Genomic DNA, 270,781 nt, shown 5'->3' with positions numbered 1-270,781 from the left:
GCCGAGGGGATCGTTACTAACATGGCGATGATGCTCAGAGGTAATAATAATAATACTGATAATAATACTACTACTAATAATGATGATGATAATAATAATACTAATAATGATAAGTAATAATACTAATAAAGATAATGATGATAGTAATAATACTAATAATGATAATAATAATAATAATATAGGTAAAATAAAGTTTTCTAACCAGTCATAAAGCTGCAGGGCTAGAATTTAAGGCATCATATACTATAACTATCAAATGATGGAAGAAATTAAAACAAATGCATTTCTAGGAAGAAAATCAGAGATTATTGTTGTTTTCTGATTCACAAATTGTTATCCTTGATTGATGGGCATGGTTTACTATTACTGTGCAGGATATCATCACAAGTAATGTACTTAATGTCCACCAGGGTTACAGCCACAGCTTTCAGCAGCAGCACAAGGGTCCCTGATTCAAAACCCATCAGGGACCTTTCTGTGTGGCGTTTGCATGTTCTCCCCATGCTGGCGTAGGTTTTCTCCAGGTACTCTGGTTTCCTCCCACAGTCCAAAAACATGTATGTCAGGTTGATTGGTGACTCTAAATTGCCCACAGGAGTGAGTGTGAGAGTGTGTGGTTGTGTGTGATGGACTAGTGACCTGTCCAGGGTATACCCCTATGCCTATGCTTACACAGAAAACCCAACAACCAAGGAGGAAGGCAGTATGCCCACATTTTTCATGTGTAGTGTTCCACTGACAAAGTGTCAACTCTGTGGTTTTTCTGAGACATTCCAGTGTTCAACTTCACTGTCAAACCTGATCATATCAGATTAAAGGGAAATAAATGCAGAGAGAACAGACTTTTTTTTTTTTTTTTTTTTTAAATCTCACCCAGTTTTCACTATTATCTTGCATAATCCCAGACACAATGCCTGTGATCCTCATGGGTAAGTAATGGATGTTTGGATACATTAAAACCAGTTATAAAAATCCAAGAACTACAATACAAATACAAATACAAACTGAATTGCACATTAGTCAGACTTGACTTTTATATATAGAGGTTAATATCATCTGTCAAAGGTAAGTGGAAACAAAATGTGAGATGACATTGCTGTTCAAAAACTCCCAGAGGGATGATCTCAAGGAAACTACAACACAGTGCAACAGTCTGTACTGAAGTTACTTCCAGGTAAAAGATGCTGCACAGCTTCTTATCTCAAGGGCTACAGCACACAATAACAGCTACACTGGTGTAACTGGAGAGATTTGATAACTGATCACCAAAATGACTTACTCTGTCTTACTGAAACCTGTCTGCAGGATGAATATGTCAGTCTGAATGAATCAACCCCTCTCAGTCATAAAAATTGTCATGTTCCTCGAAGCACAGGTCGAGGTGGAGGAGTAGCTACAATCTTCCACTCAAACTTATTATTAAACTTTCATCCTCAGAACAATTATAACTCATTTGAGAGCCTCACTCTTAGTCTCTCACATCCAAACTGGAAAACACAAAAACCAGTTCTGCTTGTCACTGTGTACTGTCCACCTGTCCCTTACTCAGAGTTTTTAACTGAATTTCCAGACTTCCTGTCTGATTTAGTGCTTAGTTCAGATAAAGTCATTATAGTGGGAGATTTTAACATTCATGTAGATGTTGAAAATAACAGTCTCAGCACTGTATTTAATTCAATATTAGATTCAATTGGTTTCACTCAAAATGTTAATAAACCCACTCACTGTTTCAGTCACACCCTTGATCTTGTTCTGACCTATGGCATCAAAATTGAACATTTAATAGTTTTTCCCCAAAATCCTATTTTGTCAGATCATTCTTTAATAACTTTTGAATTTAAGATAATGGATCATGCAGCATTTGGAAGAAAATTCCACTAGAGTAGATGTTTATCTGACAACGCTGTTAATAAATTTAAGAAACTGATTCCATCTTTATTTACATCTATGCCATGTGCCAACACAGTGGAGGGCAGCTGCCTCAATCCTACTCACCAAATTGATCATATTGTTGACAGTGCTGTGGCCTCACTGTGTGGAATGCTTGATACTGTGGCCCCTCTGAAAAAGAAGCCATGAGTAATAGCTTAAGGCTTAAAGACATGGCTGGAACTGGCAAACATCTCTGTTCATGAGTCTCACATACATATGTGTCTTTGAACAGGCAGGGTGTCAATAGCAGAACACCATGGAGGAAGCTTCTGGGAAAATGTTTTGTGGGTTGATGATTCAACAACATTTGAATTGTTTGGGAAGAATATTGAACACTATGTATTGAGCAAAGAGGGCACAGCTTATCAACATCAACACAACATCCTAAAGGTGAAGTATAGTGGAGGGGGCATCATTTTGCTTCTAAACCTTAACTGAAGAGAAAATTAAACCAGGCTAAGGAGGACTACAAAAAACCAATAGAAAAAAAATCTATAGCACAACATCAGAGAAGTGGAGGGGAATTAACAACTTCACTGGCTTAAAAAAAAGAACCAGGCACCAGTGGGTGATGTGGACACTACTCAACAACTTGTTCAACACTGCCGCATGTGCCCCAGTCTGTCCAGCCATACCTCCTAATTTTTCCTCAATGTCTCCTTCTTTGTCCTCTACCTGTGTACATCTCAACCACTGCAGCTATGCCCCATCCTTCACCTGGGCACTCTCCACCACCTGTCACAGTAACAGGGGTGAGGCTGCAGTTATAAAGACTGTCCCGTAGGAAGGCAGCTGGCTGAGATGGTGTATGTCCAAGGCTGCTTAACGACTGTGCTGTCCAATTATACAGAGGATCTTTAACCTGAGTCTATAGTTGGGGAGGGTCCTGGCTCTGTGGAAAACATCTTGTATCGTTCCAGGATGTAAAATAAAGTGTTGAGCTGAACTAAATGACTACAGGCCGTTCGCTCTCACATCCCATCCTACTAAGACTCGAGATTGAACACACAAGTTTGCAGTTTGCTTTCCACATTGGTGTGGATGATGCTGTCCTTTCCTTCTACATGCTTCACTGTATATTTATGCTGCAGTCTGCTGTGAGAGGCAGTATAAAGCAGAAGAATGCAAGGCAGCCTGGACCCACTGGTGAAAAAAGCTTGCTCAGTAACGGGAATGAGGCTGGAATCACTGGAGGCTGTGGTGTAAAGATGCAGACAGAAAAATGTAGAGGCCATCCTGGAATACACTGATCATCCCCTTCACAACATCCTGATACTCTAGAGAAGCAGCTGCAGTGGACGACTCACCTCACTGCACTGCAGGACTGAACGAGACATGAGATGCTACATCCCCACTGCCATCAGGCTCTACAACACCTTAGCCAATGGCAGATGACGACTGACTACTGACTACTCTGACTACTGACTTACTAATTAACTACAAGACTACCTGAATTTCCCATTTGGGGATGAATAAAGTTTATCTTATTTTATTTTATCTTGTTTTGTCTTGTCTTGTCTTAAAGAAATAAAATTGAGTTGAACTGAATTAATATCACCTATGCTCTGCTAGTCATACTTGTTAACATGCATCACACTTGGATCGGTTTTTGTGTCAAAATACAGCTGTAGCTCTACAAAAATGAGGCCAGAGGGCACATCAGGTCTGCTCACATGTTCACACACAGTGGTGTTTGACTGGTAGAATGTTTTAAAGGGAGATGTTTAAGTTTTTGTTTAAGAAAAACTCTTAAAAGCTTATCAAAAACTGAGTCATGTGAAAATGATATCATTTCAAGACTGAGGATTAAGAGCGAGTCCATATAACCTTTTCTGAATAGCAGCCTCAGAGGCCACATGAGGACATGACAATGGAAAATGATAAAATGCTGTGTGACATAATCACAAGCAGGCATCAAAAAGCCAAAAACACAAGCTACTGGTCATTCCAGACCAAGTAAGGCTCTAAAACCGAAATGTGTACAGACTCCAGTCATAAGTGGGTTTTTTTTATATATATATATATAGTCTTTTTTTTTTACTGTAAAACCTTAATATGTTAAGAACACTGGTATTTATTGATAGTCTAAACTGATGATCTGAGCATACTGCCAGGGGATTTTTTTTCTTCCCTGTTTTCCCCATGGCAGACTAAAAGGACAGCTTGTAACTGGGACCATCCATCCATGTATCCATAATTTCATAAATTTACAGTTTATATTCAAGGTCACCAGAGGATGATCCCTATTAGTGTTGTTCCAACCATAGCCACCGACAGACAAAACTTTCACTTGGATACATGACAAGCTATTTTGAAACAATAGCTAATTGTTGAATTTCTACATAAAAGGTTTTGATGTTCAAGGTCCTCAGTGAACTTGACTATGGTGCCACCATCCATTATCCGGAGCTTATTTCTACCTATCCATGGTCACAGGGTGATGGGGTGGAGACAAATACTCCCACTCACATTCACACCTACTGGCAATTTAGAGTCATATTATTAAGATAACTGAATTGAGAGAACATGAAGCTCTGTGTTTTAGTTGAACACTGGAAGGATGATGTGGAGCAAAAAAGGTACATACTGGAACTGAAAATGTCTTGCTGCCTATCAGCAGTTTTAACAATGTAGAAAATGTTATGAAAACCATGCTTCACCTCTGTGAGAAAATAAAGCACCAGAAAAGGTTTGCTCTTACAATACTGACAATACTTAATTGTCAGTTTATTAGGTACACCTGGCTAAAACTGTATCTGAGTCTAATACAATAGTCCTGCAAAAAATCCTCCTTTATGGAGGTGATTATATTTAGTTTGTGTTTAAACTGTTTTCAGGGAGGTGAATTCAACTGTATGATCAGCAGGATGTAATATGTGCTGATGTTGCATTGTATTGCATAATAAGGACAGGCATTCACAGGAATTTGGCTCACCCCTTTTATAGGCTAATTACCAAACATACATCTGCTTTTAAAAAATAATCTGTTGTTTTTATATTTAATATCTACCCCAGAAAATGAAGCTGTAACTGTAACTGAAATGCAACCAGTTTGACCTTTTGCTTTCGATGTGGTAACAATACCGCAGTGGATTTATCACTAACACCGAACATTAGCCACAGGATTATTCAACATTCAAGATTTGTTTCATTGTACATCATTGAGCATGAAATGGGCAGGAGAATGATTATAATTAGGATGTCTTTTTCATCTTTCAGCAATCATAATAAATATCAAGAAATTCAAACAAAATAAAACCAAGTTGTAGGGTGTAAAGTTGACCACTTTGGTATTTTAATTTGTTTGACGTAAATGAAACACACCAATGGCCACGTCTTGCAAAACTTCCTCATGCATCAGTTACACAAGTACAAGCTGAAATAACTGTTTCACTCCCTATCTTTCACAATGTAACTTTGGTTAAAAGTAGACTACTTTCAGTCTTCTATTATTTACCGCATAGTGTGTTCCAGTGTATCACAATAGTCAGAAGGTGTCAATGTTAGGAAAAGTGCAGAGCAGCTCAGAAACCTACTGTACTACTTATTGTAAATGACAAGACACCAGAGAATGTCAAGTGTGCAAAAAATAAGGAAGCAACATTCACAGTCAGGCTCCTTTTCAGTGTTCATGAGCTCCAGGAAATCTATGTGGGGTTTGATCAATATCAACCTTTTCATTTATTCTACGTAATATACAGAAAGATACCATTATACAACAGAAAAAATGAATTTGTTTCCTAATGGTAGTGTTTGTATTATTAAACCTACAACCAGCGGCACCAGTTGTGCTCTGTTTGTAGCTGAGATTCAACAATAACTAGGGAAATATTAGGGCCTAAAGAAAGGAATATTTTCTCAGTTGTACATGGAGCAGACTGCATTTCTTTAGCTTCAGAGCAACACTGAATTGACTCTGCTGTGCTATACATTTACCATTACTTGAAACAAATGAGAAAATACAAATGAGTACACCAAATTCATTGTTGGTTTTAGCCTCTGTATGGTAGTGTGTGAAAACAATAAAAACAGAAATCATCTTTTCTTTTATGAATAAAAATTCAACTAGTGCAAGTTGGGGAGTAAACAACCCTGTGTTTTGAACTTTGTTGTTGAGTTTGTGTGTTTAAATGATTTTTTAAAAAAGTGTTTGCTTAGTTATTACAGAAGTTATGTATGCTGACAATAACTTAAGTGTTCTTAGTTTCGGCTGTACTGGTTTACACAACTATCCCATGTTTTTGTGTTGCATGTTTGTCCCATTACTTTTCCTTAGCAAGAACACAGACTTTTACAGCTTAGACGTACCTTGTTTTAGTCTTTAAAGGTCAGATCTCTGTTTCAACCCTGTGTTGGTAATAGAGGTGTGCTGCCTTTCTGTTATGAGAAGTGTGTCTGTATCAACACTCCAATGAGCGTGTGTGTGTCTGCTACCTCTGAGCTGAGGACAGACAGCAGCAGCTGTAACTCACAGAACAAATTGGGTCAAGGGATACCAAAAGTGTACTGACTGGAAAGCCAGGTCGGAGGTCACGCAGTCAACGAATACATCCAGCAACTCAACACTGTCACTCACCATAATGTCTATTTCTGAACAGGCTGAGCACAGACAATGATTAAAACTGACAACCAAGTAAAACAATGTGCAAATATTCAGTTGGCACACTAAAGTGAAAATGTGGAAGTCATCTGTCCAGGTGTGTTAACAGCAAAGAAGATGCTGTTACTTAAAAGCCACTGGGTGAATGTTTTTACTGTATTTTATTAAATGTCTCAAAGCTTTAAATGAAAAATCCACCCTCAAATCACCTTTCATGTTATGCATATGTTCAGTCTGTGAAAAGTATTCTAGGACTATTTTGTGATTTACTTTCTCATGTACCTAATAATCCTCAGCTTTTCTTAACTACTACTTGATTTTGTGATTTTTTTTTTTTTTTTTTTTTTTTTTACAATGTCATGATTCATTGGCTGCATAGTTCAGGTTTATATTCTGTAGGCTGAAAGAACAAGCGGGGCAGTGTAGGTACCAACTGTTATAAACGTAGTGGAAAAAATTCAGAGTTTAGGCCAACCAGCTATTATGTATGTGAAGAACATACAGGTGTTTTCTGACCACTCTCAAAATTGTTTTCTAATCTGATTGGTTTGGATTACGAAATTGCAATCATGACCATCACTGTCAAGGTTAAAATAACTCCTTGGTTAATGTTAGGACATGATCCTGGCAGTGGTTAAAGGAAACTAATGTTGAGTGTTGGTAGGAAACAGTAACAGTCTCCCATGTTAAAGTCTTTTTTGCTGACTCATTCTTCCACACAGACCTCCTCCTCCCTTTGCAGAATTTATGGCTCTATAAAAACCCTACATTACTTCCTCCATTGCTTCCAACAACAAGTCTGCACCAACACTCCACTGATGGACGCTAAAGGCCTTTGTCATTTGATCGTCAACAGATGTCACTTTTCGTAGTCATATTTGCTGAAACTGATTCAGCTGATGTGGTTTGGGGAAGACGGTCTCAAAACTCTATTAAAATATGGAAATTTTCACAGGGTAACCTCTGGTATGGTCAAAGTCTACAAAGCAACCAATGAGAATACAACATCCAGTAGTAGTGCCAAATACACTGGCAGATGGAATTTTGTCAGCGTCACTTCTTAAACAAAGCTGAAAAGTTGTAACAACAAAAACAGTGTTCATGCTATGAACACAGCAATTGTTTTTTGGTTTGCTGCATTTCAAAAAGCAGCAATTTGACAAACTGTTGCCGATTACAACACTATATCACATTACATATTTACGCTGTAGCATTAAGAAGTCTTCAGGCATTCATGGCAGAGTCTGGTGGCCCAAAATTGATTCTGTACAGTCTAACTGCGTTAACTGATTATATGTCATCTCATAAAGCCATTGAACTCATAGGAACTCAACTTAACTGCCAGTGTGTCGTGGCTGGTACTAAAAATGCTTGTGGTTGCATTGCATTCTGGTCTATGCTGGAATGCAATGGTCGATACTTATGCTTGTAGCATTAGAGAAAGGGTTTCTATCTATGCTGCAAAGCACCCCCTTGCTTACTGATGGTGATAGTGGTCACTTGAGATGTAAGTGAAAAAAAACTCTACCCTTCACCTCCACAGCAGATGCTGCAAATGTCAATTCCTTTGTCAGAAACATTAACAATACACCACCAAACAATATATTAGATCCAAAAAAGCAAACTACCACAGCACTACCAGTAAAACCTTTTCTCTAAGATGTGCATCATATGATAGATTCAAATTCAAATACTGTTTACTGTTTAAATCCCTCACCATTTAACAAATCACTAGTAACCATTGCAAATGAGGAATGTCTAGTAAAATAAAAAGCAAAAAAAAATGACCAAGCCCCACGTAAAAAAAAAAAAAAATATTATGGTTAATAAAATTGCCATAAAAACCCTAATGTTAAAAACGTGTTGTGATTAACTTTTGTTCTGTTAAGTCATACAGCAAAAGGGTCTTGAGTACAAGCCCCTGAATGGACAGTCATAATCATAAACATGAAGCAAAAGTACTTTAGTGCTTATAAATCCCCTAAACCCAGACCTACAGCAGGTACAGAGTACCAGTGTGCAAAAGTGGAGGTGCATGGAGCTGACACAGGGTCACTGTCTTCATGAAGTCAGAGTCTGATTCGGAACATGCCCTGGCTCAGCTGAAGGCGGAACAGTCGGCAGTTGGCGATGCGCAGGGCAGCGCAGGCTGTTTTGGACAGGTCAGTGGGTAACATAGGCTTAGTGCGATGCCATGTCCCAGTGCTGCGGCGAAACTCCCGGATGTAGTCAAAGCTTGTACCTGTATGCACAGAAAACACCAACTTTACACAGTAAAACAGTGAATTTCTTGTAGCCCTATCAGAACTTGTTTTGTTTAGAATGATTTTCTTTTACTGGCCTGTGTCCAGGTCTCCCACTACATAGATGCTGGCTCCGATGGGTACAGCACCATAGACGAAGGATGAGCTGGTCTGTATACATAGGTTCTGGTCATCCAGGCACATCCACCTGCACATATTGTACCACAGACACAATATCAAAAACTATTACAAAAAACAAACAAACAAACAAACAAACAAACAAAAAAAAAAAAAAAAATCAATCAACACTCATGTTGATTATAAGATTTTCAAATAAAATATGTAGGACAGATATGGACAGGAGCATTTTGCCACCATTCTGACAACAATGTACACATTCTCTATACAAACACTTCAGTCCTCTTTATTTGCATGTGCTTGTGTATGAACCAAATGAAATTTTGAATATAAATACTTGTCACTGTAGTTTTAGCCATTTTATCTGAAAAGCAATTTTCTGTCCATGGAGGAATGACTCATCATCTGCTAGTGAAAATGACAAAATATGGTCACAGCTACTAAATTGACTTTGTGGTGAGACTGTTTTGTCAACTGTTATCTCGAAGGTCAAGAATAAGGTCTGTGGCTCAATGTTAAAAGTAATGACAGCAACAGTAATAACAAAAGAAATTCCAGTTATTCCATACTGACCTCCTCATCTCATCATGGTAGAACTCAGACTTGCAGGTCATCATGTGTCTTTGCTCAGGGTTCTCATTCTCTTGGCTTCTAACTCCACCGAACACATAAAGCTCCTGGCCAACCCCACACGCCACAGAGCCAAACCTAATCAGGAAAATAACAGGGAATTTAAAAGCACTATGGGATCAAATCTTCTCTTCTGACATGTTATTGCCACATTAACAGGTAACAGGATAAAACAAACTTAAGTATAAGAATAAAAATATCTGTGCAATATCTAGAATGGTGTGGTAAATTTTCCAGAAAATCAGTTGATAAAATAACATAAAATAAAAATAACTGCTCTTAGCTAACCCAGCAAACCTAGTTCCTGATGAATCAAAATAATCCTTTTGCAACATTACCCACAATAACCTATAAATCTCTGACTTTAAGACAATATGTCACATTGGGTCTGTGACAGGCTACTAACCATGACGAGAGACCAAGCAGTGACATGATATAGTAAAATAGCTAATTGAAAAAAACAAGTCAATATGACAGAGCCAACCAGATAAAAGCTCCATTAATAATTTCCAAACCAAGAACAATTATTAACAAACAGAGGTAAAACTCTGCTGTATATTTCATGGTGAATTCCCTAGAAGTGACAAAGTTTTGGGGGGTTGAAAGTGGAGCCAACAAAAAAAAGGTATAAAAATCACACATCTCCTTGACATTAGCTTGATTTCAACCACTTTTCCTTGTGTCTCTAGGATCCCTATTCCATAGTGTAAATGGTACTACCCATTAAGAGATGTAGAAACTGAAAGACTGAATATTTCTCCACATTTTATGTGCAACAAATATGCATGCTGTGACTCAGTGGCCTCAGTTATAGCTACTTCATCATCCTGAGCAACATTGTGATGGAACAGCATGAATGTGGTGATACTGATGAGAAAAGTCAAACTGAAGGTGAAATAGAGAGCGCAACTATAACCGTGATGCCGTGTTTTATTTCCTGTGTTAGTCAAACAAGTTGCAGAATTCACCATCACTGGCTGAAGTTAAATGTTTGCATTATATAGTAAAGGTGTCAAAATATCTTCAATGCACAGGAAAAGGAAGCAAGAAGATAACACCATGAGAAAAAACAAAACTAAGCAAAAAACAAAAGAGTGACTTTTATCTGCTTGTATTGTAGCTGATCAAATCAAAGATCCTCTTTCTTTTGTTTTGCCCAGACCAGCTAACACAATCAGAGGCTGTTTACCTTCTCTCTTTCAGAGGACATAGGCCAGTCCACTGCTGGGTTTTGGGATCAAAGCATTCAACGGAGTCAAACAGCTTCCCATAGGAGCCCCCACCCATGGCATAGATTTTCTTATTCATGACAGCATAGCAGCCAATCTAGTGTAGAAGATAGACACATTTGTACAAGTCACAGCAGGGGTTAAGATTAGACAGGAAAGCGTTCACTGAGGGAAAATCAATCAGTTGGTCTAGGTTTTGTCTACATGCTGTGACGTCCCCAGGCCGTTCTGCGTGGTCATTTCAGTTAGGGCTAGGGTTACACTATCCTGTTTTTCAAGATTTTCAGCTGTTTTTCTGGTCCTGTAGGTACCTTTCCATTATGGTTGAAAGAAGTGGTTTTGTTTTGCAATGTTACTCATCAACAAAAAGGTTTCACCCTGTTTTTTTCTTTACTTTCCTTGGCACAGAAAATGAGAGAAGAGAGACGAAGAGGATGAATGACACGCAACAATAATCCAAAGATGACCTACAGCTGGATCAACTAGTTGCCGTTATACGATGAACTGTTTTAAATCCTAAACAGCCACAACCCCTGAACCATGAATAGTTTGACTATTGTGTGGATTTGCCATCTTTTGTGTCATTTTGAATTCACTGTATTTGAGTTTTGTACTGTTGGTTAATGAAAACAAGTCATTTGAATACTATTTTACTGAACATTACTCAGTTAATTATAAACCTGATTAAATATTAAAAACCATGACAAAAAAAAAAAAAAACTGAACTTAAAGTGTGCCTAATGTAGACCTGTCAGGATATCTACTTTTAATTGAAAATATATTGGCCCAAAAGTAACTGTGATAGAGAATATTATTGACATTTTAAGGCTATTTTATGCCAATGATATAATGATAATATAATAGCATCATAACACAAGTATACCCTTTCAAAGAACACTAAACTTTTAAATTGGTAAACAGTCCGATATTGGAATTTCATAAAATTAAACATCCAAAATGAAGATAGTTGGTGTGGGTGAGGAGGATACAGAGGATAGGGTTGAATGGAGGCGGATGATTTGCTATGGCGACCCCTGAAGGGAGCAGCCCAAAGGAAAAGAAGAAGAAACATCCAAAATGAATAAAACAAATACAATAGGATCAGACAATGGCTGCATCTCTTTGGTGATATAGCGATATATACTATTTGTGAACATCCACCTCTCATGCTGTCATGTTTATATCAGCACCTGTAACTATCAACCGTTGGGAATGTCCAGCTGTGGTTTTTGATCCCAGCTCAGGAAACAGGATGGTTGGTTTTGTTTTAGATTAACTGTTTGGTTATTTGTATTGCCACTTTTTGAGTTGACTTACTGGCTTAGTCACATCAATGGGCTCTCCTCTCTCAGCCTCTCAAAGGCAAAATGTTACTACAATGGAGCAGTGGAATCCAGCTTATAAACAATGTCCATTTGTATTTATTGTTTCTAATTCTCTAGCTGAATTTCTGCAGTTGCTGTGAAAAGTCGCCTTTTAAAACATGTATTAGCCAACTATTAATTGTTGGTATCTTGCAAAGGTACACATTTACACAATATGATAAGTTGATAATGTAATTATTGTGACAGGACTAACCCAATGCAAAGAGTTCAACCTCTGGAGAACTTGAGCATTATGGAGCCCAACATAGTGACAGTTAAACTCTGCACTGAAAATAACACTTCAGTCGAAACTGAAAAATAAAACATTGGCACTGAAGCATTTCTACTGGGAGGAAAAAAAAACAAAAAACTTTGGCATTTAAAAAAGTATTCATCCTGGAAAAAAGTACAATAGACCTCCAGTAAATGGCTTCCATGAGCTCAGGTGGAGCTTCCAAACCACAAGTCTGTCTGTCCCCAGTTTCTTTTTTTTTTTTTTGGACCCAGAACTGAGCTGATCTGAAATTAGCTTTTAGTTAACTAATCTAGCTCAATAAGGTTAACGCTGAAGTTAGCATTTGTCTTAACACTAGGTTATAGGTAGGTGGCTAAATGTGCTAACACAAAATATGTGGCAGCCTCAACACCAGAGTTAATGCTCAGGGTTTGTACTCATCAGTCCTGCTGCTCATGTGGCTGCTGCTGTGGACTTGCTCCAGCAGACTGCTGCCAAATCCAATAACATTAACATAAAGCTGGTAAAAAGCTCACATTAACTTCATATCAGCCCAATTCTGTGTGGAGGGAAAAATGAGATAGAGACATACTTGCTGTTTGGGAGCTCCAGATGAATTCATGCTACTGTCATGTAAGGTAGTGAGAGTCGTCTATGGCAAACAGTTTTATCATGTAAAGGAACTGCTACTACACTACTTTATATAATTACATTTTAGATATACATAATGGCAATTATACAAGTCAGTTTTATATTTTGTCAAATGGTAATTAAAAGATATCCATGATAACATTCTTACTAGTAGAAACTGTATTTGGCAATGTTTTCAGCACAGTTAGAGTGGACAGCAAGGCTGTGCTGTTTGTTCCTTAATATGCATATTTTATGCAGAAAATATAGTTACCATAATAATAATAATAATACATTTTATTTGTAGGACATTTTACATTTAAAAAATCTTAAAGTGCTATACATCATGAATGAGAACCAGAAACTGCAGTAAAATTTAAATTAGAGATACTACTAGACCTAAAAACATCATTATATCCCTTAGCTCCCTCCATCAGAGCCCTCCAGTGTTATTGGGATTGTTATTTTCATTGACAAAGTTTATCTGGCACGACAGAATATGTCTGTTAAATTACATTGTGTACAGGGACTCAGCATGTACAGGCTAAAATAAAATCACACATATCATCTGATCATAGGGTAGACATACCCCGTGTGCACTATGTTTATAGTCGATGTGGCAATCTGGGACAACCTGAATACACAAGGATGTAAATGTGTAAGAGTATAGTATAATACCATCTACAGTAACTACAGTGGCTTTATGGCAAATACCAGTTATTACATATCTGTTAGTAGTTTTGACTTCAATACAAAACAGGAGCTTATGTATAGATTAGCACTGGGAAGTGGATCACGACAAAGTCTTTTTCAGACATGCGACAACAGATAACACTGCACCACTGATGGACTTAAAAACATACTTTGCGATTACTTATGTTAGAAGGTAGAACAAGATGTAATCCTTCTCTATGCATAGTCTACATTGTGATTCAACATTCAACTGGAGGGTTTGGAAAATGTGACTAAGCTGGTACACAAAAAGATGTTATATCAGTTATATGGAAACACTTCGTCTTCAGTCATCACAAAATGATATAGGACAAGACAAAGCTACTGCAAGTATAAATACTCACTACCAAGAATAAATAAAATTAATTTACATCATTAAATTCAACAAAATATTAGGGAAAAAGTTTTCTACAGTACTGTGAAGGGCTGGGTATCGTTACCGACTTCATGAATTGAAATGATGTCTGTTCAAATGGTTTTGGAGATTTGTGGTATTACCACAATATTTTATCTCAAGGGGGGCACAGCTTTGTCCAGCTCTTCTTTGTCATCTTTTTCTTTGAATTCAAAATGCTGCCACACATCTGCCTTCAGAGCTGATGATGCTCCCACTGTTGTAGCTACTGTTATGTTGTGGTTTTCCCTCGCACGCAAACTAATCTCATCGTCCGGTCTCGTGAGCGTTGCACGGTTTCCCGAGTGTTACGTGATTAGACAGCGGAAATCGCATATATTTAAAAATTGATCCATGGATTTTATGAATCAATACTGGATCTTTCAAACGAAGATTTTCTGTGACATTGTGACATCACATCCAATCATCCACTGTGTTACATATTCTACTTTCCTGTGAATATGACAGGCATGTGTGCAGTTACCTTGCGGACCATGGTCATACTAGTCTGCATTTTCCAGGTACTGAAGTGAGGGTCAAACACTTCAACAGAGGTCAGCTCCATTACTCCATTCTCTCCTCCAAGAACATAGATCAGACCGTCCAGCTCCACCACACCAAAGTTCTGACGAGCCTACGCACATCAGTGATATGAGAAACAAACCAAAGCAATCTGAGTTTTTATTTCTCCTTCTATTACAGGGTTTCTAAGTTGCATTTTAGATAATTGATTTTACGTTATATCATTCTGATATGCTTAGCAATCAAAACAGTGAAACTTTACATTATATGGACAGAACAGTAGTGCAGTGGTAAGAAACGTAGCCTCATAGCATGAAGGAGTGCTAAGGCATTTCTGTGCTGTATCATGTTTGCCCTGAGCTCATGTATGTTTCGCCCAGGTGCTTCAGTTTCCTCCCACAGTCCAAAGACTTAAGACTTAGCTCAACTGGTGACTAAAGATATGAATGTGAATTGTGACTGTTTGTCTGTTTCTATGCGGCAGAATTCTCTACAAGAACAAGCAGATATACAGTGGGTACGGAAAGTATTCAGACCCCTTTAAATTTTTCACTCTTTGTGTCATTGCAGCCATTTGCCAAAATCAAAAAAGTTCATTTTATTTCTCATTAATGTACACTCAGCACCCCATCTTGACAGAAAAAAACAGAAATGTAGAAATTTTTGCAAATTTATTAAAAAAGAAAAACTGAAATATCACATGGTCATAAGTATTCAGACCCTGTGCTCAGTATTGACTAGAAGCACCCTTTTGAGCTAGTACAGCCATGAGTCGTCTTGGGAATGATGCAACAAGCTTTTCACACCTGGATTTGGGGATCCTCTGCCATTCTTCCTTGCAGATCCTCTCCAGTTCTGTCAGGTTGGATGGTGAACGTTGGTGGACAGCCATTTTCAGGTCTCTCCAGAGATGCTCAATTGGGTTTAGGTCAGGGCTCTGGCTGGGCCAGTCGAGAACGGTCACAGAGTTGTTCCGAAGCCACTCCTTTGTTGTTTTAGCTGTGTGCTTAGGGTCATTGTCCTGTTGAAAGGTGAACCTTCGGCCCAGTCTGAGGTCCTGAGCACTCTGGAAGAGGTTTTCTTCTAGGATATTTCTGGACTTGGCCGCATTCATCTTTCCTTCAATTGCAACCAGTCGTCCTGTCCCTGCAGCTGAAAAACACGCCCACAACATGATGCTCCCACCACCATGTTTCACTGTAGGGATTGTATTGGGCAGGTGATGAGCAGTGCCTGGTTTTCTCCACACATACCGCTTAGAATTAACGCCAAAAAGTTCAATCTTGGTCTCATCAGACCAGAGAATCTTATTTCTCATAGTATGGGAGTCCTTCATGTGTTTTTTGGCAAACTCTATGCGGGCTTTCATGTGTCTTGCACTGAGGAGAGGCTTCCGTCGGGCCACTCTGCCATAAAGCCCCGACTGGTGGAGGGCTGCAGTGATAGTTGACTTTGTGGAACTTTCTCCCATCTCCCTACTGCATCTCTGGAGCTCAGCCACAGTGATCTTTGGGTTCTTCTTTACCTCTCTCACCAAGGCTCTTCTCCCACAATTGCTCAGTTTGGCTGGACGGCCAGGTCTAGGAAGAGTTCTGGTCATCCCAAACTTTTTCCATTTGAGGATTATGGAGGCCACTGTGCTCTTAGGAACCTTGAGTGCTGCAGAAATTATTTTGTAACCTTGGCCAGATCTGTGCCTTGCCACAATTCTGTCTCTGAGCTCCTTGGGCAGTTCCTTCGACCTCATGATTCTCATTTGCTCTGACATGCATTGTGAGCTGTAAGGTCTTATATAGACAGGTGTGTGCCTTTCCTAATCAAGTCCAATCAGTTTAATTAAACACAGCTGGACTCCAATGAAGGAGCAGAACCATCTCAAGGAGGATCAGAAGAAATGGACAGCATGTGAGTTAAATATGAGTGTCACTGCAAAGGGTCTGAATACTTATGACCATGTGATATTTCAGTTTTTCTTTTTTAATAAATTTGCAAAAATTTCTACATTTCTGTTTTTTTCTGTCAAGATGGGGTGCTGAGTGTACATTAATGAGAAATAAAATGAACTTCTTTGATTTTGGCAAATGGCTGCAATGACACAAAGAGTGAAAAATTTAAAGGGGTCTGAATACTTTCCGTACCCACTGTAGCTGACAGATGGATGATGATTATACTCATGTCTGCTTATATGTATTAATTATGAAGAGCAATTAATATCCAGTCAAGATATGTGAATTTGATCACTTTTCTCTTAATGTCTCTTTTAATCTCCTAAAAATATGAGCAGGTGACAAGCAGGAAGTTTGTGTCAAATTTGCTTGGGCTCCTTAACAAGTGATATGTATTGTAGCACTGCTGACACCTAATGGTCAGCAGTGCTACAATAAAATAAAGAAAACAGTCCAAGAGCAGAGCTGCAGAAACACCTGTTTCACCTACTTAAAAAATGTTTTCAAACCTTCACAATGCCTATTTGACTGAAAGACCTGACCTTGGGAATTAATGGTGCAATTAGAAATTAACAATGCAGCAAAACAGCATCAGAAATTAGAGAGAAATATGCAATGCAAAGACTACTATACATTACCAGCAGTAAACAGCAGAAAAAATCTTGTTGTTGAAGCGTCCATTAAGGTGCAGTTACAGAAAAAGGTCAGTATACCTGCAACATCGCAGGTATGGGGCTCCAAGCGTTGGAGTCCGGGTCATATTTCTCTCCACTGTCCAGGACTGTGTTGTGTTCATCTGTTCCTCCCAGCACAAAAAGAAAGCCCTCTAACAAACAGGAAACACAATGTTATTACTGACTTTCATGTGTGCTGTACTGTTTTATTAAAAAGGAAATTTCTTAAGTGTCACCTGATGGGATAAAATTCTTTAAGTAATTTGTGACATGAGCTACAAGAATTTCCTGGCCTATGCTCAACACTGACCAGCAGCAACCACCCCGTGGCTGAGGCGTGCGATGCTCATTGGCTGTAGCTCAATCCAAGCCCGTCTGTTATTGTCGTAGAGTGGACACATGCAGCGCGTCACCGCAGTTGGCTTCCTGTTTCTGCAAAGGTAGAAACCCCCCCAGACCAGACAGGAAGCAAGAAGATTGTAATTTAACTGCATCTTCCTGTTTGGCCACGTTTCACTAGAAATTATCCTTGTTCTTAACCTTGTGATGTCTTAGACAATTGAACATGACATGAAATGACATGACATAATACAAGTAAGGTAAGTTCTGATAACGCTGTACCAAAACTGAAAAACATAAACTTGATGTCTTCAATTTCTGTATTTTCATGTCAAAAACATCTGCAAACACAAACTAATGGCTGTTTTCTTTTTCAGTGATCATCATCAGAGCTCATGAATTACTTTTTCACAGCACCATATACTTCAACAGTCTTGCTACACTTATTCATGATCTTGTACACAATTTTGACAAAATTGTGGGTACTCTTCCATTAAAGAAAGAAAAACCCACAATAGTCATCGAAATAACTTGAAACTGACTAAAGTAATACATAAAATTTTACTAAAATTTAACTAATGAAAATCAGACATTGCTTTTGAATTGTAGTTCAACAAAATCATTAAAAAATAATCAAATGAAAGTGGCCTGGACAAAAATGAAGATACCCCTAGAAAAGATTGAAAATAATTTGACCACAGGGTTATGTAAAACTAAAGTGTGTTCTGTAAGTAGTATCACAGGTGAATTCAAACTTGTAATCAGTCAATCTGCCTATTTAATGGGTGAAAAGTAGCCACTGTGCTGCTTGGTATCATGGTATATACCACACTGAACATGGACCACAGAAAACTAAGGAGAGACTTGTCTCAGAAAATTAGAAACAACATTATAGACAAACACGTTAAAGGTAAAGACTATAAGACCATTTCCGAGCAGCTTGATGCTCTGGAAAGCTTGGTCTCAGTCACAGGTCATAGGTCCTCGAACTGGTTAATGGTCCAAAACACAGAGCTAAAACCACTGGACTATTCTGAAGAGGCCTTCTATGAGCCCTGATTTAATTCCTATTGAACATCTGTGGAAGAGCTGAAACATACAGTCTGGAGAAGGCACCCTTCAAACCTGAGACAGCTGGAGCAGTTTGCTTAGGAGGAGTGGGTCAAAGTACTTGTCAACAGGTGCAGAAGTCTCACTGACAGTTACAGAAATCTCTTGATTGCAGTGATTACCTCAAAAGGTTGTGCAACAAAATGTTAAGTTACCATCATTTTTGTCCATGCCAGTTTCATTAGTTTGTTTTTAATGCTTTTATTGAATCACAATTTAAAAGCAATGTCTGATTTTAATAAGTCCATTTTCAGAAAATTTTAATTTATTATTTTTGTCAGTTTCAAGTTATTTCAGTGACCATTTTGAGTTTTTCTTTCTGTAATGGAAGGGTACCAACAATTTTGTCTATGTGTGTAAGTGTTCACATGGTTGATGATATGAATGTTGATTTATTAAATAAATGTTCATGGTTTGCAAAACATATGAGATAAGACAAGATTAGATAAGATAAGATAACATACGATAAGACAAACTTTATTCATCCCCAAAAGGGAATTCAAGTAGTCTTGTAGTTAATTAGTAAGTCAGTCATGAAATAGTTAGTTGTCATCTGCCATTGGCTAAGGTGTTGTAGAGCCTGATGACAGTGGGGATGTAGCATCTCATGTCTCGTTCAGTCCTGCAGTGCAGTGAGGTGAGTCGTCCACTGCAGCTGCTTCTCTAGAGTATCAGGATGTTGTGAAGGGGATGATCAGTGTATTCCAGGATGGCATCTACATTTTTCTGTCTGCATCTCTCCACCACAGCCTCCAATGAGTCCAGCCTCATTCCCGTTACTGAACAAGCTTTTTGCACGCTTGTCCAACCGCCTTGAATCCTTCTGCTTTATGCTGCCTACCCAGCAGACTGCAGCATAAAAAAATGAACACTTGCTACCAGTTTGGTAAAACATGTGTTGCATCTTTCTGTAGATGTCTAAACACCTAAGCCACCTTAGGAGGAAATGTCGTCTCCGCCCTTTTATATAGACCATTTGTATTCAGTGACCGGTCTAACATATTATCGAGGTGCACACCTAGATATCTTAGTAGACAGAGAATCATCCTCTGCAGGACCTTCATAATATGGGATGTGAGACCCACCGGCCTGTAGTCATTTAGTTCAGCTCAACACTTTATTTTAGATCCTGGAACGATACAAGATGTTTTCCACAGAGCCAGGACCCTCCCCAACTATAGATTCAGGTTAAAGATCCTCTGTATAATTGGACAGCACAGTCGTTAAGCAGCCTTGGACATACACCATCTCAGCCAGCTGCCTTCCTACGGGACAGTCTTTGTAACTGCAGCCTCACCCCTGTTACTGTGACAGGTGGTGAAGAGTGCCCAGGTGAAGGATGGGGCATAGCTGCAGTGGTTGAGATGTACACAGGTAGAGGACAAAGAAGGAGACATTGAGGAAAAATTAGGAGGTATGGCTGGACAGGCTGGGGCATTTGCAGCAGTGTCAAACCTGTTCTTTTTTGGAGCTAGTGTTAATTCCCCTCCACACCCATTTGATGTTATTGTGCTGTAGATTGTTCTCCATTTTGTTTTTGTAGTCCTCCTCAGCCTGCTTTCATCTCCTCTTCAGCTAATGTTGGACATGTTTGAGCCTTTCTTTGTCTCCATCTTTAAATGCCTCCTTTTTCTGGTTAAGGATTGCCTTGATGTCACTACTGATCCAGGGTTTGTTATTAGGGAAACAGCACACAGACTTTGTAGGTATAATAGTGTCTCTACAGAAGTTAACGTAATCTGTGAAACAGTCAACCTGTCTGTCAATGCCCATGCTGTTCTCTTTTTCTCCCAGCAATACCTTCCAGTCTGTGCATTCAAAGCAGTATGCCACAGTAATATGTGATATGCTAATAAGTAATACGCTACAGTTCTATGAAAATAAAAATCCTATATTATATAATCAACTCTAACCTGTAAACAGCATGTAATATGACTTGATCACTGTAACAGTACTGCTGATGCTCACGCTATTTTACAGTCAATGTATATTTTGTATGAGACACCCGCATCTGATCATATACAATTTGTTATGATTCTTCATGTTAAAAGTCTTCCAGAAAATATTTTTATGGCAATAGTGTTGGTAAGGCTAAACTGGAGTGAGCTAAGTTTAGAAACTAAGGAGATATAGAAGACTCAGGTACAGCTATAGAGGGCTCAAGTATAAATATTGTTATGTATATAAAAATGAACAAGTCATGAGAGTGGATTCTATAGCTGAAAAGCTTTTCAGTAAAGACATAATGGGCTTTTATAGAATCGAGAGTTTTGCAAAGAAGGAATCAACACTTTCAGGCCGTTTTGAGAAACTTCACATACAAATGAATTTGTCGATTGAGTTACTGTTGTGCAGGTGACAAATATAACTTTTAATATTGTAAGACAACAGTGACCTATGTGCAGAAACTGGTATAACTGTCTTCTAAAGTGAGGGTAAAGTTGTTGTTTTGGGTGATTTTATTGTGTGTGCTGTATGCGTCTTTCTTTTGTTTTTAAATTACGCTTGCGTCTTTAAATAAAAGTTGATGATGATGATTACCATAGCAATAATAATTTATATGAGCAAATAGAATAAATGATAAAAACAAAGATGGCAGACTCACTTGCGATCCTCTCCACCAGCGATAACAATACACTCAGAGTAACCTCTGGGTTTGAAGGCGGCGAGGAGAGCCTCACCCTGTAGCTGACCATCCCCCAGCACCGGTTGGCAGTACTCTCTAATCACCTCCCTCATCAGTGGCTCCCCCATGGCCTAATGGGACACCGTGTAACACATACCAAGCTTAGCTGCTAAGTTAGCTGAAAGCCTCTAAAACAGCACACAGAGTGTGAACCTTTGATTAAAACCGTGACTGAACATTTACAATATCACAGCTGCTCTGATAAAAATATAAAATAACCAGTTAAATATGGAAAGCACTTTACGGGTTCTCTACCTGCTCCCTCAGGTAGCTTTGTTCCAGTCCCTGCAGCCATACCACAGACATCACTTCCTTCATGTGTACCTGTAAATGCAAGTAAAACAATAAGGCTCATAACAAACACGACCTTGTTTGACCACTCAGACACATAGGCATAGGACTATAAAATTATTTTTATAAACACATCCGGCAGACACATGTAATGCTCCATTTAGTGAATGCAAATCAAATAGTCATTCTTTTGAGCTCCATTTTATAGTCTCCACCAACTACCTTCCTTTACAGCTGCAACAGTGCTCCATCACATCTTCCAGCTAGGTGCTAACATTGTCTATCAGATGAATTTTGTGGGTCAGGTAGTGTAGATTGGGCTTTTCAGAGTGTTTTATTTGAAAATACCTGTCTGCTGCTGCTGGAAACTCTCAGTTAAATTACAATATTAAAGTTTCACAAAATAAAACTATTTACAATTAGTTAAAAAATGTGGTGCAGAGCTGAAGGGAATTGGTGATAACTTTCTGTGGGTTCAGCACTGGAAGCATTATAAAAATATGAATTAGAATAGTTTTAACACTATGAGTGAAACAATTATAATTCATTAATTTCTGTTTTTGCAATAACACAAACCAAGGAGTGCTGTTTTCTAAATGTTAAAATTTCCACTTAGGCTAAAAAGTTTCCATGTGCCTTGACAGTTTTCACGTGAAAATGAATTCACGTGAAAATGATTTTCCAGCTATCCCTGCGCTTCCAGCTTCTAATTGGTTCAATACACCTTTTATGGTATTATAGGAAGACATGTAGAGATTCCTCCTAAAATTTAGTGTTTAGTAAGGTCAAAGTACATTTCTGACTTACACTGCAATGTCACAGTCATTTACCAAGAATTAACATACTGTATATTTTAGTTTCCTCAACAGAAAAAGACCAGAAAACCAACAAATCAAATAAATCCACAAAACCCTAGTTGACTAGGCTAACACACTTAAACCTGCCATACTCAGTCACACTGATACAGTTCTAATCAACTGTAATGAGGAATTAGCTCAGATGAAAGTTGCCTGTCTACATTTTTTATAACCTCCACTGAAGCTGAAGTGAATGTCACCTACCCTGCGAATCTCTGGGTCATGTGAAAACCATCGTACCACAGCCTCCAGAATGTGCTTTTCATTGCCCACATTCAGCTTCTCCATGGCTAGCACCTCACAGAGCCGGTCTGGGGGCAACTCTCTGAACTCCTCTGTGAGCGCTACATCGCGAAAATGTGTCTGCAGGAACTCGGTGGCTGCATAGTGGACATGGTAAAGGCAGTAGTGGAGCGAGAAGAGACGGATGCCTATGCAGTTCTCTGCTGTGATGCATCTCTCTAAGAACTGGCAGCAAAGGGACTTGAGGTCCGTCATGAGAAGCAGGTCAGACGCCTGCACCATGTCCTGGATGGTGTCTTCACTCAAAGTGATCTGCGTGTGAAGGGTACACACATACACATGTAAGCAGTGAGGCAATAACATGTTAGGATGAACAGTATACAAATGACTGTGCTTGCTACACCTAAAACCTGAGAATGTGGTGTTGCTGTTAAAGCCTCCACACTCACTTCACCACTGAAGACGTAGTCCAGGATCTGTTTCATGATAGCCATGGACACTCCCTGCAGTTCAATTCTGTATGTAGATCCATCTTCCTTTGGAGGATTGTAGTTCAACTTGGTCCTAAAGGAAAAGTAATACACACACCACTCAGGTTGCTTAACATTTTAAACACCGGCCAAAGATAACAAATGTATGATCACATCTGAGCTGACAGACCAGGACAAAAGGCTGCTGCCAACCTTCCTGACCTGATGTAAGGGCTAGATGCAGCCAGGATGTTTTTCTGGACAGGGAGCTCCTCTCCATCAACCACGAGCAACGCATCGTGGAAACTGTGTTCTTGCCAGAAGGTGCGAAGGACCCTGAGGAGTTTCTGTGAATGTTGCGGATCTGAAACCTTCGAACCAGTTTCACTCGATCCCGGGTCAGGCATGTCTCAGCTTGTGACAACCCCAATTATGTACTGTGCACTTCTCTTTTTAAAACTACAGTTCACTATTTGGGATCAAAATAAAACACGTGTTATGAATTTAAACAGATGAAAAGACACAATTATTCCATTCTACATGCACAAATACAACACGTAGCGTTAAGTTACTAGCTACTTCACAAAAACTGGCTTTAACAAACGGTTCTTATGCTAACGTTAGTCACCTAGCTAGCTAGCCCTCTACCTCCAGGGCAGGAATGGGCAGTATGGGATCCCTGGATTCGGGAGTAACGTTAGACAGATAACGTTAAGCTTGGTTACGGTCAGCATGTGGTAAATTAATTAAACACCATAAGACACGACTTGTTTGTGTGGAAGATGAGGTGAAGCTCAGAAAGCTTGGGATCTAACGCCACCCACATTACTCCTCAGGTTCAGTCTGTGCTTATAAAATGTAACTGCAACCCTATAGAGCTTACTGAATGCCGAATATTGTGGAGAAACCTGAAGAGTCATATGTCAAACCATCCGCTAGGCAACCAGCAACTTATATAACTGCACTGAACCACAACTTCTTAAATTGACAGATTTGTGACATTAGGTTTGGAGACGCTGCTGCTAACTTTGGTGCGTAAACGCTAATGTAACGTTAGCAGCAGAAAAGCCGAGATGTCGACAAACGACACTTATGACAAAGACGAGATGATGTCTCTAGCAAAGTTACTGGCAATTCAGCAGAAAGAAATAGCTAACGCTAACCTTAGTGTAATTTCACTGGTCAAGACACTGACAAATACAGACACCTACCAGCACATAGGCGTGAACCCTGTCTTGTATCATTACAATGGTTCAAAGTTATGTCGTGTTTCTGTCGCGTTTTTTTCTTTTAAATGTCTTACCTTAATACTAGGAAATGCGCTTTTCATGTGCACAGTGTCTATATAGTTGGCGTCATGTTAGACCACACGAATCATCCTCAGGCTAGAATCTCAACGTGAATATGTTGCATTCATGACCAAAGGAAACGCAGTTTAGACGACTTCCCTTACTAACACACATATGTGCTACCTGTCTAAATATAGACAAATAGATATATTTAAATAAGTAGCATGATCTCATATTAACTAACACAACGGATCATTAAACCAGCTGCTTTGAAACGCGCTTATTATTATCATCACAGAATTAACAGAATTTAACTGGTACCTGAACACAGCATCGGCTAGGCGGAAAGGGTCTATAAACAATGCTCCAATACTCTTGGGGGAAACTGTATAGCAAGAGAACTGTGCACACATTATTTAAGTAGCAGATCTTAGTTGGGGTGTGTTAATGATTTGTGTCAATCCCCCTTGATACAAGCAAAATCGATTCAGGTTGTCATTCTCCAAATGTCTAAATAAATGTGCGAAGTGAACATTCAAAAGAAACGGGACGAGGCTATACACGCAACCTGAGTATTTCCGGTGTAAATAAAACCATTCTAACCAAATAGTATGGTGTTGCTATATTTTTTTTAGTTTAACGAATTAGCTCAATAAAATGACTATGCGATGGTTAATTAGTAAATATATATAATGGGCGTACTCGTCTGAGCAGGAGTACCAGACATTTGTGCTTTTAATTTGAAGGAGGAACCGTCTTCATAGTTATTTGAAATAACGCTAACTGTCGCCGCCATAACTTTGGAGAAACGATAAGTTAAATATTATTGTGCTTTCACTAGAATTACGCAAAGGTAATTGCGCAGCCCACGTGTGTAGACAATATTATAATCATTATACGTTACTACAATAGATAAGATGGACAAGTTGTAAGCTTGTCATATTACGTTCGTAGTTACTGTGCCAGGTCTACCAAAGCTTTTAGCGCTTAAGTGATTACTTTTTCCAGTTTAACCAGAATGCGTAATGTTTAACCATCAAATTGATATTTTTTAAAGACTTATAGATTAGCTATGTCTTTTATTTTTAGGTGATCGAGGAACCACTGAGCACGTAAATGTTTGCCTGACGGCACATAAATGAAGACGCACAGTTCGAAACTGTAACCATGCCTCGACTTCGAAGCAAACCGAGTCCATGGATAGAGAACCTGATCCTGAGCTATGACAGTCAGGAGATGAACTGCAGCAGGGGTCAGCTGAAGGCTCATGTCATCGGGGTGAGTCAGATGTCACTTTCCCAGGCTCAGGGCTCTGAGGGCCCCACGGGGCTCCTCTTCCTGTCCGACGGGGTGCTGCAAATCCCCGCCGTTCTCACCGCATCGGCCTGGGAACATCTTCAGGAGCAGGAGGACCGTGAATGTTTCACCAGCCTGTTAAACACAACGGTGTGCATCCAGGACTACAGGCTGCAGTTTCACATGGCTCTCGAACAGAATAAGTGCAGATTCTTTCTAACAATTGGTGAGCTGGCTTCGACCTCAGCCGGTCCAGTTAAAGACAGCACCCCTTGTTGCACGACACTGTCCTCTGTCAGGTTGAAGATCTGTAAGACATGGAAGGCTCTGCAAGGCCAGGAGGAGATGGACTCTCAGAGGAGCCAGTGTGGGTTTGATCTGTCTGAGCTGCTTGGAGAGTGGCAGCATGATTGTCTGCAGGCTGTTCTGGACGATGTTCGCAAGAGGCTGATGGTAGTAAACAGCTGCCCCGTGGGCCTGCACACCTCAGGTGCATTCAGTGCTACAAGCTGGGATGTGGACAGGGTCAGATATAAAGGAATGAAACATTTTAGTGTCCCTATTAAATGCCTTCTCATCCCAGAGGGAGATGCTCAACAGCAGAAAACACCACCTAATGCTGGAAGCAGAACACCAAGTAGGCTTCCTGCTGCCTCTGAGGACAGAAGAAGAGATTTAGCACCAGTCTGCAAACCTTCAGAGATCACACAGGCTTCTGTTGATGCTGCAGAGTGGGAAATAGCCACCCCAGTAGTTGCAGAGAGAAACTGTGGCCACAAAGAGCACTCCCCCCCTCCTGTAGAGGACTTCATGCTACACGAGGACATGATTGCAGAAATGATTGACACTGACATCAGGCCTATGTCAAACCCTTGGGACATTTTTCCTCCACCATGCGATGCCTCCTCATCCTCTGATGCATCCCCAGATGCAACACCAATCCACCCCCTGCACAAGTCCACCACTGCTGAATCCAGGCCTGATCATGCTACGATCATAACCAGCACGCAAATTCCTTTACACAGCTCGAAGGAATCCCAGCCGAAGTCAGACCCCAGCAGTGGACAGCTCAGCTACTTCCCGCCATACCAGAAACCGCCACACATGAACAGCCTGCTGGCCACTGCTGATCCATCAACTTCAACTTTTACAAGTCCACTAGGACTTTTTCCCAAACCATCAAACCTGCCGCTTGTCACAGATGAGCACTACACACACACACCACAACAACGTTTTCCAGGTTTGGAGCAAGAAGGCCATGATTTGGACAAGGATCTGGGGGAGGCTGTTGAGAAAAAAGACAGAAAGGTAAAGAGAAAGAGAAGTGAGTCTACACCAATAACACCTACTGCTTTAGGGGAGGAAGAAGAAGAATCTCGGATCAGTAGAAGCCCTCCATCTTGGCTCTTTGACTCTCAGTTAGGCTCAGGGGCCAAAGAGCAACATAGTCACAAACAAGGCCAAACTGCAGGGAGTGTCTCAAGGAAGACCCCCACGGTTCACAGTGATGGCATGCCGTTCTCTTACACTTACCACTTGACTGGACAGAATCTGCTGGATTTCAGTCGATTCAAAATTGATGAATCCTTGCTTCAGTGGGCATTGAAGTATCTTCTTGTTCCACAGTGCACAGATACTACACAGAAGATAAACACTGTGGCAAACCTAAGTGACCTATGTTGAAAGAGTTAAGCAAATCCCTTGTGGGCGTTGTCCTTATGTTGTTGGATATGTCTGACTCCTGTGCCAAGTGTTGACTCATGTTAATGGTTCAGAGAAGCACTGTATGGTTGAGTCTAGTTGAAATGCATCTTTTGTAAATAAATATTGTTTTGGGAGGAAAAAAAATACTTGTCCACTATAAATAAAAACTTGAATAAATGTCTGAAGGTCTAATTACCAACTTTTCCCAGAACTTACACCTAAATCCTGTGGTGTTTTTCTGTCGAACATGTTATGGGCTTATGTAACACATGACAAAGCAGCAGCCTGTTAACAACTCAAGCACACCATACTGAGAAAAATATCTGGCTCTTTGGCTTCTGAATGTACCACTGGAGCTAGGTCTCTACCATCTAGGTGTTAAATTTGTCTGCTGCAGTTTGTATGCAGCTTTTTTGTCTGACAATTGCTAGTGAACATTTAAACTGACTTTGAAACTTAGTTTTAAAATCTGTGGCAGAACGATTAGTGCATTTAGCAATAGGTAAAGTGACCTCAAAAACAGTGAACTGCAAGACACTACAATAGCCCATAGAAATGAAGGGAACTACAGTCTGGTATTACTTCTCAGTGGGTCTGCTACACTTTAATACATTCACCTGATCCACTGATAAGTGAAAACTAAGGTTAAATATTTAAAGGTCAGAGGACTGAAGAGGATTATCATGCTAACAGTGTTTTCATTACTGCCAGGGGAAACAACTGTGTTTCACTTATGGATGTATTAGATTTTAACTCAATTGCGATGCATGAATGCATGCTGGGAAATATGTGTTGATACCGTTGATACCTTGAAATGTAATTTGTTATATTTAATGAACACTCAACTGGACATTTATCCAACTTATTATTTCAAGCTGCATGTCTTTTAAAGATCTTGTAACTCGGAAATAAAAAGTAGGGGTTTATAGTTGTGAAATGGCTCCAAATGGCAGAATTTATAGAAAAACCTTTGTCCAAATCATTTATATCAATGAGACTAGGCTGAAAAATACACATTTGTACACATTTGCACAAGGCTGGACTGGGACAAAAAATTGGCCCTGGCATTTCTGTGCCAAGATGGTCCACTACAATCGATCAGATACCACCCAAGCTGAATAATAGATGCTGTGGACAATTGTGCCAGTAGAAGTGGATCAGTGTACTCACTTACTCTTGATAGACTCCCAGTATAATGAACGAATTAATGGGCTGTTGTTGTTGCTTTATGGGCCAGTTTTTGGCCAGAAAATTCAGTTCAATTCAAAAGTGTGTTGATCTATAAAGTAACTGTCTGATATGCCAGATTATCAGCCACTGCCATTGTATAATGCATTACAATTCAACAACAGCAGAAACATCCTCCAATATTATCACAGTTAAATCAACAGCTCTCTAAAAGAATTTAAACAAAAAACGGATAATTATCACCTTCATGAGGGAGTATTTACTGGAGGACTGAGTGTATACTGTGCAGAAGTTACATAACATTGCAGTGTGACTTGTGAGAGTCACATACTTCTCTGTTTTTCCAGAAGGTGTCACCAAATACCATGTATATTCAAATTTGGCTTAGAGATGGGTTCAGTGCACAGTAAAGTGGTGAATTTGAAACAAAATGGACACCAGGTTCCTTTAGAGTTATTGAGCCTTTAGCTCCTTCTCTTACACAAAGACATTTTTTAAAATAGTTGCAACAGTGAATTAAGTTGGCATAATTTTGCCCATCATTTCCTATAATTCAAGTTGCCTGTTGTGAACCATCAGAAAATATGTGTGGATGGAGTTCTCATTAGGGGGCAGCACAGTGGATGAGTGGTTACACTGTCGCCTCACAGCAAGAAGGCCCTGGGTTCGCAACCCGTCAGGGACCTTTCTGTGTGGAGTTTGCATGTTCTCCCTGTGCTTGCGTGGGTTTAGTCCGGGTACTCCGGTTTCCTCCCACAGTCCAAAAACATGCACTTTAAGTTAATTGATGACTCTAAAATTGCTCATAGGAGTGAGTGTGAGTGTGTGAGAGTTGTTTGTGTGGCCCCGTGATGGACTGGTCTCCAGGGTGTGCCCCTGCCTTTCACCCAGAGAGAGCTGGGATAGGCTCCAGCAGATCCCTGTGACCCTGGTTAAGGAATAAAATAGATATCTAGGAATAGATAACAGATGGATGGAGTTCTCATTAACTTAGTGGGTAAATGGTTACACTGCACAAAACTGTGTGTGTGTGTGTGTACATTTGCTAGGCCAAGAGAGGGGCTATGAATGCATATTAACAATTTTAGAGAGCTGCTCAGCAACCTATCAGGTAGTTGACCTTAAAATATTGAGTTTTAAAAATCTCAAGACTGCACACTGAAGTTTGGAACCCTGTGTGAACACATGTACCCAGTAATAGAGTCCCAGTTTATTTGAAACGTTACTTGAGTTCCCTCTAAACTGAACATTGTGTGAATAATGTGAAATGATTTCTCACACTGTAAAATATTTATGTACGCGAGTGCACCTGTTAGTTATATGGTGTCTAATGATGTCAGATACAGAGATGTTCATAAATGTTGGGCACAACTGCAATTTTGTAACCTCACCCATGAATTCATGGTTGCAAAGGCTACAGCACAAATAGCCTCTTGCTGCTCACATCATATATACACAGGATGTACTGTGCACTATGGCTGTAGGGTTCTTGCATTAATATAAATTCTAAAATGTGTCTTCTGCAGTATGGATTTTTCTAGAAGGATTTTCTAGCAGACACCCTTTAAAAAGTTACATTTTGCTTGCTGTGGCCTGTCCACGTCTCATACTTGCATGTTAGTTTAGTTTAATTTGCTAATGAATCACCGTCTGCTGAGAAACAGAGAAAAGACCAACCTCTAAGTTTATCCACTCAAAGTTCCAAACTCCTAATGTAAGCAGGAGCCAGCTGTGCACACTTGTAAAGTTGTTATAATCCTTCTTTGACCTATAAACAGGAAAATACATAATATAAAGCATCATGATCACATTTACAAATAATTCACTGTCTGTGTTGTCCTTGTAAGGCAATACAGTCCTGAGCGCCTGTCTGCACCTTTTCAAAGGACAATTAAAACACATTTGATTTTGTTCTGATAGAAACAGAGCCAATATCACGGACATGGAAAGATATCCAATGAGCAAAGTAACCACCAGTCCTAGCTCTTTTTACAGATTTGGGCACAAATTTAGTATGTTATGCATTGTGTAACTGCATTTATATTATTGTAATGTTGAGCTAAATCAAGCAAGTATTTAATTGTTATCCATGTCCTAAAATACAAATTAGGAACTAAAATAAAAATAAGCTATCAAGTAAAAATGTATAAATTCTTAGATTTGAGAAGCAGGGACTGGCATTTTGCTTAGAGCAGCTCTATCTGTTCAGTGACTGAATCCAGACTACAGTGTCTCTGCATAAACAAAACCTTTATGAAGCTGTTGTTCACTTTCTGTGGTGTAGATGTGAGTTGAAATCTGATCAGTCTAGTAGAGACTGATCACAAAGGAAAAAATTCTTTCCATCTTTTTTAAAGATAAGAAAATAAAGTTTAGCCAGAATTTATACTGAAGTGCGACAGAAACAAAATAGAGTACAAAAACATAAAAAAAGTAGTATACATAAGTCTTATAATGATAACTGGATGGTTTATACTTATACTTATTATTTTTTTTATTATTGCTATTATTATTATTATTATTATCATTATTACTGTTGTTATTATTATTATTATTATTACTGTTATTATTATTATTATTATTTTTTTTTTATGCAGGAGAGGGAGCAGGATCCCAGGTGCTGAGGAAAACAAAAGACTGGGAGACAACCTGAATGAGTTTTATTGTATGTATGAGAAGCAGCATTTGCCTACTGGGCAAACAGGTCAGTGGAGGATTCAGTCAACATGGCACTGTTTTACATCCTGCAACATCTCAACTCCCAAGGGATCTATGCCCGGTCCTGTTAGCATTCAGCAACATTGTCCCATTCATTCTTCAGATCAAAGTGGCCCAGCTCACTGTACCAGCTGCTACCGGACAGTGGATAACCAGCTTTCAGACAGACAGGAGGCAGCAGCAAAGCCCTAGCGAAAACTACATCCAGCAGCCAGTCAGTCAACACAGGAGGCCCCAGACATGTGTGCTTTCCCCCTGCTCTTCTCCCTCTATAACAACTGCACCTCAGGAGACCCCTCTGTTAAACTCCTGAAGTTCACAGCCAACAACACAACGGCCATCAGCCTTATCCGAGATGGTGACAAGTATGCGTACAGACAGGAGGTTGAAAAGCTGGCCCTGTGGTGCAACAACCTGGAGCTGAACATGCTCAAAACAGTGGAGATGACAGTGGACTTCAGGAGGCCTTCTACCCTACCCCCTCTCACCATACCCAGCAACAGGTTTCACATATATGGGATCCACAATCTCCCAGGACCTGAAGTGGATATCCAACATCAGCACCACCATCAGGAAGGCACAGCAGGGGATGTTCTTCATGTGTTAGCTCAGGAAGTACAACCTGCCTCAGGAGCTGCTGGTACAGTTCTACAGTGGAATCATCAAGTCTGTTCTCTGCTCCTCAATCACTGTGTGGTTTGGGTCAGCAGCCAAACATGACCGGACCACAATTCAACAGACAGACAGGTGCCAACCTGCCCTCTGCTTTACTCTTGACCTATTTCCATTTTTTAAATTTCTTTCTACTTGTATTGAACTTAATTTTCAGTTTGTTTGTTTTTAAACTTATGTGACCTTGTTGTGCACTGAGAGGCCCTGTATGGGCGTAAAATTCCTCATGTGTCCAACAAACTTGGCAATAAATCTAATTTTGGTAACAACAACAACAACAACAACAATAATAATAATAATAAGAAGAATGATACATTTTTGTTAGACTGGCGGAAAGAAAAGGACCTGACATGAGTTAAAAGAAACTGTTGAAGTTATTTCCCTTTTATAGGCTGCACTTTATTTTCATTTGAGCGGGCCCACAGCGACTCCCAGAAAGGACTCAGCAATGTTTGCTTGTTCTCCCTGTGTGAGCAACTCTCAGCGTCAGGGGTGGACGTGATATTTCAAACAGCACATCAGTGCGTTTATGTATTGGGTGCCCGGAAATTTTTCCAAATAAACACAGCTTGATTCAACCTGGGTGGGCAGACTTATCAAGCGACTAATTCTATAAACAGATGAGGGAATAACCCGGCTCCTCATTGGTTGTTAGACAGGAGGGGGGCCATAAGGAAGTCTGAGCGCAATGAAATTTTAATTAATGTGGGTGGGCTGAGAACACCACCGAGTGTTTATGATGGACAATTTATTTCTCAGCGCAAAGTCAACATAACACAGCAAACGTACAACAATTATTAACATTTTTCTGGGGCCCTCATGAGGCTAGAGAGTCAGTCAGTGGAGGGAAGAAGCTCTAGGTGCAGTCTCAGCTTTCCCCGGCGACATGACTCTTTACCACGGCCGCCTGCCTTCGTTCGGGGTGCCATCCTCTGCTCTGAGCCTCTCCGCCCCTCCGCTGATCTACTTGTACGGTGGGGACAGCGGAGGGGTCGTGCCCGCCGCCTTAAGCTTCATGCCGGCCCGCCAGGAGCCACTGCAGAAACCACCTTACAGCTACATCGCGCTCATCGCTATGGCCATCAAGAGCGCACCCGGGCAGCGCGCAACACTCAGTGGCATTTACCAGTTCATCATGGACCGGTTCCCCTTTTATCATGACAACAAGCAGGGCTGGCAGAACTCCATCCGCCACAACCTCTCGCTGAATGACTGCTTCATCAAAGTACCTAGAGAGAAGGGCCGGCCTGGCAAAGGCAGCTACTGGACGCTGGACACCAAGTGTCTGGATATGTTTGAGAACGGCAACTATCGTCGTAGGAAGCGGAAAACGAAGAATCAACAGGAGACTCTAGATTCCAAGGCCACCGCACACAAGCGCACCAAAGGTCTGGGTCATTTTAGGGAGGCACAGACTCCTCTGAAAATTGTGACAGGGTCGGAGATAACAGGGGTACCAGCGAGGCGGCACGTGGAGGAGATGGAAACACAACCAGACACGAAACCTGTTCTTGTCGAATTGAACCATGCCGGGCAGCCACAGAATCCCACCACACAGAGACTTAAAGTGCCCCCCACGCAAGACCCTCTTGCATCCACGGGAAGGAGGCTTGACGCTCCACAGCCTGAGCCGTGTCCGGCTCAGAGACACGGACCGCTGTGGATGGAAGATGCGCATCTCCAAGGCGCATCTCTGCGTCAGGCACCGGAGGAAAGAAGGTCGGCGTTCAGTGGAAGGGAAAGAGCTCGGGGTCCGCTTTCCACCGTCAGCTGCACAGGAAACACAAACTTTGCTGCACTTGCTCAGGACAGGCCGAAAGGAAATGTTCCGACCAGGGATAAGTCGAAAGGCTTTAGCATCGAAAGCATCTTATCGAAAAGTGAAGATGAAATGCGCGACAACATTCTTGGTTTGTCAGCGGAAACATGCGCAGAGCTCCAAGGTCCAGCTGTAAGTTCATCTGTGATCATCGGTGCTCGGTCGCACCAGTTGTACCAGATGGGATTCCCCCTCTGCTCTTACCTGTCACTCACGTACCCTGACAAAGTGATGCATTTTAAATGAATTCAGACTATGCGATTTACATAAGGGTGCATAAAAGTGAAAAGGCTGTAATTACATGGTGAGCTATACTGAGGGAGCTCACTGTTGAGCTTTTTGCAGGATCTCAGCCATCTTCATCATTCACAGCAATGTCCAGACAGCGACAAAGAGCAACAGGAAGGCCTAAAACATGTGTAATTGCTAGGAATGTGCTCATTTTCATAGACTTTTTTTTTTTTCAAAACTGTTAAGCATTGAGGTCTATGGCTGACATTTAAGCGCTTTATATAACAAAAAAATTAAAAAATATATATGTCTTTGTCATGTGAATATTTAGGGAAAGCTCATATATACAGCATTCTCTCTTCATTCATAATGTTGAAAACCTCCAGACTAAAAATGTTTGTATAATTCAAGGAAGAACCTTGCTTGTAATGGCTGGGCCCATGTAGTCTATGGAGATATTGCACAATATAAGAGTGAAGTTTAGTACTCAATAATGTAACCGAAAGACATTTACATTCCACTCTGCTCTGATCTTTATGTTCAAAATAAAGTTTAGTTTGGTAATAAAATAATAGCATCATTTATTTGGGAGTGTGAGTCAAAACCGACAACCAGGTTGATATTAGAATAAAATGTCACCTAAATGATAACAATATATTGTTTGCCAGCTCACTGACTAAAGAGTTATTCCATGTGTTGATTTGTGTTGATTTATAAGACAGAACAGAAAAACATTTTTTTCTATTTGAGCAGTGTTCAGTGGCTTGGCTTCTGTGCGTTTCTGACTTAATGACAAATTACAAATGAGCCACTATTAATGGCTCTTCACTATTTCATCTTTTAAAATCTTAATTACTCACATGATTTAATCTGAAGCAGAAACAAAAAACATTCCTAAGTGGAGCAGTTGACTCATTTTCATTGTTGTCCCTCTGCTATGTTAGGACACTTCTCAGGAAAAAGCTGAGCAAGAGTGAACTTTTACACTTAGTAAGGGTTGAAGATGCTCTAGATCTCTGTTTTTCTGAGTAAATGCTCGAGGGTCATAAAATACACAGGTTAAATGACAAGTGAGGGAGTTACTATTAATGACTTTTCAACCGTCTAATCTTTTTAAACCCTAGTTTACACATCCAGATGGTATTGAACCTCCTAAATGAGCCTTTCCTGCCATAGAATGACACTTGCATGAAATCAGAGAGTCCTGCTGACTGCATCGCTGCAAACAGAGAGCAGCCATGTCTAAATATAGGCCTTCAGCTAAGACACATGCTTGTCTGAAAAAGCTGGAGTGTGTGAGGCCAACAGTGTGCAAATCAGGAATGTTTGTTGAAATAAATAAACTTCTTCAATCACAAGCATTTCCTGTGGATAGGATTCTTTTGGTTAACTGTAAATAAAACATGATGAAAACCACAGAAAGTAAAAAATGGGGCAGGGGGCAGAAGAAGAGTGGAGAGAAAAGATTTGAGGAGTATCCATTTAATTCAACACTTGCCAGTTGGGTGCAATTGAACCACATAACCCATTGGCTCTGCTGGCCCTTTATCGGCGTGTGAGCTCCAAAGCTCTCTACGAGTCAAGGGAACTAATAAATGTTGATTATCTGATGGTCTACTGGAATCTTTGAACAGTAAAAGATCCTCATGTGAAAACAGCTCAGACGAAAAGGAAATCCTGTTAGATTTATTTGATATTTGAAAAAACAAACTGTGCTGATGGGCTGTGGTCAGAGACCTTCAACACGCATTGACCACTAGCAACATTCTGAGGTCTGTAAGAGGGGACACACCCTGGGCTGACAGTGTGCAGCTGGATAAGGTGGGACAACTCTTTGGCCATTATTATGGCATCTTCTAACATCACAACTTCTGATGCGTTCACTGAACTCTTCAGCTTTCTGGTTCTTTTCATTCAGCTTCCTTTCCTGTCACATACCTACTTCACAGAAGGCGTGGCTTGCAAAGAAAATTAGTAATTGCAGACAGTGAATGTAAAATTCAAATGACACACAATATTTTCAGTCTTGTCCCCCATGAAAAATCTCCATGAAAACATGCAAAGGTACAAACCGTTCTCTGCTATAATTAACACATGCAGGTTGGTCACCTGGTGTTGGCTCAAAGAACAGGAAAAGCAGCTGTTTACATGCAGACTCGGGGCGTGTGAATTTAAGTTTCAGCAGTTTCAGACTATAAAAAATATAATGAATGATGGCTAAAGTCAGGAAGAATATCACAGTAAATTATATGGATTAAAAGTCTGGATGTAAATGGAACAATAAACAGACAAATTGTCTCATCATGTGTCCAGCAATGCTCAAACAATCTGCACCCTTTCAGGGAGCGGGGAGATGAAACAGTGTCTCCTTCTCATCTTTCAGGTTGTCTCAACGCTTTGAAACCTTGTTTCAGCCGCATACTTTATTACCTGCAGTTTAAAGTCTGCAGGATAGCTCTTTCTTTTCATTTTCACTTAAGTTATACTTGGAGTTATACTGGGAGAAACATCCAGGCAAAACTGGTGCAGAACAAAACATTTTATTACACAATTAAATCATAATTTCTGTGTTAAATTTCAGGGCAACACATATAAAAGAAGTGAGGAGTCTCCGTTTAACATATGAGAAGTCCTAAAAGTTAACAGAACCATCTCCATGATAACTGAGCCAACACCAGTTGCTGATGAAAACTATGTTCCTGTTCATAGCACTGGAAAAAGCTTGTAAGTGGACCTTTTTTATTTCTCTCGCTTCCCCTGATAATGTTATGTGCATTTTTTTCCCCACCCTCTGTGCTCTTTATCAATCTGAACTAAAATAACCATGAGACCCATGAGTTGTTCAGTGACAACAGCTTTAATTTTTCTCTGAACACCACCATGCATTCATAACGGTATACTCCATTACAGACAGATGTAGTAGTTGTTTTTACAGTTCTGTAAATGTGGCTACAGACTGGACAAAATGATGTTAGTGATTGTGAAAATTTCATTTAGACTGGAGCAAACAAACCAAAACAAAGAAGCCTATACTCAGTTTCATTTTGATCAGTCTGATTTTTCTTTTAATGGCATCATCAGATTAAGGTTTGTAGTTTTGAGTGAAATTACCACAAGCAGCCGTGCAGAGAAGAGGTTAGAACAACTAATGCAACCTAAATACAGACGGTAAGGAGACAGATGAGAGCAAATGATTTCTACTGAAATGATTATGATTATGGCTTGAAGACAGACAGGCAACTGGAAACCCGTCACAACTATAGCAAAACAGTCCACTGCATGCAGAACCAGACTGATACTGTGTTCTGACAAAGCATGTCAGAGCCTCGGCTGACGGGTGAATGAATACAGGTGATGTGTAAGGGAAGGTAAGGTGATTGGGTATGGAGAGATAGCAGGCAAAAATGGTTCAGGAAATTCTAATATGCAGTACATGCAGGTGCATGAGGAGGAGAGAACATGGCTGATGGGGTCAGAGAGGTAAACTGGACAACATTTCTGTGACAGAAATGTCTCAACAGCTATTGAACAGATTGCTGTGACATTTGGTCTACACATTGATGTTTCCCTAAGAATGAATTATAGCTAGCTTTGGTGGTCCCCTTACCTTTTATCTAGCTCCTTCAAAATTGTCCAGTCACTGTGAGCATTTTAGCTTGCTGTCATTCTTGTTAGTATTTAGTTTAAAGCACCAACCTCCATTAGTGCCCTCTAAGATGCCCCCACAGTAGCGCACCAGCAGCGCAAATGTGATAAAGTGTCCTCTATTGCCCTATTGTTGCTGTAGTTGGTGTAGCACTACTCACTGGTGTGCTCAGCCACAACCCCTTTAATAATTTTATTTAATAATAATATATTAATAATTTGGATTGTTCTGTTATCTTTGGATCAGTAGAGTTGAAGTTGCAACACTGTGAGGTAGCAAAGTTTGATTCCCATTCACCTCTTGGGCCTTTCTGCGTATACTTCATATGTTCTCCCAGTGTCTGTGTGGGTTCTCTCTGGGTACTCCGGCTTCCTCCCACTAAATTGGCTGTGAGTGTGTGAGTTTGATTATGAACGTTCGTCTGTGATAGACCTGCCTCTCACCCTGTGCCAGCTGGGATTGACTACAGCCCCCCTCCAACCCTGCAGTATAGATGATGGATGAATAGATGTTCTCTGCTGATGGGGGTTCAATAAATATATCAGATGCCCTTCATATTTGGAGATGCCCATTTATGATATTTTGGAGCAGGGAAAGATTGTAGTTAACTACTTAGTGGTTTAAATTGTTACAACGTTTCTATCACTTTTCAACGGTTTCAGGATGCAGGACAGTGTATTGGAGCTCCTGTAAGACCATCGTCAGCTGACTTTGAATATCTTCGCCATGATTCATTTATTGACAAATAAATAGCAGGCCTCTATTGTCAGACAGAGAGAGAGAGAGAGAGAGAGAGAGGTAATTTTAACTGTGGAAAGTGTCATCACCTCCAGTTTATGTGCAATCAAATCCCAGCTCAGTGCAAAATCAGATGGTTGAAAGCTAGCTGGTTCAAAAGGGTTCCTAATCCAAGTGTTTATTATATTTTTTCACTCTCCACATAAACTGGCTACACTTGTCCAAATACACATTCAGCACTGGGGGGAGGGTTGGGCAGTGATGAAGATTGATGGGCTTCGATTAGATACCACATTAGCTGCTAATCAAGTTAGGTTTCCTGGCACAGAGCTCTGTATATCTTTATGTGCTTTAAATGGCCCCCAGACCAGGTCTGATGCAGTTTACAACTTGGACCCAAACACCTACATACAGAGAGAGACTTCATGTGCACCACCATGAGCACCAGTCAGATCTCATGAAATTAACTACAACATGCCTGCAACTATGTAATGTTCAGTTTGTGTTAAATGAGTGAATACGACCCAGGAAAAGTAGAGTTAAACATACATGAAAAAGTAAAGGGTAACAGATGATGAACAAATGAATTGATTGCAGTTCATTAAATGATTGATCTGTGTTTATTGAACATGAGTCAAACAAATTCTGATGAACAAAATGAATGTGTTGGAGATATTTCAAAACAGAGATTCAGACGTAGTTAGCTGGTGCACATGCTCCATCCTCCTCAGTATAGAAAGACCCAGCAGGAAGTTACCAAGAGCAGGAGCAGGATATTTAAAAGGATGCCAGCATGAGGTACATACAAATGAATATTTTCAGCTAATTATATTCCATATTATGTTTTGACTATAAATCAAGGTTTAGTAATTTTAAACATATATTTACACAAATGTATTGAGTTAAGAAAGAGTAATAAAAATCTGGTATTGGATCCGTTTTAACTTTGTGATTAGTTTTTCTTTGCGAGGGGCAGATGAAGCTTTATGAAGCTTCAGGGGTTTCTTTCTATTTGTGCTGAAAATCAATTCAAAGTTGCAGGAGTTTAAACACAGAAAGCACTGTGACATTACAGCAAGACTGGGGCTGAAGCACTACAAGAATGTAATATTGTTTTTTTTTTTAAATACTGGAGAGCTTGTCCTCCTCAAGGTTGCATAAAATACACAAATGAAAAAGAGGAAAAAATTCAGTCTTCACAATCACAGCATTTTGATAAAGGGTCACAAGCTAAAAAGGTTCAGAGCCAGAGAGTTAGTATCTGTTCCCTATACACATGGATTTATGTTTTTTTTTTTGTTTAACATAAGATAAATCCTGGATGACTGCAATGACACATGACCTATTATGATGATCCATTAACCATTGCACTTATCAAATCCCTTCTAAACAAACCAAGTCATTTCAGTCCACATATCACAAACTGTTGCTCAAGATACAACATATTTCAGTCTATTTTCAGTCTCCTTCTTTCCTATAAAATGTTGATACATTTGCATATTTCATGAGATCCCTAAATAAAATTGTATTCTTACACTTATAATGACCTTCCATGATCATGAACGAATAGATTAAATAATTAATGACTGGCATCACTGGCAGCTATTTATTTCTAATTATTTACAGTATATTCACTTGTCTTTGCCAACCATGGCTGGTTGGTTTACTTGCACTCTGTAACACGTGGTTCTTTTCTCCGCCTGCTGGATGTTCAAACCAAGCAAAGAGATTATTTCAGTATTTTTAATACTCAAACAAATAGTATTAATGTACCACACAGAAACAAATATTTATTTTATGTTTAACAGACAAAGCAGTGTCCCCTAAAAACTACAATGCAAAGACTCTGCAGATGATGATTCTCTGCTTTGCTAAAGAGCTGGCTGACCATTATAGTACTGCTCTCTCTGAAACCTTTCAACATCTCTGCAGCTCTGCTTTCACAAACTGTAAATAAATATACACAGTCTCATGAGGCTTTTGTGTATATGCATGTGTGTCTGTGTATGTGTGTGTATTCATATGAACACTGGCAGGGGGACTTATACACAGAAGCAGGATTACCACCCCCAGACTGGGACCACCCTGACTTTAACACTTAATCCAGGAGGAAGTGGAGCTACATCACAGACTCACTTAGGGCCACCACCCCTCCCCGTCTGTACGCACGCACGCACGAACACGCACACACGTCTATGTAAGATGGGAATTGTGTTGCAATGGAGTATGAAGTTTGTGTCCGCACATGTATGCAAACAAAAACTCACTAAATTTGAGCACTTAAGTTAAAACAAACCAGCCAAGATTTACACTGCACAGCTGGATGGCTTTTGCAAATCCAACACTCTTGCTCAATGTACTGTATTGTCAGAGTGTAGGTATGTACAGAGTGTCAGTGTGTCTACTGTAAAATACATAAACGTTAATGAATCACATGCAGAATCACAAATATCTCTGACCATGTGTATCATGGGTGTGTGTGTGTGTGCCAGCACAAATGTCCCTTTTCATGACCAAGAAGGAGCTGAGAGAAGTTTTCTGATGTTAGACCACTTAGGCCCAAGCTTGGGAGTGATATTAAATAGTATAGTTTTTCATGATGTTTGAAGTAGAGACAATGTATACAAGAATGAACTAACACTGATAAGCTCACAGGTACAGAAAAAGGTAACTAGCATGTTGCATGATTGTGTGTTGGAGCCTGGTATTAATTAGATGGAGGGGGTGTCACAGTGCTGACTGGCCTTTCACAGCTCATTGCATGGTGTCCAGTCAGAGTGCAGCAAGTGTGACTGCTGTTTATTTATACAAAGTTGAAAGCGGCAGTGTGCAAGTGGCTAGGACCAAATGTCAAACACTAAAACACTCCAGTACATTGTACTGCTGCAGAGGGTCCCAATCAACACTGCTCTTATTGACACGGACATATACAAACTTTCACATGCCGTACACACACACACACACACACACTCAGAAAAATGCATGGGTGTGTTAGGAGGTATGCTTTTTTTCCATCTGAACTGATATTGCTTTAACCGCTTTAACAATATTTCCCAAAGGTCAGTAATGTTTCACATATTTATCATTTTTATTATTGTAAAATGGGAATATTGCTTTTTTACTTTTTGGTTTCTTGGTGTTTAAGAGGATTATCCATCAAAGCAGAAATATTATCCTAGGGTCGAAAAAAATATGGGTCAAATGAAACATCTGTTAGCAGCATGTCAAAAAAAAAAAAAAAAAAAAAAACCTAAAGAGAGCCCAAAAAGATGACATCAAAAAATAAATTTATTACAGTATCAGCAAATTGATTCAACAACACAACATGTTCATGCAAATGTAAGCACAACATAGTAAAACTAACATCTCTTTGAAATGCTCAGAGGACACACCATAGCCACCACACACAAGCCATAATCTTTTCTCAAGGTTTTATCAGCTACAATGTACATATTGATTATAACCTTGTGTTCCCAGTAGATATTAGGCTCCATGGTAACATCATAGCATACAGGCTAAACTTTATTTTAGCAAATGATTTTCAAATGAATCATTTGTCAGTTAGCCAGGCAACATTAAGTGGTGTTGCCATCTCACTCTGAAAATGTTTGGAAATTACAACAGCAACATAGAGTTACACCAGCTAAACCATGCCTAACCACAGGGCAAAGAAAGTGAACACACAGTGTTTGCAGTTATAGCAGTTCAGTTTTGAGATGAAGCACATTTATATAAAGGTCAGTATTTAATTACAGCCATGAAGGCAGTTGTCTTACAATGGTAGGATGGTAAGCTAACATGCAGCATATTACTGTTTTATATATATATATATATATATATATATATATATATAGTAAGCATTAAGGGCCCACTGTAGTAGTAACATCACCAGCACTATTTCATTGGTGAGAAAATCAACACTGACTGCCAATAAAGATAAATGATAACATTCACTTTTGTAAAGGATGTTTGTAAATTTTGCATGAACTTTATCTCGTTTTCTATTTTTACAGAAAAAGTGACAATGGTAAAAAAAAAATTGAGTCAGTGTTGTAACAATAATCTATAATGAATATAGGCATCATAGGCACCTGAGATAACTCAATGAAAAAGGCTACAACTACAGTGGTCTCTTATTGCTGTTTTGAAGCAAATGCACTTATTATTCATCTACTGTAACAACATGTTATAAGTAAGTTTTTATTTTTATTGCACTGCTCTAAATAACAGGAGATTTGCTGCTATCACTCTATGCACTGTATGATTATATGTTTGGATGAATCCCCAAACTAACACCCAACTGGGGACACATGGACCATATTCACATAATTACATTAGTTCATCAACAGAGCAATTCCACAAAAACTTAACATATCCATGTAATGGTTAAATTCACTTGGTTGATACTTTACACATTAATATGGTTAAAGTGGTCTTTTCAACAAGGTAAGAGAGAAAGTGTGCACTGAACATGCAGAACAAATAGGCATTAATGTTATATTTTTCAGAGGATGTTGACAGTGTAGAAATGCTAAGATCAAATGTAGTGCAAATGGCTCATGCTGAGCTAACAAAAACAATACTTCAGTGTTACAATAGGTCAAAGATCACCTCAGAAAACACACAGAGCTCGGGAATCAAGGGTGTTTATCCATTCTGAACACAGTCAAAGATGTTTCAGTGGTTTGGAAATGAACTTAGAGCACATGGAAAAGAATACGTTAATGAAACAGAAGGTTGCAAGGCTTTTCATATGATTTGAATGACTACACTATATGTGGCTTCAGCATTTACACAAGATTATTGCACATCACTATTTGCACACACTCTGGATGAGCACAACATACCAATGTATGAGCGAACTTCAGGGTCATAACTACAATTAGACATTTATGCTCCTTGTGATACAGTGGATATGCCACTGCATCTATTGTTGTAAATTAATTCATTAATGAAATTAATTCACTTGTAATTAAACTGTAATTAAAGACCCACAACTGACAAACAGCAGCACATGATCCTTCTTGTAACATTCAGAGAAATATATACAGTATTTACAAAATGGCTTCAACAGCACTACAGATTAAAACAGATTATCAATCTAAATTTGCATTAGAAAATACTTAAAACATTGAAATTGAATTTTTAGATTTGTTAATCTCTAATTGAAAGAGGAAAAGAAGCGTTGAATGAAGATACAATGCTACCCCACAGTGGTAGGATAAAGTAATACAATTACTGAATGTCATCACACAGTCCACTTCCTTATTTTCCATTTGCTTGGTGTTGTTTCCACATGCTAGATATTTATATTCAGATAGACACACATGCAGCAGAATAGTGAGGAATGTGTATTATGGGCCATAGAAAAGTGGGCCAGATCCAGGTGACATGCAGCTGTCCTCTGGACATGACAACAAACTACAGATAGCGATAAAAATGAACTTGATTTGTGCACATCACTTCTTTACCTAACAGGGAAACGTGATCTTGGCAGGCTTTGCGTTAGTGTTTAGTTGGCAATTAAGAGTGGCATCAAGGAATAACGACAAGAATATTAACTTTCATGGAAGGTGGCTTGGTAGGCTACAGCATCTCTAATCTTCTCAAGAGTATAATAAAATTTCTAATTAAAACATAAAACTAATACCATTAAATTCTAAATGTGCGCTCGAGTGAAATGGGGAGAAAATGGGACAGAGATAGGCAGCATCATTTGTCTTAGCATCTATACAGAAGAAAGGCTTTATTACCCAGAAGATGGACACACTGTCTGTTTAATATGAAGCTATAGACGGAAGCTTAGTTTACCATAAAGACCAGGAGCATTTAAAAGCAGTTAGCCTGTCCAGTGTCTGCCTACCACCTCCAAAAACAGAAAATTGAAGTGTAAAATAACTTTAACATGCAACCAACCCATCACTATACCACAGCCGCTCATTTTTTCACTTTGCATTTTGGATGGATTAAACAAATATTTATTACTTAGCTTTATAGGTGCTGATACACAGATTTTATTACCACTGGAGTATCAGGCAAGGAGTTTTCCTTTTAGTTTTATGCTAAGCTAACTGTCTCCTACAGACATAAGAGTGGTGTACATTTTCTTAACTAACTGTTGGAGAAGAAAACAAATAATAAATCATTTCCAAAGACTTAAGACTTAAACTTCTTTAAGAAATTGCATGGAGGGATACAGTATTAGACTTTTTTTAAATTACAGCAATGAAATTATATATCATGACAAATCTATTTTTCAATTATGTTTTCAAATAAAATACACTGTAACACTGTAGTATTTTAACTTTAGTGACTTTCTGATTGAGAACTGACCCGATGCCACCTGAATAGTGGAATCAAGCATAAATTATATGAGCCATGTACTACTATCCCCAAGTCTGGTTTGAACTTCCATGGTTTGAAATGTATATAGATTTTTGTAAAATGTAACAATACTTGGTACAGTGTCTGAACAGATACTGTTAGATGTGTCAAACATAAGACAATATGGATACCAAGGAAAAATAATAAAACAGCACATAACATGTATAATCTACACATCATAATCTACACATGATGTGTTATTGCTGATAGAGGACAGGGTTCAGAGGAGTACTACTTAGTTGTATCAACATGTTTTGCAACAACTATGGCACAGATCAGTACAGTAGGTTATGCTGTATTTCAGCAGTATACAACAACAGTTAAGCAGAGACTTAGTACGATATGATGTCTGTGTGCTGTCAGTCTGTCATGTTGAAATGCAACCTGTCATCTTCAAACTCACTCTGCAGCCATTTTCTCGATGTGGTCACTAAGCAACTTGTACTGTTCTGTAAAGTAAGTTAGTAGGTGAAGGTTTATTTACATATAGGGTTTTCCAAAACAAATCTTACAAAGTACTTCATAACCAGTGGTCATTAAAACAACACAAAGCAGCAGACAGATTGTAGATTCATCACTATAGGCAGCCCTTTCACAGTGCATTCTCACTGTTTGACACATTGGGATAAAAATGTTGATCATAGCTGCTTTAAGAACGTGTACAATGTACAAATATAACTAATAGTACATGTAGCTTTAAAAATGTCCTGCTGCACATTTCAAGGACATTATTACCTACAGATGACAAAGGTACTATTTTCTTGTAGGAGGTGGCACTTACCTGTTTACATATCTGCAGGTCTAAACAACTGAATTTATAATTTCTTATTTACAGTATACAAATACTATAGAGTGGCATGAGTGCTTTGAAAATCTGTGAGCAGCTCTACCTTCTGGAGAACCTGCACCCTGCTAAACTTCAGTGATGGATTTTAATAAGTGTTTTACATCTAAAAATACCACTGGGCTCAGAACAAGAACAGTTAAGTGCTTTAGGGTGAACTATGGCTGTAGTGCTTACCTTCATTGAGGTTCCCAATGACTGCCTGCTTCTTCAGGAAATCATTGCACAGCTTCTTACTGAGCCCAAATGCCAGCATGTTATGAGTGAATGTCCTGAAAATACACATTATACCAAACTCATTTTAGTCCAAATGAAAATTATTGCAAACATTCAATACCAATATATTAGATAATGCTACTTATACTGTATACACTTCTAAGTCGTACAACAGCTGATGTTATCTGCAGTCCTTCACACACACCTAATGTCAAATTTTGTAATTGTAAATGGAAGTGTTAAGATGTTTGGACTGAGGTCCTGAGGTGTTTCCTGATTTTCTTAGATATGTAGAGGGTACATTCAGTACATTTACATCAGCTATGTAAGAACAATGGCTCTGCCACTGTGACAGAATCAGCCCACCTAACACCTAATGTCTATACTGGATGTTCCTTATGCTATTGTATTAGTGCTTGGGAACACCATGGTGACTTCCTCACCCCAGTTGGCCAAAGGCAATGTTCTCATCGATTTTGGAGCTGTCGTCCTTCTCTTCCTGGGTCATATGACACCACTTTTCCCTGTAGCACAGAGACAGTCAGCACAAAGTTTTAATTCTGAAGTTTCTACTTGATCTTCAGCTTCTCTGCACAAACAGGCCAGGGGTGGGTGTCAGAAATATCACCTGCTAATGTCATGCTGACCTTCTGCAACAACACCACAGATAGCACTGGTTTCATATACAGCTTCAAAATGTGGGCTCTTTAACTGTTCAGTAGCTTGTGAGGGTTTTTGGGTTAAGAAAAAAAGCTCTGTAATCTGTCTAAAAACAATACATGACAGCCATCCCTGTAGATGTTGAAATGGGATGCAAAAAGTGAGAACACATTACAGATAGAACAGCGTGAAAGAGCAAAAACACATAATCCAGCCATCAGCAAAATCATAAAACAACATTACTGTTAACAAGCAGATGAAAAGCATAGACTCGTACTATAAAACAATCTGGAACCCACAACTACTGAAGTCGCAAATGTCAAAATACATAAAACATTAAACATACTCAGAGGCTTCTTTCTATCTAAAGCTGCACTAATCAATGTTAATTGATTATTGTCAATTATTCTGTAGCTCATTGCTGCTCTTTCATCATCTCATTCCCTGTACCCACCACTGTACACCACCTGCCCAGGACCAAATGGTAGACAGTCAAAGGAACAACTAGCTGGTGAAAACATGGAATAAAGAGCCAGGTATTTCCCCCCGGAGTTGATGAAGACCAAAAACAGAGCTACAAACAAAGAATATTACAATACTGGACCAACAGTCATTGATTGAGCACAAATAAGACTCTGAATGCTAATGTTCCCCTGAGTTTTCTGGATGTGTAAATAGACAACTGTTTGCCAAAACATTCACCAGAGAAAATTTTGAATGTGGTAATTTGTGTGTTGAATTTGAATGAAAAAATGCAAAATAATGCAGCTTTCAAATGTAACACTAAGTAATGGGTTAGGAATAGAGCTACTTTTGATAATTTAGTTAAGAAACTCTTTAAAAAAAAAAATCAACAATATGGCTGAAAATGTACTCTTCAGTGGATCATCTGAATATCTCAACATCACATGACATTACATAATAACAGTGTATTTAGTAAGGCACCGATAGAAACAATAAAGACGTCCTCTCTAAACATGACTAGAAATTCAATGTAACACACCAGAAATAGGTATGTTCAATTGTTCTATTTATATCTCTGCAATTATTAATCTGCAATGGAAACAGGCATGCATGGATGGGAAAAAAGAGACATCAAAGAGAATATGCAGATGGAGGGAGAGAAATGATCACATGCAACAGGATTAATGGTGTGACCATGCAGTGAGCTGTAAAGTGACAGAACACCCTCAGACTGCAGTGCATCTGTTGCCTCTCTCTCCTGCTTTAGACAAAAATACCATCCCAGACATCATACAAGGTCTCTGTGCACACTCAGGATATTAATTGTGGGTGTGCTTCTACTCATCACAGTTAGGTTTCAATAGCAGCATGACAGAATACCTAGCTGGATCACATTACCCTGTTAGGCAATGACTACAACATGCAAACAGAAGCTAAATGAAGAAAGAGATTACAAACCACAGAAAGATCATAAAAGAAAAAATAAATCATAAAAAGTGAAGCAATTAAATAGGGTACATTCAAAAAACATCACACAATCACAATATTCCAATTCGAATTACAAGTAAAATCCACTGTATAATTCTAGTGAAGTGGACATTACTGCCTAGCTGTGGCTAGTAGATTGTTGCTTTTAATTTATACACAGCACAGTCTCAGACTACACTTATCCAGGCTAGGGATTTACTATTAGACTATCCTCTCTCTGTTCACTAGAGCACATCTGACAAGCTACATATTACACTCAGGGTGACTCCCAGACCTTGAGCCTCATCCCTTAAAGCAGGGCTAAACACCAAACTGCTCTTATGTTACACTCCCATAGTCCATGAACTTCTGTCTCCCTATCACATCTGTCAATATCTCCTGAGCTGAGAACCTACGAAAGAGAATGTGTCTTACAGGCCTACTGAAGATTGCCATATTGGCAAATATGGAGTCTGGAGTTAGTTATCAGGCCTCAGTGAGAATTATAAGTTTTGGCTAGGTGTGTAAATTACAAATGTGTGACATTAAAAATATAGTTTGTCAGAAAATATTTAAAACCATACAGTACCACACAGTACCACACAACTAGTCACACAAACTGCAGCCTCTGCCCTTTTACTCCTCCCCCTTTTATCTACTTTGACTGATCTTTGCCTCTTCTCTTATTTTCATTTTTTCTTTTAGGGCAGTGGACAAATAGAAGGACAGACCTCTGGTCTTTCTCTTCATCTTGCATCCCCCTGCCCGGCAGCAAGGCACAAGGAGAAAAAAGGTTAAAGTCTACATGCAGAATGAGGGAGAACAACAGCTTAAAGAAGAGAAGAGAAGAGGAGAGAACAGAAGAGAAGAGAAGATGTTGGACATCAAGAGACTGTGTGCAGTAGTGTTTTAGGCTGAAGTTGCAGCCTTCATGGGTCCACTTGATGCAATACTCTCCAGTCCCCAATGGACTCTAAATGCACCTATACATAAACTGTATTTGATACATTTTGAGGTGAGGAAAATGAGAACTATGAGAATCACAGCTTACTGGAACCTTGTTCTGATGAAGGAACGCAATGATTTTAGGACAATCAGTAACATTAGATTCACAAATATTAAAAAGATTGAAAGATTGTGTTTTGTTTATTATTTATTACCCAGTAGTTAACTCAGAATGTTTTATTGTTTGCATTATTTCCATTAGCCATTATTTACAATGAATGAAGCATATAAATGAATTACTTTAGTTTCTATGAGTCTACATTAGTTCTTCTAATGTAACAACGTTTCATTGTGTGTTCACTTGCCATTTGAACTGGATGGAATTACCCTCGGGAGCATTTGTGCCAGGCTTGGGTGTGCTCAGTTCCCTCCAAGAATTGGGTCTCTTTTTTGAACATGAATGTATGCATGGGTTTGGGTAGGTTTTCTAACTTTTCAAATGGAAGAGATCTAGTCTGAAGCTTAATGAACAGCACTGTGATGTTTGATGAAGCCAGCAATACATCTCTAGAAAAATCTCCAATCTTTATATTGCATCGTACAGATTTACTGACACAAGAATGCACACAGAACAGCCCACTTATGTCTTATGAAGGGTGTTTTTTAAAAAGATTTTTTTTACAGTCTATACAATTTTGAAACATATACGGTGTAAACAAAAAGTTATTTATTGGTTCAATTATCTGCCTAGACTCCCATCCAAACTCACCTTGTGGTTGGTGACCTTTTCTTCCTCTCACAATGAACAGCATCAAAAAATGCTGCGTTCCAAAATCTTAGTGTATGCCTGACAGGTAAAAAAGATGAAGATAAATAGGTTATAGATTTCCTGCATGGCCTACTTCCCTAACTCACTTGTAATGATGCTGCAAATGACATGCTGCATTTGGATGACCGTCAGCAATGGCATAGAATGAAACCCTATTACAGTACCTCTGCAACCTCTTTGCTATAAATCTGCATGCTACATGTCTTCTAACAATCTTCACTTTGCCAGTTAATCACTATATAGACTACTTCGTATTCTGGTGCTATGAGGAGGTAGTAGTTTACTATTGAGTATTGTTTGGGAATGGGGTGGGGGGTTATCGTGTTGTGAAAATCTTGTGTTTTTGTATCTATCTATCTATCTATCTATCTATCTATCTATCTATCTATCAGCTGAGTATAATCATTGTTTTATTATTTCAGCATTGAAAAGGGAGGTTTGAAGTGATAAAGCGACAGCAAATTATCAATTGAATATCTCTGCATTCCCTGCAGTTTTTAAACTTTTTTCTTTTCCTAGTTTAGTATTTGCTTAGTTTTATTCACATGGATCTCATGGCACACTGCTTCCTGCAACAGGAAGTTGCTTTCAAAATAAAATCTCTACAAGGCCACTGTGTGCTACCTGTCCAGGTGCAAACTACAGAGTTACAGTAGCAGCTTGCTAGTGTATGAAGATTTCACTATTTTCTAACAACAAAAGCAGACAACTGTTTTCAGCAAAAAAATCTCTGAAGTGACTATGATGCCCTGTTGCCCTAAATGAAGATTGATTCATGAAGAGCAACCCATTTTAATGGCTTTTATGAAAATGAGATTATTCTTTGGATTCTGCAGTCTGAATAAACTGTAAAAATGTGAGATATTTGAACCACACTGTCATCAACATACCAGATAGGTTGCTGTTTTAGGTGGGTGTACAGGTACACTTTTTCTCCTTTCTTTTCCTCAGGAGCCTGAGACACTGTAATGAAAGAGACTGGCACACCTAAATTCATGTCTAAATTAATAGCTAACCATGCAGTGCAGGAGGAGAAAGATATTTTTCTAGTTTCTATTGCACTATAGTAACACAGATCTATTAGTTTTGTGCATTTTACCTGGTGATTTGGGCTTTGTCTCAGCTGGATTTTCCCCATCTCTAAAAGTAAGAAAGCATTAGATAAAAAGATGAAGACTGAGGAGTTGACACTATATATGACCATCTTAATGAAAAAAAAAATCAAAGGAGTAAATGCATTGGCTCACTCTGTCTTGGGAGTCACTGAGCTCCTCAGTTTGCTCTCTAGGCCTCCAAAGAAGCCTTTAACGTCAGTTTTAGACGTGTTTTTAAGGAGGCGCTCAGCGGCATCCTTCTTCCCTGACAGCCAGGAGTTGGCTTTGTTGAGATAAGAGTCCAGACCAACTGGAGGACCACCACGATCCAGCAGCTCTAAGGGAGAGGGCTGGGACTTCCCTAAATAACAAGACAGCATAGTGCTCAAAATGGTGATTTCTATCTGTGAATGGCATCAATAAAATATAGTTTTATATGTATAAAAATCTCTATAAAGCAGAGTTGTTGAATTGTAGTCTGTTTTCCTAACTTGGTGTCTCTGTGGTAGTCTTTGTCTCATAAAGCTGATACAGTGTATAGAGTAGAAACTGTAGGGTTGATGGGCTACCTGCTGTTAAGCTTCTGAGACCAGATTAATCTCACAGGTGACATTACAAACATTACAAACACCAGGCAACATTTAGAATAAAAGGCCCTGTCTGAAATTTGATGGACCAATTCACCTCAGCCTGATGCAACTCAATTAGCTGGGAATGAAAACAATAATTAGACCATCTGCTTCAGCTGTGCATAGATTTCTAGCCTGCTGAGACAAAGAACTGTAACCATGCACAGTTACTCTTCCTTTGGCTCTGTTATGTTTATTTGTTGACAAAGCTGACTGCACTGCAGTTTTAATTATATGAAAAAATTACAGCAAACATGACTGCAGACAAACGTTGATGCAATGTACTGTGCCACACTGGTACACACAATGCATCCTGCTTTCACAAGCACAAAACCTACCTTCCTGCAACTCTACAAAGTCATTGTATAGGTGTTTGTCATTGTTGCTGCAAGAGAAACCACAGGGCCAGCCTTACATGCTAACACTTTGAATCAGCACTAATGAGTGCAGCGGTTTTTCTTTTGCAAGTAAGACCTGACTAGTCTTTAAAATGTACAAAACGGTATCCACACCAAGCTATGTTTGCAGAAAATGAGCAATTCTGATATTTGAAAAGTTAGTCAAAGGGAACATACATGACAGAAGCATGTAAAATTGTTTAGTGAAATTGACTTACCAATGTAGTAGTATGTGAAACACATAGTCATCAGGTTTTTGGCTGGGCTGTAGTCATCCATTTGGTAACATCTGTAAACACAGTTTCTTTAGTGACGATCCTGTCAGGACCTCAACGCATCAATTGATGGAATTTAGTTTTTTTGACTTAAAGGATAAGTAGTTGACAGTATTTTTTCTTATTGTCCACAAATCCAATGACAAAACTTAACGCACAATGAGCGTATACAGCAAGTACAGTCTATCTATTCAGAGCCCAATATATCTTCCTCCTCTCTGCCACAGAGCTCCATTATTGTTCAAAACTATTAAAGCACATCAGTGAGTCACACTGTTGCACTGGGTGACATGTTTGTTCCATAACACAAGCCCATGCACACAATAGTTCATTTTAATTCATTCCCACATACTGAAAATATTTAGTATAGTGGTAAATGTGTAATAATCTGCTCCTGAAAACAGTCCTCAAAAAATGCTCTTTCTTGTGTTAAAATTACTAAAACTGACAGACTGTTTTCTTTTTATTATAAGTCTCAGTGCAAAGTGTGAATTTGTAACCTGTTTCTAAAGACTTATGTTTTCCATGGGCGTTAATGGGCTTGGAGCACTGTGCCACAGGCAGGGTAGAGAAGTCAAAAACCAATCTTATCCTTTACAGTCAAATAGGGTTATTATGCCTCCAAGATACAAACTCACTCAAATAGTACAACTGCAAAAGACTGCACCAGTCTGTAGAAGGTGGCTTCACTCACACATTTAGAGTGGCAGCGCTGTGAACAGTATGACAGAAATAGTTAAAGCTTATTCACTTAAGCTCAGTATGAAGACGATCACAACAGCAGTCAACTGTGCTACATATTAATAAAAAAAAAGCATATATAAAGATTTCATGTTTCACTGCTTACTTTTTGAGATATTTGATGTACTTGGTGCTGTTATTTTCTGTGTTCATATAAATGTTTTTGGCACTAAACTGAGTGACTTACTTTATGTAATTTTTCATCATAAAAGGATCTACCCATCATGAATAAAATCTTAACTTCAAAAACTGTAAAATGAGTTGTTTACAATTTGACACTTGTGAATATAGAAATATATTCAAAACACCTAGGATAGTTTTGGATTCAGCTTCCATGCACTAATATTGTGTTTTTTTTAAATTGTGTTTTTGTTCCCTTTCAAGTTACATTACAGTATTCATTTACAGACTTCCATTTCTCCTTATTTACCTGTGCGCTGACATATTTGGCAAACCACTCCCTGCCTTTGCCATTCTCTCCACTGCACAGCTCTCCAAAACGAGCCTTCTCTTCCTGGTCAAAGTCCTCCCTGTGAAAACATGGTGCAAAAACTCATTACAGCACTAATTTACAGACCTTATAAACAGGTCTCCCCAGGGTTCTCTTGAACTAATAATTCATCAGAAAAACACAAACGCACATCAGCATCATGTATCAGCAACCAAAGCACACCAAAACTACACCAAAACTAAGGCACCTGTAGACAAACAGGGAAAAACAGCATTCTGATAATCTTTTACCTTAAATTAAAATGTACGAGGCAACCTAAGAGACCCCAGCAGCAGTGAGAGATAAACAAGACCAAAGAGCCTACAGCCCACCTTAGTTCAGTGTGTTAATATGCTGTCATTACACCGAAACTAAGATTAATGATAATGACTTTAGAAAGTCGTCAGGAAATCTATAAGCTATAAGCCACACATTGGTGAAGAGCAGATTTAGGTTTGTATGGTTTAGTCCAAAGAAGGCATGAAGATGATTAGAAATACTGTACAACTGAACTGTCCTAAGGAAAGCAAAGAGGACGTATATTGCTATAAGGAAACAGCAGATATAAGAGTTCTCTTGGAAAAGAAATCTTTCATTTAGAAAAGATGGATTATGACATTCTGTGATGGACTGCTGACCTGTCCAGGGTGTACACCTGCCTTTCACCCAAAGAGAGCTGGGATAGGCTCCAGCAGATCCCTGTGACCCTAAATAGAAACAATGGATGGGTACAGATAACGGATGGATGGATTATGACGTTTCCAAGGGCATCACTGAGTGTATTTCCTATCTGTTGGCCACTGAAAAAAGAGCTTACTGGCCAACAGATAGCCATAATAACAATAATAATAATATTAATAGTAAAACTAGGTCTGCAGCAAAAATGATAGTTACATGTTTCTAACCTTAATTAATTAAATTAAATTATGAATTAATTAAAATTAATTCAAAGGCATTCTGATATTTAGATGCACCCTTTTAACATTTCACTTTGCTCACATTGGATTTCTTATCAAATCTCAATGTGTTGTCATACTGCTAGCTTCATGGGCCAGTGTTTTTGACTCATGGGAATCAATGACTGGGTGAATTTTTTTAGGCAATCCTAAGCACTCTCTTAGATGAGCTGATTCAACTAAGGAACACCTTCAGCTCTTCCCCTACACCCATAATATTAATATTGTGGCTGCCATCCAACCAAACAAAACTGAATACCCTAGCATCACTTGATGCAGATATGAAAGTACAGTGCTCTCTATGGGCTCTTTAGATATAATTTTAGGTTATAAAAGGAGCTATCAAATTATTCTAATAAAATATTTTATAGTTTGGAGAATCCAGATAAAAATTGATGCAGTCTTGTCTTTTTTTCAAATTACTATTTCTAGGAGTTACCAAAGTCAAAATTCCCTGACTGGGGCCAAGCCAAACCCCACAGAACATCTGTGGAGAGCCCCAAACATGGCAGTTCACAAACACTTCCCGTCCAACCTGACAGTATGAGAGGAACTACCAGAAAGAATGGGATAAACTGCTCAAATCCAGGTTTGTAAAGACCCTCTTAAGATTGGAAGTTGTAAGTGCTGCCAAAGGTTCTTCTATAAAGTACTGAATTAAGAGTCAAAATATTTCTGGAAATGAAAGACTATTTTTTCATTGCCACAAAGATATTTTCCATTTTAAGTGTAGACTGGTGGGCAAAATGGTGATTTATCTCTCTATAATACAATAAATGTTCAAAAAGTGAAGAGATTTTTCTGAGGTACCTTTACCTAACTATAAAAATTAAGTGATATGGCACTGAACAAGTCACTGCATATTCTATTAACCTTCCCAGGAAAAATAAAGGGTAATAAAACATAAACTGCTAGAAAATAAAAATAATGATCTTCATTGAAACAAACAGCAACCCTTTGCTTTGACAAAAGGTTTTCTAAGGAAATTCACATCTCTCAAATAGGCTCAAAACAAACTGTGCATATAAAAATAATTAAACAAAAATCAGTTTTCCATTAATTCTTACTTTCCATGAAACACCTTCTCCACATAAGCCTTCATGAACTGCCTCCTCTCTGCTGTCTCAGCATCAACATCCTCCCCACTGTGAGCAGATGATGATGATGACCTCCTCATCTCCCATATATGTGAGGTTGGGTCCATGTCATTCTCACTGTCTGCAGACTCTGTAGCATCACTGTCATTTCCTCCTTCCTCGTTGTGGTGGTGATAAGAGCTGGTCTTGGTTGGTACCATGGGCTCTGGAAGTAAGGGCTGCTGGTGGACTCCCATAGAAGACGCTGGCTCTGGGGAGAAAATGTCTGTATGGCCTTGGTGTTGGCCTGCATTTACACTAAGAGTAGTAGCCTCTGAGGTCAGGTCAAAGTCTATTAGGTTGTCCACTGCTACATCCTCCATGTTGAAAATAAAATTCCTTCCTTTTACAGTACCTTCACACCACTGCTTTTAGAATACGCTATTTAGTGCTTTGTAGGAACATGAGGCTGCTCACATTTAACGTTTCGACTGAGGCCACTGTCGTTACTGGGTTTGTGCTGAGAGTTTGATTTTGCAGAACCTCCCAGATGATTGCGGTGACATCAGGTGAACTCACAAGGCATCTGTGGACAAAGAAGGAAAAACAGCATTCTTTTACCTTGAATTAAAATATACGAGGCAACCTAACAGACTCCAACAGCAGTGTGAGATAAACAAGACCAAGAGCCTACAGTCCACCTTAGTTCAATGTGTTAATATGCTGTCATTACACCAAAACTAAGGCCGATGATAATGACTTTATTTTTGCAGGTATTTAATCATAGAATAATGTATAAGACACATTTTCTAAACATCACTATAAATTTTAATCTTAGCAGGTTAGAATCTTTCAAAACTAGATATGGTACACCACTCAGCCTTATTGCAGTTTTTTTCCCTGTGGCCACTCACTGTATTGCAATGTATTGCATCTTTATATCTATACATTGTTCCTCTAACTTTTATTCATGCAATCTTAAATAAATACTGAAGCTAAGTACAGGAATTCAAAGTAGTTATTTTTAATTCATGTCAGCCTTGATATCATGCAAAAAAAAAAAAAAACAGGAAGCTGAAATTAAAAAAAATGCAAAGACAGGAAACTAAAATCTTAAACTTTATATCTGATCTTTTCAATTTCCCACAGTCAAAGACTGTCGGCTTCTGTACATCTATTGTGTAACTCAAACAGCAAGAACCCTGCTTTGATTTGAAATTAATGACTTATAATAACTATTAATGACAAGTCATGTCACAGTCCATGCTGGGCTTCCCAGTTGCCTTCATACACACATCCTACACTCAGACCTTGAGCTTATCTGCTCTGACAGATGTCTGTGAAGATTCTCAGTCATCCAGGTGAAGTTATCTAGAAGCTGAGTCATGGCAACTGTCTTCCGTCTACTGACAAAACACACAGAGCTCTAACACTGTTAGTCTAAAGACACATTGTAGTTGTAACCCTAAGGTAAACCTGATCCTAACCTGAGGCATAAAATCAAACAACCCTCTGAACTCAACCTGAACTCACAGACAAGGCTAAAAGCTTGGGCTGCAGCCCATATTACAAATATCATGACTGTCTTATTCAGGATCAATGTAATGTCTTTCAGCCTCAGGAGTCAAGTTTTAGATGTACACACAGCCCATCTCCTTGGGTGAAAGGCAGGGAAACACCCTGGACAGGTCACGAGTCCATTGCAACAAAAAAATCTGTCCAAATACTTTAATTCGTTCCTGTGTCTTAGGGTTTGTGCAGTATGGTTTGTGCTGTCAAGACTTTCCTTGTAGCAAACATCCACAGACTCAGCTGTTTCTGTCAGAGGACATGTTAATAATGAGACTTAAAAGATAAAGCTAGGTGGTAGCTAGGCTATAAGAAGCTTGTTAGCCAGATGTTTAAGCTTGACGTTTAGCTGGAAAGATGTCTTAATTTGCTCTTGATTAATACTGATTTAGGGTTGTTTAGCCCCTTAAATTGCCCCATGCAACTCTGCTGTCATTTGGCAACTGGCAATTTTTAGAGTTTACTGGATACAAAAAGGTGCAGGCTAGATGTTAACTTAGTACGCTGCTATATAGAGAGTTTTCATTAACTACAGCAGAAGATTATTAAAAGGTTACTGGGCACTTTTGGGTCCTCCCTTGACCCAGGGCCTGGGACAACTGACCAGGTGCTCCACCAGTGTCACCAGCCCTGCCTTCAGGACATATTGGTGTATATGTTTAAAATTGTGAGTTGTGAGTATATGGCCCAGACTTAAAACAGTTTTACTGGAGATACTGGAAGTGTGAAAAATCGCCTGTCAAGTTTATTCCCTGTTAGCGTTTGAGCTGAGTTGAGCAAGCACCAGACTCCCTAAGTCAGCCATGATTCCCTGCTAGGGATTAATGACAGTGGTGCAATCAACCTGATGGCTAGAGACGCCATTTGGCCTAATGTCATGTCCTCCTGCCACAGTCACAACAAATGTACACATGCATGCCCAGACAAACACTGGGGAAGTCAGGAAATTAGCATTTCTTCACTCAGAAAAAAAAGCTGCAGTATTTCTGCTTCCAAGTGCAGAAAGGGGAGCCCTGAGTTAACACCACCTCAACATAGACACAGTGACAACTGCCCTCTCCTACACACTATCTGCGAAGGTCATGTCAAGAGGGAGGGGCTTCTAGGGATTATAGTGAAACATGAAAAGCTTGAGTATACTGGTGGAGAGGGTCTCAGCTAGTTGCGATCAGCTGCACAGCACCGCAGAAACACATGATTCACACATTTTTGCAATGTGTGCACTGCTGCAATGCACCTCTGAGCCTCTCCCACTCCCAGGAAACGTTTTTCACCACACTTGTTCACAAAAGCCTCAGTTGAGCAACATATGAGCAAGGTGCTTTTATGCTCACATCAAAAACGGCATTATAAAATATCAGTTCAGTGTGTAGGCAAGGTGCTTTCAAAGTCCCCTTCTCAGGCTACCAATCTATTACCCAAAGTGCTCTTCCACACATTCCTGAACAAAGCACAGTCTGATAATAGTAGGAACCAATACCCAACATGGGACTTACCTGACCTACAATCCTTTGGCTTCTTGTGTAATTTGATACTTCATTTAATTTGTTGAGAGAAACAAGACTCTTGGCTCCTTTACTTTTAACATGTAATTTACACTTTCACTTCTTCGTGAGTGGGTTTTAAGGTTGGTATATTTCCATACTGTCTAACAGTATTATATTATAAATGTAGAATTGAGCCGCCGATTGCAACTGATCATTGTCATGCCATTTTATACAACTTTCCCACAAATTCAATCTGACCTATTTGGTATCTTTGGAAATTTTCACATCTCCAGTTGATTTCAAAATAAAGTGGTTAGTAATACACAGGCTAACATCTTGCTTTTGTGACACACTATACAACCAGATTCTGTACAGTAGCTAACAGAGGTGGAGGAGGGGTATCAGGCCACCAATTAACCACCCTTTTCAGATCATCAAATACCTTATCAGAAAAATGATCACTTATGCTCAAATTAATATGATAATTTCTATCTTGAGTGACAGAAATCATCCATCCATCCATCCATCCATCCATCCATCATCTATACCCGCTTTTTCCTTAACCAGGGTCACAGGGATCTGCTGGAGCCTATCCCAGCTCTCTTTGGGTGAAAGGCAGGGGTACACCCCAGGTTGACAGAAATCACCTTTTGAAAAATGCTTTTGAGTTGTTCTTTAAACTTTTACCTTGGCAGCCTATACTGCAACCAACCACCATGGTGTGATCAGTGGCTTCATTTCTGGCAAGCTGTCACATCATCTTAATATACAGTCTATAGGTCAGTGTTTTCTACAATGCATCATATTGAAGATCATTCTGATTTGTTACAACCTAAGTCTTATTGTTTCTGTTGCCCATGATATCATTGTACCCACCAAAGTAAGAAGCATTTTCACAGAAGATATTATGAATTTCTGCTTTAAGGACACTGGTAAATAATAAAATGAATGACAGCAAAATTCAGTTCAGCTGCTTGAGTTCAGTGTCCTGGTTTGACACCCAACAGAAAAGAGCAGTTGTCAGTGTTATTTGCAGCAGTTGTAGGCCTGTGCAGCATGGTGGATTAGTGGTTAGCACTGTTGCCTCACAGCAAGAATGTCCTGGGTTTGTAATCCGGCAAGTTTCCTCCTATAAATATATGTATGTCAGGTTGACTCTAAATTGCCCATAGGAGTAAGTTTAAGTGTGTGAGGTTTGTTTCTATGTGGCCCTGTGATGGACTGGTGACCTGTCCAGGGTGTACCCCTGCTGGGATAGGCTCCAGCAGACCCTGTGACCCTGGTTAGGAATAAGCGGGTATAGATAATGGATGGATGGATGTAGGCCTATGCTTGTCCTACAATGAGAGTCAAAAGACCTGCTGTGAATAAGCCTACTGTTGAAATTGGAGAATAACACATCACTACAACAAAGCTTAATGCAACAAACACAACCACTTAAGCATTTGGAGGCAAAACTGAAACTAAGCACACCTGAAATATTGTTACAAAATATCATAAGGAAAACTAGAATCCAGAATCAAAGGGGATCAGCCCACACAGTGTCATGCTGTTATGTGCGTACATTTGTTGTCTAAACAGAACAGAAACCACACACATGCACAGTTGAATTTCTTAATTTAGAACCTAAAACATGACTGCCATTTTAAACCTTTTGAAATATTTTTTGAAAAAGGACAAGCCTTATATTTTTGGTAAGGAAGAAACATCTCACGCATTGATGTGGCTCACTGATGTGTTTTAATCATTTTTAGGCAACAATGCCTACTGCAGAGACCACACAATGCCAAAGAGGGATACTGTAGCTGAACTGTGCAACCTCACATCACATGCTGTAAGAGCTGTGTGACAAGCAGAAGTGGCTAATGGCAGATAAGTCAGGTGTAGAATCTTAGATGAGGCAGGCTACAGTAACAGCTGAGGGGACTGCACTTACAGTACAGATATAACCTACTCACTGCAGGCAGCATTCCCAAGAGATCAACATAATATCTTGCTTTCAAAGGACATGCTGGATTTCTGGACACATCATCATGTCAGTAACTATAAAGGAAATGTGCTGCACCTTATCCACTACATCTACCATTGAAGTGTTTTAGTGCACTTTCCACTGAAGCAACTACACAGAAAGGTCACACAGAGGTCAAAGAGGGCACCTGAGCAGTCTGCTTGACATCAATACCATTACCTCTAAATGCACCATGTAAACTCAATTCATTGTTTCCTGATATTCCTCTGTTGTTGCTTTGCAATCACAGCCGTACATCTAACACAGCATGAGTATAGATGAAAGCCTGCCTGTGCGATTCATGTTCATATAGAAGCTAAGAAATATTTAAAGCCTTTATTCCATCCAGAAAGAAGATACAACAAAAGATCAGCTCATTGGCACAAACATGTACAACAAAGTAACTCAACTGACAGCATCAAAATGAAATGAGCAATGGATGCTATAAAACCTGGGGGGAAGTTGTCCTCTATGTGAACTTCAAGATAACAACTAACACACTCTCTATCAACCCAAGCTGGAGCACTAATAATATTTTGTTTGGCTGACCTTTCCTTAACTAGCAAATGGCTCTAAAAGATCCTAGATTAATGTAATGGAACAAGATGGGTAACACAAAGCAGATTCAAAAGTGTAGTATGGGTGTCATTTATGTGTAATAACTCTATAATTTATTACTTTGAAAAATGTCTTTACCATAGACGATTTGACTATTTAATACAGCCCCGTATCAAATCATCTTCGTGTGGTGCTATATCAAAGGCTATGTATTATTAACTACCTCATTATGTATCTGCTATTCTATCACGTGTGGGCAGAACTTAATAACAAACTTCATTAAAATATCTGGCAGTTGTATAACGCACTGCCTGCAATGTAACTATGCACGATTAGCACGATGTGTCAGCCGCAGCAAACCAAGAGAAATGCGACCCACGTGGCAGCACTTCAAGGCAGAACTTCAGTTTGATAATATTCTTCTTCTTCATCACTTAGCGCGGCGTTGGGCTAATGATGTCAGTTCAAACAGCTGCCCCACAGCAGCTCTATGAGTGCAGCACAGTGCCTCCATAAAATGAGCAAACGGTTTAGTGCCACATTTTACTTAATGCCAGTATTTTTGTCAATAAGAAGTATTTAAATTACAACCTTACTTATTAATGAGTTTTAGTTTTACGTTGTAAAGAACTACTACAACCTGACACTGTTCAGAAGCTTTAAAATGTACAGACTGCCATGGGGGGGGGACCACAGATTATTATTTAACAAAAACTCTAACCAATTAGTTCATGTAGCCGGACTGGGTGCACTTGACAGCTAAGATAAGAAACCTGAGGAAGCAGCACTAAATAAACACAGCAAAAGCCTGACGTTTCCTGTAACGCTAAGCACTGGCATGGGTACGATTGGGACGTGACTATGGAGCCATTTACAAGAAAACAAGGAAGGATACCCCATGTAAATCATACAGCTTTACCTGCAAATATTGCAAAATACACACCAAAACAACTCGAAATAAACGACTAAGGTTTTCAAATGCCACAGTATTACGAGAATTACCCGCCAGCTACCCCCAGATCATTCAAACAAACTGAAATGCTCTGTAAAAAGGCATTTAGAAGTCATTGAGTAACAGATATTTTATGAGAAGACACCATTATTAAGGCTGTACATACATGACAGGAGAAGGGGGCTGCTCCTTACCACTGCGTCGTAGGTTTTGCTCGACTGTGGGCTAAATGCAGAAGTGCGCAAGCGCAGACAGACGTGACCACTACGAGGGGTACCCCAATGACGTTGACAAGCAACGCAGCCAATGAGCGCGAGCAAGCGGCCTCGCGCTGCGTCACGTCAACATGAATATTAATGAGAGTTCCTTCAAGATAAAAGTAGAGCGAATACCTCCAGACCTCCAGTGACAATGTCAGAAAAATGTGTTTTGATGAAAGACTGAATCAACCCGACTCGAACAACTCTGTGGATTCTTTCAATATCTGAATATTGTTTTAAAAAGCAAGGATAATCCATAGTCAGTAAAGACACTGAAGCTGTTAATATTCTCCTTAAATATTTTAAAAGATTTTTATTAATCTTCTAATCAAACACTATAGTCACGGCGTTCCTTAAACAGCACAGCTCTGTTTTAGAATAAATGTTTTGTTTTTAAAGTGTTTTGTCAAGGGTTTAACCATAACCCTTACCAAAACACAGAATCTACTCCTGAGTATTGGGATCTAATGATAACATTAAACTTCAGGGTAGGGCAATCTAGATGTACACGATATTCAGTATAATGGTTTTCCTAATTGTGTATTATTTCTACATGATGAATTTTAAGAAGCTTTTGAATAGTTTACATGGTGCTTCAGTTTACTCCAGTTAAATGTCTTACATGATTTATATCTGTACTTAAAATCATTTCAGTTTCCACCAACAAACCATGCCATCAGGGTTTTTTTCTTTGCAAAAAGGAGAGAATTTTTAATTGCTGATGTTACAAACTACATGTCTAAAGGACACTATATGAAATTAAAAGATGTCCCAGTGAGTTAGTTATAGTGAGAAGCCATACAAAAAAAATTCTAACTTGGCTCGAAAACAAAAAATATGTCAGCTTGTAGAGGTCAGTTTCCAGCTTCGGCAGAGGCTGCTGCTGCTAGCTGTTGCAGCTTTTGAGGAAGGGTGACAGTAGCAAAATGGATCCTATCCTTCTTCAGTTCCTGTTTCACGGTTGGTGCCACACCCAACTCCATGTACTCCTGCTTCTCTCTGTCATACTGAGGCCAACTGACAAGACCAGGACCACTGGGAGAGCTTAAGACATATTCAGACATACCAGTTACAGACATAAAGGTGTCCTATGAAACAACGGAAATCATGCTATTGTTTTCATATGCTCAGTCTATCAAACAATTATCTTTAACTTATTCTGTTTGGCTCCTTTCTCTGTATCACAGTATAATATGTTTAAATAATACTGATATGTCACTCTGTAAAGCTGTTTAGTTTAAGATTAGAACATTAGAATTAGCTATTTGGAGAGGTGTTTGTCTATTTCACAAACTCAGTATTGCTTCTCCTAGCTCTGTTTGTGTTGTTCTAAGAAAAAAAAATTGTCTCTTCAACTGCTAAATGCAACACTAGCTACTCTGGTGTTTGGTGGTGGGCACGTAGCACAGTGAGTTTATTAATTTTTGTTTGGTATAGACTAGGTTGATGAGAACTGTGAGAGTGAACAATGCCAGTGCTGCAGAGTCCAGTGATAATTCTCTGTGGGATTATCCTTGTAAGCAGCCCCTTTCATATCCATTCAGTCTTTTTTCCTGCTGCTAATATAAAAATATTGACTAGTGCAGCTGTAATCATCTTGTTTTTCTCATTGCTCACTCACCCAGTACGGGCAAAATTGGCCCAGTATGCCATCATGGTCCTACAAAAGCTTTCATCATCTTCAGTAATGTTGCCTGAATAAAGAACAAGAGGCATTTAATCACAAACTCAAACAGTAGTATCTATTAACCTGATGAATAGATATTTACAACATATAGGAACATACATATACATACCTATTACTTTTATATGGCCATTCCAGAAACAGCTGCCAAACATGAATCCAACATCATCGGCATGATCTGCCTTAACAAAACTGGGCCTGGTGCGTTTGTGCATCTCAGCACGGTATACAAACTCATATACGTAAACTGGAACACCTGCATCTAAATACAGCGAGGAGAGACAAGACAAGAGGTGTATACCAAGCTTGAAGATCAAAGATTATTATCCTTGTAGGTAATGATCACTGTTCACTACAGGGTGATACGTGAAGGTGCCAATTCACCTATGAGATTAAAGCAGCATCAAGTAATCTATAACATGTAGCAGAAAACCAAAAAAGGCCTTGGATGAATCAGTCCTCTGTACACAACCAAATTACATTTTTAATTGAAATGGATTATGTTAACATAATTAAAAAAAATTCATTTCTGTATTTAAGAATTCTTAAAAATGTTGATACTGAACATCACAGTAAAATGTTCACTATGTTATTTTCTGCCAAAATAATGTGATCTTGCAGTAGAGCACCCAGTTGCGGCGATGATGGCACTATTCATATTTTATGGTTAAGTTGGTTACGCAGCTTGGTTGGAGATGCTCTCAGTGCCTTGGCCATACTTACCTGAGTGTTGTCTGGCCACCTTGATGACAGGCAGTGTCATCAGCAGGTCTCCAATGATTTCAGTGAATGCATCTCTGATGTCCTCTGGTGTTTTAGCATCTTTCAAGTATTCATCAGCAATGAGGCTGTTGGCAGAGTTCAACGACTAGAGAAGGGAGGATGTTACACAGTCATATTTCCATCCAAGGCTTTTTTTTTAGCAATCTCATCACCAATAAGAATGATTTCAAGAGTTCTTAACAGATGCCCATGTACAGTGGCTTCAGAAAATTGCAGACCCCCTGACTTACACTTACAAAACATAAATAAATAAAATAAAAAATTCTCAAAGTATTCAGACCTTTATTTGTAGACTAATCTTCATATGTTGTATGGGGATTTTTCTTCATATGCTCAGAATCCTTTGTATGCTGTCTGACAAACTCTAAAGTTGTCATTTGTCTTTTACTCAAAGTGGCTTTTGTCTCTAAAGTCCTGACTGATAGTGAGCAGCTGAAATGCTTATCCTTCCAGCACGTTCTCCACTACTGCAGAGGACTTCTGAAGCTCTGTTAAAGTCACTATTCTTGGCTCTTGGTCTCCTTCCTGACTGACTTCCTCCTCTAGTTACTCAATTTGGCCAGAGGATCAACTCCAGGAAGAGTCCTGGTGGTTTCTATCTCCTTCCATTTCAGTTACTGAGGTCACTGTAGTGCCAATCAATCAATCAATCAATCACTCAGTCTATCAAGCAATCATTATTATCAAAAGCTATCATAGAGCTCACCCCTGTAGGATTGAACATATTCACTACTGGCAGCACAGACTCTCTGTTCATACCCTTCTCCCAGCCAGGCGGGGCAAAACTCTGCAAACAGCATGGGACAGTTCACAATTACTTCAAAATGAAATAGAAAGATAAAGAACACCACCTCATTTAAAAAAAAGAATAAAATGAAGCATGAAGTCATCACAGCAGGTTTATCTGATAGTTTGTTCTAAAACCACTAAGATGAGTGTGACCTGAGGTAGAATCCATCCAAACTCATGGTTGGTTACTCCCATTAGCACTGGAACCTTCAGCACTTCTTTCTTTTTAAGAAGCTCCTCTGCTGTGTCAGTCAGAAACACTCCATCCACTGCAGCTGCCAGGTAAATGTTCATCTAAACACAAGACAGAATGTCAATACAACTTTGGTTGGCTCATGAAAGGAGACTAAACATTCAGTGGGCATTTCCCTCTCAAAGGTGCTCACATGCTGCCATCTTGTGGCTAAAGACTTGACATTTCAAATTCTGATATGGAATTTTTCATCAAGTCTGACAAAAACTAAAACTCTTAGATGAGGTTTCTGTTAACGCTATAATATGTAAGAATGAACAATATTATATGTAAGTATTCAGATCAGGTTTCTTTGTGTAATCATGCCAAATAACTTGAGATTTGTTTTTGTTTCTTGATCACAGCAACCCACAAATGCACAACGAAACTTTGTATCATTAGTTTTTGGCTTCCTAATTTAACTTGAACTACACTGTAGAAACAAAGGCTTCATGAAATACAAGATAAAATAAAACACAATCAACAAAATCAATTAAATTTAAATGCATCTATAGCAAGAACATGTATAACTTCATAAGACCATTAACCTTTTTGGTTGCCTCCACTATGTCATCTTCACTCTTTTCTCTCATACACTGGACCAGTTCCTCTGTGGTGTTGTGGTCACATCCAGTAAGACTGGCAATGATCTATGTGTAAGGAAAAGATTAATGAACATTACAAATGCATAACTAAATGTACCTTGATGAAATAGAACTGGAAATTCTTGCTAACTTTACATTGGTGAATGCTGCTTTTAACATGTACAAATGTTTGTCCATGGCACAAAAGAACCACAACATCCAGTAAGGCTTTACACTATTGATCAAGGGCTGAAATTTTCTCTACTCCAAAATTCTCATTCTGTTCTGATATGAATAGTTCTACAAGCACCCAAGTCTAAAACTAAATGTAGTTTTTTAATATCTTTCCACTAGCATTACTCGGCACTAATCGACTCGGTTTTCTGGGTTTTCCATTAAGGTTAGTAGCTACCTGGTAGCAGGTAATTTTTTTGTACCTCCCAAGGGCCACTGATTGGCCAGGAATGTAAGTCACTAGACTATTTAATAGCGCAACGTCTGATCGCGTCCAACACAAGAATCAAACCCGCCATTTTTAAAAACCGGTAAACAGCATCAGGGCATGAGGCCAGTTTCATGCTGCCGTGCCATGACAGCCCTGCCCACAATTATAATGGAAAATAACCTAAATCGACTCGAGTCGAACCGAGCCGAGCCGAGCCGAGCCGAGTCGAGTCGAGTCGAGTCGAGTCGAGCTGTGTAGTGCTAAATGTGGAATGAAAAAGGGCCATTAGTTATGTTAGCTAGGTGGTTATCTGCAAACATCACATGAAAACCTGCAGCCAGGTTCTGTTCTGTAAATTAACAGCACTGCTAACGTTATTGTACATAACTTTATATCTGAAAGTCAGCAAACTGTTGCTGTGTGTGCACTATCCTGCCGACAGCACTGCTATATCTGAAACATTACACATCGCAATTATTTAACCAACCAGCAGTCTAACTCACTTCATGAGCCGGTGTACACAGTCCTGTGTGTCTGGAGATGGAGGGGTAATGTTACTGCTTCTCTTCTGTTTGTATAGAACTTCTGCAGCCGAGCTGCGGCCACCAAATTAGCCATACTATTAACTTGAGGTTATGGCTATAACCCCGGTTCTCTGATTAGCATGAGTGAGTGTCTCACAATGGGAACGCCTCCAGTGCGACCTCATCAGAAGCTTCAATAACACTATGCCAGCCCCAGTGACAACTATGTCAGGAGGGGCAGGGACCCTCCCCTATATAATAGGCTGACACAGCGTCAGTTGTCATTCAAACAAGCTCACCTCTTCCTTGTTTCCATCGCAAGAAGGGTGGTCTGGAGAGACACTCACTCATGCTAATTAGAGAACTGGGGTTATAGCCATAACCTCAAGTTCTCTTTCATAGCATTTGTGTCTCACTATGGGAGATATATTAACTCCCGGATTGCCAGACATGCCTGTAAGAAAGACAACCCTCCCTAGTGGCGCATCACATGGCACGGGCTGTACTCTGTGAAGTCGCCACACCAAGGGCAGAATGTGCTAGGGTTGGAGCTGTAACATCCAATTTGTAAAACCGCGCAAAAGTATTGGACAAAGCCCAACATTCAGCAGCACATAGTTCCTGAATAGAGACCCCTTAAAAAAAAGCCCAGGAGGTCACCAGACCCCTCTTGGAGTGAGCCCGTAGACCAGGGGGTGGCTGAGGACCTTTACTAGCGTAAGAGGATAGCGATAGGGAAAGGGGCAGGTCATAGCAGATGCAGGCAGGGACTCTCCTTGATGAGCAAGTGACAGTTTGAATTGCACATTGAATTTTGACACCAAAAGAGCATGTTGACAATAAAATGAAAATGAAAATGCAGTCCACCCGGGACGTCACTGTATAGATTAGATTAGATTAGATTAGATTCAACTTTATTGTCATTACACATGTACAAGCACAAGGCACAAAATGCATTTAGCATCTAGCCAGAAGTGCAATTAGCAGCAAGTGCAGTATCTACAGTATGTACAGTAAGGTAGTACTATGAACATAATATAAGATGGACGTACTATGAACATAATATAAAGATGGATGTGCTATGAACATATATACAGAGATGTGAGCACTATAAATATAATGTACAGAGGAATATGTGCTATTAATGTGTATACAGTCTCAGCGGAAACTATGAACGCTATTTACAAATGGATATGTACAAATGATACAGCTGTGTAAAAAGCTGTTCCTCAGTCTACTGGTCTTTGTGCTGAGGCTGCCTCCCAGGGGGCGGGAGGTCAAACAGTCTATGGGCAGGGTGAGAGGAGTCCTTGAGAGTACTGCAAGTTCGACATAGACAGCGTTTCCTCTGGACGTCCTCAATGGCTGGAAGTGAAGTCCCTGTGATGTACTGGGCAGTTTTCATCCCATGTTGCAGTGCCTTAACATTTGGCAATAAAGCAGTTCCCGTACCAGACTGTGATACAGCTGGTAAGGATGCTCTCGATTGCACAGGGGTAGAAGCTCACCAGGATGGCTGAAGACAGGTGGTTCTTCTTCAGTGTCCTCAAGAAGCAAAGGTGCTGGTGAGCCTTTTTGAACAGGCTCGAGGTGTTGGTGTTCCAGGACAGGTCCTCCAACAAAGGGGATCCCCAGGAACGTGAAGCTAGAGATCCGTTCAACAGCCATCCTATTGATGTGGATGGGGTCATGTGTGCCTCCTTTCTCCCTCTTGAAGTCCACAATGAGCTCTTTGGTCTTGCTTGTGTTGAGGTGCAGGTTATTGTCAGCACACCATGTCACCAGTTACTGTACCTCTTCCCTGTAGGCTGTCTCATCAATGTTGCTAATGAGCCTGATCACCATAGTGTCGTCTGCAGACTTCATGATGGAGTTGGAGCCATGCACAGGCCTGTACTTGTAGGTGAACAGGGAGTAGAGGAGCACACAGCCCTGTGGTATGCCAGTGTTGAGGGTGATGGTGGTGGAGCAGTTGTGGCCTGACCTAACATGCTGAGGTTTGCTGTTCAGAAAGTCCACTATCCATTTACAGAGGAAGTTGATGATGCCCTGGTCTCCAAGTTTAGTGGTTCACTTGGAGGGTATAACAATGCTGAATACTGAGCTGAAATCTACAAACAGCATTCTAGCATATGTGTTGTTATTGTTCAGAAGTGTGAGCACAGAGTGCAGTGCTGTAAGAGATGACATCAAGCTGAAGAAGGAATCCTACTGAGCCTGGTTTGGCTTGTGGGACTCCTGAGGCAGCTGACAGGTACCGCCGGGCCAAGCGTGCTGCAGCCTAGGTGCTCGATTATGGGATGAGTTCGGTGAGGCCATGGAGAAGGATTACCGGTTGGCCCCGAAGAGATTCTGGCAAACCATCCGGTGCCTCAGGAGGGGGATGCAGTGCTCTGCCAACACTGTTTACAGTGGAGGTGGGGAGCTGCTGTCCTCGACTGGGGATATTGTCGGACGGTAGAAGTAATACTTCGAGGATCTCCTTAACCCCGCCGACAAGTCTTTCATAAAGGAAAGATTCGGAGGCTGATCCATCCATCATCTAAGCCCAGGACACTGAGGTAGTTTGGCAGCTCCTCGGTGGCAAAGCACCGGGGGTGGATGAGATCCATTCCGAGTACCTCAAGTCTCTGGTTGTTGTTGGGCTGTCATGGCTAACACGCCTGTGCAACATCACGTGGCAATCGGGGACAGTACCCCTGGAAGACAGGGGTGGTGGTCCCTCTTTGTAAGAAGGGAGATCAGAGGGTGTGTTCCAATTACAGAGGGATCACACTCCTCAGCCTCCCTGGGAAGGTCTATGCCAGGGTGCTGGAGAGGAGGAGCCGGCCAGTGGTCGAACCTCGGATCCAGGAGGAACAATGCGGTTTTCGTCCTGGGCGTGGAACACTGGATCAGCTCTATACCCTCTCGAGGGTGCTCGAGGGTTCATGGGAGTTTGCCCAACCAGTTCACATGTGCTTTGTCGACTTGGAGAAGGCATTCGACCTGGTCCCTCGCGACATCCTGTGGGATGTGCTCCAGGAGTATGTGGTCTGGGGCGCTTTGCTGAGGGCTATCCGGTCTCTGTACAAATGGAGCAGGAGCTTCGTTCGCATTGCCGGCAATAAGTCAAGCCTGTTCCCAGTACATGTTGGACTCCAGCAGGGCTGCCCTTTGTCACCGGTTCTGTTCATTATTTTTATGGACAGAATTTCTAGGCACAGCCTAGAGTGAGGGAAGGACAGAACGCAAGATTGACAGACGGATCGGGGCATCGGCAGCAGTAATGTGATCGGTGTACTGGTCCGTCGTGGTGAAGAAGGAGCTGAGCCGAAAGGCAAAGCTCTCGATTTACTGGTCAATCTACGTTCCTACTCTCACCTATGGCCATGAGCTTTGGGTCATGACCGAAAGGACAAGGTCTCGGATACAAGTAGCTAAATGAGCTTCCGTCACAGGGTGGCCGGGCACTCCCTTAGAGATAGGGTGAGGAGCTCGGTCACCCGGGAGGATCTCGGAGTAGAGCCACTGCTCCTCCACATTGAGAGGACCCAGCTGAGGTGACTCGGGCATCTGTTCCGGATGCCTCCTGGACGCCTCCCTGGGGAGGTGTTCTGGGCATGTCCCACCAGGAAGAGGCCCCTGGGAAGACCCAGGACACGCTGGAGGGACTATGTCTCTCGGTTGGCCTGGGAGCGCCTCAGTGTCCACCCGGAAGGGCTGGAGGAAGTGGAAAAGGAAGTCTGGGTATCCCTGCTTATGTTACTGCCCCCGTGACCCGGCACCGGATAAGTGGAAGAAGATGGATGGATGAATAGGCTGCATTGCCAGGGAGTAAGCACACTTTAGGGGTGCTAGTTTAGAACTGAACAGTTCAGATACACAGTTGCAGATCAAATATATAACTTTACCTATTGCATACACTACCAGTCAAAAGTTTGGACTTGACTGGTAGTGTATGTGGCTTTAGCTCATCTCTCTGTCAGTATTTCACAACCTTATGAGATACACAGATTATATTAGGGCTGCTCAATAATGGAAAAAGTCATAATCACGATTATTTTGGTCATTATTTAAATCACGATTATTTTACACAATTACTCACTGACTCTGGAAATATGTTGCATTTATTGAACAAAATGAATTCTCCTTAAAACAAATAATATAAAATATTAGAAACTGCAGAAACCACAAATATCCTCCACATTTTTTTATTTACTTTTGGCAATATATAATTTTTCATGCGTTTTTGTTATGAGATGTGGGGTTGAAGAAGAGTACATGTTACTGTACCTTAGCATGATGCAAGTGAATGCTTGTAGTGTGGGTGCCAAGCGTTGCTACTCCACTTTGAAAAATGACTCCATGAAACAATCCTTTGGCTTGTGGAGACAGAGTCTGTTCATGTGGAAAGATACACACATAATCATGAAATGGGAATGCTAAATGATTAAGTACATCATTAGCTAAAAGTTAAAAGTGTATAGGTTGGTATAATGATTAGATTTTGTTACCAGAATGGAGGCACTGACGCCTCCTGCAGATTCTCCAGCAACTGTGACAGATTGTGGATCGCCTCCAAAGGCTTCAATATTTTCCTTTACCCATCTCAAAGTCGCCAGCTGATCCAAGAAGCCCCAGTTGCCCCAAGCATGTTCATCCCCAGTACTTTGAAACAGGAAAAGTCATTTTTAGATTTTTGGAAAACCACTTATTCCTGTGATGCTGTGAATGTGAAACCTGTCACAGAAATGTGATCAGCACAACGATTTCTTACCTCAGAAATCCCAGAATGCCAAGGCGATACTGAATAATAACCATTATTATGTTTTCATAAGCAGCTAATGGAGCACCATCATATTGAGAAGCTGCACCTAAGACCAGACCACCTCCATGGATCCACAACATCACCTGACAGACAACACAGGACCTTACTGTTCACAGCTGACCTCTCCACCCAGAAGCTTACAGCCGACTATACTGCATTAACTACAGTGTGAGGCATTTATATCAGCTCATACAGACCTGTTATAAACTAAGATGATTATTTGTTTATAAAAACTGTACAGTGAAAAGTCAACAAAACTGAGTACACTCATCTCATTAAAATCTTAAATGATAATCCAAATAATATCACAGTTATTGCATTATTTTTAAGTGAAGTGTGGGACATATTTAAAATGGGCAAAACACAACCTCGATGCAACAACAGTTTACATGTGACTGCTTCAGCAGATGTCTGTGCACCTGGCAAATGCCTGTAAACACCACAGCTTTTACAGTTTTGGTCTGGGTTGTGTCTAATGCAATATGACTACATGGTTAGGATCAACCTGAATGTGAGCTTTCATAAAGATGGGAGAGGGTACAAAAGCATTAGTAGCTACTGAACATAAACTCAAGCACAGTTTCAGAAGTGTTTAGGATGTATAGGAAGAACCATAATACCAATAACAGAATGTACACTAGCCAGAAAATGCTGCTACACACATACACGCTATGTACTATTTCAAAAACATAAAAGAATATGGTGTAGAGGGGAGGACAGTTGCAGATGGCTTATGAATGCAGTTTGTATACGCAGTCTATCACAGGACTGGTACATAGAGACCACTGCAAACATCGCACAACAAATTGCAAAGAAGTGAAAACAATGACCTGGCCAAGTAGGTACCCTGATGTGAATGCAAGAGAAGAGGTTTGAGGTATTTTAAAGTTGAACATCAGCAACAAAACCCCTGCGGTAAAGAACAGCTGAAAAGAATCATGAAGAGGTGCAGACCATCTTTCCACTGACTTGTACACACTGATATCATTCATGCCCTGGAAGCTCAAATCTGTGATCAAAAATAAGGTCTGAGATTAAAAATTTATATATAACAATAAATAAAAGAATGGACTGCTACTTACATGAATTTCTGTCTGGGGATTAAGTTTTTCTAGTTAATCAGGATTTCCAATTGCGTAACATTTCAGTTATATTGAACATGGGTGTACTCAGTTCTGTTGTACTATATACTGTACATATTTTATTCACTTCTGACCCACCGGCAGTTTGCCTCCTTTTGTTGCTTCAGCTGGAGTGTAAACATTTAGGTACAGACAGTCTTCTGAAAGCTCTGGTGGGGTGAGTTCAATTGACATGGCCCTACAAACATTCACAAATAATTCTGGATTCTGGATACACCTTAGAGAAATACAGACAGAAGAACAAGAAATGTGTGTCATCGAGGGTAAAAAGGGTGTTCATGAAACTTCATGGATTCCAGTATTTCAGCATTCATCCAGCTTTACATGGGGGGCTGTTGTGTGGCGTTTCTCTCCCCCTCCCAGGGCTCTGCATCCTGGGGAGCAGCCAGGCGGAGGGCCCCCACAGGGGGCTTGGCAAAAGGGATTCCCAGGTACTGCTTCACCCTCCTCTCTGTGCCTTTCACCGTAGCATATTCCCCTCTGATCAGGCCATTTTTCAGAGAGACCACAAGGTCAGTGCTCCCTGATGAAGATACAATGTGTGTTTTGTATGTTAAAGAACCATAGCAGTGTCTTTTCAAAGTTTCTGTTAATTGCTTTCTGCCATTTTCTGAAGCAGCCTTTAACTTATTTTAATTTTTGAATGTGTTAAACATCAGGTACCCTGCAGAGATTTGATTGAATTGTATAATCCATCACAATGGAGAATCAGGTCTGTTGGGATTATTAGAATACTTTTGTATAATATTGTGGGTACATGTTCAGAATGATTTGAAAACTCTGCACTGTATTAACATTCAACAGTAACACTGTGAGTCTTGGCAATGGTTGCAAATTTTTTGTCAGCAGCAAGGTCCCTCAATGTATTTGGACCTTGGACTAAAGGAAAAATGTATGCATGTGACACTGTATACGATTATTATCTAGCATAGTTGGGGTATACTGTAGCTATGGGATTCCTAATGTCAAATAATTACTCTGATGAAGTAACAAAACTATCATCCTGATTAAATACATGCCTATAACCTAATAGTACAGCCTTCGTGTCACAGCATTTGTTTTTGATTCTTTTGTGCACCTTAGTGTTATGTAAGTGCAATCATCTCCCAAAAGCTGTGGAAAACACTTCAGCAGGCTGTAAAGCATGTTCAGCAGTCATCTAAAACAGGCTAGAATATGTAGTAAGGATATATATATTTTTTCTTTTTACAAATGGTTAAACTTAACTTGGTTAAACACTGAACCTATTTTTCTTTTCTTATTTATTTGGCAGAAGTCAAAGTCACTTTTCATAGAAAAATAAGAATTTTCCATTGGGGAAAGGTGCAAAAACAAAGAAAGAGTGCCAAAGTATTTTTGTTTGTCATAGTCCAGGTAGCATGAGATGAAGTGGAGACATTTCATGGTTGATTAGAACAGTGCAAAGAATGGCCTTTAAAAAAAAAAAAAAAAGTACATAGAACACATTTAAACACATTATAAAATATATGTGTTGCAAAGTATATAACTAGGTCCAGCTGAGCACACTACAGTACTAAGTTTACTACAGTAAAATGCCACTTACACAAGAAAGCATGAGCAATACTCATCTGATTTATCAAAGTAAAATCTTTTTTAAGTCAAATGTAATGTCAGACTTTTATTCCAGTGCATTGACAAGAATGTCACAACAATGCTTCATCCTATATCAATGATTTAATGATTTTTAACATTCCTTGGCCTGTAAAAGTATTACAGAAAGAAATTCATATGATCATTAGACAATGTATGCATCTGTCATCGCTGGCTGGTGTATCTAATGTGCTCTGATATGAGGTAAAATGAAATGTTTTCTTACCTGGTGCTGCCTGTGCTATAGCTGTCAGCACAGCAAGCAGATAAACAATGAACAGCGCTGTTTTCATCCTAAATGGGGCAGAAGAAAAGATTAAACAGAATTTTGAGCGTAGTCTCAGAGAAATAGCCCTTTGCCACTGTCCAAAACCCTCTAGTACCTCCCCTCCAACACACACGTGCATGTTTGTGAAACCTAATTCTAGCACTGACTTTAAAACGAAGTCTTAACCTTTGAAAGTATTTTGGTAGGTGTGTATTGTCGAAAGTGACGTTACTCCTAAGGTTTAAAGCCAAAAATGCGTCCTTTCAAAGATAACAATTACACATAAATGTTAATTTTTATTCCCCCTGTGGATTTCATATTGACTTGTATTAATTTCCACTTTCCCTAACCTTAGCCATAGGCACTGCACGCACACACACACACACACACACACACACACAGAGCATAAAATTGTAATATATAAAAGCATAGAGTGAGTACATGGACTTCCAGCCAGAAATCTTCCACACAAACACAAACAAGCATGTTATGTCACAACCACAGCTCAGTCTAAATAGCAGTCTCCATTGATTTAACCTCCAATGCATGACAGAGCTCTGAGTGACTAAATCCTGCTCTTTGACCACTAAAGCTCAATGTTGCAAGCAACTGTTTTTGTCATACTTTGTATTCTTTCTATAATATACTAAACATACATTGTTATCTTACTTCTAGGAAACAGTGGTGATGTTGAGATGTCCTGATAAGATTAGTCTTTTGTCAGTTATGTACACAAAGATTGTTGCAATTAAATATTTGTGAACAGGAATGAGTTTTCAGCAGTTTGTTGTGATTAGAAATGTGAACCTCTTACATGCTGTGCTATATGATTCTAGATAGAGGTTGAGGTACTATGTCAGCTGGATGACACTACTAACATTTCATCCTTCACTGGGAAAAGAAGATTTAGTAGTGTTGGAATAAGTGGGCGCATTCGTTTATTGATTATCTATACTGCTTATCCGATCAAGGGTTTGGGCAGGAGCTGGAACCAATCCCAGCTGATATTGGGTGAAAATTGTCTCCTTTGGGTTCCACTTCCTCAATGCTGAGACTGTTGATACTGTGCTCCTCACTGCTACATCTCTAGACTCTGACAATGTCATTTCCAGCCTAACCTTAGAATCTTTAAACTCCTTTGTTAAACTTGTTGTTGGAAGCTACAAAATCCCTTTACAATACTGGCATACACTGTTTATGTCAGGTGTGGGAGGAGAAAAACACTGGAGACCCAAGAGCAGGTACCGCTCGATAAACTTTTATTCAGTTCTTAATGATTTGAGCTCCGGAGGGAGGGGGATCCTGGAGGCCGGTTCCGGCGTTGGGGAGTCTTGGCGATGGGAGCGGCTCCCGGGCCGGGGAGTGGGCCCGACGAGCCGGCAGGAGCGAAGAGGTGGTCAGGCTGGTGAAGGAGAACTGGAAGCCTGGGAACAAAGAGAAGAGGTAATTTAGCTTGAATTGTCTTAATCGTGCGAAGCCGGACTGTACGTAACTACCAGGGTAAGTAGACGGACGAACTGGCGATGAGACTGAAGAAGATCCGGGCTTTTATGGGCTGAGTGTGTTGATTGAGAGTTGCGCTAATCAGCCTCCCGCAGCTGGTACCCATTACCTGAGAGCAGAGGGAAAGCGGTAGCAGAGAGAGAGAGGGAAAAGAGGGAGGGACAAGGGAGGAGACGGCAGGGTCCCTGCTGTCTCATGACAGTTTAGGCAGGGTTGAGCTCCCAGCAACTTTCTAAATGTTCTCTCTAGCTTCTCTTCCTTCAAGATGGGTACATCATATACTGTTAGGGTCATAACAACTGTGGGAAAACACTGAACTGGTGACACCAGAGCTTGCCTACTGCCTTATCCAATAGTTTTTTTGTACACGGTACAGTGGTAGGGATGGTCGTTATGTCATCCATGTATGTGTCATTTTTGAAATGGAATTTAGGACTGGACCCAAGTTTGCAACCAAAGACTATTAAATAACTCACCTCAGGTATTTTCATGGTGGGGCAATCCAGGACCATGGAAGCGGGACTAAGGAACCACAAGAAGACTTTGCCAAAACAATGTTGGACTCATTTTCTCTGGGCCCCTCTCCAATCTGACCAGCGATGACATGTTTAGTTGCCCATTGTTCCGTCGCTGGCTGTCTAGGTGGTGTACAGCAAATGATGTGGGCTTCATAGGCCACTTTCTGGGGAGAACCCAGTCTGGTAGCAAGGGACGGCATCCATCCAAAGTGGGATAGTGATAGTGATCTTCAGGTTCCACTCCTTTTTGCTATGTGGATGCAATTATATAGCATAAAACAACCTTATATCAATATTAACAAATATCACCTTTGTCACCTTCCTATATTCACCTTTCTTGATGTTTATTGGAGCTCAAAGTGCAGGCCTTGCCCAATCAGCACTTCTTCCCCTTCACTGAGATGAACAATTCAGGTGACGAATTTGACTCCCTGTGCCTTGTTGATCGTCTTCCACGGCAGCTGTTTCCTCATCCAATCAGGGAACGTGTGGGTGGGGGTTGCTGTCCAGTGTTGGAATCCCCTTACAGTGACTGGCATGGACCCACAAAGCAGGTCCCCCCATTTTTACTTCCGTATTCGTAGTCAGCAGCACCATGAATCGTCTCTGCTTCTAGTGTTTCTTCCGGTGGTCCTTCATGAGCACGTAGTCACCTGGTTCAAGATCATGCAGTGTGGTTTCTGCAGGGCTAGTCAGAGCTGCTTTCACCTGTGGATGAAGGGTTGAGAGCTCTTTCTCCTGTGCTTCTAGCTGAAGCAATACGAAATACAAATCTTAAGCCTGGCTTAGAGCATGCCCTCAAAATGTGGCAAGGTTGCTGAAGGGGCCTCACCCCTGGTGCTTTGACCTGGCAGTGTAGCCTGGGGGGTCTCTTCCATCTTGCTGTCAGGAAGAGAAGCACTTGGGCCAAAAGCGAAAGCCATATCATCTCCTACTACATCCTCAACAGGGACCACAAGGACTTTCAGCTCAACTAGTTTTTCTATCACCTTGTCATTAATTTCCTTTTTAAGGCTATGCTTTGCAGCAGTTATATCACAATGTGCTGCAATACAGAGCAAATCATCCCTACAACATGCATTAACCTTATCAAGACTAGGTTTATCAATAAAGTCCTGCAGGTCAAAACTCATGTTTCTTTACACTAGGGATACGGAAAGCAATGAAATGAATGAAAACATAAAGCTACCAGGGACTAAAACACAGAAACACAGGAAATAACCAAAAATTAAGACTCCCAAACAGGAAGCCAGGACATGGATCCTGACAATATGCATGTATTGAAAGTAGCCACTGTCCTGACTTAAGCCTTTCTCCTCCTACAACCCACCTTTATGCCGTAAGAATACCCTCTGTTGGGTACAAACTAATAGAGAGATTGTCCTAATGCCTATCTCTAATTGTTGCCTCTCTGTAGTGAATGCCTTCATTGTAAAATATAACTGGATGTCACAAGTACTCTGTCGCAAGCCTTTTTTCTACCTCTGGTAGCTTAAAGTAATCCAATCCATTCCCACATTAAGCTATGAGGTACAGAGCCAAACCGGGTCACAGCATTGTGTTCAGGAGCTGAAACTGACCTTACTTTCCCTCTTTTAATATCTACTGTTAGATTAGAATTTCCTGACTTATCTGGATGCATTTTTCTCAATGAGCCTTTAGTTTTCTTCAATTTTAATTTAGTTTTCTTTATTGAAAAGAGTCTCAGTAAACTTGTATGGATCCTTATAAAAGCATGTTCCTATTTTCATTTAGCCTTCCTAAGACTTTCTGCTCTCCTGAAACTTGCCAATCTGTATTTCAGCTCATTTTAAGGCACCGATTATGCCATTTTTCTCGTTATCTGCTATTGCTTTCTAAACTGTATTGGTTCTTAAACAATCCTATCGATTTCCTGTTACAGCTTTGACTTTAGTATATCACCAGTATTCCTACTCTAAAAAACCTTAAACTTTCAAACACCATATTCATAAATAATGTTCCCCATCTTCTCAAGCTATTTCTGGACTGTTCTTTTTGATCCTTCTAGAGCACTTACTAAATCTGAGTTAACAGTGGTCTTGTCACTTGGTTAACTTGCTTTGGGTTTCTGCCCCATGTCATTCTTTCTTTTCTTTTTTTTTTTTTTTTAAAGGCAGTTTTAGCCATTATTTCTTATAGAGATTCTACAGTACAGAGAGATGGGAAATGTGGGAAGGAGAGCAAGGGAAGACATGCGGTACAGGAGTTGAACCCGCATCAGCATGTTCATTAACGGGTGCGCTAACCACTACACCATGCACAGCCCCCAATACTGTTCTTTCTTTGGCTGCCTACACAGCACTCTCTTGCTGTTTGGTGCTACCTTCTCTGTCCTCCTCACTTGTAGGGATCAGGGCTGACAAAATGTGGGGGAATATATTGGGTTAGTTGTCCCAAGCACTTCCTGACTCTCGGGGTATGGTCTTTTGTTTCCTTGTGCTTTAACATGTGCATACTATGGCATCTGGGTTGCTCCTGTCATAAGCAGATGTCTTTCCAGGCTTTCACTTGGTCTTTGACCAAGTTGTCAGCTCATGTTAATAGCAGTCACTAGCTGGTTTGATTTTTGGTAGAATTACAAAATACTCTCACCTATGGCCATGAGCTTTGGGTCATGACCGAAAGGACAAGGTCTCGGATTCAAGCGGCTGAAATGATCTTCCTTTGCAGGGTGGCCGGGCGCTCCCTTACAGATAGGAGTATCACCCGGGAGGAGTTCGGAGTAGAGCCGCTGCTCCTCCACATCAAGAGGATGTGAGCTGAGGTGGCTCGGGCATCCGATCCGGATGCCTCCTGGACGCCTCCCTGGGGAGGTGTTCTGGGCATGTCCCACCGGGAAGAGGCCCCTGGGAAGACCCAGGACACACTGGAGGGCCTATGTCTCTCGGCTGGCCTGGGAACGCCTCAGTGTCTGCCCGGAAGGGCTGAAGGAAGTGTCCAGGGAAAAGGAAGTCTGGGTATCCCTGCTTAGGCTACTGCCCCTGCGACCCGGCCCCAGATAAGCGGAAGAAGACGGATGGACGGACAAAATATGAGATTTTGTGCTTTGTCTGTCAGGTCTATGTCAGATGTTAGAAATCCAAATTAAATCACTTTTACTACACAGTGTAAACAGTAGATAGTGTGATTTCCATTTAGACATGGGGAGAACATGCAAACTCCACACCGAAAGGGAGGTTCAAACATGGAACATTCTTCCTGTAGGATGACCGTGCTAACCACTGCTCCACTGTTCCTCCCTAACCTGACTAGCTAACTTTTCAAAGTTGGAGATAATGTCATTACAACAGTATGACTGTTCGATAGCTGCTTAAGCTGTATGGCTGAGTTCCTGAAATATTATTCTCTACAAAGTATCAAATAAAGGATACGGGAAGGATAAGGATATGGGAAACAGGATGAGGTCATTGTTGGTCATATGGTTGCAGCACAGTATGGCAGAACACTTTCACAGATTAAACAGTACGTAGATCCTAGCCTAGTTTACCCCAGAGGTTTGACAGCACTGTTTAACATGTTTCATCAGACTGGACAAATATAGTGAGCTCCATGAGGTGGGAGCAGCAAGGTCATGTTGTTACACTAAACCTCACTGCAAGCTTGGCTTCCCACCATAGGCATACAACTTACCAGGAAGCTTATTTGTGTTATGTGGCAGAACAGACTGATAAAGGAACACCTATAATTATCGTAGCATAATACAGCCAAGAGAGAGGAAGTGATGCTGTTTGGTTGCACTGAGTGGTTAAGGGCAGTAAAATTTCAAGTCAAGTCATGGAAGAAACCTAAGAATAGGCCCAGGGAGCCCACTAACTGGACAGAGTAGATGTATAATACATATTATATTATTTTCTGAATAGCAAAATTATATATTGAAAACATGAGGCAGCATGGTGACTTGGTGGTTAACACTATTGCCTAACAGCATGAAGGTTCTTGGTTAACCCAGCAGGGGCCTTTATGTGTGGAGTTTGCATGTTCTTCCCATGCTTGCATGGGTTCTCTTCAGGTACTTTCTCCCACATTCCATAAACATGTATGTCAGGTTGATTAGTGCCTCTAAATTGCCCATAGGAGAGAGTGTGAGCATTTGTGGTTGTTCATCTATATACGGCCCTGCAATGGACTGGGGACCTGTCCAGTGTATAACCCTATCTTTCACCTGAAGAGCTGAGATAGGCTCCCACCACTGGTGCAGCCCAGAGAATCTGTGCGCAGAGAAGCTAAAATTGATGTTATAAATTTACTGAATTTAATTAAGATTCTAGCTGGGGGATTCTGAGCCACCTTTCAGTTTGCCACCACAAGTGTGTCAGTCTGCGGTCAGAGTGAAGAACCTCTTCTACTTTCCATAAATTTCTTCCTGATGGGGAATAGTATTCTAGATCTATTCCAGGATCTCCTTAGGGAACTGGTCCTCCTCTGCCTGCTCTGGGATGCAGGATATGACCAGAGTATCCCTCAAACCTTGGGCCTGGAGCTCAATGATTGATTCTTTAATCTTTTTATTTTATTCTGAGATCCTCGTCATGCCTTCGGTCAGAGATTGCACCAAGATTCGGAGCTGCTCGTTCTCAGCTTTCAGGTCAACTGCCTGTTTCTGGCTGAACTCCAGAGACTTTTGCAAGGCCTGAAATTCCTTGTGGAGTGTTTCCACTAAGGATAATCTGGCGTCTAGACTGGATAAAGTTTTATCAATGGACTCTAATATGTCATTCATATCCCCACATGGTGATGAAACAGTTCTCATTGAATCTTGGGGCTGGCTTCTTTTTGAAGAGGGGGCCAAAGTTTTACTTGCTTTGTTCATTACTACTTGTTGAAAGCAGTCCTCATTGTAGTCTCCAAGATTATCCAGAGTGGTTCATGTTGGTGATATAATAAGGTATATAATAAGCGTATATATCTAATGTTGTTTTTTGTTTTCTTTATATTTCTTTGGCGAAATATATCTGACTTGTATGGAGTATTTGTTTAGCTACACACCACCACGTTGGATTCTGTGCAGTCCCAGAACACTACAGACACTACAACACCATCGCAACCTGTGTATAGAGTTGGAAGGATCAGTATGGCATTACATCAGCGTCGAAACTAGGGGCACATAAAAGCACAGGGTGAAACTCAGCATGGAGTCGAGAGCACTCAGCGGCAACCGGTGTTCCAAACAAAAGGTAAGCAGAGCCATTTTAACCCTTGGACTAAGGATTAATCTGCATGTTGCTGAAGAGTGGAGAGTTTCTTGGCCAGGTGAAAGGTATCCTATAAAACTATCCTATAAAAGAACCTAAATTATTAAAATCAAAGTCTCAGGCCACTATAATACTATAATAAAAACTATAATCACCATAATAAAAAAAGGAAACACCATGGTGTGAGAACGATAGATGAGAATATGAATGAAAAGTCTTTGACAGTGTTGATAATCATTTGGCTTTTGGTTTGCCAAGAATAATTAATAATGAGGATGGAATAATTTGGATAGTAATCATAAGTAGAGAGCAAAGTATGTTAGTTGAAAGAAATAGAGTAAGTTCATTAAATTATGAATTAAGGGTAAAAAAATTGGAGAAGTTGTTAAATGTTAAATGTTGTGTTGTAAATTGTGCATATGAGTGAATGAGCCACTTGTGGTTCCTTGGAAAGACTGGGAAAAAGAGGCCCAGTTGGGATGGTGACACCTGCAGGAAAGTGCTGTTAAGGATGACAGAACTGTGTATGCATTGTGTGAAAAAGCTGATCAGATTCAGTGTAGTGTTTGTGACAGCAGGGTCAGCCCCAAGAGATTTAATCATAAAGCAACATCTTGAGCACAAAAGCCAAATTGTAAAGTGCATGCACAAATGGCATACCCAAACCAAAGGAGGCTGTCAGTGGCTCCTGCTGGGCACCTTTGATAATGCATGTTGTGAGGAGGTGGGAGCCAGCATACGTCATCACATAGCCAAAGACACCAGTGATAAGAGAAAAGGACAAAGAGCAAAGGAGAGGAAGGTACTGAGCTGGTTCCAGCAGGAGGGTGCACAATACTGACAGACTATGAAAACCATCTGAGAAGCTGGGAAGAAAAAAAATAAGAAAACAGAGAAAATCATACAATCAGATAAGAAGAAATGGGAGGAGCCTCCGCCATACTCAGGCAACAGAAATCCCTTCAGGACCTGACTGTATCCAGTACTCCATATCCAAAATGAAGATGGGATTGGCAGCTGCATTTGCTTATCAAAAGGCCTCCACATTAACAATGGGATGCATGCACTTCTCACAAATCCGCATTTTGTCTTAACATAAGCACACAGGCTATGAGGTGATTTTATCAGCACCAGAATTAAAAATTCAATGTTGTAATTCTTTAAATCCAGCAACAAAAATGGTTGTACCAACTGATGGAACGCCTCATGACTGTATTCAGCACACTGAAGCACTTATGAAAGCAAGAGAAGATTTGCAAAACCAGTCTATCATGACATAACTCACCCTATTTGTTGATGGCTCTTGCTACAGGGGTGAAAAAGGTAATCATACTGGATATGCTGTTGTACAGCTCAATGATGATGGTGCTACATTTATTGAAATTGAGTTAAAATCTCTTGACCAGCTCTACTCTGCACAGCTTGCTGAAATAAAAGTATTGACTGCAGCATGTGAAATGACAGCAGGTAAGAGTCTCAATGTCTACACTGACTATGCTCATGGGTTGTGTCGTGTATGGTAACATATGGAAACAAAGGAGATTTCGAAGGGCAGATGGCACACTTGTTACATATGGGGGAGATGCCACTCGCCTCAGTCCGAGCTCCACTCCTACACCGGATCGAGACGCCATCCGCCTCAGTCCGAGCTCCACTCCTTTAGTGGACCAAGGTGCCACTCATCTTGTCCGACCTTAATTCTATTAATAAAATTATTCCTTACAACTGTATATGCGTGTGGGTCCTCCCTCAAACACACACAACAGCCACCACATAACAATTTTCTGGCTGAGATAATGAAAATTACTACCAGAATGTTAGGGATAAAACAGAGGTTTGGATGTGTAGACTACCCACAAGGGCGTGGTATGGTTGAAAGAGTGAATGGAAGACTGAAAGCCAAATTAACTAAGATTTGTGCAAATGGAAAACTTACCTGGGTTGATGCTTTGCCTGTGGCACTAATGCACATGTGCATACAAACTAACAGAACCACACATCTAACACTGCATGAAATGATCACAGGTCAAACCCTGCCTGTTCATACCTTAGGGGCCCTTACAACGGACCTGCACTTTAGCAGTTGGAGAGAGAGTTGTCTAGCTATGTGCAACATCTAACTCAAATCCACAAGGTAATATTTCAACAGGTTAAAAGTGCTGTCGAGAAAGGACAGAAGGAGATCCCAGAAAAGCTTAAAGAGATCAAACCAGGAGACTGGGTGTACGTAAAAAGTGTTCAAAAGACGGTGGAACAAACCCAGAAGAGAAGGTCCATTTATGGTGCTTTTGGAACAGCTCTAAAAGTTGAAGGTGAGACTGTTTGATTTCACCTCAATCACTGTTGTTAAAAACAGAAGACCCAGGCAAGTCTCTCTCTGAGACACAAGAGGAGTTAGGTTCCAGACAGGAGTTAAATGATTCAGACAGTAAGGCAGAGGGAGATAGTGGACAAGTAGATAGCCTAACAGTGTAGATGTCACTACACAGGCAATGAAGAGGAACATAGGCATCCTAGTAGCCATAAGCTACATAAGTTAAGACTGAATAACACCTTGCAGCCCTAAAAATGACATAAGGCTGCACGATAGGTATAGATGCCACTTAATGAAACTGTAATGCTAGCTTACGCACAAACAAAATGTTACCACAAGATAACTGCCAAGGTACCACATGACTCATCATATAAGGGTTTTCAGTGCACAAAAACTGTATTAGGCTAGGGTCAGTGAAGGTATGTTAGAACACTATCCAGAATGCCAAGAGGTAGCAATATCTGTTGAGAGAGAAGATGTGGTGACACCACTTGTAGTCAACGTACCAATCAACCAATCAAATCAGAGTTTCCGCTTTTCACGTTGGGAGGTAGGGTTCCAAAGGCTATGAAAGTGGTTTGCACTGTTGCCTCACAGCGAGAAGGTTCCGGGTTTACAACCTGGCAAGGACCTTTCTGTGTGGAGTTTGCATGTTCTCTCTGTGCTTCCATGGGTTTATTCTGGGTACTCTGGTTTCCTCCCGCAGTCCAAAAACATGTATGTCAGGTTGACTGGTGACTCTAAATTGCCCATAGGAGTGAGTGTGACTGTGTGAGGGTGTTTGTCTCTATGTGTCCCTGTGATGGACTGGTGACCTGTCCAGGGTGTACCCGTGCCTTTCACCCAAAGAAAGCTGGGATAGGCTCCAGCAGATCCCCGTGACCCTAGCAGAAGTGAGTATAGATAATGGATGGATGGGCCAGAGAAAGGAACTGAAACCAGGAATGCAGGTTATTTGTCGTAGGAAAGGTGAATATAACACAGTATGGACAACCACACTCTCCTGACATAAAGTGTAAAGAAGTACCATAGAGTGGTGGAATATTAGAGCAGACAGTGGCACCATGATACAAGGGCCATTCACCATACCTGATTTGAATAGCAAATGTTTTTTGGTATTGCGGTAGAAAGTCAGAGTTTAAGATAACATTAGATCCGGACTGGTCAGGGATATGTGCACCAGTAGTGCTTACAGGGCATCTGACAGTTATACAGTTTCCAGGAATGCATGATAGGCACAAGAGAGAGGAGCCATGGTCAGAACAGGGACTCAATTGGGAAAAAGACAAAAATCTGTGTATAGATTGGATAGGGACACCTATGGGAACTCCATAACAACACCGGTCTATAGGAGAAGATGCTATGGATGAAATAACTGGTTGGCTACCATGGGATCAGATTCAAAGGTGTTAGGATTCTGGTTTCCGAGACTTCCTGTCTGAGAGTTTTACTTTGTAATCTACTTCCTGTGCCATCCCAGTCAGCCTTAACTTGTTTTCATTAACCCGATTACTTCCATCAGTTTCTTCCACTATATAGGCAGATCACAGTTGGCCCATTGCCAGATTGTGGTTTGCTTCTTAGTGATCACTATCCAGCCATTCTGCACGATTACTGCCTGATACCTATGACCTGAACTGGACTGCTCTTGACTCCTGATTCTGCTTAACAAATTATATTCTGTCTGATTTGACCTGTGTACCTGTGATTCTCCTGATCTTGACCCCCTCACTGGATATAAACCCTGCCTGATGCCCCTGACCCTGCCAGTTTATCAGGATCCCGTCAGACCTGGATCAACAACAGACTCCGCTCAAGCTAGGAGTGCTAAGATAAGTCATTTCACCCAAAATCTGAAAAGGGGATACAAAGTCTACGGCATTATACTTACCTGCTGCTCACTCCGCCTCCCTGAATTATCTACAGTAAAACCCATCATAGCCAATCCACCCGATTCCTCCACCAGTTTCCGGTGCCTGCAGAAATCCTTCCCCCCCGTAACCCTGCTTTCGAAGGATCGTTCCTCACTCTTGGGCTTCCCACAGCTGAAATATCAAGAAATAGCGAGGGCAGAATACACACCATTGCACTTGTGAGATTTAACTTGCCCTAATATTCTTTGGCTTCCTTTTTTGTATACTCCACCACTACAGTAGTTCTCCGCCAGACTGAAACCCTTGAGCACAACCTGATCCCGAAATCTGTTGAAAAATAAAATTTTCAATCCTAGACGTCAGTCTCTTACTTGGCTCATTCAAAAAGTCTCAAAACCTTACAAAAGGAATGGGAAGTGGATCAATTATTTGTGATATAACCAGCAGAGGTTTATGAACTTTACTCTGCAGGCATAAGATGGAGCCAGTGTCAAATGCAGCACTAAGGTCTAACAGGGCAAGTATAATGGGGCAACAAGTATAGAAACAAGTCCATTATCTGAGGCTAAGAGAAGATCGTTGGTGACTTTTAAAAGTGCTGTTTCTGTACTATGATGTGCTCCAAATCCTGATTGAAAATCTTTAAATAGTTAATTTCTGTGTAAGTGGTCACATAGCTGCTTAGCAACGGCTTTTTCAAGGATTTTAGAAATAACTACAATTAGCCAAGACTCCTGGATCAAGACTAGGCTTTTTGAGTAATGGTTTGAATACTGCAGTCTTAAAAGCCTGTGGTACGTAGCCTGATGCTAGAGATAAATTTACTGAGTCTAATAAAGATGAGTTAATTAATGGCAGGGTGTCTTTAAGCAGTCTAGTCGGGATGAGGTCTAAGAGACACGCTGATGATTTGGATGAAGCAACTGCTGACATGAATTCAGAGAGATCTATAGGAGAGAAGCAGTCTAAACAGTCTAAACATAACTCAGGTCTTACAGATGATTCAAGAGCTACTGTAGTAGAAGATTCCTTTATGGCAGCTATAGGAAGCATCTCATGAATTTTATCTCTAATACTTATGATTTAATTTGTAAATAAACTCAAAGTCATCACTGCTGAGAGCTCACTGTTAACAAGATAATTTAATCAACATAATAAAAACTTCAAGTTGATAGGGAACAGGATTGAGGCAGCTGCCCTCCACTGTGTTGGCACATGGCACAGAAGGAAATAAAGATGGAATCATTTTCTTAACAGCGTTGTCAGATAAACATCTACTCTAGTGGAATTTTCTTCCAAATGCTGCATGATCCATTATCTTAAATTCAGAAGTTATTAAAGAATGATCTGACAAAATAGGATTTTGGAGAAAAATTATTAAATGATAAATGTCGATGCCATAGGTCAGAACAAGATCACGGGTGTTATTGAAACAGTGAGTGGGTTTATTAACATTTCGCGTTAATCACATTCATGGACTGTGATTAATCGCAAATTTACAACACTAGGATTTACCTGTAAATGTGTTGAAATAAAAAAAAGCATGACAAACTAGTTTAAGGAAAGAGATCCAAACTTCCATCTTGAAGCTTTTTATAATGAAACTTGCCGTTCAGCAGACCAGGCGTCGTGTCTCCGACCATCATATTTAGTAGTGTAGAGTCCGCTGTAACTTAGCCCTATCACACAATCATAGATATCCATCCGGCGGTGCGATGACGGCAAGTAGTTTGGGTCAAACCTTATCAAATGATTAATTTGCGTTAAAATATTATTAACGCGTTAAAATGTTTAGATTGATCGCATTCGTTAACGCGCTAACGTTGACAGCCCTATAATAGTTTAATTATATTTTTTATTGTAAACACCTTCTTGGTACCTCTTTCATTTTATTGTTGCCCTATTTATCTTGTGCTGTAGCAGTTGCTGCTGTAACAGAATTTCGCCGTTGTGGGACAAATAAAAGTTCATCTTATTTTATTTTATCTTGTCGCACAAAATGGTCTCTGGTTTAAGTATAAATATTAATTTTCTTAAACAGATGAAAAGCCAGTCTTTGAAATGTCTGATTAAATGCGCTGATTAAAGTAGAATGTAGGATCACACCAGTACCCTTGACTTCAGACTTTTGCAAATCACACAGTTGTTGACAGTTACTATTGGATTAGTGATCGACATCTCAACTTTTTCTGAATTAAGGAGTGCAACATTAATAATTTCAGAAGAATCGTCTTTGCAGGCGCATGCAGTTGGCCATCAACAGTGTAGCAGTGGAAAATAACTAAATGACAGATTAGATAGATAGATAGGCAACTATTGCCCAATAGCCTGCCTTTGCAAAATGTGGAAACTCCTGTCAGGCAGCATAGTGGATAAATAGGCATATGGATCAATACATGAGTGGTAGCAGCAACATTAAAGCGTTTTTTGTTATTATTAGAGTCTGTCTTTCTCCAGAGTACCTTTGGCAATTTAAATATATGTTTGCTAATACTATTTTTAAACTCTCTTAAGGTAGGACTTTTACTTGGAACAGAATGTTTATACACTATTACTGCTACATTTACTTAACTGTGTGAGGGACACTTGATATGAAAGAAAGCCACTAGATGGCACCAATGATTTTGGGTGGTCAGTTGCCAACTCCTCTCCGTGCATTTCCTCACACTTTATTAGGAACACAATACTAACACTTGGTCGGACCTCCCTCTACTCCAAAAAAAGCTACAGTTTTTGTGGCATTGAATTCTACAAGATCTTGGAAACATATCTTTGAAATTGTGGTCCATACTGACATGACTGTAGCACATCATTCCTGTAAAAGTACCATTTGCACATTCATACTGCAAATTTACAGTTCTACCATATCCAACAGGAGTTATATTAGATTCAAATCTGGTGACTGGGGAATTCATTTAAACACATTTAACTGATGAGAGGAGACAAAGTTTTGGCAAATTGGCAACTCAAACCAACCAGTATATATCTATAATCTAGATATAGATATATGTATAATCTACACTATCCATAATGATACCACAGTCAAAACAAATGAGATCACATTGTTACTTCTTCTGTTACTTGTGAACACTAAATGAAGCTCCCTCTGTTTTTCACTGTGCAACATGATTGACGATAATGGCATAAATAAGCAGGTATACAGTTGTTCTTAAGAAAGTGTTTGGTAAGTGCAGCTTATAGTCTAATACTGGAGTTTTACTTTGTGGTGCAAAAACTTCAGTCATGCAGTTATCCATGCAGGAAACCAAAGGAGCCCGTTGTTAGCTCTAAAGAAAATCCTGGCTAATCTCATCTCTGTATCACATTTAATACGAAACACTACAATGAAAGTACCCAACAATGCAACATATTACCCACTTAAGAAAATTTTTGAATAATATACAATAATTAATTTTAGACTATTTTAATTGGGCTGACAAAATGCACAGGTGAACTAAAAGAAAATTGTTGCTTGAACAAAGTTCCAATATTATGTGCATTTCATGAGTGCCAAGGATTTACTTAATCTTCAATTTGCAGACTGTGCTATAATTTTTATTTCAGTTAGAATATGCAAACATTTATGTCAATATATAAACAATGATAATACACTAATAGAGAAGGCAGCAAAATCTTTTAGCCGACAATTTTATTAGAATCAGAATGAGAATCATCTTTATTGGCCAAGTTTGTGCAAACAAACAAGGAATTTGACTCTGGTTCACTATGCTCTCTCTATGTATAAGAATTAAAATGAAGTTAAACTTAAAAAAAAGGAAGTTAGGAGGTTAAAAAGAAGGAAAGCAAAAAAATAAAAAAAATAAAATAAAATCAGGTAGAACATTTATTTTTAGATACAATATATGCAATCTGTGAACTAGTGCAATAGCAGGGCAAGGATTTAACGATAACTGAAGTATTGCTTTGACAGTGTGACACTTTATATGAGGTAGGAACAGATGTGCAAATATGTATTATATATGTATTAATACAGTATTATTGCACAGTGGTTATTCCAATAATCTGTTATTAGCTATCTGCCAAATAAAACCCTCTTGTTGAATGATTTTTCACATAGGTTGTATCATTAAAGGATTCAACAAAAAATGTCCATGAATATTTAATTTAACAATGATAGTGTCTATTAAGTGCAGTTGCCCACATAGAATTTACATCCCAGAGAATATGTATTTTAGTGATTAGTCATTCATCTGAAACATGAGTATAATAAGCATTTTCTTGTAATATTCTAACAGATGGGAAACGCTTTCCCAACGTGGGACCCATGTAAACCAATGGGAGATTAGTGCGGTGCCATACGTCAGACGTAAGAGGCGTTCCAGCAGCGCGCCTGCTCCTCAGTAGTAAGCGGGTAGACTGTAACGCTTGAGCTCCATTGAAAGTGGCTGCGCGTATCGGAGAGAGAGTGCAGGCGGACAAGGGGGCGGACCAGCGAGACGAAACTTAACAGAAAACAATTGTAGTCACTCCGTTGACTTTAATCTAACTGTTAAATTCATTTGTCAGCGTTATTAGCTCCGAAGGACAGGCATCTGTGCTCGCTGACAGACTCGCTATCGGTTGCGGCGGAGGCGCGCCCGCTGAAGGAATAACGCTAGCAGGAAAACGGAGAGAAAGGTGAGGTGGAAGGCACGGTTGGGAATAAGAGAAGGGGCAGTGACAAGTAAGTGGCCGCTGTCACAGGTAGGACTTAGCCACAGGTAGCCCCGCGTTTGCCCTCGTGGCAGAAGATATCAAAGTGCAACCGGGTCATGCGGATTTCTCCGGTCGCTGATCGGACCGCCGCGTCGCAGCAGTAGACGGTGGGGGAAAGACAGAAGAGGCAGAAAACAGAAGTAACGTTACACCACCACTCTCTGCCGCTCCGTCAGTCCGTCCAAGCGGGCTCCAGGTCAGAGGGAAGAGCCACCATGTCCCGGAGAAAGCAGAGCAAACCCCGGCAGATAAAGCGTAAGAATGAAACAAGCTCCTTACTTTGTCTTGTTTTGTTTGTGGAGTGTTTTGTTGTCGCGCGTGCTCTGCTACCACGCGCGCTGAGGCAGCCGCCTGCTTTATGTGGCACTTCTGTTGAACTGTTCACTGCAAAGTTAATAAGTAGTATGAAAACTAACTGTGCCGTCTGACTGTCTCCACACAGTGTTTATGACACTGTTTTTACATGTACATGCCGCCTAAAACACAGCCTAGCATCACACTGAAGACTGTTGCGCATTTGATAATGCTCGGCAAATGTAACCTTAAATAGCTACAAGTTAAATGGAGTTCAAATCCAATATTTTCTCAGAATAACCGAGCATTAGAAGCCTCGCATTTTAACCTCCACTATTTTTTTTCCTTTTCTATTCTTTTCGTTTTTAAGGCACCACTTCTACAGTTTCGCTATTTAGACTGCGCACAAATAGAACTTTTCATTTGTTACTCTGCAAACTATGTTTTGTCCAATAACAGCTAAAACTGTAGCCGTGGCTTCCTGTTTAATTCTGTTGTGGAAACGTCAGTGTTCTCTGAAAAAGCAGATGTGAACAGAGATAAAGCAGCGATCCGATGTAAGCCCAGATAAAGATTAAAATTGGATCTTTTTTATTTGTTTTCAGTCTGAGGCAGCGCCGAGGCCGCCGTTGCATTTTCCCCCTGGCTTTTCACTTCTCTTTTCCAGAGATGGGGCGTGAGATAGGTCGCCTGCCTGATCTCTTCTTCTGATAACTGCTTACAATTGGATCTTTTTTCATCTATCTTTTTAACTCAATAATGCATCTTAGAGCCCCTTGAAAGGCCCTTTCCTTGGTCTGGCGCTTGTCTGGTCTCCGTGCTTGACGAGTTCTTCCTGTTTATAAAACGTGCTAAGGTTTATGCTGGTGACTGATGTTCAAAGTTGATATAAAAGCGTATTAATGATGTAGTGATTATCCCCTCCTTGTGCTTATGAGACCAAGTTGAAGGCCTGTTGTAAACTGAGCTGATGAAGAGTGCCAGTCTAAATTTAATGTACTTATCCCGGAGGTCAGAGATTAAAAAAGTGTACATGTATGTTATCTATTTGGAAGCTACAGCTTGAATGGAAACCATGACATCAGCAGGACATTTTGTTTGGTAAGTTATCACACTGAGCAAATAATAATATCTTGTCATCAGTGGTTGTGTCGCTGTGTTCCCAGCAAACCCCAGTGTCTAAAAGCAACATTTTGAAGTTTAGACTGTGTGGTATCACATTAGGCTACAAAAAAAAAAACAGTTTCAGTCCATATAATAAGTACTGAGTATGAGTAGGCGTTTCTCAGTGGGATTTAGTAGCCCAGTGACATGTGCATTTTCTTATTGTCTTTTAAAACTAGATATATTTTAAAATTTTAAGAAGTAGCTACTTCAGAAATTATTTGCCATGACATGTAATTTTTATCAACTTTTTTTTTTTTTTTTCCCTCATGGTCTAATGCAAGCCTTACTTGTGGGTGTTGATTGTGTTAAGAGCAAAAGGTCAGAGGGAGCCAGGAACATTACATCATGCTGTGCTACCTGAAACCTAAAGAAAAGCTGTTCATTTTTGTAATTTTAAAATGATAATAAGATATAAAGAGTGAAACATTTTAGTCAGTAACCTCTGATTTTCCAGCTATAATTGCTGTCCTCAGCTGTAAGTGAATTAATGGTAATTTAGTGAGTTGGTCAAGCTACAAAGTAAAACGTTTAGTTTGTTGTCTTGTTGAAACAGCTTCTGTATGCAAGTAACTATTCTGTTACTGCCTGGCCAAAGATGGCGGCATCCTTCTGCTGTTCCAAATCTCCAACAGAGTGACGTGTGTCGGTCTAAATAAATGATCAAGATAATTGCCTCACTTCAGTATCAAGCGCTTTGCCAGCATTTGAATGTAATTGACAAGTAGCTTTCATGTACATTGTATAGCTGTTTAAATTTACCACCCTAAACATTATAAATCCACACCTTCAAGATTCAAAGCTGTGAAGCGGCCCTGTCCTGTCAGTCTGTGAAGCTAACATTAACAGTGCAAATCTGTTAACAGTATCGTTAGGTGTTGTCAGACTGGTATCAAACATTTTTAAATGTGACTTAGTTTAGTTTATATATTCTCTTGTATACTTAAGGGTGTAAAGATTAACTGAGATATATTGAAATATTACAACTGCATTGGTTCAAAACCACAAATTGGGACCAAGTTCTGTGAAAAAAAAAAAAAGTCTAAAGTCTAAATTTTACACCGATCAGCCATAACATTATGACCACCACTGTACACAAGAGTCAATGCAGGCAGTAGGTTGGCACATGTGCCACTTTGCAGCTCACTGCACATCTGTGAATCTGTTTGCTTTCATGGTTCTATTGTCAGGAAGAGAACACATTTGTCCACCATGCAGTGAAAAACATATCAAAAGGAGTGAAAACTGTTATCATGAGGACAAGATAATTTTTTTTTAAAAACAAATTCGACATTCTCCCCACTCTAGTTGGGATATCACCACTACAGCCACTGAATGTTTCTCTTCATAGAGACCAATGTAAATTATTTCAAACATTGCAACCAAGATTCAAACAAAATGGGATTTTTTTGAAAAATATAAATGAAATTTGAAAGTTTAATCCACAGTCATTAACCTCATTATCAGTGAGCCTTGGACACCCATGAGTGTTGTCTGTTTGTCTATCCTAAGACAGCTTCTGGTCGGTCCTAACCACTGCAGACTGGGAACACCCAACAAGATCTGTAGTTTGGGAAATGGCTGACCCAGTCATCTAGCACCACACTTTGGCCCCTGTCAGACCCACTCAGATCATGACATTTGCCTGTTTTTCCTGCTTCCAACACATTAACTTTGAGGACTTAATGTTCACCTGCTGCTGAATATACCCAACATGCTGGCAGGTGTCACAGTACCAAGACAGATAAAGTTAATAACACTGATTGTCAGTGGTCATAATGTTATGGCTGATTGGTATATATGCATATCAAAAACTGTTTTTCTTTGTGCCCTGGCCTCTTGTGTGTCCGTGCGTATGATGAACTATGTTCTGCCATTGTCTATTTCTACCCAGGTCCTGGGGAAAAAAAATGACTCAAGGTAGAAACATGTCAAAGGCCATCATATTAAACACACCAGCTAGCCTAAGGCCAATGTCTGGAAGTATTTTGGTTTCTGCACAAACTAGGGCTGGGTATTGTTAAGGACGTCACAATACGATACATACCTTGATACACACGCAACAATAGCAAAAACCTGATTGCTTTTAAATAGTTCTTTACCTTAGAAATCATTAGTTTTCGCTTTAGCCGTGTACGCTCCTGCGTGGTGCATAACAAGCCTGGGTTTTCAACAACACTATAAAGGTGCAGATCTTGGGAGATAAAAAAAATACACCACAGAATCTGGAATCTTTTGTGCAGTGGTAGATGTAGGTGGCATTGCCTCGGCTCCACAGGTTGTGTGGCGACTATTAACTTTTCAGTGTAGTGTCTTGTAGATGAATCTGCAAGTTGATCGTGGTGCCTGAATGCTATATTGGAACTTGGGAATGCCTGCAAACAACTTTTGTTTCGTCCCATCTTTAACTTTAAGGCCAAAATACAGCCAAAGATCTGCTTTTAAAGAGGAAAGTGCCGCTAAAATCTTCAACGTTTCACTCATTCACTCACTTTGCTTCGGGTCTGAAAAGACAGATGCGCGTTGTACACGTAGGAGTGGCCCCATCTACTGAAGGCCGGGAAAGCTACAGTAGCTCCTTATGGCTCAAGGGATTATCAGTATTAGGGGCTGGAATATTGATATTGTATTGTTATTGATAGTTAGTATCGATTGATATATAATATATTTTATGTATATGTATGTGTGTATATATATATATATATATATATATATATATATATCTCAGTGTGTCCCATACATAAGCTCTTCCTGGGTGGCCCGCCCAAGTAAACTGCGACCCACCCATGAAGATAAACTTGAATTCCACTTTACGAATTTCTGTATTTTTTGACTTCGTATATTCTGACCTGTGTAAGTTGTGTAAATCCGTTTTTTTTTTTTTTTGAGTGGGGTGGGGGGTGGGGGATGGGGCGGTAAGCGTGAAAGTGACGCGTGCGTAGTTGACTCGTCATTCAAGGTGGCAAACTGGATCAACTGAACGGGTTTTTTCATTGGGGACCTAATTCTGATAAGTCATCTTGTTTATTCGTAATCCACTCATCAAGTCACACAACCCCACTCTGCGCTGCGCCGTGCCACTCTGTCTTGCCCACCACCACAAGTAAATTCTCAGCCTTTGGGAAACACTGTATATCTACATATTGCCCAAGCACAAACGGTGAAATAATTCGGGATATAATTAATAAGTTTCAATAAGTTTGCAAAATATGCTTGTGTCCAGTATACAGGGAGTACAGTAAACCTTGCTACTCATCTATTAGGGCGACACACTGTTAAATCAATGCAAATGCATCTCAGCACTATATTATAATGAAGCCTGAAGCAGCAGGCACCGTTCAAAGGTTTACTCACCAGTGCCCATTGTTTACTATTGCTGAAAAGTGGAGACATCACGTTTTATGCGTCTTGGTTTTTGCTGCAAGTAATACAAATTGTTTTTAATTTCTAGCCAGAACACATACACTTTATGTATAGTCAAATAGAAGCTAAATTAAAATTGACTATTAACTGGATCAAATTAAAATTAGTCTGTATTGCACTGTATCTTATCTTTAGAAATATAGCTATATTGAACTTGGGACCATGTGTTGAGATACAGGTGACGGACTAATACAAAACCTTAGATATAAAACAATATTCAAGCAACACACTTCATTATTACTATAACTGGCTAAACAAATAGTTACTAATAGATAAAGATAATCATATAATTATAGGGTTATAATGTAATAATAATAAATACACAATACCAACATGAATATTCAACATTATACACTTATACACTAGTCATCAGTAGAGGTCGACTGATATGGGTTTTCTCTGGCCGATGCCAATATTTAGAAATCAAGGCGGCCGATATATGATTCCGATTCTTTTGGCCGATTTGTTTGGCTGATTTAAATCTTCCCCCTTCATCTCTTTCCTGTGTGTGTCGGACGCACCGACACATTTATTGAGGAAAGTTGTCCTGGATGTTTTAGCGAGAATATTTGTTTGAATTTCACGCGTTTCTACTTTCAAATTTGTTGCACACATGACGGTCAACGTCAATTCTAATACGCTACAATGTAATTACGCATTTGAAACGAATGGTTTTCCTTTGCTATCATTAGCTGAAGCTGTGTGTGTAAAATGGGAAGAGGGAGAGAAACTCTTCGGTACAGAAACAGAATGACATATAACATATGAGTTTATCCATACAACGCATGCTACTATAACAATTTAGCCGCTGGGCTTGTTAGCATGTTTTGGTGCCTACAGCCTAAACTACAGCTCGCTAACAATACAGACCCAAAAAGTTACTTGCAATCGCTCTCCAAAAGTAGCTTCATATTTAACCAATGAAATGTATAAGGCTAAATTAAAAACGAAAGATAACTACTTTCTTACCGTTTTTGGACGCTTTTCAGCAGACGGGAACATCAGCTTAGCTCGTCACAGATGTGCCTGCCTATAAATCGGCCTAATGTGCAGCGAAATGGGCTGATGCCGATTAATTAAATTGTTTAAAAAAACGGCCGATTCAGCTCGGCCGATCGATTGGTTGACCTCTAGTCATCAGACTGATGAAGCCACTTGGATGGATGGTGAAACGTTTTGACCTAAAAACTGAAAGACCAGTTGCCATGACTCAACCTCTAGATAGTGGATATACAGAAGTTTCTGTTAGCTGCTTACTTTCTTCAATATGTTGCACTCGGTGATGACAGCTGTCTTAATCAAGCATGTTTGCTGGGTTGACATTAAGAATTTTTCATGAGATTCTCCAGTGTCTCAAGTAGTCTCTATGATTTTTCACTTCCTTTTTTTCCCCCCTCAAGTCGGTTTCCATAGTGAAATCTATCAGCTGTGAGCTCCCAGCAGGTAACTACTGGAAAGCCTGCAGTGAGGCCTGGAGATGAATTCCAGACCCTGAGGCTGATAAACCCAGGCTAGACTGGTAGTCTGGTAGACTGGCTGGTGTGTAGTAGAGAGAGTGTGTGTGCATATGTGCATCTCAGGGGTGTCATGGCCGCCTTTATCAGTGCTTCTGGTCCACCATGCTTCCCTGTGCACCAGGCAGCAGCTGCAGTCGAGGCCAGCCAGGCTCTCAGCCCCATGACTCTCTTGTGATTTGACAGACATTTTGATAGGAAAGTGAGAAGGACAAGGGCTTTGTTTGGCTGGTGGTTCAGCAGAGGCAGGGGCTTCTGGTGCTACCACTAGCATTACTACTATTTGCTTTCAGTGTGTCCACCATTTTTTTTTTAGCAATCTGCTCACTAATACTGATGACAAATTCTTGGGATGGGGTTTATTGTGACACCTCTGACTTCCATTTTGAAAACGATTCATACGATACTCTTCTTTGCTGTGTGTTTAGAGTTTAAAAAAAGGATTTGGTGTTAACCTACTGTTAATGGAAAGTCAGTTCTTCCTGGAGCTCCTTCAGAGTAAAAGCCTCTCACTGGAAAACTCCTTAAAGACATTTACTGTGAAGAAGTTATGAAGTTTTGAATGATGTGATGAGAATGTGAATGCTTTAAGCTGCATGTTGTTGCATTTGAATATATGCCACATAAAACAGATTAAAATGTAGGCTGTATTTGCAATTGTTCGTTGTTATTAGCATACTTGCCGTGGGCATGCTATTGTGGATGTGAGTCCAAAGTTTCAAAAGAGAATTTGAAGAACAGAGGTACACAAATAAGCTATGGGAGGACTTTATGATTAGGCTGTGGATGTGGGTTTTAATTAATTGGAACTAATTACACGTTAATTTTCAGTCATTTGAATTTGGTGAATGTTGTGAGTTTCATCTCTGTGATAAAGAGGAAGCTACAGGTACTTCCTTCAGTTTGTGTGAGTAGTAGGGGTCTGCATCACCAATTATCAGTCAAGTACTGAGTGCTAGCTTTATTTTTGAATTCCTGATTTCAATAATATTTTTGCCAATTTTATACTGTTCAGGCAATGTTATTGTACAGTAGTATCATTTTGATGTTGGCACTTTTATCAAAAATATTTACATTGCACTCTACCCTGCAATTGATGCAGTTTGGTAGTTGTAGTTGTAGAGGAGTGAAACATTTCCTCTTGATTTTCTGACCTGAAATAACTTTTGTAACAACCACCAGAAAAGCAACAATTGACAACAACAAGTCTTTCTGGAGGCCCATAGTAGAATAGGAGAAGGGGTGTGTAGCAGATAGATATTTGTCTGTGTCTCTTTGTGCGTCATCCTCCCAACGGTTGGTGATCTTTCAGTTTGATAAGGCTTCTCTCCTTGATGGGGAGATAGGAGGGAGGCAGACAGGCAGCCCATTGAGGCTGGATCCCTAGGCTTATATTTTGGCAGTTAAGATGGGAGACGCGATAAAACTTGGCAGCGATTGCTGCTGCTGATATCACAGAAAGCAAAGAGAGAGAGATGGGAGACTGGGCAGATGGAAGGAGAGATAGAGGATGGAGGGAACATTGTAATTACATTTGGTTGTTGCATGCCATTTTCTTAGTGTTTGTTGTTTGTATTTGTTGGTTTTGTATGTGATTGTCTGTAGGTGGATGTGTAGATAATTTAAAAAAAAGAGAAAAACAGAGGGAGAGCAGGGGAAAAGTGCAGTGATAAGAAGGAAGAAAAGAGGAGGAGTGAAAGTAGATAGTGGGGAAAAAAGACAGGAGTGAGAAAGTGTGTTCAACACTAAGCTGGTAGATGAATGTGTTGTGGTGTGTTTTTAATGGCAGACCAGCCAGCTCTGCTGCTCTACCACCCTTCTGAGAAAGATGTTTGGGGCTGATAAGTAGGCCTGCTGATGCTAAATAGATAACACCCTGCAGATTCACACTGCTGATTGTGTGTGTGTGTGTGTGGTATGTGTGTGGTATGTATGTGTGTGTGTGTGTGAGTGTGAGAGAGAGAGAGAGAGAGCTTGGTTCTTATGACATCAGTGCTAGAGCTCAGAGGTCAGCGTGAATAATAAGCTGCCTCCCTGCTGCTTAAAGCAAACCACGACGCCTGCAGAGGCCAGACAAGGAAATCAACATGCTGACCTCCTCCTCCCTTTCTCTTTTTTTCTTTGAGAACACAATATTTCCAGCATCTTTAAAGCACATAGGTGTTTTTAGTTTTTAAAACTAAGATGGATTCCCGTGGAGTGTGTTGCCATTGAGTGAAAGGAATGTGTTACTGTTTATCAGTTGTCTGACAAGGCTTGGGTCACGTGAATTTTATATGGCCGCACATTTGAGAAATTAATTCATTCTTTGTGAGCCAAAGTGAAATAAAACACACAAGCATGTCTAAATTCCAAGCACACACACCCAGAGGACTCACACAGCGCCTTGGTGGCTTTCCCTTGTGTTTTTTTTAACTCCCTTCTTTGTTCTGCTTTTAGCTTGATGTGAACTTTTGATAAGCCGCAGGGCCTGATCTCCGGTGCAGATAGAGATCGCCAAGTGTGATTAGAGTTGTTATCAGGCTGGAACAGGCAGGAGCTGAGGCTCCACTGCAATAACAACAGGCCTAGACAGGAGCCTGGGTCTGGACCTTAGCAATCAGTTCCAGCTCTAATGGGATTAATGTTGTTGTATAATTAGATGATAGGTGTGAATGCGTTTCTTTTCTCCCTCAATCTTTTCTCAATCATTCAGACACCCACTCCATCGTTCCTTCCCCCGTCTCTCCTCTCTCCTCCCTAACAAGCATTGTCATTGATTAATTAAATTAAAATTAATAACATGTATTACTCACTCTAGATTCTGTGGGAGATAATGCAGACATGTTGGGAAATTTTGGTGTTCGTTGATGATTATCTCCAGGGTGATTCTTCTTTCTTTTTTTTCTCTGCTAAAGATGTGAAACTTGAGTGTACAGCAAGAAAGAGAAAAGTAGCAGCATCAGCAGGATGACTTGCACTGGGTTGATTTTACTGATAGATGTTAAACTAGCAAGAATGTGACAGATCAGACACCAATGATTCGTATAGTCATGATCTGATAGCTTGGTGTGAGAGCTGCATGTGGCTGCAGTCAGTCATACTCACATATGTGTGCACATACAGTATATAAAGGTGGACAAAATAAATTAAGCACATTAAAAACTTAGCAATAATCAAGTCTTTAGTAGGGATCCCTGGGAGAAAGGCTAAGAAGTTCTTTGAAGTTGGACAAAGCTTAAAATTTACTTTCTATAAAGGTTGCATAATGTCATGTGACCTACAAGTTATTGAAAAGCAGTACTCTTCAGTGTTTTCACTTGTCTGTTTTCTTTCTGCTATTGCTACAAGTGTCAGCTTCTTTTCATTAATGTTTGCAATGTGGCTATCCACGCAGGATTCATGGAGAATGTACATGTCCACGGTGAGATACACTAAAGGGGGAAGTTGGCAGGGTTACAAAGGAAACACTTTTTGTGTTCAGTGTGTGGATGAGTTATTACCCTTTCCTTCTATTTACCCATAGGACAGCATCATGGTGAATTATGGTTCCACAACTCAGCGCTGTTGTAAACGGTTTCACCCTTGACCTCAGTGCTGATGACTCTGTATATGAGGGAGGAGAAAAAAACATTAGTCTGACCAACAGTAGCATAATCCATACTGTTTGCTCTAGCAGTAATTGCCACTCTGCCACTCTTCCCATGAAACTTTGGGAGGGCTTAACTCATGTTTAACATGCACTGTATTAGAAAAGATGGCTGTTTAATCAAAGAATCTAGGCCTTCTTCTTTAGCTGCTCCCCAGTTGATGCATGACAACACAAATCTGAGGATACACAATTGCACCGTTATGATCATCATACAAGCTTCTCAGTAACATTTGTCAGTGATGTTTATATGGTTTCAGAAATACATCAGAAATTCAAGAGTGAAGGAATAGACTACTATTCATAGACTATGAACTTATGAAAGTAGACCAAATGGAGGTCAGTTACTTGGAATGCATAGGTTAGGCAGCTCTGCATATTGTAGAAATTGTATTGGTGTGGGATAACTTTGGCTCATGCGGCTCTGATCTCTGGTCAGAATGACTCTTGAAACCCGAACGACAGTATGTACATGTGGCTATATAGGAAGGTGTGTGTGTGCGCGCACTTATGTGCGCTCAGTAGAGATACAGCCAGTGTTATGACAAGGCCACCTCAGTGGCAATGATAAGACAGGCCATTTGCTCCTACTGTGTTGAGCGCTCTATTCCGGGGTGTTAAAGCAACCTAGGCAAACACCACCTGACCTGTTTTTACAGCCATACACATATACTCACACTATGTAACTGCACTTGTCCTGGCCAGTAGACCATAAATGCAACCGTAGCGTGAAGCTGCCAAGCTGGAATTCTCAGGTTACTGATATTAAACTGAACAGTTAAGAGGTCAGAGGTCAAACGTCATAGCACATGGACAAGATGAAGAAAGACTCCATTTTCCCTAGATATCTCATGTGTTGCCGAATGCAGACACATTTAATCACACTGACCTTTGAACCTTTGTGCACCTGGTCCTGTGCGGTCGGCCTTCAAGTGGGATAAAAAGCCTCATTGTGCCATACTGTCATGTACATGGGTGTACAAATCCTTAATAAAAAATATTGATTTTTCCAATTAACCATGTGAATGGCTCATTATTGATTATTCCAGAGATCGATCCTTGCATTTATAGCTTTTTACAGCAAACATGTACATCTGCTATTTGAGTTCAATTCTTCAGGGTGTGTAAAATGTCTACTCTGTGAAAAGCAAACATTAAAATGTGCGCTAAAGTGTTATTTTAAGTTAACTGACCATGGTGAGTGACAACAATCATTTAACCTGTAATGAATAGTTGCAGTCTGTGTAGACTTGCCTCACTTTCCAAGACTGTTGTGACATAGGACGTGACCGGCTGTATCTCGTGGATATTGAGATCGCATCTAGGAGAGAGATAGGCTGAACATGGACTCTACACACGAGTCTGAACTCTCGGTTTGCTGTGTTGAAGAGATATTATCTGACTACAAGATGTGACGTTGTGTAAGTTGACTGAACATTATGTGAATTCTGCTGTACTCACTGTGTCCCTACCAGGAAGCTAACACTAGCTTGCAGCTGTCTGCAGAAATCAAGCTGATGCCTTGTAATCACAAACAGTCCAGATAACCTACCTGTTTATGATCAAACTGATCATTAAAGTGTGCACTGAAGCATTTGCTGCTAACTTTTCATATGTAGCTGTATGGGAATGCATTTATTTTTTTACAATATGCATAATAATGATGCACTTGTTAGTGGTGCAGGGTTTTTACTAGGGCTGCAACAAATAACTATTTTAATAAACAGTTAATCTGCCAGTTATGTTTTCGATTAATCAATTAATCATTTGTCTGTTTTTAATTCTTATTGTCAAAATATGAACCTTAATGAGTTTGCAATAAATACAAAAGTCTATTTCTATGACATTTAAATAGATCTTAAATTGTATGAAATTAAAAAAAGGCACTTGTTTACTAGAGTTTCACACTTAAGCAAATGTAAATGAAGAATTAAACCTAATGAAGGGACATGCTTTCCGCTTAAACATTGTTAGGCATTATTCTAATTAGCTACACTTAAAAACGCAGTTGTTCGAGGAATACAGTCTGGATATTAACTGGACTTTGTTCCTAAGAGCTCCCCTGTAAAAAGTTTGGGTAGTCTGCCATGGCATGAGCCAGACCGCCAGGAGGTCTTTTTACAGACCGTCAGGAGCACTGGGACATTTTGACACCTGTACATTTCCTACAAATTAAAATTTGTGATATACAGAGTTATGTTATTTTTGAAACCAAATGTAAACGGAATAAAGATGCTTTTACATGGAGCAACAGGTAGATGTTCTTTCTTGACAACTGATGTTAATTAAAGCTATACAATTTCTAGAAATCAAGCTGCCAGTGGCATGAGACTCAAAAGCTAACCACTCTGCTCCTCCCACACCTCCCTCTCCATGCTCTGTTGTGTGCCACCCAATTCTTCATCTACATCCTTGTTCGCAATATCTCAGATAGTGGCCTTCACTGATTAGTTATAAGGATGAAGCACACTCAGACACTTCAGAAGGGCATATCTGTGCATTTCTGCCAGGGTGTTCACTAAGTCTGGGTCACAGAAGTGTGTCACACCACCTCTTCGCATTATGATGTTTTGCAATATATTCCTATGAAAACATATTAGAAAAAATTAGACCCTTCACTTGAACAGAGAAGTGAAGTGTTTTGGGAAGAAGAAGGAAGAATGGAGAAGCAGAGGGGGTTATGAAGAAATGTGATTGATAGGAGATGTGGAGGTGATAAAGGTAACATGGCATCTGAGACAATGAGAATAGAAAGAGTAGATGCTAAAGGAACCTCTTGGGAGCCACCTTAACAGAGGAGGCTAGACCAGCGGCTCCTCTTGTGTGTCTGCATGCACTCACACACAGACACACATATTTGCTTTTATAAACACAACGCCTTCACAGATCAGAAACCTCAATGAGCTGTTTTGTGTCAGAGCACTGCATAAAATAATGTCCTCAGATGATCATGGGCAGGTGCAACATTGTAGTGTTGTAAATGATCATGCAACTGTTTTTCAGCTGTTACAGACCGCCTGAACCAGTTGTTGCAGTTCTTGTGTCTGCCAACAGAGGATGATAAAACTCATAAAAACTTATTTTCCTTGTTGAATACAGTTTATGTATTTCATTATATTTAGGAATGTAAAGCAGACCATTGCTGGTGAGCAATGAGACTCATACTCCCACCCCCCACCCTCCAAGCCTCCACACCCCCCACATGTATAATAGTATCTGTCTCTGTTGTTTCAGTGTGTACACTATGAGTCATGTGAGCCAGTACTGCTGCAGTGATCCGGGCCTTTGGATTGCTTTGTGCTTGTGTAAACCATGGTGCTCTCCTTCCCTGGCTGATAAGTAAACTGTCAGTCAAACGGCTGTGTGTGTGTGTGTCCAGCCAGTCTGTGCCACAGGTGACGCTAAATCACATTTGGAGCAATTAAAATAAATCAGTTATTTAAAAGCTGAATTACCCTGTCTACTAGAAGTTACTGCAAATATACATACATGTTTTACTGGAGTGATTATTGGCGAGCTCTGAGGGCTAAAGATTATCATGTGCTAACTTAATTATACCTCACAGTGTTTCAACACTGTGTTGATGTAGACTATGTTGTCTTTATTTTGAGTGTGAATAGTCACTAAGAGCCATTTGAAGCGATGACGGCCTGTGCTTGTTAGACACGCATTGGGCAACATGTAGCTGAGTGGTTCCCAGCTTGCAGGTTGAGGTCCACCAAAGATCACAGGAAATACTCCTCTAGTTTTGTCCTTTTTTTTTTAGTCCTAGTTATGTAGTTTTCTCCTAAATTATTTGCCATTACAGTTTGACTCATAAATGTCTGTTTCAGTTGTGTTTCATTAATTGTTAGCTTTATAAAATGTAATGTAATTGTGAAAAATGCATATAAAATGATCCTAGGTGGCATTATTAAATGTCTTGTTTTCAGATCAAGAGTCTGATAGTCACCTGTAGACAGGCAAGCTGTGATATTTAAGACCTTGTGGGCTTTTGGGCAAAATGACATGCCTGACCTAACAAATCAAGTTGGTTGCATTATGGAAAATGTAGGGTCTAGAGCTTTGGCCCATAATTGGATATAAAAATCTCTTTTGCTTAAAATGTGAATGTTCTCTTGAGTCCCACAGCTTTATAGTAATACCATAATAAATGACTGGAGTACCCTTTTAATATGTTTATAACATTTCATTTCAGCAGCTTGTCCAACCTCACGAGAATTAAATCTTGCTGGAAACAGATTCATATAAGGGCTAAACATGACCAAATTTTAAAATACTGTACTGTATTGCTGTATTACAGCAGCTATTGTTGGCATCAGAAAATGAAACGTCAATATCATACACAGAATAATTCAACACACTGCTATATTTTCAATCTGTCTTTATATATTTTTTAAGACTGTTGGAGAAAACACAACAGTGTGAGAAGTGTGGAATATCTTGACACAGTTTCATCTTTTCTCTTGATCGAGATAGTGATAAAGTTTGAGTGATCTATATAACTAACTTTTTGTTATCTTTGAGATTAATAAAGCCCTGTTGTAATATCATTTATTATGGGTGTGTTGAACTAATATAACTTAACAGCCCACAGATGCGGGAAGTCAGCTCGTAAACACCAATTTCTAGACGCAACAATAGAGCACAACACAATGTCACTGTGATTTGAAATAACAAAGCTGTAGTGTTTACTATGAATTAAGTCCTTACCGTTGTGCTTTCAAATAATCTCTTCCTTTCCTTGACCCTGCACATTTTTTTTAGTCCTCTATCTCTGCCCTTCCACCTCCACTTCTCTATCACCTTCTTTCATTCTATCTATCTACCTTCCTGCCCCCTCTCTCTCCACCTCCTCTCTCTCTCTGTCTCCAGCCAGACCCCTAGTCTTGGCGAACCAGGTCTTGGCGGTATGATAATGTGGAAAGTTGAACTGGCCCCATTACAGCGAGGCTGATGGTAGGACCGATAAGGCAGTTGATAATGGGTGCAGATAGCGCTGACACAGCGGTCCAATAGCCTAGCCCTGCCCCCCTCCCTCCCTCAACCTCAACCCCCCCCCCCCCCCCCCCCCATTATCATTCCTGCCCACCGATGGGCTCCCAGAACGCTATCTCCTCTCCATTTCCACTCCTGCGACAGATAAGAATGGAAATACTGACTTCATAGCTGACTGATTAAAGTGTCTGCCTTTCTTGATAATACACAGATAAATTATGTTTTTTCTTCCTCTTCTTTTTTTCTCCCTCTCTCTCTATCTAGAAAAGGGTGTGGTGCAGCAGAAAGAAGAAAAACCCTCTCCTTATTTCATTTTTCTTTTGTGGAGTTTTTTTTTTTTTTGGAAGGGGAAGGAGATGAAGCGCAGCGATGGCGGGGTGGGGGATTGAGAGATTCTGTAGTGGTCATATAGTTGGTAGAGGAGTATCGAGATGTGGATGTATATTATATTTGTAGATCCTCCGGGCAGTATAGATGTGTGAAAACAGCACAGGCTTGAATATAATTGAAGAAATTACAACAGTACCTGCCTGAGTATAACAAAAAACATACGGACTTTTGAGTCATTATAAAGGCAACGAGTCGCTGGGGGTGGAGGTGGTGGTAGCGTACATGGAGATGGAGAGATAAATAGAGAAAGAGGGAGAGAGAGAGAGAGAGAAGGGGCAGACAGACCTATTTGCAGCTCAGTGAACTTCCACTGCAGTTACAGGCCTTTTCCAGGTTGACTTTTTATCACTGATTGCTACAGTTTGATACCAGGAAAGATCCCTGATGGATATGCTCTTTGCATCCAAATCCTCTAACCCATTTGCTTTTTATCCCCCTTGACTCCCCCCCACACAACCACCAACAACCTCTATCTCCCTGCCCTCTCTTATCTTGAGCTCCCCAGCTCTCTGTCTGTCCAACTGAACTTCTGTCCCCTTCCCTCCTGCTGCTTTCACCTCTTCCTTACACCTTTCCATGAGGACAAATTACCCATTTGCATCATCACGCCTCATCATTGGTTAGAATGGTGATGTATGTTGTCTGTCAGTAGCTGGATTTCCACTCAGGATGTGAGTTATAACCTATTGAATGAAATAAAGAAAGACATTTGGTTTACTACGATGGGGGCAAAATTACCATATTTTCTAGACTAAGGCGCACAGGACTACAAGGCGCTTTGATGTACTAATTATAGTCCAAATTAGCCTATAAAGAATGTAGCCTTGGCATAAAAACAAGCAGAAGTGCATTACAAAATTCATTCATTCAAAAAAGTAACATTAAAAAACTCTGCCAACTTCAGAGTTGTTTGAGCAGCGTACTTTACCTATACTTTGAATTCTGCAGTATAGCTCTTTCTTTTGGGTGGGATTTACACTTGTGTTACACTAGGAGTTATAGATTAGAGTGAACATGAACAAGTGCTTTTAATTTTTTGGCGGTACAATATTATCTTTGAGTCAAGAGTGCCAAGAGCGCAGTCTAATGCTATAGACTACTGAACAAAGTGACTATAAATATATACATTTAAGTCACTTCACTATATAAGTCACACTACAAGCCGGAGGAGTAAAATGGCTTGTAGTGGAATAAAAGGGAAAATATGGTACTATGATGGGAGTCATTTTGTTTTGTTCTGTTCACATTTTACACCTGCATTATATAAATAGAACTTTGACCACCACTGATTCATGTATGGCACCAATATGCAGGAGGTAGACATTATTTCCTACCTGCTGTAATGACGTTTTTTTTTCTTTTTTCTTTGGCCCCATGTGTACTTCCTGGCTGAAAGGATTTATTTACCTTTAGACCACACAGCAATCCATGGTGGGGCTTAAACTTGGCTTAATAAACACAGTTCACTCTACCTTGTTGTCAAGTGACATCTGTAACAATTGTAAAAATTTAATATTATAAACATTTTTTTTGGCCCTGAAACAGTTGAACAGTTTTCAGTCAAGGTTGTGAGAAACATGGGGAGACAGGATTAGACATGCAAATGCAATGCCTGGGCTCTCTCTTCAATAAAGTTGTCAGGTTCATTTATATTTGTGATGGACTGGTGACCTGTCCAGGGTGTACCCCTGCCTTTCACCCAAAAAGAGAGCTGGGATAGGCTCCAGCAGATCCCTGTGACCCTGGTTAAGGAATAAGCGGGTATAGATAATGGATGGATGGAGGTTCATTTATATGTAACATATTTTATACTCCAATAGATACAGCAGACTAGCTACTAGGACATGGCAAAAAATAAACTCTGAAAGATGGCATTTATTGCACACATGGTATTAAACCGTTATACTGAGATACACCATTTATTGTAATATTTTGTCTCTTTATTTAAATATATGGGATGGACAAAAACTGAATATTATCACCTTCATTAACATAATTTTTTATGTGGGGGGATTAACTAATAATTTGAGTAAATTGATTTTGGAAATAGACTTATTTAAACACAATTGTCTACTGGCATCTGGTACAAGCAGTACAGTACAAAATTATCACCATGTCAGTCAGTAATAGGACAGAAGGATGCAATTTTTTAAAATTAAACTTTATTAATGTACAGTGAGGTTAGGGACCTCTTATGTAGGCACAGCAACACAATCCAGAAACCTTCGTGCAAATGTTTAATGAATCATACACCTGAAGCTACCAAAAGCACAAGAGCAAATATTAATTAGGGGTAATTAAACAAAATAAATCTACATCCCTTTTAATAAAACACAGACTAAAACATTATTCAGTAAAAAAATCAGCTCTGTGTGGTGCTGGTATATAAAGGATTTAATAGAAGACTATTGGAATTTCAGTTAAAAGAAAAGTCTAAATGATATCAGTTCATCATGATAGAGCAGTGTTTTTGGACTTTTATTTGTAGTACACTGTATGGCTATCCATGTCCTATAGTCATCTAGTAGCTGGGTCAGGCAGCCATCCCTTCTGTGAGCCAGTCAGATGTTGTTTTCTCCAGTGGGGAGCAGCGGGATGGAACAACATGCTGTTTGTCCAGACCACACTAGCTGACCTTGATAGATTAGACCCATAGAGGCTTTTCTATCTGACACAGAGCAATGATAAGTTTGTGTGTAAAATAGTTTTCCCTCCTTTTCAGAAATATGGCTGCAGCATGGGTCAGGATAGGAGTGTATGTCTATGTGTTTCAGTTAGACTCTACCAATCAATCTTCCTTCCTTTGTCTACTAATAAGCAAGTCCCTTTGCCCTAAAGTTCACTTACCTAAATCATTTTTTTTCCTAGCCTGCAATATGCTTTTCTTGACCAATTCTTTGTACATGTTTTGCTGTTGCATTTATATATTAACTAGAATCAACATGCATAAAGGTTAATTTGATACCAAGACCTGGCTTTACTTTTTAAGGGCAATGCTCCTTTTTTGTCTTGTGACTCCACAAAGAACGAGGAGTGGAAGGCTGAGAAAGAAAGAAAAAATAGAAGGAAAAAAACGAAACTGTGATAAAAAGCCTCGATAAGAGAATGCCTGTGTTGTGTAGGAGTTGATATCAATGTTATCTATCTGTCTTTTTTTCACTCTGCGAGCCCTTCTGTTGTTTTTTAGCCCTTATCTTGCTGGACCAAAATGCCAGGAACAAAAAGGGGAGAAAGAAAGAAATTACCGTGTGGATTATTCATGGGGGTTGGCTGATAAAATGTTGATGCCAAAATTAAGACCAATACATGGAGGCACTTTTTTTGCTCTGCAAGTGTTTTTCATAATGATATTTGATGTTTTCTTATGTGTATGTGAAGGTTTTTGCATTGTGTGAAAGCTTTGTGTGGATAATTTGCTTGCCAGTATTTGCTATTAACAGATTGGACCACATTTAACTCTTTATGCCCTCCCTGACACCAATTCTTTACATGTTCACCCTCTGTCCCAACAAACAAACACACATTCTGGTGGGCCCAGATAAGCTGGCTTCTCAATCTGTCGCTAATAGAGAGGCACAAACCAGCAGGGGACAGGTTTGAGTTTCTACAATGACAGGCCAAAACGTCAGTGGCAGGAATGATGGCTGCTTTGTGGCATGGAGCTGTCTGGTGGTGTCCCAACAGAAGACATGAAGACAGGCAGGTCAGCAGCTTGACCCCACTTTACATTTGAATCCCTAATTGTGCCTGTGCTCAGTACAATAGCTCTCAATTCCCAGCTGATTGACACTGGGATGTGTGTACTGGGGTTGCAACAATACAGTTAGCTCTTGCGTACCTTGTTTTTTGGTCTTGCTTTTTGGTTAGGTTCTGATGACCTAGACTGTCAGAAAGTTTTTTTTATTTGTTTGATTACCTTGGTGCAGAAAAATGTGGGAGGGGGTTCATTGCAACGCAGACCAAGAATTTTCCTAAGGTAATGAAAGAGCTCACATCTTCAATCACCAAAAACAGCTGCAAATCCCTGGCAATGAATATCCCAACTGACTACCCTTATCACGTTTTTGTCTCTCTATGAACCAGTGGAGTATGATAAGACATCAGTAAGTGATTGTTGCTTTTTGTACTGTGTTATCTGTAGAGGTCAATCACTATGGCCGATGACGATTTTTCGAAATCAGGGCAGCTGATGGCTGACTTATGACGCCGATTATTTTTTGCCAATGTGTTGATTTTCTTTTACTGGGTATTCACATGTTCTGTCTAAATCTCACGGTTGATTCTAGGATCAGACTTTTAAGGGTGCTCAGCCCCTAAGCAGAATGTGACATTTATACAGAGCCTTAGACCCAGTGCTCTTTCTGCTGACCCTACACTCTCCTCGTCTCTCCCTCTCTCCCTCTTTGTCCATCCATCTATCAATTATCTTTACCTTTTAGGGTCACAGGGATCTACTGGAGCCTATCCCAGCCCTCTTTGGGTGATAGGCAGAGAAACACCCTGGACCAGGTCACCAGTCCATCGCAGGGCCACATATAGATGATCAACTATGCACACCCTCACCCTCATTCCTATGGGCAATTTATAATCACCAATCAATGACACATGTTTTTGGACTGTGGGAGGAAACTGGAATACTGGGAGAAAACCCATGCAAGCACTGGGAGAACATGCAAACTCTGCACAGAAAGTACCCTTCTGGGTTTCAAACCAGGGGCCTTCTAGGTGTGAGGCAACAATGCTAACCACATCATGCTTCCCCTCCCTCTTTGTGTTGTCAACTAAATAGCAAACTCAACATCCAATCACAGAATCTATAATCTAATCAGAGGTATAAATTGATCCATATTGACCCCTTATATTAAGATTATTCTAATTAAATATTGCGTTGCTATGGGCAATGTGAACTATGGGCAATGCAGTCACTTTCTCACCTGATCCTGGTTGTTCTCTTTCTCTATGGGAGAACAGATTTGTAGTTAGTGAGAGTTTGCCCAATGCTTCAATTCACTGTCTATAAAGTTGCTGTAATATATTTTCTTGTGTCTTATATTTGTTATGTTTGCTAAATAGCCATGTGCTCATGTTGACATATGCAAATCATCCTTGTAAAGTGTAATGTAAACATAAAATTGAGTTTTCTTTCAATATTCAATCATCAATACACCAGCCAGGCCAATGTGGCATGTGTTGCTTTGGGTGCAGGATGTGTGTGGGGGGCTTTAGTAATGAAATACGACTGGTCATACCCAGCCAAGGGGCCTGGGTAGAAAGGCAGGAACGCATTGCCTCCCTCAACAACAAATTAATAAAACAAAATCTTAAATCTTAATTCTTAATTCTTAATTCTTAAATCTAAACTTGTTGCTATTAATCTTCAGAAATCATGGAAGCTGATGGCCGAAGCCCGATCCGATTTTTAAATTTTTTTTTTGGCTGATATATTGTGCCAATTTTCTTTTACCAGGTTTCAGTACCCACCCTTACCTTGTAAGTTACAGCTCTCAGTGATGTTGCAGTTCCAAAGAAGCCTGATGTAATTCACATTTTCTAACAGCAATATTTTATATATAAGCAATTAATTATGTAGGGCTTTGAAAAATAAGATTTTCAGCCTTACTGTCCTCTCCCACAAAGCTTGCAACTGGCAAAAGTTACTTATCTTTCACTTGCCATTATATTTAACACCAAACCGAAATGCTCACATTGCTAGCTCTCTTCACTGTTAGTGTGAAATCTGATACAAGTGTTGTCAGCTTCTTCCAGCTTCAGCACATAGTGATTGGACATTTACTCGTGGGGAGGCGCTTCCTTATCCCTGTGTGTGGACTCAAAGGAAGACGCAAACAGAGTCAATTCTGAGAGAAATATAAGGCATGGAAAGAATCTAGTTATGTGTAACACTGAACCACACTCTACCTTGTATGGTGGACGCAATGGCTCAATAATATATTGAGAATTGTTGCTCCCTAGTGTGTACTCATCTGGCCAGCGGTACATTGGCATTTGCTACAAACACATTCTCTCATGAGTGTAGTTTTTAGTGTTTAACATTTAGAATCCCATGGCTTCAAGAATTTTTAAATCATGTGACTTCTTTGTTTAATGTTGTCCTACATTTTAATTTTAATTTTAAAAATCTACCTGACTTAATCAGAGTAAATCACAAAATGTGACTGCACTTCGCGTTCATACCAACTGATGTGCAGAGGCGTTACAGGAAGACCACTTTGTGTTTGAAACTATGATAAAACAGTCATTGATTACTGTAATTAACTTAGAATAAAGACTGGAATCATGGGGAAATAGCTAGCCTGCCTCTGTCCAATGTTTAAATTGCCTTGTAATACCTTTAAGCCTCGCTAATTAACGTGTGTGTGTGTGTGTGTGTGTGTGTTTAAAAAAAAAAAAAATCCTTACAGGAATAGAAATGTGAAAATGACAAGTTGTGGTTTTAGGGTGAGTTGTGTGCTAAAACTGTTTCTTAGTAATAAGCATGTTCCATTATCATTTATCCAAATTAAATTCTAGTTCTGGCTTTGTATTGGGGCTGCAACCAAAGATTATTTTCATTATCAATTGATCCATTTTTTTGTTTGTCTTTACCTGAATAGTCCAACCAGTAAAACCATCACAAATGTTTGATCAGTCCTTTCTTTGTTTTTTTTCTATCAAATCAAATTACCTTTCTCTCCAGAACTAATAGCTCATCAGTTTTGGACTGAGCCCTCAGTAATGTGTGATCAGTGATCAACAGCAAATAAATCACATCAAGGAAAGAGTGATAGAATTTCAACCTTAAAGTATCTACCCTCCTTATTGTACTAGTGCTTACTTTTCTAGTTAATTTTAAAATCCAACAAGGGAGTAGGGGATAAATATTTGTGTGAGTCGCAGCCTTGTGGTTACGTGGTGTGTTGTTACCTGGGCATTTGGAAACAGACGAACACTGACCATATCTTCGCAGTGCAGGCATGAGCTAGACCTCTGCATTTCTCTGCCTGAAGAAATTCAGACCCTTACAGTAAGTGTCTGTGAGGGTACCTGTTTTGTAGCTGGGCTAGTGGAGGAAGTGTGCCACTACATGATTGTAGGCCTATTGTTATATTTTATATAAGAGAGAGTGAAGCTACTGTTTTCAGGTGTGACTCTTTGCTTTTGCTGTTAATCTGTTAATAGATTAATGGTGACCTTTATCAATTTCTTCATTTGACTCTGGGTAAGAGGGAAAGAATGCATATACTGGGCTGTTCAGATTAGAACTTAGTGCTTTTATGTGGACCTACCAGATGAGGCTTTAACTCCAAACAGCATTGCACATATGCATAACCAGTGCTTGATATGTTATACTAATAATTTTATACAATAATGTCCTAACCATGAGATCTGTAACTGAAATGAGATGATACTATAAGAAGATTAATGAAATAATATAAAGAATGATAAGCTTTGGAAAGATATTTTATTATGTTATATATCTTATTGTTTTAGGGTTAGATTTGTATTCCAACTGAGATTAGGATCTTTTATAGAAGCAGGATTTTATTAGGTGGTAAACCATCTATCTGGGGAGATAGACAGAGACAGACAGACAGACAGACAGACAGACAGACAGTGAGAGACAAAGTGGGCCTTGTGGTCACACTTTACTATAGGTCACCTGGCTCGCTACTCTGTGCTCCACCAAACCCCCTGATTACCCCTCTAACTGTGTCTGTCTCTGTGTCTCTGTGTGTCTCTGTCTGTCTCTGTGTGTCTCTGTGTGTCTCTGTCTGTCTCTGTGTGTCTCTGTCTGTCTCTGTGTCTGTGTCTGTGTCTGTGTCTGTCTATACCTGAATGGAACACAACCACTTGTTCAAGCTTAAACTGACAGTTTGGCAAAAGTTTCAGAAAGCAGCCTTGTTTAAACACGCTACAACCTCATGTAACATTTTCCTTACCCTGAAGCAGGATAACCATATATTGGCCATTGGCTTTAATGTTCTCCAGCTCATCGCTCTTTTCTTGCCCTCACCTTTTGGTGCCGCCATTCCCCCTTCCCTCCACTTCTATCACAAGTGAGTCTTCTTGTCTGTGTATTAGTATTAGCAGCAGTGTCCCCTGAAGTAAAACAATCTGTTGTAATCTATCAACGTGTTATCGGCCCTATCTGAGTGCTGAGAAAGCCAGGGCTGGGGCTGTGGCGCCGCTCTTCTAAGCTGATAAAGTTTCAGAGTTCAGTGATGATGAATGTTAAGAAACTACACCCTCGTTACCGATGATGTGGACTTGGCAAAGCAGAGTGATATGGAGGGGTATGAGAAGGAAGAGGAGGGTGGCAGGGGGATGAGGAGAGGAGTCAGAGAGGTAAAAGAGGTCTTTCTGGCATCATTCATTGCTTGGGGGTCAAGCCCTGGTGACTGTTTCCTTTCTCTTTGTCAGACACACACCAAGTCTGTTGTTTTCTTGGATTTCAATGCCTGCGGAAGAGGACTCACCTTTCCCCAGCTTTAATTGTCTGCTTTCTATGTCAGTTACAATGTTTCAACTATTTTAGCACTACCTTTAAATTTTTCCTTCATGTACCTTAATTTCATACGTTACACTCATTTTTGTTTACAATATGTGGGAGCTTTTAATTTAGACATGTTTATCAGAACACGGGTGCAAAAAAGGGCGAGAAGAATCATTGCCCCTGTCATCTTTTGAGGAACATTTGAGCTGGATACTGCTAGGAAAGCAAATCTCCTGCTGCACTAGAGCTGCTCAGTGACCAGCAATCTCTACCATGTGATATTGTATCTTGAGGCTGTTCATACTGAGTGATCAAGATGCCTCTGTAAGGCAGTACATCAAAAGCAAGAGCTTTCACAGAAAACAAAAATACTGTCAGTATCATAGTCATTTAAAAAACTGGGGTTCATTCAGATTGTTTTCCTTGAGATGTTCTCTTCCTGTAAGTAATTTTAGTAATGAAATAAGACTGGTCTTACAAGTCAGACCTTTAGCTAGTGCAAGTACACTGGCAGAATTTTCAGGGCATTATGTCAAAAACATTTGGTCCACCTGGTTTGATCGTGCCTACTTAAAGGGGAAGCCATGGCACCCAGTAGGGATGAGTACCGAGACCCGGTATTAAATGAGCCCCAGGGCAAAATTTTGGATGATCACAATATTGATAAGCTCCAGCCTTAATGACGCTGTTATTGGTATTGAAGTAGTGAATATTAAATAGTAATATTAAATGTGCACGTTTAGCCCACATGGTCAATTATCTGTCTTTGTGTAATATATTCTCGCTATTTGAACAAAAAATGAGACACCTCTCTCTGCACTTCACTCTTTCTACCTGCCTGCTGTTTCTGTAAGCGAAGGGCAGAGATGCGGGGCTGTTGTTCACACACATGTGCCGTAGCCAACACTCATGGCAGCAGCAGACACATCAACTCAAGCTCAAGGATGGCGGAGAGAGCTAAGTGTTCCCAAGTGTGGCTCTACTTCTCAAAAGTTGATGCCGACACTGCATGCTGTCACAAGTGTAACAAATGCAATTCATGTTCTAAATTTCTTTCTTCCTCTAAAAGTATCGATAAGAGCACCGTTAAAATACCAGATCGATAAGCAGTACCAGTAAGAGCAGTAGTATCGTTAAAACCTTAATGATACCCATCTCTAATACCCAGTGTGAATGAATGTGAAGCAGAGTGCTATTAGAAAAAACACACATGGAACTTTATTACCCTCCTCTTAAAACTCCCCTTAAAAATGTTTTTCTGACAGCTTTCTTTTTTTTTTTCTTTTTTTTTTTTTTGGGTATAAACATCACCATCTCCTATATCCAGTCTTTGACTTGCATACACAGAGACACAAAGAGATGTGGTTCTTAGCTCTTAAGTGCACAAAAGAAGACTAAAAATGTGCAAATGAGAGAATGGGGGGAGCCATTGTGATTGTGACAAAGTTCATGAGCGTATAATAGCAGTTAATGCGTGGCGGGGCGCAGGCAGCTTTGTTCGCCAAAGTACCAAGCTCTTAATAGAATCTGATAGATAGATGCCTGTCTCCTCAGGCCTGTTAGAGGGGTGTTGGGGTGGGTTTTACTTGACAAGCCAATAGTCTCTCTCTCTCTCTCTCTCTCTCTCCCTCTCCCTCTCTCTCTCCCTCTTCTCTTTCACTTCTCTCCTTGTCTTACTGTCATTCTATGAAGGAATAATTTGTCAATAATTGGCCGTGTCATTCTTGTCAAGACGGTTTGATAAAGCAGTGGCTTTCCGGGGCCCGTGGAGAAGAATATCTCAAAAAATAGGGGAATTGGGGAAAAGGCAGCATGTGGCAGCAGATCTGAGGCAGCGATAGGGCCATTAAGCGCTTTAGAAGTATTTTAGCTGAACTTACACAAAGCAAAAATAGATAAATAAATAATAAAAGAGGAAAAAGTGGAACATCAACTGTCAGGGAAGTGATACCGACTTTAAGAAATCATTTGGGAGGGTGAAAGATAAAAGATTATCCCTCTTTTCTGCCAACTTATTGCCTCCTCAGCCATCGCTGAGGCTAATTTGCTTACTCAAGCAATCATGCGGACTTTGTGTGTGTGTGTGTGTCTGTGTGTGTACACACCACAACCACATTGCCTTCTAAGTGCTGCTGGGAAGTGCTTATACCAGTAGCAATATCTATAAACTTATGTGTGCGGTGCATGTTGCTTATGTGAATCTGATCTTGCCTCCATCCACATCACTCAGCAGTGTATGGCATCTGTTATCTGCTCCACTGTAAGGGGTCGGAATTTTCTGGATATCCCAGAATGCTTATTATCTCAAAAATATCTCTGAATGTCTGACACTCATCTGATTGACTAAATCTGCCTTGGTAGGCACATTCCTCTGAAACCCCTCCCAATACCAGTGACTGCAATGTCAGGAGACCATTTCCTATTCTGGAGCTTAAGCCCATGTGGGAAATAATATCATAATAGTAACCCATACCAGTGAGCCATACCCAGAGAAGCAGCATTTTCAGAGATAAAGTGCTTAACAAATTTATTATACCACCAGTCATAAAAAAGAGAAAACACAATGTTTTAGGATTTATTATTTGTTTGAAACTAAAAATATTGTAAATTATTAGCTTCACCATTGTGAACAGAAATGAGGAAATTCAAATTAAAATTCACATTTTTTTAAAAACCAAAATTTAGACTGGCACATTGGACTTTTCTCAAAAGTAAAAAGTGAATCATGCACAACACTAACCCATTAAAACTTTTTATTTTCATTAAGGAATGAAAGTATATAACTAGCTAGGCATCTGAATAAAAAACAATAATGTGCTTTACATTTTTTCTGCCTTTCTTGTAAAACTTGAAATTCTAAAATTCATGGATAACAATAATTATATATTAATATTAGAAATATTACTTTGACTAAAGAGCTTGCTTGACTGGGTGTCACTACCAATTTCATGAATTGATTCAATTCTGATTCACAAGGTCTCAATTCAGAATTAACTTATTTAATGATATGTTCATTTCGAAACCAATTCTGCTTGGTTATGAAAGAGATGAGTGTTGAGAGATGTCTGTTCAAATGTTTTCAGAGATTTTTGGTATTTCCACAAAATTTTACCTTGAGGTGGCAGAGCTTGCATATGGCCTTGCTGTTGTCTAGCTCTTCTTTGTCGTCATACTTTTCGAATCCAAAATGCTGCCACACATCTGCCTTCAGGCCTGGTGGTGCTCTCACTGTTATGTTTTGGTACTTGTGATGTCATTAGTCTGCAGAGCATGCCGGAGTAGTATTAGTAAACACCTACATATTTCTAATTTCCCACTCCTTGTTTGCCATGCAGACTTTCTGATGTAAATAGTCTTTCAGCCCATGCTAAGATAACCCTGATGATGTCATCATGGTTAATTTCTAAGAAGATCATTTCTCATAAAAAATAAACATTATTATCAAATGGTGAGTGAAATTAACCATGAGTCTTTTTCAATCTGACCCTAGTTCAGATCCCCATGATGGTCTGTCTCTTAAATCGAGGTTTTGGTTAGGTTTGAACAAAGTTCAGTGTTATGAAAACTATTAGGGTTGAACAAAATTGCCAGCTGCATTTACTGTAAGAATATTGTATACAGTCCTTAAATATGTTCAAAACAACATAGATTTGATGTTTTTAATTGCTGGCATAGAGATGTGTATACTCTACCATTATTTATGTAGTGTAAAAACATATTGCATGCTTCTATATGTAGACCTAGCATTTGTAATGTCTATAATGTGTTTTGGTGCACACCTAAAAAAGGATGTACTGTAGCACTGTAATCCACCAGTGTAAAAGGTAGGTAGGTAAAAGAAATTTCCCTTATAATATACGGGGTCTCCCCTCCCTTTTCTATCAGTTGAAGGATCTGAATGATAACACATGGCCGGGTTCTGCTTAACTTCATAGGCTGTTCAGCCTCAGCAAACGCACATTGACCTTTCAGTCAACTGGTCCTGCTTTGCATACCTACTCGCCATTTCCCTGGCATGGAAATGGAGGGAGATACAGAGCAGCCTTCCTAGGAGTGGGGAAGGCCTCACTCTGAACCAGTCTGGATAATGGTAAAGAGGGCTATTGAGGACTTTAGTAGAGAGCATGGTTGAAAGAGGTAATAACTAAACATTAAAGTTTGACAGATATAGGGTTTTGGAGTCTGGTACTGTCATTGCACAAGAAATGCTTAAGTATATTCAGATCTCACTGGTAATATTGTAAAAAAGATCACAGATAAAGCCTGTATTGATTTTAACTTTTAAACTCTAAATGTGTATCTTTAGCCTTGTGATGGACTGGTGACCTGTCCAGGGTGTACTCCTGCCTTTCACCCAAAGAGAGCTGGGATAGGCTCCAGCAGATCCTCATGACGCTAAATAGGAATAAGCGGGTATAGATAATAGATGGATGGATGTGTATCTTTACTAAACATATATGTCATGTTGAACCGATTTTCTCATGATACTTACAATATTGATATTTGTATTGTTTTTATCCATGTTCAGTGTTTCCCCTAAAATGATAGAGGTTTTGTGTGCATTTGCAAAAAATTGTGGTTATTTTTGTGTGCAAAACAAAACATGGTTGGTCAGTTCCACGTAAAGGTGAAGTAACACAAGGAGAGCATTAATAAGATGTATTGATTGTATATAAATTAATAAAAATATATAAAAGATAAAACCTACATAAAATCAGGTCAGATTAGTTATGTGTTTATGTACCTGTGTGTGTGTGTGTGTGTGGAGGTTATACAATTCCAATAGAAATTCTATATTTCAATCATACCCTAAAAATTCCAATGTTTATCACAAAAATAATGATTCTTTTTGTTAGCTTTTTATTAACTTTCAAGGAAAATAGAAACAAAAACAGCACTGCTCATACATTATGTTGATGCCTGATGAATCTAATGCCTGCTTTCTGCAGCACAGTACTTTTAGTCTTGGCTACTCTAGAATGTTAACACACGTTAACTGTGATTAGTGAGTGAGCCCAGTTCTGAAACACTAACTCCCAGGCACTCATGCATACCCTGAATGGCAGCCTTGTGCAGTGCGGCTGGTAGAGAGACAGATCAAGATGGTAAAACTTTATGGATTTCTTATTGATTTATACATTTTTGGCTAATGTCACTTTTTAGTTTTGTTAGTTTCCTTACCAGAGTTGTTAAGATTGTCGTGGCAAAAAGTAACTAGGAGGCAAATCTCAGGTTATAGGATGGCAAGTATAATAGGCAAAAGCCGCAGAGTCACAAGCAGAGTATTCATTCTGCAGAACAGGACAAAACTGATTGACCCCAAACACAGAAAATGATCAACTTTTATATTTGTTAAGCAGCATTAATTTACGCATCAGAGTCACTCACATGTAAATCATGCCGGTAGGGTGGCATACGTAATATAATTAGTGTGTCTATGACTTTTCGTCTCCTTCCTAATGAATACAAAGCCATGTCAAAAGCCTTTGTTGAATTCACACAGGTCACACAGGGAAGTAGCAGACATACTGTGTTACATTCACGCTGGGAGTTGACAGACATGATGTCTGTCAAAGTGTAAATTTCCCTTACAAAGATTAAATCAGGGAGGAGACACGGAGAGAGACACCTCACAGAGATTCCCAAACGAACTGGGCTCAGTTTGAGCGGCCATCTGCCTTGACTGGTTGGGTGACTGGATAGAGAAGAGGGAAAAGAACAACAACAATAAACAACAAATAAACACTGTAAAGGTCGGTGCGGCCAGTAACTGCACATCAGCAATATACAGCTCCAGGACCAGGGACAACTGCGGGAGGGAGGGAGGGAGAGAGAGAGGGAGAGAGAGAGAGAGAGAGAGAGAGAGAGAGAGAGAGAGAGAGAGAGAGAGAGAGAGAGAGAGAGAGAGAGAACAAAGTATTGGAGAAAGAAGGTACAACATTAGTGACATTAAATGGTGGCATGTACAGAGCGCGAGGGGGTGGAGGAGAGAAGTGAAGAAACAAGTGTGTGTGTGCATGAAATAATTCATATTCATATATGAATATATCACACACTGTCTGCACTATGATGATGATTTTTTTCCCCCGTCTTTGTCATGAAGACGAACTCAGTTTCTCATTTCAACGTTCTCTGTCCAAGAGGTTAGTCCTCATGCCCGCCACTCTAAAACCACAGTGTTGCTTTTAAAGTGCAGAGGCTGTAACCCTGGAATCCAGCATTCATTATTCATCAACAGATAGCACTTCCACAGCATGAAGGTAAGGGCCATGGTGAACAAAAGCTGAGTGGGTGTGGGAGAGGGTAGTTTTAATATTCTCTCTTCTCAGAGTGGCTCTCAGAAAAGGGAGACATCTATCGCTGTCATCCTGGTGCTTTTATTTCACTTTCAGCTCATCTTAAATTTCCATTATTCACCACAAAAAGCCAAGCCAAGCCTTTTCACAATGACTGTTTGACACAGTCGAGTCTCTCCCTCTTAGCTCACACATACACACACCTCAGAGGACCATGTGGAGGACTATTATTAATCATGCTCCTATCAGCTTCCCACATCTTCAGCACTGTTTGCTGTTTAATCACTAAAATAATATGAAGGGGGTAGTGGTGGTGTGGGGAGAGGGGGGGTAGGGGGGGGTCATGTTGCTATGGTGACCAAATGGAAAAGGTCAGGCATAGTTTATCTTATCAGTGATAGGGAATGGTTACTAATTACAGATAGGTACTACCAGTGCTCGGTCCATCGGGCCCTGCCTTAAAATGCTATCAGCAATCCACACTGGCCTGATATTAAAATTATCTCTTAAGTCATCCACACACATGCACACACACTGTGGTTAGGCCAGGATACATGACTCTAAAGCACTAGATGACACCAGACCAGACAGGGGTAAGGCCTGGCCAGGCTAAGAAAGTCAAGACATAGTGACAATGGGTCTAATGACCACACAGAGTCCACCATGAGTTAATGAAGTTGACCCACTCCTTAACTGGCAGAAGTGCCTTTAAGCAAGACACTGAACTCTGACCAGATGTTGTAGAGGAAATGTCCCTGCTTTAACTCATGGTGCATTCATGGCTGCTTTGACTTTGAGGTTTCAAAGTCAGTGACTTAAAAGTCACATTTTGCAGAAATGTTTGAATTTGAAGACATTACCCTGAGCTCTGGGAAATTGTAAGGGCTTTCTATCTACTGTTTGGGACATTCCAAGTTTTTAATGAAAAAAAAAGAGTAAATTAATAGCAAATTAAATAATTATATGTAGCACCCCTAGTGATTATCAAATTTCAGTTCATTACAAGCTGACTTTTAAAGCATAATGAACAAAGCAAACCAATCTATCTGTAAGGTTAGGTGTTAGATTTGTATTTAATTTAAAAAAAAAGTATAAATTGTTTGTATAAATTTGAGCATACTAGCCCCAAATTGAATGCTCTCAAAAGTTCCAAATCACTTGCTCTAATAGTAACCGCAGCTTTTTAAAAGTTGCTAATTATCATTGTAGAAACTAAAACTGTTCCATGGCTAATTTATTTGGTCCACAAATTATTTACATGGCACGTGCTAATGGTGCCCAGAAGCAGTGAAGCATGCTGCAACTGTTTCAAATGTGACTTTTTTAGAAATGTAGAAATGTTTGGTTTAAAAAGCAGACTACATGAATTATGCTGTATGTCTTTAATAGTAAACAGAAGGTATTCTGCGTGATACTGCTGGCTTCTTGTGGAATGGAATATTTCCTTACTGTAATGTATTTCATTATTGCTATTCAAAATTAATGACAATACCTTTGTTTAAATCTTTTTTGAGCCAGTGTTTCACATCTTCTATTTTGTAAATCTTCTGAAATGTAAATTGTAATTATAAACTGTAAATTTATTTTAACTCTTGATGGAAATATGACTTCTTGATTTATTTATTACAACAGATAGGCAGATTATTGAGACAAATTGTTAGTTGTTTACCAAGGTACAGTAAAAATACAATTCATTTAAACCCTGAATTCCGCTTGTGTACACTGGTCACAATGTTAAAGTCCAGTTAGATGAGAAATATGTGTAACAAATTGTGCCTCTTGATTACAAATGATTTGATAACTAGATGTCAGCTTTGATAGATTATTCAAACACACAAGAACATACAGCAAGTGACAATTGCAGGTCTGCTGTGTGTGTGCACATATTTGAATGTGTACTTTTGTTGTTAATACAAGTGAGGTGGAGAGTATTCTAAGCCTGTGTGTGTGTGTGTGTGTGTGTGTGTGTGTGTGTGTGTGTGTGTGTGTGTGTGTGTGTGTGTGATCTTGTCTCTGCACCCTTCCATTTATCATCTTTGACATTTGGCTGTTCTCCGCCTCTATCTGACCATCATCTGAGGAAAGCACATTTTTCCCATCAGAAATCCCGTTGTGACTTTTTGCGTTACAGGGTGGGCACGAGTGGGGCGCTGATACTTCCTTTGGTGAGGCAGAGAGATACAGTATATAGATGTGAGTGAGTGCATCTTTTCTTGGCTCAGCTCCTTCCACCTGTGTGTGTATTTGTGTTTTCTCCTCATGTGTATAAAAGTAACTGTCTATGTCTGGGGTTACATACTTGTGCGTTTGTGTGTTCAATCAGTAGAGTAATTATGGATATGTCTTTTGCATGCGTACACACACTCTCTTACATGGATGTTATCTGGCCAGTGAGGGCTCCAGTGATGCCCTGCCTCTTGAAAATACCCTCTTTCTTTGCTGCTGCCAGCCATACAGTGGGTTATATTTAACCAGCTATCTCCTTTACATCCTCTCTCTATGCTCCACAGGGCTATCACACCAACATTGCTGCCACCATCTCACTTTATTTTTATTTTTATTTTAAGCCTTATGACAGGAGGCAGAGATAACAGATTCAAAACCAAGTTGTGAGTGGCGTAACCCCCTCTTCTCTATTTCTGCTCTCTCTCCAACAAAAAGACTCTACTCCACCCACCTCCCATCACTGCATCTCTCTTTTCCTTGTTTTTTCTTTTGCTTTGCTTGTCTGTCTCTTTATCTTTATCACTTCTCTGCCCTTTTATCTCCCTCCCACCCCTCCCCTCTCTCTCTCAGTATATCTCTTTGCTTTTCAGAGAGGGTTTCCTGGTAAAACCTTGCACTTCTTGGCAGTGTGAGAGGCAGTTGTGCAGTAGGCAGCAGGTGATCTCACAATACTACAATTCTAGGATTTTGTCATGTGGAACGATGGCCTATTGAATTTTATGTGGTTTGGTGGGTGCTGTTTCACACATTCAGCGCATATGACTCTTAACTTCAAGTGTAATATCTGCATTTGGACCAGTTTTAAACCAATTAAATAGTAGATGAACCATCCTAGTAACATAATACTATAAGTTGAAAATACAATTGCTGGTAAGATAAACTGGTCAATATTAGCTTCTCGCAGATTGATTCCGTTTATATGCTGGGAAGTAGATTTTTTTTTTTTTTTTTTTGCTGTAAAATGCCTTGCTCATTAATGTGACTTTGTTAGAGTACAAAAAACAAATACAAGACTATCTTATGTTTATGAAAAATGATCAGCTGATGTAAAGTTATATGATTTACTTATTTATATGTTTATTTATTTTAAGCAATGGGAGATTAGAACACTCCTTGCGTTAAATACTTATGGACTGGATACTTTGGAGCATGTCTGTGGCTTCTATTGGTCACAGAGTGCGGTAAGTGATTGCAGGGCTGGAGAAATCCCATGTTCAGAGTCATGTTGATTTCTCATCAACTTTCTGGGAATAATATTCTGGACTTATTTGAAGTGATGCTGGTATCCAGTGTGTCAACACAATGCAGCCTTCACATCAAATTAAAACAACCATGCATAGACCTACTCTATAAGCTTGTTCTGTCAGCATATATTAATTATTAAAAAATAAATAAATAAATGAGTACTTAATGTTATTAAATGTCTTAGTATGATTAAAAATGCAAATGACAGGTAATAATTATGACAGAATTTTTACAACCTAGCTAAAATGTGAAAATGATGGACAAGAATAGTGTAATGCAATCTCTTCTCAGGGATGTCTTTAGACCCACAGTTATGCCAGTTATTTATGATTTTCAGTCAGACTGCTGCTGAGTCCAGTTTTTATTGCAAGATCCCGCATTAACCAATCCAGTGCTTGCAAGCGCAAGGGAATTTCAGTTTGAACACCGGCACATTCAACAAAAATAGTTTAAATGATCTTACACTTAAGCTGTATGATGATACAGTTACAGTCTACAGTACTATAGTGTTATGGATACCTCTAAGCAGGTGCAGCTTGACAAACAGTATTGAGATTGTTCATCCATCAACCTAACCTGCATGTATTCGGACTGTAGGAGGAAGCCAGAGTACCTTTAGAAAACCCACCCACAGAGGGAGAACATGCAAACTCCACACAAAATAACAGATCAAATGGCATCATAATGCAGATGAATGATAGTGACTAAGGCAGATGCCCTTAGTCTAGTCCCTTCTGTGCATGGTACACACATACACATAAACCATCCCCAGGGCAGTTCCTATTGCATTCTCTGTCATGTTTTTGTCTCTGTTTGCTGTGGCTCTTTTCTCTCCCTCCGTCAGTGTGTTTAGTCTCTGGGACAAGCAGAAATGTGGTTGTGTGTGTGTGTCTTCTCCCTGTGTAGGTGTACAATTAACATGAGGTTTCCAAGTTGGCGTGTTTAGATAAAAAAACAAAAAAAAACAAATGCGAAGGCCACGGTATTCGAGAGGGTGATCAATATGAGAAATATCTCAACAAAGCAGGAGGAAGATGCGTAGGTGAAACTGGACAGGACAGGAAGAGAAGGAGTAGTCCATAAAAGTGAAAGGGAGGTACATGCCAGGCACATGGGAGAGCAGCAAAAGCTGAATGGAAATGTGAAAATAGGAAAAGAGCAAGCCAGTTTGAAAGATTATTATTATGTTAAGAGAAAATGATTATTTTTAATAAGTTAATGTAGGCATTTTAATAGATTGTAAACTCATCAGATAGCCATTTGGGATGCTCTTGAGCATAATATCTTGAGAATCTAACAGCTTATCAGGTGAAGTTTGCCTTTTTCTCTTAACATTTTCTCATTAATGCTTGTACCATTGGAGTGACACAAACATGTCAAAGATGTGGTGATTGGGGGAGGACCACAGAGTCTCTCTCCTCTCGCATACCATAATAATTGCTCATCTGCCACGTATTTTTTTTAGTAGAAGTTGCAATCAAGCTTCATATCTTGCACACGTACATTTACAGTTCAGTCAGAGACTAATTACACTGTAAGTCAAATACATGATAAATTCTGCCACATGCTGTACACATCTTTGTTGCTGATTGGGCTGTACCTTCTCTGATCTACACACATGGACAAAATTGTTGGTACCCTTCCATTAAAGAAAGAAACACCCACAATGGTCACTGAAATAACTTGAAACTGACAAAAGTAATAATAAATAAAAAATTACTGAAAATTAATTAATGAAAATCAGACATTGCTTTTGAATTGTGGCTGAACAGAACCATTTAAAAAAACCAAACTAATAAAACTGGCTTGGACAAAAATGATGGTACCCCTGAAAAGACTGAAAATATTTTCACCATATGAACATTTAAACTAAAATGTGTCCTATAATTAGCATCACAGGTGTCTTCAAAATTGTAATCAGTCAATCTGCCTTTTTAAAGGGCTGGGTTGTTTGATATCATGGTGTGTACCACACTGAACGTGGACCACAGAAAGCTAAGGAGAGACTTGTCTCAGGAGATAAGAAAGAAAATTATAGACAAGCATGTTAAAGGTAAAGGTTATAAGACCTCGATGTTCCTGTGACTACAGTTGCACATGTTATTCAGAAGTTTATGGGACTGTAGACAACCTCCCTGGACGTGGCTGCAAGAGGAAAAATGATGACAAATTGAACAGACAGATAATACGAATGGTAACCAAAGAGCCCAGAACAACTTCCAAAGAGATGAGAGGTGAACTCCAAGGTCAAGGTACGTCAGTGTCAGATTGCACAATCTGTCGCTGTTTGAGCCAAAGTGGGCTTAATGGAAGATGACCAGGGAAGATTCCACTGCTGAAAGCAAATCATGGAAAAGCGAGACTGGAATTTGCAAAAATGCATATTCAAGGCATTCTGGAGTGAAATGTGCTAGAAGTGAGCATTTGTGAGCAGCAGTATGGTTTCATGCCAAGAAAGAGAACCACAGATGCAATATTTGCTTTGAGAATGCTGATGGAGAAGTACAGAGAAGGCCAGAAGGAGCTGCATTGTGTCTTTGTAGATTTGGAAAAAGCGTATGACAGGGTGCTGAGAGAGGAGCTGTGGTTTTGTATGAGGAAGTCTGGAATGGCAGAAAAGGATGTTCGAGTGGTGCAGGACATGTATGAGAGCTGTAAGACAGTGGTGAGGTGTGCTGTAGGTGTTACAGAGGAGTTCAAGGTGGAGGTGGGACTGCACCAAGGATCGGCTTTGAGCTCCTTCTTGTTTGCTGTGGTGATGGACAGGCTGACAGATGAGGTTAGACGGGAATCTCGTGGACCATGATGTTTGCAGATGACATTGTCATCAGTAGTCAGAGCAGGGAGCAGGTGGAGGAAAATCTAGAGAGGTGGAGGTTTGCTCTGGAAAGGAGAGGAATGAAGGTTAGCCTCAGTAAAACAGCGTACATGTGTGTAAATGAGAGGGACTCAAGTAGAATGGTGAGGTTACAGGGAGTAGAGGTGAAGAAGGTGGAGGATTTTAAGTACCTAGGGTCAACAGTCCAGAGCAACGGAGAGTGTGGAAAAGAAGTGAAGAGACGTGTGCAAGCAGGTTGGAACGGGTGGAGGAAAGTGTCAGGTGTGATGTGTGACAAAAGAGTGTCAACAAGAATGAAAGGAAAGGTGGACAAGACAGTGGTGCGACCAGCAATGTTGTCTGGTTTAGAGACAGTGGCACTGAGAAAAAGACAGGAGGCAGAGCTGGAGGTAGCAGAGCTGAAGATGTTGAGGTTCTCTCTGGGAGTGACGAGGATGGATAGGATCAGGAATGAGTACATCAGAGGGACAGCTCATGTTAAATGTTTTGGAGAAAAAGCCAGAGAAGCCAGATTGAGGTGGTTTGGACATGTTCAGAGGAGGGACAGTGAATACATTGGTAAAAGGATGCTGAGGTTAGAGCTGCCAGGAAGGAGGCCTAGAGGAAGATCAAAGAGTAGGTTCTTGGATGTAGTGAAGGAGGACATGAGGATAGTTGGTGTGGGTGTGGAGGATACAGAGGATAGGGTTAAATGGAGGCAGATGATTCGCTGTGGCAACCCCTGAAGGGAGCAGCTGAAAGGAAAAGAAGAAGTGTCATAAAGCTTGGTCAAAGTCACCGGTCATGAATACTTCAACAGGATAATGACCCAAAACACACACAGACTGAACTATGTACATGTTTTTGGACTGTGGAAGGAAGCCGAATTAACTTGAGAAAACCCATGCAAGCTCCAGGAGAACATGCTAACTTCACACAGAAGTGCCCCTGCTGGGTTTCACAGGAATCTTCTTACTGTGAGGCAACAGTGCTAACCTACTCAACAACCATTACTCAAAATTTTAAAATAGTGCTGGAAATACAACTTGCCGTGTACAGTGTAGGGTTATGACATTATGTTTGTAATTGAGTTGACAAACATTTGATGATCCAGTTTATTGAAGATTCAGTGCATAATTCTCATACCCTATAAAATAAAGTAACATGAAAAAAGTAGCCTAAGCCTCAGCTCATGCACAGAAGATTAGACAGTTGTCTTTAAGTCTTTTGTTACTGAACTCAAATGTAGAATTTTGTCCAGAAAACAACAAAAGGGTGCCCAGTTTCCCTTACTGGACTCACCCACTCGCAGCTTACAATTGGGCAATTGCAGTAAATTAAAAAATAGCAGCTCAGCTCAGAAGAAAAAAAAAATTGGGTGTGAAAAAAAATTCTGTGCTTGCCACAGAATTGACATGTTCATGTTCATGTAATTAAAGTTCTCATACTTTTTGCAAATTTTTTTTAAAAAATGGTGTCGGGTAGCTACGATTCGGTACGTGGACCTAGCTGATATGGTGGATGCCAATTTTGCTATTTGGCTTGGTGGCTGTGGAGCGTAGCTAACGCTGTTACCTTGGGTAATTAAGTACTTGCTACTTGTCTCCCTCAGGGGAGAAAGAAGCTTTCTGAGTAAAGCTAGAAGGGGACTGTAACAAATGTTTTGGAAGAGAACTCGGTTTCATTCACCATTAGCCTGAATCCTGCGTTTTCAACAACACCATAAGGGTGCAGATGTAATCTCGTAGGTGGCATTTGGCTCGGCTTCACAGGTTCTGTGGAAGCAGCACTACAAACTTTTCAGCGTGGTGTCTTGTAGGTAAATGCACAAGTTGGTGATACTGCCTAAATGTCGTATGGCAATGCTTCCAAATTTGTGTTGTCCATATCATTACTTCCTTATTTAACGTGAAAGCCAAAATACAGCCAAAGATATGCATTTAACGATAAAAATGCTGCTTAAATCTTCAACATTTGCGTTTGCGCTTTGCTTCTGGTGTGAAAAAACGAAGACACGCATTGCACAAGAAGGACTGGCCCTATATAACGCAGGCCGGGGAAGCTATAGCAAGTCCTTATGGCCAGAGGGAGTATCGATATTAGGGGCTAGAATAGTCATATTGTATTGTTTTAAAAAAATATTGATATATATGTAAATATCGATTGTTATTGTTTTTTTCTGTTTTTTTTTTTTTTTTGCACAGCCCTGGTAAAATATGAATGGTTTAACAGCCACTAATGGTGTGATTGCAGTATGTAAACTTCTGAGCACAGCTCACAAAGCATGAGTCCCTGTCTAGAGCCAGTGATGGGTTTGTCCTTTCTGGGCTACTGTAGAAACATGGACTGTGAATCTGATTATTACACATTGCACCTTTCATGGAAAATTCTATATCATTCCCCGCCAAAATATATAAGCTAATATATAAGCTTTCTTGTCAAAAAAACATTTTTATTTCCAGAGACCTTAAGAATTTTTTCAAATTTTTCGTGGTTCCAAATCCACAAGACACAAAGCAGCAATAGAATTTATTGTATTTGGGGTTGCATATTTGATATGCACGTGTCCTAATCAGTTTCTAAAGTTAATGTTTTCACCCTGGTTCAGTTTCTTTACAAAAGGAAAAAAAAAAATCCAAGTGAACCAAAATGCATCACTGTAAGTCATGTGGAAATGTTTCCTCTGCTTAGTGGTTAAATGAGTCTGGGGCAGGAATGAGAATGTAAATACAGGAAAATATTTGTGTAATTATTTGGGCAATAACCGAACAAAACTGTGACAAAAATGTGCAATAATTCTTCAGCCTTTGCAGACAACATGCACATTGATGGTAGAAGTCATAAGAAACGCTTATGCCATTAACAGTTTATTTAATCTCTGTTAATTGCATTGCTAAAAATAGCTGAAGTATACCAGGGTTATTGACATAATTTGAGACAATAGTACTTTATCTGTTTAGTTATAGGGAGCTTCTGTAAACCTTAACACTGTAGATCTGTTTTTTTCACAACCCACTGAGAAGCATAAAACCCTTTTGTTTAACTGAATCCTGAATATATGCAAATAAATCTATGTAAATGTCATCGCTGGTGGGTTTTGTGTTGTGTATGGGTAAATCACACCTGCACTGTTGTGTAAGAAACCAAGAATGAGTTGTACCAAAGAGTATCTGCACTATAGACCTTGTAAATGAATCCCATCAATACATTCACAGTCAAAACCATGTTAGATATGGGAATGACCTTATTTCACCAAACAGTGTGTGTGTATTTGTCAGTATGTAAATATGTGTGAAAATTCTCACCATTTTACTCAAGGCCAAGCCTCTTATATCAACGGAGAGGAGCAGAGATATTCAAAGAAACATTGTCTCTGATATGATTTGAGGATGAAGTGATGATGGGTGGACTTCACGTACTTAATGACCTTGTGTGCATGCGTGCATGTGTGCGTGCGCATCCATGTGCATGTGCAGTTCTACAGAAACTTAGGAGGTACAGTTTGCTCTTGGTGATCTAGTTTTTAAAAAAGTGTAGAATTGTTTGGCAGTGGTAACCCTCCTGTGTGTGACTGCATGTGCATACTTGTATGTATCGACCTTGTATCCCAATACCACTCATGGCCTTGCCTGGCTGTTGATTTTTGGGGGGAGGTGGGGAGTGGAGGGTGACTGTAGATAGGAAGGGATTCAATAAGTAGTTGAATCAACCCCTCCTCTCCCTTTGGCTCTTAGGACGGTGGGAAAGTTCAAATCTGCTGCTATTTTCTATCTTTTATCAGCTCGGCTTATCAGCTGGCTTTCTTGTCTGCATGCCTGGCTTCAATAGTCCAGGGTCTCAGCTTGACTGCATGGTAACTGCTCTCTATTTCCCTTGCTCCAAAACTCCTCCCCTCTTTTTCTCTTTCTTCTTCTTCTTTTTTTCCTGAAAAACCCACCTGTTCTTAACTTTTTCCACTCTACATTTCACCATTCCAGGATATTTAGTATGAGGGAAACATATTGCATCTTAAAAAAGAGACAGTTTTTCCTCAGCTCCTAGGACTAGCATGGACAACTAACAACTGGCAGGTGCTGAAGCTTCCCGTAATTGGTTCACAGGACATATAGAAAAATGCATATTGAATTATATACCCTCCTTCACTGCCTGGTTCCTGTGTGAACTATGCATTTTTGGGTAAACAGCAAAACCTGATGGTGTCTTGGTGCTAATAATATGAGAAAAATAAGTGAAGAGTTTGACTGGATTGAATTTGCCTCTGTAAGATCAAAGGTTCTAGTTTTACTTTTAAGAAAAATGTATCTGGAACATACTCACTCTGTCACTCCCTGTCTTTCTTATCATAATGTACACATGTTCACTTTTCTTTAGATCTGAGGATCACACCATTTGCTCTATTTAAACTGTTGACTGGTGTTCCACTGATGTATGTGGGAGTGAAAGACTGTCAGGCTGAGTGTGTCTGAAGGGTTGCTGGAGAGAAACAGTTGTGAAAGAGAATATTTGAACAACACATCCCATGGTGTCACCCTACTACGGGTTATGCAGGAGGTGTATGAGGTACTTCAGTGATATAGAAGCAAATAAGACAGTGGATACTTCATTAAAATTGACAAACACCATCCTCAGTTATATCTTACATAACTAACACCAAATGTATCTTATTTAGTCATTTTCACTTTCTCCAGTGATTGGGTTGGAGAAAGTGTGGCTTGAGTGTAGAACACTGATCTATTTCACAGAAGCCTTGTACAAAATCTGTGGATGTGTGCTTCTAAAATCTCAGTGAGCTGTATAGAAACAAAGATGGGAGGCAAAACAGATGAGCGGCTCAGAAATAGAGAAGTGACTTTGTATTAGTTGAACCTGCCTGATAGAATCTCTCTGTCAGAGGTGATGAAATCTGCTGATTATTCCAAAATGTTATCACACTGCCTTATTCATGTGGTTCAGTTTTGACACACTTTAACCACTCTATGTTCCATTCTTCAATGATACCACGTTTATTTCTTATTCATTAAAACAGTTTTTTGTGTGTGCACACACATCTCCTTGAAGAAATCCAAGAAATATTTTAATTAGACCCATAGTAAATCCTTTATAGTGCTAAGTTTGGCTCCAAATACTTATCCCGACTAAAAGTGATACCCCCAATTACAATATTTTGTGTTAGGTTTCAGTTGAAGAGATCAATACAGGGCCCAAGTGCAGACAACCAAACTTTATTGTGAATGTAAGATGAGCAGAAAACACCACTCAGGCAGGCAGAGATGCGAACTATCACAGAAACGTGGTACACACCAAGCCAACACAGCACATATGACAAGAAAACTAAACTCAAGTCGTCCAGCAGAGAACAAAGGGAAACCAACAGGTGTATGGAACTTAAGACTAATGGAACACAGGTGTAACTTGTTATAGTAACATAAAGCTACCTGGACCCAGACGGGGCAGGAAAACAGAAACCAAAATAAAAGTCCCACAAAGGAAACAGAAAACACCAGACCATGACAATTTTTTACTGTTGATCCTTTTCATCCTATTAGTTCTGAGTCTTTTAAGGAAAATAAACCTTCAATAAAAGTGCTTCACAGCAAGAAGGTCCCAACTTTAAAGCCTGCTCAACCTGGGACCTTTCTGTCTGTCGTTTGCATGTTCTCCCCATGTCTATGTGGGTTTTCTCCAGGTACTCCAGCTTCCTCCCACAGTCTACAGATGAGCAGTTTGGGGTTAGGCTAATTGGTGACTGTAAATTGGCTGCAGGTGTGAGTGTGAGTGTCTGTTTCTGTGTCAGCCTTGTGATAGACTGGTGATCTGTGCAGAATGTACCACGCCTCTTGCTCAGTTGGGAGTTGGGATTGGCTCCACCTAGCCCATGACCCTTTATAGTATAAGTGGTGTAGTTGATGGATGCATAATGAATGTATAGATCAACACCAGCCTTATCTGCCAAATAAATAATTGATTATGTTAACATTTCAGCATTGATTTCAAGAAAACAGAGAGTTCCTAGTGGCTCTTTAAAGGAACCTCTTTCTGCAAAACCCTCTGACAAAGGTGTGTGTATCTACAGTAGTTTTCTGTATGTGTGAGTGTGCTTGCTGGGCTGTAGCTATAACACGGCAGGACCGCTATCAGGTCTGTAGCAACATGGTGTTCCAACATGGAAAGCAGCAGTAGGGAGATTTATTTCAGTGGGATCAGGCCAGTGAATAGTCCTCCTGAGAGGTACTGGAGGATCAGATAGGCCTGCTGTGAAGAGGCTGCTGATCCTTTCCACCAGGGCTGGTTTTTCTCTCTGGGGGGCATGAAGGATACCCTGATACTGGGCCATCCATCATGGCCAGTGCTGAAGCAAGGCACTGTGGGTATCCATGGTGCTATAGGAGTAATATCACTGCTATCTCTTGACCAGCCCTTCTTATGCTCAAGAAGTAAATATCTCCTCCTCAGACAAGAGGAAAAACTAATTGTTACCCTCACATGATGTCAGGTCTCTCTCTTTCTGCTTTGACTATACTTTGTCCTTCTATCTGCTGGCAGTCTCTGTCTCTCTCCCCAGGTTCAGCCAGTGTCCCACCATGCCGTCTCCCATGGACCTTTATCAGGGAGATGGCTCTGCTCATTAAGGAGTTAATTTTCTCACTCCTATCTCTGATTAGTATAGTCAACCTAAAGCACTGTGAATTCTTTAAATTTTCTTCCTTGTTATCAAAAGAGAGAGGGAGAGAGAAGAAAGATGGAATAGGGGGGATATTTAATCATTTAAGCAGTCTTGCTTGGGAGCTAGATTTCTTTCTCTCCCTGTCTTTTTTCCTCTTCCCAGCAATGTAAAGAAATCTAGCTGAAAGCTGGCCCAGCTCAGTAATTCAGTTTTTAAAGGAGGATTGAGGGAAGGAGAAGGAGGGAGGTGGAGGAGGGTTGGGAGGGCAGCAGCGGTGGTGGTGGTGGTGGCAGGATAAGGAGGGAAGAGAGAAGGAAAGAAAAAAAAAAAACGACTTGATGAAATTCCACTATCAGCTCCGAACCAATATGCAAAATATCTCGCTGGAAATCAAATAGCTATTATGTTTTCATTTCCACGTCGGCGTATTTGCTTAATGAAGAGGAGACAGATCAGACCGGCAGAGAGAGTCTGCAGGAGCCGATAACCGCCAACGGCTCCCAGCTATCCGCACAGAGTGACGCTCCTAGTCACTATGCTTTTTCATGGAAAAAAAAGGGAAAAGGGGATGGAGGGGAGGGAGAGCGAGAAAGAGGGAGGGAAGGTGATGCAGTGTAAGGGATGGAGAGAGAGTTTGAGTGATATTGAAAGAGGACAGAGAAGAAGAAAAATGTAGTGGTGGTGGGGGATAAGGGTATGAAGAGTGGAGAAATAATGACGGAAAGAGAGGAGGAAGTGATAATATAAAAGAGAGCAGGTTGGAATAGAGAACTGCACAAGAGAACAGAGAGAATTCTTTTAGTTGAAGGGCATAAACATGCTGTTAAACATCTGAAAATGCCTTGTATTCTTTTAGAGTCAAGGCCTTTTAAAGGTCTTTAAAACAACCACTTTAGGAGTTTAATGTTGGAAATGTATGTTGCACTGTATGTAATATGCCAAATGTCTGAAATGTTCAGCTGTCTCATATACACTATGCTCACTGTCTTGCATTTTCAGGCCTTTGATGTGTTTTGCCGTATTTAAGTGCATCAACACACTCCTTTATCACCTCATTGTAATCAGCCATTATTTTGCTAATGTGATGAACATTTTCAACCTTTTTCGGGTTTTTTCTGCAAGCACTCCCACAACCTGCTGTAGTGTGGAATTAACATGTTTGTGAGGCAAAGAATTATATGGTCACTCTTTTTGTGCTGTCATCACGTAAAAACACAAAATTAACAGGATGTGTTATGTTTCATTTGATCTGGGAAAGTGAATGCTAGTTGCATCTAAAATGAGGCAAAATTCTTATTGTTTTGTTACAAAAACATATAATGCTTTTCACATATTTATTTGACATATTTACAGCACCAGTCTTCCACACCTAATGTGCATCACGGTGTATGATAATATAAGTCATTTTATATTATTTGAGAGTATTTTATACTTTGAGAGTATTTTATACTTTCAAAATTGCAGAAATAAATGTCGCATTTTCGAGCAATGAGTATGGATTTTGTCTTACCTGTTTTCTGATCATAAGTTGTTTTTATATAAACAAAGCTTAAAAAAATGGCTCAGGGTTTAATGGGTTAAGTCAGTAGTTTTCTGACAGTTCGTGTACACACAGTTCCTGTGTAGGAAAAACAACCAACAACCATGGCTGCTCTGTGGGTAGACCAAACCAAGCCAAACCTTTTCTTGTGTTAGCATTTTAAACATAAGAAGCTGCTGCTTATCTTTGAGATTTCAGGTTATGGCTGGACAAAACCATGGTAGGTTAGTGGTTAGCCCTGTTGCCTCACAGCAAGAAGGACCTGGGCTTGCAACACTTCAGGGACCTTTCTGTGTGGAGTCTGCATGTTCTCCCGGAGCTTGCATGGGTTTTCTCTGGGTACTCTGGTTTCCTCCCACAGTCCAAAAACATGTATGTCAGGTTGATTGGTGACTCTAAATTGCCCATAGGAGTGAGTGTGAGTGTTTGAGGTTGTTTGTCTCTATGTGGCCCTGTGATAGACTGGTGACCTGTCCAGGGTGTACCCCTGCCTTTCACCTGAAAGAGAGCTGGGATAGGCTCCAGCAGCTCGTCATGACCCTCAGTAGGAATAAGGAGGTATAAATAATGGATGGATGGATGGGCTGGACAAAGCTTTTTCTTTTTTTACGTTTGCAACAGTGACACTGAGAAATGGCACCATAAATAGATCCATGTAAGATCTGGTCAATCTAGGCTGAATGATACTGAAAAAACTGTTAATCCCAGATACCTAGTAAATCTTGACAATTACTCTTCAGTGTGCTTACTGGAGATTTTTTTTCATCAATTATATATCATGTACGTTTAAAACATATTACTATACATATATATATATATATATATATATATATATATATATGTGTGTGTGTGTGTGTGTGTGTTGATTAGACATTTGGTTTGGTAAAAAAAATTTGTATGACTCAAATCTTTATTTTGACGCAAATATAATAAACCCTGCAGGGTTCAGCAAAACAGATACATCACAGTAGAATCAGAATCAGATTTAGTGCCAAGTATGTTGTGGACACACAAGGAATTTGACTTCGGTACAGCATTTAAGAGACATTGCACAGTATTGATAGCAGTTGATAAGACTGCAAGCCTTAACAGTTGGGCTTTACCTTCTGTAACAACAATTATACCATTATACCACCACAGTTTGGGTCAATCAGCTTTTTATCATCTCAAACAAACAGCAAGGCTAAGGGTCTCATCTCTAAAAAAAATTTGTAAAGTTCATTCATGCCTTCCTCTCCAGCAGGATGGACTTTTAACAAAAACATTTTTTTTCCAGTTCATTCAGAATGCTGCTGCTGGAGTTTTAACAAGAAGTAGGAGAACTGAGCACATCACTGTTGCACCTGTTACCTAAAGAAAAATGCTGCATCTGGTGTGTAACTGATTCTGATATAGAGCCAAAAAACATCTCAGACCTCCTAGCACGGCTCTTAGAGCTTCAGAAAGACCCCGGGTCAGAACTAAACAGGGTGAAGTTGCTTTTAGATAGCCTACTGTTCTGCAGCTTCCTTTAAATCCATACAAAATCTGTTGCTATTTTCCTCTGCTTTCCTATGCATTTCATTGATCAATTTCTCTGGTGCACATCTATTTCCTCTGCTGTATTTGGGACAACCTACATCTTATTACTGGACTGCAACTGCACTGGAATTGTGTTTATGAGCTACTATTATTTTTGAATTTGATATTTATTTTATGACTTTGATTTCATTAAAAATTGTTTAGTCTTGTTTGTCGTTTTATTTTTTTACTATTTATTGTCTATTTACAATTCTAATGCTTTGCCAATTTGAAATGTACTGTATATATATATATAAAATTACCTTGCCTTTTTCATTACCACATTAGGTATGGAAATGTGTGGGATAGTCAACAATGCCATGGGATTTCAGATCTGTTGAAAAAGTCCATTGCTTTGCTTTAGTTTGTCATCCCTAGAGTAATCAATGTGTCGTTAGCAGCCCAGATCCTAAAGGCTGAGGAGAAGAAGCAGATTTTTATTGAAGCTGAACATAATGGATCAATATCATGGTCTATGTGGATGGCACCTTCTTTGTCAGGGTTGATGGTAGGGAATGGTGACGATGGAGCTGTGATAAGAGCACATGCGGTGTCGAGAGAGATGTTATTTAAAGTTGATTAAAAGTATTTCCACAGTGGTTGGTAATTCTCTTCACTCTGATCAATAAGTGGCTCCTCTCCAGTGTGTGACTCTGTGTCAGGTACCTTAGTTTCTCTCTCTTGAGTAAGAGAGCTCCCACATTATCCACACTCTCCCATTCTTTCCTCCTTTCTTTCTCTAAATATCCTCTTTTAATGTTTCTCTTTACAAGTCTGAGATTTTCCGATACAAGTATGCCTCCCGCCCTCCCTAGCTCCTCTTCTCTTGCTTTCAGGTCTAATGTATTTTTTGTGAGGCGGGTTATTAGCGTGAGAGCAGCGAGGCCTGCGTCTGTTTAATCAGGCTTGTTGAGCATGCAGGTTTGATGTGTGTTGTCTCTGTGTTTAATCAGCGAGCTGCTCGCTGCAGGTTTGATGTGGACGGAGAGTTAATAAAGCAGTATCTTTGGTGCCTTCATCAGCTGCAGCACTTTGTTCTGCCTCTCTTCACGCCTCCAAGACAGACATCTGCTGTCTCTGCGCTGGAGCTCCACTGCTGCCCTGCTACCACATCTGTCTTAGTCTCATCTTGGTGGTGGACTGAATTTATTTGTGAGTCAAAATGGACTTGAAAATTTCTTTCAAGGCCAGACTTCCATGATTTTGTTCCTAAATGTAAAATCATCTTTGCCTTAAATTTTGTATCTTTGTAAAATTAGCAGAGGAATTTTATGAAGTTGTGTATACACAGTAGGGTGGGTGAATTAGCAAACTCAAATTTTGGAATTCAGATAATAATTTTGTTTAAAAGCTAATTAGTTTCCATTGCCACAAGTAAACACTGACATATTGGTAGGTTTGTTATAATTCAGGAATTAAGATTAGGATTATCATTTAAAAAAAAAAAATTCCTTAGTGTTTATCGGTATATTTATACATTTCAAATGACACCAAGTCCTTGATTCATTCATAAATTTATAATTATAATTTATAAGCTTATATCAGACAAGAATCATCAAAATGAAGATGCCACCATGGTCTTTAGAAAACAGATTTATCATCAATGATCACATTTACTACAGAATACTATGTAATTAATAAAGAGTTTATTGAGCAATCAATGATGAAAATAGGTGTTCATTGCAGCTTCAGTCTGGAGTCTTACCTGTTTAGCATTTTTTGATTTTAAAGCCTCCTCAGGCTTGATTAGGTATGTTTTTAGGTTTAAATCAGTTCTAGTCCAACCCGTCTTGAGCACTGTTCTGCATTTTACTCCAGTACAGCATCTTTACTTGGAGTTGGATGTCCTCTTTAACTATATAGAATTGTTTTTGCCAGCTGGATGTCAAAACTGCACCTCATGTAGTGTAGCAATTTGTTCTGAAAAACATTTCAAAAGCAAACAGAAACATCCACTCTGTTTTCACACTGTACAGAAAATTGACCAAAAACACAAGTCCTCCTTCGTCCAGGAACTGCTGTATTTCCTGTATTTCCTTTCCTCTGTGTCAGTATTACAGTACAAGTTTTATTTGTCCAAGAACCTTTTTGGGAAACTGAATAAATGTATGCTTTAGGCTTTTTTCATGAACAGATTCTTCTTCTTCAGTTCACAACCAAGAAAGTTCAGTGGTTCTGTTGGATGTCTCAACTTAATTTACATCCCTTCTACAGAGATACACATGTGGGCTATGTCCTTTTTTATTTCTCCATCTCTTGACTAAATTCAGTCCAATTTTCCTGTGAATATCACACTGTAACAATTAATAAGGGTTTAACTTTTAAACTGGCAAATGAAGTAGAATGTGCTACACTTATCACACAGGCCCAGCTATCCTTTCTGTCAACTATCCGAGACGGGACGAGAAGGGGAAGGAAAGAATATTTCTACTTGGATAAAAGAGCAGAGAATGTGGAGCTGAAACTTTTTCCGCACCATTTGATGTCTGAAAGCAGTGATGCAGCGATTGATTCATTAAACCAGAGCAATAATGAGGAAAGAAATCATAATTCAAACTCACATTTTAAACAGGAATTATAATTGGAATTTTATACAGAGAAGTCCCTTTGTACAAGTATGATTAAAGGAAAATTAATTGTATGAAAATGAAATGTCCTTATAGATACTGAAAATTAGATCTAGCTCAGGCAACATAGACCCAATTCTAAAAATATTGTGTACAGAATCGATCTCTCTCCCCCCCCCCCCCCCCCCCCCCCCCCTTTTTTTTTTTTTTTTTTTTTTTTTTTTTTTTAGTGAAGGTCCAAATCTAGCTGTGTTAATTTTATCTGAAATTAGAGTGAACCATGCAGGCGTGGATGTTGAAATTAGCCTAAAGATGTTTCATTTACAAAGACAGAAACACTTTGTCAGCCTGCGATTGTTTCCCAGCATTATCTCTGCCTGCTTTTAATTGCTTTGGAAGTGAAATTAACAGAATTAGAAAAATTGCCTCTTCCTTTTTCTACAAGCTTCTTTATTCACGGGCATTGTTGTGTGCTTTGTATAGATTATAGACTCCTTTTGTTCCAGTATTGTAAATATATACGCCCCCCAGTCACGGCTTTAATTCTGAACTGGTCCCCCCAATTCGTTCGTCACAACCTGATGAAAATTAATTTACAACTTGTCCAAGATGAGAGAAAGGCAGGAAATGAAAAATAAAATCTCTGTATTAATTTCACTTTGATTTAGTTATTCAAAAACAATATGCCCACCCTGCTTGACTTTCCAGTACATCATCAAGCATGTGAGTTGTTTTCTCCCTTGGCACGCTGTACCCTGTTAACCATTTCTGTTTCATTCTAGTACTTTCTAATCCTCTTAAAAGAAATGGTTACCATGAATTAATAATTCTATCATGGTATTCTCTCAAGATCTGAGAATTAAGCATTTCATCCTATACAAATGAACAAACTGCCTTGTATAATCAGCAAGCTTTGAAACACTAAGAACTACAATGCAGACTTTAGAGTCACCAAAACAGCCGGTAAATATGAAAGTATATTTAGGTTTAGACATCTTAATGTACGCTTAAAGCAGCCTGATGTATTTATCTTATACTGTAGAAGGACCATTATTAATGAAGTAATTTTTTTAAAAAGTCACATTAAATCCATATTAACTGACTCCATTATTTGGATGTAATCTTCACACAGGCTAAAATAGATCAAAAGTATGTATAATTACTATGGTCAGCAGGGATTATGAAACTGTAATTGATACAGATCAGCCCTGCACTAATCACTCTTTTTAGCTACAATTTTAGGTATATAGTAATTTGGCTCTAAGGTCCCCCTGGCTCCTTGGTATTAATCTTCTGGATTAGATTGTTCAGCGTATCCAATTCCTGAAACCGTTTTTTGAGTTCAGTTTAAAAAATGGATCAGTGTGTTTAGGGTATTTTTCCTCCCTTACAGTACATGCCAAGCATACTGTACATAGTCATAAGTAGCTTGTTTAACAATCTAAATTCCTTTTATTTTTACTTTTATCCTGCACCAGTCTTTTAGACTCGAGGTCCTCTGCAGATCTGAAGTGTAATATTGTGAGGTTAAGTCGTCATGCAGGGAGTGCACGAGTTATGTACCTTATCAAACTTGTTTTAGGTGAACAGTCCTATTATTTATGGCCATTTTGTGTTAAGACCACTGCATTTAAACAAAAATGTGATATTTGGCTCTGATCTGCCATTCTTTACTTAAATGTAGTGATCTGATATACGGTAATATCATTTCTAGGTTCTCAGATGTTATAGGAAGCTCTAAAAACTAAACACAGGCAGCAGAATAAAGTGGATTTGACCTTATAAATACAGGTGCTAATTTTCCCTTGCTTCTTGCAGGTTCTCCTGGGGATCTCGATGGCATCGAGGAAAATACACCAGACAACCTCAGCCTTTCAGGAGAGGAGGGTGGAGTCTCAGACCCCGATGATTCAGCTGAGGGTGACAACACAAGCCCACTGCCATACACACCACTGTACAATGAAGGTGAGAAGAGGAGCAAAGCCAGATCAAAGGATAAAAAAAATCTGATATTAGCACAGGAAGCAATTAAAAAAGAAAAAAGCAACACAAGTTGTAGCCCTCAAACTCTGAATGTCAAGATTCTGTCGTAGGACGCCTCATAAAGACTTAGAAGTAAATACATTTCTCTGCATGTGCCCTTGAAACAAGCTAAGTGCCAATTATAATCAGTATACCTGATCCAGGTAATCGGCAGACAGCTGGAAAAGAAGCAGGGCAGTGGCCCTCGAGGACCAGGTTTGGACACCTCTGCTATAACCCTATATTGTGAATAGGTTTTGGCGAAACCACTTCATTCCAAGTAACAATTTGTTACTTGTTATGTGTGGGTGAACTGACTGAAATAAATAATTGGCAGACATGTACGCAAACGCTTTTCTTTTACAATTTAATCAATATATAATATAATCACCATTAATAATAGCCACAAACTGAGAACATGCAGGAACTTGCTTATTGCACCTCTTCAAATATAATAATTCAGATGTCTAGTTTACTGGCAGTTATTAGTGGTTACTCCCAGATTTATCTCCTCAAAAAGCTGATGTCTACCTGTTATCTGTTAGGAGACGGTTAATGTCACCCAGAAAAAAACAAAAACAGACTGTTGAGGCAATATGCAGTTGCAGCTTTCCATATGTATCTGTCTTTTATCTCTACTGTGTCTAAACAAATAAAAAAACAGAATTCACAAGGTTCAATCTTGGCCACAGTGAATCTGCCCCCTTATGCACCTCTTATCCCAAGCTTACCCCTTGTACCATGTGATAGCAGTCATAGAGTTTTCAGTCATATTCTTTTGACTTATTCAAGATTTCACTGGCGGTGTGTTTTTTTTTTTTTTTTTTTTATCTCAAAAATTCTGGCTCTTGTGAAATTTTGGGGCTGGAAGTGATAAGCGTCTGTTGGTTGGCTTGGTTTGATAAATCCATGGAAATTCTGTCAGGTGCTAATCGAGAAGAGATTCAAGATTAGCTGGAGGTGTGTGTTTGAGGTGAGGGGTGGGTTATGTGTGTGTTAGATTGTATAAGGAGAAGAAGATGAGAGAACTGAGGCAGACTATACATGAGCAAGTTTGTCTGTTGATAGCAAACTAAGTTGGCATCTTTGTTTCTTGTTTAACCCCCACCCACACCCCCCAACACACCCCTCCACATTATACTGTTGATTTACTTCTCTCTGTTCTGCAGGGTTCCTCAGTTGCTCAGCGCTGCCATTATCAGTTCTCTGTAAATCACCCATGTTTGACGAACCTGCTCTTTCAACCTGGGATCAATACCAGGTCTTTATCTGGCCAGCACTGGCTAATAAAGGCAAGGCCTCTTATCCACCATCTGGAAGAGAGAGAGAGAGAGGCACACACACACACACACACACACACACACACACAGACCCCCCCCCCCCCCCACACACACACACACAGGCGATAACCAGCCTGATAACTTTAGCAAGAAAAACACATTCTACCAGTAACAGGATGAAGCACTGTTCTTTCCATAACAGCTCCTCCTCAGCTTGACAGAAAGCCAGAATATTGATGCTGATACAATGGATCGACACACACATGCACATACACACAACTTTATTGAGGAAGACTTAAAGCATCTGTTCAGTTCATTTCTCTGTTGTGGTGATTTTTTTTTTTTTTTTTTTTTAAAGAAACCTCTCACTTCTCAGAATTGCTCTACAGTTGCTGCGTCCCGCCTAAACGAGTGAAGTTCCTTTTTTCATAACAATCATACTTAAACATCACAGGAAACCTGATAAAATCCACTTCTGGCTGATTAGTCAGTATGTTACCTCCTTGTGACCTCTAATTGTCATGCCATTGTTTGGGGCCAATCAGAATGATTTTATAAAACCACTAATTTTTTCATTTGAATCTGCGTAGTGGTGATCGGGAGAGTGTGTGTGTGTGTGCAAAAACAAACAAATGAAAGAGGGTGTAATCTCTTTGGGTTTTATCAAGGACAGTTATGCACTATATGTATGCAGTATTGCTGAAATTATACAGTTGCATAATTAATAGAAGAAATATTTTAATAATTATTTGCTTATTTCAGCTCAGGATTTGCTGCTTTTCTTGTTTGTATGTAATTGAAAATTAAATATATGCATAGGTTGTTGGCTGGACATAATATTTGTGGGATGTTTTTGTTCATACATGTTGCTTATTTTTGCAGTTGAAGAGTGAGGGGTACTTACTGTTGCTTCTCTGACTCCAGTGATGCACCTTTGCATTCAACACTAATTTAACTTAATTTAACTTACTTCAGTCTAACAAAACTAAGGGTTTTCTAAGTACAGAATGCTGCTAATTGCACTGAACATATATTTGCACACATTTGTCAAGATCTATCAGTAATAGAAAAATAACTGTCATTATACGAGAAAACATACAATAAAATTGTGAGCCTCTCTTTATGTTGTGCATAAAGAGTTTAGTAAAACTTAAAATAATACAAATTCTTCTTTATATTGTGTTTTTCTCCCTTTGCACTTGACCGTAGTCAAGCCTGATCTTGTCCGCCCATGGGGGAAAATTGGAACACCAGGTTCTGCAAGCAAGGTTAGCTACAGGCTAACAACCCTTTTCTGTAAAAACCTAATTTCTACAGAAACGATGAGCATCTCTTCTAGTGAGAAGTCACCTGGTGCACTTACCAGCAAAGGAGGAACTGGAAAAAGTCAGACATTGAGATATTCATTCCAGTCATATTGGACTAATTCAGCTCCATTCGCAGCAATGGTAATTGATTTAATAATTTCTTGTATACATTTGTTTAGGTCATGTTTGTCAGTTGTCTCATATGAATAACTCATGTTTTACTTGCTTTACGTTTGAATCAGCGTATCTATTTCCCTTCTGACTGACGCATCTCTATGTTGATTGTATGTAGTTTGTTAGCGTGTAGCAGCAGTGTGGCTGAATGGATCCAGACAGCTGAGAGACAACTGGACCAGCTTGGTCCTTTCTCTGCACAGCTAGTGTAATTGAACTGAACGACTTGAGGCTGTGTACCTTGGTTTGGCCCAAATCTCTTGCCACTTGAGTTGTGCCACCAGACTGACTAAGGTCGAGACTGTATGGGCACTTTCCAGTATGTTGAACATCAAATGTGAGGGAACAGATATCTATAAAACGGATGCAAAAGACAAAAGGCAGCATTAAAATCAGGCAGAAGAGAGACAGAAATGTTAGGAGGTGCGGTTGTTGGGTGACTTTGCCCTGCAGGTGTGACAGGGGAAGTTCATCTTATCAGATTGATGGAGACTGTCTTGCTATTGGGGGGAGGGAGGCTTGGAATAGAGAGAGCGAGAGCAGGGGGTTTGGCAGAAAAGTGTCTGTCGACTCCTCCTGATACCTGCCTCCCTGTCTGAGATGATATGGGAGATAATATTGATAATATTAAACGCAATAACTGTGTCTCCAGTTCCCCTCCCTCGCTTCAGCCCCTGCAGGATAAAATCAATGTGCCATTCAATGTGATTTATAGCTGAAAATAATGGCACTGTTTAGGCAGGGGGGAAGTGTGTGTGTGTGGTTTGTGTGGTGGGGGTGTCTGCTTGCATTAGAGTGTGTACAGTATGTTGCCATGTGTGAGTGTTTGCGTGTAGATGAGGTTGAAAGGTGGACGTGACGTGAAGATGGAAGGTGTGTGTATGTGTGCAGCTGCTTTTGTGTGTGTGTGTGTGTGTGTGTGCGCATGTGTGTTGATTTATTTGACAATGCAGATTCAATCTCAACGGTTACATTAATAACAGCGGAGTGTGAGGGCGTCACGTGGTCATGGGGCGTTCATGGCTGTTATCGATCAAGCACTATCGTTGTTTATCAGAGTGGGAATGCAAGGGTAAACACGGTCTTTGTGCAGACAGCTGAGGTGTTATCGGGGTAGAGGCTGAAGACGGTCTGGGATTTGGGGAGGGGAGAGAGAAGGTATAAAACAAGATGAAAAAGGACAGAGAAGAGCAGGAGGAAGTGACAGGAATGGCAAAAGTTAGAAGGAAGAGAACTAGAAGATAAAGGGCATAAATTAAGGCTTAAATTGTGTCTTTTTAACAAAACTCAGAATTCTCTTTAGTCCATTTGCCGAAGTCCGTCTTGACTGAAATGTGCCTGAACCTAGCTAAATTCTTCATTTTAATCATATCGTATGTAGTAAACTGTCCAATCAGAAACTGCATGTGTCAAACCTCTTGCCATATGTGCAAAAAAATTGTTAATGCACTGAAATATTAAAGCATATGGAAATGATGTATAGATCTCTTCATATTATTCCTTTGTCATCACATATTTGGAAACACACAAATTGGCTCCTCCCAGAATTCCTACAGATATAATGTGGTATTACTTACAGAAAACTCTATATCAAAACATTTTGTATAATTTGATCAAATGCATTTAATACATTATTTTTGCTACAATACAGTTTGTATTAACATGCCAAGAATACAATTGACCTAAAATATATAATAAAAAATGAATCTGGCTTTATGACATATACAGATAAACCATGAGGGGGAAAAAAGCAACTCAACTTGAAAAGTCATTATATATTGTGTGGTCATTGCAACTAAAGAATCTGTTGAAGAAAACACTGACGAACACATCGTGCATCACATTGTGGCGCTGCCACATCAGGTGTTAAAATTTTTACCTGCCACTTTTCTGATGTGAATGCAGCGTAGAACTTTCATAGGCTGCTACAACTCCAAAAAGGTGCATAAAGAATATTTTTTCAGTAGATTAGACATTGGTCAACTATACATATCTGCTGTATATCCTCAATGGCCGAACTAATATCAGTCATGCTCCAGTCAAACACCAGTGCAACGATCTACTGATGAAAACTCAATCATCAACCTGTAAGATAATCTAGCTAAGTTTAAGTTGACCTACATTAAAGTTCATAGTTAAACCACTTTTACCTGAATTTAACTTATGTAAAACCAACAGTGCTAACAAAAATGTATGAGAAATGGAACAAACTGCAAGATTGCAGTTGTTACAAGTAATACAGTATCTAAGTTTTTGAAAATAGTTGCCTTATCTATCACTGAAATTACCATTTTAAAGGTCTGGATCATTTTATTTAATATATAAATACAATGAAAATGATTGAGATTCGTAGTGTGACAATTGTGATCTGGTTCCATGCAGTCAGCCTCTGAGTCACCTTAACCATTGACCTATCGATGGTGCAAGACCAGAGAAAGAGAGATCTTCAGCTCAGATAGCCTAAGGTGTTGTAATGTAACTACTAATCTAATCTGACTAATCAAGAGCCCTTCTAATACTGTGATGAACGGCCTGATACCAGCTGCAAAGCAAAGTTCAGGGTTCATATAAGTGTGCTGGACGTAGACACATTTCATACATTCAGATTCAAACACACACACACACACATACACATACACACAGGTCCAGCCACGTGCAGAACCACACACAGATCTCTTTGATCATCAAGCTAGGCTGTGCAATCAGCTTGATCAATGCCAGGGATATCAATGCTGATTAGAGGAACACAGGCAACCTCAGTCTGCTGAAGGTGATAGACTGAGGGGAGTAAGGGGGAGAAGATGGAAAGATAGAAGAGAGAGAGACGGATGAAACAACAAGCACAATGAGACTCTGACTGAAAAGAATGAGATGGAAGTACAATGGTCACAGAGGAAGACAATGAAAAACTGGTGGAAGACAAAGTGCCAAAAGAGAGGTGTAGACGGTGTAGAGAATGATTCTCCAGAGTTGCAGTGAGAAATTAAGGGGTCAATCTCAGTGTGGTGAGGTGGCATGTTGCACAACTCAGGGAATTATTTCACCACTGCCTTTGATCAACAAACAGAAACAGCCACTATCCAGATGCATGCACACATGCGCATACAAACCCACATAGACACACATTCAGGGGCACACAAGTTTTAGGTCTGGGAATTCTGAAGCTGATACTGAAGTTTCAGATTGAAGCTGCATGAGTCAAAAGCATGTTTGAATACATATAAATGTGTCCATCTGTGTTTTTTCCAGAGCCTAAGACTCAGGACTCCCTAGGGGGCCCAAGTAATGAAGACGAGGACAGAGATGAGCAAGGTCCAATAGACAGTGGCGGGGAGGATGAAGAAGAAGGAGAGGAAGAGGAGGAGACATTACACTGGAGAGGTCCAGGTCAGTACACTCACAGGATTTCTAGTAAAGATGATTAATTTTATAGTAGCAAATGCAATAAAACTTAAGAAGGGAAAACCAACTATAATTATTGGTGAGGTTCAGTCTTTATACATCATTTACCAAGAGACTGGCTTTTTCTCTTTTATCATGTGGCATCTGAACTCTTTCTGACTTTACAGGAAGCACTCATGAAATGATGCAAGAGACTGTCACGTTTAGTGTCAATCAAATGAAAACAAAACTTTCACAACATATAAGACCACGGTGAACATTAGAAATTTATGACAAAAGCAAGTTAAAAAAATTGGTATGCATTCACTGTACACAAATTGGACTCAAAAGTACTCAAAAATGTACCTTTTGAATTCACCTAAAAAATTAACTACTGTATTTTCCGGACTATAAGTCATACTTTTTTTTTTTTTTAACTCCTTTGGCTTGTCCTGCGACTTACACAGTGAAGCGACTTATATGTGTATATTTCCAGTCATTTTGTCGAGCAGTCACTAGTGTGAGATGGCACTCTTGACTCAAATGAAGAGAATATTAAAACACCTAAGAAGTAACAGTTGTGTTCAACTCTTAGTGTAACACAAGTAAAAATGCTGCCCACACACACACACAAAAGAAGGAGCTACAGTGCAGACTTCACAGTGCAGGTAATAAAGTATGCAGCTAAAATAAAATTTGGAATGAGTGTGACTGAGAGATGAGGAGGAGATGCTGTTTCATTTCCCCCCACCCTGACGTTGGTGCAGTTTTTTAATGTTACTTGACACAGATGAATGAATTTCTGATGCACTTCTGCTTGTTGTTATGCCTAGCCCATGTTCTTTATAGGCTAATTTAGACTATAATTAGAAATGCGACTTATACACAGGTTTTCTTTTTATGTTCACCAAGGCTGTTTTTGCTAAAAGCGATTCAAATGCCGGTGCGATTTATAGCCTGAAAAATACTGTAATACAATTAAGCACAAGACATTTGTCTTTTTCATGAAAGATATTTTCATACTTAGTTTTGCTCGATCAGGTTTAGGCTCTATAGATTTTGAAAAAAACTGATTACAAAATGTTTCACACTGGAAACATTTCTCTATCCTGTGGGAAAGTTGTTTTGTTTTGGTTTTTTTTCTTACCCAACCATTCACCCAGCCTTCTCCTTTCATATAATACCTAACTGTCAGTACATGCCCAGAGCTGTTGCTCATATCAACGGAAGATACAAGTGGGTGGACTACAACACAGTGGACTGTATTGAAACTCTTTTGGCATCTGTATTCAGTGGCCATAGAATGAGAATGGAACCTGGAAACCTCCACTCTTACTTTTCACATTCCTAATTAAAACAGTAAGACTGCTGGCTATAATTCCTAGGAATTCTGGAATTCCAGCAAACATCCTTTCAGCTTTATAATATGCTCTCAAGTGGATGGAGCCAGCTCTGTATGTGTGTTCAGGTCTGTGTCTTAAAGAAGTTCCAATGTGTTGCCTTTCACAAGTCCATTGTGTTGTTCTACCATTCCCCTGTAGGAGATGTGAACATGACAGACCAGGGAAAATTTATTCAAGTTGTAACAAACACACGGCTAAGAGGAGATAACAAGTAAATCACCATAATTTTATTATTTATTTTCCCTCTTATCGAGGTTTGTTTGGTTATTTATTTTTCTCTGTCTGTTGTCTTCAATGAGTTAAACAATGCAAGAAGATTACCTCCCTATCTGGCATTATTTCCTTTTCAAGCTGTGCACGTTTTATGTATGTCTGGGCATGTGTGTCTACAGTGTTGAGTGTATGTATTTTGATGAGTGTGTGTGTGTGGGTGTGTGTGTGTGTATGTGTGTGTGTGTGCACGTGTATTTTAATTCCTCTGGTAGGGAAGAGAGGATGTGTTCATTATCGTCCTATCCCAGCCTTGTCCCTTTAACAGTAATTGGAGCGATATTAATTGCTGCGCGGTGGCTGGTTGATGGTAGCATCATGATGCTGCACTGATAGGGCCCTTCATTTTTTTCCTTTCCTCTGCTCCTCACAAACTAACTGCTGGCTGAGTGAGGCAGAGCTTGTGTGTGTGTTGGGGGGGGGTGTAAGGGAGAGAGATAGCCCCTCTATCAGCTCCGGAGCAGGCGCTGTCTTTATCAGGAGCACGATTGGCAAAAAGGAAACTTTGACCGGTCTGAATTTTTCTCTTATCGTCAAGCCTCCCCTTCCTCCCTCCCTCCATCCACCTTCTCCTCTGGTCTCTCCATCACCACTAACAACTCCACTGACAGTCTTCTTCCCCTTCCTTCTTTCCATCCTCCACCCCCTAACAGCATACATCTCTCTCTCTTTTCCTCCATCTTTTCATTGTTTTCTCTTTTCTTATTCTTCTTGTCCTGCATGTCATGTGGGACTGGAATCACTGGCTAATGTGCTCTTGTACATACAGAATGTTCACTATGTATCAGACAATTCCCATAAACAGATGACAGGAAAAGTGTGTATTGTCTGGTATGGAAATAAACAGGCTTTTATCTCTTCTGGAACTGTTGGCATTCCACTCGTTTCTCAGTGTTGTTGCCTTTTAGACACTTGTGCTCCTGGGACCAGAAGTTTCTAGCTTTTAATCTTATGGGGGTTTCAGTTTGGTTGCCGGGAGGCCAGTCATCCAGCAGTGTCACTGCAGCCTTTATGCAAAACGCACTGTGTATTTTGCAAACATTTAAAAGTTTCTTGTATTTTAGTTAGGTATATTTTTCATTCTTGCATGCTCCGGTTCTATGTTGGACTGAATCTATGATTTTTCTTAGTTTCATTTTAATATTTAACATTGTAAGTGTGTGTTTTTTTTTTTATTTATAACAATCAAATAAAACTTTGTCTTTAAGAGCAAATACTATCCAAAATTTAAAAGCAAGACTTTCTCACACCCATGATCAGCATCACTCATAAGTTTATTTGTTAGTTTGAAAATATTTTAATATTACAAATTAGGGCAGCAAAAGCTTGTTTAGCCAACAAAGAAGCCAAAGCCAAAAATAATCAGTTTATAAAACTATATCAAATCCTCACATTTCAAGACCAGACACATTGTCACTTTTGCTTGAAAAATGACATAGTATATGAATAATCCAAATATTAGCCCATTGGGTACTCTTGAATGACTAATCAATGAGTCAAGTTCTAAGACAATCCTATAGAGTTCAATGAGAATAGAGATATTAAAATGATTATGTAATAAATAAAGAGCCAGATGACTGAATCTTCTTTTTGCTGTGTCATTAAGAACACCAAAATGTTCTGAAACGTTCTAGAAACTATTGATTGACCTTTGGTTTCCTATACTTTAGAGGTATACAATAAAATGGATAGTTTTGCTGTAGCTTTTGGTTTATGTGGTTGTTTTAGTTTAGGTTAAGAGTGCTAGTCACACTTTTCAAATTTCTTACCTTTCACCTTGTTGACATGTTTCTCTTACCTTGTAGTTAGGGCTGGTCGATAAATCGATTTTATCGATTACCTCGAATGTGTAGCTTAAATCCACTTGCTTGAATGAAAATTTTCTCTTTAACATCCGCCCTGCTGCCCTCTGGGCTCCCATAGTTCCGAATGGGCTTAGCTGCGCGTTTGCCATACTAGAGATACACAAACGACATGGCAGCAATGTAGTCGCAATGTATATTGCAAAAGCTATGATGCCCACATTCACAGGCTGAAAGTTTTGGACCCCAGGTATGTGCAGCCATTTTCACTGTTGTCAATGGCAGGGTCTGCCATCTTGTCTTTTGGGCTTGTTGTTTCTGATTGCACTTTAACCCCAAGGGGGTTCAATCAATCAAAAATTGATTTAAATCATAAATCAGATTTTTTGTCTTAGGCCATATCGCCCAGCTCTACTTGTAATTTATATATTTTTTTCAGTATGCTTTATTAGCTCACACAGTACCCTTTTCAAGTCTTTATTCCATCTCTTTACTTCTATCAATCAAGCTATCTACATTTTTTCTGTGCTCTTTGTTAATGTTTTTAGCTGTTTTGTGCTAAAGGAAATATATCATATCTTTGTAGGCTTAATGGGTAAACCATATTACAAATATATTACTAATTTTAGGCAGTATTCTTCATTTAGGAAGTCTAAATTCATTAAATATTCATCTACTAATTGTGTTTCAGAAGTTAAAATATGGCTCTGGTCTGAAATGCAACAATTTTTAGATATGAATTTTTTAATTTCCTTTTAGTTTGTGTCCCCACCTTATGATAATAATTTAATTATTTTATTCAAATAACTTAATAGGCAATTCTTTGTTACATTACTATTGTTCAGACAGAATGATATTAACATAAAACAGAGAAAACAAAAAACAGAAAATTTAAATTTATACTCTTCCCGTTTGAAGATAATACAGTTCATTACTGAACTCAACATTTGACACCGCCTCTGCAGTATGTAATGAGTTGTTTATATGTTGGTCTGAATAAATTCCTTACTCATAGATGATAGTTCTCCTCTCTCTCCCCCTCCCTCCTTCCATCTCTGTCTGTCTCTCTGTCTCTCTCTCTCTCTCTCGCTCTCTCTCTTTTTCTGCCAACAGAAGAAAACATAGGCCTTGTGTTTTCCATTGATATTGAAAAAACATTAGAATCAAAGTGACGATAAACTTGAAATGGATTAGAGGCTTCAGCAATTTTCTTTTCTTCAATGTGTAGTTCATCTTAGAACAATCAAGATGATGATGATGATGATGTGTGTGCGTGTGTCTTCCTCAGTTAGTTTGATGAGGGTGTGGTGGTGTTGAGAAAGTCTAGGTGTGAGCTGGTCCCTATCAGGAAAAGCTAAAGCTACCTTTTTAATCTACAGTGTGTCCATACTGCACGATATGCAAAATAAATTATGAAGAGAAGGAAAAAAACTATCTTTTGAATGACCTTGCAGGCTAGAGGGTTTGATATTTTCTCTCTCACTGCTTAAAATTCTTGATATGCAAATGGTTGTCACAGTAATCCCTTGTCATTCTCTAGCTGGCTGGCGGTGCCCACACATTCTCTCCTTCCAGTACTGTGTATAAATCCATTGTAAGTGGCCAAAGGCATTATATAGGCAAGGCATTAGAGAAAGTAATCAAAACGTCCACCAACCCATTCATTTGAATAAACACGAAAACTAGGACTTTGAAAAAAAGTTCAGTCGCGTTTAGATCTGCTGGGTGGGATGATAGAGGAGATATGTGATGGCTTTATAATTTTGAAACACCATGACAAGAAGGTACATGAATCCTGAGGTGCTTATGGCTCTGTATAAAAGAGTTACATTCAATAGGCTTGTTTTGGACCCTATTAGGCACCCTGTGACAAATCTGCCATCTTGCAGAATTGTAAGTGTAGAGTTCATGTGCGCTTGTTTTTCTTCCTGATATTATTTCTTTCCCTCATTTCATCTTTTCGCTGGCTTCTTTTTCTTTATCTTTTCAGTATCTTTTCTCAGGCATTTTAGATTTCAGTGTTGGTTGGAAAAAATAAGTTATTCAAAGGCTTGTTTTACTTAAACTTGGTAAATGGTAACTGGTATTTTTGTGTTTTTGTTTTTTTTTCTTTCTTTTCTTTAACTTATATAGCCCTTTTGTATGCTGTTTAAGCAGCAACTATTAACTATTTTCCCATTGTAGTTGCAGTAGCCAAAAACTGTTGCAAAAACCCAGCCCTACTCATAGCTTCAGATTATGAATCTTTGCACACTTGCTGTTAAATGTTAAAACTTATTTCCATATTCATAAGATTTATGAAGCTGCAAGTGTAATAATAAAGTTTTCCTTTGTCTTAAATGTTATATTCCTGTGGTAAAGCTGAGTTTATTATCAAGATTTTATATAGTATTCTACAGCAAATATTTATTTATTTTTTTTAATTTGCTTTCCATTTATTAATCTTTTGGTGTATAGAAGGTCAAAAATTGTGGAAAGCTATCATAGTTTTTTAAATAACCAGCTGCCATATTCAAATTGCATGTTCTTTCCTGCTTGCTCAGCACACCTCACTCCTTATTCTCCCCAGCAAAATCATTTAAATTACCTCCACTGAAGCATTATAATGGCATGCATAATAATAAGAAGAATAAGAAATGTTATGAACGAGTCAGTCTATATGTGCAAGGCTTGTTTAAAACTGATGACTGATCTGATGACTAGAGCATAAGGCCCGCCCAATTGCAGATAAATTGTGATTGGCCCGCCTTTTTTGAGGCCGGTGAAAAAGCTTCTCTATAGGCAGAGGTTCACCAATCTGTGAAAAATTGCCTCTACAAATTGTTTCTACAAATTTACAAATTTCGTTTGTATGATGGCACACTACGTGGGTGAAGAAATGCTTCGTATGGTTCCAGATAGCGATGAAGAGTTAATTTTGTCCTCAGAGGAAAAACGCGACTCAGATGACAAATGTTTGCATCTGCATTACGTTGAATTGCGTTGCACTAATTCCCTCTCAGCCACATTCCTGACTGAAAGGCTCATTATGCAGCTCATCATGCGGGTCTTTGTCTTCTGAGATAAATCACATGATTATTCATGATCAGGCACACCTTCCTGCTTATTTTCAACTCAAAAAATTATTTGAAGCAAACACTCTAGGCTCCAAGATCCAGTTCTCAAAAGTCTTATGAACCTATGTTCTGTATGTGTTTTATGGCCTTATTTCTCCTTTATTGCTTTACACTAATCATGCGTAAACATGCTGCTCACATATTATTGTAGCCCATTTTGTGCTGATTACAGTGTTATCAGACTTTAGCCATTAATATGTTTAAAAGTAATGTAAATGAGAGTTTTCCGATTCTGTGATGAGTTTACTGTGTGACAACAGAAATGATACCAGTCACACATGCCTTTTAAAGATTTATGCAACTATTTACATGGTAGGGGAAACAGCAGGAACAATGAACTAGACAAACTAGATTAATCATTGAATTAAAACATCTTGAAATGATGCATGAACAGTAGGTGATTTGCAGTGGTGGAAAGAGGAATTTTGAGATTAATCTATATTTGGGTATTGAGTCTGAGAGGTAAACAGCAGTTTAGGAGGAGGGTAAGCTATGGAAGACTACTGAGGTAGGTTGAGAACAGCATGGCCACGGACTACTTATCTGACTGCTGGGATCAGGTTTGCTGGGGTTCGGCCATTCCACTGTGGGCTGGTCTGACTGCGTCAGCCAGGCAGGTTCCAGGAGAGACATAGGCATTCCCCGGAGTCTTCGGCTGCAGGCCTGGAGTCTGTCTACTTCATTGTTCTCCTGCTCCCTTTCTGAGAGTCTCTGTTGTCATATGTGTATGTTGAGCTGCTCTCTTCTGAGCTTTGTTGAGCTTGAGCCCCCTTTCCTGTGGCCCCCGCTCCTGTCATGGGGCTAGCTTTTGATTTCTGCCACGCTGGGTGGGGAATTCACCTGGTTGGTCGTTCATCATAGTTGGCACAATTTGGTTGGTCTCAGAAGGCATTCAAGGAAACCAGAAATAGTTTATAGGTATTTATGGCTAGGGGTGAACAGCAAGGAGTCTGTTCATTACAAAGGGCTCTCCTAGTTAGAGCAGATTTGTGACTTCTGTAGCCTGCTCACGAGCAAAGGTAGTCTTGACAAGTATTTGTTTGAGATGACTGTGCCGCCTCCTGCTGATTCCTTCACAGGTCACTCTGCCCCTGGATTATCAATTTCAGAGCAGTAAATTCTTATGGGCAAAAATTCCTTCATCAGTCTTGCAATGTGAAAATATACAATAATTTTACATTAATTCTGTTTTCGGTGCACTATAGTGTCATCTTCATAGCATTGGTAGTTAAGACAGTGCTTACTAATAACATTGCCTAAGGGGAGCGTGTATAAAGTGAAGAGAATCGATCCTAGCACAGAACATTGTGGAACTCCATAACGAACTTTTGTGTGCATGGAAGGCTCATTATGAACAAGAACAAATTGGAATCTGTGTGATACATAAGATTGGAACCACTTTAACACTGTTCCTTTTATCCCAATCACATGTTCCATTCTCCTGTAATAAGATGCTGTGGTTGATAGTGTCAAATGCAGCACTAAGATCTAAGAGGACAAGTACAGAGACAAGTCCATTGTCTGAGACTATGAGAAGATTGTTGGTGATTATTAATGATGTTTCTTAGTGCTGTTTTTTTATTATAATGTGACATAAATCCTGATTGAAAATCTAAAAGGTAGTTTTGCTATTCGTCTATAATTACCCAGGACTCCTGGATCAAGACTAGGCTTTTTGAGTAATGGTTTGATTACTGCAATCTTAAACGCCTGAGGCACATAGCCTGTTACCAGAGATAAATTGACCAGGTATAATAAAGATGATTAGCGGCAGGACGTCTTTGAGCAGTCTAGTCAGGATTCTGTGGTGGACATCACTGCATGGGCTCGAGTACTTCACAGACAGTGATTTTGGGAAGTACTCCTGAGCCCATACAGTGATGTCCACCACGGAATCCTGACTAGACTGCTCAAAGACGTCCTGCCACTAATCATCAAAAAATGCTAATGTTAATACTCAAAAGCAAAGAAGCTATATATGAACATGATCCATAAATCCTGCCATGTTCTTTGGGCCAAAGCTCATGTAAAATGGTCTGTGGCAAAGTGGAGAACTGTTCTGTGGTCAGATGAATCAAAACTTAACTTTTTTTTTTTTGGCAACCAGGGGCGCTCCATCCTCTGGACTGAACAGGAAAGGGACCCTCTAGCTTGTTATCAGTGCTCAATTCAAAAGCCTGCATCTCTGATGGTATGGGGATGCATTAGTGCCTATGGAACGGGCAGCTTACACATCTGGAAAGGCACCATTAAACAATATCAATCTAAGTAGCTAGGCATGGTTTGCATTTGAATGCAGTCTTAAATAAAAGAATCCAGTCAAGTTTCCCTGATGCATGAGCAGTGTAATAACTGAAATATCTGTGTGCTGTGTTTCTGTTTGTTATCTGGTAAAACAGGAGCACAAACAGTTAACTCGTAGTGCTGAAACGAGCTGTCATCTCCAGACTGGCCAAGGTTAAAGGAGGTGAACTTGGGATAGCAAGATGAAGGGTTAAAGAGTGCTCAGAGAGGAGAGAAAGACATCTCTGTGTTTGGGGGAGGAGAAATAGTACAGAAACAGGTCAATACAATACAAATGGTTTGGAATAAATGGCAATGGCAATTTTATTTATATAGCACTATTCACTACAACCAACTTTGACCAATGTACTTTCCAATAGAATAAATAAAACAGCAGTAATAGAGTAAAATAACAACAATAAAACCAAAAACAGATACAAAAATAAAATAAGAATAAGTGCTTCAAATAGAGTTAAAAGCCTTTTGAAACAGGTAGGTTTTTAATTTAGCTTTCAAAATAGCCACCAAATCATTCCAAAGTCTTGGCGCAATTGTAGCAAAGGCATGGTCACCTGTGCACTTCCGCCTTGTCCTAGGGATAACCAGAAATCTCTGGTTGGAAGACTGGAGGGATCTGGTTGAATTGTACTCAATCAATAAGTCAGAAATATATTATTGAGCCAAACCATTTAATGTCTTAAAAAGTAAAATCTTAAAATCCACTCTGTAATGCACAGTGAGAGTTGCAGTAGTCTAATCTAGAAGTAATAAAAGCATGAATCACTTTCTCAAAATTTTTAAAGGAAAGAAAAGTTTTAGCTTTATAGCCGCAACTTAAAAAAGGATGATTTAACCACAGACCATCTGTCTATTCAATTTCAGATGATCATCAAATATCACACCCAAATTTTTCACATATTGCCTAACACATGGGGATAGCCCACTAAGGTTTGGGTTTGAAGCAGTCAATGAGTCTGAGGGTTTGAAAACAATAAAACAATAATTGCAGTTTTTTGTTCATTGAAGTTTAAAATGTTTAGGGACAGCCATGCCTTTACATCTGACAAACAGGCCACAAGAGCATCTAGTGCATCCGAATTCTGTTGTACAGACAGAGAGACTTGTGTATCATCAGCATAACAGTGGAATGACAGCCCATATTTCCTAAAGATAGAACCAAGTGGGAGCATATAGAAAGAAAAAACGATGGGGACCAAGATGGATCCTTGGGGAACCCCACAAGTTAACACCGCTTTATTAGAGTTCAGATCACCTATCTTAACTGAAAAAGTTATGTTGGTAAGATAAAATTTATATATTAATAATATATCATTAGAAACCTTGAACAAAGTGGTCTCAGTAGAGTGGTGTTTCCTGAAAACAGACTGAAAAACCTCAAAGATCTGATTGTCGGCTAAGATAGTTTGCAGTCAATCAAGAAATGTTTTCTCCGATGTTTCCTCTCTTTTGAATTGAACGACAAATTCGAGATGGGCCTATACTTTGCTAAAACAGAGGAATCCATGCCCTTTTTAAGCAGAGGATGAACAGTAGCATGTTTTAGCAGATCAGGAATAGTGCCAGTTTCTAAGCGGTGATTTATCAAAGTCAAGATATATGGACCCACTACATCCAGAACTTGTTTAAGAAAAAGAGGAGGAAGCATATCAGTTATGGAACCAGATGGTTTAAGGTGGTCCACTAGTTCTATAAAATGGTCTTCAGTAATAGGAGAGAAGTGACTTAAACAACATTGCAACTAGGGGGACCAAAATGGTCAGATAAAACTGGCTTTATCCCTATTCTCAAATCGTGTATGCTATTAACAAGAAATTTGAGAAGGTCATCACATGATAGTGACACCTCAGAAGCAGAGCAAGTAGAAGGATTGATAGTGGCACTGATAATGTTGAAGGGAGTTTTTGCCTTGTGACAGTGCATATTTATAATTTCAGTAAAATACATTGATTTTTGCTGTTTTTACAGCTTTCTGATATTGAGATAAGGAATCTCTTAGCATTTTCAGCAAGACCTGAAGCCTGTCCTTTTTCCATTTTCGCTCATATCTTCTACAGAGTTGCCTAAGAGAGCGGGTAGTAGCATCTAACCATGGCTTAAATCTAGGTTTATGATTTTAGAGGTTTTAGAGGAGCCACTAGGTCTAAAACATGTGCACAGGTGGAATTAAACCTTTGGCACTTAAATCACAGCTAGGATCATCCATTTGTAGAGACACTTCACTAAACAGTCAGGATAAGGCTTCTCTGGTTGTTGGAGTAATGAGCTGAGCCTGGCGAGAGGAGGAAATCAGCTTAGATGCATTAAACAAAGAAGAAAATGTAAACACCACAGACTTATGATCAGAGAAACCATTTTCGCACACCTCTAGGTCACACAAGGAGAAACCATGTGTTAATACTAGATCAAGAGTATGACCATACTCTTATTAAATATAATATTCAAAATGGCATACACCAAACTTAACGCTGTGAGGCTTTGAGTTCCTTAACCCTCAGGGGTCGACAAAAGTGCCAGCGCGTTTTGTGGCATCTTCTCCTGCCGAAATGAAGTTGAATTACATCAGTTTTGATCGTACAGATAAGAGCAATATATTATTCGAATCTGTAAAGGGTCTAGTTTTATTTGAAAACACTGATAATAACAACACACTAACAGTAACAACACTGTGCTTTTGTAAAATAAAGGTGCACTCTGTCTTCTGTCTCTGCCATTTCTCTTCACAGACACGTAAATAAAACAACCAGAATCTCAGAACAGAACAGTACAGAACTACCTGGCTCACCTCGGATTATTTCCATATGAACAGTGCGCTCAGGGCGAGGCGGGATCACATTAGCTATAATGACTTGAGACAGGAATAAATGTAAAGCCATACTTTCATATGGATTACATAAAAAGAGATTATTTGTTTTTGACTTGAATTGTTTCATTTAAAAGAAGATATTTCAAGCTTTTTATACATATATTTCTAATTTTTATGAGGCAAGTATTTGCTGAGATTCAAGTTGTTTTATTTACGTGTCTGTGAAGAGAGGTGACAGACAGAGAAGACAAAGAGCGCACGCTGTCTGCTTTTCTTTACAAAAGCCCAGCGTTTTGTTGTTGGGTGTATACAAATAAAACCAGACCCTGTACACATTCAAATGATATATTACTCTTATCTGTATGATCAAAACTGATGGAGTAATTTAAGTTTGTTTTGGCATTATCAGGAGAAGATGCCACAAAACACGTCAACGCACTCGTCGACCCCTGAAGGTTAAAGTTTGGTGTATGCCATTTTTAATATGTCAACGGTCCCCACAAAGGATCATTTTGGTAAATTACTAGTAGTTTGGGTTTATTTTTGGGAAGAATAAATTTGAGGGAGAAATGCAATGCTGCTTGAATTGAGGTTAGCAGCATAGCAGAAGTAATGGCAATGTTGGTCTGCTGGCCAGTCTTTCAGTCTGACAGTGTCTGTTTATGGCTTAGGTCCAGATGCAAATAACGCTCACTATTAGACAGCTTGTCATTAAATTCTGTACAAACATTGATGATCCCTGGAAGATAACAAAGATTTTGTTGGATGCTGGATGAATTGTAGAGACATTGATTGTGTCGAGATTCTGAATCCCTTTGAGCACTTGACTTTTTCTATCAACAGTTATTGGATGGGTTGTTGAGATTGTTGGCATTATTTCAGCCGTACTTTGTTTAGTGGTAACCAGCATGGTATAATGCTAACACATTAAACAGTAAACATGATAGGTGTTATACCTGCTAAACATTGGTATGTTAACATTATTGTGAGCATGTTAAGCTGAGGTGAGCATTTAGCATGGCCTTACTGAGATAACAGTATAAATATACTATTTTTTTGTCTCGCTTCTCCACGTTTGTCATAATTACAATACAAAAGCACAATTTACTGTGCAGATTTCCTTCCTTGTATTATTTTTGGTGACACATCCATATTACAGCAATAAATCACATAGACAAAAATAAAAAGGTAAGTTAAAGCCTGGTAAAGTTAATTTATCCTTTAATAACAATAAGTGATACAGGCCTAATCTGGTTAGACAGTGGAGGAGGAGATGAAGGACTAAGGAGTGGATAGGGTTTGATATGGTGACACGTGAGGTTAGGATGTGGGAGAGGAAGGTTAATGACAAGAGTTGTGTGCAGAAATTACATTTGAAAATGAAATGGGATGACAGTGACTGTCCAGTGGCTAATAAAAAATGCTTAATATTAGCAACATTCAACTCCTCATTTTCAGCAGTACAATTACAGTATATATCAACTGTGAGATCCTTTAGAGAGGGACTGACCCACATCCATCTTTCTCTAACACACACCTAGACATACTGTGCTCTCAGACTCTGTCTTCTCTGTATCCTTCCTCCATATCTCCAGCCAGCAGACTCCCATGCCTCAGAAGGAGGGTGCCCCTGCAAGCACCCTGTCAATTCCACCTGTCAGTCAAAATGCTTTGGGATGATGAGTGGTTGTCATGTGTCCGGAGGGCTTGTCTTGTCAGTGAGGCTGAGATACCTTGGTGTAGGTTCTGCAGTTTGAAATGAACTCAATGGAAGTTTGCTTTTGTCCCATGAGCACACAGTACAGGAAAAGTTTTGTATGTGGGTCAGCCTAAATCTATATTAGATGTTTTGCAAGTTTGCCCAGCTAAAGTTGCCTCTCTCCCTACACAGTTAATATACAATTAAAACTGTGGTAGCTTAGGTAGCTAGTTATGCAGAGGTATAAAATAGCAAGATAACTGATTTCACACATTAGGGGTGCAACTAATGATTGTTTTGTTATTGAATTTAACTGTCTATTCATTTCACCTAAAAGTATCAGTGAACAGTAAAGAAGGCTGACGGAATATTCCAACCAAAGTGTTCATGCTCCGAAGACATTCAATATAAAACTATGAAAAAAGCAGCACATCCTCACATTTTAGATTCTGCAACAAGAGAACCTTAAAAACCAAGCCATGAGGAAAAGCTCAACAGGACTACTCAAAGGAGGAATCATGCTCTGCCTCCATCACACACAATTCATCTATGTGTACACATCACATTTTCTGACTGACTCTTTTTTCTGACTACTCTCCTCTCCCTGACTCCTCTCCTCTCCCATCTCCTCTCTCCAGCATGTTTGTGAAGTGTCACAAACATGGTGACAGGACATTGGCGTCAGATCCCCACTGTCTACTGCATCACATTCTGCATACCTCCCTTTCACACATAAATACACTACTGCACATGATTTATTAAATTCATTCCTAAATCCTTTACAATAATAAAAAAAGCATTTAGTGCTAAAGTAACTTCTGTTGTTGAGTCTGGATACATTTGGAACTTTTAAACTCATTTAAAATACGAAGCCTGTGAGATATGTTCTAGGTTCCTGTAGTAATCCATCCATCCATCCATCCACCTTCTATACCCGCTTTTCCTGGTTCAGGGTCACGGGGATCTGCTGGAGCCTATCCCAGCTCTCTCTCGGGTGGAAGGCAGGGGTACACCCTGGACAGGTCACCAGTCTGTCGCAGGGCCACATAGAGACACACAAAGACAGACAACCTCACACACTCACACTCACTCCTACGGGCAATTTTTAGAGTCACCAATCAACCTAACATGCATGTTTTTTGGACTGTGGGAGGAAACCGGAGTACCCGGAGTAAACCCACGCAAGCACAGGGAGAACATGCAAACTCCACACAGAAAGGCCGGGATGCGAACCCACGACCTTCTTGCTGTGAGGCTCCTGTAGTAATATATAGAAAAAAATAATATAAAGCCTGGCATATTAAAGTAAGTGAGCTCAGTAACAAAAGTTAGGCTAGTTAATTTTATCTTTTATAATGATGATAATTTGATTAGTAACCATAAATTCAAGCCCTTATCTTACACTTTTTTAGCAGTTAAAGAAAATCTCACTTCACCGTCCTTGTCAGGATGCTAACACCATGTAAGAATACAATTATAGAGGAAGAAGCACACGTCTGCTCATTTTCCCCCATCTGTGTAATCTTTTTCTTATCATGTTCAGTTGCTTTCTTGCTATGTCCTCTACAGTATCTCTCACTCACCAGTTTCCTTCCTTTATTAGACAACAATCACATGCTTTCCCAAGTTTTAAGGATGTTTGTGTGTCTATTGTATCAGTGGAAAATATCAAAACAGCCAAACATACTCACATAATTTTGGGTATAAAATCAGCTGCATCTTTACCACATGGATTTTTTTCCAGTTTGCCTTATAGTAATTGAATTTTATTGTGAATTGATTTTAAATCATCCTTTCGACTTGATAACAGAACTATAAGTACTTTTAAGTAGACCTATCACTGTACACTGTACATCATAAAATCCTCTTGCTTTCAACACCAAAAGCATCTTTCTCCTTTCAGTTGTTACCGTTAAACAGATGTATTAAAGAAAAATGCTTGAGTGAACAGTATTTGTGTCTTTCTAGATATGGACACCGACTACAGCACTAGAAAAAAGGATCATTGTTGTACAGACCTCCTCATGTTCCTTGTTCACTTTGCTCATTGCTCTCTTCTTGCTCTTGTCTGTTTAATTGGTGAACCTCTAAATGACCCTGAGCGTGGCAAGCAAGTCTATCAATCTTCAATTTTTCCACGTTTCCTTCCCCAGCCCATGCTGCCGATACCAACCTGATTGAAATGTCCTTTTTCGTGGGAGCCAGAAGGAATTGTTAAAGCAGACATGAATTAATGATTGAATTAATTATCAGAGTCACATACTGTACAATTAATTTTGTGGCTTTGCCTCAGTCTTTTTTCCTCGCCCCATCTGTGCGTAGAGAATGTCAAGAAACATTTTCTAATTAATTTATGTGTGATTATCAGGGATAGTTTCTGGAAGGTCTCCACTTTCAATTTGTGACAGGCTACAGTAGCGGAGAGGGAGAAGGCTGGGAGAGATGGAGGTGGGAGTGTGAATAAGTGAGCTGATGTGTTTATGAGGTGCATGCCCTCTCACACACACATACACTCATTAAGGTGTACGCTTATCTCTGATCTGCAGTTTCATAATACTAAGCATGTCAGCATTGATTTGCTTTAAGTTTTTGGACTGTTGTCCTTTTCATTTAATAGAGAAAACAGACTTTAATTTCTATAGCTGTGTTAGTCTTGGTTGTAAAATTTGTAGCAAATTTGTTCTGTAGGTGACAATTCACAATGTACAGCAATATGTACAACTTTAGCCTAAGGTATAGGTTTGCAAGGCTTCATAACGTATACATATACAATATGCTGCATGTTATATATGTGACATTTTCTTAATGGCAGTTTAAAAAATGTTGCATTAGTTTAAGATCAGGGCTTGAATTTATGGATTGTCTATTTTTGTATTTTTATTTTTAAAGGTCAGGGGCTCCTAACAGGATTATAACCTGAAACCATAAAATACATGAATAAACACATATATTACTAACATGAAACTGGTTTACATCATTTTAAATACCGTGTTGCATGCACACTGTTTCCCACCATCTATCTTGTGACTGGTTGGATAATCACTCTCTGTCTCACACACATGCATGCAGAGACATTTTTTTTTTTAATCAGCAATGAATACAACTCCCACCAGCAGTCAGATGATTGAACTCCAAAATGAAGTTTCTGCATGTGAATGTCAGTATTCTTTGCATTTGTTTGTCTTCTGTGAAGAGGAGGAGAGGGAGGAGGTCTCATCTCATCAACAGTAGCCCTGTCACTTGTACTGTTTTCACCCCTTTCGTCCTCTGAACAGAAAAAAAATGCTTTTGGTTATTCCCTCCCACCTCATTTTATCTTTCTTCACATATTTTTGAATTTGCATGTTTGCTTCTTGCTCTTTTCTGGTGGTGTATGTATTTTGTAGATAAAAGTTCAGCAGTGCAGTTAAGAGAAATTAGTTGGGTAAACAGTGGTAAATGTCAATGATAAAGTTCTGTTGAAGCTCATCTGATTAGCGGGGCTACGCAGGTGTCTTATCTTGCCTGTGCAACAGAGGGTAAAATGGAAATGATTGCGTGGTCCTGAGCAGTAGATGTGTATCCCAGAAATGTCTATCTGCTGCTGAGCCAAGCCTGCTGGACTCCAGGGAGCCATGGGTGCTGCACAGAAGACAGTGAAGCAAGAGATGGGAAAGAGAAAAGGAGACACCATCGTGTTTTGCTAGTTTTTAGATTGAGACCTTTTATTCGACAAAAAATGATGTGAGTGGTCATTTATGTGAAAAGGTGTAGACTTCATAAATGCAAATACTAGACTTTTCAAGACATCATAAAATAATACAACAGAAGAAAATAAATAAATATAATATATCAATATGATGATATTTATAAATATAATTAGGACAAATAGTAAGTAATTTAAATTATCCATCCATCCATTATCTATACCCGCTTATTCCCTAACCAGGGTCAGAGAGATCTGCTGGAGCCTATCCCAGCTCTCTTTGGGTGAAAGGCAGGGGTACACCCTGGACAGGTCACCAGTCCATCACAGGGCCACATAGAGACAAACAACCTCACACACTCACACTCACTCCTGTGGGCAATTTAGAGTCACATACATGACATACATGTTTTTGGACTGTGGGAGGAAACCAGAGTAGCTGGAGTAAACCCACACAAGCACAGGGAGAACATGCAAACTCCACACAGAAAGGCTGGGTTTAATTTAAATTATTTGAATATGAAGTGAAGTGCTTTTATCGTAGTCATGTATGAATATAATAAATATAACTATTTAGAATGAATGCTGAAACCTGCTATTGCTTATAAAAGAAAAACTATAACTCAGAGAACATTTTAGCACTTTAGTACAGCGAAAAATAAAGCGAAACAACTCCACTTAAAACTTGGACAATCAGTATTGTTTTATATTGACACCGAGTCAAAAATATATGTAATCTGATTATTAATTGTTCCCTGTGTCTGATGCTCTGTGGAGCTTTTAATTATCTTTTAGGTCATTGTTTTGGTTTTATGGCCTCATAGTTACAGCAGCAAGAAAAAGTATGCTCATAAAAATTGACCTGATTTTCATCAAAGACACATGCACAGATAAACACAATCTACTTAAGCTGATAACACACTATTATAATTTTTCATGTGCTCATTGAACACACTCATCAAACAGTATCAGTGCTTTTGGAAGAAGTAAGTGAAGCCTTAGATTTAATAACTGGTTTAATATCAAATATTTTCACATATCCTTTTTAGTTTTTGGGTTAGGCCTGGACTTTTTCTTCTCATTTCACTGTTGAAACTTTCAGTATACTGTTTCCAGTATATCTCACTTCTACAAATGACTAACATTCTGAAACAAGAAAACCTTTGCAGATAGATTTGGACGTAACATCATATGTAAACACAGATTCCTGTGCTGTCTAACATAAAGAGAGGGTATTATACAGTATTTGTCCTATGTTTCCCATGAGGACTAGAGAGAGAATGGAAGTGAGATGTTGGTATTTGTCATTCAGCAGAGGTTAAACCCCACCTATTAGCATGGGGTCGGAGTAGCACACAGATAAAGATTTCCTGTTGTGTGGTGTCAAAAAATCAATAGCTCCGCTGCGATGTGCTCATTTGATATCAACAATAGTCTTTTTAAAAATCAATTAGGCCGAATAGAGAACATCAGGGTTGGATTACACCTTTCTTTTCTTCCCCCTTATTTCACATTGATACCCAATCAGGCAGATTATTTATTGAGGATGCTCATTCTTACTGAATGACCAAGTATAATGTCCTTATGCATGTTTTTTGCAAATGTGATTGTATCCCAAGCTTGGCTAGACCTACACATTTAACATTTAAACCATAACAATATTTAGAGACTGACATCAGAAACGTAAAGGTGATTAAGAATGTACCTCAAAAGCAGATACCCTTGTGGTCTCATGTTGATTTGGTGCAACTCAGTGTGCATCTGTAACTTCCAAACTGACATGGTCTTTATTATGTTTTTGTGAATAGTTCAGAACTAAAATACATCCAGAAGTACAAATCAGTGAAAAGCAGGAAACCCCCACAATTAATCGGCTTAATATTTTTTCTTATTAAATAATAAATCATTGGAATTATTAGCCATTTTATTTATTTTTGTCAATTAATGGATTACTGCAGAGAAAATCAGAGGCTTATAAGAAATGATTTTTACTACTAAAAACCTCATGTATTTATTGCTATATTCAAGTTTTATTTCTTCTCATTCCTCTAACAAGACCTATTATCCTTCATCGCTGTTCTATAATGTGCAGCACAGTTACTTCCATGTGGACCTCCAAATATTGTCACAGTTTCACTCCTTGTGACAAGTGGCAACTGGATCCTTCTAAAAAGTTGAGCCTTTTCATAGACAATAGCTGAACTGGAATAGAAACAAACTTATGAAGAGTGTTAATAAACTCTGGCAGCTTCCTAACCGACCTACTGTTGGATAAAGATAAAAAAGCCTTTCCTTTGAGTAAGGTTACAGTTGTGTATTCCCAAAGTTGTGGACAGTTTGTACTATGCATCATCTATTAATAGTATAGCATATCAGTAAAGATACCAGCCCATCTGCCAGTTTAATACATTTTTCTTCCAAGTTGGCTTCACCTGGCAATGCAACGATTTATCTAATTAAGTAGAGAATGTACCATGTTAGTTGCATTTATTATTTCCAATAAAGCTGCATGTTAGGTCGAAATCTTAAATCGTTTATTTAATTTATTTATTCTGTGTAGGCTATCTATGGTCATATTTATGAAATCCTTAGCAATGTTGATGATGGCTTAAAATTTGTGTCACTACCATTAAAATCTTTATTATATTCTTGAAATCTTCAGTTTTTTAAATACAGTATTTTCTGGACTGTAAGTCACACCAGAGTATAAGTTGCTTTTACCAATCCCCACAATTAATCGGGGATTAGTTGGTTCGGTGTGTAAATTGCATTTCTAATTATACAAGTTGTAGTCTAGGGCTGCGACAATAGAATGACGTCATTTTGTCGTTTGTTCTCAACAGAGGAGTGAAAAAAGTGCAGCATATAGCAGGGCTGCCAACTTTTGAAAAAACCATGGAGTAAGATTTGATGGGGCCAACCAAAAGTTTACCACATACATTTTTTTTGTTTTGCCGATTCACCATCATACCATATAGCAAAAACATTTTTATTCCTTTACTGTACATCACAGTTTTTCAATGTAGGGTCCTTGAGTTACTACAGGTTTGTAACACTGAGTGTGCACAAACTTAACCAAAGAACTGGTAAGGGTCAAATTAGCCAACTGGTAAGGGTCGAGGCAGCCATCTGCCTCGACCGGTTGGGATGAGTGGATAGAGGAGAGAGAAAAGAACAGCAACAATAAACAACAAATAGACACTGCAGGTTGGTGGGGTCAGTAACTGCACATCAGCAATATGCTGTTGCTGTCCAGGACCAGGGACACCTTCAGTGGTGGAATATACATGTGAGGGGGGAGGAGAGGAGGAGAGGAGGGTGGGGAAGGGAGGGGAGGGTTAGGGTAGGGTAGCTCTGTCCACCGATGGTACTCGGGCAGTCTAGACCTATAGCAGCATAACTAAGGGTTGGTTCAGGGTTACCTGAAGCCAGCCCTAACTACATGCTTTGTCAAAAAGGAAGGTTTTAAGTCTAGCCTTAAAAGTACAGAGAGTGTCTGCCTCCTGAACCCAGACTGGAAGCCCCCCCACTAGTACCAGTAACAATATGCTACACCATTCTCATTTGTGTTCTCAGTTATTGCCAATTGCAAAACAGGCTTGATTCACACACGCTGCTTTTCTTCTGTCTCCTCTAACAATTAGTATCAAAACTAAGTATGTTTAAATTCCTTAGGTTGGGTCGGGTCAGGTCGGGCTCGAATTTTTAAAAAATATATTTTTGGGGATTAAGAGCTATCTTGTGTTAAAATAATATTTTCTGTCTAACTTTGTTCCACAGTAGTAAAAAAAGAAAATAATTAAATTTCCTGTTTATTATCTTTGTTGTGTTCTGTGTCTCAGCTAATGTAAGGCTTAGGAGTTCACTAGCCTGTAGATCAGCCAAAGTGAAGAAACTAATGCTAGCTCAAAATCTCAAGAAGTGCATTTGTATATTAATTGACAGTTGTGAGCTCTCACCCCGGACTTTGGCCTTCTCCGATCAGTGAGAGGCAGCACGGTGACGGAGTGGTTAGCACTTCACAACAAGAAGGGCCCGGGTTTGCAAACCATCAGGGACCTTTCTTGGTGGAGTTTGCATGTTCTCCCCGTGCTTGTGTGGGTTTACTCCGGGTATTCCAGTTTCCTCCCACAGTCCAAAAACATGTATGTCAGGTTGATTGGTGACTCCTATTCACCATCGGAGTGAGTGTGAAGTGTGTGTGGTTGTTTGTCTCTATGTGGCCCTGTGATGGACTGGTGACCTGGGTGTACCCCTGCCTTTCACCCAAAGAGAGCTGGGATAGGCTCCAGCAGATCCCGTGACCCTGGTTAGGAATAAGCAGGTATAGATGATGGATGGATGGATGGATGGATGGATGGATGATTGGTGAGAAGGACAAAGCTTGCTCACACACTTCAGAAGGGAATATCTGTACATTGCTGGCAAGATGTTCAATGACTCTCGGTCATGGGAGCCTTTGACATTACCGCTTCATTATGATATATTTTTGAGCATATTTGTATTAGACATAAATATTAGTTCAACTCAGCAAATTCACCAACGACACAAACAAGAAATGTAGTTATCTAAAAATTCTGTAAAATCATCAGTATTATCCTGTTCTCTTCTAACAGCAGTCTGCCACCTTCAGCTCTGTACTCCCCCTCTGTTATCCTCTCTGTCAACCCCTCACACCCTCCCGCAGCCCACATACACACTCAACAGTTAATTGCGTTAGTCATTTCATTAATGACAGACTGATTGCCTTATTGTGTTGGCTTGTCGAAGAGGTCTGGACGCCCCAGTGGCTGCTGAAGCGTCCGTATTGATAAGCTTTTGTGTGTGCATATGAATGTGTGTAGGTGGTGACAGGGAGTGTATAGATGCAGTGTGTTAACGTGTCATCTTGTTGACCTGTGAGTGTGTGTGTGTGTGTGTGTGTGTGTGTGTGTAAGAGAGAGAGAGAAAGCTTGTAAGCTAGTGTGTGTCAGAGCTAAATGAATGAGGCAGTGTGGATACTGTGGAGCTGGTTGATATTGATAACAGGTCCATCCAGCCTTGTGTTATTGGGAATGGGACAGAAAGGCTGACAGAAGGAATGGTGTGCGTGTGTGTGTGCATGCTATATATATAGAAATATATATATATATATATATATATATATATTTCTATATATATAGCATGCACACACACACGCACACCATTCCTTATATATATATATATATATATATATATATATATATATATATATATATATATAGGGAATTTATATATATATATATATATAAATAAAAATTCCCTTCTCACTCCTACCGGTGGTGTGTGTCTTCCCCTAATCTCGGGTCCTGGAGTGTTGAAGCCACTCTCCTAGTTTGGTCTGTGTTTACAGCCCTGAGGGTGGACTACTGTTGCCTTCACCTTCCACATCCTTTCTAGCTCTTCATTCAGCCCTTGGTATTTCTCAAGCTTCTCATGTTCTTTCTTTCTAATGTTGCTATCACTTAGGACATCTACCACTACGGCTTTCTTCTGCTGTTTGTCCACCACCACTAGTGTGGTCAGGTGATACATATAGGAACTCTTACCGCTTAGCCAATGCAGGGATATTAATAAGGAGCACCAGGTTATTATTCAGGTTATTATTCAGGTCTGTGTTGGGCAGGAGGGATAATTAACACGGATTAGGATTGTTGGAGGCCTCATGCTACCTCAGTGAGCACAGCTAACCTGCTGGGATTAGCAAGTAGAAATAATTAGCAGAGGTGCAGTGATAGCGCTTTCTCTCTACCCATATGAAAAGGCACTACTTAATTTACATAATGTACAGTTTTAGCTGTGTTAATTTAGTGATTAATAATAATAATATTCAATAATAATATATGAAAATCTACTGTTTACTATATAGTTTGGATGTCACTTAAAAAAACAAGGCTGATGCAAGTTGCTAATTATCAATAAATAAATAGTAGTAAAAGTTACTAAATTCACCACAAAAAAATATATAAAGTAAAAATCGTAAACGTGAAATTAAAAATATTACATTATTATTACATTAAGCCACATCTACCTCAGCTGTGCTATTCAAGCAAATTCCATGATGTATCATTTACTTGTGTTCAGTTAATTATGTGATGCCCTGTCCTCTGAAGGTTTTTCACAGGAGGTTGATACACTGATTCACACTGTATTTTGCCAAAATTGCATAAATAATTTACATCCCATAGCCTGTAATCAAGAGGTTAGTTTCTTTTGCAACTTCAATTTTATATTTCAGCTTTTATATATCTCATGCACACCTCAGAATACTCTAAGAAAATATTTTGATATTTAGGTTAGTGTTAGTCACAAAAACCCAATTAATTTACCTACTTGCATGAAACATGTTGTGAAAGGTTTAGAATAACTAGTGGTCAGCCATAATACCTGACAAATGAAATGCATGTGTCAGACTTGTTTATAAGTTAATATCTGTGTAGGCTCTCTATGGTCAAATCCTTAAACTGTTTCACAATGAGGGTCAATGGAACTGGTCAGGCTGATAAGAGTCCCATGTGGTGAGGATTGGCCAATGGCACAGAGGCAGACTGGACATTGATGGAGTGCTAAGATAAGAAGGGTCAGCATGGCCAAACTGAGGTCCCATAGGATGATAAGAAATTTGCAGGACAGACTGAACTTCAGACTTCTAGCCAGCAGGTTAGGCTGTCTGAGGAATTGGGTCGGTGCTTAACCATTGACTGATATCGAATGCTGACCCTACTGAAACCTGGAACACTCCTGTGCAGTCCTGAACAGAATCTAACAGCTATCGTGGCAGGAGGCCAGATCCCAACAACCCAGATGAATCTTAAATTATTTCATTAATTCTGCCAAAAAACTGTGGCTAGGTTTTCATCAAACTCAAGCTTCATCCAAAATTTGAGTCATTCAATAAAAAATTCAGCCCAACATGACCCAGCAGCTCCTGTTGCATCTATGATCTGTGTCATGCTGTCATGTGTACCAAGAGAATGAAGTACAGCTGATTACACTGTGACATAAGCAAGATGTACAGCAAGCTGTATTTTTCTGAGTTATCCCAATACAACAGATATATTCAGTCAACAGGTTCCATACACCATGGTCATTGTGTTTTTCATTATACTGTTCTGATTGTCATTGCAAAAGGCATACTACTTCCTGTGCAACTATGCCACAAGTCTTTCAGACAAAAAAAAAACAAGCTGCTTTTAGCTTCTAGGCACTTGTTTTCATTAAGTTAATGTCTACTTTTCATTTCCCTGCATCCTTCCTAATTTCTTCCATCAAACCACGCTTCTTCCTGCTCCCCTTTCCCCTCTTCTTCCCCCCATAACCCCAGCCCCACCACCACTATCACCACCTCCTCCATCCCCCTACCGGCTGTGGGAAAGCCATTTTATCAGCGTCTGTCCGTTGTTCTCTGGTGGGGATAGATACAGAGAAGATAGATGAGTGTTTTGACATGGAGAGTGTTAGACAAACACTCTTATCGGGCCCGCCACTTTAGACCGACCCCCGAAACAGTCGCCTGAACCATGGACGAGATGGGGAGGGGAGGGTGGTGGTAGGGGAGGATGGAAGGTTCTGTATGTGTTTTGATCAGTGAGAGAGGTCCTGTAGAAGAAGAAGACCCCGAGGTATGCTCACGTTATTGAAGCAGTTGGCATTAATCCCATCCAATCAGTTGCTGGAGTTCTCACTGCAACTCTCTCTTGTGTTGTTGAAACTTGTTCATATATCCTGAGATGTGCAGACTTCTCTAAACTACAGACCGCTGCTCCTCCTACACTCAGAGCTGTCTTAAGTTTTTAAATAGATGGATCAGTCCTCCATCCTTCCTGGCTATCTGGCTCTATCTGGGCTGCACCAGGCTCAGACCACAGCTGTCATTGCCATCCTTCTACAGTTATCACTTTGAGAAAGTACACAAGAAGTTTCCCTTGTTGTTAAGCAGCCAGGACAGAAAGTGCTCAGCTTGAATTAAACTCCCTCTGCTGTTGACCTTTTGGCAGTTCTTGCTGTGTGGTTGGAGCAGCTGCAAGGGTTCACATGAAGTTCAAGCCACATGCTGCTTTTGCTAATTGTCTTTTTTATTATATATATTTTTTATCCTGTCTTGTGATCTTCAGTATGCACTGCATCATGTGTCAACCACTAGTGATTTTTTTTTTTCTGAAGCTGATATTTTGTTTCATATTTCTACCTATTCTCAGAATAACACAGAAAGTTGTCATAAAGGTTTTTCTAGAAAAAAATTATTCATTTATATCATATTTACCACTAATGAGACTCCCTGGATGTGACCAGGTGTTTAATTATAAGGTCAATAATCCCGCCATCCCCTCATCCCCCACTCCCCAAATCTCCACTACCCCCAGATGACCTGGAGTTAAGGGACGAAGGTGGAGACAGCAGAGTTGTAGCTGCCAGGGAACTCCAGCCCGGCACAACATGGGGCCCCTACCCAGGAGTCCTCCAATCAGAGGGAAGCACAGATGATCGGGAGACAGAGGTAAGAGTTCCTTTGCAATTACTGCTATTGTGGATTCATTTTCATGGAGGAGGTCTAAAATTGAAATTATGTGCAGCAATCTAAAATAACATCAGTGAATCATAAGTGTGATAAATCCCTATTTGTGTGCCTGAATTTGAGATGTTTGTCTATGTTCCTGCCTTCTCTTACATTGCAGTTCACCTGCAGTGAGCCTAGAAGAAAACTGCAAAGATCTTGTCCTTTTAAAATTTAGTATGTATTTAGTGAGGGTGAAGAGACAATGATCTTGAAGTTCATTCTGGAATTCAGTTTAACAATAGTTAACAACACTGTACAGTAGCTGCAAAAAATACATTAATCCAAACAGTGACTAGCTTTTACTGCTGTCACTTATTTTTTAAAAAAAAACAACTTTACAAATCCATTAATATGGTAACTAGCTTGCTTTGAAGTAGTACTCAGTAAGTCAAGAAAAGAAAAGTATCCAATATTCTCTGCTTACAGCCTTTGAGATGCATTACTGCTGTCACTGTAATTCAATATCTCTGTGTTTTCATCATCGTGGGCATAGTTATAAAAACCTGGTAATGAAAATAGTTCCCATTTTTAGCCCCCCTTCTTTTCACTGTTCCATGTTACTATTGACAGGTTAAGAATCACAGAGATTGAATGCAAGTTCACCCAATGACATGTTTTATCACACATGGGGTCAGACTTGCTTATCTAATACAGATCTAATACAGTATACTCCATATCAAACTGTAACCAGTAAAAATAAAACGTTGTTTTGCCTTTTCTGTAAATATCTAAGTTACAATTGTATGCTATGTGACAGTACAGAGACCTATAGCTATATAGATCCAGAACAGTGACAGTTAAACCTTGGCACTGAAAAATAAACTTTGGCACTGAAAACAAAATGGGGACTGAAAAATAAAACATTGGCACTGAAGCATCTTTACTGAAAAAAAATCTTTTTTTTTTTTTTTTTTTTTCAAGGGATGTTTTCTTTTTCAGTTTCAGATTTCTGTCAGTTTTTGTGGGGAGGTGAATGCTCTGAGGGGTGGGGTCCTACATATCCTGCATGTAATTTGCATATTAAGGAACAAATGGCATCGCTCATGCCTCACTGTCCACTTCATTTTGTAGCTTGGGTCATAGTGAGAATAACTATGCAGCCCTAATGGAAGACATACATGTGAACTCTTGAGCCATATCCTGCAGTACACCTCTTGTATATTAACACTGAGGTGAGAGTACTGTAAGCCATGTATAACTGCTGCATGATCAAAAGTCAGAGGTCGGATGGTTGGATAAGAGAGACAATGCATAAACACCTTATCACATATGTGTTGTGAAGCGAAAACAGCTGCGTGTATCTTGATGTGTGTGTGAGTGTGTGTTCCTTGGGAACTGTGTGTGGGACCGGATGGAGTCCTATCAGAGGATGGGTTTGTGCATCATGTGCAAGTCCATCTAATCATATGATACTGATGCTGGGAGAGGCTTCCTGGCATGAAGCACAAACTCGGACAAGCACACATGCAGGGTCATTCACACACATGGTCATGCTTACTTAAATGCTGCAGTTGATCTTTCTTGCTGTATTTGGTTAGCTCGTTTTAATAAAGTTTTTGACTTTTTTTTTTGGCTTGACCTGCCAAATTTTAGTCAAGGTCAGTTTAACCAGTCCCCAACTGAGTCTAAACCAGTTCATAGCTAGTTCACAAAAAGTCCACCCAGTTGAAATAAGGCCAGATGGCATTCATAACACACAACAGGACCCATCAATACTCTCTCCTCTTCTCTTTTGTCCCATCCGCTCCCCTCTTCTTCAAGCACTCTCCACACTCTTGCTCCAACTTCATTCCTCTCCTCTCCTCTCCTCTCCTCTCCTATCCTGTTCTATCCTGTTCTATCCTCTCCACCCTTGTTCCTCTTCTCCCAGCCCTCCCCAGACGTCCGCCTGTCTTTTATCTTCACATGGCGCCATCCTCCTGGACAACAAGCCCCAGTGATTGATTCCTGCTTGATAGGCTCTCATTTCTAAGATTTCGTTTATTATCAGTGAGGTTCTGAGTGTACAGATAGATGTCTGTGTGTGTGTGTGTGTGTGTGTGTGTGTGTGTGCGCGCGCGCGCGTGTGTGTGTGTGCACGTGCGTGTGCGTGCGTGCGTGCAGGCACAAGCACTCAGTCACACACACACACACTAATTCACCCATCACCTTTCGTTCTTCCGCTCCCTTTCACTGGCTGTACTATCTTATTCCTTCTTTGAACTATCTGTTTCTCTTTATTTTAGCGTATTGCATTTATATAGAAAGCATCTCATTCTTACTCTAAATACCTGTTTTCTCATTTTATTTTCTGGCCCCCTCTTCTCCTCCTATCAACAATGAAGGAGTGAGGAGATGGAACTTTAGTATCTGCTGTAGATATTGACCATAATCTCACATTCCTCCTGTGTTTCTCCCCTGTCACTCCACATCCTCCCTTACTTTATCCATCCTTCCATGACTCCCTCTCTTGTGGGTCAGCAGGGGTCAGGGCTATCCTTAGTGTGCTGGAAAGCTGAATTCTGTTCCATTAAAGTTCAGCTGTCGCATTGCATTCCTTAATTACACTGGATGTACAAGAATATAAAAATAATATTCAGTGTCAAAACACTGTGTTAATTGAATATTAGTATTATTATTAGGATCTATATCCGAAAAGAAGTACTTGGCAAATCAGACATTTGACAGCACGCTAAGATACTAAGGCAGTTGTGGGTTAAACTGTCTTTACATTATGGGAAAAACACTGCCAAATACTTAAAACTGTATGTAGCATGAGGCGCTTTCAAACTGGAGGAACTTTTTCATCGTTCTTAGTAACTTTGGAAGCTTAATATATTTTCAAAAATTACTTTTAGTAGCGTAAAAAACAGCTTTTGCCATGGAAAAAAAAAAACACAAATGGACACCAAAGCCCCGACTGGTATAGACAGGACCAACATGCCTCTGATCTGAAGCCCTTTTGCTTGTCTTTTATTTTACTCATTTTAATAATGACAGCTTTTGTGTAAATTATAAATGCAAATAAGAATGGATGGCTAGAAACTCACCTAACGGAAAGCATAGCACAAATGTCCACTAATATTTTCAGGTGCCATCTGAATTTCTCTGCTTTTCAATTCATTAGCAATGAAAAACTATATGTCCATGCATACTTTTATCTTACAGAGATGTTAAAAACTGTTGTTTTTCATCAGTTGTTTTGTACACTAACACTCCAACCACCAGGGCTCTTTGTATAGCCTCCCTAAAACCACCAACAGGGTAGAATTTACCCATCACTGATCGCAATGGCAGTTGTATTCCGACTTATTATATAAAGAGAAAATGGGTAAACTATTCTAAATAGCGGCACAGTAACGAACAACACAAAATACCATTATAAGATCGCTATTGAATTAGACTGAATTTCTGACCTGTTTCTCTCAGCATAGTGTCTTCTGTAAAAAACCCACCATTGCCTAGCAACATAGCAAACATGAGCCGCAGTAATGAATGGCGCAAAAATGATGTAAATGGGGTAAATTTGACCCTGCTAGCAATTATAGGTAGAAATGCCTTTATTTTAATCTATTCTAAAGACTGAGGGGGTTGAGGGGGTTTATTTTATTGAAACATAGTAATGTACAATTTAAAACAGTTGCACTTAAATCTATCCCACATGGTGGTTTGGGTGTTAAATTGCAAACTTATTGTGATGCAGGCAATGTGTTTTTCAAAATACAGTATGTAAAGTAAGGGTAGAAGTGATATACAGCACATTTCTTTTAACTTCTCTTCTGACGATTAGACTCTCTCTCGATCATAAGAGTAAACATACTGTACAGTGCATCATTTCAGGTATTGGTCACTACAGAAGTCTCCCAGCGTTCTCAAATAGACAGTCCTGCCTCTTCCAGTATTGCCCCCTCTTTATTTTTCTCTCTACAAGTTTGTTCTTATTTGACCCAGACAGATAAGATATCAGTTTGAAACATGGCCTGCTCAGCAACACAGCAAGATGGGGAAGTACGTTGGCAGGTCAAGATGCAATGACTTCTCATGTTTGATTTGAAAAAATAGAGAATGATATCTTTTTGATTTTGTCTTAGCTTGGGTGTTAAAATAGGTAAGGGTGAGTCCTGAAAATGAGAGAGGAAAGCAAAGAGGGGAAGATGTCATCCAGTCCTCACTCTCCCTCCAACAGATCTCCTTCACAAGATTAGCGGTGTGTTAACTGGCCTGTGTCATATGAAAATCCTGTCATTTGCATCTCTTGAGAAAAAGCCGTAAAACCATTTATCTATTTAAATATATTCTGGTTTATATGGCTGTTGGACTTTATAACAGGGTATAAAAATGTTTGCTGATCAACTGATCAGCCGGCTGCTGGTTCCTCACAGTTTTTGGTTGAGTGAACAACAGGTCCTCCTTGGTGAGCTTTCCATGGCAACCCAGAAGCAAGCATGCCACTGCTGTTATTCTGATTGGATCGCACTTAAGAAATCTGATATTACATCTCCTCTCCTTCTGATTGGATCCTGCTTTAATTAACTGATAATGAAAATGCATATGATTGGATCGAAGTTGCTGAATTGTTATGACGTTTCAGATTAAATGAAACTGCAAACCTACAGATTGTTCCATCTGTTGAATGTTTTTAAAGGACACATGCTCAGAGTGAAATCTTCATACTGTATCACAGGAGAAATTCCACTTAGAACATTGTCCTTACTGTTCTCCCTCCATCAACAGCACCCAGCAGCTCACCCAACCCGAATCCTGTCTTTCGTGGAAAGGCAGCCTAAAGGCATGATCCTAGAAGGAGCAGAGTAGGGGAGTTCAAAGCGTTATCACCAACCGAACGTCTTTTCATCATGTTTTAGAAACAAGCGTTCGCACTAATCCCCCAATAATCTCTCCAGGAGAACTGGGGCGATAAGGCGTGCCACCCACGGCTTTTCAAACACTTTTTGGGTAGTCTCTTCTCACTCTCTATCTCTCCTCCGTTCTACCTTCTTTACTCTCCTCCTGACTTCTTCCTTCCCTCATTCCACTGGAAAGGACAAGTGAAGGTGATCATCGTCTCCTTATTCTCCCTCAAAATATATATTTTTTTGCGTTGACTGTTTACAACTAGATTGTGATCTTTATATTTTATCTGGATTCATCAATAGTGTTTCTATCCCTCTCTGTTTCTTCCTCTTCTCCACCCATCAAATTAGAATGTTAATTAAAATGGTGCTCATACAGAAGATGACAAATCAATGATTACATGAGTGTTGAGACACCTTCTGAAATGCCCCCCAGAAGAATGCAAAATATAGAGAATATTCATGAAAATGAACTAGAGAGCAAGAATAAGAGTTTCTATGGTTAAAGACAGTGAATTAAAACAAAAAACAGTAAGATCTAATGGGCTGTGGTAGCTACCACAGCAATATCATGGGTCAGAGGTGTGTGTTTAAATATTATTTGGCAGAAGCGTCGTTCACATTGCAAATATTTAATATAATTTAATTCATTTCTTCTTTGTTTTCAACATTTTGGTTTATCAAGGCAGGTGTGGAACTAACTGAATCATACTCAGCCCCTTGAGCCCTGCCACACCCTACCCTATGTACAGGGTACACTATGTGCTTGCATAGGCAGCACGTACTGTAGGATAAATTGGATAATGCATTGTTAATGTTATGTTTGTCTTCTATAAGTTAAGTCATTTAAATGATTTACTCTATATAGTGACTGAACAAAAACTGACTGAACAAGCCTCTGTGCCATCCCTGTGGCACCAGAAACTGAATAGAAATGTCTGGCTGTGAAGTGAACAGTCCTTTGCAGCTGTATAATGTGCTATCCGTCAAATAAACATGCTTGGAATCCCTGAACTACTTGATTCTTAGAGTGATCCCTCTTTTATTGATTGTGCCACTTCAAAATGTATTGCATTAGAAAACTAAAGATGCTGGAACTGACATTTCAAAAGATGGAGTCAAGGTCTCTTGCAACAGTATTTTTGGGCCAGACCATCTTCATCCCTTTAGTGATAGATGTATTTCCTCAAAATTTCGGCCCCATGTATCATTGCCTTGCTCACTACTAGATTTTTTTTCTATGGTGACTCAATCAGTGTGCTCCATATAGGCTACCATTACCTTCACCTGTTGTGTGACTTACCTATGTCAAAACAGTAGCTGTCTGTCAATCTGGCCAGGACAGAAGAGCCTATCACTCTGAAGAGGAAGAGAAGAGGAATGGCTGTAGAGAAGAGAGTGAAAAATCAGATAAAATACTGATAGACAGTAATGCAGCCAGCTTACCCAGGGAGGAAGAGGAAGAAAACAGACCTGAAGAGAAAAGAAGGGAAGGTACATCGAATTGAACAAAAGACAAAGGAGAGGGAAAGAAAACTGGGAGAGATGTGAAGCAAACACGGCTGAGGAGGGTTAAAGGAGACAAAGGGAAGAGGTGTTCATCAGTCAGTGGCAATGACTGGCTGGTATCTGCATCTCCCTGTCATCTGTGCTCGCTTCTGCAGGGTGGAGGAGGAAGGAAAGAAGAGGAGGTGTAAGAGAGGAGAAGAAAAAACCTCTATCCTCTCTATCTCTGAGCCTCATCTCTGGCAGTTCAGGAGCCTGCTTTCCAAGAGTGCCTCATTTTCAAATCTCTTATCTCGGCCCCTGTTTTAAGTATCGCAGTTTTTTATTTTTACATCTAATTTGCATGCAGCTCATCAAACCTGGCTCCCTCTATCCCCCTCCCCCCTAAAATTCTTCTTAGAGGTGTGCAACGATATGTGGGGATGTGCATAAGCATGCCTACAAAGTTTTCACACTACTGCTGAGCCTTAGCCATGTAACAGAATACACAGTGCAAAAAAGTACCTTGTGTTTTTGTTGAATGTTAAAAAATGCTTTGCATGAGTGCAGTAGGAGTAAAAATGTGTGTTTGTGTGAGAGCGGCGGATGAGAGTAGGTTTCTGATTTTTATCTGCCTTCCTTTTCTTCTTTGTATTTTTGGAGGATTCACACAGTGACCTCTTTGTTTGGGACAGTGAGTACAACCCTCCAACCCCCTGGATCGGGGAAGGAACCATTTCCTGTAGCTGAGAGATAGAACGAGAGACAGGGAGAGAAAAGAAGGAGAGATAGGAGGGACACGCAGAGAGAAGGGTAGGAATGAGAGTTGGAGGGAGGAAGAGAATCGTAGATTAAGAAAGAAAAAAAGTGGTGTACAAAAGGAATGAGACACTGCACAAGATGCAGCGAAAGGGGAGAAGGGAGGAAAAGGGTTGTTTGGATAAATGAATGGATGATTTTGAGAGAGAAGTGAATGAATGATGGTTTAAAAGGTCAGGAGAGCAGTAGACTGGGTTATTAAATATATTGCTAGAAGAGCACAAAACATTTGAAACAATGTAAGAAAGGATTTTTAGAGAAACATTTTTTGAGAACATGTAAAATCTGTACAAATATTACAAATATATTTTTTTACAAGATGAAACCTCTTTGAAACATTAGGTAATGCTGATTGTATCAATTGTATTAATATTTTTTGGATTTATAATCTATTAATTAATTTAATGTTTATTTTATAATTTTATAAATTCTCTAAAATGCTTGCTGCGATTTTTCAAATACCAAGGTGCTTCACGATGCTTTTGTCTGAACATTATTGTAACACCAAAGATGTTCAGACTACATACAGATACAGTGACAGAAAATCTGCCTCACATGTAATCCTTATGTGTGAAAATGAAACCGCTCAGTGTATTTGCTTGGTACTGACTAGATGACTCATTAAAAATTTCCCCCACTGAATTTGTGGTCAGCCGACTAGAGCTCTATCGACACATTGACAGGGTTGATGATATTGGATGATATTAGCTTATTCAAAGCTCTTGCAAACTGTCACTTTTATTGTGAATTCCTTATCTCCACTGCAACTGGTGTACTCTGGTAAATAATTAGCAGCTGTATCTCTCTGATAACTCTGTACTGAAGTCAAAAATCCACCTAAAATCAGTCCCTTTATTTGTTCTCAAGTAGTGAAACACAAAACACACAGGTTCCTACTGACATATGCTTAAAAAACCAAGAACTTTTACTGTAAGATAACATGACATAGACAAGTTTGTGAGAGGACTCCTAGCTAATATAATGCTACAACACAGGATGAGCCTTCACCAACTCGAATACAAGAAAATATGACAAGGTATAGATCACCCTCAGCTTTACCAGTACAATAGTGGGTAAGGAGAGAGCATAGTGTGTTGTGTGTCTGACAATACTAATTTTAATTTGATAGTTTGAACCAGAACAAATTAAGATGGCATAAATGTATTTTGTTTTGTTCAGTAAGTTTCAGTTTTGTGTGAATTATGTTAAAAATAAACATTCTTACCTAAAAAGTCTAATGTCCCATTCAGTGCACTTTTTCTTATATAATAATATATTAACAACAACTGTCTTGGTGCTGGGTGTGCTGTATCTGTAGCAGAGTACTAAAAGCTATCAAATACTAAAAGTTCACATTTAATGTCCAGTCAGATTTATTATTTAAATTTAATCAAATAGTTTTTGTTTCAAAACAATTTCAGACTGTTTTATTTACAACATTCTTCAATGGCTGCGTGTGATAAGACAACATGTAACATTTGTGAAACATGTCTTAGGATTAGGGGTATAAAGCCAAACCTACATGAGAGATGAAAAAAACCTTTCCAAAAATTAAAATGTGTGTACCTCATGTTGTGGAACTCAGTAAGATAACTGGAAACTAAAATATTATGACATTGACAAAGAAACTGTGTTTAATGTGGTTTGTACTCCAGTGTAGTAGCTTTTGTTAAAATTAAACAGTTTTATCAATCCAGCTTTCCTCCTGATGTGCATGTTTTACATGTTGGCACATCTTAAGATTGTTCTGCTCAGATCATTATAGAGCAGTGTAAACCGTATTAGACCATCATGAAACAGTATACACCACTGAGACATAGATGGGTTAGATGTGCCAGTAATGATTTGCATATACAAACATTCCCCCAGTGGTAACAGTAAAACTGTGATCGGTGACAGCTGTAGAGACAAATCCATCCATTTTCCATCCATTTCCCCATGACCCTTAACCAGGATCACAGGGATCTGTTGGAGCCTATCCCAGCTCTCTTTCAGGTAGAAGGCAGGGGTACACCCTGGACAGGTCACCAGTCCATCACAGGGCCATATATAGACACACAAAGACAAACAACCTCACACACTCACTCCTATGGACAATTTAGAGTCACCAATCAACCTGACATACATGTTTTTGGACTGTGGGAGGAAACCAGATTACCCGGAGTAAACCTAGCGCGGGGAGAACATGCAAACTCCACACAGAAAGGCCAGGTTGCAAACCCACAACCTTCTTGCTGTGAGGCAACAGTGCCAACCACTCATCCACCATGTACAGACAAATCTCAATGTAAAATGTGGTCAGTTCAAGTTAAAGTTCTCGCCCTTGCAGTCACCATCATCATCACCACTGTTTGCCTCCCAAGAGAGTGATGGAGAGAGAGGGTGATAGAGAGGTTGAGTAAGGAGCCATTCTGGTACTGAATGAGGGAATGGAGGAAGAAAATGAAGAAATGAAATCATCCTGGCATCATTTGCATTCAAGTTTTATCGGTGTAGGTGGAGGGCATTTTTGGGCCTGATAAGGAGAGGGCATCGCAGGCTGTGCTGGAGGTGAAGGGAGACTGGTGGGGAGAGGTGTACGTGTATGTGTATGTGTGTCTGAACTGATTTTGTTAAAAGGGTCGCTCTGGAGTTTAGTTGGTGTGTGTTTGCACTGACACACACATTTGTGAATGTTACAGCAGCTATAGTGAGGACAGGTTGTGTATGTGTGTGTGGTGTGGGAGCAGGAGCGTGGGGTTAATATCAGACCAAATAATTAGATTCGCTATCGTCTCGGCGGCAGCAGCGTGGGGATCAGGCAGATTAAAGCTGGGCTCTGGACTGGTTAATATTCATGAGGGGAGCAGGGTCTGGACGAAGGGCTTAGACTCTAGCTCAAAGACTCTCTTCTGGCTGATGGGGCTTAAGGCAGCACTCTCCACCAACATGGAGATCTGCTAGGGAGGCCTGACATCCCACTGATAGATGAAAGGCCAGGTGGATAGTCATAGAGATATAAGAGGAAGACAGTGTACAAAGTGGTGTGCTTGGAAGTTTATGCACCTGCATGTATGTGGATTTAATGATCTTTAGTTGACCTTGGTGCTACGAAATGACAGGGGTGTGAGAGTTCAGAAGTATAAAAAATTCCCATGTTGTTGTCCTCCCTCTTTTTTTTTCACTTTCACACTTGTAGCCTCCCAACAATGGTCATTCTTAGACTCTTCTTGTAATACATTCATGATACATGACACATGAATACATTTTCATGTTGCAGCTCAGGAACCATCCATTATGAAATGACATTTAGGTTTTTTTTATGTTTTGTTCACTCAATGAGAGCAGACAGAGCAACACCCCTTCCAGTTGAGTGTGTCTATTAAAACAGTCTAGTGAAAGAATTGGGAGGTTATTAGCATTTGACAAATTATACAATTTCACATGCGCAAATCCATCCTTCCATCCACTATCTATACCTGCATATTATTATTTAGGGCCACAGGGATCTGCTGGAGCCTAACCCAGAACTCTTTGGGTGAATGGCAGGTGAACATCCTGGACAGATCACCAGTCACATGAGCAAATCATTATCACAATTATAGGACAGTATTAAGACACAAGGTTTGACATTTTGTTTTGCAGAACAACATCAAGTTGAGTTCCCCTGAATGTTGTTACATGTTTTCTATTATCTAGAAAGAGCCAAGAAGATTTTATAAGTTTCTTTTTTTTTTTTTTTTTTTTTTTTTGTTCTCTGGCTTGTAGTGTGACTTATGAAGCGAAGCAACTTAAATGTGTTAATTTACTGTCATTTTCTGAGTAGTGGCTAGCGTTAGATGGCACTTGAGACTCAATTGAAGATAATATTGTACGGCTGAAAAATTAAAAACATTTATGCTCAAGCTGAACTGTAACTCCTAGTGTAATACAAGTGAAAAATAAAGAGCTATACCGCAGACTTCAAAGTGCACATAATAAAATGTGTAGCTGAAACAAAGTTTGGAGTAAGTGTTTGCATCCAGGCAACCCGTGAGAAGAGGGGGACTGAACACACAGTGTTTTTGCTAAAAGCATTTAATATTCTGGTGTAACCTATAGTCCAGAAAATATGGTACTTTACCTGTACGCTGTAATTAAATGAACAGTCAGTGTTATTAATCTGGCACACCTATCAGACTTTAAGGTATGCAAAAACCTGATCTAGGTGCCTGTGGAGTTTCTAAACCTGACAGCAGACAGAATAAATCCAATAGGAACTCTTTAAATGAAAGAAACACTTACAGTAAATCTTTCATGATTAGAAGCAATGATTTGAACAATGAATATGCTGTGGACAGAAATGGTTGGGTGTAATTGCATGAATGTCAGCAGTGGCCTGAGCCTGACTTTTTTATGTATGTGGTTCATTCTCACATTTAAAGTATTACTTACTTTTGATAGAATCCTCTATTTGGCTGCTCCAAAAACCTGTCAGAACACCCCAGGTTGACTCTTTGTGTGTCCACACATGTTCTTCGGTGACTGTTTTCCACTTGATTCAATGAGATTGGCGCCAGACCAGGAAAAGTGAATAGGATTTTGATACCATCCAGTGGCCTCTCCGTTTTCCTTAACTCACCAAATCATCTGGCATTTGCATTCTCTACTGGCCTGGTTAATTACACACACACACACACACACACACACTGAAAGTCTGATCTGGCCCTGTATCCCTTTGATTCTCATTATCTTGTGAAGCTGTGTGGTGTGTTACGTGTGGAAAATAGCATGTTTTCCTTGTTGCAGGTTGACATTGTAGATTATCTGCTATTGCAGTTTGTACTTATGTAAGGATTTAGTTTTATGAGTTAAATCCTTGGCTTTTGCCTTCTAATGATAAATCTAGCAGCATCTCCTTTAAATTCAGCTGCCATCATGTGGTGGACAAACAGTTTGATTGACTGATAGATTTCCAAATGATCTCAGAGTTTTAACACACACAGCCTCTGTGTGCAGGCTCATGTATTTGCATGCTACTGTAGTTCCTGCTGTGTTTCCTGAATCCCAATGAGTCCACAGGCAGGCCCCCCTAAATAAAAATATTTTTCTTCTGTCCTTCAGAGTTCCTTTCTTCACATGTGATCCCAAGCTACACTTGGCTTCAGGGTCACTTTCTACTGAACGATGTTTGTTTATGAATGGGTCAATATGGGATTCAAATTATTTTTGGAGTGAAATTAGATCTTAAAATTGCTTTGAATATAACATTTCCCCTAGAAATCAGTCACTGTAGGATAGAAATACCAAAAGTCACTTATATGCCCTGTCATTCAATGAGGTTTTCTCTGGTCAGACATCAGATAGGAAAGTAAAGGGAAAATATGTGTGATTTATTTATTTATTTTTTTTTTTACAGCATCTGTGACCTTACAAAATGATGGATTAATAATAATACAATGGAATATTGTATATTATGTTTTTTTTTTGTCCTTGAGGACAGTAAGGATTTAACTTTACCATTAATAAAAATGTTTGATGTTGCTGTGGTCAGAGGGAAATTTGACTTTATAAATACTGACTTTTATTAATAGTATTCTTAATTCTGACATAAGAAACAATGGGATATCACACTCATGATGATTTAGAAATAGTTCTTTAATATTTTGGAATTTGAGAAAAGTGAGACTGTTATTAATATGTTTCTTTTTCTCTTGGTTTTGTGTGTGGGTGTGTGTGTCTGTGTGTGTTTTCCACTTGTGTGTCTCCCCATTGCCCTATCATAGTGAATTCCAAAGCCGTGGCCATGATGAATTAGTCTGAAACAAATTAGCAGTACTTAGAGCTCAGACGGCTCCAGCATTGGGTTACAAATTAAAACAAAAGCAGCCATATCTCCACATCAGCGCTAGTTACCCATGAAATACAATATGCTCTGCCTCAATCTTCAACGTACAACAGACTGAGAGGCTTCCTTCCTTCTGTCCTACACTCCTGTCTTCTCACTGTTGTTCCAAGTTGTCCCACAGGCAATGTCCATCTTCTTCAGGTATTTCGACTTTCACCTCTGACTGTTAAGTACTATTAAAGAGTTTACTAATAGATTTTTATAATGTGACGAAGTGAATAGGAACCAATGGCTGTCTATAGGACATTAAATACAACCTTTGACCCAAACCAAAATATTCTAATGAGCTGCAGCACTGCAGTGCACATACAGCACACACTTATTCTTGTGCACCTGTGCAGATGCAAATAAAATTATGCTAAACATTTTCCTTTAATAAAATGAACACAAAGAGTTGCACGTAGTCTCCCTGTGTGTAATATAATTCCCTAAGGCATTTAGGGAAGAACTGACTGCTAGGAGAACCATAATTTTGCCAGTTTATTACCAGTGGATAGAACTGTGGTCAGATACATGTGGTGTGAAAAAGTTTATCAGTCTAGGTAATGCTCTTCTGGACAAAAACACGAAATGCTCCAGTTTGAAATGAAACACACTTCCTGTTCTGAACTCTCACTGGCTTTCCCTGGGATCATACTTTCAACGGGTTAGTTTTCCTCCCAGAAAACCAGAAAGAGATCCCCATATTGTGAATTCAGAAGTCCAAGCCTGTCTTTAAATACAGCAGCATTGATGACGCACAAAAGAAATACTGTAACAGAAAGCAAGAACAGGGGAATTAAAATTTGATGAATGATTAGCTTTAGAAGATATTTAAAAACTCATGCGTACAGCATTTGTGTAGAAACTTTGTTTCCACAATATCATAATACAGTATATGTAGACATTTTTGGTGTTTAGAAATAATCTAGTTGCTGGAAACCCATGATGTTTACATGTCAATTTTTGTAACATACATCCTTGAATTGCATAAGTTTTTAGATATATTTCAACTCTGCAGCCAACTAAGGCTATACAGAAATTCAACTGATAGCAGAGGTTCATCTTAAAAGCTCTGAATCCTTCTCACACAATTAACCAAACATTATCATATGTTTGCTACTGCACCAGTGAAAAGCACTGGTGCTCCATCCTTGTTAATATACTTGAAATATTAGCAATCCTGTCCTTAAGATACACTGAACTTTTGTGAGATCTGCTACATTAATGCAAAGACTCCTTAGGAATGACTGTAAGCATTCAGAGCTTTACTATTGATAAACTATATCAGTGCAGGATTTAATCAGTATTACTGATCAGACAAGAGAAGAGGTTTTGTATGGCAGTTGCATTTTATCTCTGAAAAAAATTCAAGGCAATGTGTGACAGTTTCAGTGATCAGTGTGCTCCTCTTTCATCTGGAACCTATTCTCAAATTGAAGCTCTAAACACAACAGACATAGAGCCTCAGAAATATTTATTTAAACTGCCTTAAAAACACCTTTAGAGTGTTTTTCTTAAAACCTCTGCACTTTCTGCAATTTCAAGCTGATAAGGTCTTATTACTTTTGATTATTTAATTCATTAAATTTCTTCCCCATTTCTGAGTGACTTTACCTGCAAACACATGGTCTTTTAAAATATTTAATTCTAAGAATTTTGTTTCCAGAAAAGAAATAGTTGTTTTACGTGTGCTTACTTACTGCTTAAAAACTGAGAAATACATTATACTTTTAGACAGAAAAATCCTCTGAATTTAAATTTAAGCGAACAAAAAATGTAAGGTAACCCCAGCATTATATTAACAGCTTTGGTATTAGGCTTTATACTGTTGAGTCCCATTTGTCATTCTGAGGTGAGCTCTCTCATATCCAGTTCCAAGGGAATGCTGCCTCCTGGTGGAGAGTGCTCAGTACTTCATCAAACGTCTGCTGAACAATACCGTTGGAGAGATACTGCTGTTGGAGAGAGTATGATAGAAAAAAATATGCAAAGATGTCAAAAGTGTTCTCTTTTTAAAATGTTGAATGTGAGAAACACAGAAGCACAAACACTTTTACTGCCATTGCCATCAATGGCTGGTAAAATGCAAGTTTCTCAAAACTCTTATTTTGTAGGCCAAATACAGGCCAGTGTGTGTGATGAACATATGTATCGGGTTTGCTAGTTCTTTATGCTGACACAATGTGAAGTCAGCTTTATAGAGCAAAGTATGTTCCCCTGTGTTCATTGCACTCCTAGAATTACTTACCATCCACATACCACAATGTATGTTTCACTGACACAGTGTACTGTCATTACTGGACAAGATACTTTCTAATGGTGATTTTTGAGAATAACAAGATGTTGACATTAATTGAAATTAGTGTTTCAGCTACAACCAACTGACATGACTGTAGCAGAGTGGTACTGTGTGTTTGTGTGTGATGGATGGGATAATGTGTGTACATTTTTGTGTGTTTATCTCTGTTTTATGTGTTCTTGTCTCCGGCTTTACTCAGTCTCATACCTACAGACACTGGACGTTGACGCTCTTTGTCCAGTGTATCCACTGTGGATCTTATTATGGCAGCTGTCTGAATAGCAGCCTGCCGACCTCATCAGATCTTCTTTCTCTTCATTTTCTTCTCTCACTCTCTCCCGGGGTCTCTCTTCCTCTTTTGTTCCTCTTTTCCTCTTTTGTCTTTCTTCTTTTTTCTCCTTTTATTTTCTTTGAGGCTTTGTTCAGCCCATGCTTCCCTCATTTCCTCATTTCCTTCTTGGGTTGTAATCATCCTCTGCTTGTTGGCAGTCTTTTTATAAATGGGTGTTTACCACTGGCCACACACTGGACAGTATCATGTGGCTGTGTATTCCCAATTGACAGCAGTTAATGCTTGGATATTTGTGATTATCTCATGGTCTGCATGCTGTGAAGGAGCCCAGTTTAAGAATAAAAATGACACTGAACATGACATTGAAATGAGCAGTTCTCTATATTAACCTGATTTGTTTTGCATAAAAAATGTTGGAAATAAATGTAAATAGTGGGATGACAGCAACATGTAAACCCGTGGGATAATAGTTAAGGAGAGTGACAGTGTAAAATGTCCAGCTGTGGGATGTATGTAGATATTTCACAAATTGTTAGCACTATGAACATTAAAAGACCTATGACATTAAATTTGATTTTTGAGGGCTGTGGTAATTTTCAATGTCTTGGTAATAATAATTCACATTCATGGGCAGGGGTGAGTTTGAAAAGGTTGATCTTGTTTTTTATTATCATGAAATTGTATAAAAAAGGCCATTGTAGTTTTTATGCTTTATCATTTTTGAATGATATATTGGGGAGAAAAACAGCGGATCATTACATTTGAGAAGGTGGAAGCGGAAGATTTTGTGACTCATAAATTAAGCAGAAGACCTTCATCAGCAAGACCTTTTAATGAAATGCTTCCATCTTCATCTCTTTCTTTCTCCGTGTGCGTTTGTATGCAGAACCCCAGGTTGACTCTGGTGTGTGAAGATCCAGATTGTTGGGTTAGTCACCTCCCTCTGACCTCTGACCCCTCAACTGCCAACTGTATCATCTACACCCAAGGTGAGTTTTTTTGTTTAGTTTTTATGTGAAATTTAAAAAGCACCTTACGTATTCACCTGAATCTTAAGGGTTTTGCTATTGTGGACATATGGAACATCTGAATAGAGTAACAATTAAGCTGATTAGCTACAAAATTGTTTCCTGCTATGACGAGTCCATACTGTCTCTGATCTCTAATCAACTACCACACCAGAAATAGATTCAATTTCAATCAATCAATCAATTCATCCATTAGCTATTCCTCTTATCCTGTAGAGCGTTGCAAGTAGATAGAATTTAGAATACTTAAAACTAGCATAAAAATTAAAAAAATGAGTCTCTTCATGTCTTTCAAAACTAGAGATAACAATTTTATTATACTTGGGCAAGAATAAAGTTTTTCTTTCTTTGCCATTGCCCAGTTGTGACCTTAGTCTGTGTGCTTCCAGGTGATGAGCTGTTCTGTAAGGTGACCAGAGATCTTGCTCCTGGTCAAAGGCTCCTGGCTTCCCTTTCACTACTTGTAGGCTCCTCCTCCCCACTGCCCCAGCTCTCTCCTCCACTCAGCCTTGTCACACAGAAACAGCCCATGGTGAAGGAAGAGCCACTGTACCCGTCGGCGCTGCGCTCAGATATCCAGCTCCTCCCACAGCAAGCAGGAATGGCCTCCATCCTGGCTACTGCTGTTGTCAATAGTGAGTGTTGTATTTTAAACATTAATTATTTTTATTTGTTCTAAGTAGCTGCTTCTTTGTTTCTACTGTAAAGTATACACCAATCAGCCATAACAGTATGACCACTGACAGATACAGTGAGTAACACTGATTATCTCGTTACTGTGACACCTTCCAGCATGTTGGGTATATTAAGCAGCAGGTGAACATTAAGTCCTCAAAGTTAATGTGTTGGAAGCAGGAAAAACAGGCAAATGTAAGGATCTTAGTGGCTCTGATAGGGGCCAAAGTGTGGTGCTAGATGACTGGGTAAGACCATCTCCCAAACTACTGATCTTGTTGGGTGTTCCCAGTCTGCAGTGGTTAGTACCAACCAAAAGTTGTCTAGGGATGGACAAACAATGTGAACAGACAGGGTCATGGGTGTCCAAGGTTCATTGATGATGAGGTTAACCTACTGTCGATTAAACTTTCAAATTTCATTTATACTTTAAAAAAAAAATCCCATTTTGTTTGAATCTTAGTTGCAATGTTTGAAATAATTTACATTGGTCTCTATGAAGAGAAACAGTCAGTGGGCAACCAGAGTGGGGAGAATGTTGAAATTATTTTTAAACATTATCTCTAACTTGTCCTCATGATAACAGTTTTCACTCCTTTTCATATGTTTTTCACTAAATGGTGGACAAATGTGTTCTCCTCCTGACAGTGGAACTATGAAAGCAAACAGATTCACAGAAGATGCACAGTGAGCTGCAGAGTGACACAAGTGCCAACCTAAAGCTGCATTGACTCCTGTGTACACAGTATTAGGCCGGTGGTCATGATGTCATGGCTGATCAGGGTATATATTTGTAGTTTGTGTGACAAAGTTATGGATCAGGATCAAATGTATTTGATTAAAATAATCTATACGGTATTTAGTGCTATAAAATGTACTAGAAACCCCAACAAGATAGCAGAAATGCAGAATGTACAAAAATATGAGATACAAAGTAGGCACTGAATACAGTAGTAGTAGTCTTCTAGTCTTTTATGCAGTATGTTTTGGCTTTATACCTTTCTGATCATTGAAATACAATATGGCACCTGAGAGCCTTTATGATATACAAATGTAATGTTCTCTATGGCCTCAAGAGGACACTACAGTTCTTTTAGCCCTGTCAGTTCTACTTCTTGAGGTTTAGTATTGGCCATGTGCTATGATGATGTCTGTGGCTGCTGAGCAGATACACAAATACATAGGTATATTGTGACTGTTATCATATTTGTTATATATTATGAAATCTGACAACACTACAACAAATCATTGGATGCTATACAAAATAACTCTACATGATAACCTGTATGATAGCATAATCTTTGACCTCCATTGCCCTGGATAATCATTGCAGTGGAATGTGTGTTTGTATGTGTACTTTTGTATGTTAGCACTTGCTCATTCTATTATAGCTGTAGACTGACTTCTGAAAAATTTATTCTGTTATATACGTGTACATTTTAAGTATATTCATTTATTCCTAATGAGTGTACAGCTAAAAAAAACTTTAGAGTAAAATTAGAATATGCTCATCATTCCACTTATCCTGGCACATCCAAGGTCACAGGAGGGCTGGAGCCACTTACAGCTGACATTAAGCGAGAGGCGGGCTACACCCTGGACAGATCACCAGTCTATCACAGGGCTGACACATGGAGACAAACACTCATACATAAATTCACGCCCACAGGCAATTTAGAGTCTCTGGGGTTTAAGGGTGTTTTGGGGCCATGGACAAGTTTTGACATGCCCTGACATTTGTGCTTTTTTCAGTTGCCTTTAAACATATTAATGGATAAAGTCTGATAACACTGTAATCAGCACAAACTGGGCTACAATAATATGTGAGCAGCAAGTTTATACATGATTGTGTTTTTGAGAAAACAGCATTTATGCATGGTTAGTGAAAAACAAAAATTTTCTCACTGAAATAAGGCCATAAAACACATACAGAACATTGGTTCACAAGACTTTGGAGACCTGGATCTTGTAGCCTAGAGTCATTGAACAGACTCATTCGTTTCGGTGTTATCAGGAGAAGATGCCACAAAACGTACCGGCATATTCGTCAACCCCTGAGGGTTAACCTAACCAAAAACGGTATGTTTGGACTGTGGGAAGAGAGTACCAAGAGTACCCTACACAGGCATTGGCAAGTCACACAGACTCACACAGAAAGGCCCAGTTTCAAACAGGAACCACTGCAGTGCAATGACACCCTAGAATACTTTATAAGACTAATTACATCCAAATTTAGCAGCTGAGTACAAGTGTAAACAGCTCTATAATTAATCAGTAGTTCATTTCATCAAGTTCAACCAAAACTGATTTGTTATGTTTCTTTTAAGTCAACTAAATGTAAATTTATGTTTTGCTGGGTATCAGAGGACATTTTCCCATGCAAGGACTGTGGAATCTGGTACCGCAGTGAGAGGAACCTGCACGCCCACCTTATGTACTACTGTGCCAGCCGTCAGAAGCAGCCAGCCACAGCATCATCCCCCCCTCAAGACAAACCCAAGGATTCCTACCCTAATGAACGGATCTGCCCCTTTCCACAATGCAACAAGAGCTGCCCCAGTGCCAGCTCACTGGAAATCCACATGCGCACACACAGTGGTAAGAGCAAGATTTATATGTATACCAAACAGGCAAAAGGTCAGAATGTTGACCATGTGCCTTCATCAACCAGTTCATTTGGTCTCCTGCTAGATCTCACTCATTTCCCCTCTTTGTCCTTCCACAGGTGAACGTCCATTTGTTTGTCTTATCTGTCTGTCAGCCTTCACAACTAAAGCAAATTGTGAACGCCATCTTAAGGTCCACACAGACACACTGAACGGGGTGTGTCATGGCTGTGGCTTCGTATCCACCACAAGGGATATCCTTTACAGCCATTTGGTTACCAGCCATATGGTGTGCCAGCCTGGATCTCGCAGTGAGGTTTACTCCCCAGGACCAGGTCTTCCCAAACTCCCCCTGTCCACTGGTAAGTCTTACCTTCATTGTGAAAACTGATTTTCAAAATCAAATGAATTGCTACTCTAATGAGTTGGTATTCAGGTTTGTTTATCAAGTCTCATTCCCATTTTTAGAACTTTAATCTGGACCAGGCATATTGCTCTGAAACTTGCCCATTCTAAATTCATTCAAATATAATCTTCTGTTCCGGTTCATTAATTTTGACTCTCTTTGCCAGGTCTTAGTCCAGGAGACACTGGTGTGGTGCTGAAGTGTCAAGTGTGTGGCCACAACTCTGACTCCCCTTCTCAACTTCAGCAGCATGTACGGACCCATCTAGAGGTCCGGGTTCCGTCTGAAAGGAGCCCTACCCCTCGCCAAATTACCCCATCATTAATTGACCACCCCCAGCTCCAACCATCTTCACAGGAGAGTGAGCCTCTTGCCTGTGTCCCTAAACCAGACTCATCCAGCCCAGGTGCAAATGGCGGCTCAGCCACACCTCGAGACTACAGTCCTCAAGATGCCTCAGTCACTGACCTAAAGATCAAAGAGGAACCTCATTCAGACTCGGAGAAAGAAGAGCAGCAAGTTGAGATTAAGGAGGATGAAGAGGAGGAGGAGGATGTTGGAGAGGAGGATGATCAAGAAGAAAAAAGTAAGACAAAGGAGGGGAACCCTTCCCCATCATCCTGTCAGGCATCAAACTCTCCGAAGAGTCCAGCCACCACTACTGTGAAGGCAGAACCAACTAGCCCCACCCCTGGATCAAGCCCTGCCCATCTGGGAGGCACAGGGTCAGTTCTTCAAGGAGGAGCAATGTTCTTGCCTCAGTACATGTTTAATCCTGAGGCAGCCATTTTGCCTCAGGCCTCAGAAATACTGGCTAAAATGTCAGAGATGGTCCACAGCCGTCTGAAACAGGGCCAGGCAGTTCCTCAGAACAACCCTGCAGCCTTCTTTCCCTCTGGACCGACTGCACCTACAACCACAGCCACTCCACCTCACAAAGGAGCAACCTGTTTTGAGTGTGATATCACCTTTAACAACATCAACAACTTCTATGCACATAAGAGGCTGTATTGCTCCAGTAGGCACCAAGCAGAAGGTGCAACCTCAGCTTCAGGCTCTGGGTCGACAAGGGATGCAGCCCCAGCCATAGTGCCTTCCTGTGGGGCACAAGGCTCATCTGCATCTCCTCAGGGTGGAGTAGCAAGTAGAGCACCCTCTGCCTCTCCTACTGACTCTGACCCTACAGCTGGGAGCGGAGCAGCAGAATCCAGAAGAGTCGTGGAAGTAAAGACAGAAGCTCCTGGGGGGAGAGAGGGTATATCATCCTCTTCTGAAGGGGAAGGCGGAGGTGCAAGTGCAGGAGGCGGTGGAGGAGGAAGAACAAGTGAAGGCAGCCAGAGTCCTGCTAGTGGTTCTGCAGAGGACCTCGAAGACGATCCCAATAGAACTTTCTGTGAGGCCTGCAACATTCGTTTCAGCCGTCATGATAACTACACTGTTCATAAACGCTTCTACTGTGCATCACGCCATGACCCAACCAATCAGCGAGCCATACACACGGCAAAGGCAACCAACACAGCAGCCTTCCTTCCCCAGCCCATTCGCACACGAAAAAGAAAGAAGATGTATGAGATCCACATGGCCAGAACTGAAGCCTTAGCTAATGCTGCTGCTGCTGCTGCAACTGCTGCTACTGCTACTGCTACTGTTACTGCCTCTGCCCCATCTCCCTCCATCCTGGGCCTGGCAGTGAAACAAGAGGTTTCTCCCAGTGGGGCTGACAGCTCCAGTCCTGAAGGAGATGGCCCAATTGACCTGAGCAAGAGGCCACGTATAAGAGATGCTCCACGACATAACAGTAGCAGTATTCTCCCTGCCCTGCCTCTTACAGATTACCACAAGTGCACCGCCTGCAGTATCAGTTTCAACAGCATTGAGAACTATCTGGCTCATAAAACCTACTATTGCCCTGCCACCACCCTCCAGCCCCACACCTTAGAACAGCTTCATAGGCTCAAGAGATCAGCCTCTACCTCTCCCAAAAGCAGGTCTCAGCAGGAGCGCCCAGATCTTCTGTACCCTATGGAGGCCAAGGGTCTTCCTGCTGAGTGGGTTGCCCAGACCCAAGGCACATCACCCAGTCCTCACCCCTCTGCCTTATCTTCCTCTAATACCACATCTCCGCCTCCTACAAACCCAGGAGCTGGAGCTAAAGGTGTAGGTACCAGTTCACATCAGATGGTCTGTCCTTACTGCCCTAACAGGCCTATCACCTGTGACATAATGGAGCACTTCAAGACTACCCATGGCTTGGTTGTAACTATTCAGCCACCCCAGGAGACCCTACCCCAGCCAGGCAGTGCAGTAAGCCGCAGCCCCAGCCTTAGTCCCAGAGATGGAGCTGCCGCAACCACCTCCACAACCCCAAACAGCCAGACTAGGCTGGTATCCCGAGTTAACATAGACAGCATCAATGGGCAGTCCAGGAGTGGTACAACTTCACCTGTATCCCCACTGGTTAATGGCAGCCCTTCAGCTGGGGTTGGATCACCTTTGGCTAGCTCTCCTCTGCCTGTGTCTCCCCCAAGGGCACTCTCTTTGACTTTGTCACCTGTGCCTGAGGTCCTGAGGGAGACAGTGGGGTCATCCCACCTTCCAGATAAGGTTGCCCCAGCCACGGCCTCCCATCCCATCTCCACACCCCAGCTAGCCCCCATTCCTGACCCTAAAACACCAGTGGTGTCCTCTGTCCAAAATGGTAACTCCCGTTTCTGTCGGCTGTGCAACATCAAGTTCAGTAGCCTCTCCACTTTCATAGCTCATAAGAAATACTACTGCTCTTCCCACAGTGCTGAACATGTCAAGTGAGCTGAATAATTCTCTTTTTCCTCTTTCCCCTCCTTTATCTTGCTGAGTCGAGGTTTTTCTTCACTAAGTTCCAAGAAGCTCAGCTGTCCCTTGTCCTCTGCCAGTCCCTCCTCATGGGTGCCAACTGGCATTTAGCTGGCATGATATGAATGAAAATTAATGACTGTTACTAACTTGGCAGGGCCTGATGCCCAGCTGCTCCAAAGCAGAATTTGGTGTTACTAATATACAGTAATTGATATTCCTCCTCCTATGGGTCAAAGTGAGTAGTACACTAAGAGGTAAGACCTGCACACACTGGTGCACCCTCATACCCCAGATCACGTTCATCTTTTTTGTACACAATTCGATATTTACCACTTCCAGGCCTCACAGTATGTTGCTTTATGGGATGTTAAAAGATCTATGTCAACAACCTGTTTTCTGTTTCTGTTTAACTGAGTTTATAATTTAAGTAATGAGATTCTGACTGTGGGGGGCATCCCTGACTGATATGATTATGATTAACCTCCAGTCTTTTCCTGAACTCTTGATGTTCCAAATGGAAACAGAGGAATTACATCTCTTATGTGGAAAAGACTTGATCATTGTTAATTAATGTTTTTATTATCTGTGCATACTGTATGATGTCTGACAAAAAAATTCTATAATGCTTTTTGGTTTCAACACTGGCTTTGTTTATTTGGCTTACTAGAAAAGCTAAGAGTTTTTAGCTAAAACAGACGTGTTATCACAATGTTACTAATTACTGAAGGATATTTCAAAATGGACAGTTTTTCTTTTTCTTTATACACACACATTTTTATTTTCTCTTTAAACTGCAAAGGAGAAAAATGTGAAATATTTATCTTTTAGTCCTCACTGATTTCATGCCAACAGAAAACTACCTACCTAGTGTCTACCTAGAGTATTTGTATTTTTTATTTGTATATTTTTCATACTGTTGGAAGCAACTGTTTGGATCTGGGTGTGTTGAATTGTATTTTCTAAATGTATATATGTAATATCTTCTCACAGTAATCACTGGGATCACACTGAACTTTGTTATCACATTAGCATTTTGGTTCTGTTCATGTAGTCTTTAATTCATGGTGAGATTTGAAAAGCAGCGCAGTGTTTATTTTTATCCTTGTACCTTGCTGATTAGCAGCATGATTAGATCAGAACATCTTCCTCACTTACAGCTTTTCACATCAGAAGGTTTAACGGCACTCTTACTGTTGCATTTATACTTAGGTGAGAATGATGTAGCCTCCCAGGTTTTAGCTAAAGCAAAATAGAAAAAGTCTTTCTTTATTTACCAACCTCTGTATCAAAAGCATGACACATGACACAATACAAACAGCTTTATATTATTTTCTGCTAACTGCTGTTTCAGATTTACACCAAGGGATACAAAAAAACACATCAGTGCTCTGTCTAATACACATGCTATAAAGATGTTTTTTTTTGTTTTGTTTTGTTTTTTTCTTTAATTGATTGTGTTTTTGTCCGGCAATGAAGGCATAGCAGGGAACAGTCAGAGTATGACACCTCACACAGTAGAATAAGCACATGTAATAACCACTTATTGTGGGCCATGGTGTGTGATAGAGAGTCTGTGCTCTCACACATAATCACATACACGCAGAGTTTACAATGCATTTCCCCATGCTGCTGCTGCAGTTGCAATACAGTGTTAGCTACAACTGTGAAATACTTTTTTTTTTTTTTTTTTCAATATTGGTGTTGAACTAGTATAAGATAAGTTTCTTTAAGGCCCAGGCTTCATTTCGAATTCAAACCGCCAATAGGCCATATTGCACTATTGCCGAATTCGGTACAAATAGGATCATTTTCCTCCCAGAAATTCAAAAAGCATTGTCCTCGAAAGGTCGCAAGAGCCTCGAAAATAGCTTTTGGCCTGTCATGATACACCACAAAGGCTCAGGTGTGATTTCAGGTGTGAAAGTTGAAGTGGAAGTTCTAAGGCCAATCACCCCTTAGGATTTCTTTTGGTCTTCTGGGTGACAATGGAGCACGGATCAGGAGATATTTTTGATAAAATGCTAATGTCAGTCTAACTATAGACCTGCAAACACAAGACAGAGCAGGGCCACTGTTTATCAAGTAGTAGCATTAACAGCCCCAAATCAAAGTCTTCACGCCTCTTGTTAGCAGTGGTCACTAACTTTGCCTATAACTAAAGGTCAGATCCATAAAAATACTGACTGAGCATGGGGGATTTCATACTTTTCAGGTACTTTCAGTTCTTCTTTGCCTAAAATGCTGAGGATATGTACACAAGTATTAACCTCTGCAGTCTCTATCAAACATTCAAAGATGGAAAAGCTCAAGTAATAACACCATTTTAACAAAGGAACCTTCTGTTCATTTTTAACTTATCCTGTCCTTATTTTTCATGTAATCTTCTAACACATTAGTTGATGGCCCCTTTTGTCTCTTCCCAAAGTTGGAAACAAATTGTAAAAATTGAGGATTTCCTAATATAATTTAAAATTTCTCATTTTCTGCTCTGCTGTGGTTTGGAGCAGTGCTGTACCAGACACATCTTATTACTAAGTGTTTACAGTTATGCAGGTCTATCTCTTTGTTCTTAAAGGAAGGGGAAAGAGGCACAGAGGCTTTGCTACTAGCCACAATTTGAGAGTGCTGGAAACATCTTTTGAACTTACCCCATCTTATTGCACTGTCTTGTATAAAAATGTGCTGAATGTTTTAGTTTATGACTTTTTTGTAATGTATTTATGTTATACAGCACTTTTCCCCATCCAAAATGGATCATTGGGCTACCTTGAAGGACTTTGTTCTGCCTTGAAGGATTCTGAAATTTAACCCTCACATGAAACTTTTTGTAGTTGTAAATGTTTTGTTAATTATTTTTTCCAGACATCCACAATGGAGAAAATCACAGTGAATGCAAACCTTTTATTTCCATATTTTTTAATTTGATTTTAGTTCCACTACACTCTTGTCAAACTATGCATGGGAAATAAAAAAAGTTCTGAGACACTGGTGAAGAGTGTGACTCTACTTCTTCTGACTTCATTCATCGGGTTCATGTGAATACCTACGCAGAACTCTCATCAAATATCTGACTGGAAGTCCTTGACTTCTAAAGGGGCTTGACTCACCATTGCTGATGCGTAGTCAATTGTAAATCACTTCCTTTCAATAGAAAAATTCCTGTGTGCCATTTCTGTTTAATAGTGGCTCTACAAGAAAGCCTGAATGAATCATCCTCTTTCCTTTTAACATGCTGTACATATGTACCTGTAAGGAGATGTACCCATTCAGAGCTCCAAGGCTGCTTCAATGAGTGGCAATGTGCATACAAAACACTAGTACATTTGAGTTGCACACAGAAGAAATAATGTGATGCATATTTATACATGATTTTCTAAACCTGTGCTTAACCCTTCAGTTATTGACGTGAACTAATATAAAATATCATTTTTTTCATATGAGATGTAACAAGCAAGGCGTTAGTTGCATAACTAAATGTAACGTCTGGTTTGGATAGGAGTAGGGGTGCTGCAACTGTTCAAACTAATACAGGGATTGTTTATGTCTATTTATTTGCGTGAGACAGAGTATATACTAGTGAAAGTCAACAATAATGGTAGTATTTCACTTACTAATTAGTTCAAACATACAATAGATATATCCTAGTGTGAAAGCATGCAAACAGAGGTTACTGTAAATACCAATATTTACAGTCCTCCAGTCCTACAGTTCTAGTCCTTCTCCATGGCCGCACCAAACTCCTCCCATACCCAAGTTTTTGCCTCGGTTACCGCATGGGCTGCAGCACGCTTGGCCAGGTGGGACCCATCAGCTGCCTCAGGAGTCCCACAAGCCAACCAAGCTCAGTAGGATTTCTTCTTCAGCTTGACGGCATCCCTTGCCTCCGGTGTCCACCACCGGGTTCGGGGATTGCCACCACGACAGGTACCCGAGACCTTATGGCCACAGCTCCTAGCCACTGCGTCGACAATGGAGGTGGAAAACATAGTCCATTCAGACTCGATGTCCCCAGCCTCCCTGGCCCCACGCCACTCTTTTGGGCTTTGCCCGGCTGGGCTCCATGGGGGAAGACCCAGCCACCAGGCGTTCGCCAATGGGTCCCAACCCCAGGCCTGGCTCCAGGGTGGGGCCCCGGCTTCGCTGTACCAGGTGACGTCACAGACCTTGCTGTTCTTTTCATAAGGGGTGTTTGAACTGCTCTTGGTCTGGTCCGTCACCTAGGACCTGTTTGCCTTGGGAGACCCTGTCAGGGGCATATAGCCCCAGGCAACATAACTCCTAGGATCATTCGGGCACTCAAACCTCATCACGATAAGGTGGTGGTTCAGGCAGCCAAACCCATCAGTCTTAACTAAACTCAAGAAAGTCTTGCTGTGCCAAGAGCTCCACATCTTTGTATTACCTTGCTCAGTTTCTCCTTTCCCCATTTGTTTATCTTCATATGTGTGTACACTGTAAACGTCAGACTATCTAGAGGTTGAGTCATGGCAACTGGACTGAGAATCTTCACAGACATAAACTTCAGACTGTATTATTGTTACCTGCATATTTGCTGCCATTTCTCCTGCAGCACACTTCAAGTGAGAGCTGTTTTGCCGTTTGGATCAAAATTGACCTGAGGCCAAGGTGTTACACTGAGTGTGTGCAGCTGTACTCCAACCTGCTGAAAGGACTTACTTTGTGTATTCTGCTTTCAGGAGTCTCCAGCTGTTAACAGCATGAAAACATGTTTTGCTCATGTCAGTGAACTGGTTATGTTTTCTACCTGCTGACACCTGACGTCAAGAGCTCAGAAGTGTCAATAAAAGGAGACGCCTTTCTGGCCTAAGTGAATGATAGTCACAAGAAAAAGCTGAATACATGCAATTTTCTGAAATTACCAAAACTTCACAAGTGTTCTGTTTTAATCCCATTGTTGAAAAACCCACTTCAATCAATTTTTATTATGTAATGATTTATTTTTCATGTTGCTGCTAAAAACAAGACGTGTTAATGTCTCTAAAAAACTGCAAGACAGCAGACTGGTCTGATCTTCAAAGGGTTTTCTTGCACACTGTAGGCTTCGATCTCTATTTGCTCTACTTATGCTCCAATGAGCGAACAGTATTCTGCTTCAGAGTGTTCCTTCTCTTAATAAAAAAAAAAGAATAAAATCAAAATAAATTAAAGAAATAAAAAAGTATTCTGGGAGTGATAAGTAATAGTAATAGGGCATTACTAAATATCATTTCTTCAACCACAACTCTTAAGATATGAGGTGCAAGTCCACAGGGTTACTGACTATACAAAGGGTGAAATTAAAAAATAAAGGACAGGCATACATTAGCTATGTGTTGTGGCTAAAACATATAACTAAAATTCTCTAGCAGGTACTAAATACACTTCAACTGTGTTACAACCACAACAAATGCTTACTATAAATGTCTATGGTCTACTTTACAGTAGTCACAGAACAATCACTAATGGTGGATGCCTATGAATTATGCCTAAACTCACTCCAATACTCATAGAGGAGAGTGTGACTACATGTTTAGGTTGATTTCATTCTGTGGTGGTCGAAAACATCAAGCATATGCTGAGTGGTTGGTAAGGAGTTCTGTGAAGCTGTGACATTTGGATGTATGTGGGTGTAAATATTCCCTCAACAGTTGCACTCTGGAGAGCAGCAAGGCCATCATAGCATGTAGAGTTAGGCTCTGCAGCCTGGGATTTCCTTTTCTTCTCCCCTTTCTCTCCACCTCTCTCTCGCTCTCTCTCTCTCTCGCTCTCTCGCTCTCTCTGTGTATATGTGTTCCTGCATAGACTACGTGACTACTGGATAATGAGACGCACCTGTTTCTCAGTGCCAGATCGTACTTCAGCCTGGGATGGTAGCAATCATCTAGCAATCTCTTTGCTAAATCCTAGTTCTTGTTGTTTTCTTCTACAGCACTACACTCACCTGACCCTTGTGTGTCTTCAGGGTTATGCACCCAATACTCCTGGCCTCAGGATCGTTGCAACCACTTGTTTCCTTGCATGCATCTTGGATCAGACTCTCCTCTGTTCTGAACATTACCTTCACTACTAAGCGTCCTTCCGGAGATCTAACATTACATCATATGTAAGCTGGTTTCCTTGTAATCCCTCTGTGACTGTGCTATTTTTAATAAGTCTTTTGTCTGCAAACTTGGGTCCAGAACCATATATTGCTGAAGCGTGACACAGATTCATTCATCTTATGGACTGCCTGGCAAAAATGTAGCTACTGTGATAAATTTGGCAGTGGCATTTAAAATGTATCAGCTTATGCATTTGGAGTCTGATTCTGAACTGGATGAAGAAGACAATGGGGATGTCACTATTACAGATCTCAGAGAATCTCTCTCCACAGAAACGTACAGGTGCAGCTCAATAAATTGGAATATCATCAAAAAGTTGATTTATTTCAGTAATTCAATTCAAAAAGGGAAACTCATATATTATATAGATTAATTGCACACAGACTGATATATTTCAAGTTTCTGTGCCTTTTAATATTGATTATTATAACTCACAGCTCCCGGCATTTCTGTGTGGAGTTTGCATGTTCTCCCTGTTCTTACGTGGGTTTTCTCCAAGTACTCCTGTTTCCTCCGACAGTCAAAAAACAATGTATGTCAGGTTGATTGGTGACTCTAACAATTGGCCATAGGAGTGAGTGTGAGTGTGTGAGGTTGTTTGTCTTTGTGTGTCTATATGTGGCCCTGTGATGGACTGGTGACCTGTCCAGGGTGTACCCCTGCCTTTCACCTAAAAGAGAGCTGGGATAGGCTCCAGCAGATCCCTGTGACCCTGGTTAAGGAATAAGCGAGTATAGATGATGGATGGATGGATGGATGGATAACTTACAGCTAATGAAAACCCAAAATTCAGAATCTCAGAAAATTAGAATATACAGTGGGTACGGAAAGTATTCAGACCCCTTTAAATATTTCACTCTTTGTGTCATTGCAGCCATTTGCCAAAATCAAAAAAGTTCATTTTATTTCTCATTAATGTACACTCAGCACCCCATCTTGACAGAAAAAAACAGAAATGTAGAAATTTGTGCAAAATTATTGAAAAAGAAAAACTGAAATATCACATGGTCATAAGTATTCAGACCCTGTGCTCAGTATTGAGTAGAAGCACCCTTTTGAGCTAGTACAGCCATGAGTCTTCTTGGGAATGATGCAACAAGTTTTTCACACCTGGATTTGGGGATCCTCTGCCATTCTTCCTTGTAGATCCTCTCCAGTTCTGTCAGGTTGGATGGTGAACGTTGGTGGACAGCCATTTTCAGGTCTCTCCAGAGATGCTCAATTGGGTTTAGGTCAGGGCTCTGGCTGGGCCAGTCAAGAACGGTCACAGAGTTGTTCCGAAGCCACTCCTTTGTTATTTTAGCTGTGTGCTTAGGGTCATTGTCCTGTTGAAAGGTGAACCTTCGGCCCAGTCTGAGGTCCTGAGCACTCTGGAAGAGGTTTTCTTCCAGGATATCTCTGTACTCGGCCGAATTCATCCTTCCTTCAATTGCAACCAGTCGTCCTGTCCCTGCAGCTGAAAAACACCCCCACAACATGATGCTCCCACCACCATGTTTCACTGTAGGGATTGTATTGGGCAGGTGATGAGCAGTGCCTGGTTTTCTCCACACATACCGCTTAGAATTAACGCCGAAAAGTTCAATCTTGGTCTCATCAGACCAGAGAATCTTATTTCTCATAGTCTGGGAGTCCTTCATGTGTTTTTTGGCAAACTCTATGCAGGCTTTCATGTGTCTTGCACTGAGGAGAGGCTTCCGTCGGGCCACTCTGCCATAAAGCCCCGACTGGTGGAGGGCTGCAGTGATAGTTGACTTTGTGGAACTTTCTCCCATCTCCCTACTGCATCTCTGGAGCTCAGCCACAGTGATCTTTGGGTTCTTCTTTACCTCTCTCACCAAGGCTCTTCTCCCACGATTGCTCAGTTTGGCTGGACAGCCAGGTCTAGGAAGAGTTCTGGTCGTCCCAAACTTTTTCCATTTGAGGATTATGGAGGCCACTGTGCTCTTAGGAACCTTGAGTGCTGCAGAAATTCTTTTGTAACCTTGGCCAGATCTGTGCCTTGCCACAATTCTGTCTCTGAGCTCCTTGGGCAGTTCCTTCGACCTCATGATTCTCATTTGCTCTGACATGCACTGTGAGCTGTAAGGTCTTATATAGACAGGTGTGTGCCTTTCCTAATCAAGTCCAATCAGTTTAATTAAACACAGCTGGACTCCAATGAAGGAGCAGAACCATCTCAAGGAGGATCAGAAGAAATGGACCGCATGTGAGTTAAATATGAGTGTCACTGCAAAGGGTCTGAATACTTATGACCATGTGATATTTCACTTTTTCTTTTTTAATAAATTTGCAAAAATTTCTACATTTCTGTTTTTTTCTGTCAAGATGGGGTGCTGAGTGTACATTAATGAGAAATAAAATGAACTTTTTTGATTTTGGCAAATGGCTGCAATGACACAAAGAGTGAAATATTTAAAGGGGTCTGAATACTTTCCGTACCCACTGTAATTCAATTCAGTTTTATTTGTGTAGCACCAAACACAACACAATCATCTCGAAGCACTTTACTAAAAACAAAAAAACCCAACAAATCCCTTATGAGCAGCACTTGGCGACAGTGGAGAGGAAAAACTCCCTTTAACAGAAGAAAAAACCTCCAGCAGAACCAGGCTCAGTTTGGGCGACCATCTGCCTCGACCGTTTGTGGTGAGTGGATAGAGGAGAGAGAAAAGAACAGCAACAATAAACATCAGTGCACTGACACAGCTCAGTGCACTGATGGAGAGTCCTCAGGCAGTCTAGGCCTATAGCAGCATAACTAAGAGATGGTTCAGGGTTACCTGGTTGATCTGGTGGTATTGGTGAGAGACCAATCGGCAGCCACATGTTGACATTTTAAGGAGCCAGGCTCACCTGCAAATGCAGCTGTTGTAGGAGCTGATGGCCAGCTTGGGGGAAGGAAAATAATGTCCCTGGCTTTGGCAGTACCCCTGTTTAAGTTGACTTCAGAGGATGATGTCCCAGCATTTCTGACACCTTTGCCGTGATAGCGGAGGCATGTTGCTGGCCAGAGATAAAATGGGCAGTGTAGTTGCTACAGCTACTCACCAGGGAGGCACAGAAAGCTGTACTTGTCCATTTGGGGGCACATGCATGTACCTCACATTAACAGTGTACCCGCATTAGGGCTAAATGCATACACTTTGCTATTTGAGTGCTGCTTACAAAAGAACCAAATGAAGGTATCCAACTAAACAGTACCCACCAAAGAAAGAACAAGTAGCAAGAGTTTCCTTTATGTACTGAGTTGACAGCAGCTGGCAGTGGGAAAATAGCATCTGTGATTGACCATGAGGTTTTCAGCACACATTTGAAATAATGAAATGAAAGAGAAAGCCACTGTGCAGCTGAAAAGAGACAATTATTTGGGAAAGTGGAGCCATCTTTGGACTCATACAACTGCTCATGCTCAGCACAGAAAGTGCATACCCAAATACTTTCCACTCTACTCAGTACAGCTCTTCATCCATCCAGTCATCTAAAGCCAGGAGGGGGCATAAAAAATGGCCTGCTGTAAGTGGTCCTTTTGAAAATTTTAAAAATGCAAGGCATTAGAGTAGATTTACTATTAGTTATGTAAATGTCGCTACCACAGATGGATGTGAGACTTCAATATGTATTAAGTACTAATATCTAGCTATCCCATAATAAACATGGAATTTCAGCAACTGCAGTTTCAAGGTAAAAACAGTGTCACAAGGACATGCACAGACATTCTGAGGGGCTCAGTTTCTAAAGAACAGATAGCCCTCACAACATGTCTGTTATCCACATGCTTCCTCTTAATTTTGGCACACTATATCCAGAAAAATTATGTTACATGTCCAAACACATAAAGCTATGGAGACATATTTCAATGAACAGAAAGAACTAGATTATAGTTATTTCTATAATGATTTATGTGCTGGCCACTGTTTCAAAAGCAGGTATCGACTCAATCACTCTGTCTCCTTTTGTACTCTCTTCCTCTGCCTCTGTTAATGGGCAACACTTAATATGAACCAAAACATACTGACAAAGCATTTCACACACAATCACAAATTCCTCTCTTTGCAGTTTGTATAAAAAGGTGAGGCAGAGGTAAACTATATAATATTTTTTTCTATAAGAGTCAATCATGCCATGAGTGTAGTACTTATATCACAACATTTCAGCATTAGCTATACTACCATACTATTACTGGTCTAATTTTGTTTTGTATGTGCAAAACTTTCAATACAATATATTTTGCTGGTATTAAGTATGCTAAGCAGTTGGTCCCTGCTTTTGACCCAAAGAGAGCTGGGATAGGCTCCAGCAGGTCCCCGTGACCCTAGTTAGGAAAAAGCGGGTATAGATGATTCATGGATGGACGGACGGACGGACGGACGGATGTTACAGTCAATGACATGACTTCCTGCCTTGGATCTTTATTTTGACTTTCCATGTCCCGTCTCTCCTGGTTAGACCCAGGTAGATTTATGTTAATCATGTTAATCAGTTTCTGCCCCCTTGTCTCTCTCCCTGTATGTCTATACATAACATCCCCGTTCCTTTGTTCCTCCCCGGTTCGTCCTGGATGTATTCCTGTATGATTGCCTGTCCATCAGCCTGTCCATCAGCCTATGTTCCTGTCTGACATCCTCAGTCAGTTTTCTCAGTCTTGGTTCCCTGTTTGGTGTCTCCTGTTTGGTGTCTCCGCCTCCTTGTATCTCCATCCTTGTCCCTGTGCATCTCAGTTAAGTTTTTAATTCGAGTTTTCAATAAAGTCTCTTTCTTGCAACCTTGGGTCCTGTTTAATTATTATGCTCAAACACAACACATAATATATTATATTATTATAGGTTTACTTCCTTCTTTTGCTGTCACCTTGTTCATGTTTCCTGCAATCTATATCCATGTAATGTGTAATTCGGTATTTTTTCTTTTTCTTTTTCTCGGCATATCATGTACCAAGACTGTGGAATAGGTCCAAGATGGCGGACAAGGACGAACGAGTGTAGGTCTAATACACGCTGTGCTTTATTTATACTATGGTAATATTAATTATTTATTAGTCAAATGGTATTTCATGAGAACTGTTAAGACTGTTTCTGCTGATGTTTCTCGGACTAAGACAAACATGCTGTGTGCTTTTTGAATGAAAAAAAATCCCAACGCTCTTGGCATTATCTTCTTCCACAAATCAGTCATTGTGCTATTTGGAATAAAATCAGGAGGCCTTTCCTGACCATAAACTGAGTCTAAAACACCATGGCCTAGAACTGCACCCCTACAACATCAGTTGCTTTGGACCTTTCCTGGACTGTTAGACAATTCACATTGAAGCAAAGCAAACCAAAATCCTTCACTTAATCAAAACAGTTTTCTGTTAATAACTTTTTAAATCTCTGACGTAATGTGCTTTAAGTCCTTATGAACAAGACTAAGTGTCAACACTGGCATGCTCAAACATACTTGCTCTTTCATGTTTTCAGCTAGGGAGAGTTTTTTATTTTCACTTTCAAGGCTAGCTTTGACATATCCTTGGCAGTGGGCTTTTATTGCCCCCCCCCCCCCCCCACTTCTTTTTTAGAGAGAGTGCTTTTTATTTGCCGAGCTAAACAAATGGATGTCAGTGTCTATCATACAAGGTGAACAAAGGCATGCACAAAAGTAAATGTCTCCCAGACAATAAGAGACATTTTTAAAAAAGAGAATGAAAGAAAAACATGAAGAAAGTGCTGCTTTTTCAGTGGAAATAAGAAACAGGGCTTTCATAATCGTCCCTACAATGTGTGTAGTCTTTGGTCCCTGCTGTCTGTCATTCTCTCATCCTTACAGACACAAACTCCCATAAATGAAGCCTCTAAATGAATCCCAATCCTACAGGCCATGGTAATATTCTCCACCCTTTATATTTCTTCTTTCTTCAGCATTGATGCCTGATCAGAAAACAAGAATTCAAAAAAGAATGTGAAGTTCTTTTTGATTTAATATTTAAGTGTATGAGTACAAAGTCTGGCATAAACTTGTGAACCATGCAGTGTTTCAACAGATCAGTCATCATAGCATCATGTCGGCTCTAAACCAGAAGAAACCTGTTTCAATCACATGGTCCTAACGGCTGTTTGCGAACACCCACTCATTCTGTGAATTAATCACTACCACCTACCATGTCTATCTCGCACGCCTTTTCAGCATCTTTTGTCAAATCTTTACACTAAATCAGCAGATGAAGTCAGTATAACAACAGGGCACCAGCTGATGGAACTCTGGTTGCTTTACTTTCCAGTCCTCGATGACATCCCACATCTGTCGGGGGGCTGTAAAGATGAATGATATGTTGACAAAGGATCTCATCTGATTCTTTAAAGTTGGGTCACTTGAGCAGAGGCGTAAAGTAGGAACCACTGAGCTGCCATTGGATTGGGGGAAGTCAGTGATAAAATCCAGTGAAACATGAGACAAAGGTGTTGGGGAACCTCTAATTGCTCAAGCAGTCCAGAAGGTGCTTGGGTTTCGAGCTTCTTTTGAGCACAAACTGAACAAGGAACAAAGGATTGGATGCGTTTTACCATGGCAGGACACCAGAACCACTGATGGACCAGATATGGGTATGTCAAGCTCCAGGTGACCCCACTGTAAAACCTGGGAACACACCGCCTCAGGGATAAACAGGTGGTCCAGGAAACAGCTGGAGGGGCTGCCTGGACCTCCAAGGCTTCTTGGACTTTAGTCTCAATGCCCCAGGAAAAACCAGGTGGCAGGGATAGGATGTTTCCTAAGTTTTGAGGTTTTTGTGAGACCTGGAATTGATGTGACAGGGAATCAGATGTGGTGTTTACACCTGCACTTCCCGGTGTCGTAGAAGCTTTATGTATCATCTGACCTTTTTTCTTTTTGTTTGCTTTGCTTGTGAAGTCCCCTCCCTGAACCACCACCTTACTGTGTTGGAGGGGTTTGAGTGTCCGAATGATCTTAGGAGATATATTGTCCGTAGTAGGGTCTCCCAAGACAAAGAGGTCTTAGGTGACAGGCCAGACCAAGACCATTTCAAAAAGTGCCTTATGAGATCCTCCCTGAGTATGTCATGTCTCTGGGATGTTGTTGGGCTGTCATGGCTGACACACATCTGCAACATCGTGTGGCGGTCGGAGACAGTACCTCTGGATTGGTAGACCAGGGTGGTGATCCCTCTTTTTAAGAAGGCGGACTGGAGGATGTGTTCCAACTATAGGGGGATCACACTCCTCAGCCGCCCTGGGAGGGTCTATGGCATGGTCTTGGAGAAGAGAACCTTGGATCCGGGAGGAACAATGAGGCTGACAACATTCAATTTAAAATTATTAATTTAGCACGCAAGCATGCTACTGAATACAACAAACAGCTTTATATTAGTACAGTAAAAGTACTTACCTAACATGACCAAGTAGAATATTACTATTAATTTAGTGTAGTGCATAAACATCATTGGTCAAGCTAATTAAAATTTCATTTCTAACTATCCATGACTTAGGTTTCAGTGTAAGCAGATCTAGTTTGCCATGAAATCTTTTTATTCCACCCTACAAAAATAGTACTCTCACCCCACCACCACCATTCATGTAGTTGCCATGGAGAACATAAACAAATTAATGTTAATGACTGAAACAATGATTTCTTTGTTGTGTGTCCTTCTGCCAGTATAATCAGCAGTGTCTCTGGTGCTTCCACTCCCACCCCCCACAGGGACAGAAAGACTTATTTATTAGCTCCAAATGCTAAACCTCTCAACGCCCACACTATACGGCTCATGTGAAAGCATGTGCCCTATGTACAACCAGAAGCTGATATAATGCATCAAGTACAAGTTTCCCCAATGTTTGTCATTCTGCTCATGACCAGGGGACATGACATCTCCTGTTCCTAATGAATCATCTAATATGTGTGTAAACACCAGTAGAATGTGAGTCACACTCTAAACACTGAAGACATTCTCTACATCACTGCCTTTATCGTGATCACTGCTGCATTAATTACCTCAGTATGGAGGTCAACAGACTGAGCACTACTCAGTCAACAGCCATGTTGACACCCAGATGCGTGTGTGCCCTGATGTGTGTGTGTTCAGCTTAAGACACAAAACTGATTGACAAATGATGTTGTGTGATGTCAAGTGCTCAGAACACTCAGAGAGAGTAAACTTGGAAACAAGTAATCTCAGTTTTATGGAGAATGATTTGATACAGTTGGCCTAGTTAGTCTGGGCTCTGCAGCTTCAGATTGAGCGTGCTCAGCTCCTGTGTCATATCAGATAAAAATGCAAGGCGTACTTGGGAAGATTCAGCAGTTGTCCCTGCTTCATAAAAGCTGTTATTTCCTCTCTTAAATCAATAAACCTGCCTCTTCTCAGCCAGTGCACCTTTGTGAAGTGAATGACATCACTACTGCTTCAGATTCCACTGTATAAACCGATGGTGCCTCTGGGTCTTAGTGCTTTTAAAATATTAATTTCAGTTATGGCACCATTTACTTCAGCTTTTAAAATTTCATACAGGGTGTAATTTGACCATTTGTGACCATTTAATGGCTGCTTATGTGCGTGTGTACAGTCTGTGGACAGACAGACACCTTCCCTTGACTGTAGAGAAGAGGGGAGGAGAATGATTCTCTTGGTGAATGCTTTATAATTCTCATGAAACCTCCTGCAGAGTTATTCAGTATTCACACCATGCACAAAGTAAGACAGATACAAGCATGCGTACTTTTGAAAAAGTAAATTGATTTGTGGGTCTTCAAAATCGTTACATGTGATTATTTTCCTGGTAAAAATAGTATAAAACGTTCCATGTATTTCCCCCAGCTGGGAGTAACAGCATGTAGGTCGCCCCAGGAACACTTACCAGAGCTGTATTGTTTAGAATGGTTGCCTGTACTAGTCAGGGCAGTTGTTTTTGCTCTGGATTTGTATGGGAGTCTTTACATTTTGGTAAGTACAAAATGATGCATTTCCAGCAGGGCCATTTTTTGGTTGGCTGCTATACTTTTCAGTTCATCACTTACATACGTGTTTTCATTTTAATCAAATAAAAATGGGAGATGGTGATCCAGGAGACATGAAATTAAGGGTTATACCTGCAAGGATTTTGTGTGATAAACAGGTTTCTTGTGTCAGGTAGTTCCAGTGAAGAATTCAGTTTTTCCTGCAGGTGCTGAACAATGTAAATCAAAGGCTTCCTTTACTTTAGGCGGCTCAATTCATATTACTACCTTTTGACAAATGTCACATGTCAATAGTCAAGTGTTTCTATTACTTTGTCCACTGTTTTCTGTCGGTGATAATAGGCTAAATCCATCCATCCATTTTCTATACCCGCTTACTCCTTAACCAGGGTCACGGGGATCTGCTGGAGCCTATCCCAGCTCTCTTTGGGTGAAAGACAGGGGTCCACCCTGGACAGGTCACCAGTCCATCACAGGGCCACATAGAGACAAACAACCTCACACACTCATACTCACTCCTATGGGCAATTTAGAGTCACCAATCAACCTGACATACATGTTTTTGGACTGTGGGAGGAAACCAGAGTACCTGGAGAAAACCCACACAAGCACAGGGAGAACATGCAAACTCCACACAGAAAGGCCATGTTGCGAACCCAGGACCTTCTTAGTAGGCTAAAAAACAAAAACAACTCCCTCTAAAATGCAATAAATTTTAACAGCAACACAAATGACAGTACATTCTCCAACACAATAATAATCAGCTTTACAATGAAAATTCATGGCTGGTGCACAGAAATAATTCAATTTAGATTAAATTTCATTTTAGTTTTTTTATAGAGTACCAAATCACAATAAAAAAATACTGTCAAGGCACTTTACATAGAAACATAACAAAACCTTTATGAAGAAGCACTTGGAGACACATATAAGTTCTGTCTGTTTCAAGCCAATAACATTTATACAGAAAATGCAGCATTCACAGAAATCTCCATGGTGATAGATGTCATTGGTATTTGCTGGTGAAATTCTTAACAAAATAGACTCAGAGGATGAACTTCAGAATTTAGATCAATTTTATTTGCACAAGGAGTAAACTGTCACTAAGGACACACAGTGTAGAGTGAGAGATAAGTGGCTAGGCACAACCAGACTGAACATTTCATAGCTTAGTTGGTATGAAGGAAGGTTTCCTGGGGTGAGGGCAGTTTCAACCATCTGTCAAAATAAGTCACCAAATGGGGTAAAACAGTGGTTAACCATTTGACTCAGAATGGGGTTAAACAGGGCCAACCAGTTGTCAGACACAGATGGCAAGAAACTGTCTGCAGCAATGTTCTCAGAAATTACAAAATGTACACTTATAGGAAAATAAGTATTTGACCAACTGAGACCCTTTCTACATGTGTATACAATTTTGACATATGATGCTTTATTACAACACTAGGATTCAAGACACACACACACACACACACACACACCACCACCACCACCACCACCACCAAAAAATAATGGGAGGTACTATAAATATCATGAAGTTCCTTCATACATTTCAATAAACTGAGCTGCTTTTCTACTGGAAAAAAGTTCCACCACCCATTGCACTCTTTCAAGGAGACAAGGAGTACATATTCTGCTCTGGAGGCATAATGACATATAACATTTTTTTCAGTGCTTTCTTCTTGATACAGTGGCTGTTTACATCACTGTACCAACAAAAACAATACAATCAATGTCAATTGCTTCATTTTCTCAGTTGAGTACCACACAGTTACTGGCATAAAGACAAAATGCACATGGGAGATTTGGTAGAAGTTTATTATGAGTTTCAATAATTTAGTGATCATTTTTGCTCCCCTGCTGCGGTTCATTAAACTATGCTATCAGGGAGAATAATGCATATTTCTGCTCATATATAGCTGTGAGATAATGAGGCAGATTTCTGTCATCTCCGAACCTGTCTGCCCTTTTTCACACGCTGCCTCCGTGTCTCAGTATCTGCGTCACACATATATGCCAGCACACGTCCATCTCTTTCTTCTGAGCTTCTTTTGTACTGCTTCTTTGTCATTACAGTAGGGTTTATTACAGTGTCATATCTGTTCAGAATTCCAGAAATACCCTCCGATCAAACTAAGTGTGAAAGCCATAGACATGTAACGTCTCATTAAGGAGACTTTAAATGGGTGTATGTGTCTCTTAAACCCAGTTTTCCATGTATGATTTCATATTTGTCTTGCTAAACGCAATGTTAATTCTAACAGCCACAAAAATAAAAAAAAGCCTTTTGGACCCATGAAGGCATTTAGCTCCTGTCTTCATAAGTTTGCTTCAAGTAGCAGCAGACATCAGACCAGACATCTGGTCACTGACAATGCAGCAAAATGATCCAACAATAATTTTACAGAGAATAACATGCCAGGTTGTCCGATCCACTGCATCTACTAATAGTGTCACACACCACTGGGAAGGAGAAACAAAAGAGAGACAAAATGGGAACATGACTGAAGATCTAAATGAATCACACAGTGTTTGCACATACATTATGAGCTGTTCATTCCAACAGAACAAACACTTCCTGTCTAACTTAAAGTGACACACTCCACATGTATTTTAGAAATATTGGAGATACTCCATTTCCATGTTTTATGACATGCTGCGGTAGAAGAAGTATTTATATACAGTATGTGTGTCTAAATCATAACATTATGGGCCTCAGCAGGGTTACAAGTGGAGGCACTATGACTGGGCCACTGAGCTGTGTAGTCTGAAGATATATTTATATATTAGACTTCAGATTGAAGGAAACTATGATTTGTCTTTTTTTTTTAAGGCTCTGGCCTTTCTATCTGTTATAACCGTGTACTCGCTAATGGCGGAGATAAATAGACAAGGCAACAAACACAAGCAGTGAGATGGTCAGATAGGGTTTAAACAAGTCTAACTTTGCTGTAAGAGAATATGAAGGTAGCTGTAAAACAAGTACCCATACTTTCAATTTGAAACATTCCATAAACATCACAGCAGGAAATGCACAGCTGTAGGAAATTACCAATTTTGAATTTGGGAATATTAACAAAAATAATTACACAGAGCTAATTTAACCATCTGTCAAGACATGGCTTAATAGTCATATGTATTAAAACTTATGCATTGATGCACTTATGCATCTGGTTAAGACTTAACCAGAGATTTTATCTTTTATAATAATTGAGATATCAAGGAATATGAAACATAAAATGAATATGCAGACTGATTTCAGAACAAGGCATACAAATACCACCCTTGGAAAAAGCATGCAAATCTGAGATATTGTGTGCAGTGGATACACCTGGTGAGACTCCAATATCCCATTACACCCGCCCTGACTACTTAACCTAATTCTAACCAGCTCCTATAGTAGCATAATAGAGCAAGTTAGGTGTAGGAGCTGAACGCTAAAGCAGAGTTTAGCATACACAGGAATAAAACAAGTGAAGAGTGTTGAGAAGAACAAAGAACAACATTGCATTAGTTAAACTACCCACAAGTAGAGAAATAGTGTCACTTGATGAAAGACTTCTAGGCATTGTGACCCATAGAACAGTGCAGTTTGAACTGTTAACTTCAGGCAATCTGCGGAGTAAGTCCACCCACTAAGCCCCTACTGGTTTATTGAATCCACTTCCTATACCACACAGACCTTGGTCTCATATAACTATAGACTTTGACTTTGTCAATGGACTTCCACCATCAGAAGGGAACACCATTAAACTCACGATAGTGGACTGGTTCTCCATGACTCACTTTCTCCCATTCTCTAAGCTCCCATCGGCGTTGGAAACGACTAATCTGCTGGTGGAACATGTCTTCAGGCTTCATGGTCTCCCCATGTCCAGCCTCCAGCCATCAGCATGGTCCATCTTCCTTCCCTGGAAGGGCCGTCACACAGGTTTTCATCCTATCCCTTTAGGGACTCGAGTTCATTAAAATTCCTCAGCTGTGTCCAAAAACATGTTTGCATACGCAAAGGCATAAAATGCATTACATAAACATGCGTTGTGACTACATCTGATTTTGACCGCATTGTGTTTTAACTAAAAAGTAAGTATAAACTGACATTTATTTGTTTACACTAGCAGTATTTCATGAAACAGTCCTCTGTGTCATTTTGGCTAAAGCTCAGCTGCATGGCACATGACTCTGTTTGTTTATGTGTGTATATGTTCTAAGGGCATTCTGGTCAGTCGTCACACCCTTAACGGTTTGTTCGAGAGTTAATACTTGGTCCCAGGATTCAGGTTGTTACAGTTAGGGTAAGGAGCTAGTGAATGCATTCTGTCAGCGAGGGGCCTTGCAAACAGCTACACAAGCCACAGCTCTGTATATATGCAAGCTGAAAAAGAAGGTACACAGGTAAGTGCTTACTTACCTTTTGCCCTCCAAAACCCTATTAGAGTAATTACTGCTTAAAAAAAAAAAAAGAAAAAAAAAGAGGCCTAAATAAAGAAGCAATGTCTGAGAGATCAAAGAGGGAAAAGGATTTTACTATGTCTGTCTGGTAAATGGTAAAAAGCATATTATAGAAGCACAAAGTGAGTAGCTCATGCTAAACAGCAACTACTGTGGGTTCAGTTACAGGATAATTAGGAATGCTAAAACAAAATGTAACAGTGTGTAACCCACTAGGTGCGGGTGGCTGGCTAGAATACATATGCAGACAATCTTGAAAGGGCAGACCAACAGGACATTTGCTGGGCTGACATTGATGGTGGAAAGTGTAGTCGATATTACCGTGATCAGTCAAGGAAGCAAACTATCTAAGAGGGCAATCCAATAAGAAATGCAAAAGGGCACCACCCCAGCACCTCGCCCACTGGTGAAACTTTTTTTTTAAATTATTGATTTGTTAAATAAAAATAGTTTAAAGTAATTCATATTACTATTTCATGTATGAGTATGAGAAAATATTGTGAAAAAACGTGTAATATACGTATATTGGGGTCATTGTTAGGTCTCAGCAAGTAGTGGTGATAGTTAAGGTTAGCCTTATAGAATGCAGTCCATTTACCATTAGGGACATTTTACACTGGATCCGTGTAATGGTGGTACTCAATAAGCATCAAAACTTAGATCCTAGATGTCATTAGACCCATTTTACTGTCACACATGCCCCAGTATTGACCTTGTTCCCCCATTGTTCCTTGAATAGTGTTGGGTAATACAGCAAACATGTTAGCTATAACCCAGATGTTTGCAAACGTATGCTTGCCATGTATGCATGTAACCTCTGTCTTCCCTTCGTCATCACCCAATCCTGCATTTAAGCCTTTGCTCTGCCTGCATTTAGTGCTGGATTCTCTGTGTAGCACCCAACCCATGTAGCTTATCTTTTCTATGAAGGAACATACTAAAGGGTGTTGAAGTACTCTAGGCCCTGGGTTATACTCAAATATAGCTGGCCATATTGCTGTTCTTTTCTCTCTCCTCTATCCACTCACACCATCCGGTCGAGGCAGATGGCTGCCCAAACTGAGCCTGGTTCTGCTGGAGGTTTTTTTCTTCTGTTAAAGGGAGTTTTTCCTCTCTACTGTTGCCAGGTGCTTGCTCATAAGGGATTTGTTGGGTTTTTTTGTTTGTTTTTTTGTAAAGTGCCTTGAGATGATTTATATTGTGATTTGTAATTTTTAATAGTACATCAGTCTTTGTTGCCCATGGATGAGAATGTGCTACGTTCTTCTAGCCAGTGACATGACTCAAATTTATGTTGGTGTTGCTCTTTGTGTCTGTTGTAGGAGGAAATAGGGATCCATTTGCTAACAGAAACAACAAATTTACGAGGTTATGTTTGAAGATTGTACAACCCCAGTGCCTCTTTATGACCAAAACCAATGCACCATTAGGCCAACAAAGATATCGGTGAGATAGTACTGCTACCTAAAAAATAAAATCCAGGTATTATTATATAGTACAGCAGCACTCCACCCAGGAAAACTGCACTCGCCAGTGTCTGATCTTTTCAAAAGTTTGCACCCCTTTGGTGCCCTTTGCTATAAAAACATCATAGACCAGCTGAATTGGTAAACACAGGGAATCGGTGTGTAGTGTGCTACTGCCTTTAGTGATTTGAGTGTTTTAAGTTCAAATGGCCTTTAGACACAGAGTTTATGATAAGTCAACAGTCCAGACCAACCATGTCAAACAAAATCTGCAACTGGTTGTGGGCTTCAATTCAATTCAATTTAGTTTTATTTGTATAGGACCAAATCACAATTCATTCCATCTCAAGGCACTTTACAAAAAAAGAAAAAAAAACAAAACACAAATCCCTTATGAGCATGCACTTGGCGACAGTGGAGAAGAAGTACTCCCTTTAACAGAATAAACCTCCAACAGAACCGGGCTCAGTTTGGGCGGCCATCCGCCTCGACCAGTTGGGCTGAGTGGATAGAGGAGAGAGAAAAGAACAGCAACAATAAACAACAGGGATGGTTCAGGGTTAAAGTGAAAAGTGACTGACTGTAGTTTGGGGGAGGGGGGGTTACATTGGGGTGACTGGGGTACTGTTCAGCAGGCTGACTGCAGTGGGGAAGAAACTTTTCTTGTGGTGTGAGGTCCTGGCCCTGATGGACCGGAGTCTCTTGCCAGAGGGGAGGGACTGGAAGAGATCTTGTCTGGGATGAGAGGAGTTGGCTGCGATCTTGGCTGCGCGTCTCTGGGTCCTGGAGATGTACAGCTCCTGGAGAGATGGGAGACTGCAGCTGATCACCTTCTCTGCAATGTAGGTGACACGCTGCAGTTTGGCCTTGTCTTTGGCTGTGGCTGCAGCAAACCAGACCGTGATGGAGGATATCAAGATGGATTCGATGAAGGTGTAAAACTTCACCAGCAACTTTGAAGGGAGGTGAAACTTCTTCCGCTTCCGCAGGAAGTAGATCCTCTGCTGAGCCTTCTTGGTGAGGGAGCTGATGTTCTGCTCCCACTTGAGCTCCTGGGTGATGGTGGTGCCCAGGAAGCAGAAGGACTCGACAGAGGTCATTGGAGTATCACAGAGGATGAGGGGGTGGAGGGGGGCTGGGTCCTTCCTGAAATCCACAATCATCTCCACTGTTTTGACGGAGTTGAGCTCCAGGTTGTTGGTGCTGCACCATGACACCATACAGTCCATCTCGCTCCTGTAGGCCGACTCATCCCCATCAGAGATAAGGCCGATGGGGATGGTGTCATCTGCAAACTTCAGGAGTTTGACAGACTGGTGAGCAGATGTGCAGACGTTGGTGTATAGGGAGAATAGCAGAGGAGAAAGGACACAGCCTTGGTGGGATCCAGTGTTGATGGTCCGGGAGTCAGAGACATGCTTTCCCAGTGTCACGAACTGCCGTCTGTCTGTCAGGGAGTCCGTGATCCAGCTGCACACGGAGTCAGGGACTCTGCGACAGCTGCGAGAGCTTGTCTCTGAGCAGAGCTGGAACGATCGTGTTGAAGGCAGAGCTGAAGTCCAAAAACAGTATCCTGGCGTAGGATCGTAAGGAGTCCAGATGCTGGAGGATGAAGTGGAGGGCCATATTCACAGTGTCATCCACAGATCTGTTGGCTCTGTAGGTGAACTGTAGGGGATCCAGGAGAGGGTCTGTAATGTCCTTGAGGTAGGGATAGGACAAGGTGCTCAAAAGACTTCATGACCACAGAAGTCAGGGCGACGGGTCTGTAATACTAAGTCCTGTGATCCTTGTCTTTTTGAGGTCTTGAAGCAGACTGGCACATGGCAGGTCTCCAGTGAGGTGTTAAAAATGTCTGTGAACACTGGGGACAGCTGATCGGCACAGTGCTTCAGATTGGAGGGGGATACAGAGTCTGGGCCTGTAGCCTTGCGGGGGTTCAATCGTTTGAAGTCTATTCACATTTCTCTCTTTGATGGAGAGAGTCGTGAGGGGTGGAGGGGAGGGGGGCGCAGAGGTGTGGAGCTGTGTAGTTGATCCAGGTATGGAAATGGAAATGGGGCTGCTGCTGGTCAATCGCTGGTGGGGGGAGGAGTGGGGGAGGTCAGAAGAACTCGTTCAGGTTGTTGGCCAGGTGCAGGTCGGTCACAGAATAGGGGGGTGTAGGCTTGTAATTGGTGATCGCCTTAAGCCCTTTCCAGACAGAGGCAGAGTCATTGGCTGAGAATTGCTGTTCCATTCTCTCACCATACACAGGTTTAGCTCTTCTAACCTCCTTCCTTGCTAAATCTGTACTTAGTCTCCTTTTATTTTTCTCTGTCCCCACTTCTGAATGCAGCCTCCTTCTCTGACCTGAGCCATCTGAGTTCAGCTGTGAACCAGGGTTTGTCATTGTTATAACTCACCCTGGTGCGTGATGGAATGACGCTGTCCTCACAGAAGTTAATGTAGTACGTCACAGTGTCTGTGTAATCATCCAGACTGTTGGTGACAAACCTAAAAACACCCCAGTTTGTACAGTCCAAACACTCCTGAAGTTCCCCTGCAGCCTCACTGGTCCACTTCTTTGATGTCCTCACAACAGGTTTGCAGAGTTTTAGTTTCTGCCTGTATGCAGGAATCAAATGCATCATGATGTGGTCGGACTGACCCAGTGTGGCACGAGGGACAGCACGACAAGCACTGCTGATGGTGTTGTAGCAGTGATCCAGTGCGTTCCAGTACGTAAACACCGATGAGAATGAAGGAGCCAAACTCACGGGGCAAGTACAAGGGCTCGAGTACAAGGGCTTGCAGTTGATGGTGAAGGCCTCCAGGTCCGAGGAACAGTGCTGAGACAGTGTTGTCACATCGTTGCACCAGCTGTTGTTAATGTAGAAGCAGATTCCACCACCTGATGTGGATCACTAGATCACTAGACCTATCTGGAAGCTGAGGCATGGCAACTGGACTTCTAGTTTTTAGGTTGAAATGTTTCACCACTAATCCACGTGGTTTCTTTATTCTAAGGGAAAGTTGGAAAGAAACTCAAATTTACCTTTCAGGTTGGTTTCACTCCACCCCTTAGACTGAATAGGCTCATTTGGTGGTGGCGAGAGTTGTTAGACCCACACTCCTGGGATGGTTTCACTTCACACCTGCATCCTCCCTGCATGACATGATGTGTTACTTAATTTCCTGGGAACAGATGAAAGAGCAGTCTGGTAAATTGAGGTTATGTCTGAGTCCCCCACCACTGTTAAGGGAGGGTTTTTCTACTTGGACATGTATAGCTTCTCTGATGCCTCTCACAAACCAAAATATGTACATCCTTGTCTGCAAATGAGTAGTCTGTGTCCTTTAAATGGAGGTGCACTGCTGATTCTGACCCGAGGTGCTGCTCCTCCTGTGCTGGGCCATCCTGCTGTTAAGTGGTTTTTTCGTTTCTCCGATTGTAGAGTGCTGAGCTTTCTTCTCTACACTGGACAGCATACACTACATTACTCATCTTTTGTTTTGGTGTCTGGTCTTTAGGGTGGCCCAGTCTATGCCTCAGTGTGTTAGAGGGTCTGAAGTGAACCGGTATGTGAGGTCTCTCAAAGATCCTTTTCAGCCTCTCTGAAACACCCGCTACACAGGGAATGATCAGTTTTTTTCCTCTGTGGATCGCTAGTATCAGCTTTGTCACTTGTTTTCCTGCCTGATGTAGATGCTCCCTTATTTTACTGGTGATAATATACTGTAAATATAATAACTAATAATAATAGAATAAATGTACAAAGAAACAACCAATGCTGTCATTTTTGAGTGGGAACATTATCATTTCTTGTGTGAGATTCAGATCCAGATTGTTGCGTTTACATGTTGCACTGCCACCTGAACCATCAGGGTGCCACAGTGGGTGGTTGTTTTTGTATACAGGTCCATTATGTTTTGTTTGAAGGCCCCCTTATGTGCTGTAGGTCGATTAGACAGGAAGTGAACTTCGAGTTCCACAATAATGCCCCTGGGGATTGAATCACAGGTATTGATTATCTGTGGACTACTTAATTATCTGTGTCACTGGCAAACCTGGCTTAAAATTTTATAGGGAAAAGTTTTCAGGTAAAGCAAACTTCAAGGACACAACCTAAAAACTTGTCGAAAACTTGTCTGTTTTCCTCTGCTGTACCCTCCACACACACACACACGTTTTTTTCCTACATCCCTAAGTCTACTATTTGTTGTTTCACAATCTATACCAAATTCATAGCCAAACTCACACACAATCATTCTGCTGGCCCCGTGGCACTACATCGCTCTAATGCAGTATTTTTCTTTAGGGTGACCCTGACAACCATTATATTATATCCTTCAGAGCTGTGAAGGAAGAAGCTGTCACCCTCATTCACATATGAGGACATACAAACACACACACACACACACACACATAAAAGTCCTGGTTCATTCCTGCCTTAAGACCTTAATGTGCTAAAATTCTAAACCCACCAATACAATATCTGAATTTACAATGTGAACTTACATCAAAAAAAGAACAATGGTTACATAATCACCCAGACCCAACCTAATGATGGGTTCAAGTCAAGACAAGTCAATTGTGATTTGTACAGCGCAATATCACAAATTACATCTTTACCTCAAGAGACTTTACAATCTGTACAGCATAGGCCACCCAATGTCCTTATACCCTGGAAAGGAAAAGGAAGGAAAAAAATGACCCCTCCTCCAGACAAGGAGGAATAACAGACACAGGAGGCACATCATTCACACAAAAATTATAAATGTCTTTACATACAAAATCTTTCACAAATAATGGAGTGAAACTAACTTTTGTTTATTTATTTATGCTTCACTGCAGTCTTTGAAGGACACACCTAATGATTTTTTTGACATATCAAAAAAAAAAAACTGTGAAAACACAACTGACTCAGGAACACTACTGTAAATACAACAGTATTTACTCCATTTACTGTCACACCTTATTTATTTGCATGGAACCTAGTCATAAATGACATCTGGATCCAAATAATCACTGTGTTGTACTATTTAATCACTTTCAACTCATTTTTACTATGAAGGTGTATTCACATAGAACATTTTTTTTTACTGCTTCCAAACAATAATACAGATGCTTATTGTAGCTAACTACTGTAGCAAAGAATGAAATATGAGTGTGTAGTGTGGCTTTGTGAATTCGTATAACAATTCGTTCGGATTTCTGAACTTAAAAAGCTATTTTTCCTTGGTCATGCCATCTTTTCATTTTATTCCATTATAATTGAGCCAGAAACTCTCAGAATAAGCAGAATTTTTTACTCCAGAAGAAACATTTTCAATTACATGACAAGTTTGCATTCATTCTAATCTTGGAATTGATTTTCAATACACATTTTTTTTCACTTTGAAACATTTGAAAATACCCCTTGTTTTGTCATCCATAATACTGTTGCTCACAAGCATCACCTAAATGTTCAAAAAATGAAGGCACTACTTAATCATCACAGTGAAACACCAATTCAGGTAAGGGATATCAAATGGGCCATTTAAGTACAAGATATTGTCAATCAGTTTCACCTGCTTTAGTGTAAATGAAAGTAACAAGAGGTAGCCTGGCCATCAATGGAGAGGGAAAAGAAAGACAACCCCCCAAAAGGGACTGATTTTGGCCCCCACATTCCCTGGCCTAAATCCATTTGAACACCTATGGACATTATGTCTCACTACATCCTATATTAGATTTTCATCAGAATTGGTTTATTGCCAAGTAACTTCACATTACAAGGAATTTGCTTTAATCAGAGATGCATTAAAATAATATATGTAAACATTTCTGGGCAGTAACAATCTTAATAATTTACAACTATTATGAAGATGGTAGGAAATAAAAATAAAGAATAAATATATGTATAAGCGAACAGAAAATAGATGCAGCAAAGGTATTGGTAAAGTGACCAAAGATAGTCAGGCTGTAAAAGTATCCAGACCAGCAGTATGTGCCACTTCTACATCAATGTAACATATGTTCAAGTGTTCAAGTGATAGTATGTGTGAGTGTGCTTTAGGGAGGAGGGTTGGAGTTCAGTGTGGGCCTTTGTCCATGGTTATTAGGCTGATTGCAGAGGGTAAGAAACTGTTTCTGTGATGGGAGGTTCTGGTCCTGATGGACTGCAGCCTCCTGCCAGAGGAGAGTGCTTCAAACTGTTTGTGACCAGGGTAGGAGGGGTCAGCAGCAATCTTCCCTGCTCTCCTCATGGACCTGGTGGAGTACAGGTCTTGTAGAGATGGGAGGTTGCAGCCAATCACCCTCTCTGCAGATCGGATGATTCGCTGCAGCCTGCATTTCATTGACTGTCTGTAAAATAAAGGTGAGCCTGAAACATCATTACTTATGTTATTATAGGCTTAGACTGCCTGCCATCATGCACCGAGCTTTCTTCCTCTATTCCTTCCTCTATGTGCCCCTCTGACATTTATTTGCACCACTAAAGATCACTAACTTTGTGCTCCCTCTCTCTTCTGCAGATATCTCTCGTCCTGGAACTGTATATTGCTAATGTGCAGTTACTGGCCCCATCAACCTGCACAGTGTGTATTTGTTGTTTATTGTTGCTGAACCCAGTTCTGTTGGAGGTTTCTTCTGTTAAAGGGGGTTTTTCCTCTCCATTGTTGGCAAGTGTTTGTTCATAAGGGATTTTTGGGTTTCTATGTAAATTGCTGCTATACAAAAAAAAAATTGAATTGAAATGAAATAGGCAGGGAGGTCTAAGTAAAGTCACTAGTTCCATGGACTAGTCTCCAGTTTGTTGTAGGACTTGTAATGTTCAGCATTTTTGAATATAGACCAACAAATGTTTGACTAATTGACTAAATGTTTGCAATTAATGCAAATTAAACAATTACTTGTATGCACCCCAAACTTTATGGAAGTACAACACTGAAGTAGTTCTTTAAGAAACACTAATATACCGATGTTACCATATACTGACAACTCTGTTAGGGCACAGAAAGACACAAGCAAGTTATGAATAGACCTAATAGACCTTCCACAAAATAAAGACTAAAGAAGAGGAACTATATTTGCTCTCAGGCTAGCCAGCAGCATTTGCATTAACTACAGTTAGTTCTGTTAATTCCCATTAGTAAGGTATTGAATACTACCTATTATGCTTATATTTTCTTAGTTGTTTCTCAGTAACCAGCCCCCCACTGTTCTCTGCCCTCTGTGTCATCTTTGCTTGAAGATTGATAGATAGCTCCTCTCGTCTTGGAGCATCATCCTGCTCCTTTCCATTCTTCACCTCTGCTTTCCCAGGGCAGCAGGTATCCACCCTCAATCAGGTGCAGGCAAGGCTGGAAACAATAATACCAACATATTATTTATTGGAGGGTGAGCACATAGTGGTAGTTACATGCAACACTGTTCCATGTTATCTGTTTAAAGCCTGTGAAGAGTGTGATGCCATTCTATTCATTGTCACAGGTGTTCATTGCACTCAGAAACTTTTTCCATTCTCTGCTTCCATACACATTTTCTGTGAGAGTTCAGTATTATTTATAATTATTTTATGTTTTATCAGATAACTTGACATGTGTGACACAATATTAACACAGTGACTACCTATAGCTTCTATCTGCATCATTGTACACATTCAGGCTGACATGAAACTCTGTCTCCTCCTGCATGTTTTATCTAAGTCTCTATTTTAGTTCAGGAGCTGGTGCAGGATATTGTGGAGAAAACTTAGAGGCAACTGTCCGCAGCTGATTAATGTGTTTCCATGGAAATTGTGGTCATAGCAGCCACTTCCAGTAGCAGACATCTCCATATAAGCTGTGCCTTTCTCTGCACTTATCACGAAATAACCATATATAAATATGTCATTTGGAACTTCTTTAAGAAGTCTTAAAGAAAACAACTTAGTAATCTTTATTTAATTCTCAGCAGACAGATCTAGCATATGAAGCAATCAGTAGATGTGATAATATTTTGATATGTTTTATCTCTGCTGCAGTGAATAATTCACGTATTATCATAAACACACAGATCTATTTTGTCTCAAGGAAGAGTAGAGTGTGGCAGTGGGAAATAATAAAATGCAGAAATGCCATATAATCATTTGAAATTATGTGCTTAGAATATGTTTAGAATTTCATCATATAAGTCTAATTTGAATTTTTGTCTGTGATACCTATTAAACATATTTTGTTTTTATTGTAATGTGCCATTCTGTAACCTCTCTGTGAACCTCTCTTCGGATTCACATTTTGTGCACATGCACAAGGATCACAGGAGGTGATGCATGAACATACTGGAGGAAAATGAGGACAGATAACTAAATGTGGATCTAGGGTTCTGTAGGGTCTGTAGAGTCATATGTTGCAGGATAATTTTCTCTGCTGCAGGATTTATCATTCATTTTGCCTCTGGAGATAGTTCTTTGTGACTCTGGCTGTATGTTTGTGGGTGCTGTCATGCTGCTGAATGAATTTGGATAAAGACCTAAACATCTTAAGTACTTAAGTGTGATAAATGAACTGTTGTAATGTGCGAATGTACAGTACAGTTATACCTTGGGATCAATGCTAGATTCTAGAATGCTTCATGTGAACTTAACCAACTTATGTGTATATAGTATATATGAAAGGAACAGTAAAAGAACATCATGGAGGAAGGCATGAAATTACATTTAAAAAAACAGACATTCATGTCCTCCTCTCCTTACAGTATTTTACAAAAGGAGGACACAGAGGTGGAGAAAAGGAGTGAGATGAAATAGGGACCACTTAAAATGGATCTAGTGGAGACCTCCCACTTAAATAGTCATACTTTCCAGTAGGTGTGTGTTTGCGTGTGTGCAGTGTGTGTGTCACTCAGTTTCTGGGTTATGTTGAGGGGACAAAGACAGTTGCAGAGGACCATCCAGGTCAAATTAAATAACCTAGATACAGTGGGTACGGAAAGTATTCAGACCCCTTTAAATTTTTCACTCTTTGTGTCATTGCAGCCATTTGCCAAAATCAAAAAAGTTCATTTTATTTCTCATTAATGTACACTCAGCACCCCATCTTGACAGAAAAAACCAGAAATGTAGAAATTTTTGCTAATTTATTAAAAAAGAAAAACTGAAATATCACATGGTCATAAGTATTCAGACCCTGTGCTCAGTATTGAGTAGAAGCACCCTTTTGAGCTAGTACAGCCATGAGTCTTCTTGGGAATGATGCAACAAGTTTTTCACACCTGGATTTGGTGGATCCTCTGCCATTCTTCCTTGCAAATCCTCTTCAGTTCTGTCAGGTTGGATGGTGAACGTTGGTGGACAGCCATTTTCAGGTCTCTCCAGAGATGCTCAATTGGGTTTAGGTCAGGGCTCTGGCTGGGCCAGTCAAGAACGGTCACAGAGTTGTTCCGAAGCCACTCCTTTGCTATTTTAGCTGTGTGCTTAGGGTCATTGTCCTGTTGAAAGGGGAACCTTCGGCCCAGTCTGAGGTCCTGAGCACTCTGGAAGAGGTTTTCTTCCAGGATATTTCTGTACTCGGCCGAATTCATCCTTCCTTCAATTGCAACCAGTCGTCCTGTCCCTGCAGCTGAAAAACACCCCCACAACATGATGCTCCCACCACCATGTTTCACTGTAGGGATTGTATTGGGCAGGTGATGAGCAGTGCCTGGTTTTCTCCACACATACCGCTTAGAATTAACGCCGAAAAGTTCAATCTTGGTCTCATCAGACCAGAGAATCTTATTTCTCATAGTCTGGGAGTCCATGTGTTTTTTGGCAAACTCTATGCCAGCTTTCATGCGTTTTGCACTGAGGAGAGGCTTCCGTCGGGCCAGTCTGCCATAAAGCCCCGACTGGTGGAGGGCTGCAGTGATAGTTGACTTTGTGGAACTTTCTCCCATCTCCCTACTGCATCTCTGGAGCTCAGCCACAGTGATCTTTGGGTTCTTCTTTACCTCTCTCACCAAGGCTCTTCTCCCACGATTGCTCAGTTCGACTAGACGGCCAGGTCTAGGAAGAGTCACTGTGCTCTTAGGAACCTTGAGTGCTGCAGAAATTCTTTTGTAACCTTGGCCAGATCTGTGCCTTGCCACAATTCTGTCTCTGAGCTCCTTGGGCAGTTCCTTCGACCTCATGATTCTCATTTGCTCTGACATGCACTGTGAGCTGTAAGGTCTTATATAGACAGGTGTGTGCCTTTCCTAATCAAGTCCAATCAGTTTAATTAAACACAGCTGGACTCCAATGAAGGAGCAGAACCATCTCAAGGAGGATCAGAAGAAATGAACAGCATGTGAGTTAAATATGAGTGTCACTGCAAAGGGTCTGAATACTTATGACCATGTGATATTTCAGTTTTTCTTTTTTAATAAATTTGCAAAAATTTCTACATTTCTGTTTTTTTTCTGTCAAGATGGGGTGCTGAGTGTACATTAATGAGAAATAAAATGAACTTTTTTGATTTTGGCAAATGGCTGCAATGACACAAAGAGTGAAAAATTTAAAGGGGTCTGAATACTTTCCATACCCACTGTAATTTAAAAAGCATTGACAATGCAATTTGTTCATTCAGTGTTATTGCTCTGACCCCTATTAGTGTCAATGGGCTGGTTCATTTTAACGTAGATGGCTTATCAAGGTGTTATCTTCTCATTGCAATGGAAGTGGTGTAATACAAAGAAAGAAAAAACCTTAAGAGTCATTTCAAAGCCATTATGTTAGATTGTAGTGATTGAGAAACACTAAGGGACTTTAATGTGCTAGCATATTATTTCTAATAAAATCATTTAGCAGAAAAAACTGCAAATGAGGAAATAATTATAAGCTTATAAGTGGAAAAGCAGAGGGCTACTGCTCATTAAACAGCCTATTCTATTAACCTTTTTCAACAAAGTGTTTTCTTTCTTGATTAACAGGCACCAGAAGCCCAGAAGGACCTTGGCTTGGCCTGAAACAACCCGATGGATCTCAGTGCAGACTCTGGGACAGTGAGCTGGGGGCGACTGCAGACTTCTGCTGGGTCCATCATGGCCAGTTTGTTCTGTTGCGAGGGAGAAGGGAGGTGGACAAGTACAAAACCTTTATTGAACAAAAGGTAAAAGGCAGGTGAACTAAAGGCGTCTCGAACCAAGAGTAATCCATATAGATAACGCTGGGCAGCTGGAGGCTGAAGTCAGCGGGGAAAAGGTGCATCCCAGACTGGGGCTTCACCAGAGAAGAGCCATTAGCATGGGAGGCAGGTAGCGCATTGAGTTTTGTCTTTGGTTTGGTGTAAATAAAGTTCTTTTGTCTTCATCCATGTATCCAGATATTGAATTATTTACCCTATCGAGACACTTGGTAGCAACTTTTTCAGTTCTTTCACTGTATTACTACAAACTATGAAAAATTTCATTCCTGTAACACTGTAACTGTGCTTGTGTGAACCAGAAGCCCCTCTGAAAAAGAAATTAGTGAATCAGAGCTCCATGGTACAGTTCACATATTCGTACCTTAAAGCAGTCATCACGAAGGCTGGAAAGGAAGTGGAGTTCCACAAATTTAGAAGAATTTTATCAAGCCTGGAAAAACTATCTATTAACTAACTGTCTATTAACATATAAAAAGCTCTCCATAAAGCCAGAACTGCATACTATTCATCACTAATAGAGGACAATAAGAACAATCCCAGGTTTCTTTTCAGCACTGTAGCCAGGCTGACAAAAAGTCACAGCTCTGTTGAGCCCAGTGTTCCCTTAGCTCTCAGCAGTGATGCCTTTGAGTTTCTTTACAAATAAAATCAAAACTATTAGATTTAAAATTCATCAGATGCTTCCTATAGCTGCCATAAATCAATCTTTTACTCCAGTAGCTCTTGAATCATCTATAAGACCTGTTATGTTTAAACTGCCTCTCTCCCATAGATCTCCCTGAATTCACGTCAGCAGTTGCTTCATCTAAATCATCAACATGTCTCTTAGACCCCATCCCGATTAGACTGCTTAAGGACATTCTGGCTCAACTTTATTAGAACGTAAATTTATCTCTAGTATCAGGCTACATACCACAGGCTTTTAAGACTGCAGTAATTAACAGTCTGGGTTTGAGTTAAAAAAACCTAGTCTTGATCCAGGAGTCTTGGCTAATTATAGTCCAATATTCAACCTACCATTTATTTCTAAAATCCTTGAAAAAGCTGTTGCTAAGCAGCTATCAGACCACTTGAAGATTTTCAATCAGGATTTAGAGCACATCATGGTACAGAAACAGCACTGTTAAAAGTCACCAACAATCTTCTCTTAGCCTCAGATAATGGACTTGTTTCTATACTTGTCCTGCTAGACCTTAGTGCTGCATTTGACACTGTTGACCCCAGCATCTTATTACAGAGACATGTGCATGTGATTGGAATCAAAGGAACAGTGTGAAAGTGGTTCCAATCTTATTTATTGAGCAGATTCCAATTTGTTCATGTTCATGATGAACCTTCCAAGCGCACAAAAGCTAGAGTTCCACAAGGTTCTGTGCTAGGGCCGATTCTGTTCACCTTATACATGCTTCCTTTAGGCAATATTATTAAGACGCACTCCATTAATTACCACTTCTATGCAGATGACACTCAGCTTTATCTGTCTATGAAACTGATAACACAAACCAGTTAGCCAGACATCAAGCCTGTCTAAAGGACATAGAGGCCTGGATGACCAGTTTCTACCTTTAAATTCAGAGAAAACAGAAGTTATTTTATTTAGGCCTAAAAACCTCAGAAACACCTTTTCTAACAATACAGCTACTTTAGATGGCATAACCCTGATTTAATTTTGACCAGGACATGTCCTTTAATTCACACATAAAACAAATCTCTAAAACTGCCCTCATTCACTTGTACAATATTTCTGTGGTTGTTTGAACATCCTGTCTCAAAATGATGCAGAAAAGCTAGTTCATGCATTGTTACTTCAAGGCTAGCTAGCTTACTGTAACTCATTACTATCTGGATGTCCCAGTATCTCCATAAAAAGCCTCCAGTTAATCCAGAATACTGCAGCCAGAGTCCTGACAGGAACTAGCAAGAGAGATCATATTTCTCCTATATTAGCTTCTCTTCATTGGCTACCTGTAAAATCCAGAATAGAATTTAAAATCCTTCTCCTCCCATACAAATCCCTTCATGATCAAGCTCCTTCATACCTTAAAGACCTCATAGTACCATATTATCCTAATAAATCACTTCGCTCTCAGAGTGCAGGTCTACTTGTGGTTCCCAGAGTTTCCAAAAGTAGAATGGGAGGCAGAGTCTTTAGCCATTGAGTGGGCAGGACTTTTGCCTCCGGTAAGCAGAGAGGCGGAGGGCTGGTGTTGTTTACAAGCAACCAGTGGTGTCAGGACACAAAATGATTGCCACACATTGCTTATCGAATACATGACTGTGCCGACCACTCTATTTGCCATGAGAGCCGTCGGCAGCTTTTATTGCAGCTGTTTATGTACCACCGAGTGCTATGGCGAAGGAGGCTATGAACGAACTGTACTGCAACATCAGCCAGCTGCAGTCTGATCACCCTGACTCTTTCCTTGTTGCTGCCAGTGACTTCAATCAGGCAAATCTCAAATCAAAGTTCCATCAGCATGTGACATGTGTGACCAGAGACTACAACACATTAGACCACATGTACTCTAACATCAAAAACTGTTACAGAACAACCTCCTCCCCCACACCAGCAACTCTGATCAACTAGCTGTTATGCTTAGACCTGGATGCAGCAATACACTGAATCTGTCATTGGCTATATAAACAAATGCACTGATGATGTGACTACTATTAAAACCATCAGGAAGTGTGCCAATGAAAACCCCTGGCTGACTGGAGAAGACTGTTCATGGCTGAGGGCCTAAAATGCTACCTTTAAATCTGAGGACATGTCAGCATACAGACTGCTAAAAAAAACTCTGTCCCAGGGAATCAGGGAGGTGAAGAGGCTGTATGGGCAGAAGTTTAACAGACACTTGATGGATAACAGACTCTCGACAGCTGTGGAAATCACTGCCTACAAGCAGCTTTACCCCCTCCAGTGTCTGAAAAGGGCAAGCCTACCTACACGCCTTGTGTGGCGTCTCCCACTGCCATCCCCTTCCTCTCTTTAGAGCTAAGAGTGTGATACTGGAGTGAACTGCACTAGCACTTTTACACACTGTGTCTATTGGCCTGCAACCAGAAATTCGATCTCAACCCTTAAGATTCCAAACTAATTCTTTGTATAGAATAGAAAAGCAGCTAGTCTGGCTGGACAGGCTACTGGAATACCCCTCTGGGGCATTCTGTAAATTAACAATTCAATATCTAATTTTGTAATGACAAATTACATGTATTTTTTTTTAACACAAAAACAAAACAATCATAAAAAATGGTCAAATGACTGGAAGCTCTGACTACTAAACAAGAATCCTAAAATGAAAGTAAAATATCCTTCAAATGAAGTTGAAAAACAAGTTGCTGAAATTTCTATTAAATGATTTGCAGAGAATGTTAAAAACATGGATTTGGCTTTAAAAGCATGTCCAAAAACAGACTTCCTAGCATGTTTTTAAAGTTTGGCATGCATTGGTGTTGGCAATGTACAGCGTCTTTAGTATATGTTAAATTTAGTCTTTTTTTCATAATAAAAACAATAAAATCAATGCAAACTTTGAAGAAGGTTAGAAATGAACAGTGTATATGTACAGACCTGCATGTCGTTTTTGACTCATTTGCTTGAATAAGTAACAGATCATGAGGCTTTGTAAAGATGGGAGAGATCAGGATACTGAACAAAATCCAAAACAGTCACAGCCTTGATTAGGAGATATAGGAAGGATGCTAATAACAAAAAGTGCAATGGGAAAAAACACTGCATTGAAAACAGATAGGTATGTGCTTCTGGCTTGGCATTATGTAATTATGTGTGGAAACTTCTCTTTCATTGACTAATCAAACAGGACAGGGCTTTGCATAAAGTATCTGGGCAACCTCCAAGCAAACTTTTATTCACAAAATGTCAAAAAAACTGTCACTATGTCACATGAAAAGATGAAGCTGACTAATATTGGCATAACATTCTTTGGTCAGATGAAACTAAAATAAATAGTGGAGATCAGCTCTAGCATGTTTGACATAGACATGGCCAGAACCACCACAGTGACTACATAGGTCCATGTGTTTCATGCATCTAGTTTTCACAGCTTGACATGGCCCATTTTACTTTTTTTAAAGTAGTCATCTAAGTTGTTATACAACCACACATAACAAATGTAGACTTGAATTGAAGAGGTCATATACTGTATGTGCTTATTTGAAGATGAATTCTTCCAAAGGTCTTCTCTGATGCTCAGATTCAGACACCCAAAGGGTGTTTTGGGGCTCTTGACAAGTTTTGACATGCCCTGACATTTGTGCTTTTTTCAGTTTCTTGTAAATATACTGTATTAATGGCCAAAGTCTGATAACACTGTAATCAGCAAAAACTGGGCTAAACGTGAGCAGCATGTTTATGCACGATTGTGTTTTTGAGAAAACAGTGTTTATGCATGGTTAGTGAAAAACTACAATTTGTAAGTCACTGAAATAAGAACATAAAACACATACAGAACATTGGTTCACAGGATGTTTGAGAACTGCATCTTGTAGCCTAGTTTTTGCTTCAAAATGATGTGAAAGTCATCGTTTATTCACAGAAAACAATACACTGATAATGAGGTGAGAAAGGAGAAACTGTACCACTCGTTACATTCATAGATTACATAAAAAGAACATTTATTTTCAACTTGAATTGTTTCATTTAAAAGAAAACACTTCAAGCTTTCTAGCCATATGTTTCTTATTTTTATGAGGCAAGTATTCGCTGCGATTCTGGTTGTTTTATTTACGTGTCTGTGAAAAGAGATGACAGAAGACAGAGAGCTCACCATGTCTGCTTTCTTTATTTTACAAAAGCACAGCATTTTGTTATGAGTCTATGCAAATAAAACTAGACCCTCTACAAATTCTAATGACATATTGCTCTTATCTGCACGATCAAAACAGTAACTGCACTCATTGTTTGGATTGTACAGATGTTGTCCTTTCTTTGATAATACCTCATCATAAAGGACTCAGACATGCACTGCTGCTACGTTTCTGTGCCACACTAACTAAAAACTCATCATGGCAAAAAGTCATCATCTGACAGACAGTCATCATTACTTATCCCTTAAAACAACCTGCACATCACTAGCCAATAGTTCACAATACTACGTTTAACACACTGCCTGGTCGTGACACCTCTACAGCACGATTAATGACCTCACCCAGCCACTCCCTGACGAGCGCCAGTACCTGCTCAGGGTTGTTAATGTCTAAATCTCTGAGATTAATAGGCTGTCACAACTCCAGTGCATCAAAGGTTTGAATATCCCTGACAGAGATTGCACCAGACCCGTGCATGGGAGAGCCATCACCAGGTGTTGTGCTATGTACATAACTACTAGAATGCTGCTCCTACATGGTGATATTGGACACAATACTACTAAGCAGTTGCTGGACATTGTCACCTGGCTCATTGACGACGACACTAGGCGAATGCTGCTGATCTGCTGCCACAGGATCAAACACACCATCACACACACACGACCGGATCTGGACACATGCATTATCTGACCCCCCATCAACGGCCCCTGTAGCACAGGCAGCATGAGACTGTTCAACAGTTTCTAAGGCAGCACGCTTACATCTAACTGTCTCGGGGAGTTGGCTAACTTTCCTCTTGAGTTGTTCATTTTTACGGTGTGTGTTTGCAGACCATCGGTGAAAATCTTTACGACTTGATCCCGCATGGAGGTAGTCAGTGTCTGGTGGTGGAGGACTGTTAAACTCTTTCAATAACTGTGCGTTTTTCGCACGCACTTCCAGACACCAGCATAACAATTTCTCAAGTGTCATTTTAGTCTGTGTCATTTTAGTCTGAGTCTTGTGATTATCAACAGAGGGGCGTGAGGTACCACACTGATTGTCAGGACTGGCCATTTTCTTTGAACAAGAAACATGCAATTGCGTTTTGTTTAAAACAGCCTTAACCAGCTGGTGTGTGTCGGCTACGTGTCTTGTTAACTCTGCGAAGATATGTTCTACGTGTGATTTAAGCCGAGCATACGATGCAAACAACTGTATCACGCTGTTGCTCAAACAACTTAATTCTTCATTTAGCCCACGTACGATATCTGATGACGGGTTGGTAATGTTTTGCAGGACAGCAGAAGAATATTCACAATTTGTTTGTGTTGCTACATCAGCTGAATGAGTCTGTACTGCTAACACACCCCCAGCATCTGATGTAGCATCAGACGCTGGTGATGAAGGCACAAAACTAGCTGAATCAGTCTGCCCTAAAACACGTGAGGCCTCAGGTGTAAAAACAGGCGAATCTGATGACAAAGGTTCAGAATTAGCTTGCACACACACATCAACTAAACCAGACATACTGGCCAAAACTTGCTCTATCAAACTCAGCTCAAGAGAAGGCAGGCCGTGGGGCGCATCCACAATTGCATCAGCTACTAATGATGAAGGTTCAGAATTCGCTTGCACACACACACACACACACACACTAGCTGAAGCCCAGATCAATACAAGACAGGTTGTGGGGAGCATCCAGATTTGCACAACAATAATGGGGGTATGTTGTGCAACATTCAGGTTCTCCAGGATCAGCGTTGGTGTCTCTGCTGCCCACAGATCATGCTCATCAAGATGAGGTGTAGCATCAAGTCTCTGCAGCTCTCAGTGTTTTATTAGACTGGAAATCCTCTGCATAAGAGCAAACATATAATTTAAAAGACATGCATTTTATATATATATATATATATATATATATATAGGGAAAAAAGTATTTATGAAAAGTGTTATCACCATCTGAATCACAACCACTCATTTGACCACTGGGGTTCAACAGCTCACCCTGCTGGCTGGACGACTCATCCCCTGGCACTAGGCCCCCCAGCTGACTGGATGACACACCCACAGACTGCTCACCCTGTGTGAGAACTCCCTCTGCTGGTAGGAGGGCTCACCCACATGCAATAGCGTCCTCTGCTGGCTAGATGGTTGGGCTGCCTCTACGCTCGCTCCTACAGACAAAGGGATTCAGACAAACTAATACAGATAAACTGAAGTGTGGTACTGACTTTGTTTTTTAAAAACACACCACCTCTTGAATTCACCCAAAGGTTTGTGGCATCATCTGGCTTTCAGAGACAGCCTGCTGCTGCACCTTGGCGATCCTAAATTCTATGAAAAAAAAGACAAAAATTAGCCAATCTCAAAATCCAATTGTATAGCACCAAATCACAATATAATCATCTCAAGGCACTTTACAAAAAAAACCCAACAAATCCCTTATGAGCAAGCACTTGGTGACAGTGGAGAAGAAAAACTCCCTTTAACAGAACCCCCCCCAATTTTAGAAAAGCTATTTCTGAGGTTTTTAGATGTAAATACAATAACTTCTGCTTTCTCTTAATTTAAAAAGGTAGAAAATGGTCATCCAGGCCTTCAAGTCCTTTAGACACACTTGAAGTCTGGCTAACTGGTTTGTGTTAATTTGTTTATCAAGGAGCGCACCATGCACGTGCTCTTGCCTAAACCAAACACATGGTCTAAAAGCATTTTCCCTGCACGTTTCCCTCCCTTTAAGTATGCTGGTCGGTCGGCCCATATGGGCGCCAAGACAGAACACACACACTGTCTACAAGCTGAAAAGCATTTCATAATGCATGAGAACTACAATAGTAGCTAAAGGGGTGTTTCACGGTTGTATGACTAGAAAAACACTGTTTAAGCATGATTAGATTACGGATCAGCCCTACAACCAGGCTAGCTAGCTAGCATGCACACACCACGTGGAAAACTAGCTATGGACCCGGTTATAGGAGTTACATTTCAAATCATCACAATAACTGTAAGATTATAAAAAAAATAAAATACCTAGCGCAAAAACGTATTTAAACATATTCTGTTTTAAAATCGTTTTGTACCACAAAGCACCAACCACGCATGGGACCCTAGCTAAAAACAATCACACACCCGCCCACGCTACAATCTCTAGCACAACGCTCTTTTTAAACACACACAATAAATACAATGTGTACTAAAGAAACAGTATTAAATTAAAGTTGAATAAACAAAACACACACACCTTCATCAGAGTCTCGATCTGTTTGGGCTTCGTCCACAACTGAATGAATGAATGAATGAATGAATGAATGAATGAATCTCTCTCTCTCTCTCTCTCTCTCTCTCTCTCTCTCTCTCTCTCTCTCTCTCTCTCTCTCTCTCTCTCTCTCTCTCTCTCTCTCTCTCTCTCTCTCTCTCTCTCTCTCTCTCTCTCTCGTTGAAAATACCCAAACAAAGACAGAATACTGACCGTCAGGAAACAGAAGGCTTTCGGACGTCTCGTAAAAAGTGATACGCAGTGTGCCGGGGGGTGCTATACAAATACAAAGGTAGGCGGAACTGACATCACGCGTATACGTCATTTACTTACGTTGTATCTGCTTTACGCTGCTTTTACGACAATAAAACGGTTTTACGGCAACACGTGCGCATTTGAATCAGAAAATCTACTTTTAAACCCAGTCCTATCTCCACACTGCCACTTTATATAGGGGCAATGGTCCACCCCAGGTTGGTGCAGACAATTTTCTTTTCAGTGCGCTAGTACAGGGATGGGAATAGGACTGTGACAGCCCAGAGGGCTCCACCCCAGTGACACAAGACTCAGAGTTTCCAATCTCAGAGTGAATCAACTCAGAGTTCAGGGTTAAGTTAAGAGTCTGTTTAATCTGCTTTCTGGAATACATCTCTGGACTCTGTTCTCACTGTTAGCACAAGACAAGAAGGCACAGTGGATTGCTTTCATTTACAAAAGACGGATGCCAGCAAATCTCTCAAAAGCTTTGCATGTAAGTTTCTATATTTTTTAGTTACTGTTTACTTTGGCTTATTCCTTAACATTAAAAGAATAAGCCATGTTAGCTGCATAGTTAGCATTATTGCTGCCCAGCTAACATACTGTATCTGCTCGGTCTGATTTTTGTACTAGTGCCCTAGAGGACCCTCAAAGTCACCTTACATTAAAACAATTGTAAAAACAAAACAAGTTGAAAATAAATTAAGTAAACCAATAAAACCACAAAAAAATAAATAAATAAATAAATTATCGAAGGCTTGTCAAAGTAGCAGGTCAACTATGATAGTATTTAAAATGGGGAACATGCAAGTCTGCAAAGCAGATGAGTTTTGAGACATGGTTTAAAGATGGAAAAAGACACAGGCTTGCTGTTTCTTTTAGAAGATAATTGTCTCAGATGCCTCCTGAGTGCTCCCCCGGGAAGGTATTCTGAGCATGTGCAACCAGGAAGAGACTCCGGAGAAGATTACTTCTCTCTGCTAGCATGGGAATGCCTCAGTGTCAGTCCACAGAGTATTTTCCCAAAAGTCTTGGGGATCATCAAGATATTTTCTGGCAAAACTGAGACGAGCTTCTTGTTCTTTTTGCTCAGCAGCAGTTTTTGTCTTGGAACTCTGCCATGCAGACCATTTTTTGCCCAGTGTCTTTCTTATGGTGGAGTCATGAACAGTGACCTTAACTGAGGCAAGTGAGGCCTGCAGTTCTTTAGATGTTGTTGTGGCGTCTTTTGTGACCTTTTGGATGAGTTATTGCTGCTCTCTTGGGGTAATTTTGGTTGGCTGGCCACTCCTGGGAAGGTTCTCCACTGTTCCATGTTTTCGCCATTTGTAGATTAAAGTGAAGTGAAGTGACTTGGAAGTACGGTGACCCATGGAATTTGTGCTCTGCATTTAACCCATCCCAAAGTGCACACACACGGCAGCGAACACACGCCCGGAGCAGGGGAGCCTTGGGTCTCACTCATTGAAGGTGGACGGAATGCTGGCTATTCACTCCACCCCACCAACAAGTCCAACCTGTCTTTTTTTTTTTTTTTTTTTTTAATTTCTTTGGATCTCAGCATGAGGTCTAGCTTTTGAGGATCTTTTGGTCTACTTCACTTTGTCAGGCAGGTCCTATTTAAGTGATTTCTTGATTGTGAACAGGTGTAGCAGTAATCAGGCCTGGGTGTGGCTAGAGGAATTGAACTTAGGTGTGATAAACCACAGTCAAGTTATGTTTTAACAGGGAGGGGCAAACACTTTTTTACACAGGGCCATGTAGTTTTGGATTTTGTTTTCCTTTAATAATAAAAACCTTCATTTAAAAATGAAGATTAAATTTTCAAAATGGGGGCCAACACTTTTTCACACCACTGTACTTAAGTTTAGTTAATTTAACAGGTCTTTCTATTGGGCCAGAAAACTCTGACCTCTGAGATCTCAGGAAAAAGAAAAGTGTCAATATACATGAAGAAGTGGATCCTCGAAAGTGTATCCCTTTTAGTATGCACCTACCACCTCCATGGACAAGATGGCTTCCTCACACCAGTGTCCCAAGGGAGGATGATGGCGAATAGCTACATCCATATAAATGAGTGCAAGAGAAAAACCAGCCTGCACGTGTCAATTACTGATAATGATCAGCAGGTGCGGCCTGTCTCCACAAGGACCATGAGGAGGTGGAGTCAGGAGGCCAGCAAGGCTCTGCAGGACTGCTTTGAGACCGCAGACTGGAGTGTGCTCTGCCAGCCCCATGGGAATGACATAGACAATATGACGGACTGTATCATGGATTTTATCAACTTCTGTGAGGATACAGGTATCCCAACAAAGACTGTCTGCTGTTATCCAAACAACAAGCCCTGGATCACCAGCCAACTGAAGGACCTACTGAACCAGAAGAAGCGGGTCTTCAGATCTGGAGATAAGGACGAGTTGAAGAGGATACAGGTGCAACTCAAGGTGAAGCTGGGGGCGTGTAAGGGCACCTACAGGAGGAAGCTGGAGGACAAGCTCCAGCAGAACAACACCTGGGACGTGTGGAAGGGCATGAAGGAGATCACTGGCTTTAACACCATAACCTGGCAGCTGGAGGTTTGCTCAGACAGACGCAACGACCTGAATGTTTTCTTCAATAGATTCAGCTCTGGACCTCCTGCTTGCCCTTCCCACACCGCTCCAGTCCTTACACCTCCACAGACAGCCAATCACAACACTCCAACGACCCCTTCCTGCCAGACACCTCACATGTGATGAAGGTCCACATCAGCCCAACTCAGACCTCTGGTGGCCTCTGTCTTGAACCCTCTTCAGTATGCGTATCAGTCTCATGTTGGTGTGGACGATGCTGTCATCTGCCTGCTGCAGTGTGCTCCCTGGATGGTGGGAAGGCCACTGTGAGGATCATGTTGTTTCATTTCTCTAGTGCCTTTAACACCATTCAGCCCTTACTGATGAGTGAGAAGCTGCTCCGGATGGGTGTCAGCTCCTCCACTGTCTCCTGGATTGCTGAATCCTTGTCTGACAGGCTGGGGAACTCTCTTACTTGTGTGGCTGGGGAACTCTCTGTCTGATAGTGTGATCAGTATTGTGGCGGCTCCACAGATGACTGTCCTGTCTTCTTTTCTGTTCACCCTATACACCTCAGACTTGCAGTACAGCTCTGGGTCCTGCCACCTGCAGAAGTTCTCTGATGACTCTGCAGTGGTTGGGTGTATCAGGGATGGACAGGAGGCGAAGTACAGAACACTGATTGGAGACTGTGGAGTGGTCCCAGAGCAACCACCTGCTCCTTAATGTGGACAAGTCCAAGAAGCTGGTGGTGGACTTCAGGAGGAAAAGCACACCAGTGGAGCCCATCAACATCCATGGCCAGGAGGTAGAAGTTGTGAACCACTACAAATACCTGGGGTTCACTTGAACAGCAGGCTGGACTGGAAGGACAACAGTGATGCTGTGTACAAGAAGGGCATAGACTCTACTTCCAGGGCAAGAGTAGACTCTACTTCCTGAGGAAGCTTAGGTCTTTTAATGTATGCAGTAGGATGCTGGAGTTTTTCTACCAGTTTGTGGTTGTGAGTGCCCTCTACTTTGCTGTGGTCAGTTGGGGGAGCAGCAACACCAAGAGGGACATCAGTCAGATCAACAAACAGATCCAGAAAGCAGGACACATTATTGGCATGGACATGGAGATGTTCGAGTCAGTGAGAGACAAACTGCTCTCTATCATGGACAATTCTTCACACCACTTGACCAGACCATAGAGGGTCAGAGGAGGTCATTCTGCAACAGACTCATCCAGCTCAGCTGTCACAGTGAACGGTACAGGACTTCATTCATACTGTTCTCCATCCTTCTGTTTAATAACTCCCCCCTTTGCAGGAGATTACTTCACCATCCTCCAACAATCTCTTCGGTGGTGTTGACTACTTATGTTTGTATATAGTGTATATTTACTTCTATCTGTGTGTATCTTGTAGATATGCAAATGTATTTTCTGCTTTATTATTCTATTCTATTTTCATTATATTCTATATTCTATTCTATTTTAATTATTTAACATTTCTCAACAGTGTCTGTGTGTAACTGAGCCACTGTGACCAAGAAATTTCCCTTATGGATCAATAAAGTGGGCAGCACGGTGGCTGAGTGGGTTTACTCCAGGTACTCTGGTTTCCTCCCACAGTCCAAAAACATGTATGTCAGGTTGATTGGTGACTCTAAATTGCCCATAGGGGTGAGTGTGCGTGTGTGTGGTTGTTTGTCTTTGTGTGTCTAGATGTAGCCCTGTGATGGACTGGTGACCTGTCCAGGGTGTACCCCTGCCTTTCACCCAAAGAGAGCTGGGATAGGCTCCAGCAGATCCCTGTGACCCTGGTTAAGGAATAAGCGGGTATAGAAAATGGATGGATGGATGGATGGATGGATGGATGAACAAAGTTTATCTGATCTAATCTAAGATATTCTAATCAAGTCTAAATTGATTCCAATTTAATCAGATGTAGACACAATTGAGATAGAAGCTGTACACTAATAGAAAGTAGAGGGAGGTGCAAAAGAGCAACAGTGAAGAAGAAGAAAATAAGTAAAGATATAACATACAAACACAAGCTCACCTACTGTAATTGCGATTCATGACAGAATTAAGTAGCTGCATCACTTAAAACCCTGTGGAGACTGTAAATGCCAAACCAAGCATGGCATTTAGATCACTGTCAGTTTAGTCATTCTCTTTCTTTTTCAACCTCTCTCCAGCTCTGCCTCTACCTGCTTTTTTAGACATTTCTCAAACATTTTCCCACACCCTTCTTCTGCCCTGCTTTTATTTCTTCCAAATTTTCCTCTTTTAAGCTTCTCTATTGTGTGTTTGCTGTGCTCACAGTCCCGCAAATCACTACAAGCATGCCACTCAGATCACACGATGTTAACTACGGTTAGATACAAGGCAGTTTTGCTTTCTTTTATATTCAAAACATGCAGGACAGGAAAAAGAATGCAGAAAGAAATCAAAGTACACCAACCAACCGGGCAACTATAAGGATCTGAGAGACTTTATTTGTGACAATACTTGTCATCTAAATGTGAAACATGGAACAGACATCTAGCATTTTGAACACTGGTTGCGACCCACCAAGAAGAAGAAAAAGAAGGTCTGTCCCACAGGTGTTGCTGTACCGGTTATATCATGCTCAGATAAGGCAGTTTGTGCTGTGCGTGGCAACTAATGATTTAGTCCTAGTTCAGCCTTGATTTAGTCCTCTTTCAGACCTGGGTCAGTGTTGATTTAGTCCTGGTTCAGTCCTGGTCTAGTCCGGGTTTTGTCTGTTTAAAACTGGTGTGGTCCTGTTTCAATCTTAGTTTAGTCCTGGTCTAGTCATGGTTTAGTCTGTTTAGTCCTGGTCTAGTCCAGGTTAGGTCTTGGTTTAGTCCTGGTCTAGTCCTGGGTTAGTCTTTGTTTAGTCCTGATCTAGTCCTGGTTAAATCTTTATTTAGTCTTGGTCTAGTCCTGGTTCAATTTTGGTTTAATCTCTGTTCAGTCCTGGTCTAGTCCTGGTTTAGTCTTTTAGTCCAGGTTCAGTCTTGGTTTAGTCCTGGTTCAGTCCTGGTCTAGTCATGGTTTAGTGTTTGTTTACCCCTAGTCTAGTCCTGGTCCTAGTCTAGTCCTTTTGTTAATTCTCTATATTAGATTTTGTATAGTGCACATACTGGAGGCTAGTTTGCTTCATTGCTACTTTTAGACTTGACTTAGACGCCTCCCTGGGGACGTGTTCTGGGCATCTCTCACTAGGAACAGGCCCAGAAGAAGACCCAGGACATGCTAGGGGGACTATGTCTCTTGGCTGGCCCCAAAAGAGCTGCAGAAAGTGAAGTTTGGGAATCCCTGCTTAGGCTACTGCCCCCGTGACCTGTGACCCCAGATAAGTGGAAGAAAATGGATGGATGGATTAGACCTAGTTCAGTACTGGTTTACTATTGCTACCTACAGTCTTTGTTTGGATAGTCCTGATTTTAACATGGTCTCATCTCAGTTTAGTATTAGGGTAAACCTGGTTTAGTCCTAGTGTACACCTGTTTTAGACTTTTAGTCTGTTTGGTCCATTTATGGATTTACACTAAAGAAAGTGTAAATCCATTAAAGTAGTACAAATACTGCAAATAATAACTAAAATGTGAGAAGGATTCTTGACTGGACTCATTTGAAAAAGCATTTAGAAAAAAATATTTTCAGAATACTTTAAATACTTAAGTATTTTTGAAAGCACATACTCAATTCTCAAGTAATATTTTGACTGAGCAACTTTTACTTGTATTAGAGTAATATTTGACCAGGAGGATCTATACTTTGACTTAAGTAATGAAGTTGAGTACTTTGTCCACCACTGGATTTTTGTTTTGGTATTTTGCTATTTTTATACTAGTTTTAATTATGCAAGCACAGCAACCAGGGCAAAGTAGTACGTTTTTGGTGCATGAACTTTTTGGGTGACTCCTTGTTGGAATAGCACATCCAAATGCAAAATATTCCTTATATGCCTGTAACACTGAGATCCACCAACCTGCCAGCATGCCTCTGTGACTTGATGAAGAGCTTGGCATGACATAAGTTATGACAGTTGGTACACGCAGTCATTCAGTCATATTGGCAGTAGAGCAATTTCATCATCCCCTGAGCTCAATCACTGGCAGGCTGTTGTCAGTTGGGCCATAAATTCACTGACCTCCTGCTTTGTTTAAAAGCCACCTCAGTTTATTATCTACAGAATGCATAGATATCCAGTTGGTGTCCCCTTGAGTCACAGATACATGAACAGTAAAGGGATTCTCTCTGTTCTCTGAGAACAGCTGCACACTACAAAAGTGGTGTGGTGATGTCAGGTGGAGAAGGAAGCTAAATTTTGCCTCAAATTTGCAAGAAAGCAGGACAAGTGGTGGGGGGTTCTTCAAATCACCAGCCCATCATAGGATCTGGATCTTATGTTCTACCCGTGGAATGTGTGGGCATGGTTTGGTGGTCTACAGCATTATTATAGATAAGAGTAAAAAAGAAAACAATGAATGTTCTTTATACATTGAAAATAAACTGAAAGTGAAACATGACAATGAAAGTGTCGAGGTTTTTGTATAAATTAAATAAGCATCCAGGATGGGGTCAGAGGCTCCTGTGGAGAAAAACAACAGTGACGAAGAAACTAGAATTTGCTCTATGTAAATAAGCAGCACAATGGCTAAGCAGAAGCAATCTCTTACAAATGCAGAAGACTTTTTAACAACCAGCAGCAAAAGCAGTTTGCAATGCCCTCCTAGGCACAAACATTGTGTATCTTAATTAGTAGTAGCCTGGAGGGATTCAATACTACAGTTGAATTGCAGTCCACTTTATCAACTCTGTGGCCTGAGGTGCTTCCCCCACTTACTCTTTTACTGCCTCATCTGCAAAAAAAAAAAAAAAAAAGAAAAGAAGAAGAAGCAAATATAATAAACTATATAAGACCACATTTTATCAGATTTTCATGTATGGCATTTTTATCTGATTCAAATAAATTAAAATGCCTATTTTTGCATTGCGTTTCTGTCTGTACAATACAATAATAATTAATAATTTGGTTTCTCATAAATAAGGCTGCAATAGAGTTCGCACCAAGGGAACAAGTCCTCTACAGTTGATCCCTCCTTGTCTTCTACTGTGCACTATATAGAATTTATGGCTTTGTGAGGAACATGCCACAAAAAACACACTGGGATTCTGATAACTATATTGTAATGTGCCGTCTGACATCCATCCAAGCATCTGAAACCCCCTTTGAGCATGCCAAATGTTCACTAGCCATTAACTATGCAGTACTGAATCTGTCACCAGGTTGTTAGAGTGTATCACAATTAAAGCCATGTCCATAATTGTGTTTCTATTTTCTGTTTTCTTAAGTTGCAGTGTGTTGAGCTCTCGAAGCCACTGTATGATTAATTTGTATATCTAGTAGAACCTGAGAACATGGGTTACTTTACACTGTGCATTAAAGACAACCTACAAACTGAGTGACTTAATGCCTTTACTGTTTATAGATGTATGCATGACTCAAGGAAGCTCCAACTGAATGTGCATGCAGTCTCATTCGAAAGTCAATAAGGTGAGGTGGTTTTTGAACAAGGCACTGAATTTACTGCTCAGCTGACAGCAGCCTCAGAATTGATTGAACTCAGGCGATGCTGTAATTACAACCAGTGTGACTGAATGACTTTTTCATTAACTATAATTGAATAATTTTATACTATTTATATTTTTTGGTGAAAAGTAACACTGTTATTTATCTTTTGACCAAACATTCATCATGTTAGTTTAGTGTGACAGTGTGACAGCATGTAAATATTTACTTATAAGCAATAAACTCATGTGAGGCTCATTGGAAAAGCATTGCAGGTATTAGGTCATAAAGCATTGAACAATTTAAAGATTTTCAATCAGGATTTAGAGCACATCATAGTGCAGAAACAGCACTGTTAAAAGTCACCAACAATCTTGCCTTAGCCTCAGCTAATAGACTTGTTTCTATACTTGTCCTGCTAGACCTTAGTGCTGCATTTGCAGAAAAACAGCTGTGATTGGCTCTTGTGAAGCCGGAGGAAAAGATTCCCTATGGCAGTGGTTCCAGACCCACATTGTTTTGCTAAGAAAGGAGTGGTTGTTGCTGGCCAGACTATGTGGCTTCCATAAGTGCCAAAAATGAAATTTTTTGTCACAAACTTAGTAGTTGTACTGTATTAGTGCAGTGTGTTCATAGAGGCATCCATGTCATCTGTGGTGAGTAATTCCACTGCCAATGGATTCTGTGCCAAGAATGAAGCTCGTGCAAGAGAGCAGACTATCCTCATAACATATAAGTAACTACGTGTTTAAATGTCAGCAGTCATATAAATAAATGTTATGAACTATCTTTTTAAACCATAAAGGTGGACATCATGGCAGCAGTTGTGACAGTTCAATAACAGTGTCCAGCGGCCAAGTTGAAACAAACGAAGAGGAACTTAATGGGTATACAGCATACCACATATGGTAGAAAGGTTTAAGAAAACAGATTTCAAGTCTGTGAACAATGAAGTGGCCATGTAATGGCCTTCCAGGAAAACTGTGGCAACCTGTCATTCTACATCCTTTCTCTTCTAGTCTGTGTGCACCTGCAGAAAAAAAATCAATTCAATTCAATTCAGTTTTATTTGTATAGCGCCAAATCACAATACAATAATTTCAAGGCACTTTACAAAAAACAAAAAAACACCAACAAATCCCTTATGAGCAGCACTTGGTGACAGAGAGAGGAAAAACTCCCTTTAACAGAAGAAACCTCCAGCAGAACCAGGCTCAGTTTGGGCAGCCATCTACCTGTACCGGTTGGGGTGAGTGGATAGAGGAGAGAGAAAAGAGAAAAGAGCAACCATGTGGTGCATCAACAAAGGGGGCTATCCTTAATTAAGGAGAGACCCCACCTCATTCTATGCAGGCCCTCCAACTGACCAGTAGGAGCTGCTAAACAGAAATGATCCTTCACTGACTTCCCACTCACTGACACTGACGCTTAAGGGACAGGAAGTCGGTGAGCTTTTAGTCCTGCTGTACATTATGACTTTATATTCAGGCTATATGCATAGTCTTGTGAGGTGTTAAAATTATTACATTTATTATGTCTGTTAGCACATCGCAGTTAAAATAATCCTTGATTTTTAGTCCTGTTTGACTTAGTGGCACTTGTGAAATTCTGTGTTTTTTGCAAGCATTTAATGAGTGAGAACTATATCTCAAATACAACCAGGAGGAAGTGGTGTAGCTGTTTACAATGTAAATTCATATTGTTTTAATAAGGAGGTGAGTCAAGTACAGCCAAAATCTAATTTCACGCTGCACACAAGTGTAAGTCATTTTTCACACAACAAGGCAGAGGAGATAGTGGTGTGACATTTGCTTGCTTCATTTAACTTCTCACTGTGGCTGCTTCGTGTTCTCTCAAAGAATAATTGCGGTCAGTGCTAATATCCTAGTGAAATAATAATGTTAAGTATACCTTGTATGTCATTAATTTCATGACTTGCTTTCAGTTTGCACTGCAATGAGTATAGTGCTGCTGGTCACACTCAAGTAAAGCAACGTGATTGACAACTATTAGAATACTTAGGAACATCCTGGGAATTATTCTGTTTTAATCAATGTTGGTAAAAAATTAAAATTAGGAGTGGTAATAGTAGTTACAGTAGTACTCAAAACAGTGTAGAAGAACTAATTGAAGTAAATGAAGTAATTGTCTGCCATAGAGTTGTAACTGAAGGTTGTTTCAACAAATGCTTTTTATTGACTTTTGTTAAAATACTGAAATAAAGTCACTGTACTGAACATGCATAACATGAAACCACAGACCACAGCAAATAATATATATTCCCTAAAAAAAAATCATCTTACTGCAACAACACAGATAAAATTACTTTAAAACCAACACATTTGAAAATCTGTGATAACTGCACATGAATACAATAAACCAGCAGCTATCCAGGGCTAAATAATGACAGACCTACACAAACACACACACACACACACACACACACACACACACACACACACACACGCACATACACTCATAGAGAGAAAGAGAGAGAGAGGCAGACTCGCATGTCCAAGGTAGTTTACAATCCTCCCACAAGCGAATGCACATGTTGTAATCATCCAAAGGGAAAACAATATCCAATCCCACTTATTTCAAAGTGTGTTTTCAAGTGCACACTACACAAATAAGTGGGAGAGCCAGTGGGCTCTATGGTTAATATTTTAGAAATTATTAAATATTCTTATTCCACTGCTGGTTCCCTAATAGCTGTCAGAGACTTTTATAAACAAAGGAAATTTTCCATGGCTGCACTTGTTGTATTTACCCTTTTTATGTACTACAACTAACTCCCAGAAGAAATGCATCCACATGTTCACACACATCCAGACATGTATTAGCATAGTGAAACAGCAATTTCAATATACAAAGAAAAAAATATATATATAAATATATATATATATAATCCATATACAAATTATTTGAAAAAAAATTAAATATAAATTAATACTTTTTAAATACAAAATGAGGTTGACATCATGGTCACAATACACATCACTGGTTATAGATGGTCATTCTGGTCATAATAAACAATGCTGACTGCATGCTGGAAACAAGAAACAAACAATGCTGCCATAGTCTCCTCTTTTTACAGACAATAACAACATCGCTTTCTTTTTTTGTACCTGTCAAGACATCACTGATATCATTATAGCCACCTTAGTACTGGCACCTAAACGTGTCATTATTGGGCATTTGCTGAAAAGCCTGATATTGTGGCATATAACTGCTAGCTGCGGCAAACAAAACATTGAAAAACATAACTACACTTTCTTAAACAGGATGACAATCTCTAAATTCCTGAAAAAGTGAGAACCAGAAATGACAAATCTAAAACATTAGTGATAGGATTGGCATAAACGAACATCTGTAATATGTGAATCCAAAAAACAATGGTTGAGCATGAAGGAAATGTGGCATGACATGAAGAGCTTGCCATTAAAAGCAAAGCAGTTCCATTCTGTGGCTCTATAATCACTTGCAGTATGATGATAGTTTTGTAATAAGAGCTTTAAAGCAGCACTAATCTTTTTTTAAGCAATGGGTTGAATGATTATGTGCTTAACATAATGGAGTATTTAGTAGTTAAATAACACTGCAAGTCATTGTTGTATTTCAAAGTTGTTACATTGCCCTTAAGTGTCCCCAAAAATAAGTTGATGCAGTTCTATAGTAAGTTTAAGTTTAATATGGCTGCAAATATTTAGGGGCTTCTTTTTAATTAAACATCAGACAAAAGTATAAATAAATAAATACTATATACATTTGATTGATTAGGTCAATCAAAAAGCAAACAAGATTGCGCAGGATCTATGTAGCTATGCAGTGCATTTCAGAAATCCCCAAAATTAAACAAATAAAAACAATCCCTTCACAACTGACATATCACTTAAATCACTGTATATTAACACTTATAGAAGTTGTAATAGAAGAGTAAGGAATACATATGAAGAAGTACATAGGCCTATGTGAAGCAGCAGAACAAACAGCCAAACAGCAGTCAGTGTCTACAGCTACTGTATTTGTCTTCTATTAACTCTGACTAACTACACACTATGTACAGAAAGACTAAGACAAAATGGCGTACTCACTATATATGACCCTATATAGTGATTAGGGAGGACATTTGGACACAGGCTATGTCTCCAAAACATCATTCTATAGTAGTAGGCGTAACTTGTAACACCTAACAACTATGTGTCACTATGTGTTGTAAACTTTCGAATAACATTTATGAACCTACGAAAAATACTGCAATTTTTTCTAAATTGTAATATATTTATCTTTAGTTCAAGTTTCAGTCGACTTGCTGTGCTACAGAAAAAATATATATTAGAATAGAAAATATAAGCACATAAATTCACTGTAGCAGATGATCATTAAGTCTTACTGTTTATACACAGTGTTCTGTCTTTCTTTACTATGGAAATTATATTAAATTATATATTGGATAAACCATTAAAACTGCATCACATGCAGATTCAGTCATTTTAATACTGCATACTGTTGGTTCAATAGAAGGTTTAGGTTGTGCCATTTTTTGTCATTGCTTGAAATGAAACCTATGCAGTCTGTTGTCTACAAGTTCCAAGTAGTGTAACCACAAATGTTTGATAAGCAATTTTGAAATCATTTGTGCTTCAAGACATAATGTCTTCCCCTCCTAGTGTGAAATAATACTTGTTCATCTTTTTACGTGTGACCTCAGTGGTCAAGGCAGAATCCACCCTTCTGAATTGTGCAAGTGACATATTATTTCTCTCTTGTATTATGGAAATATTTATATGTTGTCCTCTTCATTATTTGTTGTATGTCTGTCTGCACAATTTGAACGCTGATTCAGTTCCTCATTATAACTTGGTGATATCTCAACCAAACCCACAGCAAAGTTGAAAGTGGCTGGGCTGTCAGGGTGATGGTCTACTTTCTTTCCAGTGACTGTCTCTGGATGGCCGCTTCCATTCTGCTTTGAAGTTACATTAGTGGAACTATTCAAGGTGGCTCTCCTTGACTTTTCATTGGTTCCACTGCTATTAGGCTGGAAAGTTTGGGGGTCTCGGACAGTGCTGAAGCCAGTCTGGATCAATGACAGCATTCTCTGAGTTCCTTCCGGCCGCTGGCAACGGTAAAGCCCGCGAAATGCTGAGCGAAATTTCTGAGACATAGCATTGTATATCACAGGATTTATAGCACTGTTGGCATAGATGCATGTTCGACAAAACAGGAGGAACCAGGCATCCAGGTAGGGTGTGGACACAAAAGAGTTGATCAGAACTAATGTCCGGTAGGGCATCCACAGTAGTGCAAATAGGATCACCACTACTGCCAGCATCTTAGTCACCTGTAGGGAAGTAGTAGAGATACAGTTTGTTAAAACTCTATTAAAGCAGCTGAGACCAGAATTTTTGTTTAACTAAAGTCTAAATGTTACTGGAAGGAAAAATGTGGGCCAAAACAAATATCTTGTTAGATACAGTAATATTACCATTTCTTTGAAATGTCTGCAGGTCTTTGGTCATAAACCAAAGTAGGGGACATATTGAAGTTTCGATCTTATTGCTAATTAAAAATCAAAGTCAAAAATCAAACGTTGTTACAAGTCATCCTGGGCTGAATATAAATTTCTGTACTGAATTTAAATATAATCCACTTAATATTTGATGAGATATTTCATTCAAACCCACAACAATATATATATATTATATATATATATATATATATATATATATATATATATATATGTATACCAGCACAGTGGTTTCAGTTACATTAACTGATGGAAACAAATAATCAGCTCCTAGTTTTGAAGATCAGGTGTGGCAGTAATCAGGCCTGAGTGTGGCTAGAGGAATTGAACTCAGGTGTGATAAACCACAGTTAAGTTATGTTTTAACAGGGGGGCCAAACACTTTTTCACACAGGGCCATGTAGTTTTCCCTTAATAATAAAAACCTTCACACGTGAAGACGTGTTGCTACAAGCAGGTTGTCACCACCAGTGTTTAGTGAGCTGAAAACCATTCGTTTCCAATGTGTAATTACATTGTAGCGTATTAGAATTGACACTGACCGTCATGTGTGCAACAAATGTGAAAGTAGAAACGCGTGTGAAATTCAAACGAATATTCTCGCTAAAACACGCAGGACAACACCGCAACACGGGCACGATGCTCTCACCAAAAAATACACTTTTATTGAGGAAAGTTAATGTGCATGTTTTAGCCTGAAGTTTTGTCTGAACTGTGCATTTCTCCTTTCACATGCAAATGACTTGTTGCACATATTTGTTTATTCATATTCTTAGACTATGGCCCTTTGAATTATAGCAGCTTCTGTCAACAAACATAAGGATCATGACAGGTACCCTGCAATAAATCAATCCTGTTTTTTTTCCAAAACATACTAGAATTGTGATGTGCGTGGAATAATGTAATTATAGAAAAGGTGAGTTTAAAATGACAAATCTTGTATTTATTTATTTTTTTAAATTATAGTCTGATGGCTGAAAAGAAATTTAAACCAGTATAGCAGTATTTCACTCAGCCAACATCAGGGAAGGCCAAGTGCAATATCGGCCAGAAGTTGCTGAGCAAGGGAGCAGAAAAAGCAAGGACAAAAAATACTACAAACATAACAATAATACACTTTTTATTCCTGGGCACTTTTATACCTTGTGAGATGAAGGGGGAAAATTAAAATCGGCCAGACAAATTGGCCAAAAAAATCGGCATCATATATGGGCTTTCGGCTGCCCTGATTTCTAAATATCGGCATCGGTATCGGTTAGAGAAAACCCATATCGGTCGACCACTAATTATATCGTTGCTCTTCCAGTCAATATTTCTGTTCTTACTCAGTGCATGCACTTTAAAAAAATGATTGCCTCAAAATCTAATAAGGAATTTTTAATCAGTCTGTGCTTGTGGACAGTTGTGTCATTAGCATCTTTAATCGTGATATAAAGCTAAATAAAGTGGAAAGCGCTGTCTGTGGCTTACTTTTTCCAGCCAGACTGTTTTGTAACATGCTCATGAACATGCAGGTACAACAAGGTGGGACACAAAAAATTATGGCAGCCAGTCACAATGCAGTGTCACACAAAGTGTGTGTGAGTACTTGTGTTTCTTTGTGTGTTCAACATCCTTCAGCATGCCTTAACCCTCCTCCATGCACCACTCCACCACTGGCTCGTGACCATAGTAACAGCTCAGACAGTTCTGCACCCCTGTGAGACAATGGGGGATGGGTAGGTGCTGAGGCATTTAACCCATAAGACCCAAGTGATTAGTCTTATCATAGCATCAATAATGCCACACACCTACCCCCTCCCAGCCTCACCCCTCCATCTGCTAAGTTTGCAGCCCACCTTCACTGTGCTGTAACATTTCTGCTGAAACATGGCTGCTTTTCACTCCGTTTTATACACCACAGCAGAAAAAAAAGAAAAGCAGTGTGGTAGATTGATACCAGGTATCATTCCCACACCTTCTCTCATCAAAATGCTGTTTGAGATAAGGACCTATGCCCATGCTTTGAGCGCTGAGCCAATGAAAGCCACCTCAGCAGACAGATAAAAAAGGAAAATCTGGGCAAAACAATGCATTTAACTAAACCCAAAGGAAGTGGGGAGGAGCGCTTTCTTATTATCTCTGTGCTACAATAATGAGACAGAAACCATTGGGCTGACATTTGAATATACATATTATGACTGTAATTATGGGGTGCCAGGATAGTCTGGCATTTCAAATAAAGTGCTTTTTTCTCATTTTCTACAGCATCCTCCTAGACAACATATTCTCTAAATCCAGCTCTGCCCACTGAGCCAAAGAACTCACATTTAGCCTCTGATGCTATCGACTTGCCTAGGGCAACAATGACCAACTTCCCTCTATCTCAACATGCACTTCAGTAGATCACAGACATGAAGAAACTCTCAGAGATGAAAACTATACAGTAATCTCACCCCACACTGTATTAATCTCCAATCATAAAAGTGCCATTCTCTGACATACACAAGTTTATCAAACTCCTATCAGATTGAGTTGGCCTATCAAACGATGAATGAAAGTGCATGTGCCTATTGAAGAACTAAGAGAGTCAAATCATCTACAGTATTAAACACACTTAAATGCAAATCCCAAACCCCATTATGCAAATCTTTTGCTCCTAGATGGAGCCCCTCGAACACAGGGCTTGAGATTACAATCTTCTCTCACATGAAAGTTCAGCCTCTCAGAGGGCCGTGTTCGTGCACACCCATGTGAACACTACGACACAATGTATGCTAGACTGTACATCTGCATGGGAAGCACTCAAGCCCCACTAAATTAATCTGTTATTGTTTAATCTGTTCCTCCCACAGTCCAAACACATGCAATTTAGGGTTAGGTTAACTGGTGACTCTAGATTACTTGTAGGTGTGAATGTGAATGTGAGTATTTGTCTATGTGTGTCAGCCCTGTGATAGACTGGTGATCTGTACAGGGTCAGCAGGGACTGGCTTCAGCCTGACCCCAACACACTTGGCTCTATAGGACATGACCAGCAATTTTGGTGACCAAAGATGAGATCAACATGGGAGGACAGGTTAAATACATTATTAGTAACAAGAACACAGAATCAGCAGGTGGCATTTGAGTGAGTTTCAGTAATATGTGTCTCAAATCCTTTAAAAGCAGCAGTGGCTGGAGAGAAATTGAGGTATGAAAGAAAAAAAAAGTTCACTGCGATGAACACCTGTCAAGTTCTAAAATAAATGTAAAATGCACACAGTCCCTAATATACTGGAGGTGGTAGAATGAACAGACCACTGATGTAGGCAGCTGCTAAATATTAGCAGGACTTATAATAGTCATGCAGGCAATTAGTTTACAGTTTCATTTAAATTCTTCAGTCCCTCTCCTCCTCTGCAAACATATACAGATGCAAAACCCCAGTCCTATCAAGCCGAAAAATATAATAATGAGGCAACCCTTATACATTTAAACAGACAATGAGAAAATGTGGTATGAAGATTCAATTGATCAATCAATGGTTAGTTTAGGAAAACATTTAGGGTAAAAAAAACATTAAATCCTGATGTCGCTTGATAATATTGTAAAAATTAATGAAGGTGTCGATGTTGTGTCAGCAGTCTGTAAAGTAGGCCGGACTTTGGAGAGACTTTGGATACTATATTTCTTGTTGCTATTGTGGCCAGCTTCCCACACCTGCAGTAGCTCAGTCTATATTTAATTGTGGTTCATCATAAGCATCACTCATCATAATCGGTTGTGTTGAACATCAGAATCCATTCATTTTACAAGCTGTTCTAAGGATGTCACTCATCACACAGGGCAGCAGTAGTGATGTTTCCACAAAACTCGAGGTCACAGAATTAGATTCTGTTCGTAATTTTGTCATGAGTTGCTCTGCAGTCTGAGATGGCTTTCTCTCTCTCTGTTACCTTCTTCATGGCAATTCAGCTGGCCAGCTCCCTGTAATCCTCCAGTGTTTTCTGGATGCCACTGGCTGAACATCCCATCCCAGTTCTGTGACTAGTTGTCCTCCATGTTTTTTCCAGTGGACTGAATCTCGGTTTCTCCGAGTGTCTTCCAGGTTCCAGTTCACAGTCCCGCTTTCAGTTCCACTGGATTCCATGCCTGTCCCCTGCGTCAGATTTCTCTTTGCTGTACTTACCTGCAATTCCCTGGCTTCCGGAAATCCAAACTGCTCAAGCTCTGCATTCCTCTTTGCAATTTCCACGACGGATAACAAAGGGAAATAAGGTACTGTTGTCCACTGGTTCTACTGGACCTTCCTTCGGTAGTGACTCCGGTAACAGATCCTTCCTATCTCTGCTTGTTGGAATCTATGTTAATTCTGATTTTAAAGGAAAAAGTACTTAGCAGCCCTTTTTTCCAGAAGTGGCTCCAGCTACCTGTCTCTCCTACTTACCTGTTACCCACCAGGTTCCCTCAATGACTGTGGCTCCAGCTCACTGCCTCCAGCAGATCAGTTACTCTCCAGGGCTTTGACCAGGGTTCTGACCTCCAGGTTATCTAGAGACTCCTCGCCTCTGTGCACAAGTGACAGTGAACAGTCTAGTCTGCTGCTTACCTGCTTAAACACTTACCTGATTATAGTATTCTCCATTTATAATACATCTCTTCCTTTTAACAACAACTGTGTCATACAATATACAAGCCTGTACTGCAATATTGGGGTCCAGACTATTCAATCTAATACAAACTCTGACAGAACGAACTGGCCACTATGGACCCTGCGGTCGCAGAAACATTCCCAGATCCAACTCTTGTCAGAACAACAGAATAAAATGCTGCAACCGATGCAACAAATGACACAACCAGTCTCTTTCTCTCATCCACAGGCATCTGGTGGTCCTCTACCACCATCCAAAAAGCTCCAGGGACCTCATTCAGACCCTTTTTTCGGAGATCCAGAGCCCCTCTATAGCTTCCTTTTGCAATGTAACCTCATTTTTCAATAACCGTACAACACAACTCCGGTTCTTCCAAAATCTCCTTCATCATTGAATTACTAAGGAACAAAGCCCTCGAGTGGGCAGAAGCTTATATCACTTGCCATCCCATTGCTGAAATGAAATTCATTGACGTTATAGCAGAGCTGAAACGAGTGTTTGACCAACCTAATTAAACAGATGACACTGAGTAGGAGTTATTACAGGGGAAGCAAAGCCATCAGTCAGTTTCTGAATTCGCAATCAACTTCTGTATCCTAGCCGCAGAGACAGATTGGTTTGCTGGAAGTCTTTGTGCCATATTTTTTCAGAATCTAAACGACAGAATTAGATCAGAATCAGAATTAGATCACAAGACTTTCCTAGTTTCTGATGTCCTCCATGGTGTTACCTTCCTCGTGGGAATTTAGTTGCCAGCTTCCTGGAATCCGTGGGTTCACCTCCAGTGTTTTCTGTGTACCGCTTCCTGAACTTTTAGGGTCCTGGTATTTCAGACTTCCTGTTTGGGACTTTTATTTTGAAATTCACTTCCTGTATTTCCCTTGGCTAGTTTTGTTAACTTGGTCTTCATTTACCTGATTAGTTGCATCTGTGTCTGCTTCATGCCTGGCAATTACCAGAATCGGCCTCACCTGTGTCTCTGGCTTTATAAACAGATCTACAGCCATGCAGGTCTTTGCCAGATTGTGATGAGCTCATACTTTGTAGACTTCTATCCAGAAACCAGAGCTGGGGATCATGGATGGGCTGTAAACTTAGTTCCTTTTGTAATCAGAATTGGTACAGAGCAAAACAAAGGTCAAGGGTTTCCCAACAAAAAATAACAATATGACAGCTTCACCTGAATAGAAAGATACATGTGGCAAAAAGCAAGTGCTTTAAATCATCACGAAATAAATTATATTTTTGATTCAAAAGTGGTAAACAGGGTATAACCTTTGGAGAGTGTGGTCCCTGGGTCAGCCATCCCGACTGCCCTACCAGTATAAAAACTGCTGCACAGCTGTAATTTTGATCACATGACTACATCCCACTGTCTCTTCGTTGTCTCTCCAAGATTTCTGTATTCTAGCAGTGTCTGTATTTGCGCAGCCCCACAGATTCCACAGCTGTTGTTAAACAATCTGATAAGTACTTCATTTGAACCATACTGAGGCACTTGGGGGGCCAGTAGCAAAACTTATGACCTATTTTCTTTTACTTAATAATGATCATCTTAAATGAGTCATAACCTACCTTAGTAAAGGTGAAATACATTTATTTAAATAATAGGTCCTTTTACTCATTGTTTAAATATGTGAAAATCTTTATATAAAAATGTTAAAAACCCTCTGACATTCAGAGATAGATATTTCTGGACTAAATAGAACATTGCTACATCTCTCCTGAGTTGATAAAGGCCTCTGTAGGTAGATACTTTCAAGACCAAATAGGCTGAGCGAACATATTTTACACACAGACACAAAGCAGCTCTGCAGAGCAATACAATGCAATCTGACAGAAAGAGTAAGAAGACTCTTTGCTTCTCAGCTTCAGAAATAAAACCATTACTGCCATGATTGCCTTCAAGACATCATAACAGCCAGGAAACAGAACATACAAGCGGACGCTTTTCTGAGGCAATGAATGTCAGGAACATCATACCATGCTGTTAAAGTGGATTCATGACCTCTGTGTTAACAGAAGATCACACATAGAGCCAAAGATGAGTCAAATCGAGTCAAACGAGTATTTACTTAACAGAAAAACAAGATGTTAAAAGAACTAAGAACTGCACAGAGGACATTAATGGAAAGGGGGGTAAATGTGGGATGAGGCACAGACCTGTTTCCTGGAGGAGAGCACAGCCTTTGGTCGGATCTGGCGGCCAGCCTTTCCTGCTTCAGAGGCTTCCCTAAAGCTCCGATGCAGTGTAGTGGCACTGGTGTCAAGATGGTTGGGCAGGGGGCTGAACGGACACAAGCACCAGGTTAGGGCCATCATGTCTAGAAGTGTGGCATACATATATTAGTTGGCTGGGCTTTTGTTGATTTAATCAACATGTTAGGAAGTGGTAGGTTATGTGCTGTAGGCATTACTAAAAGGGATAGAAGCCTTAATTGGCATGTATTTTTGAATGTTTATAATAAAACTTTGGACTAAAACTATGAATATTTTATGTCAATAATGAATATGTTTATCTGCATATTTTCATTCCTTTTTCCCAAAAAATTAGAACCTTTTATTGTGGAGGACCTTCTGAAACAATCAGAACGAAACAAAAACTCAAACTAGGATTTCAGCCTGAGCCAATATTATTTAACAAAGGCTTGTAACGTTTGACATAAGCCAAACGTAACTGTGTTCTGCCAAAACCCAACATTATCAACATTTTTAAATACTGCAAGAAATGTTGGAACATTTGCTAAAAAAGTGCACATTTATAATAGAACTATTTGGAAATGACAAAATATCTCTAAATTTAAAAATTCTGTGATTTCTGCCCCTGGCTGCAGAAAAAACAAGCTGCAAAGACAACACTGTCATATTCTGAAGTTTTTTTTGGTGAATATGTGATTTATTTACACATCCATCAGACGTTGTAACATTGATTGGGATTGGGATTGGGATTGATTTCATGTTTCTATCCATCTGATGAATGTGATACAGCACAACAAGCTGAAAGACACTAAAATGCTCTACAGTGGAACTGGAGTGTAGGTTCTGTGAGTTTACTATAAGCAACTCCTTTCCCCAGACACATAATTATCAGCACACACTGTTAATATAAAATTACTGATTAGTGCAATTTAACAAAAATATGAGCAAAACAGGTGTCAGTTGTCAAACACCATTAACATCATGATGAGGTGAGTTTTCATGTCTATGTAAGAAAATGAGATTAGCTACAATAAGTGGGAGTACTGCAGTTTTATAACATCTGGGGACTCACAAGAAATTGTTTTAAAACAGAATGGTCAACCCAAAATGCCTAAGGCAGACGTATCATGACTTAAAACCTGTGATCCCCCATAATGAAAGTTGAAAAGTGTGAATTTTGAGTGAAAATTGGAAGAGTGAAAAAACTTCTGCAGTACCTGAGAAAGAGTATCCGTGCTATCAGGCCGTACAGCACGATGGCGAGAAGAAGTGGGATGACATAGAAAATGGCAAAGTCGATGAGGTAGATGGGCAGGTAGAGCTCCCGTTTCACTTTGTAGCCACACTGCACATGTCCATCCTGGCTGACCTGAATATCCCACAGTTGTTATCATAGAGATGCTGTAATAAAAGAGGCTAGTGGCTCACAGACAGGCCCTTGGCTGTTATGCACATAATAATCTTTCACCTCTCAACACAATAAATCCACTCTTAGAAATGGCACTGAGCTTTTAAAAAGCTTTTCACATTCCCCTGCATTTGAAACAGAATTTGTACAAGAAAGATTTTTGTCATCACAAATGTTTTATTATTCTCTTCATGACTCATGTACTTACTGAAACACTATGTGGCCTCTGTAAGTTGTACTATTGTGTTTTTAGTAGGGTTTAAAAGTGTATTCCCATTTAGTAATCTATCTATCTGAAAACATACAGTAATGTTAAATAAGTATAAAATAAAAGTTTGAAAAAAGTTTGCGGCCAGTTGAAACAAACAACACTGTGTATAGGTGCACCCCATTCTTTAAACATGAATAACATGGACAGCTAGATGTTGATAAGGTAAAGGTGAAGCTCATTGGTTAGTTGTTGTCGTATGACCTGTGGTGCATTGCTGTATTCTGAACGGTTTAAAGTAATCATGAAGAGCAGACCATCTCTCCACATATTTGTGCAGACTGGAATCATACATGTCCAGGAGGATAAAACTGGTCATTAAAAATTAAGGCTGCTAAAAATAATTTTAAAAAATAAAAGAAAGGACTCTGATGAAGCGTGTACTGACTTTTGGTTCTTAACTAATATTTCATCATAGCTTAATTAGTCCTGGGTTTTGACAGAAGCTGTATTAAATAGATAGGATGTTCAATTACCTAACATATTAGTGATGTTCACAAGGGCTGTGCTCACTTACATATATGGTATATAAAAGACCCTTTATAAAGAATGCTGTGGCCACAGTACACATGCCAGTAAACTTAACCTCTCACTTTCTTTTAGATCAGCAATTGAAGAATTTTCTGCTGTGGCCCACATCCAATTAAACTAGTAACAAACAAAATGTGATTCTAGATACAGTATATGTCTCAAACCTGAATGTCCACTAGGAAAATCCACAGCATGCAGTATACACAGGTGAAAATCCACACGCCACCAATGATCCGCTTGGCCCGGGACACCGTACACACTGTCTGAGCCTTCAATGGATGGCAGATAGCTATGTACCTGCAGGCAACATAAGGTCAAACATAGTATTTTTTCATGTTAGTAAGTAGATACCATTAATTTCACCTCCTCTCTAGCTGAATATTAAGGGGCTAGGGACTCTCATGTTATGTTTCCTGGATGCTAATGTTTTGCTGGATATTCATTTAGTCAGACTATGGTTAAATTATTACTCTGCAGCATCTCCACAATGCCTTACAGTTAGCGCAGTCACAGTGGTTGTTTATTTAAGTGTATTTTTCTTCGTTCTTTGTTGATGAGGATTGAGATATTAAATGTATTAGAGTGACAATGACAAAAAGATGCACCTTTCACATTTATGTTATGTTTCCATTAATCTGAGGAGATTCAGACTTGTGCCATGCTGAAAGAAAGAAATCTTATGTCCTTTATAAAGTCAGTAGAGTGCATATTCAGTTAAGGGAATACTGTGTAAAAATCAGATTAACATAAAAGAGTGCATGTCTGAAAGGAGATGTGGAGAATAAAAGATGTCTTTCCTTCTTGAATCATAAACAGAAAGGCCAGATATGCACTTGGGATTTTTATGAAACATTTCCTAAAAAGCAGTTTAGACTTGTATTTGATAAAAGTTTCTAAAATAAAAAGGATTCTGTACAAGAATGTAATGCACTTTCAGTATCCATTAGTGTTGGCCATTTCCATGGTATATGCTATGTGAATTTCACGTGGTAATTCTTTTCCATGTAATCCAAATAAAGTGTGATTTGTGTGGGCATACGATCATTTGCAAACATCTTGTTAAAGAAGTAGCAACTCTGATTATCCTTCTGACCTGACTCCTACCTGCTACTCTTTGCCTGACACGAGGAGCACTCTGATCTGCCTGTTTGATCTCACCCTTGCCGGCTACTTGTTGCTGGTCATCTTGCCTGGACCGGTTTCTGACCCAGTTTATGCTATGGACATAAATGTTTTTGTGTATTAAGAACTTAGAATCTTCAGTGTTGCCGAACGAATCCTAAGTTAACTTTTATTCTCCAGTAACATTTTTTTGTTTCCTGTATTCCAGAATATTGGGACTTTGTTTAAATGTTCAAGTAATTGTATCTAGTATTTTGGTTGAGTCTGATTACATTACGTGTTCTCTGTATTACCTGTTGGACCTGACCCTCTATCACAGCTACTCATGTTTTAAATAAATACCGTTGAAACTGCCTGCTTGTCAAGCTTCCTTCTCTGAGCTCAAAACACAAAAATCCAAAACCCTAACAGTTATTTGTGACCTCACTCTGCATACATGCAGTACAGTCACACAGTGTTCCCTACACAATTATGCAAATGTTAGGGAAAATGTCAATTGATGCTATCTGCTACTTGTTACCCATCAACAGGTAGTATTGACCAAAATACTGTGTGGTCTTTATCTCATATGTCAGCTTTCTGCTCTGAAGGATGAAATATTTTTTTAGTATTTAGTAAATAATTTTTTAGGTTGAAACTATACTTAAGTAAAAAACTATAAGTCCAATATTCCCACAGACTGTGCCATTTCAGTTATTCCAAATGCTATGGCAGGCACCATTTGTGGAAAATATTGAATTTAAAACTTAGCTTTCCCCACAGGCAAATATTTTATTTCCAGGCAGAGAGTAGATGACTTACAAATAGGCTTATACTTTCGAAGGCAAAAACCTGCAGCTGAATAACAGATAAAAAGAGAAGTTTGACTTTTCCCCCTGAAAGTCACCCAGGTGACAGGTGAGGTTCAGAATCTGCATTGCACTGAGACATCTTCTTTTAACCAAAAAGTCTGAATGTCTTTCATCCTGCAATTTACCAAAAAAAAAATCATGCAAGGCAGGGTATAATGTAACCTAATCTCATCAGTGTTTTAGCAATTAGATGATGTCCAGGATGCTTCTTATATGTTTGCATTGTTCATGTTAAATATTTACATAATTTACCTTTAAAGCAATAACAAAAAGTAAACGTAAAATACATGGCAATAATAAACTATCAGTGAAATGTACTGTCAATGAAAGTTGTTCTGAGATGTGGTGGTCATTCATCCATCCTCACCTCTCCACAGTGAAGGCAGTGATGGAGCAGGAGGACACATTTATACCCAGGTACTGAAAGTAGGTGATCCCCAGGCAGCCGGCATGGCCAAAAACCCACGTTCCTCTTAGGCTGTCCGACACATTGGGCAGCCCCGCTGCCACCAGCACTGTCAGATCAGCTATGGCTAGGCTGACCAGGTAACAGTTGGTGGGTGTCTTCATGTGGCGTGTGGTGAGGACCACGAGGACCACCATGATGTTTCCTACAATGCCCACGCCACACACCAGCAGGACCAGGAACACTGACACTGTCTTGTACTCTAATGACTCATGAACAGAAATGCTGGGACTCAGAGAGATGTTTGTTGGGGTGTCAATTCTGGAGCTAATGTTGATGGTCATATTTTCTAATAACTGGCTTTTTTACTCCCTGTTTGTTAATTGTAGGTTAAGTTTATTTGATTACTATTAAGTCATGAGGGGCATGACTGAAATGTCACTATGTTTTATCATGTTCAATTGGAGCATTAACTCATATTTAAAGCTAATCCAGCTAAAAGTAGCAAATGAGAAGTTTAAACTTCTCATAGGTTAGACTGAGTTGACTTTAGACATGAATTTGCTTGTTATAAGACAATCACTGAAAAGGGGAAAGAAGCACTGTCCTTATTTTCTTGTCTTTCATATTTCTTTCTATCTTTCTTTTAACTCTTATAAAAGAGTAAATAACATGTTGATCATACTCCAAACCCCACTCAGGCTCCTGTTCTGTCACCTAGAAACAGAAAATGAGTTCACTTAATTGGACTTAAGTGTCATAATATCTAAGTGTCAGTGTCAAACATACACAAGAACACACACAGAACATCACTCTGAATCCATCTGGTATCTACAGTTCCAGCTAGAATCAGGTGATGAATGCTCCTTGGAAGCAAAAGTGCTTATGCAGAGAGAGCATAGAGCAGGGGTGGCCAGTCCTGGTCCTTGAGGGCCACTGTCCTGCTTGTTTTCCAGATTTAATGGACTGAACACACCTGGTCCAGGTAATGAGCAGTGGGTAGGACAGAAATAGTTCAAAAACAAGCAGGTCAGTGGCCCTCGAGGACAGGAGTGGACACCGCTGGCATAGAGTATAGTTTAAGCAAAGCAGTAAAATGTAACACATACTGTACTGAGTAGGAAAGTCCGTCCATCCATCCATTATCTATACCCACTTATTCCTTAACCAGGGTCACAGGGATCTGCTGGAAGCTACCCCAGCTCTCTTCGGGTGAAAAGCAGGGGTACACCCTGGACAGGGAGTATGAATGTGCTTAATATAAAGTTCACAGCAATTGGACCAAGATTTTCTTTCCTGTGTAAATGTACAAATCTGTTTAAAATCCCTCCACTGTTCAAAAGGAAACCCTGTCAGGAGAAACAAAAAGAGAAAAGAGATGTATACACTCAGAGAAGGCTGTGAATCTACCAAGAGGTCAGCACTGTATAGCATTAAATAATGCATGTACCCTTTTGCACTGTTCCCCTGTAGGTCCACTGACCTCAGATTGAGAGCCAGAGCTGAATATACACCTGGTGAAGCATTAATGAGAACCAATGTTGATAGGGTTTAATAGCCAATATTCAAATGAGCCATTTAGGTGCTGCTGAGCACGCAGTGTAGCAAATAACCCTAAATACTGCAAGTAAACATACTATCCATCCATCCATCCATCCATTATCTATTGCTTATTCCTTAACCAGGGTCACGGGGATCTACTGGAACCCATTCCAGCTCTCTTTTGGATTAAAGGAAATAAACACACTAATTGAACATATTAACATAATTTTAGGGTTTGTTCTCTTCACATAATGCACTTAAGATGCCTCCTAATGTATTTTTGGGTAAAGTTACAGCTGCATTCCTAAAATTCTGGATCCTGCAGAGCTATTGCTAATTAAAGATGTGTCCATAACTAAAGTGCTTAAAAAGGTTTTGAGGTTACTGCAGGACAAAGTCCCATTTTTTCATTTAAAGAGTTCTGAGGTTTGTTTGAGGCTTCATGTTCTGCTGAAAGCTAATTAACCAGTGTGCAACACTATGAAACATTACAAGGCATCTGCAGCTCTTTTTCACTCAACTTCTAGCCCTGGCACACGCAGAATTTGGACCTCCTGCCCCCACCCCCGAAGGGCTGCCTCTAATAAATTGAGGTGGACATGAAATGAAAAGTAATTTAGTTCCACTATTCTGCCATCAATCAGTCTGCATTCACTCTCTATTCCATCACACATCCACTACTCAGTACAACTGAACTGCACGTCTGATGATCCATCATGTTTGGCTGAGTGATATGGCTCTGGAATACTGTTTGGCTGGAGGGCATCCTGTTGTACTGTGGTTTACATACAGTGATTCAAAGAAATGTTCATGAGAAATAAATAAAAAGTAGGAAGATCTTTTATAAACTATGTATTTCCAAAAATGTAGAACTATTATTGTGTTAAAGAAGCAAATCATTTTGGAAAATACACTTTTTTGTTTCCACCTACCAGGACTCTCACTTTTAAAAAAAACAAAACATTAAAACACTGATGCATTGTTTTTACACTTTTGCACAAATTAACAAAGCAGGTATAATCTGTTAACTAGTTTGGTGTATAGTGTTGTAGAGGTGCTGGAGCCAGGGCAGCTGTCACACACTGTTTTTAGTCTTTATGCTAAGGTAGAACACCCAGGTCTTGCTGTTTCATTTAGCATACAGACATTTGTGTGGTATCAGTCTGAGTTTCCACTGAACTGTGGCCAGAGTAAGTTGCAACACTGGCATTTGAACCCACTTACTATTATGTAAGGTAGCTGGTATGACCCAGTCTGGATTCAACTCTGGACCAAAGATTTAAAACACAATAATAGATTTTTGGTAGCTAAAGTCTGACTTGCGACATAAATAACAAAATATGAATTAATGACTGATCACCTGTCATAAATACGGCTCACCACACACTTCTACATGCTGTTTCTTGAAGGCCATAAAATTAAATTTGGGCTCACTTATGCTGAGCTGTGGCCTATCAACCCCAAGTGACACTGATCCCTCTTCTCTGCTGGCCACGTCAGAGGTGCTTATTCAGTTTCATTTCATCACTCCCCTTGCTTCACTTCTCAGTTGTACTCATTCAATCCAGCCTTCCTTACCAAAGGTGTGGCATCACTGTGATAGAATTGGAGTGAATAAAACATAAAGCTATACAAGACAATTGATATTGTAAAAAGACCAATAGCTTGATATTCCTAAGGAAATTCAGTAAAACTGACCTGTTTCTGAGAGTGGGATGTGAATTTACATGAAGGTTCCTAACAGGTGATTTACCCTTTAAAACAAGTGAGAAGACATACATACTGTAGTATATATTTGAGTTTCCCAAAGAGTTCTTCTATTTTACATTGCATTGGTGTTCTGGAAATTGCACAATTTTAGATCATCAACTCTTCAATCATGCAATTTGTCTCTCCTTTCTTTCTGCCATAGCTACCTCTGTTAAACAGTAAATGAATAAATGCCATTACCATCTGGAAACCCTGGCTGGAGCTTCAAGCTCAAAGATGACGGTTGAAAGACAGACATGACTATATAAATTACAAACTTCCAATTAGTGTATTATAATTATTTGTTTGCAAAGAAAAAAAATAGCATTTACCTTCTGCGCCCGTGCATCGTGGAGACATCCTCCTTTGTCAAGCCCGTTCCTATCTATACAAAATCATTTTGCGCTGTGTGTGTCTGTATGTGAGTCGCATCAGAGTGCTGGTTAAAGTATATTCGGCAGCAAAACCATGCCCTAACTTCGAGTGCCCTGCTCCTACTTACTGAGCTTCGTCACATTCACACAGACTTAATGTGGGAATCGCCAATCGTGTCTTCAAAATAAAAGCCCAATAGCCTACATATTTTTGAATCGGGCAAAGGCACGTCTTCAGAATAACCCGAGGGTTGCATATTAAAAATAATAATAATAATAATAATGATGTGTGATAGGCCCACTGGAGGATTGAATCGTTTCGCATGGTATGTATTATTATATTATTTTGTTAGGAGGTGCATAGGCTATCTGTCATATGCTCTTGTACTCAATGAATTTATCTACCTCTTTATCATAGGAGATCACACACACACGCTCTCTCTTTCTCTTCCAAATAAATAGCATCTGGAGACATAAGACATGAAACAGGAATTAGTTTCATTCAATATTTATTTACACAGCAAGATGGTAATTTAAATACTGCCTTACTTTAAAATTTGGTCACCATAGACCACAACTGAAACTGTCCCTAAACAGCATTGAAATCAAAATCAAAACTATTCACCTCTCTTCCCCCTGAACAACTCTGAACGTGCTAAGATTTTTTCCACACTGTCTCTACAAGAAAATAGTTGAAACGTTTAGGAATATCAAATATCATTTACCCCCAGCCTAGATAACTTGTAGTAGGATATAGGTCTTAAACAGCTTATGGCTGTCATTTGCTGTAAAGTTACTGCCATCTAGTGGCTGAAAACTGTATGTACAAATGCACAAATTCAATAATTCCTGATCCCTAATAATTGGAGTTATGTGAACAATACCACGATATACGTAAATTAATTAATAATAGAGTTTTATTCGCTTTGACTGTTCCTTATTCCAAAATTCACATAAGACATGATGCCAATGTTAGCAAGCCATATCAAATAAAGGATTCCTATAAATCCAAAGATAATAGTATGCCAATGTAAACTGCAAAAAGAGTATCTGGATCCAACCCAGGTCAGAGTCAGAATACATTTTATTGGCTACTTTTGTGCACAAAACAAGGAATTTGAGTCTGGTTCGCTAAGCCCTCTATGAACAAAAATTAACCTAAAAGTTAAACTGAACTGAAGATCAAAATTTAAAAAAAAAGCAAAAAAAAAAAAAACTAGAATAAGAAGTGATATGTACAAGATTCTGAAATAAATATTTTTCTATATACAATATATACAATCTGTTACGGTCCATGTTTTGGCTTCCTGCGTGGGATGCATTTCCTGTGTTTGTGTTTTAGTCCCGGTTATTTTTATGTTTCATTACATTCATTAGTTGCCCCCATGTCTGCTCTGCTCCCTAGTGTTCTCCACCCTTTGTCTCTCCCCCTCAGTGTTTATATATACCAGCCCTGTTCCTTTGTTCCCCACCGGACTGTACTGTGAACAAACTGTGCTTCTGTGAACTGTGTTACTGATCCAAACCGAACTGATTGTCTGACTGAATGTAACCCGTGTCTTCAATTCCTGAGTTTTGGTGTCTCCTGTTCTGGTGTCTCCGTATCCTGTCTCCCTGTTCCTGGTTCCTGTGCCTCCTGGTTCCTGTCCCTGTACACCTCCGTTAAGTTTTTCCTGTTTTGGCATTCAAATAAAGTTTCTGTCTGGCAACCTTGGGTCCTGTGGGAAATCCCATCATTTTTACCCAAATGCAACAGAACAACCAGCCAGTAGGGGCCCAGAGGACAGAGTCTCCAGCTCCCCAGCCAAGGTCTCCAGCTCCCCAGTCTGAGTCTCCAGCTCCCGGACCTTAATGTGCGACTGCGTCCCCACTGAAGCTTTGCTCCTGCTTCATGTACCGCAGTTCTGTCCCTGCTCCATGAACCTCAGTGTGCTGATGATGGCATCCCCACTGAGGCCCCATACTCCTGTTTCTGGTCTTTCCAGTGGGCTGGCTGACGACACTGGCGCTCCTGTTCCAAGTCTTCCCAGTGGGTCCGCCTGCCATGCGGACCCCACTGCATCTCCTGTTCCAAATCTTGGTCGGCCCGGCCTGCCGCATTCCTATTGCCTGAGCGGCCGTCCATCAAGGCTGTTGTCTGGAGCTGCCCCGGACTCCGGTATGCCTGAGGGGCCATCCTCTGGAACCTCCCCAGCCTCTGGTTTGCCTGAGGGACCATACGATGGCACCGCCCCGGACTCCGGTTCATCTGAGGGGCCATCCTGCGGAGTAGCCCTGGACTCTTGGTCTCATGAGGGTTCATCCACCCGCCTGAGCAACCCTGTATTCTGCGCCTTCTGTGCCATGATCCTGGGTCACCCTGGCTCCTGGGGCATCATCAGGGCAAACCTCAAGACTCTTAGAAATTCCAAGTTAACTTTGCAGTTAATGTCAATGGGATCAGTTACATTCAGGAAGGTAAGAGTGAGAGACTGGAGAGCCTGATGCTGATACTGATAATCCCTATGTAGAGGAGAAGCCAGGGGTGGGACAATACTCATCTGGAACCCCGTATTCAATGGGCTTGGCCTGTCAGAAGTTATATGTAAATGCTGTGTGACTTTCCCAATGGGTTATTTTCAGAAGTCAAGAACCCTGCCCATAAGAAATGGTAATTCTTTCCTTTAGAAGTTAGATAAAGGCAAGGGTTTTCCATTATTAAATTGGATTTTGCAGTTATTTCATCCTGCCATCATGCCAGGGGAACATGAAGACACTACTGTTTAAGACCAATCTTTTGCTGGACCTTGCATCAGCAAAATGTGTCAGTGATGTTCTTACACTGTCACTAATTGTGCAATGCACCCAGTTCCCACAAGGTGATTCTAAAGTTAAGGTCAGGCCTATACCTGTCTTTGTGCCCAAAATTCCATCATGGATGTGTGTTCTTTTGGAATTAAAAGCATTTTCTCTTCTTTCATTTTCCTCTACTGAACATGAACGCCTGCACTCTGTCAGTCCAGTGTGTTTATAATGAAAGAATATGTCAGGAATCATGTGTTTGTTTCATCGGTTCAACTTCCCATATAGGGAAGCCAGTCTTCCTCTACTGGATCGTGGGGGAAACTGATATGGCCTATACCAACAAAAAGATTACATGTGGGCTTCTTGCTCATTCCACTGTAAGAATGGTACCTTCCTGTTTCAATTAAAGAGATATGTGCAATGGCAGAGTACATCATCTTTAATCATTGCTAGGGTTTATTACTTGGATGTCACTGACACACCAATCTGAGCGAGTGCTTACACTGACATTAAACCTTCTAGGCTGGCAGTCAATCATAACGATATCCCCATGGTGAGATGCTGACACAGTGTTTGAAAATAAATTTGAGGTTTGCTATGACCACTGTTCTCTGGTAACATGAGTTGCCCCCTCTCAGTGTAAAAGGGAAGAATAGGTGAATTTATCTTGAGTGATAGTTGATGTGGCATTAAGACTTTTAATAAGGAAGGAGTGAGGTCCATTTTGACATAAGCCAGTTCGGACTGGAATAATAATAATTCTGAGGATAATACAGACATAGGTTTTCTCATTGTGAGACACTACTCATGCTATCAGAGAACATAACAGTGATACGTAACCTCGGGTTTTGTGTGTAATTAATTAAAAATCAATCAACTGAAATAGGGTTTTATCTTTTTTTTAATAATGAAAGTGTTAATAATAGTCTACTAAAAAAGGAACTGAAATGGATAGGTACATGGTTTCTCTTCTTCACAAAAAAGATGGAAGAGAAGGGTGGGTCCTTGGAAGAAGACCTAGTTTCCCAAGGACTATATCTCCCAACATCTGGAGTTAAAGTTTCTGTCGTCCTATAGGTCAAAAATCACTTTAGTCAGAGTCTTTAGTCTGATGATACCAGCCTGGAGTTCTGCTTAGCCTGGATTCAGCTTCATTGGGCATACTTAGGCCATTTAGTGTAACACTCACAGAGCTCTTACTTGCTCCATCAGAGAGTTCATACATTCAGTGGTGCCAAAATCATTTGCTTTTTCCCACTGTAAGGCTTTCACCACGTAACTGTCCCTTCACAGCAAGAAGATACTGTGTTTGAACCCTGGTAACCCTAGTAGACCCTTTCTATATGGGGTTTGCCTATTCTCCCTGAGTCTGCATGGGTTTTCTGTGGTTACCTCCTGCAACTCATATAAACCCCTCTGTATTCCTAAAAGTTCTAAGAATCCTCTCAGAGAGCTCCTAATGTACATTTAAAACTTATCTAGGAGGCTTAACTTGAGAGTGATTCAGTATTGTAATGGCTATGGTGTTTTGTTCTGTTGCCTGGGTTGTTCCTGGGGGTCCAGGAGGGGGAGCTAGACAGATGCATCCTACAGCATAGAAGAAGAGATATACAGTGTGTGTGTGTGTGTGTGTGTGTGTGTGGGGGGGGGAGTAGACGAGAAACAGAGAAAGAGAAAGAGTTGGCGGCGAGCGAGCGCTATCAAGGGTTGTTGCACAGCGTGGGCTACGGCTGA

At 40.0% G+C, this 270,781-nt stretch overlaps 7 protein-coding genes across 11 annotated transcripts; 3 read left to right on the top strand and 4 right to left on the bottom strand.

The window, feature by feature from the left end:
* Positions 1-5,205: 5,205 nt before the first annotated feature.
* gan (gigaxonin) lies at positions 5,206-24,949 on the bottom strand. Of its 3 annotated transcripts, none has more exons than XM_026310575.2 (13): positions 24,569-24,949; positions 23,488-23,734; positions 23,245-23,359; positions 22,757-23,107; positions 21,660-21,728; positions 21,324-21,475; positions 17,580-17,701; positions 17,309-17,421; positions 14,612-14,761; positions 10,733-10,869; positions 9,487-9,621; positions 8,874-8,983; positions 8,602-8,774 (listed from the first exon to the last, which is right to left on the bottom strand). In XM_026310575.2, the coding sequence occupies exons 2-13, from the start codon at positions 23,670-23,672 to the stop codon at positions 8,602-8,604; spliced, it is 1,812 nt and encodes a 603-aa protein (XP_026166360.1). In that variant the 5' UTR covers positions 23,673-23,734; positions 24,569-24,949. The 3 variants fall into 3 exon arrangements, with proteins under 3 accessions (XP_026166362.1, XP_026166360.1, XP_026166361.1); XM_026310576.1 differs by having other exon boundaries at positions 24,477-24,593; XM_026310577.1 differs by lacking the exon at positions 24,569-24,949 and having other exon boundaries at positions 5,206-8,774; positions 23,488-23,672.
* Positions 24,950-25,168: 219 nt separating this feature from the next.
* acd (ACD shelterin complex subunit and telomerase recruitment factor) lies at positions 25,169-27,735 on the top strand. Its single transcript, XM_026310580.2, has 2 exons — positions 25,169-25,407; positions 25,644-27,735. Exon 2 carries the CDS (start codon positions 25,722-25,724, stop codon positions 27,531-27,533), a length of 1,812 nt encoding a protein of 603 aa, XP_026166365.1. The 5' UTR covers positions 25,169-25,407; positions 25,644-25,721; the 3' UTR covers positions 27,534-27,735.
* A 5,249-nt stretch (positions 27,736-32,984) lies between these two features.
* On the top strand, positions 32,985-34,197 carry foxl1 (forkhead box L1). Its single transcript, XM_026310581.1, has one exon. The coding sequence runs from the start codon at positions 33,019-33,021 to the stop codon at positions 34,195-34,197; it is 1,179 nt and encodes a 392-aa protein (XP_026166366.1). The 5' UTR covers positions 32,985-33,018.
* Positions 34,198-41,836: 7,639 nt separating this feature from the next.
* Positions 41,837-62,344, bottom strand: kiaa0513 (KIAA0513 ortholog). 3 transcript variants are annotated; one of them, XM_026310961.1, is made up of 12 exons: positions 62,275-62,344; positions 55,526-56,120; positions 53,443-53,542; positions 52,910-52,983; positions 52,215-52,285; positions 51,123-51,330; positions 50,975-51,015; positions 50,766-50,862; positions 49,816-49,893; positions 46,454-46,534; positions 45,972-46,066; positions 41,837-45,399 (listed from the first exon to the last, which is right to left on the bottom strand). In XM_026310961.1, the coding sequence occupies exons 2-12, from the start codon at positions 55,915-55,917 to the stop codon at positions 45,350-45,352; spliced, it is 1,287 nt and encodes a 428-aa protein (XP_026166746.1). In that variant the 5' UTR covers positions 55,918-56,120; positions 62,275-62,344; the 3' UTR covers positions 41,837-45,349. The 3 variants fall into 3 exon arrangements, with proteins under 3 accessions (XP_026166746.1, XP_026166748.1, XP_026166747.1); XM_026310963.1 differs by having other exon boundaries at positions 50,766-50,838; XM_026310962.1 differs by having other exon boundaries at positions 62,303-62,336.
* A 376-nt stretch (positions 62,345-62,720) lies between these two features.
* ces3 (carboxylesterase 3) lies at positions 62,721-75,467 on the bottom strand. The gene is made up of 13 exons (XM_026311558.1): positions 75,199-75,467; positions 73,686-73,884; positions 73,440-73,578; positions 72,169-72,302; positions 71,906-72,059; positions 71,685-71,789; positions 66,405-66,506; positions 65,778-65,918; positions 65,542-65,622; positions 64,776-64,920; positions 64,165-64,314; positions 63,990-64,062; positions 62,721-63,412 (listed from the first exon to the last, which is right to left on the bottom strand). The coding sequence occupies exons 1-13, from the start codon at positions 75,377-75,379 to the stop codon at positions 63,223-63,225; spliced, it is 1,794 nt and encodes a 597-aa protein (XP_026167343.1). The 5' UTR covers positions 75,380-75,467; the 3' UTR covers positions 62,721-63,222.
* A 15,555-nt stretch (positions 75,468-91,022) lies between these two features.
* On the top strand, positions 91,023-200,135 carry zfpm1 (zinc finger protein, FOG family member 1). The gene is made up of 9 exons (XM_026312416.2): positions 91,023-91,633; positions 142,018-142,164; positions 148,232-148,369; positions 173,827-173,960; positions 190,482-190,584; positions 191,013-191,258; positions 193,663-193,896; positions 194,024-194,266; positions 194,477-200,135. The coding sequence occupies exons 1-9, from the start codon at positions 91,594-91,596 to the stop codon at positions 197,116-197,118; spliced, it is 3,927 nt and encodes a 1,308-aa protein (XP_026168201.1). The 5' UTR covers positions 91,023-91,593; the 3' UTR covers positions 197,119-200,135.
* A 49,993-nt stretch (positions 200,136-250,128) lies between these two features.
* trhr2 (thyrotropin releasing hormone receptor 2) lies at positions 250,129-263,758 on the bottom strand. The gene is made up of 6 exons (XM_026311616.1): positions 263,708-263,758; positions 262,560-263,315; positions 260,384-260,516; positions 259,230-259,381; positions 257,977-258,100; positions 250,129-251,014 (listed from the first exon to the last, which is right to left on the bottom strand). The coding sequence occupies exons 2-6, from the start codon at positions 262,940-262,942 to the stop codon at positions 250,454-250,456; spliced, it is 1,353 nt and encodes a 450-aa protein (XP_026167401.1). The 5' UTR covers positions 262,943-263,315; positions 263,708-263,758; the 3' UTR covers positions 250,129-250,453.
* Positions 263,759-270,781: the final 7,023 nt, after the last annotated feature.

This window comes from Mastacembelus armatus, chromosome 6 (genome assembly GCF_900324485.2).
Source record: "Mastacembelus armatus chromosome 6, fMasArm1.2, whole genome shotgun sequence".
Taxonomy (NCBI): Eukaryota; Metazoa; Chordata; class Actinopteri; order Synbranchiformes; family Mastacembelidae; genus Mastacembelus; species Mastacembelus armatus.
The sequence above is the reverse complement of the archived record's forward strand: the minus strand, read 5'-3'. Positions and strand labels throughout refer to the sequence as shown.

Coding starts and splice junctions, on each gene's coding strand:
- gan (XM_026310575.2), bottom strand. CDS start 23,672: ATGCCTGACCCGGGATCGAGTGAAACTGGTTCGAAGGTTTCAGATCCG. Junction 17,702..21,323: donor GCTGGTGGAGAGGATCGCAA/GTGAGTCTGCCA, acceptor CTACCTTTGCAG/AAACAGGAAGCCAACTGCGG. Junction 17,422..17,579: donor CCACGGGGTGGTTGCTGCTG/GTCAGTGTTGAG, acceptor CCTGTTTGTTAG/AGGGCTTTCTTTTTGTGCTG.
- acd (XM_026310580.2), top strand. CDS start 25,722: ATGCCTCGACTTCGAAGCAAACCGAGTCCATGGATAGAGAACCTGATC.
- foxl1 (XM_026310581.1), top strand. CDS start 33,019: ATGACTCTTTACCACGGCCGCCTGCCTTCGTTCGGGGTGCCATCCTCT.
- kiaa0513 (XM_026310961.1), bottom strand. CDS start 55,917: ATGGAGGATGTAGCAGTGGACAACCTAATAGACTTTGACCTGACCTCA. Junction 53,543..55,525: donor GAGAAGGTGTTTCATGGAAA/GTAAGAATTAAT, acceptor ATGTTTTCACAG/GGAGGACTTTGACCAGGAAG. Junction 51,016..51,122: donor TCAGTGACTCCCAAGACAGA/GTGAGCCAATGC, acceptor TCTTACTTTTAG/AGATGGGGAAAATCCAGCTG.
- ces3 (XM_026311558.1), bottom strand. CDS start 75,379: ATGCACGTGTGTGTTGGAGGGGAGGTACTAGAGGGTTTTGGACAGTGG. Junction 71,790..71,905: donor GCGTCAGTGCCTCCATTCTG/GTAACAAAATCT, acceptor CCACATGAACAG/ACTCTGTCTCCACAAGCCAA. Junction 64,315..64,775: donor GGTGGCCAGACAACACTCAG/GTAAGTATGGCC, acceptor CGCTGTATTTAG/ATGCAGGTGTTCCAGTTTAC.
- zfpm1 (XM_026312416.2), top strand. CDS start 91,594: ATGTCCCGGAGAAAGCAGAGCAAACCCCGGCAGATAAAGC. Junction 148,370..173,826: donor ATTACACTGGAGAGGTCCAG/GTCAGTACACTC, acceptor CACTACCCCCAG/ATGACCTGGAGTTAAGGGAC. Junction 173,961..190,481: donor CAGATGATCGGGAGACAGAG/GTAAGAGTTCCT, acceptor GTTTGTATGCAG/AACCCCAGGTTGACTCTGGT.
- trhr2 (XM_026311616.1), bottom strand. CDS start 262,942: ATGACCATCAACATTAGCTCCAGAATTGACACCCCAACAAACATCTCT. Junction 260,517..262,559: donor ACTGCCTTCACTGTGGAGAG/GTGAGGATGGAT, acceptor TGTTGCCTGCAG/GTACATAGCTATCTGCCATC. Junction 258,101..259,229: donor GCACGGATACTCTTTCTCAG/GTACTGCAGAAG, acceptor GTGTCCGTTCAG/CCCCCTGCCCAACCATCTTG.